The sequence below is a fragment of the Microchirus variegatus genome, assembly GCF_963457635.1.
Source record: "Microchirus variegatus genome assembly, chromosome: 15".
NCBI lineage: Eukaryota > Metazoa > Chordata > Actinopteri > Pleuronectiformes > Soleidae > Microchirus > Microchirus variegatus.
The window spans coordinates 9,654,352-9,942,709 of record NC_139816.1 but is presented as its reverse complement, the minus strand read 5'-3'; the positions used below and the strand labels follow the sequence as shown (position 1 = coordinate 9,942,709).

General features: G+C 41.0%; 16 protein-coding genes across 18 annotated transcripts; 10 read left to right on the top strand and 6 right to left on the bottom strand.

Annotated features, from left to right (window-relative positions):
• Window positions 1-41,767: 41,767 nt before the first annotated feature.
• Window positions 41,768-47,002, bottom strand: adcyap1a (adenylate cyclase activating polypeptide 1a). The gene is made up of 7 exons (XM_083901859.1): window positions 46,877-47,002; window positions 46,407-46,511; window positions 45,851-45,979; window positions 45,338-45,442; window positions 43,872-44,006; window positions 43,153-43,273; window positions 41,768-41,889 (listed from the first exon to the last, which is right to left on the bottom strand). Exons 2-7 carry the CDS (start codon window positions 46,502-46,504, stop codon window positions 41,881-41,883), a joined length of 597 nt encoding a protein of 198 aa, XP_083757985.1. The 5' UTR covers window positions 46,505-46,511; window positions 46,877-47,002; the 3' UTR covers window positions 41,768-41,880.
• Window positions 47,003-64,179: 17,177 nt separating this feature from the next.
• On the top strand, window positions 64,180-76,641 carry LOC310937686 (tyrosine-protein kinase yes-like; the record flags this gene model as incomplete). The annotated part of the gene is made up of 11 exons (XM_083902014.1): window positions 64,180-64,483; window positions 66,475-66,574; window positions 67,218-67,316; window positions 69,435-69,538; window positions 70,176-70,325; window positions 70,661-70,816; window positions 72,079-72,258; window positions 73,252-73,328; window positions 73,958-74,111; window positions 75,105-75,236; window positions 76,433-76,641. 11 exons carry the CDS (start codon window positions 64,180-64,182, stop codon window positions 76,639-76,641), a joined length of 1,665 nt encoding a protein of 554 aa, XP_083758140.1.
• A 2,166-nt stretch (window positions 76,642-78,807) lies between these two features.
• Window positions 78,808-83,266, top strand: enosf1 (enolase superfamily member 1). The gene is made up of 15 exons (XM_083901729.1): window positions 78,808-78,924; window positions 79,051-79,153; window positions 79,787-79,902; window positions 80,177-80,263; window positions 80,347-80,373; window positions 80,463-80,535; window positions 80,874-80,912; window positions 81,090-81,172; window positions 81,248-81,370; window positions 81,443-81,577; window positions 81,719-81,760; window positions 81,837-81,966; window positions 82,807-82,906; window positions 82,984-83,065; window positions 83,151-83,266. The coding sequence occupies exons 1-15, from the start codon at window positions 78,844-78,846 to the stop codon at window positions 83,241-83,243; spliced, it is 1,314 nt and encodes a 437-aa protein (XP_083757855.1). The 5' UTR covers window positions 78,808-78,843; the 3' UTR covers window positions 83,244-83,266.
• A 277-nt stretch (window positions 83,267-83,543) lies between these two features.
• tyms (thymidylate synthetase) lies at window positions 83,544-86,311 on the bottom strand (the record flags this gene model as incomplete). Its single annotated transcript, XM_083901521.1, has 7 exons — window positions 83,544-83,681; window positions 83,787-83,858; window positions 84,144-84,319; window positions 84,433-84,534; window positions 84,639-84,813; window positions 84,936-85,009; window positions 86,098-86,311. The coding sequence occupies 7 exons, from the start codon at window positions 86,309-86,311 to the stop codon at window positions 83,544-83,546; spliced, it is 951 nt and encodes a 316-aa protein (XP_083757647.1).
• Window positions 86,312-92,549: 6,238 nt separating this feature from the next.
• LOC310937398 (collectin-12-like) lies at window positions 92,550-135,564 on the top strand. The gene is made up of 10 exons (XM_083901653.1): window positions 92,550-92,686; window positions 94,218-94,268; window positions 126,228-126,350; window positions 131,284-131,370; window positions 131,460-132,503; window positions 132,750-133,256; window positions 133,579-133,715; window positions 134,217-134,323; window positions 134,684-134,829; window positions 134,923-135,564. The coding sequence occupies exons 1-10, from the start codon at window positions 92,680-92,682 to the stop codon at window positions 134,940-134,942; spliced, it is 2,229 nt and encodes a 742-aa protein (XP_083757779.1). The 5' UTR covers window positions 92,550-92,679; the 3' UTR covers window positions 134,943-135,564.
• A 120-nt stretch (window positions 135,565-135,684) lies between these two features.
• hacd1 (3-hydroxyacyl-CoA dehydratase 1) lies at window positions 135,685-143,615 on the bottom strand. The gene is made up of 7 exons (XM_083901654.1): window positions 143,439-143,615; window positions 140,537-140,654; window positions 140,437-140,455; window positions 140,246-140,334; window positions 139,948-140,069; window positions 137,675-137,853; window positions 135,685-136,881 (listed from the first exon to the last, which is right to left on the bottom strand). Exons 1-7 carry the CDS (start codon window positions 143,555-143,557, stop codon window positions 136,799-136,801), a joined length of 729 nt encoding a protein of 242 aa, XP_083757780.1. The 5' UTR covers window positions 143,558-143,615; the 3' UTR covers window positions 135,685-136,798.
• Window positions 143,616-146,907: 3,292 nt separating this feature from the next.
• On the top strand, window positions 146,908-149,984 carry LOC310937556 (transmembrane protein 236; the record flags this gene model as incomplete). Its single annotated transcript, XM_083901839.1, is given in 5 exon segments — window positions 146,908-147,009; window positions 147,012-147,301; window positions 147,482-147,554; window positions 148,197-148,320; window positions 149,305-149,984. Coding segments are annotated over 5 exon segments (1,269 nt in total).
• Window positions 149,985-151,459: 1,475 nt separating this feature from the next.
• Window positions 151,460-166,353, top strand: mrc1a (mannose receptor, C type 1a; the record flags this gene model as incomplete). The annotated part of the gene is made up of 30 exons (XM_083901838.1): window positions 151,460-151,529; window positions 151,640-152,041; window positions 152,735-152,908; window positions 153,226-153,381; window positions 153,474-153,587; window positions 154,659-154,799; window positions 154,880-155,062; window positions 155,270-155,427; window positions 155,514-155,630; window positions 155,727-155,842; window positions 155,944-156,092; window positions 157,108-157,307; window positions 157,401-157,516; window positions 157,601-157,682; window positions 157,779-157,923; window positions 158,027-158,065; window positions 159,286-159,449; window positions 159,765-159,829; window positions 159,967-160,067; window positions 160,584-160,723; window positions 160,931-161,039; window positions 161,127-161,299; window positions 162,467-162,572; window positions 162,651-162,886; window positions 163,860-164,025; window positions 164,147-164,299; window positions 164,388-164,504; window positions 164,654-164,818; window positions 164,980-165,012; window positions 166,121-166,353. 30 exons carry the CDS (start codon window positions 151,460-151,462, stop codon window positions 166,351-166,353), a joined length of 4,323 nt encoding a protein of 1,440 aa, XP_083757964.1.
• A 2,108-nt stretch (window positions 166,354-168,461) lies between these two features.
• On the top strand, window positions 168,462-174,699 carry LOC310937290 (zinc transporter ZIP12-like; the record flags this gene model as incomplete). The annotated part of the gene is made up of 12 exons (XM_083901520.1): window positions 168,462-168,713; window positions 169,208-169,540; window positions 169,616-169,823; window positions 170,797-170,936; window positions 171,038-171,209; window positions 171,671-171,843; window positions 171,924-172,079; window positions 172,156-172,236; window positions 173,802-173,877; window positions 174,001-174,159; window positions 174,303-174,490; window positions 174,571-174,699. The coding sequence occupies 12 exons, from the start codon at window positions 168,462-168,464 to the stop codon at window positions 174,697-174,699; spliced, it is 2,067 nt and encodes a 688-aa protein (XP_083757646.1).
• Window positions 174,700-212,934: 38,235 nt separating this feature from the next.
• cacnb2a (calcium channel, voltage-dependent, beta 2a) lies at window positions 212,935-250,564 on the top strand (the record flags this gene model as incomplete). Its single annotated transcript, XM_083901831.1, has 13 exons — window positions 212,935-212,967; window positions 226,447-226,566; window positions 235,443-235,565; window positions 235,693-235,829; window positions 236,372-236,445; window positions 236,748-236,881; window positions 238,751-238,831; window positions 238,930-238,988; window positions 240,451-240,560; window positions 243,321-243,472; window positions 245,204-245,299; window positions 246,797-246,979; window positions 249,746-250,564. The coding sequence occupies 13 exons, from the start codon at window positions 212,935-212,937 to the stop codon at window positions 250,562-250,564; spliced, it is 2,121 nt and encodes a 706-aa protein (XP_083757957.1).
• A 4,074-nt stretch (window positions 250,565-254,638) lies between these two features.
• Window positions 254,639-259,508, bottom strand: nsun6 (NOP2/Sun RNA methyltransferase 6; the record flags this gene model as incomplete). The annotated part of the gene is made up of 11 exons (XM_083902043.1): window positions 254,639-254,818; window positions 254,904-255,029; window positions 255,938-256,083; window positions 256,162-256,306; window positions 256,927-257,046; window positions 257,384-257,465; window positions 257,647-257,800; window positions 257,872-257,978; window positions 258,843-258,940; window positions 259,050-259,205; window positions 259,434-259,508. 11 exons carry the CDS (start codon window positions 259,506-259,508, stop codon window positions 254,639-254,641), a joined length of 1,389 nt encoding a protein of 462 aa, XP_083758169.1.
• A 1,546-nt stretch (window positions 259,509-261,054) lies between these two features.
• Window positions 261,055-268,015, top strand: LOC310937126 (ADP-ribosylation factor-like protein 5B; the record flags this gene model as incomplete). The annotated part of the gene is made up of 6 exons (XM_083901324.1): window positions 261,055-261,366; window positions 264,377-264,437; window positions 264,520-264,667; window positions 266,327-266,410; window positions 266,575-266,726; window positions 267,967-268,015. Exons 1-6 carry the CDS (start codon window positions 261,321-261,323, stop codon window positions 268,013-268,015), a joined length of 540 nt encoding a protein of 179 aa, XP_083757450.1. The 5' UTR covers window positions 261,055-261,320.
• A 1,759-nt stretch (window positions 268,016-269,774) lies between these two features.
• On the bottom strand, window positions 269,775-275,267 carry maf1b (MAF1 homolog, negative regulator of RNA polymerase III b). Of its 2 annotated transcripts, XM_083901726.1 has the most exons (8): window positions 274,726-275,267; window positions 273,893-273,981; window positions 272,110-272,241; window positions 271,683-271,845; window positions 271,480-271,601; window positions 271,271-271,390; window positions 270,981-271,073; window positions 269,775-270,895 (listed from the first exon to the last, which is right to left on the bottom strand). In XM_083901726.1, the coding sequence occupies exons 2-8, from the start codon at window positions 273,973-273,975 to the stop codon at window positions 270,871-270,873; spliced, it is 738 nt and encodes a 245-aa protein (XP_083757852.1). In that variant the 5' UTR covers window positions 273,976-273,981; window positions 274,726-275,267; the 3' UTR covers window positions 269,775-270,870. The 2 variants fall into 2 exon arrangements, with proteins under 2 accessions (XP_083757852.1, XP_083757853.1); XM_083901727.1 differs by lacking the exon at window positions 269,775-270,895 and having other exon boundaries at window positions 270,990-271,114.
• Window positions 275,268-276,066: 799 nt separating this feature from the next.
• On the bottom strand, window positions 276,067-278,671 carry zfand1 (zinc finger, AN1-type domain 1). Of its 2 annotated transcripts, none has more exons than XM_083901855.1 (8): window positions 278,567-278,671; window positions 278,105-278,170; window positions 277,891-277,930; window positions 277,632-277,768; window positions 277,232-277,323; window positions 276,978-277,096; window positions 276,731-276,886; window positions 276,067-276,292 (listed from the first exon to the last, which is right to left on the bottom strand). In XM_083901855.1, the coding sequence occupies exons 2-8, from the start codon at window positions 278,143-278,145 to the stop codon at window positions 276,116-276,118; spliced, it is 762 nt and encodes a 253-aa protein (XP_083757981.1). In that variant the 5' UTR covers window positions 278,146-278,170; window positions 278,567-278,671; the 3' UTR covers window positions 276,067-276,115. The 2 variants fall into 2 exon arrangements, with proteins under 2 accessions (XP_083757981.1, XP_083757980.1); XM_083901854.1 differs by having other exon boundaries at window positions 278,128-278,170.
• A 534-nt stretch (window positions 278,672-279,205) lies between these two features.
• On the top strand, window positions 279,206-281,296 carry chmp4c (charged multivesicular body protein 4C; the record flags this gene model as incomplete). The annotated part of the gene is made up of 5 exons (XM_083901282.1): window positions 279,206-279,404; window positions 279,943-280,120; window positions 280,194-280,302; window positions 280,395-280,512; window positions 280,832-281,296. The coding sequence occupies 5 exons, from the start codon at window positions 279,206-279,208 to the stop codon at window positions 280,891-280,893; spliced, it is 666 nt and encodes a 221-aa protein (XP_083757408.1). The 3' UTR covers window positions 280,894-281,296.
• A 379-nt stretch (window positions 281,297-281,675) lies between these two features.
• On the top strand, window positions 281,676-287,461 carry gimap4 (GTPase IMAP family member 4). The gene is made up of 3 exons (XM_083901376.1): window positions 281,676-281,782; window positions 282,671-283,447; window positions 285,024-287,461. Exons 1-3 carry the CDS (start codon window positions 281,752-281,754, stop codon window positions 285,026-285,028), a joined length of 813 nt encoding a protein of 270 aa, XP_083757502.1. The 5' UTR covers window positions 281,676-281,751; the 3' UTR covers window positions 285,029-287,461.
• Window positions 287,462-288,358: the final 897 nt, after the last annotated feature.

The following is a 288,358-nucleotide window of genomic DNA, read 5'->3' as shown; positions in this document are numbered from 1 at the left end:
GATCTCATGAGTAGAGGTGAAGTGAAAGGGCTTTAGTCAGCCAACAAGCCACACGAGGGAAAACGGATTCCAGCTGCATAGCAAAAGACACCTGATAACATCTATATATCTGTTTAAGTTTATGTTAGCTTATGAATGAAGGGTTCTCTGGCTGGACACTGAAGTTTGTTTCCAAACCAAAGTCCATAGAGAAAAGCCCTGATTTTAAATGAGGGCACACAGGAGTTGTTGATTCCCTGCTGCCTCAATCTAAGTACAAATGTGTAATTTTTCCTTTAATTTAGTGTTTGACGCACTTCATTTGCATTTACCTGAGTGATGCAAACTCACATAATGAGGCAGCATTAGACCAGCAGCTCCTGTGTCCCTGCTGGATAAAAACGTCGATTTTCTCTATGGGATTTGGTGTGGGAGAGTGAATGGACGACAATCGTCCTTTTTCCAGTGAGAGATTTTCCTGTCTAACAGTAAGATAAAGCAGTAACTGACCATCAAATGACCATATGTATAAAAATTTTAGCAGCTGGAACATGCATGCAACTTTGGTAAAAATGTATATATTAATGATAACACTACTGTAAAATCAAATAACATCTAATATTTAAGCCTCACTGATGTAGATGTATTAACAAAAAATATATTAATATAACAATATTTATGCACATATTTGCCAATAAGACAAAAAGTTTCTATAAATATTGAATGAAATGATGAAATATTTGGTGCTGGTGGCAAATATTGATTGTATACTCTTGGACAGCGTTTCCAGGCAACACTTTATCACGACTATGAGGATAATTTTGCTCTCATTAAGGGAGGATAAAAGCACAAAGTCCTCGACCTTGATCACTTTTGATGACATTACGTCACAGACATTCAGGTTTCCAAATGCACAACAATGAGACAACGAGGGAGGCGTCTACAGCGGGTGACACAAACAAATCAGACTGCAAGAACAAATGGAGCAGGAGTGAGAGCTTGGTTAATTAACACTCTAAATTTAGCCCTCCGCTCACACACACACACACACACACACACACACACACACACACACACACACACACACACACACACACACACACACACACACACACACACACACACACACATACACACACACACACACACACACACACACACATACACTGCAGTTGTCAGCAACATTACCAATGCACAAATGACGCGAATGACCCAGAAAGTCAAGCAGGGAGTAAACAAAAAGGAAAAAGACCTGTGCCTGAAGTAATATGTCACTATATCACTAGCATCACTGTGATTGAACGGCCCAGAGCCTTGATTCAAAGCACACTAGGCTTATGTGGACAGACGAGAACAGCTGTCTCTGTCTTGTTTAGGACAGGACAGAGATAAAATCAGAGAGGAGAGAGATGACAGCGCATGTGGAGATACACAGAGAGAGCTGAGGATGTGAGAGCACGAGCTTCATAAACAGATTGAAGTGCATGTGTGAAGAGCAATGAGATGCTTAAAGATGTTCATTAGCGCTGGACTGTGACAAAGCAAACATTAATGCCTCCACCACGGAAGTTGGTCTTGACCTGTTTGTCACTGAGCAACATCACTCAAAATGTAATATCAGATTTTCATTACATTTCTGGGAATGTAGGTTATGGCCCTACACTCTTAGAAATAAGGGTTCCCAAAAGGGTCTTTCTACAAGGGCTGAGGTTCTACCTGGAAACATTTGCTTCTGAAAAAACCCTTTCTTGGTGGAACCCTCCAAAAGGGTTCCATGTGGAGCCAAAAAGGGACCAAAAAGGGTTCTCCTATGAGGACAAGCCAAATAACCTTATATGGTTCTACTTAACATTTTTATTTCTAAGAGTGTAGTTCTACCAACAAATTGCTGGAGAAGAAGAAGGTAAACACCCGAGAGGGGACAAAAAGGACGGAGAAAAAGACCAAGGAACAAGAAAAAGAAGAATTTTAAAGTGACGCTTCATCTTCACCACAGTAGATCATCTGCCGACATCCTGCCGTAACCCATTTGTCTTCTTCTCTCCTTCAAAACATCCATGAACCTTATCTGGGGTCTTCTGCTTTTCCTCCAGCCCAGCAGCTCCATCTTCAACATTATTTGTCCAATATAATTAACACTATCCATCCTCTGCACGCCAATTTCAACCTTGTCTCCAAACCGCTCATCTCTAATCCTGTCCATCCTGGTCACTCCCAGAGAAAGTTCTGAGCATCTTCAGCTCTGACATCTCCAGCCCAAACTTTGGCCTCTGTTTGATTAAAATATGGAAAAAATTAATTTAGGAGGGCAGAGATGGATCATGAAGGACATGAACTGCCATTAAACACAGCAACTAACTAACTAAGTTACAAACATACTAACTTACTTACTTTAACATTTTTACCTCATCTGTATTCCCTTTTATAAGCTGATTTTATTTAATGTATTATTATGCTACTAATACTATTTATTGATTTAATGTATGGTCTTTTATTCTTGCTGTGTTTTGGATTGCATTTTAATTCCATGTGTTTGTAAGGATGGGGCGATGGGTTGGTGCTGTTTTACTTTGTTTTGGTCCCGTGAAGCACTTGTGCTGTATAAATATAGTACGACCGATGACATCTTTTCACACTCTGCTCTGTTTTCTTTTTTCCGTTCAGCTGAAAATAAGTCCACATACAGCAAACTGTTATGATTTCCCGCAGCACGGCAGACGTGCGCTCGCGCTCGCCGACACTTGAAGTTATGTGATGTCATCGGCAGCCGCTTCTCTCTTTACAGCCTGTCAGTTTGTGTTCAGCGAAGCATTCATGTGATATTCAGGGTTTTACAGATCATAACAGATTTGACGCTTTATTTTTTTCTTCTTTTTCCAGAGTCTGAGCCTGTGATTTTGTCCACTGAAACCACATCTTTGTTGTCAAAGACCCCTCTCCACTCTGTCAGATCCATTCCTGTGCTTGAGAACACCAGGTACAGTCAGTACTGGGCTGAACAGTGAGTACGAAGCTACTATAAAAAGCATACAATGGATTTTTTTTATATCACTGTTATTGTAAAGGTTCACTTGGCGTCATATCACAGCTCATGTGCGGTGTAAACCTCTCTCTCTCTCGCTGTGTGTGTGTTTGCTCGGTGCTGTCTGAGTTACACCACATCAATAGTGACATTTGCGTTTCCCACCTACACACGGACCACATGGAGAGAAAGCAAACAAAGTGATGCAGGCGTGTGAACGTGGCGTCACCCATTATACACATGTTTAAAATGGCACAGAGACAAACGTCTGTTCATGACTGAAAACCAAGTGTGGTGTTATAGACTGACTAAAACTGACCTTTAAAATACATTTGAAATGGTAGTAAAGTGAATTTCTCAAAGTTGGACTAACACACACACAGGAGTCAAGCTACTACTGCATGTAAACCCCTGAGCTATGACAATAAAATACCTATGCACATTACCTAACACCTGCCAGTACACAGAGGAATAAGACAACAGTGACAAAAACATTGTTAAATTCAGGCCGTGACCAGGTTTGGACCGACGAGGAAATCCTCCTCGAATAGCTTAATGGTCCCATATTATGTAAAATCTACTTTTTAATCGTTTTAATCCTTATATTTGGGACTCAACTCTGGAGGCCCTACCGGTAACCAAAGTGTGAAAAAAGATGACTCACTTATATTTTTGTGGTCCTCTTCAGTCTAAGTACAGGAGATAAAACACCTAATGTTGACTTCCGCGCTCCTTGGGACTTCACAAGACGATATATTCCTGGAATTGTTGTCTCGCGGCGCTCAGCTTTGTCCTTAAATCATGCAGGAGTGCTGGCGAGGGCAACGGTATCCGAAATCCAGAAGTCTGCGAAGTCCGCGAACAATTCTATTCTTGGCTCCACAGTGCAGCACAGAGTCCTACACAAACTTCCAGCCTTAGAGGATTTATCTGTCCAGTGGATACATGTTATATGACAGCAATGTGCTTGGTAGAGCCTGCAGATAATCACTTTTTTTTTTTTTTAAAGAGATGCTATGAAACAGAGCATTCTGAACAGGGCTGTTTTGGCAAATAATTATGGCGCTTTTCCATTATACAGTTCTAGCATGACTCAGATCGGCTCAACTCATTTTGGTATCAGTCGCATCGTTTTCCATTAATATAGAACAGGTTTCTCACTCCTGATCCTGGGGAGCCACTGTCCTACATGTTTTAGATGTTTTCCCTGCTCAAACGCACCTGATTCAAATAGTCAGCTTGTCAGTAAGCTCTGCTGAAGCCTGATAACAACTCATTTGTTTGAATTAGGTGTGTTGGAGCAGCTGAAACTCCTAAAAGGAGCCGGAGTGAGAAACCCCGCTATAGGTCCTCCAGGACGACTGTATGAAAACTGCAGTGAACGAGAACGAAAACTAGTGACAAGTTAATCATTAGTTTTCAGTGTAAATGAATCATTAGAATCAGTTCATTAAAAAGATTTGTTCAGTTCTTCCTGCATGACCGGAGCACAGACTGTCTGACACAGTCATTGAACTAAAATACAAGGGTTTGGTTTGTGATTCGGCTCACGATCGCCAGCTTTCATCAGTGGTGTCGCTAATTACACCAGACTCCTCTGTGAAATATTGAGATTTTAGACATTAAATGTTGGAGATTAACACGTTTTAAAGATTTTGAAGTCTTTTTAACTCATCTACAGTTCGACGTTGTTCGGTTTGATTCTTATGTCGGACGTCGCGCTCATGGCTCTTCCAGTGACGACACTCTCTGACCAATCAGTGGCCGGCACTCTGTTGACGTCACATTGTATTATTATAGCTCGCACCAGGTACCATCGCTAATGGAAAAGCAAAAAAGAAAGGCTACAAAAATAAGATGTTTTTTACTATTATAAAGCAAATATACACTTGGATCGATAAATTCTCACTTGGCCAAAGGAAATAGATTCTTGATACTGATGGTAAAACAGGGGAAGTGCCTCCTCCTTGATGCTTAATACTCAAAAGTATTTCTCAAAATCTCATCTAACCAGGCTTAATATTTCTTTACACTCCACATAACCATAATTCCGTTTCATTTAATCAAAACCTTATATTTCCTCAACACACTTAATTCGCCGCGTTCGCCGAGTATCAAAAGACGAAATTGCTTTTTCTTTGAGAGACTCGTGGACAATTATTGAGATCTGGTGAGCGCTCGCCGTCTCTCCCCGTGCTTGTCCGTGGGCATGCTCATACATGCAAACAGTGGGATTAGGACATTTGAGCTGGCTTCCTCTTTGGAGAGCGCAGTGGAGTGGGTGTTAAGTGGGACACTCACACATGCACAGGCTGCCACATATGTCACTGTGGGTAAATGTGTGAGTGGATTTTGAGACAAGAAAAGAGTGTGGATGTAACTTATTTGCACCTCATGGCTGCAGTGCCTTAATAACCAGAGACTGTATATAAAAATGACACAGATGTAGTTCCCAAACTGTCGGCCATTTAGTGACTATTTTTATTCATGAGGCTGAGAGTAGTGCCCTGGTTTTAGCATTAGCATATTCTTGGCTCCAACACCAGCACAGTGAGTTTCACAATAACATACTTAAAGGTCATGGGTGCAATTAAAAAACAAACCCCGGCTAGACTAATATCTTCAGTTGGTTCCTGACATTAAAAACAAACATCATCTCGCTCATGTTCCTCAGCGAAGCGTCGCAGAGGCTGCATCGATGTTCCTCTAAGGCCAAATTCTCCTCGCTGACAGTCTGTGCTCAGACAAGATCTGCGTGTCCTGTGCTTTGGACTGACACTGCCCTCTGTTTGCTCGACGTGTCAGCCGTCAGTGGCAGTTCCGATACACTGCTTTTTTTCCCACACGCTGACACGCTCATTACGGCCGGGCACATGCCTGGAGAATGGAAACCTGACCTCGATTTGTTGCAGAAACACTACGGCGATATTTTAATAACGTGAAATAACGTGGGGCGTCTCTGCCATTGACAGCGGTTTCATCATCATTGGGTACAGAAAACACATAATAAAGTGGTAGAAGTTGCACTTGTTGTGTCTTCTGCTACTGTAGACCATCTGCTTCATGTGGATCATAATGCAGGGAAACATCTAAAACATGCAGGGCAGTGGGATTGAGAAACCCCGATCTACTGCATATACCTAGTTTGTAACAAGTGTTTTTTTATTATTATTTGTAGGGATGTTTGATTGTTGTCGATTCCAATTATTAGGGTCACGATTCGATTCAAAACGACTCTCGATTCAACCGAATCCAGTCATATGATTCTCCATTCAAAAATTGATACAATGCATTGTGTGGCAAATTATGGCATCAAAACAATAGAGTTTGTATAAGATAATATGATAATGTGATCACACAAAAGCAAACTTAAGACAAAAGTTAACATTTATTCAATAAAAACAATGAAAAACTTACTTACTGTACAAAAAAATAACTTGCATAAATAAAAACTTAGGGTAGCTTCCTTTTTCTCCCAGAAGTTACAAACATAAACTGTACACAAATAATACAAACTGGTGTTTGTGTGGAAACTTAAACTTACATTTTTTTTATTTTATTTATTTATTTTTAAATCGATTTTTGAAGTTTATGAATCGATTCAGAATCGTGGATGATTAGAATCACGATTCCTATGTGAATCGATTTTTTCCCCCTACCCCTAATTATTTGTGCTACGATTGCACTTCCTGTCATTTCAAACTAGTCTGGTCATTCCCCTCTGACCACTGACATCAACAAGGCATTTTCTGCCTTTTGCTTATTTTAACCAGAAAAACGGCCAGAAGATGTCCTGTGAGTAAGTGCTTTTGCCCATTTTTCCAGAATAACTTTCAATATCTGGTAGTTATGAACAATTTACTGCTTGGTAAAGTAGTGTATTAACAATTTAAAATGAAGAAACAAACAAAAAAGAAGAAACAAACTGTAGTTGTACTTGAAAAACAGAGTTTGCGTGTAAAATTTGAATTTGGAACAGTATAAAACACATATAAAATAATATTTGTTTGTTTTTCTCTCAATATTTCTCAATAATTCCAAAGAAAAATGTAAACTATGTACTAGAAAAAGGGGGTCACAGGGTCATGGACAGTGTTTCATGGCACCGTTTCAGCACAGACGCACAGTAGCTCAGCGCAACTCAGGACATTATAATATGAAACCAACACAGATAAAAGGAGGCCACATGCTTTAAGGAGCTACACTGATTAAGATTCAAATGCTTTCATTAGGAATCTGGAGATGATAACATGATCAGAGGCAATAAATGTAATGTGTGAGAAACTTAAGTGTCAGGAAATGACACTGTGTAAGTCTCTGCCCACTCTCTGTGACACATTCAGAACTTATTATACACTTTAATATGAAATCAATTCCCAGTGACTTTTTTTCTGTAAAAAAAAAAACAATGACTGTTTTGACAGTGTCTGAGCATCACTCAGGCAATAAGACCATTAGAAATCAATACTGAGGTGGGGGTGCTTCATGTGTGATGAATAAGTCACTTACGTCCACTTATTAAGTATTTATAAAGCTTTCACTAAGTGACCACACGCCATTAAACGGAGCCATGGCTCAGTTGAAAACCATTTTTTCGGTGACAGATATGAAGTTTTCAGTCTTTCAGTGACTCACTTAATAACCATTGCAGTGACTCATCAGTTGCGATATTGGGCAGGATCACGGTGAGTAAGTTGAACGCCATGGTGACAGCAACACAACACAAACAAAATGCATGGTATTTCAGTTTCAGTCAACATGTGGAAGGCCACTGTGACCTTTGACCTCCCAAATCACATCAGGTTATCCTTGAGTACACTACCGTACAAAAGTTTCGGGTCACCTATACAATTATTTTTGTGTTTTTCATTAAAAGTCACACTTTTATTCATCAAAAAAGTTGCAAAATGAATAGAAAACAAAGTCAAGACATTGACAAGATTAGAAATAATGATTTTAACTCAAAATTAAGAAGCAGCAAAACTGTTTTCAGCTGTGCTTACACAATTGCTCAAGGGTTTTCAAGGGTTTTCTAATCATCCAATAGCCTTATAACCATTAGAACACAGGAAATGGGCCTCTATACACCTATGTACATATTCCATTAAAAACCAGACGTTTGCAGCTAGAATAGTCGTTTACCACATTAACAATGTAAAGAGTGGATTTCTGATTCATTTAATGTTGTATTCTTTGAAAAAAGTGTTTTTCCTTAAAAAAAAAAGGACAACAGTAGTGTACAAAAGAGTACATTGAACATTGGTGCCAAATTATAAACTTAAAAAGGTGGATTTATAATCATGAAAAAAAAGCACATACAGTACCTCCGCCAACACAAAAAATCCAGATCTGCACCAAAGATGATCCCTCTCATGTGCATTTTTAAAATAACTACAGTATTCCTTAGAAAACTCACTGATGCTGGCCTTAAAATACAGACACTCTCACGCTAGAATTAAACATGCAAAGAAGTGACAAAATCAATGTGTGTGCGCGCAGAGGAGGAAACAAGTGTGATTCCTAATGCATCTAATTTAAAATAAAACCTGTTTCATTCACAATTTTCGCCGAGCGCCACACGCCGAAGGTGAAACATATCGACGGCGGAGGTCTTCGCGCTGCATATCAGTCATATCAACTTCAAATCCATCCCCTCGTTTGCGTCTGTTACTTTCCACACTTAATTTCCAAACCCTCCCCAAAGCCTTGAGCTGCGAAAACCCAACAGCGGCTTTTGATATGGAAATGGCTGCTGCTAATTTCGTCTCACGCTTTCCTCCTGAGAGACGATACCCGCTGCATGACCGTTCACTGGTCACATCGAGCGGATGAGATATTTCGTAAACATTGACATTTCCGCCACACCACACTTTCATCTCCTTTGAAACGCCAGAGGCAAAACTGACAGCAAACACTTGTTTTTTATATGTGTAAACTATATTTAAAGATGAATGGCGCTAATAGTCTTTAGACCTGTGAAGTGTCATTAAAAGAAAATAAGGACGGCTTAAAACGCTCTGCTTTATACTTCATTGTGACGAGGTGTCTGTGAAGAGTACAAAGCAAACATGAAAACACAATCAAATTTCCTCTTTTTAATAAACGGACACCACCTGTAGTTTGTTTAGCGGAGTTATCAAAAGCCCAATTAACCGAGCATATGTTTGCTCGTTGATCGCCTGCATGAGCGGACGCACTTATCTGTGTTGAAAGGTAAACACAATACTTGAAGCTGCTGTGAACAATGATTAATTATATTAATGGACGGACCTTAATGACACCGTCGACCAAGTAATATGAAGTGAATTTGCTGGTGAAGTTGACAGATTAACAATCCGACATTTCCCCTTCTCTTTACCAGAAAGAAACAACAAAAGTGAGGGTCATCCACTAATTGGAAGGTCTATGATTTGATTCCTCATGTGTCAAATTGTCCAGGAAACTGGAAAACCCAAATTTCCTTTGACAACTGTGCAGCCTGTAGATGAAGCGTATGAATGGGAGTGAGAGGACACAGATGATGCTCATCCTCGCTGAGGAAAAACAGATTTAACCCACTCAACAAAAGGTTGACTTTATAAAAATGTACCCCTGCTTATGTCTATTGACGCTTTTCCATTATTATATTCCCTTTTTTTTTTTACTTTTCCACTAGGGATTGTACCTTGTACCTGCTCTGAGCCGATACTAAAATGTGACATCAACAGACTGCCGGCCACTGATTGGTCAGAGTGTGTCGTCACTGGAAAAGTCACAAGCGTGATGTCCGACACAAGAATCAAACCGAACAATAACAAACTGTACACTCTTAGAAATAAGGGTTCCAAAAGGGTTCTTCTACAAGGGCTGAGGTTCTACCTGGAACCATTTGCTTCTGAAAAACCCTTTCCCGAAGAAAGGGTTTTTCAAGGGTTCTTGGTAACACTAATGGTTCCAGTAAGAACCATTTTGATCCAGAGAACCCTTTAAAACCCCTTTCCTGAATAAAGGGTTTTAAAAGGGTTCCAGTTGGAACCTTTATAAAAAGGTTCTAACTGGAGCCAAAAAGGGTTCTCCTATGAGGACAAGCCGAAGAACCTTATATGGTTCTACTTAGTACTTTTTTTTCTAAGAGTGTAGATCAGATAAAAAGGCTTAAGAAATCCTGAAAGTATTTGTTTATCTCCAACACATATTTTCAGGATATGTGTTAATCTCCAACATTTAGCAAAGGAAATGTCTAAAATCTCAATATTTAAGAATTTCAGTTCATTAGTTCAGGAAGTACTGAACTAATCTTTTTAATGAACTGATTCTGGTTTCATGCAGCTGTCCTGGAGTGACTATAGTCATGGAAAAAGATGTGCCTGATACCAAACCAAATATAGTCGAGCCGAGTCGTGCTGGAAGTATAATGGAAAAGCACCACATGGGGAATATGTTCGCTGCTGCTGTTGCTGCCTCAAATCTCCCACGCCTGAAGTTTATGTCACTTAAATAAATCTGAATGAAGGAGTCCAAAAACTGTTGTTACATAATAGGACATTTGATATTAACGCATATATTAAAGCAGCAGTGGATCAACAACTCTTGTGTGCCAGGATGTAAAAATCGACGATTTTCTCAATGGACTTTGGTGCAGCAGAAAACTTCAGTCTTTAGCTGGAAATGGCTGTCGAAGTGTGGGATAAAGTGGCACATACACACATTTCACACTTAAGATATCTTAGACCTAAGTAGGCGTAGATTATATGAAAGGCTCTGGGAAATCTTCCATGACTGGAAAGTTGTCTTAGTGCACTGAATAATGTGGTGATTAAAACTAAAATATGATAACTTGTAGAGAGCATAATTGAATCGACTTCCCTCGATGATAAATAACATTTTTCCCTCTAACCGCTGCTGTTTGACAGTGACCACTGATGGACAGGAGACTGTCATTAGCAGGGTGAGTGCTCCCTTGTGTTTCCCAGTAGTGAACTATTAGGAGTCATTATGGTCCAATAAATACTCATTTTATGTCTTATAAATAATGTCTGATATGAAATATTCACTGGACCAATTAGCCAAGCTGTAGGTGGCACCATACTGTCATGGCTGACAAGAAAGCTGCTCTCATTTTCTCTCTCAGATTAGGAGAAACTTCAAGAAAACATTCTCATTATTCCAGGCTTTAAAGTTTGACTTTTTTGTTGCTCAGAACAGAATAGTCAAATGTTTCCTCTGCGCCCCTGAACTCACCTCAGCTGACAAAAGGGTGGAGCAGAATACAGTGTGTGTGTGTGTGTGTGTGTGTGTGTGACAGCTGCGACAACGACATTGACGCGGGGGAAAAGATGTCGCAGCCACCGCTGAGATTAACCAGCGGTGGCTGAATCGATGGGCAGCGTGCGCCTCCTGTATAATGCATGATGGGGGCGTTCCCCGCCCTCCACAAAGCTCTTCAAAGCCCTCGAAACAGGAAGCGCAAACAAGTATGAAATATTCAGCTGGAAGTTATTTGGTGTTTGGCCTTCGGTCGCAGGTTTGAACAGAGAGAGCCAAAGAAAAGACTTTTATACGCAGTAGATTAACGCAATCTAAATTTCACATTTAAGGAGTATTTTCACACCTGTACGTCTACGTGTTTAACCCTGAATATCAGTGATACTGACACCACTAAGACTGCAGATGTCCAGTCTGTGCGGACACATGCAGTCAGTATTTGACTCTTTCCTATGACCTTCCCCAAATGCTTTAAACTCATTCAAGTCATACTAACTTGGTAACATGACATTAACCCTTTAACACCGACCGTATCGCAGACTTGTTTGTGCGATCGGACAAATTTCAGCTGTTTCTGAAAGCTGAGAAGCTGACAAGTCAAAGCCAACATGTGGTTATTACGGTAATTTCACTCAAGCTGTTGCAGCAAGCCGGCAAATCAGCTTTTTTGTCACTAGAGAGGAAAGAGTTGGGAGACAAAAATTCAAACAAATGTAAACCTTTTGGGTTTTTTTTATTTTAAATTGTTAATACAATATTTTAACATGCAGTAACATGTAAATTACTGCCAAATATTGGAAGTTATTCTGTAAAAATGGAGAAACTCACATTCTCTGGTCCTTTTATGGTTAAAATAAGCACAAAAAAGTCCATTAATTGTCTTAGTCCGACTAAAATCGGACTTTTAACATGCAGGTAAACGCTTGTTGCTTGAGAGCACTTGTCTCATGGTGCACTGCAATCTTTTAGGTCAGAATTAGGTCAAAATTTCCCAGTTAAAGGTGCAAAATGCCATCTAGACCAGTTTCTTTGCATCCACGTCAACTCATAGACGTCATCGCCCCCCCCGACGTTCACGTAAATCACCTAAAAGCACCATTTTTAGCCTCCCCCAAAAAGGCAGCACAAGCGACACAAAAATGCAAATGAAATTGAGGTCATTAGAGAAAACTTTTATGTTTAACGCCATAAAATGAGGTAAAAAACTTTGACAGCCTCAGATTAATTATGATCCGAGCAGCGACGAGGTGGACTAAAGTGTATAAATCTAGATTTGATCGCCACCGCCACACACACAGGGAACAGTCCTTGAACATTTGTGTGTGTTATGGCTTCTCTTTGTGTGTGAGTGTGTGAGGATTCATTAACACTTTGAGTCTGTTCTCAGAAATGTTTTTTTTTTTATATTTCTCTCGCTCTTAGAGTAGCTATGGAAACATGTTGCCGCTTTCCAAGTTGTGGAAGGTTGTGTGTTTTTTTTGTTAAAGACATTCCTCTCAGTCTAACAGGTTTACTGTGCCACTGTGGCACACGCACGCCGCTATCTTCATTAACACCGAGGAAATCTGATTAAAGAAGTCGTAAATCCTCTCAGAAAGACAGCGACATTATTAAAAGGTTTAATTGTCATGTCATTTAGATTATGGTATGAGTAGCACTAGTCATTCATTCATAATAGCTCACAGAGATTTACACATGCTGCACACCTGCACGATATATACGTTTAAGTTCCAGTGTGTACCAGAAAGTAGGTGAAAAGCAGACTTACACTTTAAAAGCTTAGTCTAAGGCGACGAAAATGTGACGATAAACGTACACAAACATACATAATCTGGGTAGTAGGTATAATTTCTGCCTATAAACCCTCTAAAATGCTACACACACTGAATCTAATGTGACAATTGACCTTATTCAGAGTATTCCTGTCATCATATTACATAACATGTAACATAACGATGACTGATGTCCTCATTAGTTTTACTGCTGTGAAAAAATAAATCTCTTAAATTTACACAAAATCTGCGACAATTACACATAGCAAATAGGATTCATTCCGTATTTATGTTATGTTTGTGTATCACAGTGTTCCTGTTTGCTGGTTGAGGCCAACCAGCACCTGAGAATATATTGGATAGCCACCAGGGGGCGACTCAATGACTGTAAAGAACACTCTGAGGTCAATTTGATGTCGATTTTACTTTTATACTATATTCCCATTTAGAGGAACATTATTCATCACAGCACACGAGTGCTGCCTGGTTGTAGATTTCCACACCTCAACGTTCCGTAGATCTAATTGCAAATCTCACGTTTACCCAGCAACCGATCCGATCCACCGGTATAATTCAAGCAGTTTTGTTGTGAGCCATGTTTGTGTGTCTGTATGCACGGTGACATTTTTTTTCATTCACAACAGCCAACAAAAGCCTGACCTCGAGCTCCCATTGACTGAGACTGAATCACGTTTAACTGGCTGTGTGTGTGTGTGTGTGTGTGCCGTGTGTGAATTCCACACAGTTCTGCTTTGGTGCATTCCACCATGTCTTCATCAATGTTTCATGATCTGGATAAATATTAGTCGCCATAGAAACAGAAAGTTTCCTTAGACCTGTGTGATAGTGAATGGAGGATGTTTTTGGGCACCTTACATCTTAGCCCAGGGGTCTCAAAGTGCCCCCCCCAATCGATTACATGCGGCCCCCCACTTAATACTTAATACCGGCTCCTGGCGCGAATTTTAATTACAGTTGTCCACACTATTATTTATGTAATCTAAAATAAATGTCTGTTTTTGATATTAATACATTATTTTTGAATCATAAATAGTATTATTAAGTATACGTGTGGTATCATGCTACATTTGTACAGTTTGTTTTTTCACTTTTTGTTCTCTAGGCCAGCCCCCTCTTGACTACAAAAGATGCGCATTGGCCCTCAGGTCATTTGAGTTTGAGAGCCCTGTCTTAGCCCAAAAGACGCCTCCATCACTGGACCAAAATGTTGTGATTGATGGTCTTGTTCCAGTTGAGCCTGAACCATGATTCGGTTTTATTTGCAGTGTGAAAACGTTTATTTTAATAGTTTGTACTTACATCTAAGTTTCAGGAAGCATAGCGACCAAATTAAGCATTAAGCAATTAAGAATTCTGAAGTCCATTCCCTTGAGCTTAATTTACACACAGTTCTCTGCCTGTGTGCATGAGTCAACCAAAAGTGTACTCATTTCTATGATGACATCAATGATCTCTGGTGTTTTATGGTCTGGAATTGGCCTGAAGTATTTCATGCAAGATCAGATCATGCAAGCTTTGGGATTAACCAGTGACAAAGTGACAATATCCTCTATCCATCTGAATAAAAATGCCTTTAACCTAAGTTGAAAAAAAACAAAACTATTCATAGTACAAATATCTACAATCTAGCAAAGTGTATTACACTTGGTTTTAAACGTCCAAACTTGTGTCTGTGCATATGTTTGCAATCATAAGAACTCTCAAACTCAAGTCCAGTCGAATACAGGGAGCGGCGTGGGAATTCACTGCAGCAGCTCTCTGTCCTTGATGCGAGAGCTCAGCTGCTGCTTTTTAATCATCACTAAACACACCTGAGCTCCATCTCAGTGACGGTCCAATTTAATTTAAAGACTCCAGAAACACCAGTTTGTTCATAATCACTCCCTGCTGCTCACATGAATCACTCCTACTCCAAAGTCCCTTCAGTTTGCTTAAATCGTTCTGTATTTTTTTTCCCCTCATAAAACACTGAAATAGGCTAAATAGAACATAGTGTTTCAAGGTGTATTTATCACTGTAGTTATAGTGTTGTGTTTCGTCACTATTAACGCCAACAATAACTCCTTGTTGGTGTTTTTCGTGCCAACAAATGTGCATAGCTCGAGTAGCACAAACCAGGTTTAATAACACTATTCTCTTTGACGACATATCTGTTCAAAATACTTAATTTGTTCTCGTGTGGGCAGTTCAAGGACTCATAGAGCTGTTAGAAAACACATTTAGGAACAGTTATGAAAAACAAGACAATAGTTGTAGTATTATCATGCAACTGGATACTACATACAACTATTGTGCTTCATTTGTGTGTGTGTTTTAAATGTTTTAAATGTGGTTCAATCACCTGGCAACATTCCCTCACTGCACACAGGAAGTGATTTGATTCATGTCAGATAGTGAGACACTTAAAATACAATGAGGTTAAAGTACGACCCCGCCCCCTGTGCTGCAGCTGTATACAACTAAACGCCCCCTTAGTCAGGTTTAATACTTCTGCTTGCAGATAAAACATTTATATGATCATTTCTGTTCATGAAGACCAAATACAGGCATCTTTATCAACAACAACAAAAAACATCAACAAAAGTTATGAACTGCAGCTTTAAATCAGTTTAAAGGGATATTGTGGGATTTTTGGACATTACGTTGCAGACACAGACACCAGTAGTACTGTCAAATCGTAGTGAGATGTTTGTTAAATTTCCTTCACACGCTCACACGCAAGTTGCATTCAGGAAAAAACCACTGTAGTTGTACACGAACACCACATTTTGTGTAAAACATTTTTAAAGTAGCATTTATTTGACTTTTTTTTGTCTCAATGTCCAAAAACGGGCCAAACACAAAAAATGAAAAACAATGTACAAGTGTTTTCCAACTCTCTCCTCTCCAACAGCGCGAGTGAAATTACCGTAATAACCACACGTTGGCTTTGACGTGCAACTTCTCAGCTTTGAGAAACTGTTGGAATTTCTCCGATAGCACCAACCGTTGCGTAATCGCGATAATGCAAAGTGTGCCGTGCGATACACTTTAAAGGGTAAAATACTTCTAAAGTGGGAATTAATATTGTTTACTGAGGAAGAGGGCGTGAAAATAAGTCTGTGGCCCCCTCTTCCTCTACTACACAAGTCTTTTTTTATTTATTTTTTTAGCCATTAGTGAGTCCACAATGTGTGTGCTGCCTTCTTTTGTCAGTGTGAATGCAGCCACACTCTCAAAATGCCAAGTCTCAAGGAAAGAAAGAATGATCGTGTTTTAGTTTCCCGCTTTTGAAAGTACTATAACATTTGACACTCTTCCTTTCAACAGTCACTCACCTCACGAAAGAAAGAAAAAGCCGAGACAAAGTCGTGTTTTCCGGTATCATTGTGCTTCATCTCCATGATGGACAAACTTATATATACATATATGGAGAGAGCTCGGCATCACCTCCTACACGTCTATTCACGTCACTTCTTCTATGTTCATTCATTTATTCAGGTCAGACAAATAACAGTGAAAGCAGCATTCTATAATGCACGGCATTCTTCAGTGGTCAAATCAATAGAAAGTGGTAAGCCTTGACTGAATTGATGTATGTGTGTGTGTGTGTGGGTTTGGTAGGGATGATGCTGTCAGTACATCAGTAAATGCACGTTAATTGCATCTTCTGCATCTTCTCTTGCGTCTCTTTCAAAGCCCGTGCAGTCTTGATGGAAACCATCGACATCATCGTCTAATACTTTGCTTCTAATTGGCTGCGACTAATGTTTTCCCTGTAAAACGTTGAGTCTCCATGCCGCTCGGTGTCAGGCGAGCGGCATTGAGAGGTCAGCTCATCTCGGAGGGAGGCAGGAATAGTAATGACGGACATTAAAAATGTATGCAAACGGATTTTTTTTTCTTTACCACACCGATGAATATCGATCTCCTAAAGACGCCTGAATTATTGAGGAGCATTACGACTTCTTTTCAACCGTCTTTTCCGTCACATTTCTGGTTTCATCGTGGCAAAGGATGTTTTGCGGGCCACGCTAATTGGTATTCAACTGCAAAGCAACAACACCTCCTTCCCCGAGCCGGACCGGTCACCTATTCTCCCATGAGGCCATTGTGCAAACGCTCGCTGAAAGCTTAAGTAGCAGGTTGAGGTTGCGAGCTGCTAATGAGCTGGAAAATGTGTCAGGTGGGCTTAATGAAACAAAATACTTGACCAGGGGAAAGCATTAATGATCACAAGAGGGCTGTTTTTGATGCATTTTAATGATTAGAGGAGGGGGGACGATTCCATCACTTTGTATTTGATATGATTTGAACGTGAGGTCTTCTTCTTAATTTAAAATTGATCCCAAAATCTAACCACTCTCACTGCAAAGGTCAAACTATTTTAATGAGGAAAAACAAATTGACTAAGCTTTTCAGAAATGATATAGAAAAAAAATGTAATTGATGATTTATAACTTTCCAATGTTTAATCCAAATGTTGTTTGCCTTGTAATAGGAAGCTGAGTGGCATTTTCACGAACAGCTCAAGTTTTTACGGCGCCGAGGTGAGGTGCCGGCCAAGTTCTGTCGATGGGCATTTATCTCCAGGATGTAGCGCTGTCTTCCAGAAAATCACACGATCCAATTAATTAAAGATAATAACGTTTGAACTTTTGTCTCTGAGCGAACGGGCCGAGATCCAGCTTTAAGTCTCTGTGTGTGTGTGTGTTTTCCGGCAAGGGAACTTTGTGGAAAACTTCAGATTCATCAACAACATATACACTCAGCAGCCACTTTATAAGAGTCAGGAGCAGCACCTTGAGGGTGTGGTCTTCTGGCTCATTATGTGCCGTGCTAAATCATCTATTTTCCTCTGAATGGGAGCACAATTGACTAAATTGACAGCGTGTTCTATTGGAGAAGACCTGAAATGAAACTAGTTAGGTTAGAAGTCGAGTGAGAGGTCGGTTCTTTCCCCCAAGGACCTACAATCAAATGGAACTATTTTTGCAACCAGCAGAGTTGCCCCCTGGTGGCTAACTCCTATTTCAGTCTTACTTCCTTGGTCCATATGTCTGAAACTGAAAGGCTTTGTCTATTTTTATACACTGGCTGGATGTGTCCAATTTGTTTTAAGGTTCTCCTCTGACCTCTCTGACCTTTTTCTTTTTCTATCTTTTTCCTCTTCTCAGGCCGATGTCAGAGACTTCAAAGCAAGTGGTGATCCTCTAACTAACAAGCAGGACTTGGGAAGACAGGATGGAGGAACCCCACCACTGCAGGGGCTTTGCAGGTGCGATCCCTGCACAGGATCCTGGGATTCTTGGGGATCTGAGACAGAAAGACATCTTGGTCGCCCAGGTGAGGATGTAAAAGATATATGCTTTATTGATCCCCAAGGGGAAATTTAAGGTCAAGTATCTTGAGACATCACACGCAACATACACTGACAGCGTAAACAGTGTGATTAAAAACAAAAGAAACTATAAATGATGTACTACGTATGATGATAAGACCCGAAACATGCGATGAACTTAAGAGATGGTTGAGTGTTCGGTTCAGAAATACTCATAAATAGCATATTTTGCAACAACAACAAAGCCTCATTCAAAGTCAACTTTCTCCTCTTCATTCTGATGCTCTGTTTAAACTTTAGCAGATCATCTCGACCGTGTCGACAAAACCTAATAACAAAAGAGTTACTGCCGTGTGGTTGGCCCATGAGATAATGCATTATTTACGTCCGAATCACATGCCAGTGCATGAGGAATAAAAGAGTTTTTGTTGAAGCTATTCCACTGTTCTATGAATACCATCCTAACCTTCACCTCCTCTTTCATATTCTGCACCCTTCACCCCACTCTCTCATAGGTGTTCTCTTTCCTTCCTCCTTTCAATAAGGTCACCTACTATACAGCAGACTCCCACTCCTTCATAATGCAGCTCATATAGTCCTTACTGTTAAATCAATCTCACTGATGGTGTGCTCCTCGCTAGTGAATATCAATTTAAAGTAAGAAAAGGAAGCCGTTTGTTACACGGCTGCTACTTTTAACCACGAACGACAACAACCGCGAGTCATATGAGACAACGTGGGAGGACTAATTGGTTGTCTGTCGTGTCTCTGGGTGACTTTGGACTTCAGCATAAACTGAACTAGCATCTCCTGTCCCACAGTGACTGGATGTTTGATGAGATTTGGGGGTAAAAGCAGCCTCGACTGATTTATTGACGGTTTCTGTGATGAAACAAGGCAGCTTTTGATGAAATTATGTGTGTGTAGGGGGGAGATTAAATCAAGCTCAGTAACAAAGCCAAGGCATGTTCCAGAAAAGTAATGCATAGCAATGTATGACGCGTGAAGGCGCCACTACATCTATTCAGTGTAACAGTGTATACATGATTCTAAGACTCGTGAGCCTGCTGGGTCAAAGTGTTGTGCGCGGCATAATAAAAACACACGGGAAGTGGTCTCACAAGAATTTTCAAGCAGGCTTTTATTTAGCATATCGTGTTATTTATTATTATGTCCACAGCATTCGGAGGTTTGACGTCACGCAACCCACAGCAGGGTTTGCATTATTAAAGCGAGCAGCGAAACACGGACAGCGAGAAAGACGGATGATTGTTGAGATTTATCCAGTGGTGCAGTGGGAGCTCACTCCAGGTAGAGAAAGAAGACGAAGAAATATACAGCAAACTCTGTCTGAAAATATAGATACACCAGGGCAAACGTCGATATTTGAATTCATAACTTCAGGAGCTCTAAAGTAAAGAGCCGTCGCTACTTCATGTCTCCTCACAGCGGCGCTGCTCAAATGAATGAATGACTGAGTGAGGAAAACTGGCAGCGGAAGTTACCTGGCAGAAGAAGAGGGAGTTTGCAGTGGGATAATTATGGAGAAAACGACGTTGAGCAGAGGCGCAGCTTGTGAACAGGGAAGGCAGGCGACTGTTTGGGGCCCCGAGCTGATAGGGGGGCCCCCGACACTGGGAGCCTGGGGGCTGTTTTTACTGAAATGTGCAGTGAACAGGCGCATCCCCCTTAAAAAACAATGGGCGGTTTGCAATGACATCTCAGTAGGAAACCTCCCTAAAGGGGCCCCACCTCACGTTAACCTTTGTGAAGTTATCGTTCTGCAAGTTGGAAAATGAAGAGAATTATTTACAGTGTAATGTTTTTTTGTTTTTTTACTAAGTTTATATAGTTTTTTAAAAAGCTATTTACAGTATTTTATTGTTCGTTACATTTATATTCTCACATATGTTATTTCATTTATTTGGGAAAAAAAAAAATTTGAACTCATACATTGTTCGTTGGTGTCAGATTATTTATAAAATAATGGTGATGAACACTGGTTGGAAGGGGCCCCCAGGAATTTTTGCTTAGGGCCTCTACAAACTCTAGAATCGCCTCTGGTTAAGAGATAGACTTTATGCTCTTTGTTGTGAATAAATGGAGAAATCCTGCACCTTTAACTCTTTACAGACCTTTAGTTTTCTTCAGTTAGACATATATCGTGATGCATCGCTGTATGATTTTCTTGCAATATATTAATTATCACAGATTCGTTTCACGTATCATGATATTATTATTGATATTATTGGTCCAGTTGAGACTGACCCTCAACTGGACCAAGACCACCAATCACAACATTTTGGTCCAGTGATGGAGATATCTTTTGGGCTAAGATCTAAGTTGCCCAAAAATGTCCTCCTGTAACTATCACACAGATCTAAGCAAACTTTCTGTTTCTATTGCTACTAATATTTATCTAATATTTATCCAGATAATGAAACATTACATTGATGAAGATATGGTGGGTAACACTGAAAGACTATATTATTATTATATTGATATTATTGGTATATATTACCCTGTGATTCTCACCCCCAAATGGCATAGCGTTAGCTCGGCTGCTTGGTTTGCTACTTCCACCCAATTATCGAGTAGTCATGACAACAGTGATAAACAACCCTGTGATACCTTTTCAGGAGGCACACACTCAGTTTTCCTCTGAAGTCATCATTTATTCTGCTTCGGCAGAACTCAGAGTCTATCACGTGTGTGTGAAATCTTTACGGCCATGAGGATGAGTAGAGTTGGTAGCACAGGTGGTGAACTTTGACCTTTATGGTCATCTTGAACAACATGTGGGGTTTTGCCAAGTGGCCAAGTAAGTGTGATATGACTTTGACTGTCTTTTGTGTCCATGTTTAGAAAGTGGGTGATTTCTGCTTGGAACGTTTAATGTGCGTGTATTTAAAAATATTTTGCACGCTCTGCAAACACACTGTCTGTTCCCCTCGATTTGCATCCCGCTGAAAAGCTTATAAAGAAAATGATCGATCAATAACGGCCAAAAATATCCTGCCTGCAGCTGACGATTGAGAAAGTGACACACTTATTCTTCTTCACTCTGCAGACTGGTCTCACTTTCGCCGCCGGCTCCGTCGCAGTTAAACATCCATTTGACGATCTTACTCGCAGCGAGCCGATCGAGGACGACAGGCCCTGTGAAGACTGGTGACGGTGAGAGGGAAACCGCAGTCCACACACACACACACACACACACACACACACACACACACACACACACACACACACACACACACACACACACACACACACACACACACGCTCACACACATGACTCAGTGAGATCCTTGTTGCCCAGCAGGGAAGCTGTGGGGGGAGTTGTTCTGTTCTGTTCTGCACTGCCTCCAGAAATGCCAGCGGGTCAAAGCCAAACACTTCTGCAGTCCCGTGTGTGTTATATGTGGGAGAACGTGCACACAGGCAAACAAACACGGTTTGCTGCTTTTTTATACTGAGCTTGTTTTTATCCACCGAAGTTCAGTCGAGTTCAGCAGTGAACCGATCCCGCAAACAAGACTCCGGCCGCGTAACGCCGAAGCCTTGGAGTGTGAGCTTGTCCCTCTGTGACAGTAACTGACTGAAAACACGTCAGTGAGTCACATCACCCCACCAGCTATCCCCCCCCCCCCTTCTTTCATTATGAGAAACTAAGCCACTGCAGATTATTCTCACACACACGCACAGTCCAGGTGCTGTAAACATCTGTTATAAGCCACTTCACCTGGAGCTGAAATAATGTACAAAAACAACCTTTGCATAATATTTGATTAAAGCTTGTGGTAAAAGGAAGAAGATTAACGTCCCATACTTTTTATTTAATTAGTATAAAATACAAGTGATTTGTTTCACGGCAAGAAAAGTCAAGAAGCACTCACGAAAAGTTACTGACTGCTAGAAAACTCTGAAGATTTAGCAGTTTTATGGAAAGACATTAAAGAAACTGGGTAGCAGAGAGGTGGTGATGGTGCATACGGTCTTGTAGGGACGTCAGAATTTATGTACCGGAGCTTTAATGCTCCAATGGACAAAAGAAAATTGGTTAAAATTTGTCATTTTCGTTCAAAATGGTCCTGGCAAAACAATACCTTACATGTTTGTGTTGATACCCTTGTTCTCACTATGTTCTTGGAGCTGTATTATTCCTTATCAATCCGTGCACCATTCGTTCATCCGTTTTTCAAAATAAAACCAGAAGTAAATAAAAACGAAAAAAACAACTTGTTTTCTGAATATTTGTTTACAAACTCATAAATCTCATGACTACTCATAAATCTACTTTATTTTCTTGTATTTCAAATATATTATTTGCCAATTTTAATCTCGTAAATCTGCAACTTTTTTCTCGAAATATTATCCCCCGCCGTCGTAAAAAGCTGCCCAATCATACCAGAATAATCCTCCAGTCCGACCATACTTCTTCTTCTTTGATTTGTTTGATCGCGTTCCAGTAAAGGTCACTTCCGGGTCACGTAATTTGCATTAATAAAAATGGATAAAACGGGAAACGGAAAAACAAATCGTTATCATATTCTGGTTATATTTTGAAAAGCACATGAATAAAATGATACACGGCTTCTTATCACCTTGTATCTATTATGTTTTTATGCAGGTGTGGTTAAATACTGTGGAAAATGACTTCCACACCTGGACACAAAAGTTCTCTTTTGCCTCTTTTATTTAGCAGAACATTAGCTCTGGTTGTTTCTCATCCAGCTCAGGAATTATATAAAGTTAAAATTTCAAACCTTGTTGCCTCTCCAGTCAAACCCTATAGCGACATTCAAACCAAATTGTGGGAGCTAATTGTGACGGATAACAAAGTCTGTTCTAATAAGATCAAGTATACCACATGTTCATGTCCAGTGTCATCTAATTGCACTAATGTGGATGTATCGCTTCCTCTCCTGCTGTTTTCTGCTCTTTTATGCAAACCTGGAAGTCAAAGCACAGGGAGGGAGAGTGTCCATTCACCCCTGTCAACAATGTGCTAAATGCCAAAGACCAATTAGCCTCCCGTGGCTGTCACCACTGGGTCTTCTACCAACAGAGCCTTGATTCTAATCAAGTTCCCCCCTCCTCCTCCTCCTCTGCCTCTGCCTGACAGTCACAGCTTTAGCCTCACAGCCGCCAGAGAAGAGACACATGATGCTGCAGTAACTCACCTGGACTGACCTGGTTCTAGTGTGACGTCTGAGTAAAAACCAAACCAATGATTCACCAAAACAAACCTGCAGAGACGGATTCTTAACCGGTTGCCAGTTTCCTGTCGAGTGTGCACTAAACAGCCAACGTGGCACTGGTTGCTTAGTGCACACTAGTTTATGCAAATGATCCATCATCCATAACCTCATTAACTCAACTTCATTCATGTTTTTTCTTTCCGCTTTTCCTATTTCAATTTTTTACTTGCTGATGTAGTATTATGGAATATTTCGTTTTTAAATCCAATCGAATCAAACTTTATTGTCATTCAGCAATACATACAGAATGAGATGCTCACGGTGCTCACGCGGTGCAGATCTGTGCCACAGGTGCACCCATGGAAATAATACACAACTCCTTATATGGACATCCTGGGGGCGTGTGTTGTCGAGTCAAAGTTATGTTTCAGTAGCGATAATTGTGCAGAAGTCACAAAATTAGGCCGTAAGGTCTTTTCGTTCATAAAGACGAGCCAAATGAACTGTGACGTATTTCCAAATTTTACAGATTCAATCCAATTTTAAACATTTGAGTACTTTTTTTTCCCCAAATTTTGCTGAAAAAAGGATATAATACACTCTTTATTGCACATAGTTAATGGGAAACAGGAGCCAAAATTCTCCTAAGTAAAGTTATTGACTCTTGAATCTTAAAAAGCGTTGTTGCTTTAAGCAAACAAACCCTTCTGTAAATTATGACTTTTATGTGTGTTACACCATTTGCGCAGCGCTGATGTGATTTCGTTTAGTTTTCTCTTTCCTGAAGAAAGGGTTTTTCAAGGGTTCTTGGTAACGCTAATGGTTCCAGTAAGAACCATTTTGACCCAGAGAACCCTTTAAAACCCCTTTCCTGAATAAAGGGTTTTAAAAGGATTCTTGTTGTAACCCTCCAAAAGGGTTCCAGGTCGAATCTTTATAAAAAGGTTCCATCTGGAGCCAAAAAGGGTTCTCCTATGAGGACAAGCCGAAAACCTTATATGGTTCTACTTAGTACTTGTATTTCTAAGAGTGTAGACAAAGTTTTAACCTGGTTAAGACATGCATACACTTCACTCATCATAGTTTTTTTTACTGATTAAACATTCACTAATCATTGTTGTTTGAGGTAACCTTGCAGCACATAGGAGCTTTAATCTGAAATGTAATTTATAGTATAATAATATAGAGATTATTATGATGTCATTGTCATTTTCATGGTCGTCATCATTTCGCAGTGATTTTCCCTCAAGATAAACTCACAAGTCTCCTCTTTTTCTCACCGCGTCACCTTTACAGAGCAGCAGCGTCCACATTCATCACCTCTGAGCGGTTCGAATCGGCCGTAATGAGACTGCGAGCGACGATCCCATTGGCGGAGGGGAGAGCAATAGGGGCTCCTATCATTGCTCTGATTGACGGAATAAATCAGACGCTGAGCATGTGTCTGCCTCTCAGACTTTAATGAAGGTAATGAATGGACATGAGCAAATTACCCGGCCCTCCTCACACACACACACACACACACACACACACACACACACACACACACACACACACACACACACACACACACACACACACACACACACACACACACACACACACACACACTCCCCCCTCCTCCCCCTTCATCTTCATCTCCATCAGGGCAAAAGTCTCATCCAGCTCCTCGGCGAGCACCTGATCCATAAGTAAAGCCATCGCCATGGGGCCAACCATCGACATCCTGAGCGTGTGAGCAGATATGTGGCTCATATAAGTGTCAAGGTGTCACAGAGATAAACAGACACGGGAAGACGGAACGCTCTGCCTTCCCCCACATTAGCATTTTCAACATGCAACAAACAGCACTCCTGCATTATTTATTTCATCACACACAAGTTTTAGTTTTTTTTTGTTGTTGTTGTTCCCCCTCCTTTGCAGTTAATAACCTCCAGAAGTTATTGCATTACTCTTATCTTTCTTCAGGTGATAGAGTTGAGAAGTTATTCCGGGGTTTGTCCGAGATCTTTGTCCAATTAGTCGTAATTGGATGATAACAGCAATCGGTAAAGCTGCTATCTGCAAATTCTGACCTCCACTGATTCAAAGATCAGGTTCAGTTTGAGGATTCATTTATTTATTTATTTATTTATACTACTTGTACATTGAACGTCACATTGAATGAAACTGTGAAATTGAATGTCAGAATTGTGTCTATTTATTAGCCAATTCAAGCTTTTAAGCATAAATCACAGCATAATTAACATAATTATTAGAACTTAAAAGTGTGCAGCCCATGGTTGAGCAGAAAGGAAGTGGGCTTGTGACCTGGTTGCCGGGTTCAAATCCCTGCCAGGTTTAAGTGCTGGGGTACCATTGAGCAAGGTACTTAATCCCCACTGCTCATTGTTAAAAATGCAAAATAATGACTTAAAAAAAGCACTTGTTGGAAAGTATGAGAATATTTTTAATGATTATAGACCGTAAATAAAAATAAATAAAGTTTAATTACATGAATAAGACTCAATAAGAGGTAATTGAAATGTATTTATGTGGGACTGACTACAAACTACAGCCTAGAAGTGCTTTAGAAGCAATAATACTTGCTTTTATAAACACTTAGATCTTATAACGTCTTTTAGGCGATGTATTGATTGTTAATTACTGCTTATTACAAGGATCGTAACACTTTGTGCTAGCGCGGGTGATAAATTGTCATGGGAATATTACACATCTCCTTATATGGACATCCTTTACAAAATGTGTCTTCTTTTTTGTCTTCTTCTTAAGTTATGATCCATTTCATACCACTGATAGGTTGTCCTGAAAAATAACATATAAGGACATAACTATATATTGCACATTCTAGCCTCTGCACACACATTTTACCATAGTAATGGAAAAAAGCAGCCTAAATGCTCCGTGTTCTAAAGCGTAACCTTATGTAACCTTTCATTCATCGCTCAGAGGATCGTAAACAGTTTGTGTCGTCCACATTTGAACCTTCTGCTTCATCTTAAGCCTAAACACCAAACTAACAGATTTATTCTCGCTTCTTTAACAACGTTTATGTGCTTTTTGAAACTGTAAATATAAAAACATATCATCACCGTGTGCTGCTGTTGTGTGGATGAGACGCAGCAAGGACACTTTTTCACACGTAGAAACGGGGCGACGTGAGGACGAGGGACAGCTTTTATAGCTCAATCATTTCTGACACTTTTATTCAAATTCCACCCCGTGCTTAAAATTTGTGAGGCGCGTTTAGCCGGGGCATCGCTGGCAGACGGTGAAGGACTTCAATCCGAGCCAAGGCCATCAACATACTGTACCCGCATGGTCCTGAGAATCCAGGTTGCTGTCAGATTAAATAGATTAAATGGAAAAGAAACTGTTGTTGTAATACGTACAAGAGAATTTGATGAATCGTGATATGAGGCTGCAGAAATTTGGATGCTGCGTTTGATATTTGACAACTTTTTTGCTCCGCTGTCTTGATTTTTATAAACTATGAGTCAAATAGAGCTTCACAGGTCTACTTTTTGTTCATTAAAAGTTAAAATAATACTGGTCTACACAACAGTCAGGTGTTTTCTCTGCTTTATAGGCCTCAATTTTTTTTTCTTCTTACAAAATATTGTGATGGAATCATTTTTGGAACACAAAAATAACACATATTAACTATGTTTGTGACCCAGGTGTTGCCTATGACGCTGTCGATTGGTCACATGACCTTTTTCATGAGCTGCAGCTGTGTCTCTGATTGAGCTGAGTGAACCTGAGGAAGCCACGGGGTAAGTAAGTTACTTCCCTTTTAGTTTTAAACAATATTTATTACCCAGTAAACTCTACGACACACTCCTAGGAAGCAGTTTTATTTCAAAAACGACCATAAAAATTGTCAGATGTGCCTTTAAATGTAAACAATCTGAAGAAAATTGGACTTATAGCAACTATAAAGTAAATAACTTCATGTTCTCTTCTTGTGTTAATGGTAATGACTTATCTTTATATCATTTCAACTTCTCTGTTTTCTCATGGGTGGAGAAAGTACACTCTTTCTGTTTGTTATTGTGCGTAAATATCATTTCTTCTAACACGACCGCGTATTTATTCACCATTCAGCCGCCACTCCGCTTTCTGTAATATCACACAGCGTTGACATGAACCACAGTGCTGTGCCCGCGAGCTCGTCCGACGAACACATTACAGCCATTAAACGAGGATGTGGAAGAGGCCGCTGTGGTTTCAGAGTGTTTGTTCCCCCCGCGTAATCCAGGTTTTAGATGATGTCCTGGTTTTATGATGCCTGCAGGATGAGGTGCAGGAATCCTGTTGTAGCTTTGTCAACTTTTGACTCTCAGTTTTCTTCAGAAGAAGTTTCCTATCATACAATATTACATTTGTTTCCATGTTAAAATAGTGTATTAACCATTTAAAATGAAGGAAAAAACATTTTTTGCGAAAAAACACTGAAGTTATTCATGCACACCAAATTTAGTGTGTTTAAATTTGAAATCGCTGCATCTGTACCAAAGAAATACCAACAACGAAGCAAATAAATAGATCGAAAAGTGAAAATAGTGGAAAGAACAGTTTTCAGAGAGTGATGTTTTCGGGAAAAGTTGCCATCGGGAGGAGGAGAAAGGTTTGGTGGTCACATCATGAATTGTACAACGTTGAAATGGTTATAACTTTAGACATTTTGGTACAGAAACACGATTTCACATCTGTTTTTTGCAGAAATATGCAGTATATATATGGCAAGCATCTCAAAAATTTCATATTATTGCATTAAAATGTACTTTCTGGCTAAATCTGATCACAAATCATTCAAATCTGAGGAAAAATCACCTTATTTCTGACAAATTTAATTAAATCCTATTAGAAAAAACATACAAAGCAAATGTTAAATTCTCCTTTTTGTCTGCACTTTTGACAGACAGAACAAACTCAATAAATGTTTGTATTTTCTCTTCACTGAGCTGCGACCGCAGATTGAGATGAGAGTTTCCAGCCTCTCTCCTCTCTCCACTCTCCACTCTCCACAGCAGCAGAGACACCATAACAGTATAGTGAGCCAGACAGGAGCAATTATTCACCATAAAGCTATTGTAGCGCCGGCTGAGAGTAAATTAGCGAGAGAGCCTCGACCAATTACTTCTTGTAATGGTGAGACAAATCTCATTTGACACCACAACACCCTTGCATTGAATTGACCAATAATGAGCAAGTCCTCGTCGCTGCAGAGGAACACACTCATCGTCGTGGTGATGCAGCCTCTCAATTAAAAACTGCAAGAAGAAAAAAAAGAAAAAAAAAAAAGGTTTCCTGACATAATTACACCAAGCTCACTGAGGCTTTTATGACAGGCTCTTTAATGGGGTTTGACCATTATTATTATTATTATTATTATTATTCCCTTCCTTTGTTTTGTTTTATCAGATTCTCCTGATCAAATTCAAGTGTGAGCTACACACACATAGCATAACGAGTAGCGCGTCCACCTTTGGGATTAGGAGATATTACTTCAGGGTCACACCGTAGTGACTCATGTTTATCTGTGGAGATGTTCAAGCCTGGCGGCTTAACGGCAAAATGAAGATTTCTGTTTGTTTTTGCAGTGACGTGAGCCGTCGGTCAACCGTCGTCGTCTCACGAACCCGTCGTTAAAAAAGGTAGAATATATATCATGTAATATACACTGCCGTTCAAAAGTTTGGGGTCACATATGCAATTTATTTGTGTTTTCCATTAAAAGTCACTCTTTTATTCATCAAATATAGTCAAGACATTGACAAGATTAGAAATAATGAATTTTATTCAAAATAAAGAAACAGCAACACTGTTTTCAGCTGTGCTAACATCATTGCACAAGGGTTTTCTAATCATCCAATAGTCTTCTAACGCGATGAGCAAACACAATGTACCATTAGAACACTGGAAATGGGCCTCTATACACCTATGTACATATTCCATTAAAAACCAGATGTTTGCAGCTAGAATAGTCGTTTACCACATTAACAATGTATAGAGTGTATTTTCTAATGTTATATTTATTGAAAACAAAGTGATTTTCCTTCAAAAATAAGGACATTTCTAAGTGAGCCCAAACTTTTGAACGGTATGGAAATATCCCTTTCCCGTATGAGTTAAATCCGTTGAGATATTCCCATCTTATCTTGGCTAAAACAAACACATCTACAAGGGTTAAGAGGAGAAAGTAAACACGTGTCAAAAAAAAAAAAAAATTGCCTTATGAAAGCATGTTTGTATGTTAGGACTCAAGGAATCAAGTATTTCCCACATTTACCGTATATTCATAATTTCTGCTGTGGTGAAAGACTATTATTAGGAATTAGAAATTATTGATAAGACTTAAAAGCAATCTTATAACTTAGTATTGGTATAATAGACAAATCTGGGGAAACTGGATGTAAACAACCCATTATTCAGTGTTGGCTTCTGTCCTGAAAATTATAGTTTAATAAAAGCACTAATTTACGTCTCTTATGGTCCTGTGTCTAACATTTTACATGGTTTCCTGGTAGAAATTGTATTTATGTTGGTCTACGTTTATAAATGCTTTTAAATAAAATGTCTTTGTTTTTTAATGTGTACTTTAGGTTCACAAAGGCTTTGTAGCTTACCACAGCGCACACAGACAAAGCCACTGCATAAACCAACAAAGAAGAAGGAATTGGCAGAATGAGATCATGGGAGAATGGAGCCGAGAAGGTACGTTTACATACTTTGTGGTATACGATGTCCTCCATCGTTGCATCACGCACTTGATACAAGGTTTGTTGCAGTCTGCAGTCTCACCTGAAGAGGTCACTAGATCGTATACATGCTGTCATCTAAAACTATCAAAACTTCTCCAGAGACTAACACAAGTTGTTTTTCATACTTTTTGAGTTTGTGCATAAATCAAAAAAATGAATTCCGCCGATTCTGATGTGGATATTTCACTTCTCCCACTTGCGTTAAAACATTCGAGCTTGAGATCTCGACTTTCAAATAAATAACCAAAAAAAAAATTCAAGATCTAAAGGTTTTTTTTGTCCGTCTTTTTTTTTTTTTTCTCATGTCACTTTGTACCCTCATGCACAAACTTACGAAAAACAACCCAAACTGCGGGCTTTTATTGTTCCTTATTTCCAATGTTTTATCTGAGTATTGCAAGAGTGAATGATACACAGATCAAGGGTGAATTCCAATTCCTTGTTTAACCCTCAATCTCAAAAATGCGTGCTCCTGCTAGTGCAAGTGCTGTCCCGATTCTCAGAAAAATTAAGTTGAGGGGCAAGTTTAAGGGCTGTATCGCCCTCAATATTGAGATTTTCCGACACCACCCTTGGGAGCAAGGCCTACCCAGAATGCATTGCGTGTTTTGACAACAACAAAGATGGCGACGAAAGCAGCGAAACGAGTACGCTACAAATTAAGTACTGTCAGCTGAATATGTCCGTGGTTGTGGTATTTGTATGAGTATCATCTTGTAACTAACTGACAACCTAATAACTTGACTGACAAACTGATCGAAATAAATAATTGTGACGTAAATGTTTTCTTCTTCTTCTTCTTTTTTGGAGTTGACAGACTGGACGTAGCTTTTGCGTTATTCTGCCCCCTACAGTCTGAAAATGTATCTGCATTTAAGGGGTGTCCCATTTCTAAGTGACAAAATAAGGGGTTGAGATTAACGGTTGAGCTTGAGGGTTAAGATAGGAATTGGAATTGGAATTGGCCCTTAAACTCGTTGTCCAATGTTGTTGCTCCGATGTCGACAGAATAGCGTCGGAGACCTCAATTGCGACCTTTCTCTCTCCTTTTTACGACATGAAACCAGCTCTTCTGCGTCTCCCTATAACTCTGCAGCGTGGCACGAACACATATGACATCATTAGACGGGTTCAAGTGCAGCATCAGGGCCGCGAAGAAGGACAGAAGATACAGAGGACGACACCCTGGAGTGTTACCCCCCCGTCCCCTCTTCTTCACATTAAGAAAAAGGCTCCTCTGAATGATGCAGGACCGTTTGGGCAGATACGGTGCATTTAGTCTTTTTTAATAAGCACATTCCAACATGAGACAGTAATGGTGCCGATTCTGACATAAAGGATTGTTTGTGGCTCAGCGGCAGAGTTTTCAGAGAGCGCACAGGGACAAATAAACCAGCGTCATGTATTTTTTCAAAAGACTTCAAGGAAACTACTGTATTTTTATGATTTTAGGCGTACAACTTTTCTCGTCCTCACACACACACACAGAGTTGTCTGTCTTATTTTGGTCATATTTATCAGCTACAGATGATAATGTCAACACTTTCAGTCGTTTGCTCCCTGCGGGTTTTATCAACACTTCCGCTCTGCAGCATTACCTCAGAAGAGACTTTTTCTTTTCTCTTCTTTTTTTTTTTTTTTTCCAGGAGCAGTCACTTGTCTGTGAAGATGAACTGTGAACAGCTAAAGATAGACGCTCTATTTTAGTCACTGGAGATATTAAAGATACATAAGAAACAGAGGAGGGGATGAATGAGCCGCTCATTCACGACAGAGCAGCTTTTTATTAAACATCTAAAGGTCAGAATCAGCCGGTGGCCCCTGTAATTATGCATGTTTAACGCACACAAGGTTAGTTAATTGCTGATTAGCGCTTAAGCTGCGAATTAGCCCAATAGCTGAAAAACAATCACGCGTTTGTTTTTGGTCATTAACCCAATGACTCACCAAATAAATCCATTATATCAGTGCTGGTGTGTATTTCAGAGTCTCCAAACTGTACTTTAACACAAGCTCTGAAATGAAAATATAAACTATACGAGTATTTAGCAAACAACAGTGAAAGGACGTTAATGAGGTCTGATGAGTGACTCATGTGTTAACCACGAACAGTAAGAACAACACGTCTAATCATGCGTGACAGGAAATTAATACCTTCAACAGAAAAACGCGATGATGGCGTGGCTATTGTTTCGCGGCTAATTTAGAACTAGGTTTCAGCCTCAGTCTCTGTCTAATTACCGCTCTTATTCATCACCTGTTTATTTATGTGTCGTTAGGAGAGCGGGCCGCTGACAAGGGTTAAAGGAATCTGTGAAATCTGATCATAGAGCCGACGCTCACTTTGGAAACCAGGAAGACAGACTGAGCTACACTCTTAGAAATAAAAGTGCTAAGTAGAACCATATAAGGTTCTTCGGCTTGTCCTCATAGGAGAACCCTTTTTGGAGGGTTCCACCAAGAACCCTTTTAAAACCCTTTATTCAGGAAAGGGGTTTAAAAGGGTTCTCTGGATCAAAATGGTTCTTACTGGATCCATCCGTGTAACCAAGAACCCTTGAAAAAAAGTGTTCAGAAGCAAATGGCTCCAGGTAGAACCTCAGCCCTTGTAGAAGGACCCTTTTGGAACCCTTTACCGAAGAAAGGGTTTCTCAAGGGTTCTTGGTAACACTAATGGTTCCAGTAAGAACCATTTTGATCCAGAGAACCCTTTAAAACCCCTTTCCTGAATAAAGGATTTTAAAAGGGTTCTTGGTGGAACCCTCCAAAAGGGTTCTCCTATGAGGATGAAGCCGAAGAACCTTATATGGTTCTACTTAGCACTTTTATTTCTAAGAGTGTAGATGCTCATTGGCTCCCAGTTCATTTGAGTTTGACCCCTGTTCCACTCACACTGTTGTGGAAATTCTCTGTTGCTTGTTGTTGTCTTGTGAATAATGAAATAGAGACTTCTGCTCGGCCAACACATTTTTTTTATTTCCTTGCATAGAATCTTTGGAATGAACCGATTCTAATGATTTACTCGTCAGTAGTTTGTGAGTGCCTTTTCCCACCAGAAACTGACGTTCACTTACCTGCACCAAATTCTGTTCAGAAAATCAAGTCTGTATCACATAGTTAAATCCAAATGGAAGAATTTCAACCGCTTAATAGGTCACAAAATAACACATTTGAACTCACTGTCGGAGGCACCAGTGGATCAGCACGTTCCTGTGTGCCACGCTGTAAAAATTGCTGATTTTCTCCAATGGGATTTGGCACAGTCTCCAGTTGAAAACGGTTGCCTCACAGCGAAAAAACAAAGATTTTATTTTAACTTCAAAAAAAGGAGAGAAAGATAATTGATTGTCTCCAAAAGTGTCTGTAGATTCAGTTACTGATGAGTTACTGATGCTGTTTTCCTTTCTTTAAGAGATGACTGAATGCTATGTGCTGTTTGCATATATGATTTATCTTCGCGCGCAGTGTTACCTCCTCCAACTAGAAGAAGAAGACAGGTATAACCCACGTCAGCAGATACAAAATAAATCAACTTTACCTCTATTCTGTGTGCAGGATTTAGAGCAAAGCAGGTGAGATGATTTATGGCCGCGCTCTCATCGCCGGTGCACGGTTGAATGATGGATGTCTCGATATCAAAACCACAGCAAGACACTTTATGGCCTTGTTTTTCTTTCTTTCCCCCCTTTACTTTTACGACTTTCCACAGCGACGAGCAGAAAAGTGATTTAAATGTGTGCATATCTGGCAAAACAGCCCGTGACCTTCATCATTCAGGCATGTTAGCTTTGTGGCACCGCGTTGTCCTCTCTCTCTCTCTGTGCCGACGGAGAGATCGATACTGTGATGACACTGGATGCATATTAATGCTAATGTGTGTGTCCAGTTTAGCCTTGAGAGCCACAGTGTCGCTAATGATGTGGTTCGGCAATGACAGCGAAGGGTCAGCTGACAGCTCGGTAATGAGTGCAGCGCACACAGTCCACATCCAGGAACATGCTCCTCTACCTTTGACCTTTGAACCCAAACTGCCGTGACGCCCGAGTCGAGGAAATGCTAATTGGGCCCTGATGTACTGTACGCTGTCCACAGAGTGCAAAAAAAAAAGGGAGAGAGAGAGAGAGGGAGGGAGGGAGGGAGAGAAGGAGCTGTTTTTGAAAAAAATATTATGGAAATAGAAAATTGTGAATTCATGATCTCGACTGGGGTCTTTGTTCACAGATATTGGCGCTCATAAAAAAAACGAGCACATTATGAGCCTTTCGGCGTTTAAAAACGTCACGGCGGCGGGTGTGGGATGAAAAGCAGACGTTACAAGTGCTTAACAAGGTTTGCTACAAACGGCTGTCAGCTCACACGCTAACGGAGAAGAGACGTAAACACGGTGTACACACAAGCTTTTATGCAGGAGCGAGGTTAAGGGAATTCACGGGTAAAAAGTAAGTAAAAGGGCCCCAACATATATTTATTTTTTGTGTGTCATTGGTTCATTGTTGTCATTGTATGGAGAACCACAACAGCCACAGATGGCAGTAAAGCCTTTATTTACTAACTTTAATCCATAAATGAATATTTTACATTACATAGTTATAGTCATTTCCTGGTTCTAAACTTAGAAATAAATGGCTATTGAGTGTTTTACTGTCTGTATTGTATCTATTATTGTTTTGTGATGTTGAATGGCTAAACTGCATAAGGGAACTACGGAGGCCTTATTATATCAAAAAAGGGTAAATTCAGTTTACAGGTGTCTCCACTCTTTATTTAAAGATATAATAAGTTATTTCTGTATGTTTTTTTTTTTAATTAATAGATTCATTTTGCAGCATAAATATGTTTATATTGTGAACTGTTTATCATTAACTTAAACTATGTGTCAAAGTTTATTCTAAGGCTCCAAAAGCCATAGGATTTTTTTTTATTATTATTATTTTGCAGCATTTCTACAATTTTTACGTCGTATATTCACATAAAACACAATAACATTGGTACATTGATAAGCAAATGTACCAATAATTCTTGGGGCGTTTCTTACCAGCTATGCTGTTAACGTATAAAATGTGCACCTTTACTTTTCTCTGTACCTTGTTTCTCTGTTTTATTTTATTCGTGCTCAAACGTCGCGCGATGATGCAGCGTGTGTGTGTTGAACGGCAGCAGACCGGCTCACTAATGTCACGTACGCAACAAGTGAATAACCACACCGAGACGAAGGCTGCAGCAAGGTTGCCTTTTGTCGCTGTGAATTCAACGATGTGTACATTTTTTCGGTCTCTTTTTTAAAAAATGGTTTTACCTTGAGGCGGCCGTGTTGAGAAAGTGTGCCTCCACTAAGAGGAGATAAATTGGAAGTTTTACTTTTGGATCCACCATTTAAAAACATGAACTATGACCTAAAATGTTTTTTTAATGGTTAGAAATGGTTCGTTTTGTTCATAATCTGCGTGTTAAAATGTCAAATTATCCACTGCTTGTTTGCTTCCTCCCACCTGTTGATTGTCGTGATTGACAGCACACGTGTCAATCACGATTCCTCAGCGTCAGTGTCACAGTGTGTCCGATCTTGAAGGCCTTGAAGACAACATGGTTGCGAAACTGGTCAACGGGAAGGTAGGAAAATGTCTCGTTTGTCACATATTACTATTTGTTTTGTGTCAGAATTCTCGACTAACAGGTCTCGAGTGAGTAATTCAAGTTGCAGGTCGAAGCCTGGGAACAAACGGATACCGAATGTCATTAGATTTGTGGCTGATTTGTGACGTTGTTATTCTTCTCCGCTGGCTGCCTGTGCCTTTTAGAATTGATTTTTAAACTTTTTAATGTTTGTTTTTAAAGCCTTTAATGGCCTTGCCCCGGCTGATTTAACAGGAATTTAAACTGTTGGCAAGCAACGGCAGAGATTTGCGCCCGTGTCCAGGTCTGGATATAAACATATAAACGGTTTTCATTTGCCGCTACCCCAGACTCTGGAATAAGCTCCTCCCCTCTGAGATTTGCATTATCACTGACCTGAGCTTTTTAAAATCCAAACTTAAAGCATATTTCTTAATACCCAGTGGTTTTTAGTTCACTTTTTATTCTTGTACGTTTTCAATTGTTATTTTCATGCTTTGATTTATGGTCCGTAAATTGTTTTTTCCCGTTTGTTTTTAATGATGTGTGTCTGTGATTATTTTGTAAAGGTTGTTGTAAAGTACATTAGATTTTATTATAATCCACTGTATAGTCTATGGAGAGCAAAAGTTAGACCCACTGAAGACGACACATAGTGTTTTTATATGGAATATATTTTACTACGCAATTAGATGATTTAAAAAAAAAAAAAAAAAAACTTTAACCAGGTGCTTTTTGTGCCTAAACTTAAAGGTTACATAGAGTGGTCCTGTTGCACATATACGTTAGTTATGGAGGTCTTCTTACATATATTAACTTGTTTTTATGGTCAAAAACATCCTAGTTGCTGTAAACAAGCCGATAGAAATCTGTCCTTTTTGAAGAACTTCTCAGCCGCACTATTTCAGACATAAATCTCGCCTGTGTTGTGATTGGCCAGTACCCCGGACGTGACATAACGGGATTTTCAGAGATCTCGCTGAGCCCGAGATTACAATAAAACACAGCGTTCTCAGCAATGGCTGAACTGTTTGTTTCGAAACTTGGGGGCTTCATAAACAAGGTAATGATGCAGATACACACTAAAAAACAGCGTTAATTGGAACTTCCGGTCTAGTTCCGCTTTAACCACATTCAACCAGAAAATAAGTGATATGCTCATTAAAACACTATCATGTTTGTATGCAAGCCTGTAGACATGTAAATAAGAAACATTTCTTTATTATACCATCACTGAGGATGCAGTTTTAGTCAGTTAGAAGGTAATGTTCCCCTTAGTCTTTGCAGATATTGTTGCAATAAATAATTTAATTTACTTGAAAACCGCATTATTCAGTTGCAGAATTGTTATTCTTTAGCTGGTTGAGATTGTGAAGCCCTGGTGTTACTCAGACAATGTTCATTAGACTGCACCGTCCATGTTTTATAACTTTATGTTATTGTCAGAGGTGGAATAAGTTGCCCAAGGATGGAGAGACTGTCCAACATTTTGTGCCGTTTTCTTTACAAATAATGGCGTCAGAGATTTAATAACGGCGGAAAACATTTGCACGTCACCGGGCTTTTGTCAGAAAGTATTCCATCTCAGGGTCGTTCTTTGTGCGCCTTTTCGTCATTTACAGTTTGCAGAATGACTGGGGAAAATTGTTTATTACTGAGTTTGCGCTCGTGACCCTCGCTGGTTTATTATGAAAGGGGGACGGAGGTGATGGATCTGTCGTCTCTGTCTTGTTGTAGGTTGTAAATAGAGCAGCGTTCTGTATACTCTCTGAACTTTTGCACTGTGCTGCAGTCGTCAGTCAAAGCAGGGGCCCAGGGGGCGGCCATGATGAAAGGGCTGCATGTGGAGTTCCCCTCAAGAAAGCTGTCACTCACTGAGAGCCCGGAGGAGCAGGGGGATCCTGAGTTGAGGCTGTGGAGCGTTTGATTTGAATGTAGTCTACGCTCCAAGAATACTCTATTAGTAGTATCTGTGAGTTTAAAAAACACACATATACTGCTCTGGATACGACTCAGGTGGTCAACATTTTCAGGTTTATTAGTTAGTATTAGTATTTTCAAAAGAAAAGACCTTTAAAAGCCTAAAAATGTCCATCTGGACTTATTTTTTGCTTATTTTAATCTTACTAGGGCCAAAAAAAAGTCCTGTAACTAAGTGCTTTTTCCAATTTTTCCAGAATAACTCTCAATATCCAGCAGTTATTTACAATTTAATGTTAACATGGTGTATTAACAATTTAAAATGATGGTTTTATTGGAAAAAAAAACACTTTCATTGTGCACAAACACCAGATTTTGGACATTATAGCACATATTTTAAATAGTATTTATTAGAGTTTTTGTCTCAATATCCAAAAACAGGCCCCAAATAGGAAACTTATGCACAGGCATTTTTCCAACTCTCTCCTCTCTGGCGACAAAGAAGCTGATTCCTCGGCTTCCTGCAACAGCGCGAGTGAAATTACCGTAATAACCACGTCGGCTTTGTTTTGGAAATTCTTTGCTGCTGGTGAAGGATGAAATAGAGACTTCACTCCACATTTATACCTGAGCAATTCACCTTTCGCATTCCTCCAATAGACAAAGAGTCTGCCTTTCCAGGCCGTGTTTTCACACCTCTTTGTCTACTGTAGGTATCGGGGAGCCGATTCCCTGCTGATGTTGTAGGCAGGTGCAAGTTCAGTCTAGACATCCTAATTTCACAATATACAATACACAAAAGGAGCTGGTATTCTGTGTTAGATAAAGAGTGATAGGCAGTTGTAGCTCTGAGACAAAGAAATTGAATTTACCATTACGGCTTTGACGTGCAACTTCCCAGCTTTCAGAAACCCTTGCGTAATTACGGTAATGCAAAGTGCAGTATTTTAATTTCCTTCCCATTTCTTTTTCTGTTTCGTCCTAACTGAGCTCCTTTTTTTTAAAGTTCTACATTGTGTGACCGCGCCTGTCGTTCTTTATGTGCAATTTTACGAGTCCAATACTCAGCCTTTGTTTTCATCTCCCTGCATCTCGCTGTTGCAGGCAGTAAAAGACAACAACGTCGCCGACAGTGAAGTCATGAGTGAAATATATCCAGCGTGATCTTTTGGTGCCCGGGAAGGCCCTCTCGCCACCGCACTCACCCCTGTTGCATCCTCCTGGGACTGGTTGCCTGGCAACGCTGTCTGATTGGGTTAGCAAGGTTAAGAAAGGGTCTGGCAGGGGCTGCAGGAATCAGATCACTCCCATTGATCATCTCCTGTATGTGCTCCTCTGAGAGCTGAGGTCCGCCGCGGCCACAACAAAAATCAAAGCCCTGCCATCGCGTGTGTGTGTGTCTGAGAGAGGGGTTATTACGCAGAGAGAGAGAGAGACACGGCAGGCTTTGTGTGGTCGCTCAGTCTCGCGTCTCATAACACACATGGCAGTGTTACGCTGCAGGTACTTACAGTTGGGATTGAATCTGTGGCCTGGAGAGGCAGAGGCGTGCACACACACACACACACAATCCAGCTCTGCTGTGATTTATCATCAGGGATTTATATGAGCATGTAAAATGCCAATCAAAGTCAGCAATAAGTCTTGTAAAAGTCACTAACTAATAATGCTTTCAGGTCATTTACAGTACCGTTCAATGGTTTGGGGTCACTTAGAAATGTCCTTATTTTTTAAGGAAAAGCACTTTTTTCAATGAATATAACATTAAATGAATCAGAAATACACTCTATACATTGTTAATGTGGTAAACGACTATTCTAGCTGCAAACGTCTGGTTTTTAATGGAATATGTACATAGGTGTATAGAGGCCCATTTCCTGTGTTCTACATTGTGTTTGCTAATGGCGTTAGAAGACTATTGGATAATTAGAAAACCCTTGAAAACCCTTGTGCAATGATGTTAGCACAACTGAAAACAGTTTTGCCGGTTCTTTGATGAAAGCAAAATTATTATTTTGAATAAAAATCCTTATTTCTAATCTTGTCAATGTCTCGACTATATTTTCTATTCATTTTGCAACTCTTTTGATGAATAAAAGTGTGCCTTTTAAGGGAAAACACACAAAAAAATGAATGTATAGGTGACCCAAAACTTTTGAACAATAATGTAGGTATTTTCACTTTCCCAAGGATCGCTAATAGAAATCCAATGAAAACCCACAAATTTTTGCATGCAATATTTCGACATTTAGTTGAAAAACATCACTAAATATAAGTCACTAAAGTCGAACAAACCTAATATACTTAATGCATATATTAGGTATTGCTAACAGAAACCCGAAATCACTCTGCAATAACTATTAATCATCTCTCAATGTTATATTGATGAAGAGAAGCAGCCCTGCCCTCTCTAAATATACAAAAAATAAACCTCTTTACCCTCTTTTGTCCACATTATTTTTGGCACAAAGCAACGGCACCAGTACGAGCCAACTGTTCCACCAGTACTCCAGGCCTTCACTAGTGACTGGCCGAAGTCCTGGGGAGGTGTAAAGTGCAGCGAGGATGAGCTCCCTCCCACGTCCCTTTACTCATGCTGTCCCAAAGGGGAGGCATGGACACCCGGCCAACTGGTGTCACTGTCTTCCCCCGCCAAAAAACGCACTGAGTCAGTAGAAAAACGAGCTCGCAAGAGCTTGTTCTTTGTTTCTGTGCTTTTACTGATTAAGTCTCCTCATAGTTTTAATAGTGTTTAAACTGATTAAACATGGTGATTGTGTGAGTGTCACAACCCTTAGTGCTGACGCCGCACAGATAAATGGCCGTGGGAATAATACACAACTCCTTATATGGACATCCTGGGGGTGTGTGTTTATAGATCGCATATTCAGGCTTTTAGGCCTAGTGGTTTGCGCTCTTGCCTTTGCATCAAGTAGACCTGGGTTCTCCATCTTCCTCCCACAGTCCAAAAACAATATGGGGATTAGGTGAAATTGGACACTGTAAATTTGACTGTAGGTGTGAAAGTGACTGGTTGTTGTGTTGTGTGACCCCGCCTACACCTATCGCTCCTATGTCAGCTGAGATTGGTGACCCCGCGACCCCTCCTGTGGAGGATAAAGCGGTAGAAAATGGATGTTCAGGCTTTAACAATTTGTTTTTTTGTGTGTTTTGTGCAATAATTGAGCAGAAGTCACAAAAAAAAGATGTGAAGTGAACTTTGAACTGTAGCTGTAATTTCCAAAATATCACAATTTCAATCCAATTTGAAACATTTCGAGTGCTTTTTTTTTGCTAAGGTGTGTTTTATAGTTAAGATGCTGAGAAAAAAAAGCATATAAGAGACTCTATGTTGCACATTCTTATATAGACTCTGTATAAACTGTACTTTTAACATAGGAATGGTAATGTTAATATAGGGTTAAAGTCACGATTAATGGTGAAATTGGCTTCAAAGACTCGACAAAAATGGTTTTGTTGTTTACAAAAATTTATTCATACAAATTTTACAACACTTTTTTTTTTTTTTTTTTAAACATTTATTGACTTGACCCTTACAGGTCGTCATTTGAAGTAATAATCTAATATTTCTACACAGTAAATATATATATAAAGGTATATATATATATATATAGATGTATCTTTGAAGATGATTTTTTTTTTGTAAGGCTGTTGGCGCTTTCACTATCATACATATATAATGTTTCATGGAGAGGGTCAAAACTCTAAAAAAGATCAAATAAAAATAAAATTGCAGTGCTCTAAAAAAAAAAAACAAAGTGCAAAAATCTAGAAATGCTTGGACGTCTGAGCAAGATGGAGCTATACCGATCCTAACCGACGTCTATGTGAAACACAAAAACAACAACAACAACAACAAAAAGGGAGGGGAAGGTGGGTGGGGGTGAAGTATAAGCTGATGATGTGCAGCATTGTAGGGCCACTAAATAGCCATCTGTGATTCATGGCGATTTTTAAAGTCGATGCAAGGGACCACAGCGGCAAACTGCTTCCCGCGTCACAAAGCCTAGAGGAGAATGCAAAATTAAAGAAAGATTGACACAGTAAACACAGATCGAAGCACTTTTTTTTTTTCACGTTTTTTTTTTTTTGTATTTGTTGTATTCCCCGCAAAAAAAAATGTCCTCAAGGAAGTGAGTGAGTGTGCATACTAGACACTTTTATCCTGTCACACAACGTTTAAAAATCAGCTGTCTCTCAGTTTCTCTCTCTCGCTCTAAGGTTTCCTCTCGTGTGCGTGCAAAGCTTCTTCTATACATTTTTAACTGTAACTTAAATCGCAGCGTCTTCTTTTTTCTCTTTTTTTTTCCTCCTCTCCATAATAAGACTCTACAACAGAGGCAACAAGTACATTCAGAGCAATTCTTCAAGGTCCAACATGGAACCGTGTGTGCAGAAGAAACGGTGAGAGGAGAACAAAACACAAAACAACACCCAGAAAGATGACATATATACATATATATCTGTATATATGCATATATAGATATGCTGTCTATGTTTTTCAGTGGTCAGAAAGCAAAGAAAAACCATCTAGTTGGAGTCATCTGCACGGATGCAGTGGCTAGTGCAATTACTTTAATCATGCATTCTACTGTAGTTTGTACATTGGTTCACATGACAGAAGAGGGAAGCACAGTCGACCCCCGAGAAGGTTACACACAAAAAAGTCCAGACTGCCTCGTAAATGTAATGTTTATCACAAAGAAGAAGAAGAAATCAATGGGTAAGTTACCATGCAACAAGTATCATTGTGTTAAATGTTCACTGATACTTATTATATGGGCAGAGAAAGCAGAATAATAAGGAAAAAACACACAGCTGATAGGAACACAAGATTGGCACTTTTACACAAGTCAGAGGCGAAAGCTCACTTTGTAAACACCGTGGAAGAAAATGAAAGGAAAAACCTCAAAAGTACTCTGGTCCTCGTTTCACATTTGGCTTTTTTCTTTTTGTTTTTAAATCATATTTAGCATTTTTTTTGAAACCCGTTAGGATCTCACGTCTGGTCTTAAACCAGAGAGATTTGTGTATGATAATATAGCAGCGATATGTATAACATATCAGAGCGGGCGTCTCGAGGTCGAATCTGTGAGACTCGAGAGCGACAGGAGCACAAATGAGGTGGAAGGAGTTGTCGGTTTTAAGCGTTTCGGAGCGAAAAAAGGTTTGAGAGTTAAAGGTGAGAGGGGAAAAAAGAAAGGCGGAGGGACACGAGACGTCCGCCCCCTGCAAAGATTGCGGCCTCAGGAATGAGCCTGAAACTCACCAGAAATTCGGGAGAGAGCTGTTTCAGCCAGTCTCCCAAAAAAGCCTCAAACTCATCCCCGTCCGGGAGGGCGTCAAAGTTTATGTCTTGTAGGATATGTTGAAAATCTATGTCTTCAAGGCTGTTGTGAATAAAGACAACTAAACTCTTAATGTCACTTAACAAACAAACAAAAAAAGCAAAAAAAGCAAAAAAAAAGCAGCAGCATTCAATACATTGATTGTCTTTTAAACCATTTTCTTTCTTTCTTTCTTTCTCTTCCTCACAAACGTAATCTCTTTACTAAACGTTTAAAAGACAGGGCTGAATTTTTCACAAGAACAACTGTCTCCCCTCAATCAATAAAATCAAAAATAAACAACTCAATGAATACATAAATAGAGGCTATTTTTTTTTATACTGAACAAAAATGAGTCCATATATAATATATGTGTCCTCAAGTGCTTAAAGTACAAAGTAAAAAACAATATTATTATCAAAATATTCATTTTAATGGCTTACTTCATACATAAATACATGTTTAAGGACAGAAAAAAAAAGCGAATCCACTGATTGTTCTCAGATCTCAAAATGACTTCATCTGGGGCTGCAACACACACACACACACACACACACACACCTAAGGTTTGTTTTTTTTCTGTTTTGTTTTGTGAGTCAGGAGGGGAGGATGCTACAAATATGCCATCCGGCGTCCTTTGTTTCTAACTCTCTGTCTATACCTTTTCCCAAGGACGGCTGCCAGGTATTTCTTGACGGCCATTTGCTTTCGGTAGCGGCTGTAGCTGTCTGTGAAGATGCCGTCCGAGTGTCGCTTGGACAGAGGCTCTGAGCTGTCCTCCTCCGCTTTGCCCCCGCTGTGAGACAGAGACAAGAGGGAGGCTTCACCAACCACCATCATCATCATCATCATCATCACACTCATTCACATGTTTGCTGTGCTTTCACCCACGTGACCTCTGCATGCACAGGGAGCCTGTGGAGCTGAGGTGAGGAGGAAGGGGACGGGAGGGGGATGAACATTCCCTGTCATGATTGAACTAAAATAAGTGGCAATGCACAGAAATGAAATCTTGTTTTTCTCAGGGCTTTCTGTCTATAATCTATACTGCACACACATATGGACATGGTTTCATTACTGGCTCTAATTTGATGCTATTTTTGCACATTTTTGCACATTTTCTGAAAGCATTAAGCAACAGAGGAAACATGAACTCATGTTGCAGAGGTAGCACAGAAGAATGTCGGGGCAAAAGTTATTCAATCGCTGTAATAAATGTCAAATATGATGGAAATACCTGTAAAATATTAACAACTCTCTATTCTATAAGGCAAATATGAGAACTTACAGGTGTCTTGCATAACCTAAATCTTAAAATTCAGTTTTTGATTCATTACCAAAAAAATGATGCAGTGTTACAAAAATCGTGTTATCAAGGAAACATATTTTTTTTATTCCAGGTCCTGGAAGGAGTGGAAAGAAGGGTTCCCCCTTGTGGCACTTCAAAATAAATCACTAGAACTGTATGCTGGTGAGCTACATGTCATTTAAAGTCAATTAAAGTCTTTTTTTTTTTTTTTTTTTTTTTAGATTACCGGGGTTTCAATGTGGGTATTTCTGCATAGGATTCAATAAGGCTTTTATTTTGGCGGCTCTGTTTAACTCTGTTTGTATGTATATATATATATACATTCCAATAAGCAGACATTATTAGAATATACATATATATATATATATATATATATATATATATATATATATATATATATATATATACATACATATATATATATATATATGTATATACATTCTAATAATGCCTGCTTATAAAAAATTAATTATTCATATGGAAATAAATTTAACTCTTCCTTCTGCAATAGGCTAAAAAAAAAAAAAAATACATCCCCAGATCAACCACGTGACCCCCCCCCCCCCCTCCACGGTTTATATCGCATCATCACTAAAAGGCTGAGATCAGAGGGAGAGGGAACATGCCACACATATACAGTATACACATAAAACAGCGTGGATTATGAGCATTTTCAGTCCAAAAGAAACCAACAAAAATATAATAAAATAAGATTGGACAAAAACACAAAACACACACACACACACACACATACATAGAGGACAGGAAACATCAAATTAGAAAAAGAAGAGGTGACAAAACCAAGAAGATGTTCTTACCCTACACGCTTTGCCATCAGAGAATGGAGATATTTCCTGGCTGATAACTGACCCAGCGCTTTCCTGTAGGCTTTATTAAACATGCCGTCTGCATGCCTTTCCGTTCTGGGATGATAGATATAGCCACACAAAAAAAATCACCACACACCCAGAGGCAACAATTAAATAAATCTATCGCAACAAAGTTAATTAGAAATATAATAGAATAATAATGATGATATGTGGCTTTTTTTGTGTGTCCAAATGTCTACTTAAGAGTCCGTGTCCATTGTTTTAAATTTTGATTAAATAGTCAACTCTACTCTTTATCACCCGTTTCTTGCAGTTCGGATATAATATGGATTAAATCGCCCTTTCTTTGAAATAAAGTCAATCTCGACGATGGATCCACACACGACAACACACAGCACGAGGACAGAAATGAGATGTTGAACATGAACACGGACACATCTGTGTCTCCATGTGTGGAGGAGATGATGATGATGATGATGATGAGGAGGAGAACATAGTCACCTTTTCTCTGTGGGGTAATACAAAGTGTAGACATAGTCGGACGGAGGGCTCCTCGCGTCCATTTGCTCTCTGTCGTACTCCAGGGACGGTAAGGAGTTCCCATCCTCGTCATAAACCTCACTTTCGAGTCTGAGTCAAAAAAGAAGAAGCGGGTTAAACAGCCTCATCATCTGATTTCCAATGTTTGGGAAAACTATCCCCTTGATTCTCAGAAGCACTAATTATCTTCAGCTTTAAATCTAAACAAGTATATCCATTTTAATTTCCAAACAATAATGCTCTAATCACAATAATTGATCGATGAATTGCTCCAGCACAGATTGAGCCACTGTACTTGACAGCCTAAGTAGCCGAAATTACATTACAGCCGCTCCCCAGTGAATGTTTTCCTCGCAATTATTTCTGTGTGAGTAGCCTTATGGATTGGCTGTCATATGTGCTGTTATCCACTAATCCAACAGGCTGCTGTTGTGGTACAGATTCGGTCTCCAGCAGCTGCTCTTCACAAAAACAACCCCGAAAATGAACAATAAATAACAAGTAAGAGTGTACATACCTAACACTGGGGAAGCTGAGTCCCACAGGCGAGCAGTGGACGCTGTAATGCATTATGAGTCCATAGATGAGTAAGGCTAAAGTTGCTTTACTTGACATTGTCCCGCTGCAAGAAAAAAACAAAAATGATGCTGTCAGGTGGAATTTTGAGGAAAGTTAAGGTAAAAAAAAAAAAAAAAACCTGACTTTCCACTCAAACTGTCTCTTTTACGCTGCGTAAAAAAACGAAACACCACTTTTACGCACGAAACACATCTTTTTGCGCTGCGTAAAACACAACTCATTCGTTTTCAAGCGTGGAACTATGTTTTTTACGCTGCGCCAAACAGCAATTGCTGCCTCCATTAACATGAAAAATACCCAATTTTACGCTGCGTAAAACACCACATTTACGCTGCGTAAAACACCACTTTTACGCACACGAGACTACTTTTTTCTTAGTACCAAACTCTTAAAAATGCCGTTTCTTACCAGTGGTGAGGCGCTGGACGCGATCCGTTGAAGACTTCAGCTGGGAGAGTGAGATGGGATCTCTATCCCAGCCTCTCTTTCTCTCGCTCTCTCTCTTTCTCTTTGCCTCTGATCCCTCACAGTGAAGCGCCTTTTCAGTCTCCTGCTGTGTCTTAACCGTGCGTGCAGTCCTCCTCCTCTGTGCGCCCTCAGCTCACTTCTCGGGGATCTCAGTCTACGCAGAGCTGCTGTCTGTCACACACGGGCGTACAAAAAGAATAGACGAGGAGCGCAGAACATTTGTCTGCGGAGAACTTTCCTGTGTCCTGCAAACTCCACTCCCCTTGGTTTTTTATTCATTGGAGTCGAAAGGCATGGCTTTTTCACTTGTCACGTAGGTAAGAGAGGGGGCGGAGGGTTGGTGGGGTGAGTGTAGGCCTCTGCGTCATTGCCTCCCCTCCCCCTCCCCCACCCCCGTCCCATTGGAGTGCATCCTTCTTCCGCGTCAATGAAAGACCTCCAGCTAAGTCATAAAAAAGAAAAGAAAAGAAAAAAGAATAATCCAGAATTCAAACATTATAAGTAATTAGACAGTGGAATGATCGCATTTGACGTCACGCCATAAACAGGATCACATGGTGCTGTGGAATGGGACACCCTATCCAATCCAACACACGCACAGATTCACACATAGACTGATACACCCATTTATTTGGACAGCCTTATCCTTAACCTGAACCAGAACCAGTCAAATCCATAACTTTAATCAAACTGCAATTCAAACATTGGCCTTAAACTTAAACTAAAAAAAAATCCTGCCTCATTAGGACCAGGTTTTTGTTTCCCATGAGGACCAGAAAGTGTCATAAAAAGATAAGACAAAACAGAAGAGTATGACTGCCCTTTGGGAACAACATCATCTTGAGGTTTAATTGCAGCTTTGACAAATACACACATGATTTATTTTCTTCAAAAAGCAGGATTTTTGTCAACCCTTACAATAACTGTTTACATATAATGAGAAAACATCTGCATTTTATTGCTAAAAGTCTGTGTTGCTGTTGACGCGTGGAGCTGTCCAGTGCTGAAACACTCACTGCTCGTTTCTCTCGCGTCTCTTTCCTGCATCAGAGGAACTTTTAATTATCACTTCTCGCTTTTCACGCCCACTATTCCTGAGATGAAACCCACACACTCAAGTCATAAACAAAGTTCTGAACCTGAGTCATTTAGTGAGATGATGTTTATATAATATATATATAATCTCTCTGTTTAGATAATGATATACCAGCAAGGTAATTTGTATTTAGTGTGAAAACTCCACGTCTTTGTTTTCAGACAGTTAATCATATACAACATGTGATGGGCAGATTAGAGGGGGGAAAACCTTTTAAATATTTAACAATGCACCGTGTTTTGTGAGCTCATTATGGTTATGAGACGTTTAAGTGGGAACATTTACAAGTGAAATAAAGTGGAGTTAACCATTAAAAGTTCACTTGTTCATCATCAGTGGATGATTCATAAAGAGTTGAGCGTTCTCCGGGCTCTGACATCAGGTGACACAGGTGTGTGTAAAATCAAAGAAAACACTCAAACACTCTGTGAAGTGTTGAGATGTTGAGGCGGGGGGGGGGGGGGGGGGGGACAAAAGAAATCCATTTCCTGTGCTGAGAGAACACTGCATCCATGTGGCTGTGAGACAAAAGTGCACGGGCGTTTGTGAAGCCACTTATCTCGTGTGCACAGAAAAAAAGGAGAATAGAATTGGTTGTGCAATTCGTAATATATGTATAGATTTAATTTTATCCTATTCTATCTGAATCACACACCGTTTAGTCTTCATTAGTGTCTTGAAAATCCTTATAACTGTGTTTTTAAAGATGCATTTCACACACTCCACAGTGTGTTAAGGGTTAGATAATTATAGTTAATCATGTTATGACAAAGTGATGCTGAGTAGTTCCACTCTGTTCATCTCTTAATAGCATTGAAAACACATTTGTACTCATGCTGCCACTTTTGTTTTGGTTTAAATCTAATTAGTGACAAACGTTAACCCTTTAAGGTACGCACAAAGAAAAAAAGCAAAGGAAAAATTATTTCTTTGCATTTTTTATTATTTTATTTTATTTACTTATGATAACAATAACGACATTCCATATATATATATATATATATATATAAAAAATTTAAATTAGACCCTACAGTATTTCAGATACAGGCCTCTACCAAACGGTTGAGATGTCTGTTCATAATAAACCTGGTTTGCTTAATTCATAAACTACAACATTCAGAACAAGTGACATTAATTTAGTGTTAGTGAGTTCAGCTTGATGCATTTTTCAATGAGATATAGTGACTTAAAGTGTGTGGTCTACCATATGGTTGAGTAGTACCTTAAAGGGTTAAAAACTGGTGCAAAAACATCACAACACCAATCAAACCACCAAACCAAACGTCGACACGTGACTTCCTGTCATTATCACGGTGGAATATTAATAAACGTGCACTGCGGCCGTTTATAGGTGCACTTTAATCTCCTGTCGATTCAAATGCTGTCTCTGGTTATAATTCATCCATTTCGTTGACACGACATCCTGTCGAAAGTGACAAACGTCCCATAAAAAATCCACTTACGGTAAAATGTAAAAAACCCACCTCCTTACAGTAAGTCGTCTGAGGTTTAAATAATGATCTATCAGGAGCATCTGAGAGCAAACGCGCCCGTGTCTGTTTGCTCGGACGGATCTGCAAACAGCAGCTTCCTCGTGTTCGCGCCCTTTAATATCTGTTTCTTGGAAGGCGAGGCGTGAGTAATCACAGGGAAAGCAGCCGGAGTGAACGACCCAGCTTTATCACGCCAAACAAGACAGGGCAGAAGAACCTGTGACTCACTCTAATTTTAGCACCGTTAGCCTTTTACAGTCAACCGCACGGTGTTGACATCTGCCGCTTCGTTTAAGGAGTTTTGATTGAGGTGAAGTGTTTTAATACTCAGGATTTCCAGCACACTGTGGGGGTTTTAAATCTAATCAGTGAGATGAGGTGTGTGAGTGTTTTGTCTTGTTTACAGCATGGTCAGATCTGTATAAGTCTGGGGTAAACACGTTTTCTGGATGTTTATTGCTCATTGCGCTCAATCAAAATTGTCATATTTACATACATTACGTGGGGAAAAGAACACAACTCAAACTTGATCCAGTGAATTTTAAGCCTTAGTGCTCACAGAACTGTGCCGCAGGTGCCACTGTGGGAAGAATACACAACTCCTTATATGGACATCCTGCAGGTGTGTGTTTATAGGTCACATATCCAGGCTTTAAAAAATGTATTTTCTTTTAAAGGTGCATTATGTAATAAATCTAAAGCAACTGGCCATAAAATCCTCCTAATATGTCACAGAGACTCAGGAATAATGTTCATATAACAAACTGAACTCACCAACAACAACAGTACAGACAAAATATATTTAAGTAGCAATAATTGTGCAGAAGTTACACAATTAGACCGTTTTTCTTTTCTTTTTGTTCATAAGAACGAGCCGAGTAAACTTTGAACTGTGACATATTTCGAAATTTCAAAAATTCAATCCGAATTTTAAAATTTTTTAGTACTTTTATGCTCAGGTGTGTTTATATAGTTGATGAAAATGATTTTTTTTTTTTTATCAGATAGCCTAGGTTGTGCTGAAATAAAGGATAAAAGACACTCTATATCGCACATTCTTATAGCTTTTTAAACATAGTAATGGAATAAAATGCTCTGTGTTTTAAGGGTTAAACAGACACTAAATCTATAGTTAAGTGACTTAAAGGGCAAACTCACTTATTAAAGAAAATAAAAGCCCTACACTGCACCCTTTAAGTGCTATAAGTATATAACCTGCAAAAAGAAAGTACATTTAAAAACGAGTCAAATTGAATCCAACACAACGACAACATCTGTGTGATGTGATGTAAAAAATATAGATTTTCTCTGTGGACTTTGGTGTCGAGTGTGAGGAGTTTACAAAGCAACACATTGCGTTCAATTTGAACACTTTTGTTTTGTGTCCCCCACTGGTAGGCCAGCAGAGGGCGCACACAGCTCAGGAAACACTGACTCTATCAGTTCCTAATACAACCACGCATAACAAAAATAAATCAGTTTTATCCCTTTGAATTTACTTATATATTCAAAGTGTTTGAATCAGTTGGGCTCAGTTAAAAAGACAGAAATCATCAAAAACCATCAATGTAAAAGTCGCACAGTGTTGCTTTAAATTCTCCATACATTACACATACATTATCGCCATTAGACAGAAGAACAGAGCAGATAATGCAGTTTGTGTAAAACCTTCATATCCAGGAAAAATCCGGCACAAACACAACGTTTACTCGAACACGGAAACACAATTAAAGACACGACGACAGGAACATGAGTCAGCTCTGTCTGAGGAACTCCATTAGTGTCATTAAAGCACGTTAATCGTCAGTAAATACTCGGAATAACGAGGGCTGACTGAAAATGTGACGATGCCGCTGTTTGCTAAGTAGTTTCCTGACACAGATGGCACAATTAGAGTAAAGAGAGGGGAACTGTTTTAATGTAACACACTGAAGGAGAAGTAAACACCAGTGAAACACATACAGTATATAATAGAAATCGTGACGCTTCATATCATTATCCTGTTCACATTCTGCATATCATTTCATATTATGGATGTTATTTTTTGTTCATTCCTGTACAGTGAAGACTTTTCTCAGTCTTGATACCTACATTCATCATCATGGATTAGTCGATTGGAGTGATTTTTATGATTTTTTTTCCGCTTCTTAAGTATGGACGTTTCTTTATTTCTGACATTTTATGGACCAAATAAAATTAAAAAAAATTACAGACTATAAATTAATTTTGTTGAAACTGGTGTCTGCATTTTGCGAACAAAATGAATTTCTCGACTGCCAAAACTGTAAGCAACTGGTCTAAAACTAAGGATTCCATGAACTACTGATTATGTAAAACCTATTTATTCTCTTTCTATGCGCAGCTGTTTGTGAGTTATGTTATGATGTCATGGTTGTGATACTTTTGACTCAATAAGTGTCATAAATGTGTATTTATGTTCATTTTATTTGGTCTAGCTGACTGTTCTTGTAGTTCTGTATTGATATTTTTGGTGGTTTTGAACAGTTTTAATGTTAGTATCACAATGACTATTATTATCTTGTATTTATTCTTTGTAGTCTCGTCAATTTAAAAAAAATAATATATATATATATATGTATATACATATGTGTATATATATATGTATATACATATGTATGTATATTTGTTTATATGCATATATATATATATATACCTCAGAAACCCTTATTGTGCATCTATTATTGTGTTTATTAAAAAAAAATAATTACAGCCCTAGTACCAGAGGTGGAAAGTGTGTGACCTTTGACCCCAGTTGACTGATACATGATGTGTTTTCATGGTTTAATTTGTAAAGGTTTGCATTTATTTATTAAAAATAAATAAATAAATAAATAAATAAATTCATGTGATGCTTGTGTCCTTTTACTACTTTTTTACTCCATTTTTCAACCAATACTACTGGATTCTAATGCTGCAGTACCAGCATTAAACCAGCAAAGGGCACCAAAGATCTGTTTTTAAATGACAGCAAATGGGAAGAATACAAAGTGGGGATTCCTTTTTGTGCATGTAACCAACCATCCTCCTCCGTTTCCCCCCCTGACATCATCCTCCATTGTCTTATTCCCTTTATTCAGCGTCTCCCTGTGTATTTATCCCTCAGCTGCTCTCAGATCAGCTGTAGTGGACGGATCTCCAGCTGTGTGTGTGGCTCCAGTCCTGCAAGGCAGACAGGCAGGTCGGCCATGTTGTTGCGTGGGGGTTGATGCAAGTTTAGTAGTGAAGAGGAGGAGGAGGAAGTAGAAGGAGCTCCACGGAGGTTGCAGGAAGACTTTCAGGGTCCCCACTTTTCTTCTTCCTCTCCCCCTCCTCACACTCGTGTCGTCATGCAGCTGCAGGGTTCATCCTCTGTGACCTGTGACCATGAGCGACTCCTGCAGCAGCAGCAGCAGCTCGCGCTCCATCCGGCAACACTGTAACACTGATGATCCACTGGAGGATTTGATTTTTAACTTCAGCTCCGGAAATCTCACCGCTGGATGGATGAAGGAGTGAGGATGCAGGCAGAGGCGCAGTTCCGCCTGGAATAGCTCGGATTTGATTGGACTTTATTTCTGATTTAAGTGTGAAAGAGGACGCAGCGGAGGAGAGGACGCAGACTTGTGAAGGTAAAAAAAAAAACTGCTTTGTTTTGTCAGAGGTGCAGGATCAGGATCAGACAAGGATGGGCCGGAACATAGCAGCAGCAGCAGCAGCAGCAGCTGCTCGCCTGTCTGACCTGTGATCAACAAAGGAACCAGGCTGTCTTATTCTAACATAAACACACACATACCTGAGCTGTAGCATAGCATAGTGACATCATGTGAAAAAAAGGTCAATAAATGGCCATTTAATTCCCGAGCATGTGCTCACAAGTCCCAGTGGAATCACATCACATATCATTGAAACACTTTAAAGTGGGACAAGGTCATTTTCTTTTATACCACATGTACAGTTTTTCATATTAGATGCTTTAATTATCATTTACTTAAATATAATGTCTAAAGTTGGGGAAAAAAAAGACACATTTTATTGCCTTTTTTTTTTTTTTTTTTAATGACATAAAACTGTCCAGTCTTCATCAATTTGACGACATGATATTATAGCCCTCATTTGTGATGATTTTAATGTCCAGGTGATTTTAAGAGATAGATTATTATTATTATTATTATTATACGAGTCTTTATACCAGGGGTGTCAAACTCATTTTCACTGAGGGCCACATCAGTATGATGGTTACCCTCAAAGGGCCAGATGTAACTGCCATACAGAATAAATGTAACCAAATATAATGTAAAATTAAGGTAACTACTCCGTAACATATTGCTAAATAACTTCCTGTATTTATTACTTATTCAAGTTACAAATATTATGCATTATAGGTGTAATCTGGTTCGCGATGGTGTTTCTTGACTTATACAATGATACACTGCAATCTAGTGGCGGGATGCCGTCGCTTCGCGGGTAACGCAATCGCCATGCATTGTGGGAAATGTAGTTTATGGTCAACGCACGCCTTAAAGCAGCATAGACCTATTTTAACACAGATTTTTAAGACCAATTAATCACTCGCGGGCCACATAAAATGACCTGGCGGGCCACATCTGGCCCCCGGGCCTTGAGTTTGACACGTGTGATTTATTTAAAAGAAGAAACAGATTAACTGCATAACATTCACCATAGTGCACCAAGTAGAGCCATATAAGGTTCTTCGGCTTGTCCTCATAGGAGAATCCTTTTTGGCTCCAGGTAGAACCTTTTTTTTTTTATAAAGGCCCTTTTGGAGGGTTCCACAAGAACCCTTTTAAAACCCTTTATTCAGGAAAGGGGTTTTAAAGGGTTCTCTGGATCAAAATGGTTCTTACTGGAACCATTAGTGTTACCAAGAACCCTTGAAAACCCCTTTCTTCGGGAAAGGGTTTTTCAGAAGCAAATGGTTCCTCTTAGAACCTCAGCCCTTGTAGAAGAACCCTTTTGGAACCCTTATTTCTAAGAGTAGCACAACATATTCCTGTGCAGAAGCTGGATTATGTTAAGACATAAAAATGGATGTCTGACAGCAGGGAAAGTATCCCAAATATGCAGCAGCAGCTTCCAGCAGTAAGAACGTTGTTGATTTCTTTACTTTTTTTTAAAGAGTCAGTCCTTATACAGAACATTCTGATTGAATTTTCTGCCTCCGTTCACATCAAAACAACGAGTAAATCGCGTTCTCGTTATTCCTGTGCCTCAGAAAACTCACGTAACCCTGCTTCAAAACACCAAGACTTCCCCTTTACAGGAGAGGAGGCATCACTTTCATGATGATGGTGATGAGTAAAAGAAGGAGGAGGAGGAGGTTGAATTCACACAGAGGAGTCACAGTTTTTGTGTTATTATCCTCATTACCCACTCACTGACACTGACTGTCACACTTGTAGTGATAAATATGGCTTGAAGTTGCACGTTTGAATCAATTAAAGGAGATACAATTGTGAGTTGCTGCACAGAAAATGGATCGACGGCAACGTTTGCGATTCGTGGTTCGATAGGTGTCGTATTCTGCAAAATAATCGCCCGGTTATTCCTAACATTAATGAAGTTTGTAATGACCTAAGAGATCATGTTGCAACACTATGAGGAAGAAAACATGATCTGTTCTTGGCCCTAACCAGGTTAGGCCTGAATCAATCACACTGATAACCAGGAAATGTTTATCGTCACCCATATTTCCTTATTTCTGTCAAAACACATTATAAACGCACATTGGAAACATTGGTACGTGATTCTGTAAAGATCTAAGACCAGGAACAGAGTCTGCATTTGTGCGTTTAATACGTACACCCGCAACTCCGACATCATCTGTCAGTCAAAGAGTCACATTTTAGGTGAACACATGACGCCATAAATAGCATAATCCCAAGCGATCGCAGGGGGGATTTGCAGTGACTTGTACGAGATGCTGACACTTCAAAACACACACACACATCTCACTTACTTTTATGTGCTGACAAAAAAACAAAAAGAAGACGATTGTAGAAATGTTCACGTTCCCAAAATAGTTCACATTTTAACCAGTGTTACACGGTGACAGTGAATTTGTGAGAAGAGAAGAACCAAACCCTTTGATTCTGTTTCAGCTCGAAGTTATTGCCTATTTTTGTTCAGTGCAGAGAGCATCGAGTTTATCCTCCTGTAAATGTAGGGAAAAAAGGTCCAATATTCCATAAATTGAATGTCTTTAATCATAGTTACCTTGACTAATAGTGGGAGGTTCTTTAAATAACCTAGTTTTGGCCTTTTTTTCTTGCTATTGTAAAGATTTATATGACTTTTTTTTTTTTTTTTTTGCTTATTTTAACCATAAAAGGGTCAGAAAAGTGAAGATCCAAGATTCTTGATTGTTCCTCCCGAGACTCTCGGCACACATTAAAACGACATAGACAAATAAAAAACACTTCGATAAATAAAAACACTTGTAGTGCCATAAATAGAAAGAAAAAGAAAGAAAACAGGATAAGATATTGCAGGTGAAGTGTGCAGGGGGAAGTTTTTGTCCATTCTTCCAGAATAACTTCCAATATCTGGCAATTATTTCCAATTTACTGCATGTTAAAATACTGTAGTAACCATATAAAAAGAAAAGAAAAACAAACATTTTGCATGCACAACAGAATTTGCATGTTAAATTAGAATTTTGAACAATATAAAACATATTTACAGTAACATTTTTCTTTCTCAATGTGTAAAAACAGGCCCTAAAAATGCAAACTATGCACAGGCATTTTTCCATCTCTTGCCAAATCTCTAGCTTCCTGCAACAGCGCGAGTGAAATTACCGTAATAACCACGCATTGGCTTTAATGAGCAACGTCTCAGCTTTTTTTTCAGAATTTTTACAGAATTTATTTGGTTTTAGGTACTTTTAGAACTCAAAAATACACGTGTCATACAGTCTCGGGGCGTTCATGTGGTGATTTAGCCATTTTAGACTTTTATTTTGGTGAAATTAAACACAAAAGAGTAATAATAATGATGTTAGGTCATACTTTGGGAGCAATAACAATGCTTTTCCCCTAGTTTTGCCTTTACATAATCAGTGGTGTGGCCTCTTAGTGGTGCTTACATGCAGGGTAAAGATGTTTTAATCCACACGCTCCTGCTAATTTGAAGCCCATTCCAAGCGTTTTCCCTGTGGCAGTCGTTGCCACGCTCTCTCAAGTCTCAACATTTAATCCCAAGAATGATCTCCAGGCTGTGTTTTCATCGTCTCTCAAATCAAGCCTCCTCTTGTCCTCGTCCTGTTCTAAAGCCTCGGGACACGTTCACTCTGAACGTTCTAGTTGCGACACAGAGAGTGCAGTGTGCACGCCTTATGATGAAACATTTATTGACGTTTCTTTTCATGCCGTCCGTATCGTCTCAGGAAATTCCTCCACGCCCTCGTTTCTTTCAACCCTTTTGGCATCTGCCGCACATCTGAAGCCCAGTAAATCTCCAGAAATCTCGATCTGTGTCCGCAGCTGCTGACAGCGGTCCAACCCCACATTTGGTACTACTGTTTGACTCAAAGCCAGACGAATGTCAACTTCATTAGAGTGGAGAACATCTAAACCATCAGGGGGAGAGCATGGCTCTTTGATGCTTAAATATAATTTAGAATAATTGATTTCATTCATTTATAATACACTACCGTTCAAAAGTTTGGGGACTTTTTTTCTTCAATAACATTTAAATAAATCAGAAATACACTCTTTACTTTGTTAATGTGGTAAACGACTATTCTAGCTGCAAACGGAATATGTACATAGGTGTATAGAGGCCCATTTCCAGTGTTCTAATGGTACACTGTGTTTGCTTACCATGTTAGAAGGCTATTGGATGATTAGAAAACCCTTGAAAACCCTTGTGCAATGATGTTAGCACAGTTGAAATCAGTTTTCCTGCTTCTTTATTTGGAATAAAAATCCTTATTTCTAAACTCGTCAATGTCTTGACTATGTTTTCTATTCATTTTTCAACTCTTTTGATGAATAAAAGTGTGACTTTTAATGGAAAACACATTAAAAAATTGTATAGGTGACCCCAAACTTTTGAACGTCAGTGGATCTTGGAAATGCACATTTTTCACTCGTGCACTGAGGTGTTTAAAGGTGAATTATGTAATAAATCTAAAGCAACTGGCCATAAAATCCTCCTAATATGTCACAGAGACTCAGGAATAATGTTCATATAACAAACTGAACTCACCAACAACAACAGTACAGACAAAATATTTGCATTAAAAAAAAATATTTTGCAGACTGCAAATCATGTTTATCTTTTTAAATCATGTTTTGGCATGTGGCGCCACCTACCGCCATCTACCAATCATTGCAGTCAGTAGAGTCTCAGTTACATCAAAAAACGAACCCTAAAAGACCTCTGTGTTTTGAATTTGAATGTAGTAACCGTTTTTGGCCACATTCTAACATATGGCACCTTTAATTGTGACAGTGAGTGTTACAGCGCCACATACAGACCGGGGCATGTACACTGCAGCATTTTCCTCGTGTTTGTGGAAAAGATTGCATCGAGAAGTTGTTTCGGTGCAGATTGGCAGCGATGGACAGTGTATAGAACACAGTCAGAGCTCGTACTGGATCTTTTGTGCCACATCCTAAGCACACCAGCTCCTGTTATAATTAAAACCCATGCAGTGCAACAAATGGAAATAGAATTAGTCTTTTTTTTTAGATGCTCCAAACATGGAGAACAGCCCATTTAAACGCACATTTAAACTTCTGTCTGATACAGAAAGGTGGAGGCAGCAAAGCTTGTCGAGTGTTGTTAAAACAGATCACTGTGGTGAGAGAGTGGCTGTGATTGCAGCGTCCAATAAAATGACTTAATAGATGGGGGGGGGGGGTGTAAACTCGCATCATGTCATCATGTGGAATGCTGCAGGTCCCCACGCTCGGCGGACGCTGCGTCAGTGGGCGTTTGACTCCTTTCAATCAAAAAAAACGTATTTAATTTAAGCCGCTTTTAAAGACATTTACAAAAAACCCGGTTCCAAAAAACATGCAGATTTTGGGGATTAGGCAAATTGGACGCTCTAAATTGACACGTAGGTGTGAGAGTGAACGGTTGTTTTGTCTCCATGTGTGGCCCTGTGATGGACCAGCGACCTTCATGTGTCGGATAAAGCGGTATTATAGTTTACATATACTGTATAATATACATTCATCTTACACGGTCTTCTCGCAGGGATTATGAGGCCACAGACGGACACAATCTGGAAGATTGTTTTTTTTGCGTGTGCATTGTGTTCTTGGCAAAAAAATCCTTACATCCAGGACGCTGGTGCAAATGTCAGCGTCTGCTGTTGAATGAATTGTTGTCGTTGGCTCACTCTGTGTGTGTGTGTGTGTGTGTGTGTGGTTGGTGCTGCTGTAAATGCAGATAAATCCCTGCGTTTTCCAGCTTACTCATCTAAACCTCACCTCTGCCTCTGCGGCTGAGTCACAGCGTTTTATCGTGAACTTTGCTCACTGTGGAGGGAGAGAAGGGAGGCAACCGTTGGCAGGTCATTGATAAGAAGCGTGCTGGTTCACATTATCCGCGTTTCATTTGTTTTCATTGCTGAAGCACACACACACACACACACACACACACACACACACAGAGAGACTTGTTTTTCCTCTATATCCACAGTATAATGCATTTTATTGACGTCCGCCAGCTGGAGGAGTTTGTTTGTCTGACCTTTAGCAACATATCTCGAAAAGTCAGAGAGAGATTTGGATGAAATTTTCAGGAAATGTCCGCAATGGGACCAGAAATTAGTGATTAAATTTTGGGGCGTGATCCATAGACGCTGCGCTCCAGCAGGGTGTACTTTGTCGACACCGAGCTGCCTTGGAGGAGGTCTGCGAGTGTTTTTCTACTGACTGAGGCGAGAGCATGAGAGGAGAAGATCATCCGTATGACAACAGGCTGGGATTACAAGGACATTGTAAATCCACAAAAGAAAACATGAGAGCTCAGAGAGTTTTATACTCCACTCCAACAGCTGATGTCAATGAAACCACACCCCCCAGAGTTTCCAATGACACCGTATTCATTCAAAACAAAACAAAAAAAACAATAATGTGATTTTCCTTGACATGCATAAGAGTAAAGTAGGTATCTTTGGTTTCAGACTGTTGATTTGTGAAATCGAACATTGTAAGAGAGACCCTCTACAGCAGGGGTCACCAACCTTTTTGAGACAGAGAGCTACCTTAAGGGTAAAAAATAATATGGAGGGCTACCATATAATATTTTTTTGTTTGTTTACCATTTAAATGATTAATATTATGCATTCAACTGCATACACATTCATTCCAGTGCTTACTCCTAACGATTATCAGTTTGTATAAACAATATCAAAGATATTTTACTGAGCGATCATACGGATACATGCAAGTGAGGTGAAGTGAAGTGAGCCCGCGGGCACCGTATTGGCTGCCTGCGGGCTACCAGGTGCCCGCGGGCACCACGTTGGTGACCCCTGCTCTACAGTAATTCCTGGCATTTTATAGACTTAAGCTCGAGGAGGCAGGATTGAGAAACATCCAGTAATCTCATATCATGAAGTAGAGTTTGCACGCTATAAATAGAGCTATTCTGGATTTACTGGTTAAAAAATGTTGAAGAAATCCTACTGTAAATCATACTTTAAAGCAGGGGTCTCAAACTCAAATGACCTGGGGGCCACTGAGTGTCTAGTTTGGTCAGTAAGGGGTCGGTGAAGTAAAAAAAAAAGGCCAACTTTTTGAGAAAAAAACATGGAAATAATAATACATACGATAATATTTCGCATAATTTCACATTAAGGTGATTGTTTTGATATGGAACGGAAAAAAAATGTTCACTATATAAACGCATTTATGATGCTCATTTAATATAGTCATAAAAAACATACAGAAATAACTAATTTAGAGCTGCAACTAATTGTTTTCATAATCAATTAATCTGTTGATTATTTTCTCGATTAATCGTTTGGTCCATAAAATGTCAGCAAATGTTAAAAAACGACGATCAGTGTTTGTCAAACCGGGGAATGACGATGTTCTCCAATGTTTTGTTTTTGTCCGCAAACCAAAATGATTCAGTTTTAATGATTTCTTTGTTATGTGGAGCAAAGAAACAGAGACAATATTCACATTTAAGAAGCTAAAAGAATGCTACAAACGGATTATCGATTATCAAAATAGTTGATGATTAATTTCATCGATTAATAATCAATTAGTCGTTTGAGCTCTAAACTCATTATAAGTTGATAGTAAATGGCGGGCCATGTGCAATTGATTTGGGGGCCGAACGTTTGAGGCCACTGCCTTAAAGTATCGCTGTGTAATCTTTCAGAGAATCTATCAATATACGTACAAATAAACATCCTTTGCTTTTCAAATCCTTAGTTTAACCCTTCAACTGTGTCTGTACGTCAGGTGAGGGTCTGACTTTACGGAAAACTCATATTCCTTATAGGAAGTTGGAGCACAATGCTGTTTCAGAGTCCTGTTGTTGTTGTTGTTGTTGTTGTTGTTGTTGTTGTTGTTGTTGTTGTTGTTGTTGTTGTTGTTGTTGTTGTTGTTGTGGAGACGGTGAATCCTCGCTATCAGCTCAGCTGCGGTGAAAGAGGAACACGGGACAAAGGCAGAGTCTAGACTGTGGCTCATGAAGCTAAAACACAAACTGAACACACATCTTTGCTCTTAAGATTTCCCTGTCTTTGCCTGCGCTAATTAGATTGAAAAGCCAGATTTAATTTGTCCTCATTGTTCTGCTCCAGAACACAATAACAATATGTTTTTTTAAATCAGTCAGAGGAAATGGCCTCTGTATATACAGCACATGTACACTCCTCACCTTCCTCTCCCATTGTGTCTCTCACTGATGTAACCCAGTCTTCTTCTTCTTCTGCTGCTGCTCTTGTATTGTATTGTAGGTCATGTTCTCTTCTATCCCGAGGCAGAGGATGATGGGATGTTGTCAGCAATTACAATAAGTCGCTATAAATAGCAGCGAGGCAGATTCTCCGTCGTTGGTTTCATGGCCTCTGTCTGTCTGTTGAGGAGCGATCAATTTTCCAGACGCCTTTTTCGTTTTGGCTGCGTCTTACACCTTGAAATCTCACCTTTGTATTCTCATATCGGGAGCTGTGATATATGTAGACAAAGCCCGTTGTGTCTTTATGTGAGGAGAAACTGATTTTAGAAGGACAGGTCAGGCTTTTTTTTAAGTGAGTCAATTAAAGGTGCCATATGTAAGAATGTGGCCAAAAACGGTTACTATATTCAAATTCAAAATCTCTTTTAGGTTTAATTTTTTGACGTAACTGGCAACCCGTGGTTGCTCGGCAGCTGAGACTCTACTGACTGCAATGATTGGTAGAAGGCGGTAGGTGGCGCCACATGCCAAAACATGATTTGCAGTCTGCAAAATATATTTTTTATTGCAAATATTCTGCCTGTACTGTTGTTGTTGGTGAGAATCAGAATCACAATCCTGAAACAATAACAACCCAAATTTGAGACTTCTTCTGAGAAGTGTGCTTTATAATTCTTTTCTATTATTTTGTTAAACACTTAATTGGAAAATTCATGGATAACAATAATAATAATGATTATATTTCAGTATAAAAGAGCTTCTACATACTGGTGTCCTCGTAAAACATAAATAAAAACCCTTGTGGCAGTGATGTAGTGCTTATTTCTCTAAGAGGTTCCATACGTGCAGCTCAGCATATTCCTGATCGTTATGGAACAGTGATGTCATTTTGATGAAATGTCTGATGTCTCCTTTTTGGAAAGGAAAAAAAAAAAAAAATTCCCCGGGACATGTCTGATGATGGAACGCGAGCTCCTCAGCCGCTCAATATTCCCCATAAACCCTGGCTCTATTTCAGACTGCTGATTGGTGAGCTCCTCTGACACACTCTTCAGTCACTGATGATGACCTCCTCATAAAAATGGCGTCGTAGTAGCACCGGCAACCCGCAGCTGAAGAGCTTGCAAGGTTCGATTTTGAGCAAAAAGCGTAGAGGATCTTTGGAAGGCCTCTGTGGTTTGTCCTCATTTTCTTGATTTCCTTGGCACTTGAGCTGGAGAACTCCATGAACTCTTTTTACGCCCCCTTTTCTCCTCCTCCTCCTCCTCCTCCTTACATCAAGGCCGTGCTCTGAAATCACTCAAAGATGTAGTGCAGTACATATTCCAGCTCTGTTCTTGAACGGGTGTGTGAACCGTCAACGGGCGACGAGCAGCACTGAGTTTCAGTCTTATTTTCACACTCCACATGTTCTCTGCTCCAAATAAAGGCGTCTATTTCACTCCCCTTTACCATCCAATTAACCAAGTCCACCTCCTTCAGTCCGGACTCATCTCGCTGAATGAGACCACTCTGATCTCCCAGTGTGGCTGATTGTCTCCACATTTTCTGGGCCTTCACCTTCCAAAAGAATGCTTCAGCGCAATGATGTCGAGAAGAAGGAATGAGAACCACGCAACAAGGAGACACTGCAGTGTTTGAAATCTTTTTTTTTTTTTAATACGAGGATTAGACACACAGATGTGTGAATGGAGCCTCAGGAGAAAGACTGTAAACACTGTAAATACTTTCTGTAAATTTACGGCAGAATTTCCACAGTATTAAGGTGTTTTTTTTTAATAAACAGTGCTTTACTGTGAATATTACAGAACATCATTGAAATTTACAGCTCATTTACTGTTTTTTTAACAGAACTCTAATGTATTCCTATTTTTCCTGAAGTTCAGGAAATCATCCAATTGCCCTGATGCACTTTGACAGTGAGCTGACTTTAGTCTCAAAAACAAAAAGTATCTCGGAATGACTTGAAATTTACCATCATAATAGTCGGGATCACCCTGAACAAGGATCCGTTGAAAATAATTGCAAACCTCTCAAGGAAATAATTTAAATGATTTTTTTAGATACAGGAAATGATCCATTTGCCCTGATGCACTTTGACAGTGAGCTGACTTTCTTCAAAAAAACAAAAAGTATCTCGGAATGACTTGAAATCTACCATCATAATAGTCGGCATCGCCCTGAACAAGGATCCGTTGAAAAAAGTTGCAAACCTCTTTCAGAAAAATTTTAATACATTTTTGAAATTCAGGAAATTATCCATTTGCCCTGATGCACTTTGACAGTGAGCTGACTTTCTTCAAAAAAGACAAAAAGTATCTCGGACTGACTTGAAATTTTGATTGGCCTTAATCTGTCACTTGTTCTTAAACATTAGGGGAATCTCTGATAGATCATGACAACATATAAAGGAGAGATGGCATCATGCACGAGCACATCTCCAAACATGCACACTGGTTTAATCTGTGTGTCCGTGTTTGACCGTTGAGTGACTCAAAGCGGATTTAGCGTTTACCCGTATGTCCCAGTTAGCACACGGTTTATAGTCTCAGCAGCAGCAGCAACAACAAAACGATTCACACACGATAATACCAGATCATTAAATTTTTCATTTCATGACGCCATGTTATGTTGTAGACGTTAATCCTGAATCTCGCTGGCCTCCGCCACTTTATTTCACATCATAAAAACCAAAGTGATATTCTCCAATCTGCTCTTTCTTTTGTGTGTGTGCGTGTGTGTCCAGGACGGGCGAGACGATGGGCTGCATTAAGAGCAAAGAGGACAAAGGACCAACCATGAAATATCAGCCGGAGAATTCTCTGGCGTCAGACCCCAACTCCGCCGCCGCCGCCGCCACACCTCACATCGGTCACTACGGGCCGGACCCTACGCAGCTGCAGCAGAATCAGCCTCCCTCGTCCGCAGCTGGCTCTGCGGCTGCAAACTTCAACCACTCCCTCACGCCGTTTGGCGGCTCGTCGTTGGCTATGACGCCGTTCGGAGGGATGTCCTCGTCCTTCTCCGGTCCCGTGTCCAACTCCTTCTCCGGGGCTGTCTCAAGTGAGTTTCTTGTAGTGAAACTACATCATTTGCACGTTTTGCTAAACAGGTTTCCTCCCACGGTCCAAAAGACATGTAGAGGTGAACTCTAAATGCTCTAAATTGACTGTCGGCGTGAATGTGAGAGTGAATGGTTGTTGGCCCCGTGATGGACTGGTGACCTTTTGACCTGTGTCAGCCGGGGTCGGCTCCAGCGGCTCCCGTGACCCTCATGTGGAGGACAAACCTCAAACCTGTTCTGGGAGATTAGATTATTATTATGCATTATCTCACAGGTTTTTTTCCCAGATTCTTCAGACATATTGTCTCAGAATTTAATAAATGGCAGGAGGTTACAGGAATAAGTTATAAGGTATAAGTTATATCCTTAAAGTATATAATACCCTGATAGGTTATGTCCTATCAGGGTTTTTTAAAGTCACTACAATATGCCAGGACAATCATCCTTTCTCTTGTTAGATTTAACAGTCTCACATTTTTTGATTCTGCTCCCGAGAGCAAAAGCGAGCGAGATTGGGAGTTTTCGAAACCCTTCTGTTTCGGGTCGGGATTTAAGGTTGTAATCCTCCTCCTCCGCAGCAGTGGATTAGCCCCGCTGTCGGACAGGCAGCGAAGGTGCTGGCACTGCCGCGGTGTTTGCTGTCCTGCGGGAGATAATGAGATTACTGTGGACAGCGTTGTTGTCAGTGGTGGGTATATGAAAGTCGTCCGTCGTGGCGCGAGGCTGCACGCGGTGGGAGGATGGATGATGAGATGATGATGAGAGTTCACCGCGTTGCCGGGAGTTTTATTTGAGCTCAAGATGACAAACCATTGTGACCTCATTTGTAATAGGACACAATGTGTGTGTGGTTTTCAGTGAAATATAAAGAATAAGCCAGAACAGTGTTTAAAGTCTCTTTAGAATAGAATAGAATCCTAGGAACAAAAAGAACCGTTATCAGTCATCCATTTAGTTGTTTTTAGACTCCTGTAGTTGCCTTTTGTGTCCGTTTTAGTCATATGTGTTGTTTTTTGTGTCCATATTAGTCATTTTAGTTGTTTTGTGTGTCCCTTTTAGTCATTTTAGTTGTTTTGTGTCTGTTTTATTCATTTTAGTTGTTTTTAGACTCCTGTAGTTGCCTTGTGTGTCCGTTTTAGTTATATGTGTTGTTTTTTGTGTCCATATTAGTCATTTTAGTTGTTTCGTGTGTCTGTTTTAGTCATTGTAGTTGTTTTATGTGTCCGTTTTAGTAATTTTAGTTGTTTTGTGTATCCGTTTTAGTCATTTTAGTTGTTTTGTGTGTCTGTTTTATTCATTTTAGTTGTTTTTAGACTCCTGTAGTTGCCCTGTGTGTCCGTTTTAGTTATATGTGTTGTTTTTTGTGTCCATATTAGTCATTTTAGTTGTTTCGTGTGTCTGTTTTAGTCATTGTAGTTGTTTTATGTGTCCGTTTTGGTCATTTTAGTTGTTTTATGTGTCCGTTTTAGTCATTTTTGTTGTTTTTAGACTTCTGTAGTTGTTTCATGTGTCCATTTTAGTCATTTTAGTCGCGTGCAGCATGTGCTACGATGACCCCGTCCCCAGAGTCGAGCTGAGCTGGAACTGTATAATGGAAAAGCGCCATTTGTGGAGTCTAGTGTGACTCGTGTTACCTTGCAGGAGATGCATTCATTTAAATAAAGAAAACCCCAAATCCCAAATAACACAGTGTGAACTCTCAGACCTGGAATAAAATAAAGATTTATTTGCATAAATTTCCATCTTTAAACAGTCGCACAAACAAAAACCTGCTGCCTCCTGCTGCTCTATACAGCCTGTGTAAAGTGTGTGTGTGATTTCACCACGCACTCCTATATGAATATAGGGGTTAACGTGATAGAAGACTTTAAATTGTAGGTTTGAATGTGAGTTACGTTGGCAGTCTGCCCCGGGTGTATCTATCCTCCAGCTCTGAAGCTCAGGGGAGAAAAGAAGGGAGTGTTAACAACAGTGTTGTTGTGTTTCTCAGGTGGCGTGACGTTCTTCGTGGCCTTGTACGACTACGAAGCCAGGACGTCAGACGATCTCACTTTTAAAAAGGGAGACCGCTTCCAGATCATCAACAACACGTAAGAATTCTCGCGTCGATTTTGAACACGGGCATCCTTGCGGAGGAGGAGTGCACTCGACGCGCCCTCGCTCTTTCTTTTCAGCTGCACCTGCTCGATCTGCGTCTGCCTTTGTGAACGTGTGATTGCTGCTTGTCTCCGTCTGAAGCCTGAGGTTATTGCGTTATAATGTAATGCATCTTTTTTTTTTCTTCTTTTTTTAAAGTCAATTCGACATCTTTCCAGTCAAATCTGGAGGACTTTTTTTGAGAATTTGAATAATAATAATTTTATACGTGGCCCATTTCCCATCAAATATCAACTATTTTTCCCATATCCATTAAACATGCATGATATTGGACTATTTATGGGGACAGTATATGTTTGTTCTGTCATGAAATGAACATAATTGCGTACTCATGTTGCAGCAGACGTTTTCTTTATTGTGCAAAATAAACACACATAAAATATAATAGCTTTAGCGGACGCCAGCATACAATCAAGGAGATAGCAGCCGATTCAGCCCACTGTTTTATTCATGAGTGATATCAGGGAGGGGGAATCTTTTTTTTTACGCGTTTTCCAATATCCAATATCTGATAATACATTTTAAAGTACCTGCCTGTTAAGTTGTTACATCTGCCTCTTTGTCATCGTCCCACAGAGAGGGAGACTGGTGGGAAGCTCGCTCCATCAACACGGGGAAGACGGGCTACATCCCGAGCAATTACGTGGCTCCTGCCGACTCCATCCAGGCTGAAGAGTAAGGCCATGTTTCTGTGTGTTTTTAAGCTCACGATCAGGGGGCGCAGCTTGTGAACAGGCAAGGCAGACAACTGCTTGGGGCCCCAAACTGATAGGGGGCCCCTGACACTTGGAGCCTGAGGGCTGTTTTTACTGAAATGTGCAGTGACCAGGTACATTCCCATCACCCTTAAAAAACAATGGGTGATTTGCAATGACATCTCAGTAGGAAACCTCCCTAAAGGGGCCCCACCTCACTTTAACCTGTGTGAAGTTATCGTTCTGCAAGTTGGAAAATAAAGATGATTATTTACAGTGTAATGCATATCTTTACTCAGTTTATATAGTTTTTAAAAGCTATTTACAGTATTTTATTGTTCTTTACATTTATATTTCCACATACTTTTTAATTACAAGGGTTTTTCCCCTGTTATTTCATTCATTTCGAAAAAAAATACAAATATTTTGAACTCATACATGAACACTGGTTGGAAGGAAGGGCCCCCTGGGAATTTTTGCTTAGGGCCCCTACAGACTCTAGAATCGCCTCTGCTCACGATGACTCTCTGTTTACGGCAAATGCACCCGGAGTCTAATGACACTCCGCGTGATCTCATCTGACGTGGCTTGCACACACAAACACACACACACACACACACACACACACACACACACACACACACACACACACACACACACACACACACACACACACACACACACACACACACACACACAAACACGCACACAAACACGCACACACACACACACACACACACACAAACACACGCACACACACCAACGTTTGCTGCCTATCGACCTGGAAGAAGCATGATGTGATTTTAATCAGCGCATTTCCACGCACAGCAACGGTTGTAGCTCCGTCCTTGGCACAAAAAAAGCACGAGTCGGGGGGGGGGGGGGGTGGACACCAAAGGCCACCTTTCAGCTTGTAATTTTGTCGACCCCATGGTTCTCAATCTGTGGTACGTTCTATGAGTATGTGGAAAATGAAACGAACAACAAATTACAGTCACCTCATCTCTCGCTACACCAGTGTGTGAAGTATATGTGAGGAACAGGAGGGCGATGAGAGAACAAATGGTCTTAGAAAAGAATATTATAATAGAAAATTGAACGCCCTTTATTGTCATTATACAGTGTACAACGAGATTCGGAGAGCTTCTCCTTTTCAGTGCAGAAATTTCACACAATTTTAAAATAATAAACAGTTAAAAGAAAGTGCAAATATGATCTCTATATACGTACAGGGTTAACACAATGGGGACTAAATCTTCCTCCTGTGAAAAGTCTTTATTTTAATGATAATGGTGTTACTTCAAGACCTCAGTATTTTCTCAGGTGGTTCTTGTTATGAAACCCTTTGAGGATCACTGTATTAGATTAGTTTGCCGTTAAGCTTGCAGCGAGTTGATCCATGAAGCATAAAAAAAAAAATTTAGGAGCCTAAATTTAACATACATTTAAATGTATTTTAAAAGTCTCTTAGTCAGAGCCATATGGTCGATGTAGTGGTGTAGAACTCTTGCCTTTGCAGCAAGAATACCCAGATTCGTGACCCGGTCTTTCTGCATGGAGTTTGCATGTTCTCAATGCGTGTGCATGGGTTTTCTCCAGGTTCTCCGGCTTCCTCCCACAGTCTAAAAAACATGCAATATGGGAATTAGGTCAATTGGAAACTCTAAATTGACTGTAGGTGTGAGTGTGGATGGTTGTTTGTCTCTATGTGGAGGATAAAGCGGTAGAAGATGGATGGATGGATGATCTTAGTTAGACTAAGATCATATTTCTCTAATGTCATAGAATATGAACTTGGACCACACAGCAACTTCTGTTTCTGGCTCGATCAGATGCAGACACTGCGATATTAAACACCTCGTTTCAAAACCATATTAATGAAACTATGCTGTGACATGCATGAATTCACTGTAAGACAATAAAATCCTACGCAGGAAAAGAATTTGACACAAATCATTTTCCTTGAGAGCCATGATGTGTGCAATTTCATGCATCTGGTTATTTCCAAATGTGGTTTAGTTTTTTTTCAAATTTGGTTGAACCCTAGCTTTTAGTATTAAAGCTGCTTCACCGTTTTCCTCATGTTGTTTTTTTATAGGTGGTATTTTGGTAAAATGGGCCGCAAAGACGCAGAGAGGTTGCTGCTGATCACGGGGAACCATCGAGGAACGTACTTGGTGCGAGAGAGCGAAACAACAAAAGGTGACCATTTATGTCATACTAAAGTTACAGTCCTACTCAGTTTTGAAAAAAAAAAAAAAGAAAAAAGAAATCTCGAGTTTCAAAGTCGAGATCTCGAGTTTCAAAAAAATTATGAATTTTTTTTTTTCAAAAAAATGTTTTTCATATTCAAACTCAAGAGCTACGGTACTGAGCCCCCGAAGTGACATGAGAAAAAAAATTAATAAACTGAAATCTCGAGTTTCCCAAAAAAAAAAAAAAAAAATTATTTGAAAAAAAAAATTTTTCATAATCTTTTGGAAAGTCGAGATCTCGAGTTTCCAAAAAAATATGAAAAAAAAAAAAATTTTTGTACAATTTTCCAAAAAAAAATTCAATTTTTTTTTCAAATTTTTTTTTTCATATTCAAACTCAAGATCTCGAGTTTCCAAAAAAAAAGAAAAAAAAATTATTATTATTTTTTTTGAATTTTTTTTTTTCATCATTTTTTGGAAATTCTGAAACTCAAGATTTCAATTTTTTTTTTCTTTCGTCATTTTTTTTTTCCATGTCACTTCGGGGGCTCCGTACTTTTCCATTAAAATGAGTTTCTATAAGTATACGATAAAAAATGCAAAGTTTAAATGGATAATAATGATCTTTCTCTCCCTTCTCTCAGGTGCTTATTCCCTGTCCATACGAGACTGGGATGAAGTCAAAGGAGACAACGTCAAACACTACAAGATCCGCAAGCTCGACAGCGGCGGCTACTACATCACCACGCGCGCCCAGTTTGACACGTTACAGAAGCTCGTCAAACACTACACAGGTACTGTATGTGGTGTGGTGTACAAATCGTTTTTCGGCTCCCGTCTCTGTTCCCCTCTTATTTATTATTCATCGCAGTCGTCGAGCAGGCTGCCAGGTATCATCCTGAGAATTACTCACAGTCACTTCATGCAGCCACATTAGAGTGTGAGCGTGGGAGTCGGCCGCACCAGCTCTGAATTAATGATGCGTTCATGATCTTGAGCCTGAGGGGGGGGATTTATTGAGTTTAAATCGCTGCTTCACTTCAGTGTGATATAATAGAAAAGACTCTAAAGTGCTGTGTCGTGCCGTTTTTATGATTATTTTCACCTCTGTTTCTCACTTATCTCACAGAGCACGCTGACGGGCTCTGCCACAGGCTGACCGCAGTTTGCCCCACGGTCAAGCCACAGACGCAGGGCCTCGCTAAAGACGCCTGGGAGATCCCACGCGAGTCCCTGAGGCTGGAGGTCAAACTGGGCCAGGGCTGCTTCGGCGAGGTCTGGATGGGTAAGAACAAGACGCAAAGATGTGTTTGGAAAGCTATTTAGGGAGAAAATGGATGGATCTTTATTTAAAGGTGCATTATGTAAGAAATCTAAAGCAACTGGCCATAAAATCCTCCTAATATGTCACAGAGACTCAGGAATAATGTTCATATAACAAACTGAACTCACCAACAACAACAGTACAGACAAAATATTTGCATTAAAAAAAATATTTTGCAAACTGCAAATCATGTTTTTGGCATGTGGCGCCACCTACCGCCGTCTACCAATCATTGCAGTCAGTAGAGTCTCAGCTGCCACGGGTTGCCAGTTACGTCAGAAAACGAAACCTAAAAGACCTCGGTATATTTTGAATTCGAATGTAGTAACCGTTTTTGGCCACATTCTTACATATGGTGCCTTTAATTGTTGAGACCTGGTATTAACGACCAGAAGAATAACAGTTTCAGAGCGGTTATTCGAGCGCACAGAGAGGAGCACTTCAGAATCGAAGAGGAGGTGACCTGAGCTGAGTGAGAAACCAAGATGTGAACACGTATAAAACACGGAGTTTGGACACACAAAGTAAACCATGCGTATTGTGTGCACGTACAAAAACCAGCATACAATGGACAGATTATCACAAATGTAATTAAACGTGGCCACGTGCATCTGAAAATTAGCATATAGGGTTTCAAGGATACCTACCTTCACGTCGTGATTTCCAGTGGGAAATTGGGAGATAATTTGATTATGCAAGTTTCTCAGTGTGTATAAAAGGTTAATGTTTTATCTACTTACAGAAGCAGATAAGTTTGAAATGTGTGTCAGACACTTTGGCGTAAGCTCTCCTCTTGTGACCCGAATCTCTCAGGACAGACGTTCATACCAGGTCTGAACAGGCTTGTAATCAGCCCACACGCCATGCACCTAAATGAACACACACACACACATGAACACTCTGAAGCCTATATATTTATTCTAGTCTATTTTAGTCCAAACTGAATTATCCACTTCCTGCAGCAGCTTCCTCTGTTTGTTGTGTCCCCGTTTATCTAAGCGTGATCGTCTCAGCTCCAGATTTATTAGTCCCTTCTTGACCTTGTGTTTGCTCATCCCGGAGAGAGAGAGAGAGAGATGGAGAGAGAGAGAGCTCACGCATGACAGCACATGTCGGCACAATTACGAGAGCTAATTGATGATATTGTCTCGCTCCTCGTCCGAGAACGACACTCATTACAACACTGTGGACTCTTTTCTACGTCTCTCTCCCTTTTGCTGCAGGGACGTGGAACGGCACCACTAAGGTTGCGATAAAGACGCTGAAGCCGGGAACCATGTCGCCGGAGGCTTTCCTCCAAGAGGCTCAGATCATGAAGAAGCTCAGGCACGACAAGCTGGTGCCGCTGTACGCCGTGGTGTCCGAGGAGCCCATCTACATCGTCACCGAGTACATGTGCAAAGGTGAACTGAACCGCAGCTGCAGAAGACGCACAGCACAGAACAGTGATGAGGTCTAGGGATGTGTGATATGCTCACGTTGAACTGAAAACATGTATATTTTATACGTGTTATTAATTAATACGCTGCGCAGATCAGGAAGACCTCGGAGGTCCCTCTTGTTCCTCGAGGCAGTGAAACTTGGATGGCTAATTGAAAACTGCCGTCGTTTTTTTGAAGGAAGGAATTCCATCAGCTGCAAATCGTTTATTTTTCCTTCAGGGTTTTTATGAGTAATTAGATTTATGTGTTTGTTGAATGTTCACTCTGTGACAAACGCCTCTGTGTGTGTGAGAGAATGAGTGTCTAAACGCCTGCAGTTCAACTTCTGTTTTTCCTCCTATTTTATACGTTCATATAGATCAAATTAGCCTTTAACGCAGCATAAGAAGCTCATTTAAAGAGTAAGACCATAAATAAAAGACCATATAATCAAGTTTTATTAAAAACGGAAGCTGAAAATAACACATATAAACGGCACGTATGTCTAAAATGAGCCTGAACACTGAGCACTGTTTAAAAAGTTCTAAAAACACAACTCTCTTTCACTTTGATTTGCCTATTTTGTGCAAGAATACCATCCTTTACCAAGCTCAGATGGAGTTAATGAGCATTCATTCAATCAAACACAAATAAAAAACATGTTTTATTGCATTTATGTCGCACCCTGTCAGAGTTACTTTTTTTCTTAAGTTTCTTTGCTGTGTAGGAAGTATTCAATCTGAAAGAATCTGTAGCCTTAGTCAATCAGCCAATAGGATTGCAGGGATATTCTCTCATTTGCGGCTGTGATTGGTCAAACCCTCCCTGTGATGCCACAGATTTAGTGGTGAGGCTGCAAATCACTTGATTTACAAGAGTTTTTATGACATTTTTTGATGAATTATGAAGAAAATATAACATTCTACCCTCCTGTACCTGTACCTGTAATGTAATCTCTTTTACTTCTCTGTACAGGAAGCTTGCTCGACTTCCTCAAAGAGGGCGACGGCAAATTCCTGAAGCTCGTCATGCTGGTGGACATGGCTGCAAAGGTGAGGCGAGAACCTCCCCCCTGCTGTCCCCTCCCCTTATTACCATTTATTATTAACCTGAATGTGATTGGATTGGATAAATTGTTGAGGGACTGTGAAAAAACTCTCCTCTGTACTCTACGTTATTCCCACTGGTCGAAAAAAAACCCATTAAATCCGAGGTTTAAATGTGTTTCTGGCTGGTGGTGATGTGTTAAAATTGGCTTCAGCTTACAATCTCCATTAGTGGGATTGAAAGACCTAAGTGGACACGGTTATTTCTTCTTTGTCTGCTTTGGTTTTTGAAGAAGAATGCAAAACGCTGCATTATTTCCACTGAAGTAATGTGAAAGAAGCTCTAGATTTACTGTCAGAGCCCCGTGCCACTGAAATCACTCAAGATCACTGACGGAGTGTCAGAATATAGAACAGCTTTTAACTGGAGTGTGTCACTGACTGCAGCTTTACTGTACTTCTATTTTTACACTTCACATTTAAATTTAAATAAAAATAAAAAAAAGAGAACAATACCCTCAGGTGAGCACGTCTTCCTCTCCCAGATGTGGCACAGTTTTGACTTGGAACACTCTGGAAGTTATTTCCAGAAGCGGCAGTCAGGAAAATGTCTCGTGTGTTTGGGTTTGTTTTAGATCGCAGACGGCATGGCTTTCATCGAGAGGATGAACTACATCCACCGGGACCTGCGCGCTGCCAACATTCTTGTGGGGGACAACCTGGCGTGCAAGATCGCTGACTTTGGTCTGGCCAGGTTGATAGAAGACAACGAGTACACAGCCAGACAAGGTTGGTATGGTACATACAGTACATACATGCAGAGTTACGGGTGAATGAGGTGTTGGAAATGGCAAATTCCCTGTTGTTTCCCTGTCGTGGTGAGTTTGACTGATAGTGGAAACCAGATGCTCCTGTTTCCTCCTCTGATTATTTGTGCTTTTCACACGGTGGGAGGATTCACCCTCTCTGCTGTGTTCTGCATATTCTCTCCCCGTGGTTATCTCAGCTTTTGACATTTGAGTCTCTCAGAAGTATTTTCTGCTCATCTACAGTCAAACTATTGAAAGATCGATGTCCGTGTTAACTTTAAAGACCATAAATAATAGTTGAAACAAAAGGAAAGGCATAAAAAATATTGATTTTATTGTCATTAAGTTGATTAAAGGTGATATCTGAATATCTTTGGTCATTTTAGGACAATTTTCTCACCGTTTGCTTGACAATTTATCAAGAAAATACATGAATTGATAATGAAATCATGTGTTAATGTGCATAAAACATTCCCATTTTCCTATTAAGTATATCGGGCTAATGAAAATAAGTATACCACTAATTATTCAAGTCATAAAAACCCAAATTGAGATGCACAGTCTGACATTACTGTACACAAACATGAATTATATCAGCATGCCCCTTTTCTATTAGCTGCAACTAATGATTATTTTCATATATTCATATATATTATTTTTTCGTCTTCTTATGGGTCGTTGAGTCCAAGTTATGATTATTTTTGTATTTATCTAAGTCTCTTATATCTATTTTGATATAAGACACTCTATAATGCACATTATTATAGCCTCTGTACATTCGTTTTGCTCACCTACAGCCTAAATGCGCTGTGTTCTAAGAGTTAATCAATTACCAAAATACCTTAATTCTCTCTTAATAATGTAACTGTGCATGAATTAGCCAATTGTGGTTTCCTATAAATAAAGCCATAAATGTACGTACAGTATGTGGACTCATATCACCCTCGTCTTCTCCTCTCTACTTTCCACCCAGGAGCTAAATTTCCTATCAAATGGACGGCACCTGAGGCCGCGCTGTACGGCCGCTTCACCATCAAGTCAGACGTCTGGTCCTTCGGCATCTTACTCACCGAGCTCGTCACCAAAGGCAGAGTTCCCTACCCGGGTAAATGACACACTCACACACACACACACACACTGAAAATCTATGTCAGGGAGAATCATGGTTTCAGTGATTCTGTGTTTGTTCGTATCAGAGGATGAAGGAAAAGCTTTCTGACATTGTTTGTGCTGGTGGTTTATGCCTCTGCATGAGTTACACATACACACACACACATTTGAGATTAGATGAGACCATCTGGTGGGGGGGGGGACGATCAGGAGATTGAACACCACTCGTTTTTTTTTTATAACCATCTGCCAGACGGACTCTGCAGGCAGCAGCGCCCGCAGAGTCCTGCGCTACTTTCACACAGATCAGCTTTTTATCTGATGAGCACTTTTTAATTAATAGATTAGAGCATTGGCAGCAAATAATTACAACCATTTTTATAGTTGACTAAAGGAATGAGGAATTACCGCAAAGACGAAGTTAAAATATCTGCAGCAGTGTAATCATTTTGACAGATTGAGAATGTTTAGTGCATGTTCATGTGAGGGGTTTTTCAAAGCCAGAGTAGAAGTCGCCAGTTCCTGACTATTATTGAGACAATTGTAATGTATATATAAATTGCATGAGTTTTTATATCCCTTTATAATCATTGTGCACTTAGTTTTCAGTTTTAATTAGGTATTTGTGTGTTTTGTTTTCTTAAATAGAAAGATTATTTTTTCCATCACAAGTACAATTTTATGGCAAATGATGTATCGTTTCATATCAACACAAGCACTTTTTATTTTGAAAATTTTGTAAAATATCATCACCTTTACTGAAACAGTGAAACAGTTCAGTGGCTCCCAGGTCATTTGAGTTTGAAGCCCCCTGGTGTAGAAACACGATAGTGGCACAAAAGGGTTGTTTGGAGTCTGGAGGTGTGATTTCTGACTGTGTTTAGTCGTAAGATGTCGTAGATTCTATTCTGTATAGATTTTATTTAGTGAGCCTTTAGTTAAACGGCTAAAATGTGTTGTTCTTGGTATGATAGTAAATAAATAATATAACAGAAAAGAATTAACAGACATTTCCTAGAGTGAGCTTCCCTTTTTTCACCTTTCTTTGTCTAGTATTATATTGTTGTATATTAATACATTGTATTGACTGTAGGTATGATCAATGTTCAGCCCTTTTCTATTACAGGATATAATATAAGCCTATATATAATACGTATATAATAAGAAAAACCCTCACCATTCCCTCCTCAGGTATGGTGAACCGTGAGGTGCTGGAGCAGGTGGAGCGAGGCTACCGCATGCCCTGCCCCCAGGGATGCCCCGAGTCGCTGCACGAGATGATGATGGTCTGCTGGAAGAAGGAGCCGGACGAGAGGCCGACCTTCGAGTACCTGCAGTCTTTTCTGGAAGACTATTTCACCGCCACAGAGCCACAGTATCAGCCCGGGGAAAACCTATAGCCTGTCACTGTGCATCGCGGCGACGCTGGGACGAGCTGAACGTGTTTTGACTCTTGTTAGAAGTCGACTGGAAAGTGGGATCTGGGGTCAGTCGCACGATGAACCACTACGTGCTCTACCTTTTCCTTATTTCTATTTTTTGTCCTTGTTTTTTTAAATGTCAATCCATGGTACTACACGAGTCTTTAGTGTGGATTGATGGTGTTATGTTGCTGTGAAAGAAGCTGTGATGACGAGGGTAGGAGCAGAGAGCTGTGTGTTTTAATGTGGGGATCTGTCACTTCATTTTCCTCCAAATTGTCAAGTCTTTTTATTACGACGCATCACAGCGATGGAGATAAACGAATAGGAGACAGGGTCGATGGTCATTATCACGGTCCGTTTGATAGATGATGATCTCACATCTACATTTCAGTTACAGTGCAATGTACATCCGTCTTAAATTGGGGGTGATTAGAGGATAACCAAACAGTAGTTTGTTTTCTAATGTTTCTAAGAGTTTATTCATATTTCGTGGACCTGTATCTACAGCTTCATTTGGGGTCTGTCACCACATCGCCCGGTCACGTCTGCTAAAAGCGTCTGTCATATAATCTCAAGTGTGGTTTGTATAAATGTGTCACCAGGTTATTGGTTTTTGCAGCAAGTAAAAACGACGATGAAACTCGTGGACCCGTCGACTGCAGAGCTCAGCATTCGGACGCTGTTTGCTGGCTTTCTTTTATAAAAAGCTGAAGACATTGAATGATAACGGCCTCCACAGCTGCAAACAAACAAACATCTGCTTTTCTACAGCGTGACTGTTGAAGACTCTGAACGTAGCTCTGCAAAAGCTATTTGTATGCTCGTGATTACCTTTTTTTTTTTCTTTTTTTTTTACAGTGCATCGTGTTCCTGTATTTACTCATGAGGACAGTGTTAAAAATGGAGCATTGACAACTTAGCTTGTATAAAAGGGCTTTGTACATTATCAAATCCTCATTTTATATTATTATTAATAGTATTGTTATAATTATTACAATTTTTGACATGATGGTGTTACATTAGCGAGGGAGGAAGTGGGTGATGACTGATCTGAAGAATTTGTACAATAAAAAAAAACATAATTATAATTTTCTTTCTCATTTGTTAGAATTTTTTTTAGAATGCACTGAAAACATAAAGACACACCACTTTAACACCTGTTAAAGTCTACAATGTCCTAAGCATGTGTTTGCAGCCTCACGTTGCCATTAGGCTGCAGTTTTTGATTGGAAACTAGAGGTTCTGTCAGTTTGTCAACTGTTCAACTATCTGCACCAAAGTCCATATAGAAAATCAGCGATTCAGTAGGAGTTAGATTCAGCTTCTGCCTCCAGCAATAAGTTCAACTGTGTTTGGGTGAAAAGTTCTGTGACTTGTGTGTGCGTTTGAAAACCTTCATTCAGATTTACCCAAGTGACACAAAAATACTAAATAATGCCGAACACAGCTACCGTGTCCCCAGCATCTCCAAAAGTCAGATTTTTTTTTTATATGCAATCTGGACTTTATTCCATGACTTTATTGACTTCAAATGACTTGGAGGCCACTGAGCCAGTAAACCTATAAAGTCCAGCTTTATTGGGAAAAGCAATTGTGGTGGCCAATGTGAGCTGACATTACATCCCACTATTCCATCATGATATTGCAATAATGATATTAGAGACAATATGTCACTGAATTTCAAAATAAGTGTATTGATATGGAACAAAATACAGTTGACGTACGCTAAAATAATTTATGAATCTAAAAAAAATATATATACAGAAATAAGCCATTATAACTGCGTTCTGCATGGAATCAGTCTGAGGGCTGCATATTTGGGACCTTTGCTTTATTGTATGTGTTTGTTACAGGTGAAACTCTATTCTAAATTAAATTGAATGAAAAGGACCAAAAAAATGGAAAGAAATGACGCAACAACAACAACAACATTTGTTGCCTATTTCATATTCCCTATTTATCAGCGTTAAAATGCACCATCATACCTCAATATGTGACCATTTTCTAAATGTTTGAAACTAAAGAAAATATTTTTTTGCGAAAAATATGTCCCACCATGACCCTAACCGGGCTCCGTACAAATGTCTGAGCCTTTATGTGAAGTGGGCGGGGTCAGTGAGTTCAACGCCGATGTCGCGGAAACACTTCAGGGACCGTAAACACAGTCCAGCTCCAGCGATGTCGCACAAAATAACTAAGTTGACCGTTAAAGATGTGAGATTCCCCACCTCTTTGGAGCAGCACGGCTCGGATGCCATGGTTCGTATGTTTTCAGTTTGTTTGTTTTCAACGTTATTAACATTGACACTGTTTTAAACGTCATTGGAAGCGAGTGTGTTGTGTGCGCGTGGACCTGGTTTACCTGTCACTCTGCCCACACTTTAGCACACAGACCCGGATTACTCTGTCGCTTATGTTGTCCTCGACACGGACTGTGGACTCAGAGGCTTCGGCCTCACTTTTACTTTAGGAAAAGGCACCGAAATTGGTGAGAAAACATTAATTCACACACAGTGTATATACAGTGTACAGTGAACTTGTTTTATCAGCACAACAGGACTGCTGGTGCTGCGTTCAGGTGCAACAAAAACGCTCCGAAGTTCCAGCTCCTACAGCAGATCTGTCCATATGCTAAGAGTTTGCACATAAAACTTCACATTAAAATATAACAGTTAAATAATTACGTATGAAAACCAAAGTTGCCTAAAGGTTGAGTGTGTAAAATGTATTTTAAATGTGCTGGAGAAGCTTTTGTATCTATATCGTATACATATAAATAATAGTCAGGTTTATATACCTAAAATGCAAGTACAACTACACAATTAGACTTATTTATATATATATTTCTATAGCACCGTTTTCTATTGAGCAATGCAACTCAACCCCCCACCCACCAACCAGCACATTAAATAGAGAGACAAATATTAAACAGAAAAGAGGAAGTGAGGAATAAGGTAAAGCATTAAAAAAATACTTTACAAAACACATTATTAACACTAAAAATGTAAAGAAAAAAATACTGTATAATACAAAAAAAGGTGTACTTTAAAAATACAGTATATGAAGATATGACAAAAGTGCTGGTGAAGCTATAGTTTATTTAACGTGTTTGTTCCTGCAGTGGTGTGTGCAGTTGAAGCCCTGGCTGCGCTGGTGGTCGGCAAATGTTTGCAGGAGATCGTGAGCGACTTCCGCGGGTTTTACCGCCTCCTGACCAGCGACGGCCAGATGAGATGGGTAAGAGCTGGAGAAGGATTGTGCAAAGTGGCGTAGGTATGAGTGAACTATTCAACCTGACCTCCTCCTCACACTAAACTCTAGTAAACAGTTACTCATATCTAAAAACAAGAGTCAAAAACGGAACCACAGTTTCCTCACCACAACAGCTGACATGTCCTTTCTTTTAACGCCCACATGACCCCCGTGTGGAGGATAAAACAGTCGACAATGAATTAATATTTAAATGGAGCACTAAAGGTTACTGGTGAATCCTTTGTGTTGCTGGACTCAGTTAGGACCAGAGAAGGGAGTGATCCAGCTGGCCACAGCCGCAGTCCTGAACGCCGTGTGGGACCTGTGGGCGAGGGCGGAGGGCAAGGTGAGGCCATCCCACATGATTTCCCTGCATGAGTATGACACATAGAGTGACCTCACGGCCTGTTGTCATCTTTTTTCTTGCAGCCATTATGGAAATTGCTCGTGGACATGGTGAGACGCAGGAAAGATTTGTTTTCTGAGTGTCGTCACGGCAGGAAATGTCACTGTGGCATTGTGTGTGTGTGTGTTTGTGACTTTAGGATCCTGAGCAGATTGTGTCATGCATCGACTTCAGATACATCACTGACGCACTGACGGAGAAGGAGGCTCTAGGTGAGGCTGGTTTGACTGGCGTGGGTTTATCTTTAGCAACTTCCTGTGTCCAGTTTTTGATGATGATCAATCTGATTTTTGTTCCTACTAAGGTTTGGTATTTAAGGTTAGGAAGTCCCATTGAACAAGTTCAGATGCACACAGGTCTTAAAAGATCAGGATTAATCCCATCTATAAGCTCTATCTATAAGAGATCGAAGTCATCTGGATCCAGTGGATCAAAACGTCAGAGTTTGAGGTTTAAAAAAAGGCATAGAACCTAACCCTATCTTACAGGAAACCCCTGCATTTGCTGTGCAGTCACAGCTAAAGTCTCCTTCTTCTTTCCTCTAATTCAGATATACTTATGAAGGCACAGGCTGGCAAACAGCAGAGAGGTGAGTGCGTTAGAGGAAGTCTTTAATTACGTGGCTAAATGAGATTTTATGACTCAAAATTGCCTCATTTTGTGAAACACGAGTGCTTTCATCCTGCTAATGTGCTCCTACAGTCGATGACTGCTTTATTATCTGGAGAATTTATTATCTCTATGAACTCCGTCTTTCACCTGCCAGAGGATGAGATGCTGAAAAAGGGATATCCTGCGTACACCACCTCCTGTGCTTGGCTTGGATACTCGGACCAGCAGCTCAGACAGGTCTCTGTGATATAAAATACATGATCTATCTCTAGTTAAAAGACCTCTTACTGACTGACAGCTGTCTGTCTGAAGCTCTGCACAGATGCCCTTAAAAGTGGCTGGACCAAATTCAAGGTGAAAGTCGGTGCAGACCTAGAGGACGACATTCGCAGGTGTCGACTCATCAGGGAAATGATCGGACCAAATAACACTTTAGTGAGTTTGTGAGACCTGTTTTGACCACTTTTCAGGGAAGAGTTACTAAAAGTTTTTTTTTTAATATGTCAGATGATCGATGCCAACCAGAGATGGGATGTAGCCGAGGCCATCGATTGTGTGTCCAGGCTCGCCGAGTTCAAACCTCTGTGGATCGAGGAGCCCACGTCTCCAGACGACGTCCTGGGTCACGCTACAATCTCAAAGGTTATATATATGTTTGAAGACATGTTCAGAATATATGACGATGAACTCAGCTCAGTTGTTTTTATATCTTCAGCTCTGCAGTTTGAGCCCGATAGACCTGATCAATAATAATCACAGGTTGTCTGGTTTTTGTTCTCGCAGGCTTTGGCTCCGCTCGGAATTGGAGTGGCAACCGGGGAGCAGGTCAGTGCTCAGGTTTGTTTTTAGTGACGCGTTCGCCGACGGACGCGATCGATAACGCGACGTTCTCCTCTTCCAGTGTCAGAACAGAGTGATGTTTAAGCAGCTGCTCCAGGCCTCGGCGCTGCAGTTTGTCCAGATAGACAGCTGTCGACTGGGCAGCGTCAATGAAAACTTGGCTGTGCTGCTGATGGCCCACAAGTTCCAGGGTGAGAGTTTAAGATAAATATAAAGATAATAAATAATAAACATGCATTTCCCAAAAAAATTACAACATATAAAGATATTAACACTAAGCATAATATACATATATATTTATATAATATAGACAGTATAGACTTGATATTTACATTATAAATAAAAATTGTACTTGGGAAATTATATAAGTATATTGCACTGATAAAGTAGTGTAGCGTTAAACATTGAAAACGGAGTGCTAAGACACAGCTTTTTGTTTCGCCTTAACTTCCACTAGAGGGCAGAAAGGAGTTTATTATCCGCAATTAATCAACAAATAAAATGTGAGCAGCATAAATCAGGAAGTTAAGGGCAGATTTTTGGTATTATTTTCTGATTTGATGCCCAAGAAAGATTTGTAGCTTTGGCAAAGGTTTGCACTATCCGACTACCTTTCTCTAGTTTTTAATCTTTTTGTTTGTTTTAGTTCAACCTCAGAAAGAAGAGTGAAAAGCATGAGTAATAAGAGATAGAAATGAGACTAGGTCAATGGTTACATAGCTTGAAATTGAAAATGTATGGCCTGAAAATTAAACGTTTTTCTCTTTTCATTAAGGTTGAATAATATTTCAAATCAAATTGCAGTCTGAAAAAAATGGATTCATCCTATTTTGATATTCTGTTTTTCTTTACATATAACTACTACATAGATTATCTTTAATAATCCAACAATTTGCAAAGGAAATGTTACAATGTAATCATAAAAAGGTCGACTTAATTAGATTCCCTTAATTGGCCAAACCAAGTATTCATCAGACTTTCATATAAATGTAACACCATGGTCACATGACGCACACATCCTTTCTTTTAAGTCCCTGTGTGCCCTCATGCTGGAGGAGTCGGTCTGTGCGAGCTCGTCCAGCATCTGATCCTGTTCGACTACATGTGCGTGTCTGCCAGTCTCGACAACAGGTGAGAGCCGAGCGTCTCGTTTCACTTCATTCTTTTTAAAACCAGTCGGCGTCTCATCGTCACACCTTCAACCCCAGGATGTGCGAATACGTGGACCACCTCCACGAGCACTTCACCAGCCCTGTGGTGATTCAGGACGCACACTACCTGCCTCCAAAGGTACAAACAAGCTATAAATGAATTTTATCCATTTTACTGTTAATTAATCCCTCACTTATTTCTTCCTCCTCTCCTAATCCTACAGGATCCAGGTTATTCTTGCGAGATGCTGGACTCATCCGTGCAAAGACACCAATACCCTGAAGGAGAAGAATGGAAGCTGCTTATGAACAAGTGAGGAGTTCCCTCTTCATCACCGACAGCATTAAAAAAATGTTATAATTAGACCACTCAGTTAAAATAAAAACCAATCTGCTGTGATTTCAATTTTACACTCAGTGAACTGGTGAATTGCTCTCCTGATACACAAAGAAATTCACGCAACAGAGGTCGACAACAAATAGAACTCCTTTTTATTTACAGAAATACATTAATCATATTTAAAATAAGCTAAATGAAACGCCAATTAGAGTGTAGATTCATTGCTTTAACCCAAACAAATTGCATTAAGTACCGATTAGCACCAGTCGACAAATTGTTACACAGCCATCTGCATTTTGATGGCAGGATGAGGGTTGTAGTCGCAGATCTCAAAGTCTTCCGCGCGGAAGTCGTCGATGCTCTCCACTTTTCTCAGGATCTTCAGCTTGGGGAAGGGTCGTATCTCTCTCTGCAGCTGCAAGTGGAGACGACAGAGGAGCTCGTGACAGTTTCAAATCAGGTAGGAAATGGAGAGAGAGATTTAAAATAACAATAATAATAATGGTTTTCACTTGCTCACCTGTACTTTGAGAGGTTCAATGTGGTTGATGTAGATGTGAGCGTCTCCCAGGGTGTGAACAAAATCACCAGGCTGAAAGGAGAGAAAAATCACAGTGATATTAAATTAATGAAATGTGATTGTATAATGTGTCTGCCACTTAATCTGGCATGGAAACCGACGTTACCGATCACTTCCCAAACCAAAGTCTTTGCCATTTGAATACCTTTTTGTTAGGGTTTTCTTCTGCGACACAAACTTTTTAAATGACGCAGCAGTAGACCAGGAGCTCCTGTGTCCCTGTGAGCTAAAAATAACTACTCTCTATGGACTTTGGTGTGTGAGACTTGTATTGAAGATGTCATAAACTTGTCTTACCTTGAGTCCTGTGATGTGGGCGATCATGTACGTGAGCAGTGCATAGCTGGCGATATTGAAAGGCACTCCCAGGCCCATATCACCGGAGCGCTGGTACAGCTGACACGATAACTCGCCGTCGCATACGTAGAACTGACAGAGGGCGTGACAGGGCGGCAGAGCCATGGCGGGCAGGTCTAGAAAAAAAGAAGAGCATATGTTCATTTAGATTTTTACTCCTCATCCAAGCAGGATTTGGGAGAGTTCTACTCCCGTCTGTAATGAATAAATGGTTAAATATCTGCGGTACCTTTGGGGTTCCAAGCACACATGATGATCCGTCTGTCTTCTGGATTGTTTTTGATGGTGTCGATGACTTTCTGCAGCTGGTCAACACCTTGTCCTGTGTAATCTGTTGAAGAAAGGATCAAAAATAAGGTTCAAGAAATACCCAATAATGTCAAGCTAATGGAAGCAAACAAACAAAAAGTATGATTCTTGGTGCTACTCTGGTACCTGCGTGCATGTTTGTGTATTCTGCGCCAAAGTGCCTCCACTGGAAACCGTACACAGGTCCCAGGTCGCCCTCTTCTCTGTCCGTCAACCCCAGGTTGTCCAGGAACGCCCGAGACCCATTGGCGTCCCATATCTTCACCCCTTTCTCTGACAGCTCTTTGGCATTTGTTGATCCCTTTTGAACAAAAACAAACACTTTATACAAGTCATTTTGGCTGTGTGCTAACAAGGTTAAATATCTAACCAATCACACTGGGAACTGACAACAAGTAAAGCAGTTTGTGAATTGCTTCTCACCTTAACAAACCACAGCAGCTCCTCGAGGATCGCTTTCCAGAACACTTTCTTGGTTGTCAGCAATGGAAATTGATCTAAGACAAAAGAAAAAAGGATATTTTACATTACTGATTGTATCCAATGGTGCAAAGCAACTAAATGTCCCAAAAAACAATTAAAAAAAAGTCTGACCAAGACATGCAAGAGAATTTTTTAACAGCTGAAAATGAACTCGTCTCTGACCCCTGGTGGACAAAGTGGTGACTTAGTTTCTTTGCAATTTTTGTTGCTCATCCTTGACCTACAAAACAGAAATAAACATTCTTGTTTCATCCATTCAGCTACTTTAAAAAATGACTACAACTTTCCATATACACTTTTTTGCAAGTTTATATTGGGTATTTTGCACATTTCAAAAGAGGCCACTCTGCTTAACTTACTGTTAATGCTTTAAAGTGGCAATTCAGGTTTGTAGAAATGTCACTGTGAAACACTCCTGAGGCTTGTGGACACAAGGAAATACTTTTTTTTTTTATTGTTTGTCTGCTGTTAACCACTTTATTCACGTTTTCTGACTGGAAACTGATGTTTGTTAGCAACTCTTTCTACCGTGCAAGTCCATGAAGAAAATATGTGTTTTAGCTTGTGTGGGGCAGACACATGAGCTGCTCATCTACTGCTGCCAGTTTGATGGAAGCTTGTGTCACTTGGGTAAAGCCGAATGAAGGATTTCAAACACAGAAGCAATAATATAAACACAGTTAAACTTACTCATGAAGGCATCAGTGGTGCAACAACTCCTGTATTCTCTGGTGTAAAAGGGCAGATAATCTCTATGGACTGTGGTATTATAATAATAATAATAATAATAATAATAATAATGATAATGATAATTAAAAGGTCCGGTGTGTTAAAAGTATGTGATATAATTTTAATTTGACAAAAAAAATTATGACAGTTATAATGTTCATACAATAATGCATGTAGAAACCTATATACATATAATGTATTCTACAACTGTGAACCGCATAGACCAGGCTGTTCCCCGCCTTTTGCTCCAAGTAAACTACGATTGGCGCCAACGGACGCTGAATGAATGAATGAATGAATGAATGAATGAATGAATGAATGAATAAAAGAATGAATGAATGAACTGCAGAGTTTAAAGTCAAAACAAGCTCACCTCGCAGACTATATCTGGCCTGAGCCCCGAATACAGAGACGACTCCAGTCCCGGTTCGGTCCCCTTTAGTGCGGCCGTGTTGCAGAATGTGTTGGGCCAGGTCCAGGTACCCGCGTTCATCACAGGAAATACCCGGCGTTCTGGTCTCTACACGGGGACACTGCTCCGTCCTCTGACCGCTCGCCTCTGCTTGGACGTCTGAACTGGCGGGCATTTTGTGCTATAAAGTCTAAAAAAGACCACTTCACCGTGAAAGAACCAGCTCTTAAGTTTCCCGCTAGGAACGCCCCTCAAGGACGAATAGCCAATGAGTTTCTTGTTGTCGTTTTGGAACAGCCAATGGGATGAGAAGGCGGAGGCGGGACTTAGAGGGTGGACCAATGAAATCCCGCCTTTCAGTATTTCAGGAAAGCTGAGTGAGTCAAAACAAATCATTGCAGAAGGCGCGAAAAGACAACGTTAACAACCGTTTAAATGTAAGTATTTCAGACACTTTTCACTCGTATAGAGATAAATATATAACAGTGATTCGTTTTTCCTCACCTCTGTGTCGTTTTCTTACCCATATTGTTTGCACAAAGATTTAACGTGTTTATTGTCATGTGTACGTCAAGAAAACAAAAGTCAAAAGAAATAGATAACAAAAAACATCTGATACATACAATGTAATATAAGTGTAACAGTAAAATGTGCAACTTAACGTGCAAATTATTTACAAATGTGAAATGTACACGCAACATGATTGGGTATCCACAGAAGAAAAATAAATATGAAAACACAGAATTTGATTTGGCATTAAAATTAATGATTTTATTTCTATTCTTTATATTTTTATTTATTATATGATCAAAGATTAACGCAATATGTCACATTAAAGACATAGAACTTACAAGTCTTAAAAACACCCACAGTCCTCATTCTTTATGATTCTCTTAAATTTGCTGATTAATATGAGTGAAACTAATTTGACATATTGACGGTTTGTACATTCTCATGTTATTCCAAATGTCACTACCTGGAGGTATTGCACCATCACCTCGAGTAGATTACTTTTCCAGTAATATTCTAACAGGTTTTGAACAATATTTCTGTTTCGTATTTACCTATTTGACCATATTTTCTTACGTTATCTTAAACTCTGTGGCTGCTGAAAAGTGTCAACTAAAGTTTGCCCACTTTACAGGTGACGCACAATCCACAAATGGACCCAGTTTTCCGAATTCCCCTTGAGGAAAAGGTCAACATGAGGCCACTACGGTAATAATCATGACTACATTCAGTATTTACAGGCCCAAAAACCTTGGTCTAAAAAGCAGGGGGTGTCACAAAGCAGCACATACAGGCCTGTTGTCACATGTATCTGTGTTTCTTAATAATTTGGGGCATTCAGAAGCACTACAATCTAATTTAAAATCATCATATGTAGGCTAATTTAGGCAAATATTGAACATAAATTGACTTAATAAAAGATTTCACATCAACATAAGATATTCATGTGATAAAACTATCCCTACTTTCCTGAGAGATAATAAAGTAATACATCAATAAAATATACTACATGAATATAACAAAAAACGACAGGACTGTGTTTCGTTCAGCATTGATTTTCTTTTGGAGGCCATTTCCTGCAGCAAGAGATTCATAAATCATACTTTGTTGTTGCCAAATACAAACGCCTTCTTCTAACAATAAAAGTTAGACGGTTTAGTGTATCAAATTTGTTTTTAAACAGACCCAATCCTCACTTTACAGCCTGTCCGTGCTTTAGTGGAGAAGAATCAGCAGCAAAACAAAACTCTGAAGAGGCAGAGAGTACAGACTGTTCTGCTATAGAGCCTCATAATACTATTTATAAATTATTTTTCTAAAAATGCTATTTATTACCACACCACTAGAGGGCGCCATTTATCCACAAATGAATGTCAGGTCAACAAACGTTATTAAAGCAAACTAATATGATGACCTTTATTTAATAATTAAAGCTACTTTATTAACATATATTTCCTTGATTACACAAGTATTAGAACTACAACACAGTACAGTGTGTATATATATATATATATATACACTGTATATACATAAAAAAGAAGAAGCTAAAACTGGAATATTTGAGTACATGTACACTGTATTCACTGAATATAATGCATTTATTCAGACAAATTAAATGAAACACATTAAGTAAAATTAGATTAAATTGTAAAAATAATTAACAATGTTAAATGTTTGACAAAATGAAGAGATTTTAACTAAAGTGAATCATTAAAAATACAAGACGTCCATTGTGCCGTGACTGAAAGGAGCAGGAAAGAATAAGAACTATACCCTTTTCTTTACATTATGCTTTTAACAGACCCTACAAAGGTATATATGTCAATTAAAAAAATGAATTAAGTAAGGAAAAATGCTTAAATGACATAAAATTAGCACAATACGTAGTTCAGTTCTCTTGTTTTGAATGAAAACACGACTATCATTGCTTATGTGTACTGCATATATACAATATCCCACACATATTGGGATATTACAAGTACGCTGTAATATTTGAACATTATTTGATGCAGCACATGGAGAAATACCTTCTTAAAAGCTTTATGTTAAACACCAGATGGCGATAATTAGCATTCAGGTCACAACAGGAGAAGAAGGAAATCATTCAAGGAAATCTGTTGGTTTTTCACCACAAATCATGCATATATTTATTTAGATTTTGGATGCATGTATGTGAGAAGTTAAAATGAGTCGTCTGCAGTATCTTAAGTATATGTTTGCCGCTTTATCTCACTGTCAAACAGCCTTTTCTGACCGACTACTGGAGTTTGTGTAACCACTTATTCTCTCACACCAAAGTCCATAGAGAAAATCGACAGTTTTGCACCACAGCTTGCTTGAGTTGTTAATCCACCGCTGCCTTCATCGGTCATTTTTTAAAATTTATTTTATGATTTTCTGTGTTTGAAATAATTCATTCAGATTTGCCTAACTGACACTAACTTCATAAATCAGGCAGCAGTCGACCTGCAGCTCCTGTATCCCCTGTGCGTTATAAACACTGATTTTCTATATGGACTTTGGTGGGGGGGGGAGTGAGTGGTTTACAAACCTCAGTTTTCAGCAGCTAAATGTAATCTATAGATGAGATAAAGAAGGAAATAAACTCCTACAACAATGTAGTCTTGTGTCTTATGCTGATTTTTTGCCAGTAGGGGGAGGTGTTGACTATGTGTCACGACCTCATCACCAACAGATAAACTTATGATGATCTTTTTTCTTATTATACTGGGAAAATATAATTTAATGAGCCATTATAGAAGGTTTTTTTTTTACAAATATAATCTAAACCATCCCTCATATACATCCACAGTGTCTAAAAAAAACAATTTTTTTTCTTTTTTGCATCTCCCTCCACACGATCTGAGTCGTCTCGGCTCTTATCGTGATATCTCAATATGGCAGCATGCGTGGTGAATGTGGAATTCCCGTGTTCTCCCTCAATCCTCTGTTAATCTGAGCCCGCTGCTGAAAAGCCTTGACCCTGCAAATGAGGTCCCAGCCTTTTGGATGGAGGAGCAGCAGCGGGAGTCTGGCTCTAAGATACCTGACCCTCAGCTGCTTTTTATCAGCTCTCTCCGTGCACGCTCCGTCTCCAAGGCCTTACAACCGGCCCGCTGCTCCAATTATAGCCGACAGTAAAATAACAGTTTTGAAGCCTTTAGGAAAACAAGTAATTAGTCGCTTTATCATCTCAGGCTGCTCTGGAATCTAATATGCGGTGCACTGGGTTAAATTCATGCTATTAGGTCAAGGCTTGGGGTTTGAAGGCTCAGTTATCCAAAGACGGAAGAAAAACAGATAGAGCTCAGAGAAATGTGGAGCTGTGTGTGTGTGTGTGTTGTTGTTTTTTCTGTAAATCAGGGGGTTTGAAGTGAGCTGGGGGTGTAAACAGATTAACATGGTGTAACCCGGCGACATTAACCTGTGCACCGTGGAGACACGACAGGCATCAGTGTGGGCTGTGTATGTTCCCCATTAGTCTGGGAGGATGCAGCCGTTTACTGCCTTTGATCAGTGATGTGCATCTGCAGGCTCTGCAGAGATTACGGACACAGTCGCTGTTGGGATTATCTGGTCACTGGTACAACTCAAGTCTACTTCTGAGAGTCTTGGCTTAAAAACACTCCATAACGGTCTAAGTAAAACACATTCGATTATGTTACAAATAAAGGATTACAATCCTAATTTATTTCTCCTTTTCTTCAATCAAGTCATTACTCTTCACTGAGGAGGTTGTTTTTTTCTGTTAGCAGCAGGATTCAAAAAGGAAAAGACACATTCTGGCAAAAAAAAAAAAAAAAATATCTGGGAATGTGAGTTATGGCCCATGGAAGAAAATGGTTTTTTTTCTGGTGACTCAGACACAGATCAGATCCAGGACTTTCTTTAAAACAGCACTTCTTAACCCTATAAGGTCAAGGACTTTTAGACATGTTTACCTCATTTAAGGTTTGGCTAATCTTAAGAAACTGAGCAGTGTTGGAAGGAAGTTTAGATTAGATTTTATAGCATCTACAGGACTAAATAATCTCTGGTCCAAGCCATAAGCAATCCAAGTCTCTGCATGGAGCATTTCATTATCTTTCATTGTTTGTGCATGACGATAACAGTGAGTCTTTTGCACATTCTACATCATTTTCAGACAAAATTTCAGTCATATTTTACTCTTAAACCATTTTTGTGAATATATTTATTTGACTTACGTTGTAGTGTCATTTTTACCTATGCTAATATTTAATGAGAATATAATCATGTATAACAGATTAATTTCTTTCACTGTGAGTCACTATCATGGTTACTATAAATGCATTTTAACCGTATTCATCTTTTAGTTTTGTGCCATTTTGAAGACAACGTTTAAATCAATACAAGTTTGATTTAAAGTTTGATCCACTTTATTATATAAAAGAACATGCCAGGCAGCAACAACAGCTGCAACTGTGTAGAATTCTTAATCTTAATTTTCTATTTTGAACCTGATACAGTGCTATACACACATGCTGTATTATTATAAGTGTCCATTATCTACAATAGTGCATATGTCAGGCTCTGTACATCATGTTTAAAATAACTTGAAAACATAGAGAGTTTTACAGTGTATTTACTATAATATGAGGTTACCGTGTTGTTGTTTTAAGCCATAAAAATCCTCTACCGCATGTTTAAAATATTATTACATATTTCATAGAGGCATAAATACCCTGAAGGAATGTCACATGAAAAAAAAAAAAAAGAAGAAAAAGAGATATTTTTCCAAGGAAATGAGACGTGTGAAAAAAACAACACAGGAACTGCACAGAAAAGTCGCTGTGTCGCTGCTGCTGCCTCCACCTCCACCTCCACCTCTCTCCAAACCTTTGAAATTAACTTTAATGAGAACCAGGTTTTACACCCGGGGGACACGATTGCCATCAACCCCCAGTAACTTAATCTCATCTCCGGCTGTATTTCTGCAGGACGTCCCGGACTCTGCCGTGCAGAGTGGGCCGGAGCATCCTCCCTGTGTTCAGGCAGGAGACACAGCAGGAGGTGACAGGGACAGGGATGTCTGTCTGTCTGCACAGGACTGACTGGAACACCAGTAGTGGGGGTGCGTAAAGCTAAAAAATGTGTTTGAGAGGAGGGAGACACTAGGGATGATGACTTTAAGCCGTCAAAATAAAAGTATTTTTACTTAAAGGGAAGCATTGACCTGAATATGAGGTGCAACGGTCACTTAAAAAAAGTACTTAAATACATTTAATTATGTTTATTTCTGGCTGATACTTTAATTCATAACCTCTCAAGAACAGCAGCACTTAAAGTATTTCCTGGAAGTAAAGCTAATACCAGATTGAGTAGTAATCTTCTGCATTCAAGTTTTGACTGATTTGTCCATTTAGGCCACTGTAACATGTTGGCACAAGATGGCGACCTCTGTAAAGCAAGGCCCATTCACTAAAGTATAAATAAAATGGTTATTCCAAGGCTACAAAGCACACGTGTTTTATTTTACAGTCAATTTCACTCTTACATAAGTTCTGCTGATAAACTTTAAAAGTGCACATAACTTTTTAAATACACAGTAAATTTTGGAATATTGAACTGTAAATGTTGTAAATAGTGTTTAATGTTAAATAAATGTTGTTTTAACACTGTTGACTTCCTGTAAAACATTTGAAAACTAAATACTTTGAAAAAAAGTATTTAATTTTGAAAGGGCAACGCCGGAAGTGCAGTGTGGCCCTCCTGTGTAACTTGACACGCTCTGCTCAGCTTCTCCTTCCCTCAGCGCAAAACTTCAACATCACTTCTTCTTCTTCTTTCTCTTCTTCTTCTTCTTCAGCTGCAGTGAGACACCGCAGAGAGAACATGGGACTTTAAAACATGAAGAAACACTTGTAGCTTCATTATTTGTCTTGGTCGTAAGTCTGCGCGCGCGTTTGGTTCTCCGTGGAACAAGTTCACGCCTTTGCACTGGATGCTGAGATGCGCACAAAGTGACTGGGCTCCTCATCTCTTCTACGGTCCTCAACGAGTTTATACAACGCCATGAAAGGTGAGTAACGTGCGTGCAACAGTCACCAGTTACGTGCACGTTTATTTTTAAAAGTTTGTTTACTCTTTATTTCGACATAAACGTGATTGACTCTGTGCGTAATTGTTGTGGTGATGCGCTGCGTGTCCACATCTGGATGACATTACAGCCCTGTGGCGCACAAGTTGTGAAAGACTCAGTGAGGTTTTTTTTTTTGTTGTTTTGTTTTTTCTGTTGTGTTTTGCTGTTAAGAAATAAAACTCAAACTCACTTGTTTTCCACAACTAAGTCAAAAGTGTAAAAGAGTGGAAACTGCCACATAAATAACGTTAAATAAAGGAGAGATGCAGCTTCCAAAAGGCAGGAAACAAAAGAGGATGATGACGGTGAACACCACCTGTACTTTGCTCACACTCCATCGACATTTTAAACCAAATTTCATTCACCAACACTTCTGAAGTGATAGTTTAAAGTTATATGTGGACTGTGTCGCGTGAGCCATGTGCTGGAAACCAGTTTGACACAGATGCTCACTATGAAGCCAGATTTTAGCCACTAAACAAAAGATTCACCTTAAATAACACAATACACTCACTTAAAGGATGTTTGCCACTTGAATTAACTTTGTGTGACTTTATAATAGTATATAAACTTTTCTTTTTTTGTTCAGCTTTACCTAAATGACACAAACTTAAAACTTTGGTGTTCTCATATGTCAGTTTCCAGTCAGAGAAGGCGACATAAAAACAGCAGAAATATTCTTATAATATCATAGACTTACACCAGGCATTCATTTCAGTGGCTGAAATCTGTGCGTTTCTTTGTGTCACACTAAGAATTCAAACTTCAGAAAAGGCTGTGTAGGATTTAAAATATTCTAGCATGTATAATATTTCACAATACCTGCCTGGTGGCAGTTTTAAAAGCCTAAACGTCATGAATCTGACGCACAATAATAAAAACACAGGGATTAAAAAAAAAAAAAAAAAAAGGGGGCCAATGGCTCTTTGTGTACCATCTGAGCGCCCACCAACAAACACACACACACGCAGCTCTGCCTCCCATGACCCCCCCCCCATCCATCCATCCATCCATCCATCCATCCCCTCCTCTCATTTTCAGTCCCATCTGTTTGACATTAGCAGTGATGTTCTCTGTGCTCTGCTCCAGTCTTCAGCGTAGTGTAACCGAGTGTAATTAGGGTTTACTGTCAACAACCCAGAGAAACCGCAGCCTGTGGCTTTTACAGTTCTTTAGACCTCCTATCCGCACACACACACACACACACACACACACACACACACACACACACACACACAGAGAGAGAGAGTCCATGCTTCACTCTGCCTACAACAGAAAACATTGTATTCCATGGTGACACATTGTGATCTTTTTTTTTGTTTCTTCTTTCTGTTTCATTTTGTTTGTGGACGTCTATACACTGCACTGTTCCCCACCGCCCCCCCCTCCCCCCTTCTCCTCCACACCCCCCACTGCAATTGCGTGCCTATGACCTATTTCTGTCATATGTTTCTGATTATGTCACACACAGACGACTTTGCAGACGAGGAGGAAGTACAGTCTTTTGGATACAAGAGGTTCGGTGAGTGAAAGAAACCTTTTATTTTCTTACCCCCCCCTTCTTCTGAAAGTGTGGAGCTCGGATGATAAAAAAAAAAGTTTTATTGCCGCGAAAATTAAATGCTAATTAAAAGGTGCTAAGTGTGTGGGTGGGTGGGAATATGAAAGGTAATTAAATCCTCAAATAAACACTTTCTTTTTCTTATGAGAGGACACCTGTGCTTATATTTAGCTCCAAAAATGGACGTAGTCAATGTATGGATCGCAAAAGTGAAGCTAATGTGGAAATGTCTGAAACCTGTGTTCTCTTCAATGACCATTGGGGGGCGACACTTGTTGTGTAATGAACCTTTGTTTCACTTTATTATTAACGTTTTCCTGTGGACTTTCCTGCTCTCAAGTGCTCATTTTAGGTCTATAATGTCCCATGATAATATATTTCGTACGTTTAAGGTCATTTTTATGCATTTACAAATAAGCAGGATGTGATTTTTTTTTTTTTCAATGCGATTAACAGAATAAATTATAAGGACCAGGGAAAATAATAAACATGGTAAGTAACTCGGTATCGAGCAATGATACCTTTTTACTTGGATACAGTCAGCACTTAAGAAGAGGCTTGGTTCTAGAGAGTAAACTGGGTAAACTGGGGGTTTTAAGAATAAAACAAACTAGAACAAACTTTAGACATCTAAACTAATTTTGATTCATCCCTTTTAAATTGTACACTTCATGAAGGAACATTATATTGTATTGAATGGTAAAAAAAAAATGTAAATGTACAGAAGGCTGCTAATTCCCGACGTTCAAAGTAGTATGACATCTTTCTTGCTCTCAATGCCACTCATCCAAAAATGGCCTCTTCTGGTTAAAACCAGATTGACACTTCCTTATCCATCACTTGTGGTTTTTGTGAGTGTGTGTGAGGTCCAGCGACTGCTGACAGACAGGAGCGCATTGGATCCAGACAATTGAGAAAAACCTCTTCCCTCTCTTATCCACTTAAACAGAGACACTTTAAAACAAAAACGCTGACTCGCACAATCGATGTGGACAACCCCCAAAAAATGTGGAATTAGTCAAACTTAAAAAATGGTCCTCCTCGTGCTGCTTATCTGATTGTTTTTGCAGCAACACACACACACACACACACACGTGTATTTGGTTTGTTCGCTGTAGCTTCGAGCAGCCACGAACTCAGGCCATCTGGAGCGTCAGCAGCGGTTGTTTTTTTATTTGTTTTGTTTTTTTTTAAGTTTTCCCAGCTGACTTGTACGTTGTTAGTGAACCAAACAAGACCACAATGATAAGGCTTGAAAAAGCTTAAAGGGGACGTTCATGTAAATGAAAAAAAAAACATTTTCCCACTACCTCATGTGATATCTTGTCACACGGTTTGAACTTTATTTTCCATTCTCACATTGTGCTTCTGCTTAAAGAGAAAGTTGTAGTCAAAGTTCCCAGCGGCGACACATGGAAGAACGAAGTTTAAACACTTAAAATACTCGCCTTATAAAATCTCCACCAAAGCTTTCATCCTGCGGAGACATGAGATCCACTTGTCAACTGATGTCTTGTGTTGTAAGTGAGTGTGAGTGTAGTTCAGTCTGAGCACAGGTTTTCAAATGCAGAAATCACAAAGTAATGTATATGAACTCACTGATAAAGGAAGCAGTGGATAAACTTTACATTTTGCAGTACATGCAGGAGCCACTGTCCTGCATGTTCAGGACCCTGGTGTAAGGGAACCAGCAGAGGAAAAACAATCAAACATCAAACATGTTCTTAGTTCTTAAGATACCGCAGACTGAACACAAACCGCAAAAGTGGCGTTGCGGTCCCACTTTTTATTTCGCGTTTAGCAGAGCGTCTTTGGGTGGAAATCTGCATGCACACGGTGACGCTAAAGTGTGTGAAATGTGATGTAGTATGCATGCCAGGTGGCTAGGTGGCACTGTGAAGCACTGCCATACAACAACACCAGGAACGCGCGCATGCGTTGAAACTTCCCTCTACTTTTCTCTAGTAGCGCGAAATAGCCCACAGTCGAAAACCAAAACATTAACTTGGCTTACTTGCTGAAATGACTCCTGGATAGATATCAGAGCAGCTGATAAGGCAACTTGAATGTCCCACTGATGGATATAATCCGACATGTTTGTTGTTGTTTGGCTGTACTGCACATGGATCTGACGTCAACGCGTACGGGAGGATAGCCAGCGTGAGCAGCTCAGAGCTCACTTTTGCGTTTTCAACCCTTTAGACAGGAACACGACATGGGATCGTTTTTTTTCGCGTTTTTAAGCCCCCAAAACGCAGTCGGCGTCTAAACGAAAGGCACGTCTGATAAAATATTTTGTCAGTTTCACCCCGGGAGCGTTGTATTGTGTAAAGCCAGCCTAAAACATGCAGGACAATGGCTCCTCAGGACCAGGAGTGAGAAACCCTGGTGTAAGGGAACCAGCAGAAGAAAACATCAAACATGTTTTTTAAGATACCGCAGACTTAGCAGGTGAGGATTTTATTGGATGAGCCTTTTGTGAAGTGGCTTAAATCACTTTTTCTCAGCACTGAGTTTACGTGTAGTATCTTGGCATCAGTCTGGACACTGTGCAGAAGATAAAAAACACGACCGCAACATGTGTTTCCAGATAAAGTGTCTGCAGACTTCACTGTCAACAAAAGTCACGCATTTCATGCCAAAGAAAGAGCGTTCCCATGACTGATACTTTATGTAAATGCCTTTGTATAATTTGGTGGAACTGACCCTTTTAAAATTAGCATCTCTGACCCGTGTTGTCTTTCTTTCAACTCCAGTACGGTCCATGCCTTTGCTCACGTCTCTTGCGACGCGTCTTAAAAACTACAGTTTTAGTCACTCATGTTTTAAGAATTAAGAGCATGATGTTTGAAGTTTGTTGTGCAGTTGCTGGGCTGCATTTGTCTATTTTGGTGGGAAGGAAAAAAAAGGTGGCGGGCGAAGGTTAAACACCGTGTCACACAAACACGTCATTATTATTCTCCTTGGAGACAAATCTCTTGCTCCGTTACTTTTCTGTTGTTTCAACATTGATCAATGCTGCAGACCCGTGCATAGACGCAGTCCGTGTGTGCGGAGTGGACTTCGGGGCTCGCGGACGACACCGTTTGACCCCGGGCACCAAGAGAGACGAAGTCTCGCTGTGTAAAAAACACAATCTCTTTCATCCGAGTCACACAAGTAGAGGCATCCTGTTTGTCTTTCTCTGCGAGCGCGTGTGCGAGTCCCCCGCGCATGGATTAGATTAGAGAGAACAGCGGGGGCCAAATCCACCTCACTTTTAACTTTTTACTCAAATGAACTCTTGACTCTTGGAGAGAGCTGCTGAACTCTGAGCAGAGTTGTTGCCGTGGTCCTCGCGGGGACACGGCAGCTGTTTGGAGGGGTCGGCTCCATGGGTCTGCCTCATCCCTCCAGAGGCTTCATTGTGCAACAGAGCTTCGCGTTCAGGCAAAACCGTCGCAAACCCCTTTATTTCTCCCACTATTAGCGCGGTAATCTTTGTGCTTGCGGGGGAGATTCCTCTCGGAATATTTCACTTTAATCCATTGCTATTTCCCCGCGGGACAGATAGTGCAAATCTGTGTCTAGTTTATGACAGTGAACTATGATGTAACACTGAAAACACAGAACACTTAATCTCGCTTGTTTTACAAAGTGAACATGGGTGATAAATGACTTCACACAGAATCAGTGCGCTATTATTAAATTAGCAGAGGTTCTGTCTTCACTCTCTTCCACCAATGATGTGTCTTAAGACCCATTTATTCTAAATTGTCATTCCTTTTTTTAACGTCCGTCCGTCCCAAATATACCTCCCTTTTCCTCCTTCCTCCTCTTTTGCATTGGTATGGACATCTACACAATACTTCCTCTAGAGGGCAGTGCCAAGTTGCAGGCTTCAACAAACATGGCAACCATTTATTTCTGTATTTATTTAGCGATTGCAAACTCCTGTCTCCTGGTTTGCTGTACACACTATGGGCTTGGGCTACTGCCCCCATTTGTGAAAGCTAGCCCAAGCAGGGGGCCATGTCCAGTCCTGAATCTATTGAGCGTGGACCACGGTCTACTTGGGAGGTTGTTGCCTCAATTGGCGACCAATGAAGAGCTTATTATATTGTGTTTTTATGGGAAATAGACGGAAAACGCAAGCAGATTTCGAGGTGGTGGAATGAAAGTGGGGAATATGACTCTTCGGTGTTGCAATGAGAGAGATCGACATATTTCCAATATTTCCATTTCGTCCGTCAACGTGAGCAACCTTTTAAATCTCGAGCTAAGTATCGTAGTTTGCCTTAACGGGGGTCACAGATTTAGCATTTCTGGGGTTTGAAATTGAAGTATACTGTTCGAAATAAGGGTTCCAAAAGTGTTCTTCTACAAGGGCTGAGGTTCTACCTGGAACCATTTGTTTTTCAAGGGTTCTTGGAAATCTAATGGTTCTAGTAAGTAACATTTTAAGTATGTTATGTTAAGTAAGTACATTCTTAGAAATAAGGGTTCCAAAAGGGTCCTTCTACAAGGGCTGAGGTTCTACCTGGAACCATTTGTTTTTCAAGGGTTCTTGGAAATCTAATGGTTCTAGTAAGTAACATTTTAAGTATGTTATGTTAAGTAAGTACATTCTTAGAAATAAGGGTTCCAAAAGGGTCCTTCTACAAGGGCTGAGGTTCTACCTGGAACCATTTGCTTCTGAAAAACCCTTTTACCGAAGTAAGTTTTTCAAGGGTTCTTGGTAACACTAATGGTTCCAGTAAGAACCATTTTGATCCAGAGAACCCTTTAAAACCCCTTTCCTGAATAAAGGATTTTAAAAGGTTTCTTGGTGGAACCCTCCAAAAGGATTCCAGGTTAAACCTTCATAAAAAGCTTCTACCTGAAACCAAAAAGGGTTCTCCTATGAGGACAAGCCGAAGAACCGTATATGGTTCTACTTAGCACTTTTATTTCTAAGAGTGAAGGCATGGCTTAAGTTAAGATATTGATGCTGCTTATTGATACCAATATGTATCAATACTTATTGATACCTTCCTATAACTTGATGCTGGGGACGCCTAAATGGAGAGGTGTGTTGTGGGTAACTTCTCACCTCACCAACAGAGGACAAGGACTTCTTTTTTAAACCGCTGTAGTGAACGCTGTAAATCTTTTTTTACACCAAGCTTGTTGACAGCCGTGTGATATCAGCTGTAAATTTCGCTCATTTGGACTGACCTCTGTCGCTGCTGCCTGCCTGACCTTGTCTCAGGGATCATGTAGTACATAAATGAGTAGTTCTTAAAAGTGAAGCCGGTTGAGTCGGTAGCCACACGTGTAATCATGATGAGGTGTTACCTGTAGTAAAGTATCAGTGTTGGCGTCTGGAGGCTGCATAGATGTAGGCGGACTGTCTAAAGCAGTCATACATGTTGTAATAGGAATAAGAAATCAAAAACAGACCACAAGAATTGAGTGTTTTTCGTCTAAAACGGCCCATTTTGTTTCACGACACTGAAAATTAAATGTTCACAAATTGCCTGAAGAGACACAGAGTCTGTGTTCTGTTGTTGATTAAGATCGTATTAGGACTGAGCTGAATTTAGGACGTCTCACTTCTGAGAACATTGTTTTTCAAACGTCTCAACTAGAACTCTTTAGACGTCAGTGCAGTCGCATGATTTTTTATTTTTTTTTAAAGGATAAACACAGTGATCTCTGATCTCAGTTTGTGTTGTACGCTCCAGTGCAGCTGTAATAAAAATCATACACACAGCGTTCATTCAGTTTCTTCACTGCTTTGGCTGTAAATCACAAATACACACACAGGGCCAATTCAGCCTGGCCGCCAGCCATTCTGTAAAGAGTAAGTATCATGTGTGTCATCAACACACATGTACAAATGTAAGAGTAATGGTCATGTCTTTAAAAAGTACCTTTGGGGAGTTTGTCCACAAGTACTGAGTCAGCTTTATACACACACATAGACCCCTTACACTCACCTTAAATTTCACAACTGAATGCTTAACCCGAACCCCAAAACCAAGTTTTAAAGGTGCCATATGTAAGAATGTGGCCAAAAACATTTACTACATTCAAATTCAAAATACCGAGGTCTTTTAGGTTTCGTTTTCTGACGTAACTGTGCAACCCGTGGTTGCTCAGCAGCTGAGACTCTACTGATTGCAATGATTGGTAGACGGCGGTAGGTGGCGCCACATGCCAAAACATGATTTCAAAACATAAACCTGATTTGCAGTAGTAGCTTTATTACATAATGCACCTTTAACCCTCAAAAACCCAATTTAAGGTATGACAGGACATGAGGACCAGCCAAAATGTCCTCACTTTCCCCAAAATGGCCTCACTCTCTATGGTTTATACCAGGGGTGTCAAACTCATTTCCACTGATCAATCAATCAATCAATCAATCTTTATTTATATAGCCCACAGTTTACAAAACATAGTTTGTCTCACGGGACTTCACAGGGTTGGTAACATCCTCTGTCCTTAGACCTTCGACCAGGGTAAGGAAAAACTACCAGGGAAAAAAAAACCCTTGTAAAAGGGAAAAAGGGTAGAAACCTTAGGGAGAACCACAGGTGAGGGATCCACTCCCTGGACGGACAGACGTGCAGTAGATGTTACCCAAAACATACAATACACAATGACAAGAATAAAAAGTGAAAAAAAAATGAAAAAAGTCTTTAAATGCCAGGATCATCTGGATCACTGGGTTTATCACAGCCTGTAGTGAAGACTGTTGTGGTCAGAGACTTGAGGATGACGGAGTCTTCTTTCCTGTCCTGACCTCATGTCGTTCACTGGTGTCAGCAGAACTGTAAGAGATTAAAATCAGTTAGAGATGTGCTATATGTAGATTTATGTGCTACATCTCATGGGGGTACATCAGGTAAGTGGTGAGGGATGAAAAATCAAGGACGGGGTAGAGAAAGTGCGGCTCGTGCAAAGTCTGTGTGCTCATTCTAAGTGCATGATGGGAAATTCCCCCAGCAGTCTAAGCCTATGGCAGCATAAGATAGACTATTCTAATCAGGACTACCTGATCTAGCTTCGACTATAGGCTATGTTAAAAAGGTAGGTTTTCAGTCTCACCTTAAAGGCAGAGACCGAGTCAGACTGTCTGACTGAAAGCGGAAGTTGGTTCCACAGGAGAGGAGCCTGGTAGCTAAATGTTCTACCACCGATTCTACTTCTAGTTATTTTAGGAATAACCAGTAGACCTGAGTTCAAGGAGCGCAGCGGTCTATTCGGCTGATATAAAGTGATTAAGTCACAAATGTAAGAAGGTGCCTGATTGTTCAGGGCCTTGTATGTAAGTAAAAGTATTTTAAAATCGATTCTACTTTTCACTGGGAGCCAGTGAAGAGAAGCCAGGACAGGAGTTATATGGTCACGTCGTCTGGTTCGAGTCAGTATCCGTGCTGCTGCGTTCTGGACCAGTTGAAGGCTTCTCAGGGACTTACTAGGACATCCAGACAGTAAGGAGTTACAGTAATCCAGCCTAGAGGTTATAAAGGCGTGGATAAGTTTCTCAGAGTCTTGTCTTGATATAATATTTCTAATTGTCTTGATGTTGCGAAGGTGGAAGAAGGCTGTTCTACATATATGCTTAATATGTTCATCCAGCGATAAATCCTGGTCAAACAGGACTCCTAGGTTCCTTACTGTAGTGCAAGGGACTGGAGTGTTACTGCCTAGGTTTAGAGCTCCAAGTGCTGCTCTTATATCTTTTGGCCCAAGGACCATGACCTCAGTTTTTTCTGTGTTAAGCATCAGAAAATTACGAGTCATCCACGTCTGTATGTCTATGAGACAATCCTGGAGTTTAATAGATGGGTTTGGGTCGTCCGGTCGTGCAGATACATATAGCTGAGTGTCATCTGCATAACAATGAAAATCTATGTTGTGTTTCCTGATAATGTTGCCTAATGGCAGCATGTACAGGGTAAAAAGAATAGGTCCAAGCACAGAACCCTGAGGAACTCCGTAGTTAACCTTAGTGAGTATGGAGGATTCCTCGTTTACACTAACAAACTGAAATCTGTCCGATAAATAGGACTTGAACCAGACAAGTGCCGATCCTCTAATCCCAACGTCTTGTTCTAGTCTATGTAACAGGATCTCATGATCTATAGTATCAAATGCTGCACTGAGATCCAACAGAACCAGTATAGAAGCCAGTCCTTTTTCAGAGGCCATAAGAATATCATCTTTTACTCTAAGTAGTGCAGTCTCTGTACTGTGGTGGGTTCTAAACCCAGACTGGAACTTTTCAAAAACATTATTGCTACACAGGTGATTACACAACTGTGTGGCTGCAGCTTTTTCTAAAATCTTTGAAATAAAAGGAAGGTTTGAGATCGGTCTATAGTTACTCAGAATGCTACTGTCGAGAGAAGGCTTTTTAAGTAATGGCTTAATTACTGCCATCTTAAAGGCCTTTGGGACACAGCCGCTCAGTAAAGACATATTTATTTGATCTAGTAAAATATTTCCAACTTGTGGTAGAGCCTCTCTAAGGAGTCTAGCTGGTATAGGGTCCAACTGACATGTAGTTAGTTTAGAGGAGGAGACCAGTGAGGTCAGCTCCCGGAGGCTTATAGGAATAAAATGATTCAATACATGTAAAGCTGGAGCCGCAGTTAAGTCTAGGCTCGCTGTACTAAACTGGTTGGTAATTCTATCTCTGATCGTTTCTATCTTATCGTTAAAAAATGTTATAAAGTCATTACTACTCAGCGATCGAGGGATCGATGGATTCGTTGTATCATGGCTCTCTGTCAGCCTGGCTACAGTGCTGAAAAGGAACCTGGGGTTGCTCTTATTTTTCTCTATTAACTCTGAGTAATAAGAAGTTCTTGCATGTCTAAGAGCTTTTTTATATATATCAAAACTGTTCTTCCACAAGACATAGTGACTGTCATTATGTGTGGAACGCCACGTTCTTTCTAACTTCCGTGTACTGAGCTTTAACGCTCGAGTTTGGGCTGTGTACCACGGGGCAGACTTGTCCCGGGTGATAACCTTTCTCTTAAGAGGAGCAACAGTGTTTAGAACTGTTTGCAAGGTTAAATTTGTGTTATCCACTATTCCATTAAGTTCCGTGGGAGAGATGTTTCTATAGTCATCCTCTGTGATAAAACATGGCTGGAGGGCAGACGAGAGCTGTTCAGTGAATTTTTCAACTGAACTGTCGGATAAACAGCGACTGTAATAATGCTGCTGTTTAGGATCAGTAACATTAGTAAGTACAACCTCGAATGAGATCAGACAATGGTCCGATATCAAAGGATTCTCATCAAATACTACCAAGTTACGTATGTCAATACCATACGTCAAGATAAGGTCAAGTGTGTGTCCATAACGATGTGTTGGTTTGTTAACCTGCTGCTTGAAGCCAATTGATTCAAGCAAAGCTTTAAAAGACGAGCCAAGACTATTATTGGCTACGTCCACATGAATATTAAAATCACCTACTATGATGATTTTATCTGAACAGAGAACTAAATCAGATAAAAAATCTGCAAAATCACTTAAGGGCCACATCAGCATAATGGTTACCCTCAAAGGGCCAGATGTAACTGTCATACAGAATAAATGTAACCAAATATGAAGTAAAATAAAGGTAACTACTCTGTAACATATTGCTAAATAACTTTCTGCATTTATTACTTATTCAATTTCACTCGTCGCATGATGCATATACAATGATACACTGCGATCTAGTGGCAGGATGCCGTGACTTTGCAGGTAACGCAATCGCCATGCATTGTGGGAAATGTAGTTTATGGTCAACGCACACCTTAAAGCAGCATAGACCTATTTTAACACAGATTTTTAAGACCAATTAATTAATCACTTGAGGGCCACATAAAATGACGAGGCGGGCCACATCTGGCCCCCGGGCCTTGAGTTTGACACATGTGGTTCACACGTTTTTAGGACGCAAACACATATTTTAGATAGATTGAACCGTTTCTCGTTCTGTATATTACACAACGGTCACAACTGAAAACCAAGTATACATCATGTATATTTATTTACAGCATAACACACATAGGGGGCACATTTTCCACTCCCTTGTATACAAGTGGAAATACACACACACACACACACATTGAGAGAGCGAGAGAGAGAGTTCATATGGTAATCCCATCTCTCTTTCTGTCGGAGTTGAAGTCAGGACAGAATTGCTTCCACAGTGCTCTGGGTTGAAATGTATTTATTTTCCTGTGGGGGGTTGACAAAAAAGAAGGCCATCAGAATAATAACAGAACCTACCTGAGCTTTGGCTGAACTTTTACAAGCGCTGGTATAACAATCGGATCTCTAGCGCTGAAAAAGAAATGCCCTTGGCTCGATTTGAACCCACGAGTCAATAAAAACCTTGTCACTGCAGAGTCTGCGTTGCGTCTTTGTTAAAAAAGAAAAATACGTCGTAAGTTACGAGCACATTACGCGCGGACAAAATTTAACAACATATGTCAGGAGTAAAAAAAAAAAAATGAAAACACGGTTTATAGTGACTTCATATACAGGAAGAACTGGCGCCATCCAACAGTGCTGATCTGTACTAAAAGTGAAATACACAAGCTTTTACTAAGTCCAGGCAGTGGCATGAATGGTCCAAAAATAATATAGAGTCTCCATTTATATATATATATATATATATATATATATATATATATAAAAAAGAAAGTCCCACGGGGAAAGATTATGATAAGAGGAGCAGTTTCAGCTGTCACACAGCGTGAAATATGTCTTCACTAATTTGGCGAGGCTCATGCAGGAAGTTATAAAACATGAAATGATTAGATTGAAAGTTCCCCCATCCTGCTGTAAAAGGAAGGAGACAAAAGTTAGATAAATGACAAGAGTCCCAATGTTCTGCGCTGTCAACGATGTTTGCGTGACAGTAGTTACGACTCTTTAATGATTCATCGGGGGTTAAGAAAGTAAAGATTTGGGTGTGGGTCTGTGATAGAGCTGCAACTTTTTTTTTTTTTAAACGTTGAAATGACGATGTTCTCCAATGTCAACGAAGAAAATTTAAGAAGCTAAACCAATCAGAAATCTTGTTTTAATAATGAAAAACGCTTCAAACTGATTAATCGATCATCAAAACTAATCAATCAAATCAAAAAATCGATTCACATAGGAATCGCGATTCTAATCATCCACGATTCCGATTTTAGTTTTTTGAAGTTTGAACTGGCAGAAAAAGGCAGCTAGTCTAAGCTTTTATTTATGCTTTTTAAGTTATTTTTTGTACAGTAAGTAAGTTTTTATTTGTTTTGAATGAATAAATGTTAACTTTTTGTCTTAAGTTTGCCTTTGTGTGATCACATTATCACATTATCTTATACAAACTGTGTTGTTTTGATGCCATAATTTGCCTTAACACACTATGCATTGTATCAATTTTTGAATCGAGAATCGACTGAATCGAATCGGCTGAATTGAGAATCGATTTTGAATCGAATCGTGACCCTAAGACTCGGAATCGAAATCGAATTGTGAGCCACCCAAAGATTCACATCCTCAGTTTCAGCTCTAGCCTGTGATGAAACAAAGGAGACCTGGTTGCTCGGTGCAGCAGCTCCACATGGGATCTCCACAGATCTCTGGGTCTCACTCACTCTCTCTGCCGCTGTTCCCACACATGTGGGGATTTTTTTTTCAAGAGGACGGCCTCAGGAGGTTTTTGTGGCCAACGTGGAACCCAGAGTGCACTGATCTATTTCCTGCATTTGTTATGGTTTCTCCAGCAAGGCCCTGAAACGCTCCTGAAGCCGAGCACAGAGCTCGGGATGGAACCAGCTGTGTCAGCAGCACCGTCGGGGCTTGGTCTGCTCCGCTGGGTTTTCTTCTGGTCTCATAGGCACTGTTATCTGGGAGGGGGGGTCATAATGGCACCTCACGCACCACCTCATCCGTCCTGGTTAAAACGTGGTCGTGTTAACATTACTAGCCAACGCCTGTCAGGCACTGACACAGTACATGCTGTCATGAGAGGGATGTTGCGGAATGTTGGCCAAAAGTGTCTGATGAGGACTTTTATGCACTCTGTTGTGGGTTCTTTGGACTGTTGTGTTTTTTCCTAAAAAATGTCCTTAAAAACTATGTGGCAGGTCTTCACTTTTGTAGAACGTACAAAGATTTCTTTACTGACTGCATACCAGTGGCCTTTTTGATTTAACAGCAGGCCTTGCACAAAGGCATTTCATACATTTTTGGTTGCACGTCGTCTTCTTTTTTTTTTTTTCCTTCTTTCATTCGCATTTCTGAAAACGTTTTTTTTTCCATGATACAGCTCTAGCTCTGCTCGGCGCGTCGCTTTCCACGTCGTACAGCACCTCCTCGATGTAGCACGGCTGCACGAAACTGCTGTGACGTCACTTTATACGCGACACAGTAGGGGGGTGTCTGTCCCACTTGATTCAAACGGTCAGCTCGTCAATAAGCTCTGCTAAAGCCTGACAATGACCACGATTTATTTGAATCGGGTGTGTTGGAGCAGGGAAAACACCTAAAACATGCAGGATAGTGGCTCCCCAGGACCAGGAGTGAGAAACCCCGCTTTATATGATGCCAAACAAACGCTAATGTTGCTCCATACCCGCTGGATGCAAAAAAAAAGGTTATCCATACTGACTTGAAAGCACCTTGTGTTTCTCTTCTTCTTTTTGCTGCCCCCAGGTGGCCAAAATCCAGGTACCGTCCTTTAAATGCTTACTTGAAAGCGCCTTTAAACTACAATAAGCGCCCGTAGAAACCCCCAGACGCTGGCGTCGTTAAATGTAAACCTGACCTGAGCAGGTCAACCACCTGCTGCAGAGATGGCAAAGCGCTTACTGAAGTCATCTGCAGAAATGAGACGCACCAGCAGTAAAACGTTTAAACCTTTTTTCTTTGACTTTCAGGGACTCATCTGGTAAAAAAAAAAAAAAAACACAAACTGAAATTGACCTTGTGTTTCAAGACAATCTTTAGTATCGCAGTGGTCTAATGTTTTAGCCCATAATCTTTATAGGAAATCATTTAAAAGTCCTCCTACAAAGACATTGATATATGGGGTTTACCTTGTGGAGGCAATTAGATCAAATTGGGCACCAAGGAAGCATTTTAACAGAGGGAAATCACTTCTTTTTTTCCCCCCCTGCAGCTCCACACCTGTTGCTTGTTCCCTCATTATGGTCGTCCACTATAAAGAGGGCATGTGTGCAGGTGCTCCGTTTGTCTCTGATGACACTCAACAGCTTTGTCCTTTGCTGCAGTTGAGCCCTCAAACACAAACAGCCAAACACGCTTTGACATTCTGAGCCTCCATAGAAAAACAGGGGTGATGTCAATTAGTTGTAATTGGAGAAATGTGGAAAATATGTGCATGGGGTGAATGCAACTCTTTTGAAGTGAATTTTGTGTCACTTTCCGGGAAGGAATGACAACAAAGCTGATGTTGGCTAACCAACTGTAGTGACTTTGCTGGCATGGAAGCTGTGTTGAACCGTTTTCCCCAAAACACAACACAGCGGAGTGCCATCTCATTAAACCAGCATGTCATAAAAAATACCCACACTATGTGCGAGCAAAACTCTGTGTAGAGTTAACGGTGCCATATGTAAGAACGTGGCCAAAACCGGTTACTACATTCAAATTCAAAATACAGAGGTCTTTTAGGTTTAATTTTTTTACGTAACTGGCAACCCGTAGTTACTCGGCAGCTGAGACTCTACTGAATGCAATGATTGGTAGACGGCGGTAGGTGGCGCCACATGCCAAAACATATTGCAAAATATATTTTTTAATGCAAATATTTTGGCTGTACTTTTGTTGTTGGTGAGTTCAGTTTGTTATATGAACATTATTCCTGAGTCTCTGTGACATATTAAGAGGATTTTATGGCCAATTGCTTTAGATTTATTACATAATGCACCTTTAATCTTCATGCTAAAGACAATGCTAACAACTATGTCAAAGCCCAAAGTTTGAATTTAGCTTACTGAAACAGCACTCGGAGCCAAGTGCCCCGAACTCTTTGTCGAATGCCACGTTCAAAAAATTCACATCTACTTACTCTATCGTTCAAAAGTTTGGGGTCACCTATACAATTTTTTTTGTGTTTTCCATTAAAAGTCACACTTTTATTCATCAAAAGAGTTGCGACATGAATAGAACATATAGTCGAGACATTGACAAGATTAGAAATCATGATTTTTATTCAAAATAATAACTTTTCGTCAAAGAACCTGCAAAACCGTTTTCAGCTGTGCTAACATAACTATGCTAACGCGATTAGCAAACACAATGTACCAGCTGTGCTAACATAATTGCACAAGGGTTTTCAAGGGTTTTCCAATCATCTAGCCTTCTTTTTTTTAAAATTATTATTGTTATTATTATTATTATTATTATTATTTATCCAATAGCCTTCTAACACGATTAGCAAACACAATGTACCACTAGAACACTGGAGAGATGGTTGCCGGAAATGGGCCTCTATACACCTATGTACATATTCCATATTCACATATTTACCACATTAACAATGTATAGAGTGTATTTCTGATTCATTTAATGTTATATTCACTGAAAAAAGTGTTTTTCCTTCAAAAATAAGGACATTTCTCAGTGACATTTGAATGGTAGTGTACGTCTGTAGATGTATGTAAACTACAAATGCAACCTTTCTAGGTTGCATTTGCAAACAGGCACGATCCAGTTCCAATGAATGGTCCAACAGGTCAATCTTTCTAATGATAATTTATCCCATGATTCATCGCCATTGAGGAAGCTAACGAGTTAACTATGCCGGTGGCCTGGTTGCCCCGAGCAGCTCAAAGTAGCAATTAATTCCACGGTTACAGCGAGACATCGTGGTGGTGGAAAATCCTCTGTGGACCAAACCGTCTCGTTCTAGTTCAGCCATTGTGTTCCATGTTGTCTCTGTGGTCTTCACAGTTGTGCCTCGGTAATCGCATCATTTGCAGCACTTTCTGGCACGTCATAAGCGTTCATTTTTTTAATGTTTTACGTTTCATCTGGTAGCCAGAACACAGCTTTATTTATTTATTGATTTATTTATTTATTTATTTATTTACGTGATAGTTTTGCTTTAAAAGTAATATTTTCAAAGCCCACGGGGGAAATCCAGTGTGTTTTTTTTCTGTGGGAAGAGAGCAAAAGAAAACGTCAGCCAGCGCTACAAATTATATTTCACAAGCAAACAGCCAGAAAATGAAAGTCAATGGAAGTCTAATGTGATTAGAAAACAGTCAGTGGCTTACAGAAACAATCCTTGTGTCTCAGTTTCGTGTCAGGCTTAAGCCTTATTTTCTCTGAACAGAACAAGGATGGAATTCACTCTGTTGAAACCAAAGCCTTGGGTAGGGGGTGTGAACCAATAGACAATGTGCAGACCAGAGATGAGGGATTTCCTCAAATCTGGTTTTTGGGGGATAATTACAAACTTAGAGACAGACGGGAGGCGAGATAACACCGACTTTGCTGAATGAGCAAGAAGAGCAGGGGCCACCGAGCGAGACAGTATTTCATCCCAAGAGGTGGGAAGGGAGTGAAAAGGGAAGTGGGAGAAGATGCAGCCGGTTGTAAGAGCAGAGCAGGAAGTGGATGGATGGGTTTTTGAGGAGTAAGAGAGGAGTTCTCCATGAGGAGATAAGAATTCCTGTGAGTGTGTGATGGTAGTAGATAAAGAAGAAGGGGGGGGGGGGCAGTTGTAACGGTATAAGATCCAGCTGGACGTGTTTATCCGAAGCTCAAACCACACACCTCATTACATTAAGAGCACATGCACTCACGGACACAGTTAAATGACTGTTTGGTGCTAGGTGCTGTGGGGTTTCATATCCCTCTGGGAGCTCGCAGACATCTCGACTGGCGACTTCTCCGCATTATAATTCAACCCTTTCAACCTGGAATCCAACAGATCTGAGTGCAAGGGAACGCGGGCCAAAGGGGGAAATGGCAGCGGATCACAGAGGGAATTTATGAACACGTCATTCTTCTCGAGCTCTCTGATGTTCATTTTAGGGTGACCAGCAGCACCAGCGGTGGAATGTAGCCTAGTTCATTCACACACACACATGTTGCACTCAAGTATAATTCTGAGGCACTTGCAGTTGCTCAAGTCCAAGTGTTTAGCGGTGACATATCGCGCTTTTCATGAAGATAAACGGCATATTGGAAATCGCATGGTGACAAATTTCCTGCAAATCGTCCCTCGTCTCTGTTTTAAGAGAAAAATCTCCACATTTCACGAACCAAACGGTTGAAACCATTCATGCACCTTGCAAAAGCGAGGCAGTTCTTGAGGTATTTTGGCATCGTCATGGAGTTGCACGTTTGTTTGTTTTGTACGTAAAACGAGCTCCATGTGTTCTTCGTAAAGAATTTCAATTTCAACAGTTTATAACACTTGTATAACTATAAGCAAATAAGGCAACAACAATGTTGTGAATCCTATAAATCTGCGATTTGAAAGCGACAGTTGCAGAGTTGCGATGTCGTAACCGTGATCTCGGCATCTGTTTTTGTGCTAAAATTCAACAAACTTCACACTACATTTCCTTTCGTGCAACTTCACATCGTGCTTCGCATCATGTGTGTGTTTGTATGACTGCAGTGTTAAAATATGGCATTTACAGAACAACACTAAATCTGGACCCTTGTTTTTGTTTCAGTCGGCACACATCAGCACGCTCAGAAATGACTGGGAAAGCACTTCCCTGGTTGTGATTCAGACTTGGACGTTGGACGCGAACAACGTTAACAATCCTATGATTACAATAACTGTTATATGATGTGAACGAGGCACTAGAACCTTCCTGGCTGCTTAACGTCCACATCTTTCACTCAACTCCAAAGCCAGCCTGATTTGCAGCACAGATTTTTTCTTTTGATGCTCGGTCCAAAACGGCGATATTGAAATTATACGACTTTTTCTCACACCTGACGAACCCGGGATCCAGAGCCACAAACGCACAGAAAGCTCAACGCGAGGTAATCGACTTTGACGTGCAAAAGCAGTTTACAGTAAATCATCAGACTGCGTCTTTCACTCCAGAACAGGCAGGTAGAGGAACTCCAACACAACAAATGGATTTACCATCACAGACTGATTTCCCAAAAAAAAAAACTTTTGTCCAAACTTTCCACTCCCTCTCTGTTCCTCTGTTATTAGGCTGAATAAAAAGTTGCTAACGTCGCTGCAGGCGCTGAATGCGAAGAGCAGGCTTCAAGTCAGCGATGTTTTTGCCAGGACACATGTGCTGCTAGTTAGCGGCCCTTTTTTTTTTCTTCTTTTTTTTCAATCACTGTGTCAGTGACATTTCTGACTCACCTTTTAAAGAGTGAGGAAAAGCAGCAAAAAAAAAAACCCATCTGCCACACACTCCCCCATCCCCAGCTCTCACACACTGTAATAACCCCCAGTGTCCTTGACGTGACCCACATGCAGATGTCAGGAGGGTTTCTAGAGTTCAGCTTCGCCTCCATATAAGTGCCTTCGAGGCGGGGGGGGTGGTTCAAACACACGGTCTGACTCATTGATAGTAATCAAATAAAAGAATGGCAGAGTGAGCTGAAGGCGCTCGAAAGCACCTGCATTCTTTTAATGTCTCCCTGTGTAAAAGGCCTTTTTTTTTTTCTTTACTCCTGGCGAGCTTGCGCTTCTTTGTTCGTTGCTTTTTTTTTTTACGTCAGATCTTTTCTGTCGTATTCCCCTCCAGCATGTGTGGGTCCAAACATCACACACTATTGCACAGCACAAACTCATACGTTCATATGAGCGACTCTCCACTAAAACTTCACCGACACCATCCGGCAGCAGAACACACAGACACACTTTAACAATGGACCAGGGGATTCTAATGCCCCCTCTGTTACTACAAGTTATAAAACCCAGTAAATCTGCTCTTCACAGTCCAAAATGTTAATGAAAGTAGTGGAGGGGGGATGGGGGGGAGGGGGATGACTGCGAAGGGCTGCCAAAATCAACCTTCAAGCTTCCTGGTTTGCAGAAGGGGAGTTGAAGTGTGGAGAAATAGTGTTTGGCTCCAAAGCCCTGTCAGATGCATAATGACTATCACATTTTCCATGTGTGGCTTACACTGCAGACACAGTGAATTCACGAGATTCATTTCTCTGGCACCTTGCATAATTCTTATTATGCATATAGTATTTGAAACATATTAAAAGGAGGGTACTTTGAGACACTGACTTCAACTTCAACCAATCTGAGATACACCTGCTCGAGTGTACAATCATTTACGGATTGCCACTTTGTGCACTACCGTTCAAAAGTTTGGGGTCACCTATACAATGTGTTTAAGTTTTCCTTTAAAACTCACACTTTTATTATATTCATCAAAAGAGTTGCAGAAGGAATAGAAAATATAGTCAAAACATTGACAAGATTAGAAAATAATGATTTTTATGTAAAATAAAGAACCAGCAAAACTGTTTTCAGCTGTGCTAACATAATTGCACAAGGGTTTTCTAATCGTCCAATAGCCTTCTAACGCGATTAGTAAACACAATGTACCATTTGAAGACTGTAGAGATGGCATGGCCCTGAACAAGGATCCATTGAAAATATTTGCAAACCTCATTACACATTAACAATGTATAGAGCTTATTTCTGATTCATTTAATGTTATAATCATTGAAAAAAAGAGGTTTTCCTTAAAAAATAAGGACATTTCTATGTGACCCTAAACTTTTGAACGGTAGTGTAAGTTGCTCACTCCTCTCGCCAAAGTCCCATTAAGAAAATCTGAAATTTTACATCCTGGACGTACATTGATTGTCTTTATCAATCATTTCTGATGTGTTATTTTCTTACATGAGTGAAAACCTTCTGTCAGATTTACCTAAGGGAAACAAACGCTGTAGCAGACCAGTAGTAGCTCCCGCAAGCCAAAAATGCAAATTTTCTCTTTGGACTTTGGTTGAGGAGAGTGAGACATTAACAAACCTACATTTTCAACCACAAAAGTGGAGAATGTATTCTGGTAAATTTAGTCATTTCAGTTCCTCATAATTCACGTGGAAAACCGATGGAGCTGTTGGAAAATATCCTGACGGTGGCTATGTTTAAGTACAAATTATATTTAGTAAACAACTCCAATGACACAATTCTTCCAACCGTTTTTTCTTCCCCCAGCTCCTCCTCGTTGAGTCAAAGCAAACAGTTGTGCGCGGAATAATTTAAAGCCATTGGTGTTTGCGGTGGGCGCTAATTAGCACTTTCGGTAACTGCCGTTGTTGATTCACTATCCAGATGTCAGACATCTCGCGCCGCTCTCTTTGCTGCTCCATCTCGCAAAAGGCTTTCGCAGAGGTAGAAGAGCGTGCCACCCTCACGTCTGGAGTGCGTCTGTCTGAACAGGGATTTGGCAGGAAAGAAATTCCTCCCGTTCCTGAAACGGGATGGTTTGTTGTCATTCAGACTGATGTGCCGCCATCGCCGCAGCCGCCTTCCACATCTGACCACAGATGTGTTGGGGCCACCCAGTTAGGAACTCCAACACCCACAATGCTGCCTGCAAACAGCAGACGTTTCCATTGTTGCCCAGCATGCCGTCCATCTCCCAACCTCCTCCACTTAAGATTTCATCCTGTTGACTTTGGAGGTCGCTCAAGAGTCGGAGGTGGAAAAGTGTGTAACTGATCATTCGGCATGTGCTTTGCTGTCGCTATTAAATATGAGTTATTGTGCTGAGCCAGTCAAACAAGGGATCGTAATTTTTATGTTTCCCACTCTGACGTTTTCCACTGTGGCAGCATATTTTGTCCAGATTTTGGTCTCGAGTTACATGATGTTAGCGTTAATACGCCGATAGCAGGTTTAAAAAGGGAGTAGGCAATGCATTTTTGGGGGTGATTGATCAATAATTCCAAGGTAACCTTGGTAACTGTTGCCCCTCTGGGCTGTGTTTACAGCTTTGAAGCTATCTCACACATTGCCCATCAGTAGAAATCGTACTTTTTTTTTGTTGCAAAAACAAAGAAGACTGGAGCTATTTTTGTCAGGATCCTGCCAACTACACTTTTATAAGATTATATAACCATAACTTATACATCACATCCACTTCTGGATCATGGCACATGGACAAAATTGCGTACAATCCAAATTGGCATGAAAGGTAAAGGTCTCATTAAGTGGCTAAATTAATTTAAACTCCTCTCAATGGTTGTTTAACCACCTGTCAACACTTTGGCCACAGAGTCCTGTTGATATTTTACGGCTCTCTGTAGTCGCTCAAAGCCACCGTCAAATGATAGAGGTTCTTGTTACGAGCAACCCCCCGAAAATCACAGAGCAGCTCTTGACCATAATGTTATACCAACGTTCCCCCACAAGCAACACCAGTGGTATCGAGCGTAAAACCTGCGGCTTTGGATAAAAAAATAAAATAAAAAAAAGTCAGTCCAGAGTGGATCTGTCAGAGAGAGGAAACACGCTCCCCACACTCGTTTTTTTTTTACAGAACACAAGATGTGAAGACCAGTGCTCGGTCCATATGGCAGCGTTTGTGGTGGCTGTGGCCAAACGTGGTGATGAGTTTGGCTGCTGTGGGCACGATCTTTAGAGGAACTGTCCACAGAGGTTTATCCCAATATTCTGCTTTGCTCTTTTACTGCTTCAAGGTTTGATCTGGCAGCAGGACAGGAAGTGGAGTCCAGTCCATTTACATTTCAGACGCTGTTTGAGCAGTTTTTGTTGGGGTTTTTTAACCCGGAAGTTGAAGAAAAAAAAATTGTGGAAATGGACTGAAGATATGATCAAGCACAGTATATATATAAAACATAACAAACATCACACTTTCCTGTTTGCCTGGGGACATGCATAAATGCATGGATCTACACATTTAACTATATCCTCATGGTCCTGGTGAAGGTCGCTCACTGCAGGCATATGGAGATGTGTTTGACGCTGAGATTATTTAGGTGAAAGGTGGACTGTACAATACACTACCATTCAAAAGTTTGGGGTCACTTGGAAATGACAATGAATATAACATTAAATGAATCAAAAATACACTCTATGCATTGTTAATTTGGTAAACGACCATTCTAGCTGCAAATATCTGGTTTTTGATGGAACATGTACAGAGGTGTATAGAGGCCCATTTCCAGCAACCATCTCTCCAGTGTTCAAATGGTACATTGTGTTTGCTAATGGTGTTAGAAGGCTATTGGATGATTAGAAAAACCTTGACAACCCATCTTGTCCATGTCTTGGCTGTATTTTCTCTTCATTTTGCAACTCTTTTGAACAATAAAAGTGTGAGTTATATATATATATATATTTATATATATATATATATATATATATATATATATATATGTAAAGATTTTATGTGGTCTTTGCATCCAGAAAGAGAAAAGCCTAAAATCAGGGGGGTTTTTTTGACCAAAGAAGTCTGTTTGTATTTAAGTCTAAAGCCATTTACAGTCATGAACTCCAAAAACCGGGTCTGGACAATTTTCCTTGTGCTTGCCGTTCACATTTCGATGACGCAATCAGAGATTGTTTGAAGACAACCTGGGCACCAGATCACTCGCTCCTGCTTCCTGCGCGCTCAGGCCAGGTGAGCTAATGCCAATGTGAACCTATTATTGACGTTATCCATGGATTTGATTAATGAGTTGGAAGAAGAACATCTTTTAGCCAGAAGATCTAAAGTCTGGACACCATTTTGTCATGTTTAGGGTGTGGCTGTGCAGTGATGAACATTGCAAATGTCATGCATAATAACCCACGCAGTCTGCTCACTGTCGGTCAGTAAAGGCCTCGCTTCTTCCCCAAGAAGGCACTGATAAACATCGGAGAAACTTGAGGTTTTTTAAAATAGCATATTTCAGAAACAAATTAGTTGGTGTCTATGAATTTCCTCTTGGACAAATGGCAGGAAACATGACTGGTCTAGACTGTGTGATTTTTTTTGTAGAAATTGGTCTTAAGTGTAATAGCGGTAGAAAGACCAACAGTTAAGTGGTGACCATCATTTAGAGTATTATGCATTTATAGGTTTTTCGTATTTGCTTAAGCGGAGGAGTTTGCAGCTTGATTCAAACGTTTCCCGTGGACTCAAAGCTTCTTTTATTCTCCACGTCGAACAAGTGTCCCGTGTCGACAATAAACAGGAAAACAAAATGATATATATATATATCTGGGACAGACAGAAGTGGATCTTTTAAAGTGGAGGAAAACATGTGCAGTGGCGCATGTTCTTGTTTCCCATAAAAAAATTTCCAAAGGCAGAAAACTTGCGGAAGGGCCTACCACAAATACCATTTTGTGGTTTATTATCCCAGCTGCTCATCGAGGGCTGAGATGCCACGTTATTTATTTTATTTGCTGGGTTTCTCCAATCGGGCGACATACAGTTGTTTGTTTTTGTTTGAAGGAATTGCCAGCGCGCTCTCTTTTTTTTCGTCTTTGCAGCTCTTTGTAGTGGTTTTTCACATTTTGATTGGCACCTGAACCACCCAGCGGGAGAATTGACATCGATCAGATGAGGTTTTTGGAGACAGAAAGACTTGAGATGCAGGTCTCTGCAGCTGAGACTCCACTCTGTGGGAACGTTCTGGAGTTTTCCTTTAAAAGCTGTCCTGGTAGTGTTCAGACAAGTGGAATTTAACGTTTTTTTTTGTTGTTTTTCTTGTCTTGCTTTCCCACTTTGAACTCTCTCTTTGCTGATGGTGCAGCTATCGAATTCTGGATGCTAATGGGATGGCCATCAACCAGTGGGCCACACACACTTAAGAGAGCAGCAATGTTTGGGGTGCCCAAACTCTGATGTTTTGCTTTGTAACTAAAACCCGAGTCACTCCATGAGGCCCCCAAATCCCAGCGCTGAGTAAGTCTTTTCCCGCTCTCCCCCTCCTCCGTTGTTGATCTACTGTAGTTTTGTGGAAAGACGACCTGTTTGTGTAACTGCATCGAGCGCTGAGTCTGAGCAGAGTGCGAGTGTGGGGGCCTCTGGGCTCGTGGGAGGGATCGGGGGGCTAAGGAGGCAGGAGAGGCCGTGGATGTTTGCCGCAGCCCCGCGTTCCTGTCTGACCACCGCTTTGAAAACAATATTTGCAAATGTTTATTTGTCTCCCTTTACAATCAGTCAGTGAGACGTTCTTAATGTAGGACGAGGGGAGGGGGGGGTTGTCAGTGTGGCCACATTATTTGTAACCTGAAGAACAAAATTTAGAGGCAGGCTTCGCTTCAAGTCGGTGAAAATTACACACACCGTCCCACTGAAGCTCCATTGTAACCCTCCTACACACGTCTTGTTACTGTTTTATAGTTTTTTCTTGATTATTAAAAAAGAAAGAAAACCAACACAAACCAACACAATCAAGCAAATCTCCCACCGTGTTAAATGACAGTGACCGATGCGAGTGCTGCGTTGATTGGACACATTTACATGTTTTAAAACTGCTTCAAATGTGCAAATAATTGCACAAAAAAACCACATCTAAAGGCAAATGCCTTTAGATTTAGCCTTAAATCCTGAGGGTTTTGCATTAGGATCTACAAACTTAGTTATGTCGTTAAGCTGTGTTTCAATGAGTCAGCTGACCCCTGACTCTGCTGAGTCGTCAATTTCTACAGAGCCATTTAGCATCTTTTAGCTCATTGATTTGTTTTCCCGACCTACAAACTCCACCTTTTAACCTTTTAGACAAAGACAGCGATGCGCCTGGTGGAGCAGATGTAGGTGAAGCACAGAACAACATGATATTGTACTCTTATATACACTCAACAAAAATAGAAACGCACGAAGAAAAACTTAGTTATTGTTATGTGACAAAACAGAGTAACTATCCAAAAACTTTATCTATAAAGTGACTTTCAATTTCAAAACAAAAGTCCTGGAGTAACGGCAGGAAGAACACGACGCATCGACATCACCAGGTTGTCGATCGTGGCCTGGAATGATCGTGGAATGATCCACATTCAGTTGTGTTGCCACAGCTGTAACGCTCAACCCAGCACTCAGCATGCCAATGGCACGCTCCCTCGTGAATTGTGACATAATATGGCATATTGACAAGTGACAAAAGTCCACATTTTGGTGTGCCCTTTTGTTGACCAGACCATAAGGAGTGTCTGTGTACTGGTCTACTGGGTTTGAGCGAAACAAATCATTCCATAAACTACACTACACTCTCTCCATTGGCTTCCAGTCTCTTTTAGAATCGATTTTAAACTTTTAATGTTTGCCTTTAAAGCTCTTCATGATCTTGCCCCATCTTATTTATCTGAGCTTTTAACTGTTCGTGATCCGGGTAGAGCTCTGAGGTCAAACAACCAAATGTTGCTGGAAGTGCCCAGGTCAAAATATAAACACTGGGGTGATCGAGCCTTTGCTGTTGCTGCTCCCAGGCTCTGGAATAAACTCCCTGTTGAGATGCGTCTTATCTCTGACCTGGGCCTCTTCAAATCAAGGCTAAAAACCTATTTATTTAGGATGGCTTTTAATACCGAGTAGTATGGTGACACTTTTTATCTTTTGTCTTCTTATCTTTTATCTGATTCTATCTTATTTTATTTTGCACTATTTTATTGTTTTTATTGTTTTTAATTACTTTTATGTGTTTCCTCTTTATTTATTTATTTCTTGTAAAGCACTTTGGATCACCGAAAGGATTGTTGTAAAGGGCTGTATAAATAAAGTACATTTACATTTACATTTACATAAACAAATGCATCAAGAATCTGAGCAAATGTCATGACATTCACCATTTCAAGTTTGTGCGTTCATATTTTTGTTGAGTATAGTATATCACTTATCTCGAGTACGGTGCAGTCAGTCTTAACTGGAATGGTCCAGCTCAGTTTTTTGATTGTGTGCTGTTAGAAGTTGGCTTGAACCCTAAGGAGGATCCTTTTTGAAAGACCATAATCACACAAAGGAAAGATGCTCAACGTTCTTGTCCGAAGACCTCGAAAACAGCTCGAGTAGCTTGAATTGTTTGTGCACTGCAGGGTTGTGTTTCTCCTTAAGGCTCAGACATTTTTTTACGATGTCATGTGACGTCAAAGATGGACTTTTGGTTGCGACATCGTCATTTTTTTTATCGTTGCCTCCGCCCACTTTGTAAGACAAAAAATACAAGGTAACAAATAACCAACATTTCCTCCCTCTGTCCTTTTTAATATATAACCCAATTACGCTGTCTTTTAGATTAAAGAAGATGTTGACTGAAGGATTAGTTCTTAATGTGAGGGGGGGGACATTTTGCCTCTCTCCCCCACAGTGCGGTGGCAGACAAATGGAGCCTTGGAAAGCTGCTGGATACTGTAATGTCGGTTGCCTCACGGTTTCACAATGCTTTTTGTTGGATGTGGTACAGAGCACAGTGAGAGATATCCTGTCATACAAGCGCCACTTTTTTTTTTTATGTGGAAGATCTGGCCCGTGTCACAGTCCATGAGTGGTTTTTGGCTCCCCGTGGATGAAATGTGACAGGCACTGGCAGTTTTTTTTTACAGAAACATCCATCACTGCTTTCTCCCCACATAAGATCTTTAAATCCTATTGGTCCCACACAAACTCCTTCTCTCTCTCTCGTTTAAATGTTTGGATCTTCTACTCCATAAATTTGTCCTCCTGTGAACGAGACCGCTGGCAGTGTCAATCCTGTCTTCACTCCTCCTCTCACTTCTCTGTCGTTCACATATGAGCCCGTCTGTCTCACGTGACGAGGCGTATGGTTTCCATCACAGGTAATAAAAGAAATGGAGCCTGAATCCGGACCACACACACACACACACGGAGCTGGGATGGTGTCACTTTGCTGCAGGGCCCCCAGAGCCATCTCATGAATTCAGAACCCTTTGGCCCTAATTCTGCACTTCCTCACATTGCGTCGTTGGCAGGTAGAGCTTTATCGAAAGCAGGTTGAAGGACAGGATATATCGTCCGTGCTGTTGTAGGTACAGTAAGTCAGGACCTCCATTCTGTGGAGGCACATTTTCACTGGTCAAACATCTGGCTTTTGTCTGTCGTAGGATGTAATTTACATTCACAAGTGGTTTAAATGACTGCAAAACTTGATACCTGTGTGCTTAAAGTCTGCACCTTGACGTTTCATAACTGCTCACCGTCCACACATCGATCTATCGTGGATTTATCATCAATCGTGGAAACTCTTTAGACTGACTAAAATCGAGCTAGTCTTAGTCGGACTAACATACCTGGATAATACGATTCATAGTCCGATTACTCTTGCATGTATACGCTTAGTCTAGACTGGAATCGGACTTGGCGTTCTGCACATGCACCAAAATGTCCTCCGCTGTGTTTGACCCAGAAGTAGAAGGAGACGACGTATGAACTCCAGTACTGTTGCCAGAAATCATACGGCGGTGGCGACACCTTCTTTCGTCTGACAACGCAGCAACCACAAGAGCCACGCTTGATCTAATCTGTATCACGACTAACATGTAGAGCAGGTACGAATCGTACATCACCCCTCATCCATCCATCCATCCATCCATCTCATCGCCTGCGTGTATACTCGGACTCTGCAATTTGTCCGATTGCCTGTCTTAGTCAGACTACGTCCTTAGCTTGATTAAGCTGTGTATGCAAACGTACTGAAACATAATCTCAGAATCCCCTACTCCTTTAATGCTTAAAAAACTTTTGATATTTAATATAGTGAGATGCTCCACAGGACTCATTTCACTTCAGAATTAAAGCCACAGCTTACTGAATGTCACTGATTTATGTCCACAAACACTGACAATCATGGCCCAGTACGCCGACACACACACACACACATATGCAGACTGTTGCAACATATGAAACAGAGCAGGCCACGTACCTCACCGTGCCACTGACGAAAGCTGAGCTGAGTGTGAGTCATTCTCTGGGCCATCATCTGCCTCCTGACTGTAAAACGTCTTGGCTTAGATTACCGTGTGTATCAGAGATCTTGTAAAAAAAAAAAAGTGTCTTTATGAAGCACAGATGGCATGGAAGATGGCCGCTTATTAAAGACACACAATTAGAAAGAACTAATTCTTGGTACAGTGGGTGGAGGAAAAAAAAAAAAACTGGGTTTTTACAAAAAGCAGATATCCTGTGTAGTAAAAGGCAGCTGCTTGCAAAGAGGTACCTCACTCAAGCACAGGGCTTAATTATGTTTTTGAGGCTAACGCACCCAAAATCAGTATGTTTACATGCTTAAGCAATGTTCAAATAGTTATTTTAGCAGATTTGAGTAAATTTGGTCCAACTTAGCTATGGAATACACCACCTTTCACCCTATGTCCGCGCCCCCCCACGTCCCTCGTGTGGAGGATAAAGCGGTAGAAGATGGATAAATGAATGAATGCATGTCCATTTGATGCTTTAACTATATTGGAGAAAAAAAGACATACAATCCCTTCTTATGAAAATAAAATCGAAATATATTGTGATCTGTAAAAAATACGAAATACGATCTTTTTATTCTTTATTGGATGAGAATATTTGTATTATGATGTGAAAAGCCCACAGAGAAGTGTCGCGTCCAGCTTTTTGTCCTTGCCTCGTTTCTGAACCTTTCTCTTCTCATCAATCGTCAGACGATGTGAAAAGTGGGAACAAAACATTTCTGTCCTCGTTTCACTGCTCGTGTTAAACCTCCTCTGGTTTAATTCGCTGATTGCCTTCTTGCAGTCGATCTGCACTCCGGGTTCCTGGAAGCGCGACGAGTGCTTGTTCGGCAAAGCAGGGATCCAAATCACCATGTCGAGTGACCTAAGCTGACAAGCTTTGTGTTCTCATCCGTTACTATAGCGTTCTGTCTGCTATTTACACTAAATAAACATTTTCTTTTAATGTTTCTTCCTGGACATTATTTTTGGCATTTCGGGTTCCAACTGAAGGCCAAACTGCTGTCATGGCCTTATCGAGATGATATCGATGTTCTTTTGTTCTCAGGTAATGAGGCTGAGACTTTACATAGATGTCTATAGGTCGCAGGAACAATGGGGTGTCTTTGTGGAGCCAAAATGACAAAGGAAATCTAGCTGCACGTTAAAAATACCCGGGTGTGTTGTTTTTGGAAAGACCCCTTTTTTGTTGGGAGCATTGTTTTTGTTTTGCCATTAGCGGGGAAAAGAGATGTTGTAAGCCCTGCGGTCTGAGCGTCCTGGTGCGATGGCGGTTTTGTGGTTGCGGTCGGGGAGATCCAGTTGCGTCTGACTGTGCAGGCGGAATGGAAAGATGATGAATCAGTGTCTGATTTATTGATAAGCAGCCAAGCTAAAGGAAACAGAGTCTTTCTGATGTTATACTCTGAACTGGGAGGTTGGTGTTCATGTATGTCTTTTTGACCGTCTGCCCAAAGTCCCTCATCTTTGAGATAATTATATTTATTTTCATTGTATCATCAGACATTAACTCATTATGCCACATGTAGCCCTAACTTAATGCACCACAGCCCTCGTGACATTTCATTTTGTGAATCTTGGCTCTGTTCGTGTTGCAGATACATTTGAGGACGTGTGAAAGACGACATTTTTGTCCGGACTGTTTGGCCGTTTTTGTCGCGTCAACAGTCGGTTGCTGTGTTGACGTGGAACCATGTCGTATCCCAGATGTCTCTGTTACTTAACGGTGATGTTTGGTTTTCCACTTGCATTTAACCAGAGGGACCAAAACCTACCAAAAACTAACTGAATCAAATCAACCGTGAGATAATTTCCCCCTCTGATTACAACAGCAACATGAGTAAGAAGATATGAATTTGTCACCTACGTTAGCAAAGCCACAGCATAGCCCAGACTGTTGAAATTACCATGCGTTAGCTGTGGCGTAAAGGTTCATTTATATAATACATCATATTAATGGGTTTTCTACCGATTCTCCAGCTTCCAAAAATGTGCAGATTTGGCAAAATTGGAAGCTTTAAATTGACCATAAGTGTGAGTGTGAGAATGAATGTTTGTTTGTCTCTATGTCGGCCCTGTAATGGACTGACGACCTGTCCAGGGTGTACACCGTTTCTCACCCTATGTCAGCTTAGATTAGCACCAGCGCTTACTACGACCACACAAAATGGGTATACCCAATATCTCCCCCTACGCTGATGACATACCTGTATATTTGCACAAAAAGTAGAACATAAAGGAAACATTTGGTCCCTACAAATCAGACAAAACAACCCAAATATTAAGATGAAGCTTCCCCGCAGTTCCCGTTTGTCTCTTGTCCCTATTTACCCAGCTCGTGGCAGGAAGCGCCCCACTGGGAAATGAACAGCAAGAAGGTTGTGACCCCTGATAGAGCCGTAGCCGCCCCGCTGGTGTGTCGGCTTGAAAGGATTACAACTGCTCCATCTGATTCTCTGCTCTCTCTCTCTCTCTCTCTCTCTGTGCTCAGTGCAGACGAGCTGTGAAACCCAAATCCCCCTTTTTTTGTTGTTGTGTTGTCAGCCATGTGTGTTGTGTTATGCCAGGTGTCCTCCACATTTTTGACAGCCGAGCCAAAATTCTCCGCATATCCACCGAGCATCGCGAGGCCATCGCTTAATTGTGGATTGAGACGGAACATCGAGGATTGAGATTGTTTTTTTCTCCCTCCCGTGTAATAGTTTATACCCTTACAAAGTGTTTTGGTATCATTTCAGTGCGGTAGATTTGTAAACACTGTCAGGGTGTTTGGATTGGAACAGTAAATGTTGGGCAGCAGCGCCGCGATTACTGCGAACTGATGAACTGATACGCTTGCTTTATTGTGGAAGCATGCCTGAGCTGACACTTTAAAAATGTGGCAGCCGTTGTAAATGATTCAATGCAATCATTTTTCGTGGCTGGATTCCTGAAGTGCACTTCTCCTGTTTACAGTTAATCCAGTGGCTTTGGTAACTCCTAACTGATATCTCAAACACACCTGTGGTAACAACCGTGTGTTCAGCAAAGTGTTGTCTGGCATTAGTACTCGTTTTGAAGAGTCCATAGAGGCTCTTTACGTGATTAAGATATACGCTCTGGCCATGTTTTTGGCTTCACTGAGGTCACTCTTAGGTTTGTGTGGTAAAAAACATCCATAGCAACATTTCCATAAATTTTTTTAAATTTAACCCTGCCTCTCACCTCTGGTCTAACTCCCATAATAAACAGACCTTTATTTGGTTTATGTAAAGATGTCATACCTTTTAAACAGTTGGATGGAATCCATATATTTTTATGGATTTTATTTCTGAGTGCAGAAAAAGTGAGGTATTGGGTGCAGTTGAGCACGAAAGGCAGTGGCGATGAATTGAAACAGTGGAACACATTTCAGAACCTCCATTTAAAAACTGCTACGATCAATCATTATATTAAGTTTGAGTAAAAAGAAAATACTGAACACGAGAGGGTTCGCTCTGTGTGAGCCGTTTCACTTCCAGACGCAGTGAACAGTGGTTTGAAGTGAAAAATCACCACATGCTTCTTGCTCAGCACTAAAAAACAAACAGATACTGAATACAGGGGAAAGCATAAAATATGAAATTGCCTTAGTGACATGACACTCTTAGAAATAAGGGTTCCAAAAGGGTCCTTCTACAAGCACTGAGGTTCTACCTGGAACCATTTGGGTTTTTCAAGGGTTCTTGGTAACACTAATGATTCCAGTAAGAATCATTTTGATCCAGAGAACCCTTTAAAACCCCTTTCCTGAATAAAGGGTTTTAAAAGGGTTTAAAAATGCAACTTCTTGCAAACTGTTTCCTTCTTAGTGACGAAGTGCACTCGTACTCTAACATCTGTCCTCAGTTTGGGCCTGATTGGTCAGTCTGGATCTTCATGCCTGAAGCTCTGAGTCTCCGAGGTTGACGAGACTCGCACTGTCGTTTTTTTTTTGGGAGATCAGTTTTAAGTCGATGAAATAAAGTGAGGCCTGGGAGCCGCTGGTGTCATTGGAGCTGGCAAAGACTCAAAAACCCTGTGTTTTAGCACGCTTAAAACATTTTATTTCCCTAATTTGGTTGTTTTACAGTACTTGCCCGTGCTCTTTTTACGGTAAATCTCATGTTCTCACAGGTTGGCAGGGCCGTTTCGGGAGACCTTGCTTCCAGCTGGAGTTGGTGTTTGCAACATTTAATTAATTATCCCTTCCCATCCATTACGAGCCATGTTGTTAACTTTGGCTTTTAAACGCCCCATTGAGACCTCGGGTATCCAATCAGCACTGCGTTTATGATTTATTGAAGAATTACATCATTATTTAAAAACGCAGTTAAACGGGACATGTGCTGAAATCTCTGGCACTGCAGTTGTACAGGTTGATGAATGATAGTCGCCGACGATGCAGCGTATCCTGTTGGTGTTCGTTTATTTGAACGTGCAGTGGACGTGCATTGGACTTTCTTTATATCGAGGTACGAGCCATGAATTTCCTTGCAGCGGCATCAAAACCACACACACTCGCTCATACCCGTGCGGCCTTCAACCTTTCCACACGCGCGCGCACTTCCTGAACGGAGAATGAAACGCAGCTGTTTTACTGTCGGCGCTGCAGATCTTGCCACTCATCTGTCATGAACGATATCCTCGGAAAGATATATTCCTCGCGTGTCCCCGCGAGGCCTTTAACAAAAGTGCAAGACCATAAAAAAAAACCTTCACAACCCTTTCAATTGTTCTTGTGCATCACTCGATCGGGAGTTGAAAAGAGACGTCCTGTTGATTGAAGACAGTTCAGGAAAACAAGCTTGTCGCTGAGTGTCAACAAGTCACTGAGGAGGGGGGGGGGGGTGTTTTTGTGTCTCCTGCCCCCTTCACCAGCTGGGCCCCGAGGGAACTGCTGGACTCTTTAATGTCCACTCCGTAACTGTTTGTCCAGATGTGGGGGATCATCATCAGATTGTCCTTTTTTTAGACCTTTCTGCTCCATGTATTTGAATCGTGTGCTATTCTTTCCTGTTTTCACACAGGCATCCAGGAGGGCACCCAGTGCACTAAATGCAAGAATGAATGGGCATTAAAGACCTCCATAGCTCTGCTCTATGTGCTGTGTACTCTCCTCACCATCGCTGTCGCCGCGCTTGGATATAAAGGTAAGAGAGGTGTCTGTGTTTGCACTTTAAGCTTACTTAAATGTAAGAATGTGGCCAACAACGGTTACTACATTCAAATTCAAAATACCGAGGTCTTTTAGGCTTCGTTGTCTGACGTAACTGGCAACCCGTGGTTGCTCGGCAGCTGAGACTCTACTGACTGCAATGATTGGTAGTTGGCGCCACATGGCAAAACATGATTTCAAAACATAAACATGATTTGCAGTCTGCAAAAGATGTTTTTATAATGCAAATATTTTGTCTGTACTGTTGTTGTTGGTGAGTTCAGTTTGTTATATGAACATTATTCTCTGTGACATATTAGGAGGATTTTATGGCCAGTTGCTTTAGATTTATTACATAATGCACCTTTAATGTTCGCATTATTGTGTTGTAGTGATATAAACTGATGGAAATAACAGCACAGTGTGAGAAAAGAGCTTTTCAAATCAACACAGGCCAATTAACGGCACAACACACTCTCTGTCACTAAAGAAATGGGTAGAGTCAGTTTTTATTTTGGTAAGCGGAAGAGAAAAACCCCAAGAAGGGAAAATAATTTGTTTGATTCAGGCGCTTAAAAGCTTCAGAACATACTTTCACTTTCTCTGTCAGACAATAATATGAAGATTTGAGGTCGAGGTCATTTGTTTTCAAATTAGCCATCAGAGGTGAAACCTTGAAAGAACAGATTTTTGAGAGTTTGAGATTGACTGAATTATATTCTCAGCGTGCACAGCGTTGAAAACATTTTTGGAACGTCCTCAGCAGCAGCTTTTTTCTCACGACACATGATGACTATATTTAGAGCCAGTTCGCAACAACAGACACAGGAAAACTCCTGTCACTTTCTTTACATCCAAATCCAAATGCAACATCAGAGATCAGTCGGGGGGAAATGTGCTTGATTGTAACATGAATAAACAGAAGCTTTAAGTTTCAACTCCCTCCTCCCTGCTGTCTACAGTACATCACAAAAAACGTGTCTCCGTTTATTTTACCAACACCCCCAAAGTTCACACCAGCTGGGGAAGACCTTCAGTTCTTTGTGGAGCTTAAACTTCCTCGTTGGCTTTTTCACCGTTTTTTTCTTTCCAGGTCATCGCCGCCGTCGTCGTCGTCTTTCGGGGAATTGAACTCTGAATGTTCCCGCCGTAATTGCGCTAAACATTCCCATATGTGTCTATTTTTTTTTGGGTCCCATTCTTCCTTTCAATTTGGGAAAATGGCATGAAGTTAACATGTTGAAGAAGGTTATCTGTGCACCTTGAGTACATTAACAATGCTGTGTGTACCGCCCCCCCCCCCCCCCCCCCCCTTCCTCTGTGCTGCATGTATTCAGGCAGGCTTAATTGATCCCAGATGAGCAGCGAGTGAACTCTGCGCAGTTCCAGCAGAAATTGGGTTTTTACTGGCACTGGAACTCTCTGCTGTGTCAAGGGAACTGCAGTTTAGCCTAAACACACTCCCAGCTCCAGATGGTTATGTAGTGAGACGCGACGAGGCGCTCTATCTATGCACTTAACACGTGTGTTTGTCTCTCTCTGTCCGTCCTCCGTCACTGACGCGCGGAAATCTCCTCTGTGGCTCTTTTTGTTTTGCTGGGATTGTAGTGATGTCTCTGTTTTCCCCACAGCGTGTTGTTTTCATAGACGTGACCAACAGTTATATGAAGTCAGACTCGGGGCGGTCGTGTCTCACTATAATGATGTAAAAAAAAAAAAAAAAAAAATGATGATTCATTGTGAATAAACACAAAGGGCATCATAGAAGAAAGATGTTTATTTTATTTATTAATGTTTATTTGATATGGACATAGCAATTACATTGGACAAACCAGATGCATTGTTTAAAGTGGACCTAGACCGGAAGTTCCAATTAACGCTGTTTTTTAGTGTGTATCTGCGTCATTACCTTGTTTATGAAGCCCTGAAGTTTCGAAACAAACAGTTCAGCCATTGCTGAGAACACTGTGTTTTATTGTAATCTCGGCCTCAGCGAGATCTCTGAAAAAACCTGGTCCGGTTACGTAAACAGCAGGTTCTCCAAGAACAGCAGATCGTCCTGCTCCGGGCACTAGTCCCGGTACATCCGGTTGCGTACATTGAACCGCAGAAGAAGAATAATGTCCGTTGTGGAGGTGTTTCACGAGCGACAGTGTCTTCTGACTCTGGGTCTGACTCCGGGTCAAAGTCATAAAAGGGACTGGGGCGGGGAGTCGTGAAGAAGCTATTTTTAAACATTGTTAAAACAATGTTTTGATAATGAGTAGCAGTGCATCCACCGTTCCAGAGGGGGGAGCTGCGCTTCTGAGAGCGGGTGTGCTGAATATGTAACTTCCGGGTATTGGCCAATCACAAGACTGTCTTCTGGGTGTGAGAGTTGAGTCTCAAATCTCGCGGCTGGCAAACACTGTCAGAAAAGAGGATTTCTATCGGATCATTTACAGCAACTAGGAGGTTTTTGACCATAAAAACAAGTTAATGTATACAAGTAGACCTCCATAACTCACATATATGTGCAACAGGACCACTCTATGTGAGCTTTAACACTAGTCCAGAATTTAAGAAGATATAGGGATTAAAATATCAAGAAGGAAAAAGGAAAAGACAGAAAAAGAAAAGGAAAAACAACAACAAATCAAAGGAAAGGAAAAGAAAAGAAAATTAAAAAAAATACAGGCAATTTCCAGTCTAAGAAACATAAGTAGGATACAGAGCAAAGGCAATATGAACAAGCATCAATCACTGTCTTGCAATTTAAAGTTCAGTGATATCATCTCTTGGACTACAAGTTGTGTCTGAATCCAGAGGATATGTGTGTTTAAAAAGGTTTTTTATTTCAATGTTATGTACATTTGGCACAAATCTGGACACACACGGACTTAGCTGTCTGTCAAACCATCTATTGAAGACGTTTGGCTTAAAGAGGCAACAGAAAACTCTCCTGAGAACTCAACAGAGCCAGAACAGTGATTCAATATTGGTATCAGTCTGACAAGAACTATATGAGCTTATATGTAGACTTATTTTAAGATAAAATTTAAAATAAAAAAGCTAAGCAAATATTCAAGGATGTGATATTGGTATCTGTGTCAGACATGAAAAAGCAGTCGTGAGCCATCCCTAGGTTTAAGAAGCCCAAAACTTGTGATTTCAGGTAAAACCAGCAGCAGATTCTGATGTTGTTTGTAGCTCAAGAGGCAAGAAAAGAAAACATGTTTGTCCTCGTCTATCCCTTACATTCCTGCATGCACAGTTAGAAGTTGTGCTTTGAGTTTTTTTTAAATGTATTCCCAAAGCCTGGGGTTAACAATTCACTCACTTCATCATAGCCTTTGTTATTATTTCTGACTTTATGCATTACTGAGAAAGCTGGGTTGACACAAGGTTTCGAGAACCACCCACACAAGAGATGGATAGAGTTCATACTGGGTACAGAACTACTTTTTTTTTTTTTTTTTGGACCTATAAGGTTTCTGGTGATGCAGCGAGTGACCCTGAAGCAGAGTGCATGAACAGAAAACGTGGAAAAGGTCCAGAACATTTCCGAACGTGGGCGTCTGCTTGTGTTAGTTTCACTGTCCAGTCCAGTCGGCAAAGAAACCGTGTGATGAAGGTGTTTCTGTGCGCTCACTGCCATGCTGGACTGTTTCTGGAAATATGCTACATTTAGTTTTCCCTGAACATTTCTGGTCAAGCTGATCATTTTCTCTCTAAAACATTTTTGGTATTGTAGAAGCGTCAAAGGAGGTGAAGAGAGGGAACAAAAACAGCTTTGACCATTATTGGATAAACATTCCCTTTTTTCCATTTTTGAAGTTTTCACAAACATCTCACTGTCAATTACGCAGGAGACAGTTTTACTCGGTAGCAGGAGGTTTTCTCTTCGTCGTCTGGAGGCAGAAACAAAGTTTTTCTTTGGCTACTGAAGTCGTAGATTTTAAGGGACGGCTCCCTTTTTGTTGTACGTCTACTCTCTTCTTTCCTTTTCATGCTTAATTTGGCCTATTGGTCAAAGGCAGGCCCTGCGATGGACTAGCGAACTGTCCAGGGTGTGACCCCAACTATCGCTGAGATTGGCACGGCACCGATGGGCGGATGGATGGATGGATCTTTACCTCTAAAATGCACTCATAAAGTATTGTTTTAAATGAGTAGTACAGCAGGGTTAAGTCTGGACTATTTCCGAACTGACCTTTGGCCTCATATGATGAGACTTACATGGGTGGAGATGATCCCGTCGTCTAAATGGCTTTATGACATTCTAAACCAGCTCATATTGCCTCTCCTCACTGGTGATGTGACCTCTTAAGGTGGCAGCCTTGTAGCTGAATTGTTGTCTGCTGGGGGATGCAGCTCTTCCCAGCAGAGGAGGCTTGCGCAGTTCCCCGGTTGAAGGGCGTGTAGCCCCTGGCAAGGCTGGTGGTAGCAGTGGGCTGATTCCCCCGGAATCCCAGGCACATTCCAGAGGAAATGAACGCTGGTGTCGCCTGTGGGGGCGTGAGGAGCCTCCCTGCCACAGCGTCTGTCTCCTCTGGGCTCTCTTTGATCCCCTCTGTTTGCTAAAGACACCCCCTAGGTCACTTCCTGTCCCCCTAGGGCCCTCAGCGGTGTCTTCCCATGCACCTCCAACCTTGATCGCTTCACTCTCATCTTCGCTGAATTGGCACAGTTGATTCCTCCCACCCTCTGTCCCTACCTTTTCTGTCTGTGACCCTACATTTAATTGCATTACATTCCAATTGTCCCCACATCTTACCTCATGACAAAATATGCAGACACATATCTTATAGTATATGAATTTCATTGGCTTCCTTATCCCTTTCATAAATGATGTCTGTGGTTGCAGGCAATTCTGGTCTGTTAATAAAGCCTGTGATGAGACTAACTAACCTTTGTCCTACCTGTCCTGTTTTTTTTTTTTTTTACAGTCGTGCAAAGAGTTGACAATGTGTCTGAAGGCATCGCAAAGTATGGAGGAAAGATAGTTGCTGTTGAGACTGATTTGAAAAAGCTTGGTGAGTTTAATCATCTACAATATCTGGATGCAAAGTTCCAGAGAGAATACCGGTTTTGGATTTATTCTGCAAAATCTGTGTCTTTTTAGATGATCAAACGGGAGAGAAGTCGGAGAATACCACCACAGAGATCCAGATGTTCAAGAACAACATCTGGACTCTTCAGAGGCAGCTGTCTGCAGTGGAGGAACACATCCGCAGTGATCAAGTTAAGCTGAGTCAGCTGCAGAACATTGGCTCGGACATTCAGAGCAACCAGGGCTCCTTTCAGGGAGTGCTGCAGACGAACGCAGCCACCTTGCGCTTCGTGAATGGCACCCTGCAGTCTTACGGCAGCATCATCCAGGGTCTTCAGGAAGACACCGTCAGGCTGCAAAGAGAACTCCAGCAGCAGATGAGGCTTCAAAACCAGGCGCTACTTAGCATCGGCAGCTTAAACCTCACCCAGGCCCAGCAGAGAGGCCTCATTGCTGCTCTGCAGCGTTCCGTGGATGACACCAGCCAGGCCATCCAGAAAATGCGCAATGACTTTCAAAACCTTGAGCAGTCAACGCGACAGACGCGCTCTGACACTGAGTGGCTTCGAGGTAAAGTGGAGAACTTGCAAATCTTGGCTAGTAATGCCTCAGCTCTATCCAAGGCTAACAATGATAGCCTTGAGGATGTGGGATCACAGCTCACCTTTGTGGCCAACCAGCTCCAAAACACTAGCAACCTGGCTGATGCTCATGACCAAACCTTGAGGGAGATTATGGATCAGCAGAGGAACTTCCGCAACCTCACGTCCACCAAGTTTGACCGGTTGGAGGTGCGGCTCGATGAGTCGGAGCAGAGTATGGATCGCGTGACTGGCAACATCAGTTTCACCACGCAGCTTCTGGGCGCCATTAACCTTAACCTGAATGGGTTACGCACTTGTTCCGAGACCGTCGGCCGTCACTCAGACTTCTTGTTAAACCTCAACAACAGCATGACAGATGTAAGGACAGATGCAGCTGCTCTGAGGTCCCAGCAGGAGGAGCTGGCTGCACGTCTGGACACGGAGGTCACGAACCTCTCTATTGTCATGGGGGAGATGAAACTGGTGGACACCAAGCACTCGCAACTCATAACCAACTTCACGATTTTACAGGGTGAGGGATGTTTGGCTTCAAATTGTCTTTGTGTGCTTGGAATTTTAGCAAATATTGCTGATACTAAGATGAGAATCAGATTCCTATGACTCTCGTGATGATATGTTTAACAGCCAGATCTGATTAGCACCTAAGCTTGCTATTGTCTAATGTTATAGTAAATGTAAGGTTTAGTTCCACAAGGCCAAGGTAAGAAAGCTAAAACAAACATCATACAACATTATCCAAATCATACCTATGTTTCAGGCCCTCCTGGTCCTAGAGGCCCAAAAGGGGACAGAGGATCACAAGGACAACCTGGAACTTCGGGCCAAAAGGGAGAGAAAGGCGAAAAGGGTGTCCCAGGACTTCGAGGACTTAAAGGAGAGCTGGGTATCCCAGGACCACCGGGTCTGCCAGGGTTAAGAGGTCTACCAGGTGCACCTGGCAACCCTGGATCCAAAGGCTCCCGAGGGTCAGGAGGCAGAGCTGGACCTTCTGGAGCTAAAGGAGAGCCTGGCACTGCTGGTTTGCCTGGAAGAGACGGACAGCCTGGTCCTCAGGGTGCACAGGGTCCACCAGGTATCAGAGGCTCAGTGGGACCAGCTGGGGAGCAGGGGCTAAGGGGTCTACCGGGACCAGTGGGGCCTCCAGGGCCACCAGGGCCACCAGGGACACCAGGACAACCAGGAATCCCAGTAAGGGCTTCAGTAATGTCTTTGGGTCCTGTGCCTCTGCAAGATGAAGCAGTAGCTCCAACACTTTGGGCCCCCGGTAAGGCTTTTGTTATTATTTTAGTCGTGTTCTGCTGTCTGTATAAAATCACTTTGTTTATATCTGGTGTAGCTGAAAGAAAGAATTGAGTGAGCTAGCATGAATATATTTTACTTGATGAAATAAAAGTATCTCCATGAAGACATTCAAGAGGGTTATTGGGGGGGGAAATGTCATTAATTTGTGAATATTAACTGCTTAGTTTTGCTTAGTTTAGCATAAAGACTGTAAACAGTTCAGCTGTAGCAGTTTCTGCCTACTGGCTGTAGCTCCACGTGCCAGAGCGAAGTATTGAACTTGTCATTAATGGATGTTTTTGCAGGATGCCCTGCCGAGTGGGACAGCTACAGAGACAAGTGCTACTTCTTCTCCAAAGACTTGCACAGTTTTGACGACGCTCAAGCGACGTGCAAGTCAAAGTCTGCGTCATTGTTGATCATCGACGATATGGAGGAACAGGTGATTACATTCAGCTGAATATATTTTCCCCTTATCCAACCTACTTGTTTACTAACTGACTTAAAGATCCATTTGGTAAGAATTACTGACATCTAGTGGCGAGATTGCAGATTGCAATGTACTATGACGGCCTTTGGTACCAGAAAAGGATGTCAAGACTCTCTCACCATTCTTTCACTGCTTTTCCTTGTTTTGTTGGTTTACATATCGGGTTAAGAGTTGTTCTTCTTTGTTTGTGTAATAAAGTTTGGCTTCAAAATGCAAAATAATAGGCTGGGATTTGGGCTTCCATAGCAACAAGATGCCAACCTCCATAAAGTGCAGCCCTTGCCAAAAGTAAATTTTTTATCAACCATACAAACAAACTTGGGTGGGTAGTATATTCAATTTCTGCCTGTAAACCCCCCTAAATGTGACACGCGTGACCTTTAAAGTGTATCATTGTGCGACAGCGTGTGAGGTCACTTCTTAGTTAATGACATGTGCTTCTTCTGTCCTCAGAAATGGCTGCAGAAGCAGACATTTAAGGGTTACTTCTGGATGGGTCTGACTGACAGGGAAGAGGAGAACGTGTGGCGTTGGCTGGACGGGACTCAACCTGCTTTCACGTCAGTATTAAAATCAAAGCCGGCTTCTGTCGGAGGAAAGATTTCCCCTCTTCTAGGGAGGGATATTTCCTTTCAGAGGAGCATAATATGCAGCCGTCCAATAATAACAACAAGCGTGGAACGTAGGATTTTTACAGATTATGCTGCAGGTTTTCAATTGCATGAAATTACACCAAATAAATGATCATATTCCTGTGAAGAATCTCAACTTTATGGTTGTTTTTGATCACACTGACGTGTGAAACTCCACTCCTCAAGCCTGCTGCTGCCCCTGTTCAACCTTATACAATTCACAGTTAACTCTCCATTCACTCTCACTGTAAATGTGATGTATGATCGCCCCCTGTTGTTCTTCTGCAGGAAGTGGAAGCCGGGTCAGCCTGACAACTGGGGCCATGAGCATGAAACGGGAGAAGACTGTGCCGGTCTCATCCATAACGGGTTATGGAATGATTTCTTCTGTGAAGATCTCATAAGCTACATCTGCGAGAAGCAAGTGGATAACTGTGCGTCACTTTCTCATTAGCGCTTAACCTATTTATGAAGTTTCAGAAGTATATTTTCACACACTTATGTCTTTTCCGTGTCTTCTTCTGCAGTAACATCACCTGGATCGTAGCAACGTCTTGACATCCAGCTTGCAGTGAGCAGCTAGACTTGGCCCATGTGGTACTGGTCCACTGACTGAAGAGTCCACACGGGGGAGAGCAAAGGGACACATTTGAAATAAGCCCAGAGCTGCGTCATCAAACGTCTCTCCGTCGCTGAAGAGATGACCTTTCTCCTCCAAAGTGCAGCACGTGCAATACAGCAGGGCAACCACGGACGGAGGCGAGTGACTTATATTTTTTATGGTTAATTGAAATGCATTCTATAAAACCGTATACTGTGTGCAACCGCATTATCTGAATGTATATATCATTATGCAACGTTTTGTAGGAAAACAAATTCTATGAAGCCAAATGGACTTATTTTAGTACTTTTTTTTTAATCATACTATTATCTAAGAATGTTTGTTTTTTTTGTATAAAAAGGTACAAAATGATGCACAAAAACATGTTGCTGATAACGCTATCTTTGAGGAACTGTTACCTAACCTCCTGAATGTCTTTATATCATTTTCATTTATTTGAATAGGAGTACGTGCAAATAATTACACCAGTATAATTTTATAAGTGAAAATCCTACCTAAAATTTTGAAAATGTACATCTGTCGGGTTTAAAATACAACACTATGAAAGATGAAGGAAACACTTGGAAATAAATGTGTAAAACCAAAGAGATCTTTGTGTTTCTTTGCTTATTTTCTTTACATTTCCACACCATCATTGCTCATCACGTCATCACAAAACTCTCCTCAGTATTGTAGAACTTGAGTTTATTGACTTTACACAAAAAGGTATTTTCACATTTTTTTTCTATTTATTTCCTTGTGATGTTTTTTTTTGTTTGACGTTGACTTTTTAATCTTTTTTTTTTCTCTCACTAAACCCAGAGTGTAAGTTGATTTCCGTAGATAACCATCGACTATCGACGTCCCCCCGTGATCATTTCACATCCCGTTTCCTTTCCTTTGCTGTCGGTCAACTCAAACCTCACAGTCACTCCCTTCAGCTGCACAAAAGATTAAAATCTTACAATAGCACCTTTGGTAGGAGGGAATTAAGCTAGCTCTCTATCAACAAAGACATTGGAGTCTTTAAAAAAACACAACAGCGACTGAAGACTTTGAACGGTAGCTACTAGTACTTCCTTTGAAGACTCCAATTAGTTTAAGATGCACTGACATCGTAAAACAACACAAAATAATGCAGGAGCTGAGCCAAGACATTAAGTTTGAACAGGGTTTGCTCTGACACAATATTATTAAGAATAAATTATCCTTAAGAAATATGTTTTTACGATAACCTGCTTGGTTCACATTGCATCATTTACACATCTGCTACAACAGACATACACAAAAGAAGCAGCATCTTGTCTAAATGTAGATTTATTGTTGAGGTATGATAGAACTATAAATATTCTCTCTTTTTTTGAAGCCACACTATGTAAAAATCTGTGGTGTGTGTGTGTGGGGGTGGGGGGGGTGACAACTCTTTACAATCCATGTTTCATTTCACATGAAATGAAGCCTCTCAGCGTTTCCCTCTGTCTCCGTCAGGGAGCAGTGAGGTGTATCGTGGCCTCATGCTTTTTTTCACGATTCCATTCGTGTTTCAGCTGCGTAAAACGTGTTTCCAATACGATCGATCGGGCTAGGAATTCATCCTGTAAACGATGAACGCCCCATGTTTTTTTTTTGTGTGTCTTTTCTTCCTCGTAGTCGCCGGTTTTCAATTCCGTTATTAGACGAGTCGTCCCTTCCCGGTCCTGTGCGATGATGAAGAATGTTAACGGCGGATGGATGCTAAGATGGAGATGAGGTGGTGGGGGTGGGCAGGCTGGCTCAAACGAAAGGCATGAGGTGGCGCTCGTCTAGTCGTCCTTCTCCACTATGACCTCCCCGTGAAGCACCTTCCTCCTCTGCCGCAGCATGTGGAAGTAGAGCTGAGGAAACACTGGAGACAGGGGGGAAAACGCAAGTGGGTCAATAGAGAAAGTACAACGATAACTGATTAGACAAATAATCTGAACCAGGCCCTGTTTATTAACGTTTTATAATGTCAAATATAGTACAATAAAAGCTTAACTCGTGTACCAGTGGTACACGGGCTTCCTCTGGTCATACAATATGAAAATCTGCTTCCAATTTGTTGAAAAAATCCTGCACTTTAACCTTTTTAGACAATGTTGTCATGTACCCTTATATGATTGTCTCGCAACGTATTTATCATCCAAAAATCACTCTTAACGTCAAGTTATTGTTGTGTCTTCCTCATCAAATCAAGAGACGTTCAATTTATGACATCATTTGCTGCATTTCTACTGTATGGTATGGAATATTGTGGCATTTTAGCGCACATTTACTCATCGTGAAAATCATTTCTGGGATGCAAAATTTTGAAATTTGCTCTCGAGAAGTCTTCGAAATCTCTTTAATATGCAATTTTCACAGCTTTGTTTGTTGATCTCACCCCAAAAGGTTATTCAGATTCTCAACATAAGTCGCTGGTGGTCTATTTTCAAAAGTGCAGGAAACACTATTTTCTGAAATAGGCTCACATGGCACGTGGGATGATCACAAGGCTAAAAAAAAAACCTTGACCACCCGTTACAAGACGTCCAGGAGACAATAATTGCGCCTGACACGTCAACGCGGGTCGTGTCTCGTCTGGATCACTATCCCTTTTAGCTTCTGCCCTCACACGCCTCGATAAAACGCACAGTGTCAAACTGAAGAGTGTTCCTTACGTGGGATATAGGACAGCATGACGACGATGAGGCAGTAATAGTAGTCGAATGACACGTTATACTTGTTGGGGAGCCTCATGGAGTACATTCCAGACCGGCGTACAAACGGTAGAGCAGCGTAAATGGTCAGCAGTTCTCCGGCGACTCCCAGCGGGTACAACACAATGAAGAGGTTGTATCTGGAAGAGAAAAAAAAAGGACTTTAAATGTTTTAAAATTGTCACGCAACTGGCCTTTGGTTCGAGTCAAAGCACTCGCATGCAGTCAACCGAAAACAAAACTACTTTAATGACAAAATGCAGTGAGTAACACTTGAACTGTTGTTAAAATTCCATCTTTTGAGTCTTCCCAAAAGGCAAATGAACATTATAGACATTCACCAAAATTCACAGGCCACTATATTTAGTGCCTTTTTATTTTTTTCATTCATACTCTGCCAGCACAGCCGTTATTCAGGCCAATTTGGAGCTCACTCTTATCGTCCAGGGAGGGACTGAAGGAACCAGGGATTACAAACCACCAACAAGAGTTATAATTAGTGCGACCTGTTGAGATGTTAAGTTCTCGCCCATTAAAAATAGCTGTGGTTAAAATACTGGTAATGGACTTCCCCCATTACCTGGGAAATCGGAGAAATTGAATTAACCATAACAACAGATAGATAGATAGATAGATAGATAGATAGATAGATAGATAGATAGATAGATAGATAGATAGATAGATAGATAGATAGATAGATAGATAGATAGATAGATAGATAGATAGATAGATAGATAGATAGATAGATAGATAGATAGATAGATAGATGCAAAAATAAGTGTGTATTGTATGTACATATTGAGGTACTGAAGCAAACTAACTCAGCAGGAGCTACTGGGCTGGTGATGGGACGTGACTACAACTTGGACAGAGATCTGAGTTCCCTAGTGTAGAAAAAAAAGAAAAAGGATTTGGTTTGGCACTGTACTGTAGCGGGCAAAGCTTGTGCCTCTGGCAAATGTCAGCGGCTGAATTACTGCACTAACACAGTGGCAACGGATATCTTTTCACAACCTGGCGCCCACACGGTCTCTAATGTTGGATGGCAGGCAGTGCTGCTCCATTACAAGGTAAAAGTAGTCTACTGTACAGGTTGATTTGTACTGGGAGAAACTAAGGAAAGTCAGGAAAGGCCCATTTGAATGGCTCTTTTGTGCAGCATGTGTCTCTCATCTGTAAATAAGGTCTGTCACTGCGCTTTGTGACAACTCGAGGTCTTTCCCTCCAATGCAATATCTGCCATGACTCAGGCCAACCGGGGATCCTGCATTTAGTCAAGACGGCAGCAAAGGCTCTGGGGTTGGGGGGGCTTTAGCGTCTCAGCGGATGTGAGAGAAATGCTGCGGGAACATTCCATGACCAAAACAGATGGGTCTTAAAAACAGGAGCAGCTGAACATGAGCCGCTCGCTCTCCAGGGGCCTGGCGTCTCCTCCACGCTTTAAGAAAGACGTAGAGGGAGGGTGGGGGTGGGAGAGTCAGTCAGGGCACGGGAATCAAAACAAAAAAGGGAAATTGGGGATATGGGACACCAAAGAGGCAAATGCATTGATAAGTTGCTGGCAGGCATTTGAAATAGACAGAGAAAACGTCTCAGCAAATTCACGACATCTATATTTATTCATCTCGAGGAACACTCGAAGAGATGCCTGTGAAGCCTGTGTGTGCTGGACAACGCTCAGTGAGTGTGTGTGTGTACAGCTGACGTTCTCCGATTTCAGCTGAGCTACTGTCGAGACACACCGCCACGTCACAAGTACGAGCATTATGTCACTCCGCGTCACACTATAGTGTCTGTTTTCAGATCCTCACGCCGAATAGTATTTTTGAATTGAAATAAAGATGCTGCCGTTAACTGACGATGGTAGAAGTATTTAACCAATATCTTTCACTGGCAGCAGCATTTAAAAAGTCCAATGTGTAACATTTAGCAGGTTTTCTTTGCAAAAACTGAATGAACTTGGATTATGTATCCTTAGAATTAGCCACCAATCTTAGCACTGCCACTGCAAAAAGCTAACCATAGTTTCCTAACGCCCTTTGGAAAGAGAGGTGTAATCCTCAGTCTCACCATTAGATGTCACTAATTCTCACACGCACTGGACTTTGAAGGATTAAAAGAGTTCAGTGTTAGCACTTATTTCATGCATTGCTGACAATACACGACACACCAGGCCAAACATGCTAACAACAATGCAAGCTCAATCTCAACCACACGGCTCATGGCATCTCCACCTGGCCCATTTGATGAAGTACGGCAGGTGGTGGAGCAGTTTGAATGTGTAGTAGGAATATCTGGTAACCTCTGTCACTGTCCACACAACCAGGAATAGGATTACACTTTCTTCATTCTGGATCTTTCCATTTTTTTTAAATATACAGAGGAGGGAAGAGGTTCAAATAAGACAAAATAAGTATTGTTTGATTACATTTCATCGCAGGAAACTATGAGAATTTAGCGTTAGATGATACTGAATGTCATTAATGCATAACTGTGTGACTGGGTGCAATAAAGCACATGTTAATTTTTCACCTGTCTGATGCTGTTGGTGATGAACCACACCATGAAAATCCGTGAACACACTTGCACCCCGGTCACTATAACAGAAGTCCTCACAATTCCTACGATTGTGGAAAGAAAAAAACAATAATATGATATATGGTGGTTTCATGAATGAGACTGAATAAATAAATAAAAAGACAAAAGAAAAAATCATCACATACCAACTGCACAATGTCCCACCTGTAAGATGAGATAAACGTAAAATTAGCACCACCTTGTTAAATCCTTATCGTGCAGCTAACACACCAAGTCAACACTTACCTCAACTAATGCAAAGGTCTGGAAAAACTTGAGTGTCCTTGCTATACTCCTGTACAGACCCTTGTGTGTGCCTTTTTGAACGTAGAAGCGCATCATTGCAATGGCCAGAACCAGCCACCTGCACAAGAACAACAGGGAAAATGACATAGAAAGGCTGTCCTAATCTGATGCTAACATTGTCATAGCTCTATTGTTTTAATTCTTTTCACAATATCTGCTCATTAAAAATGGATGGTAAACCTTAGGTTCTTCTTATTAACAAGCTGTGGACTGATGGGAACTCGTGCATCATTAATCCTGCCATCAAGAAGTTGCAATGCAACATATGAAATAGTCTACTGGTCGTGTGCTGATAGGACAACAAACTGAACCTGAAGTCTGATCTGCAGACCAAACAGAACTCCTACATTAAAGACGCTATTTAAATGATAAATTAGTATTGCAAATGCCAAGTAACTCATCTTGAAGCTTCTTCAAGGGACAAATCATTTTGTTTGCATTAAGTTCTCAATTATTTGAATAGGTAACTGCTATTTTTTTTTTCATTATTCAAGTTTCAACTGTTGGCTTTACACACAAGTTTGATAAAATGGTTGATTAGTACACCTAAACTTTTCACATGGTTGGTCTAAAATAGGGAGATGAACTGTTTCTGTTGTAGCTTTTTGTGCACACAGTATAAAAAACATGGTTAATGTAGGAAGACGGCAAACAAAACACAGTGAAATCAAAACAGGGCAGGTGGAGGAGATCCATCCACAACAGACAATGACCATGAAAGACTATCTCTCATCTTTTACAGTGTCAACAACAACTTTGTGTTAACGTGGTGTTTGACGACTGCATGGAATATAACACAGCACAGAAGGGCTTCAACTAATAAGTATACATGTCATTGATTTGATTAATCTGCTGTATATGACTGCATTCTAAATTTATGAGCAATTACGTATTAATAAACGCCAGTCACTTTGTTGGAGTCAACATGAATAATAATACAAAACCAGAAGACAATCAGTTAGCATTTGTTTAAATGTAAATGTTGACAGTAGCTTTTAGGGTTAGGTACATTTCAGTATTTCCCACGTTCCAGCATGGTCTACATGGACCATGTCATTGGGGAATCCAAATTAGTTAAATGCATGTGTGAGTGAGCAGCTACTTCAGTTTACTGCTATTAGTTTAAGGACAGTTGTGGTTGCCAACCGCTAAATGGCAAAATCTGGCTTCTGAAAGAGATCTTGTAGCATCACCACAGCCAAAAAGTAACGTGTAAATAATAACACTAGCGTAACAGGAAGTCACACTAAACATTGCGCATTGGACAAAATTTATCCAATCAGGGTTAATTGCAAAATTCAATCATGTAAACGAGACAAAGTAAACAACAACGGCACAGCACACCTACAATTGCAATTGTTTTTGTGTAACTTTATGTGTCGTCCACCCATCGTCTGCAGCAGGTGACAAGGACCACATAGAAATAAGGGTTCCAAAAGGGTCCGTCTACAAGGGCTGAGGTTCTACCTGGAAACTGGTTTTTCAAGGGTTCTTGGTAACACTAATGGTTCCAGTAAGAACCATTTTGATCCAGAGAACCCTTTAAAACCCCTTTCCTGGATAAAGGATTTTAAATGGGGTCTTGGTAACACTAAGGGTTCCAGGTGGAACCTCTATAAAAGGGGGTTCTCCTATGAGGACAAGCCGAATAACCTTATATGATTCTACTTATCACTTTTATTTCTAAGAGTGTACTTCTTAGGCCTCACTTTTCAATGCTTCGTCCACGTCATCTTCATAGTGTTCTGCGTACTCAATCTTACATTTCTCGCCAGGGGTTTTTCCCGCCGCTTATATCCTTGTATTCTTTGAGCAATGGTTTGTACATTTGTGGGTACACTTAGAACTAAAAGGAGAACCCTTTTGGAGGGTTCCACCAAGAACCCTTTTAAAACCCTTTATTCAGGAAAGGGGTTTTAAAGGGTTCTCTGGATAAAAATGGTTCTTACTGGAACCATTAGTGTTACCAAGAACCCTTGAAAACCCCTTTGTTCGGGAAAGGGTTTTTCAGAAGCAAATGGTTCCAAGAAGAACCTCAGCCCTTGTAGAAGAACCCTTTTGGAACCCTTATTTCTAAGAGTGTAGGATGGAAGTTGAAGTAGGTATCGGTAAACATTTTCCTAAGAAGGAAATACGTCTCAATGTCTAATTTCTGACCTTTAAGAGAACATTATGTCAGGTTTGGAAACTCTGCTCTTATTTAAAGTATGAGTGGACACCTGGGCCTAGTTGCAGCTGATGTCTGTGAAACCATTAGACTGACTCTTCGATAATCGACACACGTAGACTATCTACACACACAGTCCCTTTGACCCAGGGCCCTCAACTTCCTTTCAGACGCCCCTGTTTATACATTTGTAAACTTACATTTGTAAATGTAAAAAAGTAAACTTCTAAACAGTCTCCACACACACACACTCCACAGTCGCAGCAGTGTTGAGCTCCAGTGTCAGCGCTCGTCTGCTGCTGCTTCTTCTTCTAAACTTATCAGCTGTGGGGCCTTTGACGCTGACACTGACAGTCAGCCCTATTTGGACACGGGCTGCTGCTCCTCTCTGTCACTTTTACCGCACACCGTCCATTCATTTTCACTCACTCGTACAAAAGAACCACCATTTAATTTATATTTAAGAAGTTTTTAACTATAAAAGTTAGCTTGGTAGCTGTTTTAAAGACAAATAAAGGGGAGAGAAAAGACAGAAAGCGACGCCGTTGCGTCGCTAAATGCAGCGAGCTGAACAGGCACTTTCACACAGTCCTATAAACAGCAACACACGCCGCTAGTGTTTTAAGGTGAGAGGATTGATTTTTTTTTTATTTGAACAATTAATAACACACGTACCCGGCGGTCATGGCGATGTTGTAGAAAGTGAGCCATGCTGTGGCGAGCGTGCTTTTCGTCCTCTTCTTGTTGTTGTTTTCCTTCTCCTCCACCGTGCCGTCCTCCTCGCTGGACGCCATGGTACCGGGGGCAGGGTGGGGTAGTCAGGGAGGGAGCTGACAGCTGGGGCTGTGGGGAGGGGAGCAGCGGGGTCATCCATCCGTCTGTCCGCCCACCACGGCTGCCCTCTCTCGCGGGACTAGTGCGTGGCCTACCGGAGAAACTAGGACCTGGCGCCTGTAAGATAATACTGTATCATGAAGCTGTTATTACAGGGGCGTAGCTTAAAAAAAAAAAAAAAAAGGAGACCACCATGGAGAGAATAGGGCCCCTGTTTTACAGGAAGTGGCCATTGTTTCATTACTAATGAGGGTCCACATTAGTCTGGAGCAGGGGTCTCGAACTCAAATGACCTGGGGGGGCCCGTGAGCATCTAATCTGGTCAGTAGGGGGCGGTCATGTCAAAGAAAAATCTAACTTTTTTGGGAAAAAGCAACTGTTTGGTTCGAGGTAAGCGTATATGATAGTGCTGTCAAACGCTAACGCGTCAACGGCATTTAATGGCGTCGACGTTAACGCACAACGCGTTTCCATTGCGACTGACAGGAAAAAGATGCGCGTGACGTCTGTAAAGTAACGCTAAACTTTAAAAACAGAGGCACACATACGCAGTACACAGGTACGCTAGTTATTTGTAGCGCTGCTCTTTTCCTTTAATAAACAGACCGCTCCAGTTTGCTAACGGCGCTAAAAGGAGCTAATGCAGCTAACGGAGCTAACTGGTAAACTGTGCCCATGACGTCATGCGCTTTTTTTTTACTGTCAGTCGTCATGGAATCGTGTCATGCGTTAACCTATTGCACAGCACTAGTATATGAGCTTAAAATTATACCAGGATATTGCATCACAATAAGGTAATAACAATATTGTTGGCAATGTTTCACAGATTTTCATAATAAAAGAGATTGTGTCGATGTGGAACGATACATCGTTTTACAATAAAAACTTATTTATGAAGTAAAATTAATCTAATCTGTGATCTAGAGGCAGGGTCATACTTACTGTTTCTCACCAGGAGTTTATCTACGTCCATTCCAAACGTTGGAGTACTAAATTGCAGGAATCAACATAGCGGAGGTTATTTTTATTATGCTTGATCTGAAATAGACTGAAACACAAGCAGATAACATGGTGGTGGAATGGAAGACCATTACAAGTAAGTTGTCCCATTAATGGGGAATATTACTCGTTGGGGTTGCCTGGCAGACACGTCCTCTTATCTGGCATGTTGTACTGCAACTGTAGGTAACTTCTTTGTCGTTTTCCTAACCGAGTGGACTATTGACTCCCACGATTTCTGGTGGGATTGATCCATTTCGACTGTCATCGTTAGCTCCCAATGAAGGACAAAATGAACGCAAAGTATTGAAAATAGGCTCCATCTGTCTCCATCTTTTGCATATTGAGTATAAATGGGCTTCATAATGAGATAACGAGAAGAAGAGCGTGCCACCAAATTAACTTGAAAGTGTTGTGCTACCATATGTGTGGTACGGTGTACGGTTAACAAAATGTGGACGTGCTCGTCCACAGATATGGACAGATGGCAACATTTGCATCACACGGACCATAGTGGACTTCACATGGATGCAGAAAGTATGACCATAAAGTGTAAGTTGACTTTGGTTTATGTTGTGTGCCTAACAGAGTGTCTGGTGAGATCTTCTGCCGCTGTAGCTCATCTGAATGTTGAGACATACACACAGGTATCAATCTGTGCTCAGATCCGCTCTCACGGAGTCACTGCCCGAGAAACTGCATCAACGCAGAATCTAAAATTAGCTCTTCTAATGGCACGGTGCAGAAATGTGTGTAAACTAAAGACAGCACCAAATATAGTCCAGGCCACATAATCCTGTGCCTGTTACTTGATCAAGTGTCCAGGTGTCTGTGCACAAGTACAAGCACAATGTCCTGCCGTTTTAGGCTGTGGGTGTCGGACCAAACAAATCTGCAATGTCATCATTGGCGTAAATGAGCACAGTGTCAGGTCAGGAAACTGTGGCTGAATCTCCGTAGATATGAGCGCACTAATACAATCCACTCTTTTATGTGGCCTTTGGTGCCTTTTAATTAGCGTTTTAGCGGAAATAGCCACTGTCTCTATCATCACTATTATATGCCATCAGTATAATATGTATGATGAACTGATGATGTGCTGTGACATTACAAATTAATAAATGATACATCATTGTGTTTCTAACAGTTTGCAGTTATTAAGTTGTGCCACTAGATGGCAATGTATATATATATAAGACAAGCCTTCAAGTTTTATTGTAGCTTTTTAGTGTTGTTTTTATTTGGGCTGTGATCAAGTGCACCCATGTTTTATGATTTTTAAAACCAGTTACGGTTAATAACAAGGTTTTCATTTATGTAGATGTACTCGTTTAGGGTTCGGATGAGGTTTGCTGGCCGAAGGACTGTGTCCCTTTCTCCTGGAAACAACAAAAACAGAGTTATTTTCCTCCAGAATTTGCAATATCAAACTAAATATCATGCACAATATTGTAGATGTATAGATTGTTTATATAGAGAGATGATATAGCATCATACATATGTTTTTTTTTATTGTCAACTACATATAGTTCCATATCAGAAAAAAACACTTTTATTTTGAAATTCTGAAACCCTTCAGGTTGGCGTTTTAGAGCTCTACCCACAAAGAAATGATCATTACCATAAGTCCTTTATCTTTAGCGGCCATCAGATTGTTAAACCTTTATTCCTGCAGGAAAATCTATTTATTTATCACTATAGGAGCCATATATCAATTTCTATTTTCTGGGTTTATTCCTCCTGAACATCAGGGGGCGTGATGGTAAAGGCAGAGGCTGGGCCAGAAGACATTTAAGTTCATGTCATTGATCACAGGTGCCTCTAATTTTGGGGAAGTAAACAGTGTTTGCCTGTGCTCGGGAAGACCTGCTGTGTTGGATGTTTTACGGTTGAAAGACTTTGTATGGAAAACTTGAGTGTGTGGACAGTGTGCAAATCAATGGGATTTGGCCACTACAATCATTATCATTGTCAATCGCTGTGTTTGCACTTGACATTGAGTGTACATCGACTGTTGACATGGGCAACTGTCGTTTCTGTTGCTTGTTTCTGTATTTATTTGTAACTTATATGTATGTCTGGTGTTAGGAACCACTGTAATTGGATTGTACTTTGTTGTCTGGACTGAAAATATTGACCTGGGTGTCATTTTGAAGATAAACACTTGTCCTTCAGGGTGTTCAGAGTTAGGTAACCTGTGTTTGTATCCTGAATATAATGAGAGTTAAGACCCAGACACACCCCTGTCCCACCAAGGTACACAATGCCTAGTGCAGTGTAAGCAGAGAACTGGAGCTGCGGTGTGTGGAAAATGCTAGTGGAGGCAGACAATGCCCTGGTCCGAGGCCTGACCAGGCTTCAGAGGGACAGGGGTCGCCTAACTGCGACAACAGCCCCCATCTCCCTCCCTTCTTACTCCCTTTTTGCTCCAGAATGGGCTCGGGGAGAACACTGAAGTTCGCCGTGTGCGAGGTGCTGCAGTTTGCGGGCCTGTGCGTCCCGCTCTTCATCATCATGCAGAGGTTTGCGGTCATCGTGGCGAGAGTGAAGACCTCGGCGAAGCCTCCCGGAGACAGCGGCACGGCCTACTGGTTGATCGTGGCCTCCTCCGTTGCCTACGTCACCTCCACCGCCCTGCTGGTCTGGGTTCCCGTGAAGTACATGGTCTTTATGAAAAAGAAGTTCCTCATTCGGAGGAAGAAGTGGTGAGTTCCTCTCGCCCTTTGCCCTGATGTCAGCAGCTGGAATTCCAGTGTAACTCATAACTGAATGTTGGCTTCAGTGGAAACAGGCCTGTTGCTGGTTTGAGCTGCACAACGACTGTGAAATATCATGATTAAGCATGATAATGTGCTCCCCCCCCCTATCCTTTGTCTTTGTATCAGGAGGCCTGTGGCACTTGTTTACGTGGTCCTGTCCACATTACCCTGCTTTGCCTTCCTCATCGCCAGCTCTGAGGTACATTCAGTTTATTCATTTATTTGTCTTACTCATAACCTATCATTGGCGTCAACACCTCTTGTAGTTATGGTGTTTGCTATCTTTCTTTTAATAAAGATTATTCCTAAAATCTAAAGCTACCAAAATGAGCCTCATGTTTGCAGAGTTGGAATTACAGGGTAAGACCTCTGTGACTGGACTAAAGGTGATGATTTGTGAGGAATCCTTTGCTTCTCAGGGGACACATATACAGCTTTATGGATAAGGAGCTACTGATAAGCAGCTTGGTTCCTCTTCCTGTCCCAGCCACCATTGTCAAATCATCTGTCCATGCGGCACAATTTCACTTCCTTACTGGCTGCAGCTTGGATCCCTTTTCATGTGGCCATCTCTGAAGCGCAGCCTGACTTCTTGGCCCTTGCTTATCTGGTGTGTTTTACTTGAGAGCCGTAAATTCTGCGAAGATAACCAGATTGCTTTGTTGTGTGTCCTCTTCAGTCCTGACTCAGGAAAAAAATCCTAAAGCAGCAAGTGAGTTAGCCCTCAAACCCAGAACTAGAGGTGTTGACATGTTTTATGATTATGGCTGGAAAATGAGCTGAAAAATGACATGAAATTGTGCTGTATGTTGAGCTTACTGTGTTCTGGTTGGTCCTGCAGGTTCAAATAAACAACAACATGAAGTTTGACATGTTCACAGAGCTCCCGGTGTCACTCGTCCTCTCCTCGCTCATCTGCATCGATGTTGTGGAGAGGATACGCCAATGCAGACTGACTGGTCAGGGTGAGTGAAGCTCTCGTGAACACATCAGTGTGGATGCTGAACTTTCTCTTTACTAACTGGTGCGTAATAGTGAGAGGTTTCCAGCTGAAAAAGCCAGTCCTAGAACGAGAAAAAAAGGTGAATATATCCCCAAGATATTGTAGACTTGGTGCTCACTGCTGATAGATGTGTTTACTTCCAAAAAAGGAATGTTTTAATTGTTTAAGGGGACTAAGGGCCAATTCCAATTCCTATCTTAACCCTCAAGCTCAACCCTTAATCTTAACGGGTCCTCAAAATCAAGTGTTGAGGGTTATTTTGTCACTTAGAAATGGGACACCCCTTAAATGCAGATACGTCTTCAGACTGTGGGGGGCAGAATAACGCAAAAGCTGTGTTCAGTCTGACTCCAAAAAAGAAGAAGAAGAACACATTTACGTCACGATTATATATTGCGATTGTCAGTTAGTTATAAGATGATACTCATACAAATACCACAGCCACGGACATATTCAGCTGACAGTTACCACACACCACGGCTTATTGAAAAGTAAACCATAGCAAACGATCGCTTGTCCAACACCGCCGGCTATTGACAAAAGATCGTAAAATAAAAATAAATGTTACGCAACAATGACGTCAGTAATCCATAATATGGGCCTAAACTAAGATACTACAATGGTTTTCATCATTTTATATCTCTATTAACAAAGAAAATACTTAATTTGTAGCGTACTCGTTTCGCTGCTTTGGGCGCCATCTTTGTTATATGAAAACACACAATGCATTCTGGGTAGCCCTTGCTCCCAAGGGTGGTCTCGGAAAATCTCAATATTGAGGGCGATACAGCCCTTAAACTTGCTCCTCAACTTAATTTTTCAGAGAATTGGTACAGCACTTGCACTAGCGGGAGCGCGCATTTTTGAGATTGAGGGTTAAGCAAGGAATTGGATTTCACCCTAAATCTAGTGTATAAGCTGGACTCTTGTGCCTTTGTGTCTCCAGCTAATAACAATGTGGAGAGAGACGCTGAAATTCCCTCTGCTGTCCTCACACACGTGGAGCAGGTCACACCGGTAGCACCCATCACTCCAGCCGTGCCCGGGCCAGCTGCGCCCAGGCAAGGTGTCCCTGCTCCGATGCAACCAGGAGCAAACCATTTCGCCGGCAGAAACCTGAACGGAGGGGTCACCCGGCCAGAGACCAACGGGACAGTGCCTGGTATAGCAGGCAATCCTGGGAGAGCGTTCGATACCTCTGGACAATCAGCATACCACGCGTCTCCGTACACCTACACAGGCCCGCTGAGGTTTCTGTGTGCCAGTGACGCCCGTGCCGAGGTGATTGTGGACAGTTTCCTGTTCTGGATGGATACAGTTGAGATGGTGCGAGTGGCAGGACACCCCCTGGTCTACTACTCAGGCTGGGTCTTCCCCATCTATATCTTCAGCTACCTGTCCTGCCTACGCGTGGTGGTCATGCCCCACAGCCCCCTGCTCTCCTCACTCGGCGTGGCTCTGCAGGACTTGCCCTTTTTCTTTGTGCGCGTTGGCCTCGTTGCCTTCTTTGGTTTCGTCACGCCCCTCGTGTATCTGATGAAGAACCTGCTGGTGTGCCTGGCCTTCGTCTATTTCAACTTCATGACCAAGTTGAGAGTCTTCAACACAGAGAGGATGTTCTTATGAACCCTGACACTTCGAGCTAAGACATTTCGACATTGGGTTGGAACAATCAGGAGCTGAAGGATGTTCATAGATCATGCTGCGGCCACTGTTTTGATCCATACAGGCCCGGTATTGACATCCATCCTGAGTGATCCGGTCATATCCAGATCATGGTAAATACAGATCTGAATGCTTTGTCAGGTCATAAAAGCAATCGCTAAAAAATGTGTTTTTTAGGATTCACTGACGTTAACTGAAGGTGGTTTTTGACCTTTCACGTTTGGAATTTATCCCGTTTTTCTTCCCGATGAGTCCCTGGGAGACAAAGCTTTCCTGTCATTATTGTAGAAAACATTTGAATACCTTCCTTTCCTGTAATCCTGCAGGAACATTTTACAGATTTACAGTTGATTTTCCGGGAGAGAGGGAGAAATGGTGCAATTGCAAAAAAAAACTTTCTCGCTCTTATTTTGTTTGGCATTGTGTGACTTGGACCCAAAACAGCAAATATATTTAAAGTCTACCACTGATTCGTTGCAAATAAATGTCTCATTTCATTCATCAAAATGCAAAATATCTGCTTTTACTTTTAAAACTTATCATCATCATTTTAAGTAAGGTTTTTGTCTGTAGCTTATGTGAGCAGCACGGAGGGGGGTATCACTGCAGTCTGAGGACAGAGTGGTCAGATCTCCCCTAACTTCCCTCAATAGGAAGCAGGATTTCCTTCTGTGCTCTCTTTCTCCTGACCTGTATCATCACTGCACTCCTCACCCGAAGCCTTACAGAAACCTCCTGGGGGCCTGATAGCCTACAAAAAAAAAAAAAGAGTCACGTCAGCAAAGCTGCTGCAAATCAAGTCATTTAATCCTCATCCTTGACACTGGCACTCTCTGTCAAACCAGATTTCATTTAGATGTTGTGACACCTGAAACGGCTTCACTCTGTCTTGTTAAATGACATCAGCACATATTTAGCATCAACGGAAGGTCTATTTATAGCAGATATATATATATAAAAAAAGAGTCTGCTCAGATACATTGATTCTCAAAATGCATCAAATGATGCATTCAAAATAGATCTATTGTCCTCAATGTGAGTTGTATTTCATTATTTTATTTCCTTAATTCCGTGGAAGTTTGTGAAATAGCTGACACAATGTGTTTCATTTTGAATTATGATTTGTGGTTTTTATGTGTTACAGAGAGGTGTTATGATTGCTTGCTTCCTGTTTCTTCCTTTTGCTTCATCCTTTGCAAAAAAAAAAAAGATACTGTGGGAGTTTGCTGTCATTTGACCAGAGCTGAACAACCATGTGACAGGATGTCCATCACTATGATTGGGGTGGTGGGGGTGGGGGGGCAGTGCCATGTCCCTGTGTTCCTGTTGCTCCATGTCACACACCTTAGCACACTGCAGGACTCCTCTCCTCTCATGAATGGGAAACTCTCACACCACTTCTTCCACCGCTGAGTGCACACCACACATCGAGGATAATGTTACCCTGTTCAAAGTTGGCGGCGATCCTCTGTCTCCTGCAAGTCCTCTGCATTACTGCTGACATAGGTACGTACTCCAAAAATACACGACACTTGGCTAAAATGTCTTGTCATTTGGTAAAAATGGTATGAAACGATATGAGATGAGATGCTGAAGCTGTTCCTTTTCTGCTCCAGACAGTGGCAACTTCCTGATTTTCAATGAGAGACACAACACCTGCGTTAAGGTGGAGAGCGCCACCTCGATAACTTTGGCACCTTGTAATCCTCATGCCGCGGAGCAGCAGTTTCGGTGGGCGTCCCAGTCCCGCGTCCTCAGCCTGTCCCTCAAACTCTGTTTGGCAGCCACGGAGATAAAGGACTGGGTGAAGGTGGTCCTCTTTGAGTGCGACGAGAAAAGTGATCTCCAGCACTGGGAGTGCAAGAACGAGACTCTCTTTGGCCTAAAGAGCCAGGACCTCCATCTGAACTGGGGCAATCGAAATGAGAGGAACGTAATGATCTACAAAGGATCAGGGGAATGGAGTCGCTGGAGGATATTTGGTACTCTGGGAGACCTTTGTTCAAAGGGGTTTCACGGTAGGTATCCAAGGTCTACAGATTATCATGATCACTTTTGTTTCAAACCTCTTCTTCCTCAGTACCTCTTCTTCCGACTACTGAAGAAGACTGACCTGGACAACTGAGAACCTTTATCGTCAGTGTCCAGTGTCCTTGAATCTGCTTTCACTTGGAGAGGTGTTTCCAGAGGTCCCTCATCCACATTGTTCATGTATATTTTATCCATGGTCCAGAGCACATTGTACAACTAGCAACTTTGGTCATACTCAAGTCATACAACCTATAGAAGTCAAAAATTTGAAATCGATCTCAGTGTACATATACTTCAAAGATATAGTCAGGAGATAGGCTGGACATACTTGAGACATGAGAAACATTATGGACCAATGGATCCTGCCAAATCAGAAGCCTAGTTATTGGACCATTTCTTCATGTAGACGAGAGCATCTAATGATTTTACTTGTGGTTTGGTGTCTTTTTAAGTTAACGCGTTATAAAAGTATGTCTTCTCTGATCGTCTCGCCAAGTAAGACTGTTTTTAAAAGATGTTTGATAGATCCGGTTAATAACATGCACACAGTAATGTTCATATAGCTCTAAGACTGTAGAAGAAGGTGGCTGACTCTTTAACACCTCATCTGCACCTGCCAGTCAGAAGCGCTGGTGTCACGATTCCATTTGAACTCTCTTATCCTGCTCCTGTCTCCTCAGAGATTTTCACATTAGGGGGCAACTCCTTTGGAGGCCCGTGTCAGTTTCCTTTTAAGTTCGAGGCCAAGTGGTACGCCGACTGCACCAAGGAGGGCCGACCAGATGGACAACTGTGGTGTGGCACGGAGACGGATTACGACAAAACAAAGAAGTGGGGGTTTTGTCCCACCCAAGGTGAGCGCACATGACCAAACCTCGTAGATCAAACATCTATCCATTGTGTACTACTTTATTATTTATCTACATTGCAGCACGGCATGACAATGTTATTATTTCGGTATTTTTCTTTTGCAATGTTTGATAAGTGATTTCACTAAAGAGGACGGTGCTGACAGGTCCCTGACCCCCACCCTCCTCTTGTCCAGCAGAACAGCACACTTCCTCTTATTAGTTAGCAGCACAGCACTGTCCTTGTTTTCCTTTTCTCATCATTGTCTTTCCCTCGATGTTGGTCAGTTACTCATCTTTACAATTTTTTTTTTTAAACCCAGTTTCCTCAGGTTGGGACACTAACCCAGTCACAGGGGTTCAGTATCAGAGGAACGCACAGTCAGCGTTGACGTGGCATCAGGCCAGGAAGAGCTGTCAGCAGCAGGGAGCCGACCTCCTCAGCATCGTAGAGCTCCACGAGCAGGCATACATTTCAGGTGCAAACTTAGACCTCGTGTCTGCGACCCATATTCTGTGATGTGATGATACGCTGCTAATAACACCGCACGTGCTGTCCTGTTTGACACAGGGTTGACCAATAATTACGGATCATCTCTGTGGATTGGACTGAACTCCTTGGATTTTGAGAGCGGATGGCAGTGGAGCAATGGAAACCCATTTAGATATTTGAACTGGGCCCCAGGTACGTAACACTGGCGGAGAAGAACCTAAAACGAAGGTCAAACTGATCCAAGTGGTTTCAGTTCTGCAAAGGTTGGTTTAAAGGTGCCATATGTAAGAATGTGGCCAAATTACTACATTCAAATTCAAAATACCGAGGTCTTTTAGGTTACGTCTTCGGACGTAACTGGCAGCCCGTGGTTGCTCGGCAGCTGAGACTCTACTGACTGCAATGATTGGTAGACGGCGGTAGGTGGCGCCACATGCCAAAACATGATTTCAAAGCATAAACATGATTTGCAGTCTGCAAAATATTTTTTTAATGCAAATATTTTGGCTGTACTGTTGTTGTTGGTGAGTTCAGTTTGTTATATGAACATTATTCCATGAGTCTTTGTGACATATTTGGAGGGTTTTATGGCCAGTTGCTTCAGATTTATTGCATAATGCACATTTAAGTTCAAAAAGTCACAAATAAACAATAATAAAACAGAACAACATCTGGCTGATCTGGTCTGATCGGACCAGAAAACTGTTTTTAGCTGTGCTAACATAATTGCACAAGGGTTTTCAAGGGTTTTCTAATCATCCAATAGTCTTCTAACGCGATTAGCAAATACAATGTACCCTTAGAACACTAGAAATGGGCCTCTATACACCTATGTACATATTCCATTAAAAACCAGACGTTTGCAGCTAGAATAGTCGTTTACCACATTAACAATGTATAGAGTGTATTTCTGATTAATTTACCGTTATATTAATTGAAAAAATAGTGCTTTTCCTTCAAATTTCAGGACTTTTCTAAGTGACCCCAAACTTTTGAATGGTAGTGTATTTGAACTTAGAGACTAATAGCAAATGATCTGCAGGTGAGACAAAGTTGCAGAGGAACACCAGGTGAGGTGAATGAATAAATCACATGGTCTGAGTGGAAGTCGGGATCTGAAGTCACTCAAACAGATACTATCAGACCTGTGCTCCGTCACACTCCAACCTCTCTGTCCTTGACATAAAATGAATCGCTTCCGCAAGATCAAGACGTACTGAGGAACACGACAAGAGAGCCATTTGACGGTTTTGTTTCCTGCAGGCCATCCCTCGTCAGAACCTGGACTCACCTGTGTGACGCTAAATTCTGCAAAAGCCTCACAATGGAAGAGCAGCGCTTGCACCAAGAAGCTGGGTTACATTTGCCGCAAAGGAAGCACCACCACTCAGCCTCCAATACCAAGTAAAAAAATACATTGTGCTTCAAAACAATCCAGTTGCTTTCCAGTGAGTTTACATTGACATTGTCATCTCCACCAACAGGCAAAGGTCAGCCCACCTTCTGCCCCAGTCACTGGGTCCCTTACGCTGGGAAATGCTATTACCTGGAGAGGAGTAAGAAAATGTGGAGGGACGCTTTGTCCGCGTGTCACAAAGAGGGAGGAGACCTGGCCAGCATACACAACATAGAGGAGCAGAGCTTCATCATATCACAAGCTGGATACTGTAAGTGTGCAATGAGTTAAGAAACACAAATGCATCATTTTACATGTTCAAATTCAAATTCAAATGAGAATAGTCACGTAAAAATGACCATTCCCTGTCATATCACAATATTGCAAATGATAATAGCTGTCCCTTCTGTTTCCTGTGCGTTCTAGCTTCATTGACTGCATTAACATGTGCATTGCATTTGTCGTCTAAAACCCTCAGTGCCGACAGATGTGCTCTGGATCGGCCTGAACGATCAGAGGAACCAGATGCTGTTCGAGTGGTCCGATCGTTCCCAGGTCAGCTTCACCCACTGGCAAACTGGCGAGCCGTCTCATGCCACCAACTTCCTGGAAGATTGTGTCCTCATCAGAGGAAAGGTGACAATAATCACCAAATACTTTTTTTATGACCATACGAATCACCTCTCTTTCGCCATTGACATATGCATTATGTGCTCACGCAGGACGGGAAGTGGTCCGATCACATGTGTGAAAAAACGTACGGGTACATCTGTCAGCAGAAGGCCTCCATTAAACCACCTGAAGGTGCTCAGGAGGAAGCCAACCCTGGATGCAAGCTAGTGAGTGGTGATGTTTCTTTGTTTTATTGAAATGGGATTATACAACAAAATCTCCAGATTAGATGAAGACTTTTTTTTTTTTTTAACCATCTTTAGGGCTCAATCAGATTTGGTTCATACTGTTACAACATTGGAGCTGAGGCGAAAACCTTCGCCGACGCCACACGAGCGTGCTCCGAAAATGGTGCTTTTCTTGTGGACGTGCCGGACAGGTATGCGTTTGTTTATGTCAAGTGCAGGAATTTGTGTATAAACTGTTGAATCTTGAACTTGCGCTGCTAAGTGGAAGCGATCGCACTCTGTTTACATGCAGGTATGAGAACGCCTTCCTGGTCAGTTTGATGGGTATGAGACCAGAGAAGTATTTCTGGCTCGGTTTGTCCAACACTGCAGATCTAAACACGTTCAGATGGACCACCAGAAGAAAGGTCACGTTCACTCATTTCAATGTGGGAATGCCAGGTACAGCACAGTACATTGTTTTCTTTTAATGTATTTTGAATGTATCTTATCTACTGTAGCACTAAGCACCTGAGCCTCAAAATGTCCATCTGGACTTATTTTTAGCTTATTTTAACCATAAAAAGGGCCAGAAAATGTAAGTGTAAGTGATTCTGCCCATTTTTCAAGAATCTGGCAGTCATTTACAGTTTTAAAGTTTTATTTCGATAACAAACACCGTAGTTGTACATGAACACCAGATTTTGCGTGTTAAATTAGAAATTTGAACAGTATAAAACATATTTGAAATGTCCAAAAACAGGACAACTAATGGAAAGATATGCACAGGCTTTTTTCCAATTTTCTGCCGACAAAGACGCTGATTTGCCGGCTTCCTGCAACAGCGGGAGTGAAATGACTGTAATAATCACACGTTGACTTGGAAGTGCAACTTTGTCAGCTTTCAAAAACTGTTGGATTTTTTCCGATAGCACAAACGGTCGCTTAATTACGGTAACGCAAAGTGCGCTCGTGTAAACGTGTCATCTATGATACGCTTGTCTTAAACTTATACATTTCTTTGTTAACTGGAGTATTAAACACAAGTCATCTCTGGATTTCACACTCGTGGATCCAATACACTCTTAGAAATAAGGGTTCCAAAAGGGTTCTTCTGCAAGGTTCTACCTGGAACCATTTGCTTCTGAAAAACCCTTTCCCGAAGAAAGGGTTTTTCAAGGGTTCTTGGTAACACTAATGGTTCCAGTAAGAACCAGAGAACACTTTAAAACCTCTTCCCTGAATAAAGGGTTTTAAAAGGGTTCTTGGTGGAACCTTTATAAAAGGTTCTACCTGGAGCCAAAAAGGGTTCTCCTATGAGGACAAGCTGCAGAACCTTCTATGGTTCTACTTAGCACTTTTAATTACAATGTCTTGAAAATGATTGACGTGACAAAATTAGTACGCCGTCCACTTCACGGTGTGACTTGTCACACGTTTTAGTTGTGTGCATTTCTTTCTCTGTGTTTCATAAAAGACAGAAACCAAGGATGTGTTGCCATGACGACCGGGGTTCTGGCCGGATTATGGGATGTCGTCAGCTGCAGCAACAAGGAGAAATACATCTGCAAGAAAGGCGCCGAGGGTGCACAGGTGACCACGGTTCCGCCCACCACGCCCACCCTGAACTGTGAGTCTGGCTGGATCCCTGCGGCGGAAAGGAACATGTGTTACAAGGTAGCAGGACCGAACTCGACTCATGTGCAACATTTCGACTGTGTTTAATACATTAAAACCCACACATTCTCCTTTTTTACCGTTCATTTAAAGGTTTTCAAAAAAGAAACGGGATATCGGAAGACTTGGAATGAAGCACGTGTCTTTTGCCAGGACCTTGGTGGGGACCTGATGAGCATCCACAGTTCACAGGACCTAGAAAATGCACCGTATGTTCACTTGGGAATTTGTACATCACATTTTCAGTCATATTTATCATGTGGTTATTATCAGTGTTTCCTGCTGTCTTAAAGGATTTATTCTTCTGAAGCCGCTTGGATTGGCTTCAGCTCCCTGGACACCAGTCAAGGTTTTGTCTGGAGTGATGGTTCTGCTGTACGTAAGCACTTCATTATCATGACTGAACTCTTTCTACACTCTCCTTCTCAATCGTGGCTTCACCATGTGCTGTGCATGCATTCTGTGCTCTAGAATGACTATGAGAACTGGGGTTATGGAGAACCAAACAATTCCAATGAAAATGAACATTGTGCAGAAATCCTGGTCTACTACTCAAAGCGCTGGAACGACGTGGACTGTGAGTCTGTCAAGAACTGGATCTGCCAGATACGCAAAGGTAACATAGCACAGCCGTGGATCTCAAAGAGTTACAGTACGTGCTGTTACATTAGAGCTTTGACCCTGACGACTCTCTTGGTTCATGCTTCTTGTATTTTCAGGTGTGACTCCCAAACCTGAGCCCGTTGTCATAACAACAGGTAAGTTTCGGCAGCACGCGGTCACAAAAACAGTCACGTATGGCAAGCATTTTGATCATTTATTCAATATCCTTGATATCAGCTTTTTGTCCTCACTAGTAAGACAATTTGGCACACTAATATTACTATTATATAATAAACTACTCAGACGCACTAGTAGAATGACAGTGTCTTACTAGTAACGCTTTTTCCACTACTAGTGCCACTTTTGGCCTACTTGTGCACAATCAAACCTTACTAGTAAACTACTGTGCTGCACTAGTAACACTACTAGGCCCTAGTAGCAGGCCCGTGTCACGCGCTAGTAGCCTCCTGGACCCTACTAGTATTGCCAAAATTCCCACTAGTAGTACTAGTTAGATGTTTTTGACCTTACTAGTACTACTACTCAGGCTCAAAATGTCTACTAGTAATACTAGTGAACATTTGGACCCTTACTTTTGCTACTAGTAGGCCAACACACCTTACTAGTACTACTAGTGGACACTAGTAATGGCCAAATTGTCTACTAGTACTACTAGTAAGAGCCAGAGCAACCACTAGTAGCACTAGTTGGGTATTTTGGACCTTACTAGTACTACTAGTAAGGGCAAACATATACATATATACAGTATGTACATATATGGCTCCCTATATATGTATATATAATACCTCTGCTTTAACCTCTTATCCGTCTCGGATCTGGGAACGTCAACCATCTCTCAGGATGGTCAGTCCATTGTTTAGACGGAAATATCTATTCAAATCCCAAATGTGCTGCTATAAAATTCTGTACCGACAGCAATTTACTAATGACATTTATTAAAAAACCCACAGTTATATATATATATATATATATATGAACGTACAGTATATGCTGCCGGTTATATATATATATATACAGTATGTCTATGGATGTGCACAGCGCACTCCCTGCCAAAATGGCGATTGCATGACGTCACCCGGTTAGTTTCGAGTCAGGATTAGCCCAACACCATATGAATCATCCGTTCATCTTCTACCTCTTTATCCTCCACAAGGGTCGCGGAGGTTGCTGGTGTCAATGTTAGTTGACATAGGGGCAGAAGGCGGGGGTACAGTGCACCCTTGACAGGTCACCAGTCCATCACAGGGCCACATAGAGACCGCAGGAATCATATAAACGGGGGATTTTGTCAATTTAAATCTTGTACTTGTGTGGGGGACGCCTTGTCAGTGCTTCGTTTTTTTTTCATTTCCAGTCTATAACAAGACAGAAGACGGCTGGATCATCTACAACGACACGCAGTATTTCGTCAACACCGACAGCCTGTCGATGGAAGCTGCCCGGGCGTACTGCAAAAAAAACTTTGGCGACCTGGCAGTCATCACAGCAGTGAGCGAGAGGAAGTTCATTTGGAGAGAGGTTTGACACTATGTTTTTACAGTGTGTGTATATTATTATCGTATCATATGTTAATGCTTATTTATTTAGCCAGGAAGTGTCCCATTGGGATACAAGACCTTATTAAAAGAGAGTAAAAAAAAAGATAGATAATAAAGTAAAGTGCAGAAGAGGCCAGAAACATACGTAGTAGGTTTTGATAGTAAAAAGCAGCATTATGTTTTTAAGAGAAAACCAAACTACAGATTCATATAAAATACAGTGGTGAGCGTTATTTGTTAAAAAGGCAGCATGTCGTGTATCGTTGCACAAACTTCACTTCTTCTTTTACCACAGATAGCAAAAGGCCCAGACGACCAGTACTTCATTGGCATGTTAGTGAATTTGGATAAATCGTTCAGGTAAATCAAACACTGTCTCATTTCCCATTCATCAAATCTAGGTTTTGATATTTCATTATGATGTGTGTTATTTATTTATTTATTTATTTATTTATTTATTTATTTATTTATTTATTTATTTATGTTTCCACGTTCAGCTGGGTGGACGACACTCCCGTCACTTACACTGCATGGGAAAACAACGAGCCCAACTTTTCCAACAACGATGAAAACTGCGTGACTATGTACAAGAGCACGGGTGAGTTTGAAGCAAGCACACTGGGCTGATTTGGTAAATATCAATTTTGTATTTTGGCGTCTTTAACCCTTAGGTGCTCACACGGCACGGATCTGTGCCCGCAGGTGCACCCATGGTAATTTGCCGTGGGGAATAATACACAACTCCTTATTTGGACATCCTGGGGGTGTGTGTGTGTTTATAGGTCACATATTCAGCCTTTAAAAAAATAAATATTTTTTGGCTTCTTATGTGCATTTTTAGTAGTAGTGATATAAAGTAGCAATAATTGTGCAGAAGTTGAAGAAGCCAAATTTCGCAAAATTCAATCCGATTTTAAACTTTTTGAGTACTTTTTGCTCAGGTGTGTTTATAAAGTTGGAGAAAATGGATCCGATTGCCTAGCTTGTGCTAAAAAAAGAACTCTACGCTGCACGTTCTTGTATCCTCTGTATATACTGTACGTTCAAACATATTAATGGAAAAACGCAGCCACTGCTCCGTGTTCTAAAGGTTAAACTCTCTTTGAACATATAGGGCGCTGGAATGATCTTAACTGTGGCATGGAGGTTCCCTCTGTTTGCAAAAGAAGCAGCAATTTTATTAACGCAACGGTGGCCCCCACTGCTGTTCCTCAGGGAGGATGTGCACCAGAGTGGCTTCCTTTTCAAGGAAAGGTAATTACTGTTCTTGCACAACTATGCTGACACTCACAGCGTCCGTATCTTTCATCTCTCCCCTGCTCTCAGGATGTGAATGAAACTTTCCGATGTCCTTAAATCTGTGAATGAGTCCCCATTGTTTTGTCCGGGGCTCGAAGTGACACCGGTTATCTCCTGACGTATTATTCTAACGCTCACCTCACAGTCATCTTGTTTGTGCAGTGCTACAAATTTGTTGTGGGGAGTGAAAAAAAGGACTGGCAGAGCTCCAGGGCGTACTGCACAAGCCAGGGAGGAAATCTGGTTTCTATTGTCAATGCCAGAGAGCAAGGTGAGTGATACGAAGGCTTTTTGTTTTTTACGTGTGCCACTTTGCCTCGTGGTTTGGTCTGTGTCATGGTTTTCCCTCCTTTTTTAGCTTTTCTGACGTCACAGATGGTAAAGTACGACGAGGACTTGTGGATCGGCATGAACGACGTCAACTGGGAGATGCACTTTGTGTGGACGGACGGCAAAGGCATTTCATTCACCAACTGGGCCAAAAGACACCCAGTATCGGTGCCCGACACGGGTGACCGTTACTCTGATGAGGTTATTCAGACATCCTTTTCTTACACATTGTTATACCTAAGCTTCAACCTTATTAATTAAAGGAGACATAATGCACAATCAACTTTTTAATCACATTAATACTTCTCTACTCTGGACTCTGTACTCTGGAGGCCCTATGAGTAGTTTTGTGGTCCGCTTCAGTCTAAGTACAGGAGATAAAACACACGGAGCTCCGCTTTATCCCTAAAAAACGTGAGAGTGCAAAAGTATCCAGAAGAGTGGAAGTCTGCAAAGTGATCTATTGTTGGCTGCACAGTGCAGCACAGAGTTCTACACAAACTTCCAGCCTCAGAGGATTTACATTTTATATATGACCGCAATGTGCCGGCTAGAGTCGGCAAATGAAGGCTTTTCCAAATGCTAACAGCTGTTAGCTGCCCCAGCCTCAGTGACGCTGACGTAGTTTCCTGTGTCTCATTTGCATTTAAAGAGACAGGCACTCAAGACCAAGCGTTCTAAATGAGCCTGTTTTGGCTGCTTGATGGTGCTTCATCCTTAAAGGTGCCATATGTAAGAATGTGGCCAACTACATTCAAATTCAAAATACAGAGGTCTTTTAGGTTTCATTTTCTGACGTAACTGGCAACCCGTGGTTGCGCGGCAGCTGAGACTCTACTGACTGCAATGATTGGTAGACGGCGGTAGGTGGCGCCACATGCCAAAACATGATTTCAAAACATAAACATGATTTGCAGTCTGCAAAATATATTTTTTTAATGTGTGCCGTCGGAAATGATTATACAATTTCACCTAATTGGTCTAAAAACATTTTTTGAAAACAGATAATTCATTATCTGCAAATAATATGGATATAGATATTCAAGACACTTTGATAAGAATGACTAAATTGTTAATATAAGCTACAGAGTATCATTTTTTAAACATTTTTGTTTGGTGTTATGCCTCGTGATTTTTTTAAATGAAAAAAATTTACCTTGGCTCAAAAAAGGTTGAAAAACACTGCGTTAGGACGCCAGGGAACTAGGTTAACTTGTAGAAGTAGGGTATAATATGTCTACTTTAAATGAATCCAATTGATTTACTCCTAAAATATAGAATTATCACCACACTATTACTGGCATTTTGCCACTGTGCTCTAACGTTCGGTGTCGTTGATGTTTCATCACATCTTTTCCTGTCTGACAGGGGTATGACTGTGTGATCATGGTGGGCAGCGCCAACAGACAAAAAGGACTTTGGAAAGTGGACGCCTGCCACGCCAAAAGAGGCTTAATCTGTAAAAGAAATGTCGGTAGGTGACGTTTCAAAAAGTGCCCATTTCTCAGCCTTTGTGATTGCAGCTAACAATCGCCATGTCCTGCTTACAAAGACCCTCAGATCGTAGTCCCGCCCACCGCCGTGTCACGTGTGAAGGCTTTCAGCAAGTTTGGCAACGACTCGTTCAGACTGGTGACCGAGAAGATGAGATGGGACGAAGCGAGGAGACAGTGCCAAGCGGACGATGCAGATCTGGCCAGCGTCCTGAACCCCGTGACTCAGGCCTACGTCACCTTGCAGACGGACAAACATACTGAGCCTGTGTGGATCGGCCTCAACAGCAACGTGGTAAAGGACCCACGAGATGTTCTGCAACACTGATAGAAATGAGACGTTAAAGCTCCAGTATGGGACATTTATGAAGGGTTACTACCCATAAGTGTTTTAGTTTTCATAGTCACAGAATAGGCCTTTTATTTAGGTACTGTAGGCGAGGGATCTTGCATCACACAGGCCACCATTTTGCACCTCCTTGTAAGTCGTACACAATTAAACTAATTTTGCTTTTCCGTTATACAGTTCTAGCACTACCCGGTTTGCTTTTTTAGTACCTGCTCTGGCGAGGTTCCAAGCGAGCTGAGACGATACTAAAAATGTGACTTCGACAGACTGCCTGCCACTGATTGGTCGTCACCGGACGAGTCACGAGCGCAACGTCCGACGCAAGAATCAAACCGAACAATTCCGAACTGTAGATCAGTTTAAAAAGACTTAACCCTCTCATGACCATCATGATATTCAGGCTGCCTGGATTTATTTTGATTTTAAGGCTGCCCATTTCATTCCAAGACAACATAAACTTTCAATATCTGGCAGTTATTCAACCGGTTAAGAGTTACGGTGCCGAGAGGCTGACATCACAAACGCGTGGCGCGCTGGTGAATCTTGTCCCGTGATTCCACGGGAAGTCCTGAGGGCTACCGTAAGTATTTGGTAGCAAAGGGTTAGCAAAGCCATTTCTATGCTTTCCGGTAGTTTTTTAATTTTCTAGATGTCACAAATGGTCTAGGAGTTACGGTAATGAGAAGTATGTGTCTTTTATGTGTCTAATCTTTTTAATTAACTGATTCAGTTACACCAAAAACAACGCCATGACGACCCCCCCCGCGTACAGGAGGTTCTATAGTCACGAAAAACGACGTGACTGATCCCGAACTTGAGTCGAGTCGCGCCAGAACTGTTTCATGGAAAAGCGCCGTAAGAGAATCATTATTTCTTGTTAATTGTATTGTTAATGCGAGCGGTGATGTCCTGTTCACAGACTGGCGGTCGCTACATGTGGGTGGATAACTGGATGCTGTCTTACACTCAGTGGGGCGCAGGTGAGCCTAAATACAATGACGGCTGCGTGTACATGGACGTGGATAGGAAATGGAAGACTGCGCCGTGCACCAACACCTACTACTCTCTCTGCAAGAGATCACAAGGTCAGTCAAACCTCCACGGGTTCTTCTCTTGCACCGTAAAAACACACAACACAACGACAAACGGTGACGGGGCAAGATGCTGGAGATGAGGACGCCGCTCATCTCTCGTCCCCTCTTTCAGACATCGCTCCCACTGCTCCCCCGCAGCTTCCCGGCCACTGTCCGGAATCAAAGAAGTGGAGAACCTGGATACCTTTCCGAGGCCACTGTTTTAAGATCCTCAGCTCGGCTGCGGACAACTGGGCCCATGCCTCAGTCGAATGCATGAAAATGGGTATGTCATGAAGAATGTTGACTAATAAGTTTGTTATTTGGATTCCGATCAAATCTGACGGGCATGCTACTGTGGCTGCATTCATTAGGTGCAACCCTGCTGAGTATAGAGGACCCTCAAGAGGCGCAGTTCATACAACAGAATCTGGAGGTTCTGCACGATGTCGCCAAATCCTTCTGGATTGGCATGTTTAAGACACACCAAGGTGAATTTTGGGAATATTAAAATGCAAATATTCTATATCTATATATACATATGTGTATATATATATATATATATATGTACTTTAAAAACAATCGATGAAGTGGATTACGAGTGGGCTGCTTTGTGAGGTGAGCCTTTTTTTCGTTTCAGGTGAGTGGATGTGGATCGATAACAGCGTTTTGGACTATACTAACTGGAAAGCGGGGACGCCGAAGTCTCACGAAGAATCATGTGTGGAGATTAATTCTGAGACCGGAAAGTGGAGCACGGTCAGCTGCAGGAGATACAAGCCTTACGTCTGCAAAATACCGAAAAGTAAGTAATGTTTTTTTTTTGTTTTTTTTTCTAAACCTTTTTTAAAGCTCCAGTATTGAACATTCCAGAGAAGGTGTTGTTCGTCTTCTTTTGTGTTTGTGTTTGACTATTGTAGAACTGTGGCACCATAAGACTACTTATAATATGTGCCCTTTTTTCAGTTATTACCCCGACAGAAAAGCCTCCATCTGTTGGTAAGTAATTTCATCTACCATTTCGACTGCACATTTTAACAACAGTAATAATAATAATTCATCAATAACATTAATCTTTAGTAGGGAAATGCAGGGTGAACAATGAGAGTTAGAGGGACTGTTTAAAAAGTGGAAAATGAGTCAGTGTTCCTAATGTCGGGGGGGGGGTGGGGGGGGGGGGAGTTGAAGAGGTGGACACACGGTGGACAGACGGGCAGGTGGCACAATAAGTGTCCGGGGAACGGGTGTTAATGTGGAAGATGTCAGCGAGGTATGGGGGAGCGAGGTTATGGGTGGCCTTGAAGGTGTGGAGCAGAATTTTAAAGTCCGTTTTGGACAACTATCCATTTGAACTAGGGCTGGGCACGTTAACGTGCTAATGGCGGTTAATGGTGTCAACGTTAGCGCACATTAACGCATGATTTGTTTCCATGACGAATGACCGGAAAAAGAAGTGCGTGACGTCATGTTTACGTCACTCCAGATTGTCAAAATGAGTCTCTAAAGTATCGGTAAAGTTTAAAAACGCTGGTTATTTGTAGCGCTGCTCGTTTCGTAAAAAAAACACAAAACAGACTGCTTCAGTTCGACTGTCAGCGTGCTAACGGAGCTACCGTAGCTAACGGAGCTAACTGGTTTAACGGTGTCTAGACTCTGGTGCCGCGGCATGTAAATGACGTCAAATGACTTCACGTCTTTTTCTGGTCAGTCATCATGGAAACGCGTCTAATGCCCAGCACTAATTTGAACCCTTTTATGCTCACGTGGCACATATCCGTGCCGCAAGGTACCCTCGGTAAATTTGATGTCGTCTTATGTGTTGTTTAGTCAAAATTATGATTAATTTTATGTCGCATATTTGTGCAAAAGTCACAAAATAGAATGAAAAACAAGAAAGGCGAACTTATTTCCAATTTATTTCCAAATTTCACAAATTCAATTCCATTTGCTTCTTCAGGTGTGTTCAGATAGTTGAAAATGAAAAAAAAAATTGTTTTCATCAGATTGCCTATAGGTTGTACTGGACAAATAGGATATAAAACAGTCTTATAGTCTCTGTATACACATTTTAGCATAGCATATGAATCTTTGTTCTCTCCTTCCACAGCACACATCATAAAAGAGGCGTCACACGGTTCCGCCGGCATCACCGCGGCTATCGTGATCGTCGTCATCGCCATCATCGGACTCGGGGCCTTCCTGCTCTTCCGTAAACGGATACCCATGCCCGCCTTGCCAGAATGCAACTTTGACAACAACTTATATTTCAACAACCCCATCCGAGCGCCCGTGGACACCAAGGGTCTGGTGGACAACATAGAACAAAACGAACGCGCGTAGACACACGCCGGGTCAGTGGTAAACAGATATGATTTTTTCCTGGGAACTGAATCAAAAAAAATCGTTTTTTCCTCATTTTTCCAGTGGACTGGATAAACAATCATGATTTCCATAATTGTTATTATAATAATTCTTGCCAAATATGGCGCTGCACTAAGCAAATTACAGTGAACAAATATTAAATGAAAAAAATAACATGATTTGTGAAATGTGTACAGATTCTTTTCTTGTTTTTTTACATTTACCAATCAACATAATTATGAACATTTGTATTTTTTTTTTTTCATCCATGAGCTGTTATTTCAGGCTGTAAATAGACAATGATAATAATAAAAAAGAAAGACATATACCTGAATTGTGTTTTGCCTCAGCCATCAGCAGGGTTTAAACCCTTTCACATCTGAGCTTCAAAATGTGCTTATTTTAACCAGAAAATGGCCAGAAAATGTCCCTTTTGCCCATTTTCCCGGAATAACTGTCAATATCTGGCAGTTATTTGCAATTTACTGCATGTTAAAATAATGTATAAACAATTTAAAATTGTGAAAAACACACGAACATCTGATTTTGTGTGTTAAATGTGAAATTTGAACATCATAAAACATATTTCAATGAAATGTTCTCTTTGTCTCAATGTGCAAAAACGAGTCAAAAACATGAAAACGACTGTATGTGCGGGCGTTTTTTCCAACTCTCTATACTCGGCTTCCTGAAACAGCGCGAGTGAAGTGACCATAATAACCACGTGTTGGCGTTGACATGCAACTTCTCAGCTTTCAGAAACCGTTGGAATTTCCCCCGCTGCGTAGTTACGGTTATGCAAACGCTCATTGTTAAATGGTTAGTCCCAATGACAAAATGTACCGCCACATTGTTAAGTATTTTAATCTAATGAGACACCCGACATGGCACCAAGCCAACACATTTTTGGCACATCGTCAGGGGTCGAGACGACCCGCTGGAGTTCAAACGCAGCGTCGGAATGAGAAAGAGAGGTGATTTTGTTTGAGTGCTGCTCTGAGTATTTCAGAAACTGGTGATCTTCAGTGTGTGAATGGTCCAAAAATATAGAGACGAATGATAGAAAGGGAACCCTAACTCGATCAAATCCACTCTGACTACTTATTATTACAATCACTGCTGCAATCCACAGAAAACTGTGACTCTATATTGAATAATCCGATCCGATTGTTTCGAGTGTTTTTTGCTGCTGCCGTTCAATCACCCCTGCCGGCAGCTGGTTGCCCCCTCCTCAGCTAACCCTGAAAACGAGGCAGCGTTCTCCATGGCAACAGCAGCCCTCAAAGGCTGTCGCAGCTAATCCTCTGGAGCTTACTCAGATCTTACTTTCACGTAAGAGGGTTTTAATCGACAGCACCAATGCCCAAGAATTCTCCCCAAATAAGTGGATCTGCTGTTTATCCCAACTGAGGAAAACAAACCTAGTCGCAGCAGCCCGAGAGGAGCAGGAGTTGGAATAATGGTGAGAGCCTGTTTTTATCTGCTCTGTCTTTACTTGTTACTGTAGCTTTCAGGCTTTTCCAGCAACAGTTCTGCTCTCGTGTTTGCTCGGTCGAGTTGACCCGCAGCAGGCTTTGCGCGGCGTGGGAGGACGTTGGAAAGGCTTTTGCGAAAGGGAACGCGTGCGTGCGTTTTGTTTTCTGTTTCTGTACGTCTAAACTCATGATGATGACATCGGATTTGAAGGTCACTGGTAGGGAGATTTGTGTTCTGGGGGAGGGAGGAGACTGATTCCCTGGTAAGAATGTTTCGAAACCTGCCAGAGAGAAAAATGTGATCGGCGTCAGTTAATCAGAACAAAGTTTCAGTTGTCTGACTCTACCTTATTTTCACTCCCCATTCATGCCCCTTTCCCTCTGCCCCCGTGTTCTCGCTCTCTTCCTCCTCTCTCGCTCTCTCTCACTTGCCTGCACTAATCTTTTTGTCGTGGACCGAGGGGCCCTAGGGTTCGGCCGACCCTTTGGCATCTGTAACAGTTTGGTTCAGTCTTCCACCAGATCTGACAGGCCTTTCTCCACGTTCATCAGCCTCTCCAGCCGTTTGCCAGTCCTGGGAGCCCGAGAGAGTCGGATGTCCTGCGTGGGAACATGCACCCGAGGAGCAGTCCAAACCTTCTGCTGCTCCTGCTGCCTCTTCTTCTCGCCGGGACAGTTGTGGAGGTGAAAGGGCAGGAGTGGGGCTACCTGCAGGAGGTCCTCAAGGCCTTGGATCTCCCCCTGGAGACCAACGGAGAACCGCGGCTCCAGACGAACAAAACCGGGGTCCTCATCGCTGCACTTCTTCAGGCCGTGCACTGCGCAGAGCAGGTGGGGACCTCAGAGGAGGACAACTGTGACAAGGTAAGGTCACGACGTTTACATCGAGCAAAGTACTTGTTATGTGTTCAGCTCAGTCCATGAAATGTGCTTGTTATGGATGGAATGTGAGTGACTGTGGAGGCTTAAGTCCTTGACCTCACTGCCGAGTGGCTTTAGATATCCTTCAGTTTTGACACAGTGGAGTTAGAGGTCCTCCACGTGTTTACGAAAGTGGGCTCACAATGAGATGATCTGTCCCTTGAGCCTTGAAAAGTGAGATTTAGAAAACGAAGAGAGCAACTCTTCTACTTCTCAGGCTATTGTTTGCCAAACGCTCTGCTTCCCTCTGACACCGAATGGTGCTTCACCCACTCGCTTAACCTTCTTTATTTTGTGTGTGGGTCTAATTCGGCTTGTATTCAAAGAGAAAACGACAGCACAAAGCTTGCCATTTTCTTGAGAAGTAGCTCAATGTGTATGCAACGAAAAAAAATCACTCTTAAGACTTATTCTTCAACTTTCTCTTCTTATTTCAGTGCTTGACGACAGACGTGGCTCTCTCTGTGCTCGGAGACGATAGGAAAGCGTTCCTCTCTGAGGACGACTACCAGCAGATCTCCACTGTTCTGCTCTACTACATAATTAACATGAAGGATCTGTGCGTGTCCAACTCCTCCCTCGCGTCCTCCTCCTCCTCCTCGTCCTCCTCTGCATCTGACAATTATCGCTTCTACCATCTGGCCCTCACCAATCTACACCCGGCTGAGGACAACCACTTCTTGTCCCTGAGTGAAACGGAGAGTATCCTGCAGCTGGTCAACCAGCACTACGACCCCACGTCCGGTCAAGACACCTCATCTGATTTACAAGTAGTTGTGTTTTATTTACTTTGATTTTCGATTTAGCTACCCCAGACGCGTTAATCCCCCTCTCTGATCCCGCAGTGTATCGACGCCGCTCATCTGCTACAAGACGTGGACGTGAAAGAACGTCCAGGTGCGGACGAGTCGTCGGTGTCCAGAGTGGCTGCGGCCATCGTCGGTCACATCCTGCAGGGACACTGCTTCAGACGGACGGACCTTCCATCGCCCGCTTTCTTCAGCGACTACATTCTGCAGTCGCTGAATCAAACGAGTTACCTGCAGCTCGTAGGTGAGTTGGTCATGAGGTCAGTCAACGACCCAGTGGCCTAATGGATAAGGCATCAGCCTCCGGAGCTGGTGATTGTGGGTTCAAGTCCCGCCTGGGTTGGTTCAACAATTTAACATGTATATTGTTAGCATATGTACCTTTCTCCACTATGAACCTTGATAGACGCAAATATAACAAAAGACATATATGGATAATAAACTGAATCTTTAAAGATTAGATAGCAACTTTGATTGCAGGCATCAAGTAGCTCACTAGAGCTCTTTGAAACTGTTTTGGTGGTTCTCAAAAAGATTTTTAATGTCCTGGTTGAATAATAATTATGGTTAAAGGTGCCATATGTAAGAATGTGGCCAAAAACGGTTACTACATTCAAATTCAAAATACCAAGGTCTTTTCGTTTTTTAGACGTAACTGGCAACCCTTCGTTGCTCGGCAGCTGAGACTCTACTGACTGCAATGATTGGTAGACGGCGGTAGGTGGCTCCACATGCCAAAACATGATTTCAAAACATAAACATGATTTGCAGTCTGCAAAATATTTTTTTTTAATGCAAATTTTTTGGCTGTACTTTTGTTGTTGGTGAGTTCAGTATTTTATGGCCAGTTGCTTTAGATTTATTACATAATGCACCTTTAAATATATATATACTTAACTGTTCACTTAATTCGTGACATAAGAAACCTAATAAAGGGGGGCTGCATGTGGCCCACGGGCCTCAGGTTTGACACCTTCGATTTACAGTCTTATGATTAGCTGCTCGCTGTAGCATTAGCATCCCATGGTAACAGACCTGTAGCTCCTGTGAGTCCATGTTTAAGGTGATTTAAAGGCATTTCCTCTCTCTGTCTTATGGATGAATGAAGAAGTCAGAGAAAAAACTCTGAGTTTTGACATTTTGACTGGAAACACAGAGTTGCTTCAGATGAATCCGACCCTTGCATTGAACCCTGTCGTGTTTTCTCCTACTTTCAGACTTAGAGGAGCTGCTTCATCAGCTGGGAGTCGGCTACGGCGTCTCTGGCGACAGGAAGAGGAAGAGGCGAAGCATCGCAGAGCGTCAGGTGGACGCCGTTAACCAGGAAAGTAGAGCACAAAGCAGAGAATGGGCACAGGTGAGGGGCTTTGACACGTTTAAACTTTTCAATGATGGCAGCGAAAACCTCACTGGAACTCCAACTCCAAATGTGCCTTTTCCTTCGAAAAACACAACTAGGTGTGCTTTTCAGCCGAGCAGCTGGTGGATATTTATGCTCTGGATCCCCATTCGCCCATTTCCATGGAGCACTTTGGACAAATGTGCCCAGCCATTATTCAGCAGTTGCTAGGCAATGCCTGTGAGTGTGCAGAGGCCAAAACAACAGGATCACTGCCCACTTCTCTCGAGAGTAAGACGAGTCTCCTTCTTTTACAGATCGCAGATTGAATATTTTAAATTTAATGTCATCAATTGAATTTAAGGAGTTCTAATCTATTAAATAGGTAGATTTAACATCTCAGGTTAATTAGGAATAACACCAATGTAACTGCTTCTGTAACCCGATTCCACTGATATTGTGAACATATACTAATATTATTCATTTTTTAATCCTAACCCTAACCCTGTGAATAACATATTTAAAAATGACCACTGTGTGATATTTGTGTAGACCACAATATTGCCATCGTCCTGCCATTAGACAATGAGGTCATTAACTGTTAAAGCCCTAATATTCAGTCAAATATAACTAGGAAAGGCAGACCTGGAGAGCAAAACAAGTAAAAAAATATCACATAAAGGAATATTCACTTGAATATGTGTTGCTTATGTTAAGTCAGAAATAAAATACTTTCTCTCTTCCGCCTGCAGAGTACGGCTACAGCACGGCCGCCGTCCTGCTCATCACCGTGGGCTCCATGTTTGGTATCTGCCTGATCTTCTTCAACTCCTGCCAGGAGACCTACACTCTGGTCCTGCAGCTGTTTGTGGGTCTGGCAGTGGGGACGCTCTCAGGAGACGCCCTCCTGCACCTCATACCGCAGGTATAAACCTCCACCATAACCATGCACACATAATGTTTATTATTGCAGTAATGATGCCATCAGGTGTGGTGCTTTTGCAGATTTTGGGCCTCCACGACGACTCGCACCACCACGATGGTGGACACTACGCTGAAGGGAAGGAGTATCTGTGGAAGCTTCTGGGCATCATCGCTGGGATTTATGGCTTTTTTCTGATCGAAAGACTCGTCTCCTTTTTAGTTCCTTACCACGGCCACGTAAGGTCTTCATAACAATAACACACACACATTGTGGTCGAACAGTAACCAGATGGATGTTTTTGTGTCTGCACAGGGTCACGACAGGGAGCTTTCTCTGGAGCTCAGCTGTAACGGTCAGTCACAGAGGGGCAAGTCCATCTCCACCGTACAGCTCGTGAGTGTCGAACTGTTTTATTTACCCTTAGGTATTTTAGTTCTCAGTTCCTTGTTGTTTCCTGTCCTACCTGATTGTCTGCCCCGCCCTAATGTGTTCCACCTGTGTCTTGTTTGTCACACCTGGGTCTGTTGATCTGTATTGGTCTGCAACTTTGTTTTCTCCGTTTATGTTTAAACTTTTGCCTGTTTGATAGTTCGCCTTGTTAAAGATTCTTTATTTTTACTTTATTTTTGGGCCCCCCATTTTTTTTTACCAACCTGTCCTCCTAGTCAAAAGTAACTATGGGTCGTTTTGACCAACCCCTGAATATCACCCATAGGTAAGGTTTTGCACAGTGACATAAAAATATTTTTAAAAAATGCATGTAAAAGTCCGACAAGTCCTATCGACCTCATTGAAGCTACTTGATGACGACACATCCAAGGTACCAGGCTATTATTTATACTACCACTAGGGGGTAACAACCTAGCTATGGGTCGTAATTCGTGCATACGACCGAGGTCAATGTAGTACACAAAATGACGAAAAACTCAAATTGACAAAAAACTTTTTCGTTAACTGAAATGAAAAGTAAAAGCTTGAGTTTAATAAAGAAAAAAACAATAACTAGCGTTAAGTGATTTGTGTTTATAAAACTAAACTAAAATTGTGGTGTAAATGTGCTCAGTTTTTGTACATTTCTTTAATATGTAATCCTTCTGGGTTCATATGTAATGTATTTTGTTTCTGTATTTTTGTTCATAATGAAATGTTTTCAGTTTGTTTTGTGCGTTTTTTGTTTTTTTTTACAACCTGAGATCTAATGTTATGGCTGCACAATACTTACAATGACTTTTTTTGCAGCATCTTGCACTTGGCAAATCGCCCATTATTACTAAAACTAAGCTTTTTACAAAAATTTCAACTAGCAAACCTGCTCTAACTAAAAATCCCAAACTATTATAAACTTGCATATGACCCACAGCTGCGTTTCATGAGAGGACAATTTCTTTTTTTGATACCAGTATTTACTTAACCTAACCTACCAATATTTAATATCCTGCCAAATTGTGTTTTTCTGCGTGTGAAACAAAAGTTTAGTTCACACTTTGTTGCTATTGTTTTCAATGCACTGTGCGTTTAATTAAAGATAGCATAATTCATTTCAGTTGAAGGGGGGGAGGGGGTCCACTCCCACGCCAGTCCTCCATTATAGTGTTTGCTGTGACACAGCTTTGGTTACAGTTCAACACTAACAAGCACCAAGTGTCAGTCGGCTGTATCCTGCTGAATTTATGTATGAAAAAAAAAAGAATGTTTTATATAACCGGCCATTTCAGAGTGAGTGGTGTAGGCGGGGAATGTAGGATGTTGGGAGAATGAGAAGTATTGAATCATTCAGAAAGCACTTCATATCACTGTGTTGAATCATGGATCAGGGTCCAGGTTCAAAACTGGAACATTACACTTTGGATTTACCTCTCAGCAAATTCCTGGAACAAAATGAATCCGTCTCGTGCAATCTCGAATTATAAAACCGTGCTTTAAAGCGTGTGCTATAAATAATCACGTGTGTCCTGCAGGGACCGGTGGTGGACGACATGGAGTGTGCAGAAACGTCTCCTGAACACGCAGACGCACGGAGGCCTTCACATCAGAGTGAGCTCCCTTCATCGCACACATGAATGTTTGTAATTAGTCGCCCCGGCATGAGCGAGCAATTGTCCCCCCCCCCCCCCCCCCCCCCGGTCTAATGACACAGGCCTCCTCTTGTGTTTCCAGGAAAGGGGGTTCCTCTACTGGCCGTGATGGTAATTGTGGGAGATAGCCTGCATAACTTCGCAGACGGCCTGGCGGTCGGCGCGGCCTTCTCCTTTTCTGCCGAGACGGGCATGGCGACCACCGTGGCGATCCTGTGCCACGAGATCCCACACGAGATGGGTGAGAGGTCACTGTGTGTGTGTGTGTGTGTGTGTGTGTGTGTGTGTGTGTGTTTGCTTCATGAGCACTTTTTTCAGGAAACGCTCTGCGTGTGTGTGCGTGAGACTGACCCGACTTCTCTCGTCTGGTTTTCGTCTCAAAAGGAGACTTTGCTGTGCTGCTCAGCTCGGGACTCTCGGTGCAGACCGCTGTGCTCATGAACTTCCTCAGCGCCCTGACGGCCTTCATGGGCCTCTACATCGGACTCTTCGTTTCCTCCGAGATAGAGGTGCAGCAGTGGATCTTCGCCGTCACCGCTGGGATCTTCCTCTACTTGTCTTTGGTAGAAATGGTACGAAAGCAATCGACAAATCACACGAAAAGTTGTCTTCCAGGTGTATTTCACTCTCGTTTTTTTTCGTCTTTCATCAGCTCCCAGAGATGAGTCGAGTGAAGAGCGACCGGCCTGGTCTCCTGTTTGTCCTGCAGAACCTGGGTCTGCTGATGGGATGGTCTTGTCTTCTGCTCCTCGCACTCTTTGAACATGAACTCAAATTTTAAACGCGCACACACAAACCCTGATGATACACGATAATGTATTCATACGGGGGTTTGAACTCAAACTGACGTGATTTTTAGTGTCTTATTATATGATCTGCTGCTGTGCCCAACGCTGTTTGTCTAGAACAATGTGACTCGTCATGATGCTGTAGCCTGATACAGTATGTTTATATAGTTGTATGAATCCCTGATTTCTTTTTTTTTTTTTTTATATATACATGATGATTTATTTTTGTATGTTCGGTGTCCTGGGTGCCAGAATTCTATGCGACTCAGTCTAATGACCTTATGTAGGAGCATCAGGTACAACATGTGGGATTTCTTTTGTTAAATATTTGTTTTATATTTTGATTTAGAGCTGTAATTTCTGCATTGGTACATGACGTTTAGGTGACACCTGCTATTAATTCATTTACTATTTAATGTTTTCTTGAAAATAAGCACCAAATGGCATACATTAGTGCTTTTCCAGACAGCTTTGGACAAATTATAGGCTATAAAACCTATTTGACTCACTATATTGGTTCGTAACTAAGACTGTAAAACTGTTGTGCGTAACTCAAATCCAAACAAATTGCGTTGTTTTTAGCCTATCGGTTTAGATCTCATCGTTCAGCTCACACAGGCAACCGTAACACCGCGCTAGTAAAGTGAGGCGGCTGCAAACGGCAACAATTCTTTGGCTTACGGTTACTCCTGTTTTAAAATGCAGCGTCAAGCGCATTTGGTGTGAACGCAGTGTGACGTCATCGCCGTGAGTTACGTACTGCGGCTTTAAGCTGCTTTATTTTTTTTATATCTATATTTTTTTTTTCCAGAAATATTGCTTTCAGCCCTCATCTCAGAGGCATCGTTCTTTTTTTTTTTTTTTTTTTTTTTTTGAGGCCTCTCTGTGATCCGGTACGAGTCCACTTCCACCCACCTGAGCCATTTGTTCTTGCTCATCCACCAACCTGGATGACTAACGCTGTGCAGTGAGAGACAGCGATGCGGCCCACACAGTGCACATGCTCTTACCCGGCCAGAGTGAGCCTGCAGCAGCAGCAGCAGGAGGTGGTGAAACAAAGAGAATGTGATGAAAACGTCGGTACAGTTAAACAAATGAAATCCAGTCATTTAACTGATTCGTAATATTGAGCAAGAGAGTGGGCTTTAGAGGGTTGTTGTCATCGACTAAATCCTCGTGTCCTCGGCTGTTCCCTAAATTTGTGTCATGGAGCCGTTTGATTGCAGAATTCACACAGTGATTGTGTTTATTTGCCCTCCTAAGCTCACAAACTAAGTGCAAAGTCAGTGATACTGAAGGTGTCACATCAGGAAAAAAAAAGCTGACACCTTTGACCGACTTCCCGAGTCGTGGTAAAACAATAGCAGGAAGTCCACAGCGCTTTCTCTCATTCGAGAATGTCTGCTGTTATTTTGAAAAAGCAAACCCCTTTGGCATTTCCAGGAAATCTGTTTTTCTTTTCCCCAGTTTTTTTTTTTTACTTAAATCTGCTCTTTTTGCAAGAGGCGTTTTTTTTGTGTGGCATGTGTGCACCTTTTCAAAGCAGCTGCTGCCAGGACAGAGGAAGGAAGAGAGTGTTATCCTCACTTAGCTCAGCAGAGACGTGTCAGAAGAACAGGTCATCGCGGCACACAACGAACTGATGGGAAGAAGAACACGGGGAAAAGACACAAAACAGGAAATATAAAAGTGCTTCCCTTTGATTTGAAAGGAATTTTGTCTGATTATAACCCTGTGCACCTGTTACTGTAAAATTACTCTCACATTTTGACCTTCATTTTTTTTTTCATTTTAAGGAAAACCGCTCTCCTTATCACAGGTTATCCAACTGTTGGTGGTCAATTTACAAGAAAACTGTCAGTAAGTTGCTATAATTGTTAGATTGTCTAAAACTTTTTTTTAACTTCACAGAATTTAACTGTTATTCCAAAAGAAAATGGCCATTCTGACATCCAGCCATGATTAATAAACTCAATGCGAACAAAAAACTATCTATCTATCCATCTATCCATCTATCTATCTCTCTATCTCTCTCTCTATCTCTCTCTCTATCTATCTATCTATCTATCTATCTATCTATCTATCTATCTATCTATCTATCTATCTATCTATCTATCTATCTATCTATCTATCTATCTATCTATCTATCTATCTATCTATCTATCTATCTATCTATCTATCTATCTATCTATCTATCTAGCTATCTATCTATCTAGCTATCTATCTAAGGTGTCCCCTTTAAAATACAAAACGCACCCACGGCCACTAGAGGGCGACAATGGGCAACAGGAAGTGGTTTAAAAGTTCCCCCTCAGAAGCAGAACACTTTGGTTTTATTGGAGTGTACAGTTACAGGAGAGTATGTACAGGAAGGTAATTACAGGGTACATTTGTTTAATCAAGCAAAAACTCATCTTTTCAGGTTGCAACTGTTCACATGAGAAGATTTTCTTCTGTTTTACATCAATTTAAATGTAACTGGGTTTATAATATAATATAACTGACAAAAAACCCAAGATTTTCACATTTCTTTCAACACATAAAACAATTAAAAGTGAATCAACAATGTCCCAGTTTGCACACAGTCTAAGGCAGGGGTCACCAACCTTTTTGAGATGAGAGCTACCTTAAGGGTAAAAAATAATATGGAGGGCTACCATATAATATTTTTTTGTTTGTTTACCATTTAAATGATTAATATTATGCATTCAACTGCATACACATTCATTCCAGTGCTTACTCCTAACGATTACCAGTTTTTATAAACAATATCAAAGATATTTTACTGAGCGATCATACGGATACATGCAAGTGAGGTGAAGTGAAGTGAGCCCGCGGGCACCGTATTGGCTGCCTGCGGGCTACCAGGTGCCCGCGGGCACCACGTTGGTGACCCCTGGTCTAAGGTTTTCAGAATATCAGCTCTTATTTGCAAGGTGACATCCATCAGTATATAATAGAAACTGAAATTAAAACCCGTTTTGCTGCCATTAAAGAATTCATCTCTGACGGTGTGTTGTCTTTACATTGTTCTGCGAATTTCTCCCCAATCTTCATATCAAACATGTTTAGTCATACTTGCGATGACATGCGTCCAGTGACGTCAACCCTTCACACTACAGGATCATGTGGTCAGGTAATCGGTTCAAACCGGCCTTAAATCGGAAGCACCGCACTATACTTATCGGAATGGCCAGATCAAATCTAGCCAATTATCCTGTAAAAATGCAATATTTCTCCATGGACTTTGGTGCGGGAGAGTGAGCAGGGTCACACATTTCAGTTTCCAAGCAAAAAGTTCGAGACAAAGTCAAATTTCTAGCAAATTAGCGACCCAATCCGTACCAACCCTGTTTGCTTGTTGCACTGTGTTTGTTTTGTGATTCTGATCATGGGCGGGGCCTTAGGAAGCTGCCTGCTGATTGGCTACTGAGCTTTGGTGCGAAAGCTCAATGGAACGGAAGTAGTTGTGACTCTTTCCCCAAGTAAGTCGACATCCAAGAAAATAATTGTAAGTATCTAACTTTTATGTAAATTGTATGTATGTATATGTTTTCGCCGGAGTTTGTTTGTTTGTTTGTTTGTTTGTTTGTCTGTTTGTTAGCAACATAACTTGAGAAGTCACGGACGGATTTGGATGAAATTTTCAGGAAAGATTCGCAATGGGACCAGGAACAAGTGATTATGGGCGTGTTCCGTGGGGGGGGGGGGGGGGGGGGGTGGGCGGGGCTGAGCTGCCTTGGCGGAGGTCTGCGCTCTCCGAGTGCTTTTCTAGTTTTGTTATGTTGTTGTCGTTTTATGAGGGAGCTCACGTACCGCTGGTGGTACACGCACCACAGTTTGAGAACCACGGTATTAGAAATGTAAGTAGTGCCTTAAAAAAAAAGAACTTTTTAGGTTTCTCTTTGTGCTCGGTTGCTGTGTTCACAGTGAGGAGGTGTTAGTCAGTGTAGGAGGGCACAGATGATGCTGAGGGCTAGAACATCCGAGAAGTCAAACCCTCTTCATCATCATCATCATCATCATCATCATGGGAAGTGGAGGAGAGAGAGAGCTGCGTCTCTTCCGCCCAAGCTCCTCCTCCTCCTCATCCTCCTCCTCCTCCTCCTCACCTCCAACTCGAAGAATTATGCCGAGCGACAGGTGTGTCGAGCAGCGGCTCAGCTGATCCTAAGTTAGTCAATACATTTTTTAAAAAACAACAACAACAACAACAACCATGTCTTCAGAGACTCAGCTGCGTCTGTCCACGCGCACATCAGATGTGGACAGTTTGTTGTAATGGTCGTCACGAGCCACAAACCACGCGCAGCAGCAGCAACAACAACAATAACGAGGGTGAACAAACACATGGACTCACAGGAACAGCCCATGTTTCAAGTAAGTGGATTTAACCCTAAAAGTCTGTGTCAGTGCGTCAAAAGTTTGGAAACAACGTTTTCATGACGCGATTAATCGAGTAATCTTTGAAAATGTCATAAAATGTTTTTTTTAGAAAGATGTCTTGTTGTGTGTACACAAATGTTTTAATTAGTTTATTCAATATAGAGAGAAAAGAAACCAGAACATATTCACACTTGTTTTAATTGTTTAGGAAAACATAATAATCGATTAATCAAGTTCATATCTTGAATGTCTCAGTGATATGTGGATCATTTTATGTGTTCATGATTATGCTTGTGTATTCTTTTATTATTAAATAATCAGACGATGTAAATGGGATGAAATGACATTAAGGAAAAATAAACACATTTTAATGATAAAACTAGGTGAGAGATAAGAGTTTAAATTAACATTGATCAGAGTCATAAAGAGAAAATTATAACCTGCAATTTAGCTGTCACATAAATATAATATTTGCTTGTGATATGTAGGCTACTGGAGTTAGAGTCATTTATTTAAGTATTAAATTATGTATGAAATGTTCAAGAAGAAGAACAAATAATCAAATTGTACAAATTGTTATATTTGGTTGGTTTATTCTGGGTGATTGAGATGCAATAAAAGGCACAATTTCCCTTTTTCTGTTGCCACACTAATAACACACACACACACTCACAGTGTATTAGCTCTGCAGCTCAGTGCATTACTTTCCCAGCCCCTCGTCACATCAGACCACCCACATAATTACCGTCGTTTGATGGCACTTGATAAAACCCTATTCAAATAAAACACTGAAAGCTCCACTTATACGGAGACTCTCCGCTTATGTCGGTTTAAAGTTGAACTGCTTTCTCGTTTGTGTTTTGAAGTCTCAAGGCAGAGGAGCGAGAAGGAAAGGTCGATTTAAAGGATCGGACGGCAGCACCTCGTCCGACACGACAACCAACAGCCTCGTTCGCCAGGTAAAAAGGAAAAGAGAGACACTTTGACGACCTTTGTTTGTTTAGTGTGTAACCTACGGAACACTGTGTGTGAAGAATATGGTTTTATACCAAGTACTACCTGAGAAGATCTTCAGCTCTTGAAGTAACGTTAAAATACACGTTTAATTAACCACCAGAGGAAGCTCGCGTACCATCGGTGGGACACGTACCACAGTTTGAGAACCATGGAATTAGATGATCCACAGGTTTAACCCTGGGATGCATGCCCCTCCCCTGTCCCATAAATTAAAAAAAATTAGAATTGCTCAAAGGCATTTACTTTTTCTACTTTTATGGGTGCTTTTCGGATTATTTACTTCACTGGATTATTGGCGTTAACAGTTTTAATCTCGTAATATGAACATATTTTCATATTTTCATTCGTTATACAACAAGTGTATCCAGAACAAATGTTATATAGAGTATATTGGAGGATTCTCTGAGTTCTGATTTGCTTTCAATAATTCACATAAAACACACATGATTTTCTCAACTTTAAATACTTCTATTACTTCCGAGTCAAGCGTAGGATGGATTCTATAATATACTTGGTGTTATTTCATGTAGTGATGCAGTATTGATTCTTTGACATGCTTAATTGAGTTTCCGTGTGTGATATTTAAGCCTCCGACCACTAGTTGGCGATATGTTTTTGTCCATTTGACTCCGTCCCACTATATATTGTACTTGCATGGATGAGCCAGGCGATATGATTGCAAATGGCACCATCACCTCGGGGTGGGGGGAAAAAATCGATTCACATAGGAATCGCGATTCTAATCATTCACGATTCTGAATCGATTCATAAACTTCAAAAATCTATTTAAAAAAAAAAATAAAAAAAATGTTTTTTTTTCTATTTTGAAAAACAGCTATTTTTAGTTTTTATTTGTTTTGAATGAATAAATGTTAACTTTTGTCTTAAGTTTGCCTTTGTGTGATCACATTATCTTATACAAACTGTGTTGTTTTGATGCCATAATTTGCCACTATGCATTGTATCAATTTTTGAATCAAATCGTGACCCTAAGAATCGGAATCGCATCGATTCGTGAGCCACTCCTGTATTGTACTGATTATTTTGACAGGAATTGCGATTGCGTTATGATTTGCGATATTCCGAGGGAATGGTGATTTTTTCCCAGGAAAACATAAGATGTGTAAAGATCATATTTTGGCTTTAACAAATATCGCCCCACTAGGCCGTTTTGCGATTTCAATATAATTGTTCAGCCCTCGGTAAAATCCATGGCACAATAATATCATGAGGAGTAATTAAACCATGCTGCTTAAGCGACTTCATGTTGGAATTCTGCAAGTGTGTGTGCGCCTGAATGTGTAAATCCCTGTCAGCGAATGCAAACTGACACAAGAGCTCTCCCCCCCTTCAGCAATCATCATCCATCAGCGATGAGATGTGCGTCGCAGTCACAGCTGCCTGTAAACACTGTTGGGTACAGCATGTTAAGTGGCGACCGTGGCATCCTCAGTGACCGTGCAGCAACACAACACAGCACAGTGGCCTGTTATAAAGCAGATGTACACACTCAGAAAGTGTCTGGTCTTTGTTGTGCGGAGCCTGGAAGGAACAGGACGGGCTGAGTTAAGGACGCGCACCCCCCCCACCCCCACGTTGCTTAAATGTTTCTGCCTTTTTTGGAGGAGTCACACATCTCTTGAAAGCTGGAGGAGATCAGAGCCAACCAGCAGCGGCTTTTTTTTTTTTTTTTTTAAGCCTGCTGTCTGCTCCGTCTCAAGGTCATTGAGAACTTCTCAATGAGCAGCTTTTCACCACTGTTACGGCTCAAGCAGCAGCTGTTTAGTAGCAAGTTGACCCGGTTTCTTCTCATCCACTCTTGGGAGTTCGTGCCCATTCCCACAATCCTGAGGAAGTTCCCCCTTCCAGTCACCACACGCAAACACAAGAACAGTTCTAACACCACATCCTAGTCAAAGATGAGCGGCAATTATAAGAGGCATTGACGCGATGTTCGGAGGTTGGACGAGTGATGAGTCTCGGGGTGAGTAAGTTCCCCCACATGCCGATGCAGAAGTGATCTCCTTTTAGATATTTGCCGGGGCGAGAGGGCTCCAGGAATAGCAGACCTTCCAGTAATGTCTCCTCTGTTTGGACAATCATGTAAATACTGTTTTTCATCAGTTTTATCATAACAGCGCTTCGAATGTGACCTTATTTTTCGTTCTCGCGTGTGCTCCATCATGCTGCCTCGTGATTATTTTCACTTTTCACTGAAGAATGAGAGGGTCGCTTCCAAGTCGCTAGACTAACTAACACTCTCCCAGGGGAAGTATGTAACCAAGCCTCTGTGTGGTTATCTCACCCCCCGCCATTCATCAACCTGTCATCTCTTGTATTAAGACTTAAAGGTGCATTATGTAATAAATCTAAAGCAACTGGCCGTAAAATCCTCCTAATATGTCACAGAGACTCAGGAATAATGTTCATATAACAAACTGAACTCAACAACAACAACAGTACAGACAAAATATTTACATTAAAAATATATTTTGCAAATCATGTTTTGGCATGTGGCGCCACCTACCGCCGTCTACCAATCATTGCAGTCAGTAGAGTCTCGGCTGCCGAGCAATCACGGGTTGCCAGTTACGTCAGAAAACGAAACCTAAAAGACTTTGGTATTTAGTTCGGAATTTTGGACATAAGACCTATTTTCCAACTCAGCCGGTGTGATGGCGACGTCTGGAGACGTTTTCAAGAAATTTCATTAATTTCTTCTAGTTGCCGAGTTCGCTAGCGCAAGTCAATGGTACCAGCTAGCATGGCATTAAAAAAAACTCACACCAACTCCACAGTGCACCCGAGGCAAATCAATTGTAACGGCAGACTACCGATGTACATATCTGTGTTGATAGAATAATATTTGAAACAAAACTAACCTCGCATCGCATGAATTTTTGAGGGACTACTTTCTCAGCAGCAGCGGAATCAGTCCGCCGCTGCCGGGAAGTTTGACACGCTGCTGCTGAGACATAAATCCTTCAAATTGCAAGGTTGGTTTTATTTCAAACATTCTATCAACACAGATATGTACATCGATAGTCTGCCGTTACAATTGATTTGCCTCGGGTGCACTGTGGAGTCTGTATGAGTGTTGCTAATGCCATGCTAGCTCGTACCATTGACTTGCGCTAGCCATAGCACCAGCGAACTCGGCAACTAGAAGAACTGAATGAAATTTCTTGAAAACGTCTCCAGACGTCTCCATCACACCGGCTGAGTTGGAAAATAGGTCTTATGTCCAAAATACCGAACTATCCCTTTAAGATTTAAGACTTTGAAAGGATCTTCCTCACACTTTTATTTTCTTTATGTCGTGTTTCTTCATCTCGTTCCTGTAGGTGTCTCAAAAGAAAAAAAAAAATACATCACACCATGCGATCGATCCACTGCAGCTTCGCGGGGGGGTCACGAACATGACTTTCCCGGTAACTGCGTAAAAAAGGCTCCTGAAAAACAAGCGTTTACTCATGCTCCGAGAGATAGAGAGAGGGAGCAGAGGGCAGACAGTGAGTAGGCTGAGAGAGAGAAAGGATGGGAGACGTTCCCCTGTGGTCATGGCCTCCTGCCCAGTGAGGCTGTGGAGGAGGCTGGGAAGGGGTGAAGGTTCCCGGACGAGAGCAGACCGTTTAGCTGCGGAGGCAGCGAGGAGCTCGGCTCTTCATTGACAAAGTAAAAGGTTTCATATTTGTTAAAAAAAAAAAAAAAAAAAAAAAAACTTTTTCTGCATTTTTCTTTCTGTATCTATCTGGAGGTTCTGCATCGTAAGCGAAGCTGGCAGCCGAAGAGGAGAGATTTGTGTGGGCTCATTTCCCAGGAGGTAGAAAAGCTTGATGATGATGATGATGATGATGATGATGATGATGACCACATTTTCTTAGGAATATTTATGAGATTTTAAGGAGGAAAAAAAACCCATGTGAACACACATTTATGTTAAGTTTTTACGACTTTTAAAGGTTTTTAGCTGTTAGATGTGAATAAAATGAACTATATTGATACCAGTATTTACCCACACAGTATATCAGTCGTCAATAAATCAGAAAATGCTCTGTGTCTGATTTAAAAAATTCCAGATTTGGCATGAGCTGTAGCGATGAACAGGGTGCAGATGCTGTAAATCCACGCGCATCTCTGTTGCATAAAGATATATAATTCAAATGAGGAGTGGGAAGGTTGTGGGCGGGTTGTGTAATACATAATAATAGTCAGTTCTGACGTAATCTACCTGCACAAGTGTTGTGAAATATCATAATTAATATTCACACAGAGTTGCAGGTGATGTCAGATTCAATATATTCTTTAACAGAGCTTCAAGAGCTTTTGTTCTTTGCTTGGAAACTGTAAAGTAGTCCATACATATACGTATAGGAGTAAATGTCAATCTGCATCACTGTGTTTACAGCGTCTGTGCTTCCCTCTAATGCATCTTGGGAAGAAATCCAGTTCCCCCGGAATGACCCTGAATAATGACTAGAAACACACTTTACATAGAGTGGGAAAACTAAAACCACAACATAAAAACAGGATTAAAATCATTGATATATGTTGTACATGTATCTTAATTTTACTGTCGGATCACCCCTTGATCACTGAGGGTCACATCAGCATAATGGATGCCCTCAAAGATGCCAGATGTAACTGTAAGACAGAATAAATGCATACTTGGCTCCTTGTTCGGTGTCAAAATGCCGACCCAGATCGTACTTTTTGACGACCGCCTCATAACACAAAAGACATAGCGGTTTTTCCTCCTTGAAGCACAAACATTTATTCGCCTTCTCAATCTTTCTTGAAACTGCCTTCCATCTGCGTCAATCTTTCACTTCCTGGACATTTTGTGATCATTTGTGGATTTTTTTCAATCTCAATTTCATTCGTCGCATGATGCCTAATACAATCTAGTGTGCGGGATGTCGTCACTTCACGGGTAACACAATCGCCATGCATTGTGGGAAATGTAGTTTTAATGCAGCATAGACCTCGTGGGCCACATTAAATGACGTGGCGGGCCACATTTGGCCCCCGGGCCTTGAGTTTGACACGTGTATTAGATTTAAAATAATATAGAAATAACATATAAAGTGGGTGTTATACGACAGCTAAAACAACGCTTGTACAATTTGGCGATCTTGAGTATCTTGAAAGGCTCCTTCAAATATAATGCATTATTATTATTATTATTAGTATTATTATTAAATTTTATTATTATTTAGCCTTTTTAAATGATGAATAAATGTTTAAATCGGTTCGCAAACAGCACCAAATATTTTGCAGCAGCAGGATGGTTTATTGTGTGTCGACTGAAATGAAATTATGACACCATTATTGGAACTCTAAGTGCAACTTAGAGTCACATTGTATGTTATTTTTTGAACAATGTGTCTATTGAGTTTTCCATTTTTTGACAGAGAAATAAAATGGGAAAAAAAAACAGGCATAATAATAGAAATTAAATAAAAAGTGAAAACATATAAACACACACACATGAAAATAATCTATGAGCAATATCTATAAACACATAAGCAGTATCCCTTCACCTTGAAGTCACATTTCTATGTTTTAGTGAGGACAAGAGTGGAGGTTATTGTGTTTTCATTGCATTGATTCACAGTAAGGTAAATAAACGAGCACATTTTTAAAGGAAAACATGGCAAAGGCACATTTAATCCCTGACTTAACCATTGCTTGTCGAGCAAAAAATGGCTAAAATAACTGCAACAGCGTTAATGAAGTGATGACCCATTCAGGTACACATTCAAAGTGCAGTTTTACATAACTTCCAGCGTTATGCTTGCTGTGCATCGTCCTTGTTATGTTTATGTAAATGGTTGCACCAGGCCTCCCACTTCCCCTCTGCCTGTCCCTCCTCCGTCTGTCTCTTTCACCTCTACATCTCTGCGTAACGGCGTCTCTCGATGCGTCTCCCACTCGCAGCAGCAGCAGCAGCTTTTCCACGCTACAGTAAATAATTACAGTCAGGGCCTCTGTGTCTGTACATGGAGGACGGAGGGGAAGGGTTTGGTGATGAAAGGCTGTCTGGGCAACAAAAACCCCGCTTTAGTGCTTCCCAGAGAGCAGGCATTTCTTTCTTTTCATGGTTCCTCTCTTGATTGTTATTTTTTCCTCGATACTTAATGTTGAAAAAGGAGATGACGTCGTGTGAAACTTTGAGAAGAGTCGCAGAGTGAACTTTAACCTTGCAGAACTGTGTCTGAACTTTACTCGACATTGCGTCAGCATAACAGTAAAAACTATGGTTTAAATTCTGTATTTGTATGAAAGTGGGGACTCAGGAAAGGCAGTGGAGCGAGGCTGACATCTAGTGGTGTAGTGGAGTAGCTGATCTGTGTACACTGGGCTGTAATATCTGTATTTGGTCTATGATTATGTGTTTATTGTTTCTGATCGCTCTTACATGTGCTACGGAAGCCACATGAGGACATTTTTTATTGCTTTTCACAGGGAAATACAATTGACAAATGCATTAAAAGTAAAAAGTACAAAGCCGTTCCCTTTTGACTCAATAAAAAAAAAAAAAACATACGCAACACATACATGACACTGCTGATAACGGAAATAGGGTTCAAACAGACAGAAAAACAACACAAATACAACACCAGTCAGTACAAGAATAGAAAAAACACTAAATAAACGAACCTTAAAGGTGCATTATGTAATAAATCTAAAACAACTGGCCATAAAATCCTCCTAATATGTCACAGAGACTCAGGAATAATGTTCATATAACAAACTGAACTCACCAACAACAACAGTGCAGCCAAAATATTTGCATTAAAAAAAATCTTTTGCAGACTGCAAATCATGTTTATGTTTCGAAATCATGTTTTGGCATGTGGCGCCACCTACCGTCGTCTACCAATCATTGCAGTCAGAAGAGTCTCAGCTGCCGAGCAACCACGGGTTGCCAGTTACGTCAGAAAACGAAACCTAAAAGACATCGGTATTTAGAAGTTTGAATGTAGTAACCGTTTTTTGGCCACAATCTTACAGATGGCACCTTTAACACGACACCATTCTAGAGCCAGCTTCTCATATCTCATATAGCTTCTCAAGTCTCATATCATCTACAGGTAGGCTATGTTGCGTTAGTAACTTCTTTTGATCTGTATATATGAATAAATATATTTAAGTGAGATGGAGATGGAAACAACACAAACCTTTTTCCATACTTATCCAGATACTTTTCCATACTTTTCCATGCTGCGTAGGAACCCTGCATAATTAATTTGGCATCTGCAATGCACTAGCAACCCCCCCCTCCCATATTCTCATCCCCCCCCCCCCCCCCCCACCTACCAGTGAAGGTGATCAAAGTATTTACATTTGAATAATATTATTCATAAGGGACAGATGCTGATCTGTCGTCGACCACAGATTTAAAGAGATTGAACTGTATTTAGTGGCCATCGCTGGTGGGTTTTTTTGGACCAGAGGTTGAAAATGATTAATGTTGTGTTAGACTGGGACATGTACTTAATGACCACATGATGAATTATTCCATTAATCGCAGAGTCTTTTTGATAATTACACTGTGGTGTATTTAAACTTGTCATTCATCACCGTTTTAATGGTTCCTTTTTTTTGCATGAACAGCGCAGGACAAGTAAGTACTGCTTTATGTTTTAACCCTTTAAGGAACTACTCAACCATTTGGTCGACCACACTTTAAGTCACTATATCTCATTGAAAAATGCATCAAGCTGAACTCACTAACAATGAATTAATGTGACTTGTTCAGAATGTTGTACTTTATGAATTATGCAAACCAGGTTTATTATGAACAGACGTCTCAACCGTTTGGTAGAGGCCTGTATCTGAAATACTGTAGGGTCTAATTAAAATATATATATATGTATATGTGTATATGTATATGTATATGTATATATGTATATATATATGTATATATATGTATATGTATATATATATATATGTGTATATATATCTATGTATATATATCTATATATGTATATGTATATGTGTATATATATACGTGTATATATATATATGTGTATATATATGTATATATGTCTATATATATGTATATATGTATATGTGTAAATATATATATATATATATATATATATATATATATACATAAATGTGTATATATATATATGTGTGTATATATATATATATATACATATACACACGTGTATATATATATATATATATATATACACACATATATATATACACATTTATGTATATATATATATACATAAATGTGTATATATATGTGTGTGTATATATATATATATATATATATATATATATATATATATACACATGTGTGTGTATATGTATATATACATATATATATACACATGTGTGTATATATATATGTATATATATGTGTGTATGTATACATATATATATTGATTGTCATTATTGTTATCATAAGTAAATAAAATAAAATAATAAAAAATGCAAAGAAATTATTTTTACTTTGCTTTTTGTCTTGGTCCGTACCTTAAAAGGTTAATCCCAAAATGGCTTTAATTTCATTTAATCAGTTTCTTCTCATGGATAAGAAGGATTTGTTTCTTCAGGTGTTTCCTGCCTCGGAAGATTGACTGTATTCCTCTGTATTGTATCGGATGAGATAACCTCAAGTGTCGCTTAGAAGGCGCATCCAGGAAGAAATTAAATTCTGACATGGGGCTGTGTTTATGAGACACGTCCCCCCCCCCTCGCGCGCAGATTCACAGCCCTCAGCGTTGACAGCTCAGGTGATTACTTTTCAAAGACGGACACAGGCTCGCTGACAGATAAGCTGATAGAGCGGTAGAGTCCTCTCTCTGACTGTAAGGCGCACATCACTCTGTTTATAACGCAGCCTTTCCATCACGACGGACACACGTCAGAGTGTGAAATATTGGCTGTAAAATAAGAACGCTGTCAACGCTGATAAAAGACAGACTGAGCTGCCTGTATACACGCAGTATACTGTGTATATATATATATATACTGATACCAGGGTTGATTTGTGTGGATGACGCTGCAAAACAACGATTTGAGCTGTTGACTGTATCCTTTATACGCATTTTTTTTTGTTGCACCTTCCTGTTACTGTCACAGAAACAGGGATTTGCATGCAGGCACGTGCACATTTTCTGGCTGACGCAGCAGGAGGCTGCATGTCGGTGTGGATTCAATCACCTGAACGCAGGAAGAGGAAGAGATGAAACTATCTTACCCTGGCTCTGAATTCACACTCTGGCATCACTGAACGATACAAAGCAACTTCACTGGCAGAATTGTGCTTCGGCTTTGCTTTAAAGGTGCCATATGTAAGATTGTGGTCAAAAACGGTTACTACATTCAAATTCAAAATACCGAGGTCTTTTAGGTTTGGTTTTCTGACGTAACTGGCAACCCGTGGTTGCTCGGCAGCCGAGACTCTACTCACTACAAAGATTGGTAGACGGCGGTAGGTGGCGCCACATGCCAAAACATGATTTCAAAACATAAACATGATTTGCAGTCTGCAAAATATATTTTTTAATGCAAATATTTTGTCTGTACTGTTGTTGTTGGTGAGTTCAGTTTGTTATATGAACATTATTCCTGAGTCTCTGTGACATATTAGGAGGATTTTATGGTCAGTTGCTTTAGATTTATTACATAAACGTTTGCTAAAGGGTTGTTTACTATTAACACTATTAAGCATGAATAAATATTGAATTCATCATTTATAATGCATGAATACTCATTAGTATGTAGTTTATATACACAGTTATAATCATCCCATCAGCTGAGGAACAAATAGTGTCCAAATAGCTGCTGTGCTCAAGCAGCCAATCAGCATCCACCTTGAGATAATTATGCATTATAAATGATGAATTCAATATTTATTCATGCTTAACTAATGCTAATAGTGTGCACTTATTATAAAGTGTTACCGGAATCCTGATTTTCTTCTCTCAAAACTCGATTTCCCATTACGATTTTTTTGTGAAATGACAAAGAATTCAAATATAATTTTTTTATTAATAATTTCTCCATTGGGAAAAATCCCTCAAGGGATTAATATAAAGAAAAAATAACAAACACACCACGGACTTGCGCTTCTTATTTAAAATATATAATATAATATAAAACCATCCTAACTAAGTAATTGGGATTACGATTTAAAAATAAATAAATAAATTAAAAAAAGACGATTCATCGAACAGGCCTAGTTTGGTATGAAAAGTTTGAGAACTAACCTTAACCTAACCCATTTAAAATCTTAACCGGTTCCTCACAAATGAGGTTCTGGACCAGGTTTTGGTTGGTGTTTATGCCAGAATTGTAAGAATTGACAATATTACATATTACTCTTTAGGGCTAAACTTTTGAATTTTGAATAAATAGGAAATTCTCATTTTCATAAAAAAAAAAAAACATATTGAAAAGGGTTAATGTGTGTGCAGCTCTGTGAGAAACAAAGACAACAATTCATCAAAAACGATATTTCGACACATTTTGGCTGGAACAAATATCGCGCCTCCTGCGATTTGAAAATTACAGGAAGCCGTAGTGCGATTTCGTATACTTTTTGTCCCCATAAGGAAGAGAAGTCCTTATAATGTGACTGGTCCCCACAACATGAGTAATACTTGAAACACACACATACACATACTCTGCCTTTTTGATAAAAAAAAGCACAGTGCAGTCTCTTCTTATAATGCAAATAAGTGCTTAATCACAGTGACATAAATACATAGAAGATGAAGTAATATTGGAATAGGAAAATAAGAGATGCCCAGAGTGTGTGTGTGTGTGTGTGTGTGTGTGTGTGTGTGTGTGTGTGTGTGTGTGTGTGTGTGTGTGTGTGTGTGTGTGTGTGTGTGTGTGTGTGTGTGTGTGTGTGTGTGTGTGTGTGTGTGTGTGTGTGTGTGTGTGTGTGTGTGTGTGTGTGTGTGTGTGTGTGTGTGTGTGTCGGTCTTTTAAAGTGAACCATGGATAATGAGAGAAAAAGAGGTGTGAAGTACAGAGGCAACGCCCTCCATTAACAAGCAAAAGGGGGGACAGCGGTCAGGAAAGGACACCGAGAGAGCTCCACCTCCTCCTCCTCCTTGTGCCGAGAAGGAACTTGTATGTGTGTGTGTGTGTGTGTGTGTGTGTGTGTGATGTCTTAAATCCACCAGCGGATGAACCAGTGTGCCAGCCTGCATCTGTATGTGTCTCTGTACTAGCAGCACTGCAGAGGATTTGGCAGCAGGAGGCTGTTCACAGATTTCGGGGCTGGGGTAAACTCGGACGTACAGCGTGCCGGCCGTACACCTTTGGTGCCATACAGTGAGGACATGGACAGAAGAGGATGAGGAGGAGGAAGGAACATGCCAATCAGACTTCTTCTTCTTCTTCTCACTCGTCCATCAGCGGTCCGCTCCTCACCTCTGTGTCTTCCGGTGGCCCACACCCCTCCGTGGGCAGAAGTGTGCACGGGCATGGACCGAGGCTGAGCGGATGCTGCTGCCTGACAGGGAGTCTGTGAGTCCCCTTCATGCCGTGCTGTGGGCTGGGCCATCGCCGGAGAGCACAGCTTCCATATGTGAGTTGATTTTTACGACGGCCGTGACAGAGATTAGGAGAAGCCGATTATGATGGACTGACTGAATGTGTCTTAAACGTGGGCTTTTTATGATGATGATTCTTTCATCACACAGTGTAGTGCATGAATAATTCAGACGTGGTTTCTTGCAGGTGCCCTGTGCAACAACTTCACTGGAAAAAAAATACTCGTTTTACTTCAAAGATACTGGAGTGGACTGGTCAGTGGACATGTGCCAGCTCGTCCCTGTGTGGTAATCACTGCTCGCTGCTGGATGTCTCTCCTCTCTGAATCAGTCCCATATGCTCTTATTTTCTCTGCAGCGCCGTGTGCTCTCTCCGCGCGCATGCAGATACGATAAATCTTTTATTTCGTATATATTTATTCCAGGGGTTTGGACACAGACGCTGTGGTTTTCTCGCTGCTGCGGTTTATTTTTTTTGCTCGTTTATGCCACGTCTGTGCCGGCGTCTCATTAGGAGATTGGACTGTGGCTGCTGTTTGAGCTTTGTGATGAAAATGCAGTGAGAGGACAGTGTGGCGCTTCATCTGCTCACAGGCGTGACTTCTGGTGGTGGGGGAATTGACGATGCGTGCGTTTTTTCCTCCGTCCATCCTCCGTCCTTCACCACGTTAGTTTCCGCTGAAAGTCTCGGTTAAAGAAAGTGTAGCAGCACAGCACTGGAGGGTGTTTCCCCCCCCTTCATCCACACAATTCTTCAGCACTGCAGATAACACAGTGCTCTCTTGTTTAGTTTAGCCACTAGATGGCCGTGTAAGACTTTACCTCTCACTCATAAGCACACGCAGAAGCATGAACACATGTTCCTGCAAAGTGAAATCTCCAGAAATTCAGTTTTTTTGGGGGGTTTTTTAACAGTCAAAGTAGAAGCTCGTTGGAATTTTGAACATAGTGAGAGCATGATAATCTTTAGTGACATTAATATAACTGTCTAATGCTGTTCAAACTGTTGCTGTTCACACTAGTTTAGTGTTAAATCGAATATAACTGGTCTAGAGCTGAAATTATTAATCCATCGTCAACTATTTTGATAATCGATTAATCGGTTTGAAGCTTTTTTCATTATTAAAACAATATTTTCCGATTGTTTTAGCTTCTTAAATGTGACTATTTTCTTCGTTTCTTTGCTCCACGTAACAAAAAAATCATTAAAAACGGAATCATTTTGGTTTGTGGACAAAAACAAGACATTCAAGAACATCGTCATTTCCAGGTTTGACGAACACTGATCAACGTTTTCTGACGCCGAAGATAATCGACAGGTTAATCGATGATGGAAATAATCCTTAGTTGCAGCTCGACTGCTGTCAGTTACATATTTTGTTTAAAATAAATAATAGTTGGTTCTATAACCTGACGGCTGCCTCTGAGTGTTTGGAAGAGATGGACCGATGTATTTTTTTTAAGGGCCGATACCGATTATTAGAAGTCAAGGAGGCCGATAACCGATATTTGGAGCCTATATCAATTCGCGGTAAAAGTGAAAATATTGGCACCAGCACTTAACTTTAATGTTTAAATGCCTTCTTATAACGTTAAATGAAAACTTAAACAAACTAGAAAAGCACTCGGAGAGCACAGACCTCCGCCAAGGCGATAGGAAATAGCGATAGCGTCTACGGATCACTCCCAAAATTTAATCACTTTAACTTCCTGAAATTTCGATCCGAAAACATATACCGATGCCGATATGCGTCAAAATGCCGTATATTGGCGCAGAGTCTCAGATTCTCCATATAAATATAGGATAAACTTCAAATATTCCACAGCACTTGAAGATTACAAATATTTCTTCAATCGGATGTGACAGTAAAGTGAATATCGTCTGGTTTTGAAGCAATTTTTTTTTTACTAAATGTCATCATAAACAATTGAATAGTTTGAAATGGCTTTTTCATGGTTTTGGCCTGGTTTTTGTCATCTAGTCCTGGACGGTCGATTACATTTTTCAGCTAAACTCAGGTTTAAGTTAATGGTAACCAAGTGAAGTGTCTTAAAAGTCACTTTGACACAGATTTTAACTGTGAACCACATAATTCAGACTATCATGAAGACTGTGCCATTGATTTGGATCGATTTTTCGTCAAAAGTTGAAGCATATATAGATGGCAAAGCAGAAACATGAAAAGTGGGATAAACCGAGACTATCATGTCAGATCAAGTTCTCACCTTCGACACATGGCGGACACATAATGCACTTGTTTAGTGGTAAATGTACCCCATAAAACACATAAACAGTCAACACCCTGTGATTAACAACACATTCAGGGCTACTAGAAAGAATAGGAACACGACTTCCTCCGGAGGCTTTTTCATCTACTTTTGACTGAAGGCCGGGGTTTATACTGAAAATAAGGTGGTTGTCTGCAGGTTTTAACTCTTCCAGATGTCCACAGTTAAAGGTGGAGTGAAACGAGGAGGAGGCGTGGATGCAGCGGCTATAATAATTTGATTATGGGGATGAACTGAAAGTTTTTATTTGTATTTAGTTTTTCAGTTTAGTTTTAGTAGTTTTAGTCCAAGTTTTTCAGGTATTAAGAGAAAGCCTTGACTTCTAGATGCTGAAAATCCAAATATGGATGATCAAATCATTTAACACCTGCAGCTAAATCACAAGTATAACTTCAAATGTGTCTGTATTCCAGAATGAATTTGTGGAAAAAAACGAAGACGAAGCTGAATTTATCTACAATTCAGTTTAGTTTTACTTTGTTCATTGTAGTTAACCTCCGCCACGATGTATATGTTTTGCCGCAAGTGGTTTGTTTGTCTGTCTGTTAGCAACGTAACTCAAAAATTCGGACAGATTTGGATAAAAATCCAGGAAATGGGACCAGGAACAAGTGATTAAATTTTGGGCGTGATCCATAGACGCTATCACTATTTTTTTCTCGCTATTTGTGGTGGGCTGCGCTGCCTTGGGGGAGGTGTGCGCTCTCCGAGTGCTTTTCTAGTTTGTTTAAGTTTTCATTTAACTTTATAAGAAGGCATTTAAATGTTAAAAAAACGTTAAGTGCTGGTGCCAATATTTTCACTTTTACTGCAAATTAATATCGGCTCCAAATATCGGTTATCGGCCTCCTTGACTTCTAATAATCGGTATCGGCCCTGAAAAAAAAACATCGGTCTATTTCCATCTAGTTTTTATTTTATTCTTTAAAAAATTGTCGTTTTTTTTTTTTTATGATTTCAGTTAACTAAATCATTCATTCCACTGCTTGTTTTAGTTTTAGACTTAATTTTCGTTAACTAATAAACGGTAAACGTGGCTGCCAACGCTCTTACCTTGGCAGACCTGGCCCGTCGTTGCTTGAGGTCGCCATAGTTGTGGGTTTCCCCCCCAAAAAAACGCTGGTCACTGTCACCTGTTGAAGACATTTACAATGACTCCACTGTTAATCAGGATTATCTGAACATTAAACAGTTGCCTGGTGCTAAATGAGTTATGACAGCGAGGTCTGTAAGTGATACCCCGGTTGTCTCACGAACCGTCTTTGGAAAACCCTCCTGAAACGGGACCGAGACTCTCTGACGTAGTCTGTCTACGAATGTGGGCGTCCAAGTTTCCAGCTTTTGAAATGTTTTTTTTTTTTTTAACCCCAGATATTATGGAAAAAACTGTAGTAGTCCTCTGCACACGACTGTTGTTCGGTTACACAATCTGGTTCCGTGTGACACGCGATCAATCGGCTCAAATGCAACCGAGTAAGCTTTAATTTAACTGATGAGTGGATTAGAGTCGAAACCAGCTGTTGATCGTCCCAAACCGGAACGACCCATGTGTAAAGTGTTTGCGTGAAAACAAACTTAGACGGAAGTATCGTCATCTATAGCATGTGTTTGTGTTTAAAATGCTGATCTTAATATAATGACTGCAGTTTAGACCCAGAGCTCTTAGCTCGCAGAGGATCTGAAGCGCTGACCTTGAGAGAACCCCCGGTTGCCGCTCTCTCTCTCTCTCTCTCTCTCTCTCTCTCTCTCTCTCTTTCTCTATGACACTCCTCTCACCTGTTTCCAATATGGAGCACGCCAAAACCGCTGCTTTACGTCTGAAATGGGGCGGAACACAATTCCGCTTTGGATGGAATGTGGAGCGCGGAGACCCAGCCGGATGGGACTCCGTCTGACAGACTGGAGTAGCCAGTCCCAGACAATCCTCACGGAAACTTGGCTAATTGAAGACAGCAGGCTCCACTTCTTTCTTCCCCCCTTTTGTTTTCTAGGATTTCCTGCTCTCCACGGTGGAGGTGCAGAATTATTTTTTTTTTGAGGAGGAGGAATATGGCACATAAGGCTAATGTGCTAATGCTAATGTGATTATTTAAATATAATATCAATTGATATGCCATCAACCCATTGCCAAATTCACACAATGCTGCCGATCAGCTCCACATTACTGTGTCATGACTGACGGAAGAAGGCTTAATTGTAACGGCTACAACATAGCTTTAGTTTAGCATACTTTCGCTTTCATTCAGAGAGTTTTAAAGGCATGTTTAACCCTTTAACACCAAGCGTACCGCCTAGGGCCGGCCCAAGCCTCCATGGGGCTCAAGCAAAATTAGATTTTGGGGCCCTCTGTTACTGCCAATAATAATCAATATTGATCATTCAGACACCTACTATACTAAAGGTATTCTTCTTGGTCTACTCTGTCAAATTTAACATCATGAACATAAATCTGGTTACTATGGTGTTTTTTTTCTGAATCAAACTTTTTGTTTTTCTTCATTTCAAATTGCTAATACACTATTTTAGCATACAGTTAATTGTAAATTCTGGAAAAAATGGTCAAAAGCACTTTCATTTCTGGTCCTTTCATGGTTAAAATAACGCAAAAAAAGTTTCCTCCTAATCCTGACCGGCGACCCGTAGTGACACTAGCTGTGTTTTGCCACCAGGAGTTACATACTGTAGCTTTAAAGTTCCCTTAGTGTTAGCATTTGTGTCATTTCCTCCTAACACAAAGCTGCATATGGTTAATTAAAGCATTGTCCTTATTATAGTGCCACATGCTAAGATGCATTAAAAGCGAGTCACCACACAGATTGAGAATGACTATAATAATAATAATACTGGTGCGTTACACAGAAGAAATTGTATTTTTCCCAGAAAAACCCAGAGCTTTGTGTGTGTGTGTGTGTGTGTCTGCAGAGTCAGTGGTGAGCTAATCTCCCATGACAAAACTATGACCTGGAATTCCCAGTTTTCCAGGCTTTGGGATGCACGCCCAGAGGAGGAGGAGGAGGAGAGAGTCGTGGCCAGCGCAGAGCAGACGAGAGCAGGGTTTCCTTGGCAGTCGTCGTGCGTTCTTTCGCCGTTTCCAGAGTGTATGGAAATGTCCGGAAACTGAGCAGCTAATTGGCCACAGAGGCCCTCGCGAGGAATGTCTCGGATCTTTGGTGGATTTTATTTTTTCTTCTTTTTTTTTTACATAATCTTTCACCTCGCTGAGGGACTGGAAAGTGTGCTATACAATAAAAGTACATCTGCGTAGCCTGGAAACACTGATGTCAGTGACACTGCACTGCACTGACGCTCACTGGTCTGGAGAGGGTGAAGTCATGGGAGAAAGTTTCAGCTCATTGCCTAGAAAATAAACAGCATAATGTGCTGAGTTAATGGAGGAGGGTATTTTTATTATTATTATGTAATGTAGCTTTATGGATTACATTCCTGTTTGTTTGGATAACTTTTCATTACACTTTCCTGTGTTGGTACGCCATGATATTTGGATCAATATATCAACTCTGCAGTGATGGAAGCATGCAAAAAAGGTAGTTGTATGAAATCATATAATGAATTGTTTACTTTTCTTTTGGCAGCGTTTGGCATATTTTATCGAGCTGAATAATTCCAAAAGCATGGAAGGTGCTTCACTGAGTCAGTGTTTGATTTGTCCAGCTACTATACAAACACTACAGTATGTGTAAGATAAATGGCTCATTATGAGTCAACATGAATTAAAATATTGTATTCAGATTCCTGGGCATTACTGGGCACAAAACTACACTCTAATTTATTTATTGAATACAACAAACAAACACAAATATATCAACGGAATCTTCCCCCCTTAATACAGTTAGATTAATTATAATAATTCATATTTTAGTAAGAATATGTTTGTCTGAAGTCAAATGATGCAGTTTTCATCACGGGTACCTCATTTTTGCCTTGAAAGCAGCTGCTTTGAGGGCTTACGTGCTGTCATTAAAGGTGCATTATGGAATAAATCTAAAGCAACTGGCCGTAAAATCCTCCTAACATGTCATAGAGACTCAGGAATAATGTTTATATAACAAACTGAACTCACCAACAACAGTACAGCCAAAATATTTGCATTAAAAAAAATATCTTGCAGACTGCAAATCATGTTTTGGCATGTGGCGCCACCTACCGCTGTCTACCAATCATTGCAGTCAGTAGAGTCTCAGCTGCCGAGCAACCACGGGTTGCCAGTTACGTCAGAAAACGAAACCTAAAAGACCTCGGTATTTTGAATTTGAATGTAGTAACCGTTTTTGGCCACATTCTTACATATGGCACCTTTAATATTTTATGAGGGTTATTGTTATTCAGTAACGCCACTTATTAGCGTTTTTACATAACACTTGTAACACTTGTGACATATCTGTCCTCCGAGTCAGTTTAGTATTAATTCAGAGACTTTTAAAGGCATTATTTAACCCTTTAACACCGAGCGTATCGCAGACGACACGGTTGCACAAGTGCATTTCGCAAATCACCAAACAATTATTGAAAGCTGAGAAGTTGCACGTCAAAGCCAACGTGTGGTTATTACGGTAATTTAAATTTTCCGCGCTGTTGTATGAAGACGACGAATCAGGGTCTTTGTCACCAGAGAGGAGAGTTGGAAAATCCATTTTGTTTGGGCTTGTTTTTGGACATTGAGACAAAGACTCAAAGAAATGTTGTTTTAAATGTGTTTTATACTGTTCAAATTTATAATATAACATGCAAAATCTGGTTACTACATTTTTTTCTGAATATAACTTTGTGTTCTTCATTTCATGGGCAAAAGCACTCTGCCACATTTCTGGTCCTTTAATGGTTATAATAACGCAAAAAGAGTTTCCTCCTAATCCTGACTGTGTTTTGCCATCAGAAGTTACATACTGTAGCTTTAAAGAGACTGTTTCCTTAGGGTTTTAGCATTTTTGTGTTATTTCTTCAAAACACAAAGCTGCATATGATGGTTAATTAAAGAAATGTCCTTACTATAGTGCCACATAAAAAGTTGTATCTGATCATTGAAGATAAAATCAAATTGTTTTAAAAAATATGTTTTATACTGTTCAAATTTCAAATTCAACATGCAAAATCTGGTTTAAGAATCAACCTTTTTGTTTTTCTTCATTTCAAATTGTTAATGCACTTTTTTTTTTAACTTGCAGTAAATTGTAAATTCTGGAAAAACGGGCAGAATCACTTTGTCACAGGATCTTTTCTGGTCCTTTTCTAGCAAAAAAAAAGTCCAGATGGACATTTTGAGGCTTAGGTGTTAAAGGGTTGAGTCCACTTTGATAAAATAAGTCCTCCTGCATACTTATCTTATGCCACCTATCTTAAAAGGTGCCGCTTCACTCAACCCACAGATGGTATAAAGTCTGCAGAAATGGACATTCACCCCCTGCCTGCGTGGAGACGAAAGGAGCTGCTGTGTTGCCCCCCCCCCCATTAAACTGGCACCTCAGACTTCCCAGTGCATCCAGGCCAAACCGAGCATCACTTAAAGCAGGAGCAGATGTTCTTTAAGGCCAATTAACAGCACAGAGATGCAGACAACCTTGTGCACCAGAGGGGGGCTTCCAGCCCACATATGGATGCGAGAGACAATTAATTATTGGAGCAACAGATGTTTAAAAATGGATCAGAAGCTGCGTGAGCTGAACTGTTGGATTTCAGTACGAAAAAAAAAAATACACACAAGTGAGAGATTAAGGCAGAAATGATGAGTTGACAAACGGAAGGATTTACTCTGTTTTACAATATTTTTTTTTTTTACTGGGGCGTCTGTCGGAGGAGTTGTCTCTGAGCACAGTGGTGCCATGACAACAGCAACCAGCCGAGCAAAGGAGACGTCGTCCAGAGGGAGATGGAGGAAGGGTTGGGAAGAGGAAAGAAAGTGAGCTGCAGACGCTAAACGGCAAAGAGGCGAGGTCATAGTTGAGGTAGATGATGATGATGATGATGATGAACTTGTGTTGTTTTTATATTTTTATCGTTTCATTCTCTGCTGGTGTCAGTGACCTGTCAGTCACTCCCGAGCCCTCGTCGCCTCCTCCTCCAGAGACCCGGGCATATTATCCATCCTAATGCTACGATAAGCTCACCCTCGGGGAGCCGTCCACAAAGATCTGCTCCCCGATTGGGTGCTGTGGCTCAGCAGGGCGGGGTTTAAAACCTGCTGGGATGTTTCATATTCATACTCGCGCGTGAATACATAATCAGTGCATCGGGGCCCGCTGCGTGCCGTGAGGAGGAAGAGCTTTCAGAGTTTTTTTTTTTTTTTTGCCGGATAACTCTTACATGTGAGATTTACTTTTTATTTTTTTTGCAAAAGCGAAGGAGCCGGAAAAAAAATCTCCTGACAGATGCTGCAGGATTCAGTCAGTGCAGGATACTCGGGGGGTTGTGGTCGCAGGTTTGTCGGCTGGATGACGACGGCGACCTATGGCATCGGCCCTGATCCTGCTCAGACCTGCCCACGCAACAGGCTGCGGGGTTGAAATCTGCTGAGGAGGAGAGGGCTCCACACACACTCTCTCTCTCTCTGCTGTCGTTGCCATGATCAAACAAACCAAGAATAAAAATGTCTCGTGGGTAAGTGAGGCGCGTGTGTGTGTGTGTGTGTGTGTATTTCCTCGTTGACCACTCAACTTCTGGATTGATTAATCGGTTAGGCCGAAAGTCGATCAAAAAAGTTTTTTTTCCTTTTATTTAATGTTCTTTATTGAAGAAACTGTACACGCATAACAAAAAGTGTAGCTCACGGAGACAGATTACTCTTCTTTAGTCGCCGCTCCCTGATTATAAATGATTTTTGCATTATTTATCTATTTTATCGCTTCCTGGACGCTGGTGCTGCCGTGTGACGTGATGTCATCTTCATCGGTGGTTTATGAGATAACGTAGAGACTGTTGCTGTATATTTTCATGGTTTTTTTTTTTTAGACGCTGCTCGTCCAAAGAGAAGCTTAGAGGTTTAGTTATTATATAACTATGACATGCTCACTTTATGAAATGTGTTTACCAGGTCAGCCAACTTCACCCAGGTCACGAGAGCGAGGCTTTTACTATGAATTAAAGTTGTAAAGTATCTTAAAAGTGTTTTTTTTTCATTATTATTATCATAGCAGTAATAATATTTTGTTTTTATGGTTTTCTACAGGGTTTTTTTTATTAATGTGTGCGAGTTTGATATCTGATTCTTTGCCAGTGTAGGCGGATCATGAGATTAGAGTGAGAGTGGCTTTACGAGGATGAAATCAGCTACTTGGGCAAAAGGGAGGAGGAGGGAGAGAGAGCGGGGATGTGATGGAGTTATGGTTCACTCCCAAAGCTACTTTCTCTTTCTGTGGAGTTAAATCTGAATCTCTAACCCTTCAGCTCAGCCTTCCTTGGTATGATTGTTGTGTTATGGACACAATCTGTGCACCATATGCTGCACTTATGTATGTTCATGTTTGACACTGATAACGATGTCCGGTATATACAGTATATGTGTGAGTGTGTGTGTGTGTGCGCACGTGTGCGTAAAATAGCGATGTATGGATGCGTTTTCCTCCGCAGGGAAACGCTGTTCCACTTTGACTCACGCATATGGTGCATATGTGGTGCTGCCGTCGTCGCTGCTTCTGCCGCTGTTTCTCTCTGCAGCGCAGCTCTCTGTCCTCACTGTGAACCTGTGCTGCTGAGAACCTTAAAGCACCTCAGTGCTTCATGTGCACAGTGCTGGGTGCAGAGCAAGTCTTTGCACTGCAGACAGTCGATACGTGACGCACCGATTTTAGGGGAAATATATTCTAATAAAAGAGAGATTAACGTCATTATCAGAATGTTTTTAATCAGAAAATGCTAATTAATCATTAAATACAAAATGAGAAATCAATGATATGTTATGTGAAAGGGGCGATATAAATGTATACAATTAACATGAATATTAATGTACTGTTTATACACATAAACACATAATTACTTAAAGGTGCATTATGTAATAAATCTAAAGCAACTGGCCATAAAATCCTCCTAATATGTCACAGAGACTCAGGAATAATGTTCATATAACAAACTGAACTCACCAATAACAACAGTACAGACAAAATATTTGCATTAAAAAAATGTTTTTGCAGACTGCAAATCATGTTTATGTTTTGAAATAATGTTTTGGCATGTGGCGCCACCTACCGCCCTCTACCAATCATTGCAGTCAGTGGAGTCTCAGCTGCAGAGCAACCACGGGTTGCGAGTTACGTCAGAAAACGAAACCTTAAAGACCTCGGTATTTTGAATTTGAATGTAGTAACCGTTAGATGTTGACGAGTGTTTCCCAAACCTCAAAAATGATGATGCTTATGGAGCAAATAAACAGAAAAAATATATAGCGTTTCTTAAACAACACTCCAACTGATCATGCCGTCATCGTAGTAGTTGGCGATTCATTAGTAATTGATCAATAACCAATTCATTGTTACAGCTTATGCCTCAGATACAGAGGGATTTATGCTTTTTTTTTAGGGCCTAAAGGTTGTGCAGGAGGAAAAAGTGATTCTTCTAACCTGCGTTTTTTGAAAACAGTAGGAGCTGGTCACCAGTTAGTCGTCTAAATGTTAGACAATTCACTCATCCCAGGTATCTCCATCCCCGCCCAATAAGCCTAATGACTTTCAGGGTCACATTTTATAATCACACGAGTGGGCAGCGTCGGGAGGATTAGGACTCCAGATGGTGCTGTTACTGCCCGACTCTGTCTGTCTGACTGTGGATGCACAGCTGCAGGAGGTCACGTGACGTGTCGGCCTCTGTCTTCACTCGGGACTTATTTTTGGTCGCACAAAAGCCGCTCTGCTGTCACCACGGCAAATATGTGTTGAAAGTCACGCTGAGGTGGAGGTTTTCTCAAACTGTGGTACGTGCACCACCAGTGGCACCCGCGCGTCCTCTGGTTGTACTTGGTTATATGTCATTTTGACTTGAGTGTGCAGAAAATGAAATCCAACAAAAATTATCTTCGTGGAAATTGTGGAAAAAGTCTGTAGCTAAGCTTGCTCGGCATATTTGCACCAATGTATTTTAACTTTGGCAATAATGGTGTTATTTAGAGATAGACCAATATGGTTTTTTTCAGGGACGATACCGATACCGATTATTAGAGGTCAAGGAGGCCTATAACCGATATTTGGAGCCGATATTCATTTGCAGTAAAAGTGAAAACATTGGCGTCAAAATTTGGAATAATACAAACTGAGATTTAATGGATCCTAGATCTAAGACCAGGCTGTATTCACAGCGCTCTGTGCTGTACCAAGCAGTAATTACTACATGTAAAGACAGGCTGATACACTTCTAGGCTGTATATTTTATGGATATCAGTAGGTTATTTCAACCACTCAATATTTTTTCAGGTTGTACATGGTATTGAAAGTTTGAGAACCGCTGTTATATTTATTTTATATTTGGATACACCACCATACTTAATGCCACATCTGCCGTTAGCGTCACTCCAGGTGATGCTAACAGCTAAGCAAACTTTTGATTCTGTAGATGAGTACGTTATTTGAATCGGAAATACTTCTACGCACGTCACTTTTCAGATGCATTGGTGTCATGATTGTCAACTTATTTATTAGATCTAAGGCAGTAATTACTACATGTAAAGACAGGCTGATGCATTTCTAGGCTGTATATTTTTTAACTCAAATAGGTCTTTAGGGATATGAGTATGTTATTTCAAGATTTTTTTCAGGTTGTACTTGGTATAGAAAGTTTGAGAACCGCTGTTATAGAAGATATTTGGATACCCCACCATGCTTGATGCCACATCTGCCGTTAGCGTCACTCCAGGTGATGCTAACAGCTAAGCAAACTTTTGACTCACACATCACTTTGCAGTTCACTACACACATCACTTTGCAGATGCTTTGGTGTCATGAGGTTCACTTATTTATTTGATCTAAGTAGGGACAGACCGATTATCGACACCGGTATTCGGCATTTTGATGCATTTTTTTTTTGATCCGACAGCTCATAAGAGATCACTTTATTTATTTAAAATGTCAGTTAACTTTATAAGAGATACTGCTGACCCTGGGAGCTTCCTGCACTTTTTGTTTGATTTTAAAACAAAGATGTCTGTTGTCTAAGATAAAAAACAAACAAACAAAAAACCTTTAACATGTTGCAAATCTGAAAAGCTGTTATAATAAACATAAGCTTAAAGGCATTTAAATGTTAAAGTTGCCTCTGTGTTTGTATTGTTCAAAAATTTTATGTTAATATTTTTCACTTTTACTGCAAATGAATATCAGCTCCAAATAATTTGACCTCCTTGACTTCTAATAATTGGTATTGGTCTGATATGTTTGGTAAAAAACATATGGGTCTATCTCTAAATCTAAGGCCAGGCTGCATTCACGGTGACCTCTGTGTAAAGACAGGCTGATGCACTTCTAGGCTGTATGTTTTGAACTCAAAATAGGTCTTTAGGGATATGACTTTTAACGCCCACCATAGTACGTAGTGTAGTGAGTGATCCCGTAGTAGCCTTGTCGTCGCTTGACCGCGCAACAGATGTCACGCTATCAAATTAAAGCTTAATGCTCCGTACGGCTGAAGAAAAAAAAACACTACAGAGCTCTGACCATGACACCACACAGCTTGCACACTGGACTGCATGCATCTGCTCGCGTGCATGCTGGAGGAGCTCCTTCCAGATAGACATCACCTGTTCTTGCCAGACCGAGCAGCAGTTTTTAACCGAGCCACAGAGGTTGGCACTTTTTTTTTTGTTTTGTTTTATCCGTGCCAGGCGTCAGCTGCTTGTACCTCTGGTGTCATGGTCCTGTGAACAAAAAAAAAAGAAAATAGGGGGATTTGCATAATTCATTAGAGTTGCTGTGGAACAGAGAGACGACACAGGTGTCCCGGGCATTGTGGAAGAAGGAGCATGCCTAAGAAGCCAAAGGTAAATAAAACCACACAGTGTTTCCGTGTTTCTGAAAGCTCTGGCCCTTCCTATTATTACTTGTTCAGTGGTTGTGGATTAGAGTTTTGTTTGGAAGGACATGAAGAATGTGACGGCCTCCTGTGTTCGTGTTGTACGTCAGTCTGCTGTACATCGGCCTATATCGTCTGAACTGACCTGGTTTAAGTGGAGCTTAGTTTTTTTTTTTTTTTTTTTAATCATGGATTGCCGCAGGTCTTTGTCTGCGTTTCACGTGTGTGCGGTGGAAACGGCGTCGATGCTCACAGGGCATTTCTGTAGGTGAAAGTCAATCTGCGGGCTCGTCTTTCTTTTTCCACGTGTAGATAACGGATCAACTGAAAGAGTTAAATCGTATTCTTTTTAGATCACTCAGGTCATTTAATCGCATTATTTCTTTTGTATAAATGTAGGGCAGTGTTTCTTTTCTTTTTTTTACTCTGACAGCTTTAATAATACCGTCCTGTAAATAGTTCCACAAATGGGATTTTTCTTCACTATTTCAAGAGTTTAAAGGCTTTAAATGTGTCCTGTGTAATCTCCTCTGCAGTTATTTTTACACGCCTCTGAGCCAAATTTGTTGGTTTCACTCCATCGATTGATTTAGTCAAGCAACTGGTGACTAATTTGTCAATAAATATATATTTAAAGAAGCTTTCCTCTTTTCTTGGCCAGGTCTCCATCGCAAAAGAGATCTTTTGGTGCATTTTTTTTTACAATAAATAATGCATTAAAAGGCAAAAAAAGCAATCTAAATATTTTTAAAACCCTACATTTACTACTTATAAGTCTTGTTTTCAGCACTTACTACAAAGAAATAGTCAAAATTGTATTTATTAAGTCGTCCAATGTGGCCTTGTTTGCTTGAATTACAGAAACACTCATCCAAAATAGGGCTGCAACTAATATTGTTGTCATAATCAATTCATTTTGGTCACATTTGGTCCATAAAATGTTGAAAAATGATGATTGTTTTGTTTTGTCGAGCTAAAAGAACAGAAAAAAAAATCCATTTCAGATTTAATTATATAAAAAAACAACCTCAAACTGATTAATCGATGATCAAAATAGTTGACAATTCATTTTGTAAGAATTTAATAGCACTTCCACTCGTGTAGATCTCCTGTGTGCTCTTTATTAAGTCATTTTGTTCAGTAATTGGCACAAAAAGCAAAGACTGTTCCCCTTTTATCGCCTGTCATCCCAGATTTACTCTGAACCCACTTGGTTTGCAGCCTCTGCAGTTGAGCGCCGAGTCTTTATTCTCGTTTTCTTCGCACTACGGCGTTGTCCGAGGCGTAAAAACGCGGGCCTTTCACATAACATCTGACCCCGTTTAATATCATGTCATTTCTCTGACTTTAAATCCTGGATTGTTTGAAGGCTGAAGCAGATTTAAATCTCCTTACCAAGAGAAGCAATCATGACAAAGTGAGTCGTGGGATCAGTGGACACAAGCGCTTGTTCCCCATGGCTGTTTAACGTGTGCAGACATACACTAGGGAACATGTGACAACATGAAGGATTATTGTCTCTCGCATATACGACTGAAATAGTTGAAATTTGAAGCCCGGTGTTGACAACGGAGTGGCACAAGAGGTGGATTTGTTGGTTCTAAAAGTGTCCAGAAAGGGTTGGAATCATTATCGATGTTGCTTATTATGTGACGGAAGGTTCTCAGACTGGCAGTGTTTCATTATAAAGCTCGACAGATTTACCTTCTTAGCGCCAAACAGCATCTGCACCAAGTTAGTGACAAGTTAGTAAGAACTTAGCTGTTTAAAGAGAAGATAACTTTTGTGTCCTTGTTGTCTGTGAGGACACAGATACTTTGGCTGATGTTGTGTTGTATTGTTTTAAACAGTCCTTTGTGCAGATATCATGTCAACACTATGAAAATCTCTCGTATTTGGAGACAGAATAAGGCTGACTCTAAATGTTTGTCATTTTCCATGAAAATAGCTGTTAATAGTTGTTAAGAGAGGATGAAATGCAGATTATGTTGTTTCTTCGTATTAAAACCACCAATTCGTGGAGAGGAATAGAAGAACAGATAGTGAATGGTGGGGTTTCATATACAGGATGTCTCTGTTTGGTCAAAGTGGACAGGAAAAGTCGTTATCGTAGGCCCATTATATGGGTGCCGCAGCTGCATCAAGCCTTGGACTACAGATTAAGAATGGCCTCGTGGCTAATTCTGGCACATTTACAGAAATAACACAGCATTAAAGGTGCATTATGTAATAAATCTAAAGCAACTGGCCATAAAATCCTCCTAATATGTCACAGAGACTCAGGAATAATGTTCATATAACAAACTGAACTCACCAACAACAACAGTACAGACAAAATATTTGCATTAAAAAAATATATTTTGCAGACTGCAAATCATGTTTATGTTTTGAAATCATGTTTTGGCATGTGGCGCCACCTACCTGCCGTCTACCAATCATTGCAGTCAGTAGAGTCTCAGCTGCCGAGCAACCACAGGTTGCCAGTTACGTCAGAAAAAGAAACCTAAAAGACCTCGGTATTTTGAATTTGAATGTAGTAACTGTTTTTGGCCGCATTCTTACATATGGCGCCTTTTAATGAATAGATCAATTGTGAATAAAAACTACACACTATGCCAAAACCACATCCTGCACTGAGAGTAAGTGCATAAAAATGTGTGTCTGTGCCTCTTGACCTGATGACCTGCTCATCTTCAAATCACCGCGAGGGCTGGCACTGAGTTACTGTATCGTGCTCTTGGGAAAAGTGTGTTGGCAAACACACACACACACACACACACACACACGCACGCACACACAGTGCAAGTGAGTGCATCTCCCTGTGCCCGTGTTTGCCTGACCCATGCACGACTGCGTCGGTCACACAACAGTGCAGGTTCTCCCCCGTGACTCGATGTGGGACAGCCGATGATGCTGATGTGTTCATTGAGCGTGAGGTGACACAGTTAGCGCCGAGGCTCGCACACACACACACACACACTACACTGTGCACCGTTTACAAACCGGGTACCAGTCTCTGCATGCATTCGCTGTTCGGCAACTCCGAGCTCATGATCTTCATTCACTTGGGTGTGGGTGGACAAGCTTCCTTTGTCTCCACACATGAGACACCTCTTGGGAAGGGTAAGCTCGTCTTGTCTTTTAACTTCACCTGGAAATTCACCGCGCTGACAACACACTCGTTTATTCCACCTCTTAGAGAACTTTTATCCTCATTTGTGCAATGTGTGCTATTCTCAGGTTGGGTACACACATGCTAGTGGGATGCCCTATGGTGGAGAAAGGGGCCGAAAAAGGAGGCTGAATTCTCGATTTGCAGAAAACAGAGCAGCTGGGGCTTCTGTGTCTCCGTCTCATCCTCTATTTTCTTGACTCTCTCTTTCTTTTTCTTGACTCTCCCTGCGTTCCTCGCTCCTCGTCTGTAATTAGAGATGGTCCCGGGGCTCGAGTGGCCCTGCCATGTGTTGTAGCTAGGTAACCTCACTCAGATGCTGGCTGCCTGCCCTGGAGGATTTCATTAGATGTGAATCACAGTCACATCAGCTGCACTGAGTGTGCACTCGCTCCCGTTTTACTATTATGCATCGGATGCAGAACAATTACGCTTTAGATTTAATCTTTACACTTAACCTTTTTTTTTTTTTTTTTTCCACTCAACAGAATAAACCACCTTTTAAAATGCACGGCTTGTCCTACAGCGAGTCCTAAACCTGTTTGACATACTGTGTTTTCTTGCTGAGAGCCAGATCAATATCAGCCCACTCTTATATTAGTCCATTTAGTGAGAACCTGCAGTCAGCAGAATGTAAGCTACAGCGTAGTTTAGCATTAAGACAGGGAGGGAGGAACTGGGGAGGGAGAGAAACGGGTACGTTATGTTAGTTATGGACGAAAAAGGGAAAAAGCTAAATATTATATATAAATATATATAAATAATATTTCAGATATGTACAATAGTGCAAGCTGTAAGCTACACAATTCATTTTAGTTAAATAAGCTGATTTAAATAAGATGATTTATATTTCCTGAAAAGTCCTTAAAAGCTATATCAATTCAATAATTTGACCAGTGTGAGCTTTCCGAGTAATCTTGTATCACTTACAGTTCTTTTACTTGGAAAAAGGCCACTCCAAAAATAAGCAAAAACAAATGAATACAAGATATTTTTTGCTTGTAATAAGCGAAAAAATCTTCCAACGGAACAAGTGAAATTTATCTTGGTAAGAGTTCTTGAAATAACGTAATATATTGCTCTAGATTTAAGTCCACTACCTACTTGAAATTGGATTAGAAACTGGCATTTTGAGACAAAATATATTGAATTTAGCTTTCCTAACATATCAGGCAGTGCTCTTTTGCCATAATAAGCCGTATTTTACCATCCTGTCATCATCTCAAGTGTATTTACCTTATTGTAAAGAAGATTTGTTGTCTCAATTCATCTTTTACAAATAACACAGCAGCTTAAAAACCTTATGACATGTCAAAAAGCTTGTTTTGTCTAAGATATGACTCAAAACCAGATTTCGAGACTTCCTCTTAACAAGATAATCAAGATCTCAATTAAATCTTACTCTTTATGTGATGAGATATTTTGACTAGAAATTAGAAAAATATACTTGGCAAGGTTTTGAGTTTTTTCAGTGTGTACTTTCAGCAGTAGTACAATACAATGTGTTGGACTCGCATAGAACCATTTACTGGCTCGTGTGAATACAATGTGCAGTATTTGCTCAACAGAACAGGGGTATACTGTATATGTATATACTATAGAGACACTTAAGAGATTTATCTACCCGCACTCGCAGTAATCCTGCAGAGTTTCATTTGTGTAATAGCATTCTTGGCAACACAAAACCCCCCCCTTTGGAGGAGGAGCCCTTCTGACAGATCCTCAGTGATCTAATTGTTTAGTGCATTAGGCCCCATTAGTGATCTTTTCAAGTTCATTAAACTTCTGTACTTCATCATCTCTATGAGTTTGTGACCTGTTAAAAACAAGTCCCCGTTGATGTTGATGTGGAGACTCTTCAGGTCAGTTGTCGTTAGTATCCGTCATTGGTTTAATTCCCTGCTCTGATGCCTTCGCTGTTATGATGCTGTATTGATGTAACGCAGATTAATTCGTTATCCCGAGTGAGTACTGTATCACCGGAAAGTGCGTTTGACTGTGGAGTCCAACTCCCACGAAACTGTGTCCACTCCTGGTTTGGAGTTAGAACTTGGTGAGTTTGAGAGAGTTTTCTGGATTGTGTGTGTGTGTGTGTGTGTGTGTTGGTGTCTGAAAATCAGAATATATACAGTCCACTGCTCACTGAAAGTCAGTTTCTGTTTTCCCAGAAGGCCAGAGGTATCAGGATTTTATTGCTGCCCTGAGAGCGGATTTGGCATCGGTCACGGAAATGGCATGGTGCCGTTCTCTATTTTAAAGATCAACAGTGAACTCTTATTTGCGGGTGAAAATTCAGCTCTGCATTGAAAATGTAAGCTGTGCCACTAATGACTCATTATCACCAAAAACTTTCACTTATGATCGCTGACAGATTTCTATCGGCTGGTTTGCAGCAACTAGGAGGTTTTTGACCATAAAAACAAGTTAATGTATGTAAATAGACGTCCACAACTCACATCTATGCGCGATAGGACCACTCTATGGGAGCTTTAAAGGTGCATTATGTAATAAATCTAAAGCAACTGGCCATAAAATCCTCCTTATATGTCACAGAGACTCAGGAATAATATTCATATAACAAACTGAACTCACCAACAACAACAGTACAGCCAAAATATTGGCATTAAAAAAAAACATTTTGCAGACTGCAAATCATGTTTATGTTATGGAAATCATGTTTTGGCATGTGGCGCCACCTACCGCCGTCTACCAATCATTGCAGTCAGTAGAGTCTCGGCTGCCGAGCAACCACGGGTTGCCAGTTACGTCAGAAAACAAAACCTAAAAGACCTTGTTTTGAATTTGAACGTAGTAACCGGTTTTTGGCCACATTCTTACATATGGCACCTTTAAATTATGTAAGTAGTACTCCATAATTCACATATACGCGCGATAGGACCACTCTATGGGATTTAATGTAAAATGTATTAAAATGTACTATCTCTCCACACTGTACGAAAGGACTCACCATAATTAGAGAAACCACTTGTTGACAATGTCAGGTTTTTTTTCCCCCTGTGAAAGACACTGGGATGTTTGTATTGATTCGCCCTCACGAGTCCAAACGCTGCACCCTTGTGTGACTGTCAGTGTGAACGGCTGCTGTGTGCATGTACACTCATCAATAAGAGGGGTGGTGAGGAAAAAAAAAGGCAACGCCGACTATTATTTTCCCCCCAGCCCTGGCAGAATGGAGACATTGATTTGACAGATCCCATTCAAGAGAGCTCGTTCCCAGAGAGCTGATAATCGGTGTTGGCACTGAAGGAATCGTATTATATCGTCATTGTAGTGATTACGCAGAAATATAGCTGATAAATGTGTGATTTAATAATCAGACATTAAAGCCATCAACTGCATAAAAATCCTGGCAGACTGGACATTTTTGACCCATTATGTTAATGAAAGTGTTGCCTAATCATTAGCGTAATCCTTTTTTTTTTTTTTTTTTTTACGTTGACGCTATCGTAATTCATCAACTCCAGATCACACTCGCTGATCAGCTGTCATCGCGCCGAACACGCCGAGATGTTTGCCTCCTGGGCCTGAACTTTAATTAGAGTCTGTTTTTCATCTCCATTTTGCCTTGACCTCATGTTTCGCCCACAGGGGTCTGGGGTTTGAACCACAGACTGAGACATTTTACAGTTGAAAAGCAAACACACTTGTTCCACTTCCTTGAGTCGCCCAAACACAGCTCTGCGTTTTTGTTGATAAAAGAAGACATTTTGACTCTGCATTCCTTCTGTTGTTGCTCCCGTTTTATTACAGGAAAGAAAAAATTATATTTCTTTGAAACTCATGATTCAACTGGGGCCGCGTTCCAAAAAAATGGTGTGTTTGTTGACTCATGTTTTCGCAGCCTGAGACAGAATATTCATCACCGCAGCAGCAGCAGCCGACTCGAGCTCTGACGTCACGGCAGCGTGATCACAGAGCACACATCACAGCCTCGGCCTCTCTGATAACGGATCATAAAGACACGCATGTACTCGGAGTTCGCTTTGAAGTCAATGTGTGTGCTTTTGAACAGTAACTGCCAGCAGAATCACTCTGTTACTGAACTTTTTCATAACTTCGACCCGAATTCGCAGTGCGTTAAACACAAGCACGTTTTTTTTTTTTTTATATGCCATCAAATGACCAAACGGAAACTTTCAATGGCTTGTTTTTGGTGTCCTGGCTCTGATGAAAGCAAATATGGCATTGCATTGATGCAGTGAAGATAATGACTTCCTGACTTTTTTTTTTTTTTTTTTTTTTTTTTCAGTCTTGGCAACATGTGTTGAGACTATACAGTGAGTTTAAGGCAAAGTAGAACACATGTAAACTCCCCCAGATCACACACTCGCACACAGACATTAAAAAGCTTCTGCAGCTGCTTTTGGTGCTTTCTGGAATTTTCAGGCCAGCCCTGCTGGCCAGAGATCTTACTTCCTAACTGGATGTGTGTGTGTGTGTGTGTGTGTGTGTGTGGGAGGGGAGAGGGGCAGGGGGTTTGTTTTTGGGGGCTGGAGGACGGTTTGAGCGCTATGAAGGAGTGTTCTCCCAGCGTGGGAAAGACACTGGTCTTTTCTGTGCCTCTCAGGGACTAAAAAAAGTAGGCCAAAGACTAAAGTGAGAGGAGCTAACTTCTCTCCTTGCGGCTGTAACTTTCTCTGCGCGGGGGCAAAGCCGTCCCCTCCTGGGCCCGGGGAACGCGGGGATTTGCAGGAGTGAAGCACTCGAGCTGGCAGGAGTTTCCTGTGCTGTGAGGGAGGAGATGGGCAGCAGCTGAGGAGACTTTCTCCCAGCCGGGGCTGAACAGCGGAGTCGGTACAGGGGCAGACATGTATCACTCCGGCAGTGAGGAGTCGGATCTGGTGAGTTTGTCTAAACATGCTCTCTGAAACCTAAACTATTTAATAACCTCCAGGTTTTAGTTTTTTTCTTTTCTGAAGACCACTTCCACAGTGTTCACTCCTCACTGTTCTCCGCTTTATCCTCCTGAACAAAGAGGAAGGACTGGGGCTGCAGGAGAATGGAGGTTATTAGTGCAGCGTTTAAAGGGGCATAAACACACTGCTGCTATTTTCTCTCCCTTGTCACTTAAACGTAACGTTGCCGAGTGAGTGAGTGAGTGTCTAATACGGTAGCAGTGAATCTCATGCGAGATTGTGACCTATGTAAGCTTATATAGTGTGGAGCAGGAAGACACTGGTGAGCAAGCAGAGAGAGAGAGAGAGAGAGAGGGAAAGCAGCAAACTTGGTTTAGCTGCAGAGTAAACGGACGTAGAAGACCTTTGATTTTCATCTGACAGGGTCTTTTTTTGTTGTTTTTGTTCGAATTCGCATGTCCAAGTTTTGATTTCCTGTTGTTTAACTTTCACCCAGCACTCTAGTACTTTGTGGTTACTATCTGAAATGTTCCCTGCTCTGATTGTGTGAATGGTCGAGTCGTGAAAGTCCAAATTTAAGTCATCATTAAGCCCAATTTATACTCCTGCGTAAAGTGCTCTGCGTAGGTTACGCAGAGTCCTCTGAGTCGACGGAGAGACTGTCGAAGAGCCTCTGCGTCGTCTCCGACTGCACAAAATATTTTTTAAGTGTCCATCGCTCCGTCAAGGGACAACGGAGACGGCAAGAGCTGCGATTGGTCCTCAGGACAGGCCGAGCGAAGCTGCTCTGTGCCGGCTCACAGTGAGCACCGAGCGCCCACAGAGGCGGAGCTGATCACCGCCGACAACGTCGCTGCCAAACTATAAATACGTCATATCTTAACACACACAGCACATGTTTAGACTCTAAATGGCCAATTTCTCGCCTCAAATGATCTTAAAACTGCGTTCCGTGACACAGAAAAGTGAGAAACGGCCGCTGTTTCAACAACAACAGTCTTTCTCTCTCGGACGCCATTGCTCACTGTAGCCAGAAGCACAACAACCTTGCGCAGCGACCCCTACTGATCGGGCGGGAAAATTTCATCCGTCACCACGACGCAGAAGTATAAAGGCTCGAGTTGTCTCCGTGGTGACGCAGTCGGATAACGCATTACGCAGTCGGAGAAGTATAATGTGGCCTTTAGCCACCACATCCTTGTATTAATGACTTATCAGCCTCATATCCTCAGCACAACAACTGGAAACAAATTGTGAAGCGATGCACAAGACACAAGACAGAATATCTCTCGGTGCTGTCATTTCTGCCGATATCTCTTGCATTTCTTGGACAGACTTTACATCCCTAGATAGATTTCTGGTTGACGTCACGTTGCAGCTCATAAAATCGTCCCTCTGTGTAAACGTCATACAACTTTCAACGAAGAGATGGAGGGAGATGATACAGAATATACTTTATGTGACATGATACTGTCAAAATAATCCGAGAATATTCTACAAAATAACAAACTGTTGAGTGCTTCAACGCTGGAGTTTTTGTAGCTGCCTTCTACTTGAGTGTAAAGTGCCCGTCTAATAGCTCCTCACTTAGTCTATAGCTGGTTGCTCTTCATTTAGGTCTCGGAAAACCAATTACTCGCTGACTCAGAGAAGCACTTGATGATGTTTGATTATGTAGGGATTCTGTTCATGAGCTGTTGTTGTCCATGGGACCGACAACAATTGCTCAACACTCGATCCACTTTGCTCGGCTTGGCTTGGCTTGGCTCGGCTCGGCTCGGCTCGTCGAGCCACACTTGCTGTGTATGGTTTTAAGTGTGTGTTTAAGTGAAGTGTATGTTCACTGGGAGCTGGGAACAGTTAACACCACCGCTTATAAATGAGTGTTTGGAGGCTCGGAGGAGAGCGGGGTTTAGACGCATAGCTGAGCTAAAGATTTTAAACATCGTACTCTTGGACTATTGCCATCTGTAAAGGAACTTTGCCTGGGTGTTTTTTCTATGTGAAGCTTCCTCAGTTTTAGGGTTAGGGTTAGGGTTAGGGTTAGCCTTGACGTTGACCTGAACCAAACAGGCTTTTTTGTTTTGTAAGCAAGACCCAAGAAACACTTGTGTATGGGTGTCAAATTCAAGGTACCGGTACAGATTTATACAGAATCCTACATCCACCCCTAATGCAGTTTATGTAAGCCTCTCAGAAACAGACCGTTGTTACCGGGGGTTATTATCACTGTTGTCAGGTGTCATCATATCAGCATCTTACCCCAACAATGATCTACATGTAGCCCCAAAAGGGGCTTGGAATCAAGCATATGCTGTTTTAAAGCTAGCTTTACATTATCCACCTCTCTGTACCAACTGAAGTGCATTAATGAAACTAGATAACGTATTTTCATCAAGTAAAGATTAGATCAGCCCACGTTTCTTTAACAAGTACAGTAAATCTGTTTAACTCGGCCAATAAATGTCAGAGGACCTTTAAAGAACAATCGAGCAAAAAGCCAGTGATGGTGGCATTGCTTTAATCCAGTGAAATCCAAGACTGGTGGTGGTAAATTTTTATAGATGCTCTTTGTAAGCTGAGCCCTGTTGCAACTGTAAAACCACTACAAGGCTTTGTTTTTAATCATGAAAAGATAAGATGCTTTTAATATTATTTTATCATAATAGATGTGGCAAGTTAACTAAAAAAAAAAAAAAGGTCCAATACTCTTAAATTTAAATTGACCTTTAACTTGTTTTTGATTTATTTAGAATATATTTCAAAAATAATTGGACATATTTAGAGAGATGAGACGTGGGAAATCCCCGCGCCTCTTTGGCAACGGTGTTTCTTTTTTTTTAATATTATTATTATTATTATTATAAATCACAGAACTTTGCTGGAAATTGGTCCAAAGCACATAATATATCAATGTATGAAATAAAATAAATGAGGCTGAAATCATTTTTTTTTTTTACACAGTCCCATTTGTAGGGGTGGTATGTTTCTGCTCCACTGAAGATGGTTAACATCTCGTTCTGCTCTCGTAGCCTGTTCTCATCAATCATCCACCTCCCCCCCCCCCCCCCCCCCCATACAATACACCAGGAAACTGCCAGGATATTGATGACGCAAGCACAAAATATCAGCGCAGATCAGCCCGGGGGCCTTTCCTATACTGTATACCGTTGATCGCCCGTCAACCTATTTCAGTGCTGTGTTTCCACAAAGGGGAAGAAGCGGCGAGATAAACTAGATCTCACTGAGAATGGGGATTCACTGTTAACAAGAGCAGTTTCCCCCTCCGGGGACTTCTTGCTGCTGCTGCTGCAGGTAATAAATCGTGAATGGGAAGGATTAGGGCTTTATTTTTGCACTTGTAGAGGCCCCCCCGCCACTCTGAGTTGGTCTCATCGTAAGGTTTCAGGGATTTTAACGTCTCTATATGAGATGGGTTTTTTTTTAAAAGAGGAGCAAACAAGTCCAGTTCCAGTTTCAACCACACGACCTACCACCAGGAACTAGGGTCTTCTCTGTGTTTTCTCTGCATGAAAGTATATGAAATACTGGTTTTTAGTCCCTAAAACTTAGCAGTACTTTGTTGAACATTGATGAACATTCAGGGTGGAGTGTTTTATTTCTGCCGATCAATTTCCACAACGGCTTTTTAAAATGTCCACGTTTGACCAGTTCGGGTGTTTCCACGTCGCTCTGTTACGAGAGCTTGTCTTAAAGCATCACAACCCCCGTCTCCGTCACGTTTGGGCAGCCTGACATATTTTAATGTCCCGACAATAGTTGATCCATGCAGTTTTGACGCTTAACAACAGCTTTGAAACTTAGCTCGCCTATTAGCTGAGTGTGCGCAATCAAGTGTCCATGGCAACCGTCTTCTCCTTTTGACCGAAACGAGAGTGCGCCACCAATTGGACTGTGGAGTGTTGTACGTGTGCGGTCTGCGTGGACTAAACCTGAAGGTGTGCTTGTATTAGTCCAGGTATACAGGTCTATAGAGATCGCCATGGAAATAGCTGGAGGATGTACACTACCGTTCAAAAGTTTGGGGTCACCTATACAATTTTTGTTGTGTTTTCCTTTAAAAGTCACACTTTTATTCATCGAAAGAGTTGCAAAATGAATAGAAAATATAGTCGAGACATTGAAGATTAGAAATTATGATTTTTATTCAAAATAAAGAACCAGCAAAACTGTTTTCAGCTGTGCTAACATCATTGCACAAGGGTTTTCAAGGGTTTTCTAATCATACAAGCTAATGGCGTTATAGCCTTATAACGCCATTAGCAAACACAATGTACCATTAGAACACTGGAAATGGGCCTCTATACACCTATGTACATATTACGTTTGCAGCTAGAATAGTCGTTTACCACATTAACAATGTATACAGTGTATTTCTGATTCATTAAATGTTATATTCATTGAAAAAAAGTGGTTTTCCTTCAAAAATACGGACATTTCTAAGTGACCCCAAACTTTTGAACGGTAGTGGACAGCTGTGCACACATGACTAATGAAATAAGCAACCGTTTAATTCCTCTCATCTATCATTTATTCATGCATGTAGTACCTGTAAATCCTCACTTTATAACTAGCACATGGAATCATGGGTAAACAATCTCTTACTTCAGTCCTGTCACACACTGTTTTTTTCTTCTTTCACAGACGTATGACAATCAGTTTCTTTCACACTTTCATGCTCACTTGGTTTTCACTTCCCTGTTGTTGTTTTAAATACTAGTAGCCATCGCTTACAGCAGCCACACACACACACACACACACACACACACACACACACACACACACACACACACACGGCTGTCATGTCCGCTCACGTTGTGTCTTGTTTGATGAAGGAGATGTTGTTTGTGGACTGATGATTTAATTGACTCTGTGTTGCGCCGACTAAAGTGGCAGTGACGGACAGATGGCTGGAAAAAAAAACAAAAAAACAGAGGGCTTCAGTCCAAGCCAACGATGAATCATGCCAAGCTTGGAAACTGCTATAGCGCACTCACTCAGCCCATTGTCAGGCCGCTGCAGTCAGCGACAGTTTATCAGTCGGCTCTGAACATGAGCTGGCACACGGCCCGTGATCTTCTTTCGTCAGTTGTGATGCAGAACGATTATCCTGCGAAGAAGACCATGCGAGTTGAGGTCTTGTTTTTATTTAGTCTGATTTTCAGATGATCGTCATAGAGTTCAGGTCTGCTCACTGTACTCTCTTAGAAATAAAAGTGCTAAGTAGAACCACATAAGGTTCTTCGGCTTGTCCTCATAGGAGAACCCTTAGTGTTACCAAGGACCCTTTGAAAACCCTTTGTTCAGGAAAGGGGTTTTAAAGGATCAACATGGTTCTTGCTGGAACCATTGGTGTTACCAAGAACCCCTTTCTTCGGGAAAGGGTTTTTCAGAAGCAAATGTTTCCAGGTAGAACCTCAGCCCTTGCAGAAGGACCCCTTTGGAACCCTTATTTCTAAGACTGTACTACTACAGTTCAGAACAAAATGTGATTTTTTTCCTCTTGATTTTGCTTTTCTTAAGTGTGCCAGATAACTCGAGCAAAACTTAATTTTACGATAATTAATGTTTGTGTTGGACTGAATTCATTGTTTTCATTACAAAACAAACAGTTCGTCTTCTTCCGGCTTCTCCCTTCAGGGGTCGCTACAGTGGATCATCTGTCACCATCTTGTCCCAAACCTATCCCATCGTATTTTTACTTGAGTAACTAATAGGGTTAGTACGGTAAAGTCAAGTCATGAAAACCTGGAAGATTTGCATACTGTCTTTTAGCAACATAACGCGAAAAGTCACGGACGGATTTGGATGAAATTTTCAGGAAATGTCTGCAATTGGACCAAGAACACGGATTAAAATTTGGAGCGTGATCCGCTGTTTTGTGATTGGCTGAGCTGCCTTGAGTGCTTCTAGTTTTTGTATACTTTCTTATTCTTAGGGGAAATCAAAATTCAGATCGAAAAAGTAAAAAGACAAAAAAAATTATTGAATTTCTGGATTACAAAAAATGTGCCTCTTTCAGGCTGCGGAATGGCTGTTGCCATGTGGTTGCAGACGATGGGTAAATATCCCCTTATCTTTACTTTACTAAGGAAAATTACTCTAAAAATAATGTTACCAGTCAGTAGGTTTAGGTTTTAAGGTGCCATATGTAAGAATGTGGCAAAAAACGGTTACTACATTCAAATTCAAAATACCGAGTTCTTTTAGGTTTGGTTTTCTGACGTAACTGGCAACCCGTGGTTGCTCGGCAGCTGAGACTCTACTGACTGCAATGACTGGTAGACTGCGGTAGATGGCGCCACATGCCAAAACATGATTTCAAAACATAAACATGATTTGCAGTCTGCAAAATAATGTAAATATTTTGTCTGTACTGTTGTTGTTGGTGAGTTCAGTTTGTTATATGAACATTATTCCTGAGTCTCTGTGACATATTAGGAGGATTTTATGGCCAGTTTCTTTAGATTTATTACATAATGCACCTTTAAATCAAAAGGTGTTCACACATGACGCTGATTTTTATTTCTTGGCAGTTTTATTGCGTTGTAATGCAAAATAATAAATAGTAATAATAAAAGTTGCCAAGTCTAGAAAAGTCGTGAAATCGTCCTCCGTCTTCATACAGACCAGAATACAAAGCCGCTGGGCAAAGTCTCTCGAGAAATGGGAGACGAAAGAGCCAGAGTGAGAGGTCGCGATTGGACAAGAAGCCAGTGGGGGAACCAGGTGAAAAGAATGAGAAGTGTGAATGTGAGGAAAGGAAGTGAGAGAACATTTTAAAGGTCGTATGAGAATTGGGGACACGAATGCTAGGTTGAAGTGTGATTTGTGTTAAATGGGAAAGTAAGATATTAGGAATACTCTATAGCTCACATGCACAACCTTTTATTTCCTCCATTTTTTTTAGAGTGGACATATATAGAGCAAGTCCTCCGGTGGCCTGAAATGAAAAGGGAAGCTTTCAGATCATGAAGCGATTCCCTGGTGTCACTGCTCCCTTCTCTGTAAGTGCATTTTGTCACAAACGGGAGGCAGCGGTGGAGGCAGCAGCAGCTGACTCACAGCCTCCTGTTTCACTCTGGTAATAGCACACGATGACTTGTAATGCTTTAGCGTAATGATTGCCTTGCCACCGCTAACATGCAGAGGTCATTGGTCGTCTTTCACACGACGGCCTGTGTCTAAGTGAATCATTAAGACGGCTATAGAGACCACAGGACCATTGACCTTTCTCTCATCCCCCCATGTTCATCGCTTTCTTTGACCGATGCCTGAAGATCTCCACCTATCACGCATTTTCTATTTGTCCAATCTACCGTCCACTGCAGGACAGTTTCCCTCAGGAAGTAGAGATTATATTGGTCAATTCTGTTAGGCAAGTGTTTGTGTTAACTATAGTTTATTTGATCTAACAGTTCCTTAACCTTAGAGATTGACCTTTGCTATGTTTGTCTGACAAGAGTGAATGTTGAACTGGTGCGATCATACGCTCAATGAATGCAAAGTGTTTTTTGTTTGACATTGTGGCAACTAGCAAGAATGATTCTGTCCTTTATTTCTAATACAACATTGGGACAAAGAGAGAATGTCAATGCTGATGTGACTTTCAGGCAGAGTTTTCACTCGTCTTAGTATTTTAATTAGAGGTAGACTGATTAATAGCACGTTTTTTTGGTTCTCAGAAATGCTCCAAAGTCACTAAAACCTACACTCTTAGAAATAAGGGTTCCAAAAAGAGTCCTTCTACACTCTAGAAATAAGGGTTCCAAAAGGGTCCTTCTACACTCTAGAAATAAGGGTTCCAAAAGGGTCTTTCTACAAGGACTGAGGTTCTACCTGGAATCATTTGCTTCTGAAAAACCCTTTCCCCAAGAAAGGGTTTTTCAAGGGTTCTTGGTAACACTAATGGTTCCAGTAAGAACCATTTTGATCCAGAGAATGCTTTAAAACCCCTTTCCTGGATAAAGGGTTTTAAAAAGGTTCTTGGTGGAACCCTCCAAAAGGGTTCCAGGTGGAAATTTTATAAAAAAGGTTCTACCTGGAGCCAAAAATGGTTCTCCTATGAGGACAAGCCAATTCTGGGATCACAAGAATATTGGCCAAAAAAAAGCGGCATGCATATATTCCTAATACCTTTAGTTTTACTTTAAGTCAAGTAATATGTGTAGACACACATTTCATATAATACGCATTGTGTTTTTCTTGTGTCATTATTGTCATTTATCCGCCTTCTGTTGAACTCTGTGCAACCATGAGAGTCAGGTCTTTACAGAAAGCTGCCACATTGAAGCATTGTATGTATTCGTGTTGGAAAGCTCACAGTAGAAGAAGACAAAGCAGAGGGACTCGTAGCAAAGAAGCATGGCCGCATCGATCCATGCTTTTGTGGACGTTCAATTTAAACTTGTACTTAAGCCCCCGACAGATATTGCCTCGATATCAATATAGTATCATAGCTGCTGTTGGACTATTATTATAAGCGCTGCATGTGTGGCTGACACAGTGCTGTCAGTGGAAGTGTGGCAGCGGGTCTAGAGGTCGATCGCGTCGGGCACCTGAAGGCTCGTTCTGTCGCTGTGGGTCTTTGTCAACGTTGCCTTCGCAGCTCCGGCCTCTCCAGGCTCCGCAGGTCTGTGTTCAGAACATCTGTGTCTAACTCTGGAAGCTCTGCAGGCTGAAGTGTCAAAGCGGCATGTTGGACCATATGTGACCCTTACATCTAGTAAGAGGCAATAGGTTTTGTTTGGCGTAGTTGTAAATTCCCTTTGCGAAGATACATTTAATTTATGTATATGAACGTTTTAATCAGACATCTTTTCGTTAGCCTGTTCTTTTTTGGGTTAGGCTAACCCTGTTACCTTTTGAGGTCCTTGAGAATAAGCGTTTTAGCCGATGATATGTGTACTTACATGGCTGCTAGAGTTTCACATAAATGAAGTTATTTAAAGGTGCCATATGTAAGAATGTGGCCAAAAGCAGTTACTACATTCAAATTCAAAATACCAAGGTCTTTTAGGTTTCGTTTTCTGACGTTACTGGCAACCCGTGGTTGCTCGGCAGCTGAGACTCTACTGACTGCAATGATTGGTAGACGGCGGTAGGTGGCACCAGATGCCAAAACATGATTTCGAAACATAAACATGATTTGCAGTCTGCAAAATATTTTTTTTAATGCAAATATTTTGTCTGTACTGTTGTTGTTGGTGAGTTCAGTTTGTTATATGAACATTATTCCTGAGTCTCTGTGACATATTAGGAGGATTTTATGGCCAGTTGCTTTAGATTTATTACATAATGCACCTTTAACTGGTATACGCTCACTGGTGAAGAGTTCAGTTACAATGAAATGAAATTCTCTTCTCCACCATTTTTATCATCTTCGTTCCAAACACTTGCCACACTTTGGTGTAATTGACGTTAATGAGGTAAAATGACATTTTCTGCGCCTCCTCGTGTAAGTTTTAAGCGCACACTTCTGCAGACCCTGAGTCGACGTCGAGAGGCGTGTCATGGATTTGGTCGCGATGCGCTCCACTGATTAGCGCGTCTTCCTTTAATCTACAGTCAGTGCTCCCCTGAGGTTCGACCGCTCGTCATAAACCAGCGAGCCCAATTTCGTCCGCTGGTCCCACGGGCGGACCTCTGACTCCCTCTGACCTCACTCAACCTCACCATGGGTCAGACGGAGGAACATGTTGCGTCATCGGCAGTGCCAAAGATCTAAAGGAAGACGACATTCTGTGATGGTGTCACAGTGGACCAGCCCTTTACAATTTTAATTAAACAGACTAATTGTTCTCATTTGTCCTGTGTGACTTGGCAATGCTCCACTCACGTAATATTGTGAGTTACTGCTGATCAAGGATGTGGAGCAGCTTTCAACTCAGAATCTGTACCACAGGGACCAGAGTGGGGAAGAAGAAGAGAATCGTTTTTTTCTAACAAACAGAGGCAGAATAATAACAAATATCAACAGTAAATTGCGTACTACAGCTTTAAGGATCTTTTAAAAACCACAAAGTGCCTGTATCAAGGTGATCATAGTGTGTGTTTTTTTATTGAAAAGAAGAAAATTAAAAGTAGTTCCAGTTGATAGATTTCTAGATAAGAACTCATAAGCAGGTTTCTGTGAGCAGATGGGTCGACTGTGAGGGGTAACTGAGGAGAAAAATAAGAGGAGTGACAGAGGAGGAGGAGGAGGAGGAGGAGGAGGGGTGGTGTAGAGGCAGAGCCACAGAGGCAGAATCACTGAAGTAGCTCAGGGTAGCTGAGACGTGCAGAACAAACACTGACAAGCTGAGACACGGAGAGTGAGAAGGGGACGGCGGAGGGGGAGAGAGCTTGCAGCACCTGAGACACAGCATCAGCATCAGCATCAGCAGCAGCTTAATTAGCATCAGGAGGAGAGTCGGTCACAGGCAGTCACACCAGAAAACCATGTAGATAAACTGCTGTCACTGATTGTCGAGGCACGAGGAGGCTACAGCACGAGGAGGAGGAGAGTAAAACGCCGTGCTGTGGCTGGAGCCGGAGCTTGAAATGAGCGGATTGAGGAGAAGCATCACTGCCACCTGACTGATAACTGGGAGTCAGACTTGAGCACCTGCAGCGTCAGACTGAGCTCAAGGAGACTGGGGCAACGGGGAGAGATAGAGAGAGAGAGAGACGGAGGAGAGAGCTGCTGTGATTATGCGCGGGGCAGAGAGCTCCTGTGGATTCCCTGTCTTTGGCAACGGCAGCAGGAGCAGGAGCTGTGGCTGGGGAGACGGCAGCAGAGCTAGCTGGAGCTGCAGCAGCAGCAAAAAAGCATTTTACTTTTCCAGAAATGAAGGCAGCATCCACGGCCAAGTTCTAACAGGAGCCAGCAGTGGATGGAGCCACTGTGTTGAGCGTACCTGTAGCCACCACAGCGACTGCAGCGCTGGTGCAAAGGTGCCCCCACAGCAGTGCATTTAAGTGGGGTTTGAAGCAGTAGTGGCGCGGGGCGGGGGGGCAGTGGCTCTGGACACTGAATGACCAGTGTGGCTGATGAAGGCCACCTGGATCCGCTTGCTGAAACGAGCCAAAGGAGGTCGCGTCAAGAGCTCCGACGCCTCCGTAAGCAAATCTGTGTTTTTTTTGTTTTGATGTGTTTACATGGTGAAAGTTGGTGTTTTTGTGTGTGTTTTGTGCACGTGGGAAGTCATAGTGTCACGATCAGTGTGTGTGATGATGAGAATCTGGATGTTGTGCTCAGTTATGGCTCTGTCAGTCAGACTCTGGGCAGAGTTCCCACATCACCTCCTTCTGACCCACTGGGACGGCGTTCTTGATCTTGTGTCGTTATAAACTGTGACCTGATATGATGAACAATCTCAAAGTCAGGACATTTTAACAATCCTCGTGTGGAAAAGGCTGCGAGTTGCGCGTGAGACACGACGCTTTGGTTAAGTTGTTGATGTTTTGAAAACACGTTGGAGGCCAATTGTTTTCCCCTGGGGTATTAATAACGCATTCTGATTCTGATTCAGATTCTGATTGAAAAGCAGCAGCCCGTGGATAATTAATCACCCTGCTCTCAATCACTTATTCGTATCAGACACAAACGCAGCGAGGATGAGAGACAAAAGAGGCTTATAACACGGAGCCAGGGTTCTAATGTTATGACGGACAGCACAGTCACCTTGTATCTTATATAATAACACTTGTTCCAGGTCATGTAAAGTGGTGAAGGAGAGGCGTGAGCGATCCTCCTTTTGTGTTTTTAATGCGACGACTGGGTAATTCTAATCAGCCCACAGAATGAAGGAGGCTATTTTTAACTCAGACAACTGAGGAGTGCGTTGGCGCAGTGGGATGAATGGAAGGAGCTGCGTGCGTGGGTGGTGTAGTAGTCTGCAGGTAAGGATACACGGACGACAACAACAACAACAAATCCCTGTTTTTACGACTCAAATGTTGGTGTTACTGCGTATGCAGTAGTTATTTGATAACTGTCAAGCTATTAGAGTCAGATTTTCAAGTGAATGAAACCAGTTAATGGAGAGAAAAAAACGAATAATCTTATAAATACAATAAATTAAAGGTGCCATATGTAAGAATGTGGCCAAAAACGGTTACTACGTTCAAATTCAAAATACCGAATATATCGCTTTCTGACGTAACTGGCAACCCGTGGTTGCTCGGCAGCTGAGACTCTACTGACTGCACTGATTGGGAGACGGCGGTAGCTGGCGCCACATGCCAAAAACATGATTTCAAAACATAAACATAATTTGCACTCTGCAAAATATATTTTTTTAATGTCTCCGTGACATTTTAGGAGGATTTAATGGCCAGTTGCTTTAGATTTATGACATAATGCACTTTTAAATGTATATACTGTGTGTGTGTGTGTAAACATATCATGAGAACCACATAAGGTTTTATTAGCTTGTGAGAACCAAAGCCACTGTGGCTAATTCTAAATTTACCTCTCGGGTTTGAATGAGTCAACAAACACGCTATGATCTACATAGGCAGGCATGACTCTTCTTCTACTTCACCAATTATTTATGATGTGTTTTCATGTTTAGAACAAAATATATATACGACGCGTGTGTTGCACCAGTGCAGTGCACTCAGGGACGCGTGCATGCATGCATACATGCATGTGTTGTATAGTATAGTGCAGTGTGCACCAATTTATTCAGACACAGCTGACATTGTATGACCTCATTTTTATATATATATACATATATATTTTTTTTTTTTTTTTCTGGCTTTAAAATACTGCCCGAGAAGTCATGTGACCCACTTTCCGTCATGCTGGTTTACAACATCTGTGTGTTTGCACAGGGCTGCGAGTGTGTGTCGTACATACACGTTCATTAAAGTGAGTTTTAAAATGAAAAGGAGGTAAAGTGACTGGTATCTGGTGATGTGGTCGTTGATTAACCAGAACGACACTCCTGCCACTGTACATGTGAGACTGTGTATAAATAGCTCAACTGTGCAAATATTGGGGGGGGGGAAAAGAAAGATGTGTGCGCTGAAGGTTTATAATAGATCTATGATTAAATGTGCTGCAATCGGATTATCGCACAGAGACGCCGCTGATGCTGTGATTCTATGATCGTGTCCGAAAACAAGGGGAGTGACCGTTATTTTCAGATACTTGATTGATAGCAGAATTAAACGCCCGCTTGTTTTATCGCGCACGTCCTTGCTCGTGCTCGTTATTTCCTGTAATTAAACGACATTCCTTTGATGATGCGAGCGAATGCTTATTGCATGACCTCCAATGTTGAACACTTCATTCATATTTTCTTCCTTTTGCCGGCAAGCGGGTTGCCTCCGGTGTCCTCAAGATACCGCGAAGCGACTGGCTTTCTCACCCACTAACGACGACAAGAGTGAATTCCCCAAAAAAACAACAAAGTCTTAGCGTGTGTATGTGTGTGTGTCTGTGTCGTCCCACAGGGTTCGGCCGACTCCTATACCAGCCGTCCATCAGACTCCGATGTGTCCTTGGAGGAGGATAAGGAGGCGGTGCGCAGAGAAGCAGAGCGTCAGGCTCAGGCACAACTGGACAAAGCCAAGGTCAGTATTCAACCACGACAACAACCAGAGGTGGAAAGTAACGACATACATTTACTCGAGTTACTGTATTCAATACTTATTTTGTATTTTACTTAAGTACAATTTAAAATCAGGATTTTGTATTTTACTTGAGTACGTATTGACTCAAGTATTGTACTTAGTTACTTTATAAATCCTATCCGTTACTGAGTAAAAATAAAAATTCAGCACAATGAAGACCTACAGGAGGAAAATATACACCAGAACCAGACCAATGATGCGTGAGCTCCAAAATAGTTTTGGATTTCTGACCCCTTGTCATATTTCTACTACCCTCACACCCCACGCAAAGTAACTAAGTAACTTTTACTTGAAGTACATTTCAAATGAAATAGTTTTTACTTCTACTTGAGTACATTTTCAGATGACTACTTTTACTTCTACTTGAGTAATATTTCATCAAAGTATCGGTACTTTTGCTTGAGTACAATATTTTAGTACTTTTTCCACCTCTGACAACAGCAACGTTGTCCATTTCTTGTCTGTAGAAACATGGCATCTATGGTCTCCTTCCTGGGGTTTTCTAAACTTTTATTTCTAAGGCCATTGCTGCTGCTTTGAAGATGAACACACAATCTGTACTCCATACAGCTGAGCACTACATGGCAACTACAAACATACTACACCTTCCGCTGATTTTGAACTGGTGAGAAACAGATATGGGCAAGAAGCATAGTCGGAAACAAGAAGACGGCAATGTCTCAAAGGTCGTTCTCTGCTTCTTATCCCGTGACGATCATGGTGGTGGTGGTGGTTGGGGGGGGCTAGGAGCTTGAGGAAATCCCTGCAGAAAACGCGCCAGAGACGACAGGTCGCCATGTCATTTTAGCCGTTATTCAGCCATGAACTAGAGGTAATATGCTGAGATTTGTGTCAGAACGTTCTCTGGAGTTAGTAGTTGATCTACACTAGCGTACAAAAGTTTGGGGTCACTTAGAAATGTCCTTATTTTTGAAGGAAAAATACTTTTTTTTTCTGTGAATATAACATTAAATGAATCAGAAATACACTCTATACATTGTTAATGTGGTAAACGACTATTCTAGCTGCAAACAAATGTACATAAGTGTATAGAGGCCCATTTTCAGTGTTCTAATGGTACATTGTGTTTGCTAATGGTGTTAGAAGACTATTGGATGATTAGAAAACCCTTGAAAACCCCTGTGCAATTATGTTAGCACAGCTAAAAAACTGTTTTGCTGGTTTGAAGAGAAAGCCTTGACTTGTAGACGCTGGAAATCCAAATATGGATGATCAAATCCTCTCATTTCATTCTTTAACCTTTTACACCTGCAGTTAAATCAAAAGTAAAACTTCAAATGTTCTGTACTACAGAATGAAGTTGTGGAAAAATGAAGACGAAGCTGAATTTATCTACAATTCAGTATAGTTTCGGTTAGTTTTTGCTTTATCCATTGTAGGTTTTTTTTTTTCGTTTTCTTAAAATTTGTTGATTTTATTTTGATTACAGTTTCACTGACAGTTTTAGACTTTATTTTTTTTACGTTCACTATAATAACCCTGGGAACTTTGTGTAAAAATTGTGCAATTTCAACTGTAAAAATATAACGTCTGCCAGTGCTGAGGATTTCCTTCCTGTACGTGTGGTTAGACTGGTCTGTTCATCACTGACAGGTGATTGGGTGAGAGTTTGATCATCTTTGCCACTGTTAAAATTACATTTTAAAGGGTGACTCATAGATTTGAAAAACATGAATTTGACGTGTTCTAAACCTGTTGCAAGATAAGTGGACGGTGCTGCTGAAACAGGATATCGGAGATGATTTCAGCTGGTTCCTCAGATGAAGAAAACAATGATGGGGGGGGCCCTCTGTGTGATGTGAGAGGTTGGGGTGTGGGGGGGCCTGGGAGGGATCAGTGTCTCTGTTTATCGGAGCAAAGCCTCGGCTGCCCTGCTCTGATCCGCTCTGGGCCACAATTAGCCGTATATAAACAAACACACACACACACACACACACACACATACATACATAAGACAGAGCAGGCGGAGAGGAAGTGCAATCAGGCCTCGCTTTCACAGAATCACTCACGTCACTGGCGGTGTGAAGAGTTCTGCCTTTGATGATGTGAAATAATTGTGTTATCTTCAATGCACATTGTGTTGTTTTTGTTTTTACTCTTACTCTTGTTTTACTGTTCCAAATTTGTCATTTGACCTCCACCAGGAGGTATGTGTTTTCGCCGGTGTTTGGATTTGGCTGAAATTGTCAGGAAATGTCCACAATGGGACCAGGAACAAGTGAATCAGTTTTGGAAGTGATCCGTAGACGCTATCACTGGTTACAACTAATGCTGTCAAACGTTAACGGCGTTAATGTGACGTCATGTTTACGTGATTCCCGATTGTTAAATGTGAAGTAAGTAGCTTATAGTGCCATCTAGAGGAGAGGCTGAAATTTCACAACAAAGAACTGCTCCTCTGCTCACCCCCTCCCTTCCCTGAGCGCTACGGTATCCTCAGCCGGTCAAATGTCGTCCTCGTCGTCTTTCTCCGTGTCAGCAGATGAGGTTCGTGAGGCGAGGGAGAGGGCGAGCTACCGCGGCCGTAGCAGACGAAGCAGAGACAGAGGAGGCGGGACTTCCGCTACAAGTAAAGCGACGCTTGATTTGTTAAACTCTCGTGTTTGTCCTTACAGGCTCCCGTAGAAACATGGCGTCGTGGCAATGCAGTAGCGGGCCCGCGACCAGCCGCGTTATTTTACATGACTTTTTGAAACACTACGAAAATGAAATAAAGAATATCATACAGCGACTAGACAATGCAGGAGCACATAATATGTATACAAAAGTGGATTTTGGGTAATATACACCCATAAATACTACACAGTGTCCCTTTAAAATGAGTCTCTAAAGTAACGCTAAACTTCAAAAACAGAGGCAAACATACGCAGTACACAGGTACGCTGTGTTATTTGTAGCGCTGCTCTTTTCGTTTAATAAACGGACCGCTCCAGTTCCACTGTAGGCGCGCTAACCGGCGCTAAAAGGAGCTAATGCAGCTAACGGAGCTAACTGGTAAACGGTGCCTGGTCTCCGGTGTCGCGGCACATGCCGTCATTCGCGTCTTTTTTCCGGTCAGTCATCGTGGAAACGTGTCATGCGTTAACCTTTTGCACAGCACTGGTTGCAACTCTCGCTGTCTGACCCAGGCGCTGGCGGGGTGTATTTTGCAGGCACTGAGCTTGCCTTGAGCAGAGGTCTCCGCTCTCCGATTGCTTCTCCAGTTTCTACTTTTGCATGAAAATTCAAGCAAGCGTCCAGAAAGATTGAATTTAATTGGGTGTTTGTCGCAACAGACACACACACATCATGCCTGCAGATCTGCGTCGTCGTTTTTTCCAGAGTCACCCTCTCTCTCTGGTGTGCTAATTAAAAAGATAAGTTGGCTTCATAGATAACCTAGCATAGATAACCCCTGCTGCTGGCATTTTTTTTCTTCTTCTTTTTACGTGACAGATGACGAGTAAAAAATAGCTTCTCAGTGTTCTGGCCACCAGAAACAGAACAGGCATGGGGTCAAAGGAAGTGCACACTCTCGCTCTCTTTCTCGCTCTGTGCCTGTGAGTCTTTATTATGGGCAGTAATTCACAACAACCTCCCGCTCACGCCGTTGATATTTAAAAGCAGTCAAGTCGACGCTTGTAATGTTCAGTTTGTTTGTACGTATACTTATAAAGCCTCTAACTGACCTATGCTATGATGAGTTCTTAAATCACTTGTTAATGTTTTCTTGTTGCTCTGGAAAATAAGAGGTTGTGAAGTCAGAGGAAAAACACACACACAAACAGATGATGTCATTGTGGATTATCTCAACTTTATTTTAGATTATATTGAATTATTTATAACTCAACCTCTGCACTTTAAAAATGCAATGTGTATTGTGAACTGCCAGAATATGCTTGTATTGTTCTGGTCCCCAGTATTCATGATTTAAGTGTGGAAAATACTGGTGTTTTTCACCATTTTCTGTCACTTTACAGAACAGACAACTGACCAATAGTAATCTGATGAAAATAGTCATTACACTCTTAGAAATAAGGGTTCCAAAAGGGTCCTTCTACAAGGGCTGAGGTTCTACCTGGAACCATTTGCTTCTGAAAAACCCTTTCCCGAAGAAATAGTTTTTCAAGGGTTCTTGGTAACACTAATGGTTCCAGTAAGAACCATTTTGATACAGAGAACCCTTTAAAACCCCTTTCCTGAATAAAGGATTTAAAAGGGTTCTTTATGGAACCCACCAAAAGGGTTCCAGGTAGAACCTTTTTATAAAGGTTCCACCTGGAGCCAAAAAGGGTTCTCCTATGAGGACAAGCCGAAGAACCTTATATGGTTCTACTTAGCACTTTTATATCTAAGAGTGTAGTTGTAACCCGTAATGTGGGTTAATTTGTGGGTCCTCTTTGGCAGTTTGAAACAACGCAAATCTCATTTTTCACATCTCATAATGTTCTATTATTTAGAACAAAATTACATCTTTCATTTCTTATCCTTGCGTTTTGTTTTTAAATCTAAAACACAATAAAGATGGAGCTGAAACTAGACTTAAAAAGTCTGGAAAATCTAATTATTCAGCCCTAGTTCCCCCTATTCCTTGTCTTTAATTGCCCACTTAACCTTAATTACTGGCTGTAGTTTAATATTTAGCAAATTAAAACTACTAAGTAGACAAATAATCCCACTTTCCACAAAATCTAAAAATTCCTGGGAGTGAAAACTAATTACACATTAAATTGTGTTATCAGTAACCAAAAATCATGCAGGTGAAGATAAGAAGATGAGATTTATGATCCCAGATTTCACTCAACAATTTCCCTGGCAACAGCCGACACAATACACAACACAGCGTATGATAGAAGGGAAACATCAACGCGCTCCTGCTATAAACACAAACGATAGCTGGTGGCTGCAGTGGCTTAGTCATAGACATCTACAGCCTTCATTTTTTCATGACATCGCCAAGGAAGGTTACATTTTTTTTTTTTGTGTTTGTGTTTGTTTGCGCCGTAACTGTATAACTCCAAAAAAAAGTAGATTGTGATTCAATTTTCTCGGGATGTGGATGACGTCACGGCCCCAAGGAGGGAATGATGAGATGTTGGTGGTGACCTGGACATGGGATTTTATCTTTGGGATTTATTAAAATGAACTTAGTGATGTCGGGGGGGACACTGTTGGGGAGGTGATTTACACTCTCTGAGTGCTTTCTCCAGTTACCCACTGTGCATGACTACAATTTACCAAGTCAACCATGGATAATTAAAGAAATATCTCCGCACACTAAATTGATTAAGGTTAACATTCCAATCTAAGCCTGTAATAATTCATTTTATGGGATCTCAGTCGAGCACAGACTCGGAGAAAATGCATTTTCAAATCGATCGACGACATTCAAGGTGAAACAATGTGGGGGAACCTTGATTTATCACGTGACGTACATATGTGTGTGTGTGTGCGTGCACTGCTAATGGAGCAAACGGAGCATCTGTAGCTACTCGTCTTTGTTTTACCCTCCGATCTTATCTTAGCGTCGCATATTTCTTCTCCTTCCTGGTTCTCTAACCCAGCACGCCATCTGTCTCCCTCGCTCGCTGCTGTCAATACGGCATCCGTAATGAAGGCCCGCGTTACGTAAGAAGCGGCACAGCCGTGTGTGGGATGTGCACCATGTAAAGACGTGCACATCCTTCACTCACCTGTGATATAAGGTGGCATGGGTGTGTTTGTGTTTTGCCTGTAGGTCTGGAAAAAATAAATCATTAAGCTTCATTTTCACGGAGAACAGTGATGGATTCAGGAGAGCAGAGCAGCTGTGAAGGAGGAAAGAGAGCACACACACACATATACACACACACACACACACGGATACATGCACTAATGGACCCCCATACCTTGACACAGCCATGTGACTCGTGTGCATGCAAACACCAAGGACACTCTGTCCTCCACTGGTCCCAGCTCTGCACATACACAGGACTCACCTCTGTTGTCACGTTATGGAGAATCTACGTCGCCATCCACATGAGAGAGAGAGAAAAAAAAAAAGATTCCCGGAGGATTTGACTAATGTATTTTTTTTTTTTTCCCACAATCCCTCAACATAGTCACTTCACACCTGCTGTGTTTCAATGAAGTGAAAGCCATGATAAATGGAAATCTTGAACTGAGCTTTGCGGTCTGCTTCAAAGAACTCTGAGAACTGCCTTCAGATCCTAACAAATCCAATCAATCAGACTTTCCTGCTCTTGAACGCCCTTTATAAAAAAGGTTCTACCTGGAGCCCTGTGTTATCAAGAACCCTTTTAAAACCCTTTATTGAGGAAAGGTGTTTTAAAGGGTTCTCTGGATCAAAATTGTTCTTACTGGAACCATTAGTGTTACCAAGAACCGTTGGTTTTTCAGAAGCAAGTGGTTCCACGTAGAACCTCAACCCTTGTAGAACACTTTTGGAACCCTTATTTCTAAGTGTGTAAAGCCACTAACCGTGTCGTTACATATTCCAGCTTGTGTTTCTTGCTGAGAAGGAAAAGGTACACTCTTAGAAATAAAAGTGCTAAGTAGAACCATAAGGTTCTTCGGCTTGTCCTCATAGGAGAACCCTTTTTGGCTCCAGGTAGAACCTTTTAATAAAGGTTCCACCTGGAACCCTTTTGGTATGGATGGTTCCACCAAGAACCCTTTTAAAACCCTTTATTCAGGAAAGGGGTTTTAAAGGGTTCTCTGGATCAAAATGGCTCTTACTGGAACCATTAGTGTTACCAAGAACCCTTGAAAAACACTTTCTCCGACAAAGGGTTTTTCTATAGAGAATATTTCTGATTCATTTAATGTTATATTCATTGAAAAAAAGTGATTTTCCTTCAAAAATAAGGACATTTCTAAGTGACCCCAAACTTTTGAACGCTAGTGTATCTACTTTAAAGCTGAGGTTCTGTTTTGAGCTCTTTGCTGTGATTGGACAGCTCATGTTCAGCAGTCAGAGGCAGCAGCTGTTTTTTGGCTAAAGCCCAGTGCACAGCATCTGCTGAGCAGTAGTCTGACAAATCGAGCAAAGAGAGTTAATGATCAAAGGTGGAGATTATTATTTTTTTTTAAAAAGAAAGAAGTTCAAATTAAAATGCCTGTTCAAAAACAACTTTTCTCACATAAATCAAAAAACAAGAACTGCAGCTTGAGCTGAAGTGAAACCGCATTGGAAGATAATTGAACGTGTTGCAGCTTTTTTTTTTTTTATCTTTAACGTTGGGGAAAAATCAGGCTGCGGGGACGGACGGCTCTGATGAAAGCAGCGACGACGACGCGGCCGATTTTAATCTCCTCTGAAAGCATTTTTTCAGAATTTGTCCGAGGTCCAGCAGAGTAACTGCATCAAAGTGCTGATCTGGTGGATTCTGGTTTGGCCTCCAGCTGAATATTACTCACTCACCCAGACCCTTCTCCTCCTCCTCATCATGCTCTCTTTCATCTGCCAGGTAAATATTTAGTGTGAGAGTGTGCGGCGGGGGAGATTACTCTGAGACACATTTGCCTTGGCGTTGGGCTGACTTCTGTCATGCTCGTCAAACGCAGGGCCAGCACCGCGGTGCCATCACAGCCAACATGGCTCCGTGATTATGTCCTAAAGCACTTAACATCTTTACTTATAGTACAGCAGATTATTGTGGCATGGAAGTGGAAAGAAGCACCAACATTTGACTGAATGTACCTCTTGGGTCATTCTTTTGAAAAATCCCATTAGCCACTTGAATTTCAGTTTGTAAAATAAAAATGCGTAATATGTTAGTTTTTGGCATCGTTATCGGCCCTGGAAAAACTATATCGGTCGACCTATGTAATGTACTCTTGCAACACAGCTCGAGAAATGGTTTCCTCATGACATATTTTCCATGCTGTGACCTCAGCAACTCCTCATTTACATCCTTATTTTGAGTAAATGTGATCAGAGGAGATTATTTGCTCTCACTCTGTGCAGAAATATTCAGCTGTGTCCGTGAACTGTCCGCGTAGCGCGGTTACGTCACGCAAACGTTTCGTTAACCGCATGCGTTTTCCTCAACGGCCCGTTTGACTCGCAGAGGAAGGTCGGCGGCGATCAGACAGGAAGGACCGCATTGATTCCATCGTCCGCGAGGATCGTGAAATTGATTTACGCACAATTTGCACAAGTGCTCTTTGTCATGAGCGAGAACAAGACTTCAAGTACTGATTTTTACTGTCGGTGTCAAGGTGGTGACTGTGACACAAGCAAGTAGCATGTAGCAGCATCGTTCTTTGAGGGTTTTAGCCTGTAGCAGACAGACGGTGCAGCAGCCGCCCATCACTCATGGAGAACATGGATAAAAGGAGTCTGGATGAGTCAGAGGCGGCGGCGTCTGTTTTTAACGCCGGTTATTTTTATACATCTCTCAAAAACAAGAATCACGGCTCACCTCGATCTGGCTGTTCCCAAAATAACTATCATGATAAATGTGGGATAATGACAGTTCCCTCTGTAAACGTTGAAGAAATGAAAGTTTTTTTGTGATTTTCAACTTCCATATCTTAAATTAAAGCAGTTGTATGTGCTCACGATACACTCTTAGAAATAAGGGTTCCAAAAGGGTTCTTCTACAAGGGCTGAGGTTCTACCTGGAACCATTTGCTTCTGAAAAACCCTTTACTGAAGAAAGGGTTTTTCAAGGGTTCTTGGTAACACTAATGGTTCCAGTAAGAAATTTGTGTTGTTTCAATTTGCAATTATTATTATTTTTATTATTTGCCCTATTTTGCCCTATCTAACATTTCCATTATTCCCTCTCCTGGTTGTTTCCTCACGGCAGACCAAACCAGTTGCATTTGCTGTGCGCACAAATGTCAGCTACAGCCCCAATCACGATGACGACGTCCCCGTGCCAGGCATGGCCATCTCCTTCGACGCTAAAGACTTCCTCCATGTCAAAGAGGTGAGCGGCTGCCTGTCCTCGGCGACGGAGAAAAAAAATGACGACGGCGACGGGAGGGGAAGAGGAGAAGGTGACTTACGCTGCTGTAACCGTCTGTAATTATTGCGTCTGTGTCCTTTGTGTGTAGAAATTTAACAACGACTGGTGGATAGGACGTCTGGTGAAGGAAGGCTGCGAAATCGGTTTCATCCCCAGTCCAGTGAAGCTTGAAAACACTCGTATCCTCCAGGAGCAGAGAGCCAAGCAGGGCAAGTTCCACTCCAGGTAAGGCAAAGTCCTTTGGTATCGTTTAAAATGATGTTTTCTGAACTTATACACGACCGTTCAAAAGTTTGGGGTCACTTAGAAATGTCCTTATTTTTTAAGGAAAAGCACTTTTTTTTTCAATGAATGTGACTTTAAATTGTGGTAAACGACTATTCTATCTGCAAACGTCTAGTTTTTGATGGAATATGTACATAGGTGTATAGAGGCCCATTTCCAGTGTTCTTATGGTACATTAGAGGCTATTACAAGGCTATTGGATGATTAGAAAACCCTTGAAAACCCTTGTGCAATGCTGTTAGCACAGCTGAAAACAGTTTTTCTGGTTCTGTATTTGGAATAAAAATCATTATTTCTAATCTCTTCAATGTCTTGACTATATTTTCTATTCATTTTGCAACTCTTTTGATGAATAAAAGTGTGACTTTTAATGGAAAACGCAACAAAAATTGTATAGATGACCCCAAACTTTTGAACGGTATTGTGTATAATTTGTCTTTATTCGAGTGATTAGTAAATCTCAATCTCTCTCATTCCCGTAGATTGGGAGCGAACTCGGCCTCTAGTTTAGGTGAAGTGGTTACAAACTCACGGAAATCTACCCCTCCTTCATCTGGTGAGTAGCCCTTCATGGGTGAATTTCAAATATTGCTCTATACGCAATGAATGCCTTCATAATTCAAAACGTAACCCTTAAATCCAAGCTGAAGGTGCCATTTTTTCCAGATTTTTGGATGTCGTGCTGCACTTTTGTTGTAATCACCTCCACGATTTACACGTTGTTGTTGTTTTTTCATTGTTTGTAACTGTACTCGATGTTTAATCTGTGCTCCCTATGATTCTGTTAACCATGAGATGTATCCGTTACCTGTGTTCGCCCGTGTGTGACGGTGCTGTCGTCTGTGTCTGTGTGCGCAGCCGTTGACATAGACGCCACAGGCTTAGACCCTGAGGACAATGAGCTTCCCGTCAACCTGCGCTCCCCTAAAGCCTGTCCAAACACTGTCATGTCGCCCCTAGCAAAAGAGAAAAGAATGCCCTTCTTTAAGAAGGTAATCTGTACGAGGCCAGCCTCCCTTCTTCTCCTCTATTCTGTCCGTCCGTCCGTCCGCTCGGCTCTGACTAAAATGCCTGCGGCTGCTTTGGCCTCACTCGTTTGTCTCCCCCACACACACCCGGCCATGAGCGAGCATGCCTTTTCCTAACATCTCCTTTTTTTTCTCCTCCTCTTCCCGTCTTCACCACAGCTAAGCAGAAGCAGAAGTCGGTAAGTTGTGCTCTCGCAGTGCGCTGCGGTTGCTTTTGTGTTCGTATCTGCAAATTGTGATCCTGCGATGTGTGGTTTATCTGTTTAAAATAGTAGTGCGACTTCCCTTGATATGATTTCTTCCTGAGCAAATGTGAGATCTAACACAGAAGCACAATTCCTGAATCATCAAACTATTCCTTTTAGTCTACATATACCACACAGTATATAAGCCCTAATATATTATTGTGGCGACTAAAGCCCTTTGCCATGGTGCTGAGCCTTTTTAATGTCTGCAGCATGACATTTTCCATCACCAAACTACATTTGCACAAAAGGAAAAAAAAACTGAGTTAATTACAGTAAAATACAAAGTTGGCCACAATAAGTTGAACAATGATCACCGGTGCATTGTTTGTGCTGACAAAATTTGAAAATATCAAACTTAATATAAGAGACAAACTAAAACTGAACTAAAACCATTTGCCAAATTAGCTTCAGTCCGTAAAAAAAGAGAACATTATTTTATTTCCCTTCTTATACACACACACACACACACACACACACACACGGTTCACTGCCTTCGTTGTCAAATGTAGACAGAAATAATATTCAGATGTCACTAGAGAATCCTTAAAAGTAGGTTATTTCCTTTTTAGTCTGAGAGTACAATTAAAAACACAGTTCTCCACTAATTAAAAAAGAATTAGTTACTGACTCGTCTAAAGGTTTTAACAGGAATCATACAGGTGCAACAAACTGAGCAAGCTAAATGGAACTCAGCCATCATTCATTTGGTGTTTTTCCCTACTGTGACCTGTCAACATGTCTGCTGGGAAATGGAAAAGTCCCCTGAATCCCATACATTTAATGTCCATAGTTTGACATTTTGGGAAATAACTTATGTCCATACATAGGCCTGAACATACGTATAGTCGGTATCAGTGTTTTTTCAACCATTAAAACAAGTTATGTTCTGGTTTATTTCTATCATATCACTAGGAAATCATTAAAAAAGTGAATCATTCTGCTTTGTGGACAAAACAAAACATTTTAGAACATCATCATTTCCAGATTTGGGAAACCACTGATCGAGATTTTTCAACATATCATGGACCAAACGATTAATCGAGATTATTATCTGCAGATTAATTGATTATGAAATTATAGTAATTGTGAGTTGCAGCCCTATTCATCCACCATATTCAGTCTGACTTGGAGTCACAGATTTCATATATTCTTCTAAATCAGTACCATATTCAAACATCTCCAGACGTCTTTTCCTCATGCACCTCAGTGATGCTAACACGAGCTTCAAAATCATCTATAGTCTCCTTTCCCCTCTCTCACTAACCTTTCTTATTATGTGGATCCCTCTTTTCCAGCCGGTGACATCAGAACCATGAAAAGAGAGAAAGTAATTTAACGTCGAAATTTGCCCAAATCAACCTGGTGACATTAAAGAATTTGCTCAATTTGACACTATGAATTAAAGCCGGCTTGCAGAGCGGCCGAAGACGTCTCATCTCATGGTTCACGATGTCCCCGTGCTTTTAAATTGCCTCGCTCATTGTTGTTCTGAACCCCTCGAGTGATTTGCGACGACGACTGTTTACTCTGTCCCCATAAATAAGTGCAACTGTTTTTCTTCTCCTCCTCCTCCTCCTCCTCAAAGACGGAACACATTCCTCCGTATGACGTTGTGCCTTCCATGCGGCCCGTGGTCCTGGTTGGACCGTCACTGAAGGGCTACGAGGTGCGTCAGCGGCGACATTTCAAAGTTGTGTATCAGCGAATATATGTATATATATTAGCTGTTAGCCGTCCTGACGGTTGTGATCTGCTTGTCCGCAGGTGACCGACATGATGCAAAAAGCTCTCTTTGACTTTTTGAAACACAGATTCGAGGGGAGGTAAGTCAGCCCCCCCCCCCCCCGTGACCTTTTAAAAATACAAGCTCCTCATCCCTGCTTCCTTCTTCATTCTCTCTCTGTGTCTCTCGATCCTCCTCGCTCTATAGGCGGGTATTTATCTGTCCCCCGAGGTTAGCCAAGGGAGTGTGTAACAAGTTTGTTTGGCCTAGAGATGTGTGCTGCTCCTTTAAATAGTCCCTCTCCATGTCCTTAATAGGTCATAGTGGGCCCTCGAGCAGAGAAGGGTTCTCCCCTACTCAACGTTGAGTCCATCCACCCATCCAGAGCAGAAAGGCCGTTAAGTTAAACAGTAAAACAAAAAATCCACTCAGACCATCGGCAGCTGCAGGTTACACCGTTCATTTCCCCGACTCTGAGCATCGACCACCTTCATTCTCAGGATTATACCTATAAAGTATAATAATTTATGCTGATTTAATGAGTATTTCCATGTCCGTTAAGATTGCAGTGGTTTGTGCAGCCACTAGAGGGCAGGAGAGTGACTGAGGACGACAACAAATCTGTAGATGGTGGAAGAAGTTCTTAGTAAATAGATCTGATCAATTACTGATCTTTAAATTGAAAACACTGCAATGAGTGAATCACAAATGGCTCCAATTGAATAACTTTTTTAATTTACCACTCGTAAACAAGTTGGACAAAATATCTTTAAGTTCTCATCCTTGCAGTGGTTTAACGAGTGGTTCTTTAGCCGGTCTTGTGTGCTAATACATTTTAAATTATATAATATCACAAATTAAATCGCTGTCGCAATATGCGCCTGTTGTTGTTTTGTGCCTCGAGTCCTGTGGTGATCTGCTACACTGCCCCCCACAGGATTTTTGGTGGTACTGCTCCATTTGGTTTTATTCAAGTTTTATTCAAATTGTATATTTACTGATTTTTCTCTACTTTCTGTCCAAAGTGTTGACTCCATCTTTATTTTTTAAAGCTAATGTACACTAACATTCTAAAGTTTGGGGTCACCTTTACAATTTTTTTGTGTTTTCCATTAAAAGTCACACTTTTATGCATCAAATGTGTTGCATAATGAATAGAAAATATAGTCAAGACATTGACAAGATTAGAAATAATGTTTTTTATTCAAAATAAAGAACCAGCAAAACTGTTTTCAGCTGTGCTAACATCATTTTACAAGGGTTTTCTAATCATCCAATAGCCTTCAAACACGATTAGCAAACACAATGTACGATTAGAACACTGGAAATGGGCCTCTATACACCTATGTACATATTCCATTAAAAACCAGACGTTTGCAGCTAGAATAGTCGTTTACCATAATTTAATGTCATATCCATTGAAAAAAAAGTGCTTTTCCTTCAAAAATAAGGACATTTCTAAGTGACCCCAAACTTTTGAACGGTCGTGTACAACCAGTTTATCACTTGAAGTCAATATTTTCTGTCTGACGTTTGTATTTTTCTTGTTCCTTTTGTCCCAGAATATCAATCACTCGCGTCACGGCCGACATCTCCCTTGCCAAGCGCTCGGTCCTGAACAATCCCAGCAAGCACGCCATCATCGAGCGCTCGAACACGCGCTCAAACTTGGGTACGTTTGGCCTAAAAAAAAATATATATATATATATTTTTTTAAATTGCATTCCCAATGCCTTGGGAACATCTGGTGTTTTGATTCATAATGTTTTCAAGGAGACCAGCTTAAAGTGAAAGGAAAGGAAGGAAGCGATTAGAGAAAGTCTTGACAATGGTTATGATAATGGCCCGGAGTGGCCCCGGCATGTTTCCTTTGTCAGGAATGGGAGATAAAATGCATAAATGCAAGATAACGAGGTTCAAGAACCGCTCTGATTTGACTGGGCTTGATTGGGGTTTAGATGTGATTTGGAGTGAAACAGATTCCAAAGAACAACAGAGGTGACAAGGGGCGAAATGCTCTGCTGTGTTTCAACATAAAAATCACTGGACGACTGCAGAAGAGTAAGAGAGTCTGGGGAAGAAAGCAGAAAGCTGGAAGCACAAAGTGCATCCATTTTTTATGATTACACAGAGATTCAATGATTTCACTTCAGTCTGGTCCACATAAAAGTGTTGTGTTTTCTTTTAAATGGACGGAGAGCCGAGGGCTGCAGCTCCACATGTTATCCAAAACATTTTTATCTCCATCCCGTCAACCTCCATCCATCTATTTTTTTGTTTTGTACGAAAAGCTTGAAATCCACACTTCAAAATCTGGCAAAACACAGCGGATGATCAAAGACACTTTACGTCAAGATACGACAAACAATTGAGGGAAGAATCCAGCAGCAGCAGCAGCAGCAGGAGAAGAAGAAGAAGAAGAATGAGAGTTTGTGACTCAGTGGTTGTCTGGATCAGTTTACTACAGACTCTGTCGTGACAGGAAGTTGTGAGGCCAGGCTGCGACTCTGTCAGATTTGGACTGGTGCCACGACTGTGATATTTCATAGGATTGTTTTTTTAGAGTCGCGTCGTCATCTGCTGGAGCGAGGGGGAGGATGTGTGTGATGTAACAGTCGGCGAGATAACGGTTTTTCCCTCTTAGTCTCCAAAAAGCCTCGTCCCTCATAAGTCGTGATGTTTTTTGAACGTTTCATTTTGTCAGTTTTCAGCCATTAAAACACACGGCAAATAAAACACTGTGTTTGAAGCACTTTTAACCCTTTAAGGTATGCACCACGAAAAAAGCGCAGGAAAAAATATTTATTTGCATTTTTTATTATTTTATTTTAATTACTTATAACAATAACGACAATCAATATATATATGTTTTTTTTGTTTTTTAATTAGACCCTACAGTATTTCAGATACAGGCCTCTACCAAACAGTTGAGACGTCTGTTCATAATAAACCCGGTTTCTATAATTCATAAAGTACAACATTCACAAGTCACATTAAGTGTTAGTGAGTTCAGTTTGATGCATTTTTCAATGAGATATAGTGACTTAAAGTGTGGTCGACCAAACGGTTGAGTAGTACCTTAAAGGGTTAAAGAATAGGATGAATTCATATGCATCTAGAAAATAGTATTTGAAGGGAAAAAAAACTGATGGATAAGCTTCATGAAGAAATGTAGAGAAATATAACTATTATTTAATACTGATGTACAGAAAATATTACAACAATTAACACCAATTAATAATAATCACATTGGCCAATTATTATGTTTTGATTGGCCACGTATTACAAATTACATTTACATTTTTGTTCTCACAATCCTAAATTGCTAAGTCACAAAAACTTGTCTCTTTATTGCTTTGTTTTATGTATTTAGTCATTATTATTTTTAATAAAAAAATACTATATATAATTGCATTGCAGTGCAGTTGGAGAGACAGTTGTTTTTTATCAGACGGAGGAAAACTGGAAAATTGTCTAAATACGTGGGCCAAAATAAACATGCCATCAGTTATTGGCCACTGGCTGCGCACTGATTTCTAAATATCAGCATTGGCCGTAGGAAATCCCTCTATCAGTCGCCGTCTACTCCAAAGACATAGATGCTGTAGCTACAGAACGTCTTGTATTTTAAGAACACATTAAATCTGAGTGGCTGCAGCTACAGTCCTGTGGCACGACATTTAAAAACACGAGTGCAGTGGCAGATTGGTTTATTATAACATCATTTCACTATGATGATGCGCGTAAAGTGAGAGATGAGAGACGACCATTTATGAACAATTTTTCAAAATGTTTGAAGTGTGAGTCGGGGAAGATACAAAACATAAAGCTTAATTCATAGCCTCTGCATTATAAAGCTGCAGTGTGTGACTTCTTGTTGTTGTTGATGTTATCATTTTGCCCGTTTAATCTTCAGGAACAGAACCTTTGTAACACTGATGCTATGAGACCCGACTGAGGGAGTGTTTGTGTGTATACAGCGGCAGCTCAGGCCGGCGGAGGCACAAATGGTTGATCCCATTAACCCTTTACAGGACACTCATTCAAATACTTTAAAACAAGACCTTTTTCCTTGAATGAAATGACCATGTATGGTTCCTTTCCCATGTACGCAGAAGAATATAGAAGAAAAACACAAATATAGTGAAAGGAATGTTATTTTTCGAACCTTCTAGAACAGTGTTTCACAATCCTGGTTTTCCTTTCATCAACTTTCTAGCATTAGTTTTTGAGATGCAGGAGAAGACGTACTTTTTTTTGCAGGCCTCCAATGATTGGTCAAGTTTCATGGTAACTTTTGGGTGTTACCAAATACAGTTCTTTTCCTGGGCACGTCTTTGTCTTTTCAAACCTGTTTTCAGACATTTAGTAACACGAGCTAACAGTACCACAGCTTTAACGCCACCTTACTCTCTCCTTTTGTAAACTTTAGCCGAAGTCCAGAGTGAGATCGAGCGGATCTTTGAGCTGGCCCGCACGTTACAGCTGGTGGTCCTGGACGCCGACACCATCAACCACCCGTCACAGCTGGGGAAGACGTCCCTCGCCCCCATCATCGTCTACGTGAAGATCACCTCCCCCAAGGTAAGGAAAAAAAAGAAAAATCGAATGTGAGCGTAAAGGGGGAAGAGAGATGGAAATTAGGATGAATAAAAATAACTGAAGAAATGCTATTTTGCTTTCACACGCACGCGTGAGTCACCTCTGCCGGTTGAGTCGCCTGCGCGTCAGACGTGACTGCTTGTTTTAAAAGTGGAGAAACTGAATCATTCCTGTGACCTTCAGCAACAAAAAAAACAACACTCATGATTCATTGATTGATTGATAAAGAAACGGCTGCTCTTATTAGGGTGAAAACTTTGATTGATTGCTCAGCTCTAATGGGTTTACAAGAAATACAGACCAGAACGCCACAGTTTTTACAATATATAAATACACATTGAAGTAAAAATACACGGGTAAATAAAAAGCCCTGCATTGAAACACTAATGAATAATGTATCTGACCTTAATGCATCTTAAGTAAAGGCACTTTTTCCAAAAGTACATTACTACAGTAGCTGCCACTATCAATTATTATGTCTGTTTTTTTTAATCTTGAATCAGTCCAATTGATTTCTCTCCAGAAAACATTCACATCTAAGCTGAAAAATCACGGTTTTAATATTAAAATACAAACAAAACTAGAATGAATTTCCGAGGGGAAATGCAGAGTGTGTTTGCTCGGGTGCATTTCACTAATGCGAGCAGCTAGTGGAATAGGGTGCGTTGATGCTTCAACTGAGAATTTCATCAATACTTGCAATGCACTCTTGTTTTTCCTCATATCGGGAGTCCCGAGTTCATGTACAAAGTTTGGTTTCGATACGTGAAAGCGTTCCCGATACATGAGCTAACTTCCTGATTTTGTCTGGCTGTGACAGGCAAATGCTTCCGAAAAATCAAAAATCCTTCTGGTAACTTTTGTGAGGCTTGGTCCAAGGATCATGTACGTCAAGTTTCGTGAAGATCGTACAAAATGTGTGACCTGTGAAAGTTTCGTTTCTCTTTCTATTCAATCCAATATGGCGGAAGAACGACAAGGGTCAGCAACACAATTTCCACACTACACCGGTTCTGGCCAGACGTTCCGGAGTTGGACCGGTGGAGATATCTCAAAAGGTCTGGGAGCAGAGCTGACCAAAAATCTGGCTGACAGGAATAAGAAAACTTAAGAAGGACAATGGTGTGCAGACCACCACCAGGGCAGCTCAGCCCCCCACAAAATAGTGATGAAAATAGTGAAAGCCTCTACGGATCACGCCCAAAATCGAATCACTTGTTCCTGGTCTCATTGCGGACATTTCCTGAAAATTTCATCCAAATCCGTCTGCGACTTTTCGAGTTATGTTGCTAACAGACAAACAAACAAACTCCTTTGAAAACGTATACCTCCTGTTGGAGGTCAACAAAACATTTAATCCATGATCACCATCCCTAGACTGCAGTAATTGTTAAAACATGTATCCGTATGTCTGACTTTTCTGTTGTTGTTATTGTTATATGTTGGTGAATCATCTGTTGTCATTTTTCAACATATTGCTAAAGATAAAACAGAAATGAAAATTGAACACGACAGGAAAAAAATGAAAGGAGTACATTTAAGACAAACAAATGATTCTACTCCGAGTCTCCTTCTGTCGTGAATGTACGTGTTTTATTTTTGGCACAGTATTAAACCGGCTTCCACAGCATTCTGGATCCGTGCCCATCCAAAAGCTGTATTTAGTTTTGTTCCCTAAAAACATCTGTGTGTGTGTCCTCGTTTCGCCTTCAGGTGCTGCAGCGTCTCATCAAGTCCAGAGGCAAGTCTCAGGCCAAACACCTCAATGTCCAGATGGTGGCTGCTGACAAACTGGCGCAGTGCCCTCCTGTAAGTCTCCGCAGGAAAACCCATAATCACTGATTTCATCCCAGCTTTAGAAAAATGACCCCGGAGTTTTGTCCTCTACGGATTGTTCTGGCTCTGGGTTTTAGTTGTGCTGCATATCTGAAGTCTGATTAGTTTTTTGTTTTTTTTAGAAAGCTTTGTAATTCCAGCCTTTCTCCTGTTATGTCCCTCTATAATCTGCTTACTTGTTATTTTGGTCTGAGTGATTTTGGTTGCATGTTATTTTAATTGTGCATGATCATCATTGTTACTCATACTGGTGCATGTGTGCGTGATATTCATGAACAGATCAGAGGCTTTGTCTCTATCTACCTGACATTTTCACTGTTGTGGAGGTAAATCAGATAGAGATATATTATGAATGTCAATTTTAAAACAATAGGCAGACAGATAAAAAAAATATAATCAAAAATATATGCTGGCTTTTCTGTAACTTAATAGCTTTTTGAGAGTTTAAATGTATTAAAAAGCTCCCTTGTGACCTTCATGTGGAGCAGGGTTTCTCACTCCTGGTCCTGGGGAGCCGCTGTCCTGCATGTTTTCACTGCTCCAACACCTCTGATTCAAAATGGTCAGCATCGTCAGTAAGCTCTGCTGAAGCCTATTAACGGCCCATTTATTTGAATCGGGGAGCAGGAAAAACGCCTAAAACATGCAGGACCAGGAGTGAGAAAACCCTGCTCGAAAAAAAAATTGACGTGTGACCCTGCCTTTCACCCTATGGCCGCTGGGATTGGCTCCAGCTCTCCGTGACCTTCATGTGGAGGATAGAGTGGTAGATGATGAATGAATGTTGGTCCAACAATAATCTAGTTGCTTCCCAAGTTCGCAGTTAAAGGTGCATTATGTAATAAATCTAAAGCAACTGGCCATAAAATCCTCCTAATATGTCACAGAGACTCAGGAATAATGTTCATATAACAAACTGAACTCACCAACAACAACAGCACAGCCAAAATATTTGCATTAAAAAAATATATTTTGCAGACTGCAAATCATGTTTATGTTTTGAAATCATGTTTTGTCATGTGGCGCCACCTACCGCCGTCTACCAATTATTGCAGTCAGTAGAGTCTCGGCTGCCGAGCAACCACGGGTTGCCAGTTATGTCAGAAAATGAAACCTAAAATACCTTGGTATTTTGAATTTGAATGTAGTAACCGTTTTTGGCCACATTCTTACATATGGCACCTTTAAAGTAAAAAATGTACCATAAGATGCCGTCACAGAAATGGAGCCTTGTTTATTCCCTGTATGTACAATAGCAATAAAGTTGTGAGATGGCACTCACAACTTTGCCAGGCCATGCACCTGATGCAGTTCACTTTTGTCAACTATAAAACAAGCAAAATTGGATTTACACCCACACTAATCCCATTGGGCTTTGTGTTATCGACCTAAATGTAGACTGGCCTTGTGCTTTTATTTTGTAATTACACCTCATCGTCAGGTCTGACTCGCACCCTTTCTTTTACTCAGGAGATGTTTGACATCATCCTCGACGAGAACCAGCTGGAGGACGCGTGCGAGCATATGGCCGATTACCTGGAGGCCTACTGGAAAAGCACTCACCCCAGCAGCTGCAACCCGCCCAACCCACTGCTAACGAAGCTGCCCACTGCCGCCCTGCCCACCAGCGCGGCCCTGGTCCCCGGTGTGCAGGTACAGGAGCTGAGCGCGGGAATACCTGTGTAAATGTAGTGCAGGTGGACAGAACAGGCTGCACTTATTTAGATATTGGTGGGGTTCTGTCCCAAAATTAAAGGTGCATTATGTAATAAATCTAAAGCAACTGGCCATCAAATCCTCTTAATATTTCACAGAGACTCAGGAATAATGTTCATATAACAAACTGAACTCACCAACAACAACAGTACAGCCAAGATATTTGCATTAAAAAAATATATTTTGCAGACTGCAAATCATGTTTATGTTTTGAAATCATGTTTTGGCATGTGGCGCCACCTACCGCCGTCTACCAATCATTGCAGTCGGTAGAGTCTCAGCTGCCGAGCAACCACGTGTTGCCAGTTAAGTCGAAAAACGAAACCTAAAAAACCTCAGTTTTTTAATTTGAACGTAGTAACCGTTTTTGACCACATTCTTACATATGGCACCTTTAATACATCCTGTGGTTTGTGTCATTATGTGACTTACTCCAGCTTTGTTGCACTCTTTGAATACATAATAAACAGTCACTAGGGTCAAGACACAAACAGATAACAGTCAAAAAAGTTCAACACTATAATGAAGTTAAATACATACAAAAAATTGTAAGTCTTTAGCAGCACTCAGTGTCAGTCACATATTACCTGAACAACAGGTGCATATGGTTTCCGGCTAAATGCTACATGCTAAAATACTCGAGAACCACTTATGCTGTTTTTGTTCCTCGGTAAGTAACACTGGGACAGCAACTAACAATTATTTTCTCCATAAAATAAGACTATTTTGGTCCATAGAATTTCATAAAGTTTTGAAAAATGTTGATCATTGTCGAAATGATGTTCTCAAATGTGTTGTTTTTGTCCCCACACCAAAGTTAATATTCACTTTTAATGATTTCTTTGTTAGATGAAGCAAAGAAACCAGAGAATATTCACATATTCATTTAAGACACGGAAAATAATAGTTTGGTAACTAATTTGGTAATCGATAAATAATCGAGTAATAGCGTGAGCCCTGCTCGTCGCCTGCAGCCACTTTGCAGTGTTTGTTGTTTGCTTCCTTATATTTAATATTGCAGCATAAAAATCCATAGACGCCTGCTGAGGTGTCTGTGTGTTAATAATCAATGATTCATTATTTACTTGTGTTCACAGAGGGGAGTGAACTTTTTTGCAGTTCTCACCCGGAGGCACTTAAATATATTGAATTACGGATGATTTTAAGGCTTTGATTTCAGTTAATTTAAAGGTACATTGTGTAAAAATGTTGCATCTAATGGGTTAGGGTTGCATGTCGCATCTCACCCTCCTTGGTACAATGTTTACATGAATGTATTTTGTATTTCTAACGTTTTTTTCTGTTAAGAAAGGACCTGTCCACATATAACCACAGCTGTTTCCAGTTGCCGTCACGTACAGTCATGTTTATAATCTCTCACCTTTACTCTCTATTTGTCCCCTGCCGTCACAATGGGAAATGTAAGGCTGACAAAGAAGGGAACACTGATGTAGAGGAGGAGTCGGAGTGAACTTGACGTGTGTTTGCAAAGTGTGGTGAGATGTTGAATTTGAAGTTTGTCTCCTCACCACCAGGGACCACAGTCAACCTTCAGTGGCTGGTTGACAAGCAAGTGTGTGTGTGTGTGTTTGTGTGTGTGTTTCATGCTTTAAAAGTACATATTTTCAACATGCGCTGATGTAAAAGTGTACTCAAGAATCTGGGTGACGTGCACTGTATATCAGACTACATCCATACTTCATACAATCTACGTTTAATTATCAGAGACACCTGAAGTCGTGGATCATGTCATGTGATTTTCTCTTTTCCAAAATAATCTTTTAATCCTTTTTCTTTCTTGAGACGTTTCCCTTAAACACGACGTTGTTTCAAGAAAGGTCTCCATGTTTACCAAACGACTCTTAACTGTTAGAGTGTAGCTGTCAGGTCTGCATGGGGTGCTGTGACGCTGCCATAGAAATACACCAAAAATGGAGTATAAGACGTAGAGAGTGACTTCTTCATGGATTTAACATCTGATACGAGTTGTGTGTCCGTACAGGACATATTATGAACACTAAATGTGGGGAAAAAAAAAGTGTTAAAAGTGCATTTTTATTCACAGCAGACGGTCGACTCATGAGTGTTAGGGACCATTCTGCAGGTGACTGTGTCATTGTGTTCAAATGTCACCGTTTCCACCTGTCCAGAGTGGGGTAGTGTGAACGGTCTGTGTTTATAAAGTGCTTTTCTATCACATGCTGTACACTCTAAGAAATAAAAGTGCTAAGTAGAACCAAATAAGGTTCTTCGGCTTGTCCTCATAGGAGAACCCTTTTGGAGGGTTCCACCAAGAACCCTTTTAAAACCCTTTATTCAGGAATGGGGTTTTAAAGGGTTCTCTGGATCAAAATGGTTCTTACTGGAACCATTAGTGTTACCAAGAACCCTTGAAAAACCCTTTCTTCTGGAAAGGGTTTTTCAGAAGCAAATGGTTCCAGGTAGAACCTCAGCCCTTGTAGAAGGATTATTTTGGAACCCTTATTTCTAAGAGTGTATCTGTCAAACCCATTTACAGCCACTTAGTAGTAGTAATTTGACACATCGGCTTCAAACCACTGATCCAGGGCCAGGTGTAACCAGAAGTGTGGATGTAGCCTGAGCCTGCATGAGTTTTACTTCTTCTACATCTTTGTGTTTCACGGTGCGTTTCCCTTCGTATTGCGTTCACTTTACTGACCCCGTGAATTTCACTCACCTCAGGGAAGCAGCGCCGAGCATCGGGGCGATAAAGCGCTCGCGGAGAGGAAAAGTTCAAAAGAGGATCACCAGCACCATCATCATCACCACCACCACCATCACCACCAGAGCCAGGACCAGGCCGACGCAGACGCCGATGCCGAGGCTGAGGGTGAGGGAGATGAGGAGGAGGAGGAGGAGGAGGAGGAGAGGCCCCTGAGGACAGAGTCGACCAGGAGAGGCCAGCACATTCACCACCGTTCATCTTCGACCAGGACTGAGCACCACAACCACCATCACCACCACCGCCACAGCAGTCGAGGCCGGGGGCTCTCCCGACAGGAAACTCTGGACTCTGAGACCCCCGAGAGCCGGGAGAGCAGAGAGAGCCGAGAGAGCAAGGACTCGGCTTATATTGAGCCACGCACTCAGCGCCTCCATCAGGAAGAGGAGGAGGAGGACGACGAGGAGGAGGAGGAGGAGGAGGAGGAGGATGACGAGGACGAGGACCTCGTAGAGGAGCACCCGCAGCAGCAACAGCGGTTTGAGCCCGTGCCCCACCGAGACCACAACCACCATCACCACCACCACCATCACCACCGAGGTGGCGGCGGGGGCGGTGGCGCCGACGAGGCCGGCCACGGCACGGGACACCACCGCTCCAAAGAGCGCGAACAGGACCATAACGAGCGCAACAAGCAGCGCTCTCACCACCACCATCGGCCGCCACGTGACCACCACCATCACTACTATGACCGGGACAGGGACAGAGAGGGCGAGGTGGCTCCCAAAAAGAGGGGTGACGCAGGGGAGTGGGTCAGAGACTCTTATATCCACCAGTGACCAAATCCCCTCCTGAAGTCCAATTTTTTTTTTTGTTTTTGGGGACTCTTCTTTTCCGAAAGACCGTTCTGTTCTCCTCCCATTGTGCTGCTATACCCTGAAAAACCACAGCATCCTATTTATGTACACTTCCTTTGTAAATGCTGTTCAAATCTTTTCTCAACGGCAGGATTTTTTGATGACATAGATACGAATATAAATATATGTATATATGTGTATCTATGCATAGACGTGGTTTATGTGTGGATATGCATGACTCTTCTTAAATATGCATATTTTAAACCTGTGTTGGATAAAGCATGACACAAAAAGGCAGAATTTGTTTTTCTGTGCTGAGCTGTGCTTTCTGTGATTAGCATTTTCTTTTTTCATTTTTTCGATAGTTTTTTATTATTATTAATAATAATAATAATAATAATATTATTATTATTATTATAATAGTTATTTTATTCAATTTTTTTTTTTGCTTGCCACCACTTGAATATGTTCCTCCAGACGACTACTGCTAGGGTTGACTGCAAGAGTTGAAGTTGACTAACCGAGTTAGTCTGATGCTGTATTTGCAGAGGTCTTTTTTCTTTTTAAAAGAATGGCAATTTGGGAAATACACAAAAAAATAATAATAAATACATAAAATGACTTATTATCGACATGTGTTTAAATTAGGGATGCATGATACTGGACTTTTTGACGATTTATTAGGAGTGCTTTGGCTTATAACCGATATGATACCGATAATACTATATATACATAGTATTTTCTGTTGTGAAATATTATATTATTATTATTTGTCGTGAATAAATAAAGGAGGTCAAGGAGGTAGCGGTCTAATAAGCCTGATGTCGTCATATCGGCAAATCTTGGTGTGTTTGCCGATACTGAGCCGATAATATCGTGCATCCCTACTTTAAATGATCTTGTCCGCTCATCTACGTCACACGCTAAACAACTGAAACGCGCATCTGTGTACGCAGGAGAATCTTTCTCAATCACATGAAACTGTGTTCATATTTCACGGACAGACCATAGAGCGGTTTTTTCATCACCAGCAACGAAGCTTGTAAAAGTATTTCCCAAAGTGTCATAGTTACGACTCTGTTTAATTTTACTTTATTATAATTTTTTTTTTTATTATTGATTTGTTCCCCTTTTCTTGAATCCTCCATTCCCTATTTATGCCTCGTCGGAGGTGCACCTTAGTCATGCCTTACGAGACAGATGAGTTCAACGATAACTTCCTCATAACTTCAACAACTTCCGTACATGCAGTAAGTGCTGTTCTCTCTCTCTCTCTTTGTATGGGTCCAGAAACATTTTTGATAACATTGATACACCCCTTTTATTCTGCACTTTTACTGATTAACTTTGGTTGAATAGAGTTTCGCAATTTGATATAAAATCGCAACTAACCGTTTTAAAACTGCATGAATGTTCTCCTATTCTGGTCTGGCCCGTTTAAAAAAAAAAGAATGTTGTGCGACTTTATTTCCAACGTTATAATTCACTAATTAGGATTTACCTTCTTAAAAGATTAAAATTAAACGTTAACTAGGACATTATTTAAGTTTTTTGCCATGTTGTTACTAAAACTGTAACTGTAAAAGTTGAATTAAGTTCAACTCGTGCTAAAGGTCCAGTGTGTAAGTTTTGTGCCGTGTTTCCATCGCAGTACAGTACGGCACGGTTTGGAACGGTAAACAGTACCTTTACTTGGTAGGCGAGGTGTACGCTGTGCCGTAAGCATCGAACGCAACACAGCAGACAACAAAGGAGGACGTCACAGCAGTTCAGTTCAGTTCCTGCTCGGTTTACGGCTGCTTGTCTCAACACGACGTCAAACACCAGTCGCAAGGGAGTCGCATAATCCGCTGTTCCACCCTGACCATACCATTTTACTCTGGATCCCCACGGGAAGGGGACGGCAAAATGGAACGCTTGGGGTTGCGGTTATTTTTCCAAATGGAAATGTAAAAAAATTTGTCTCTTCGGTGGAGACGCGGTTTTGGTGACTCCTCAGCTCAAACCTCTTCTCCCAAGTGCGTCATTCTACTTCGTTTGTGGAGTAGAGTAGGTTTTCAATTTAAAATAAGAAATTGACCGAAAGAGCGAGATCTAGTTTTCCTCTGCACGGTGACCGGGCTCAGCCTTAGAGATAAGGTGACGAGCTCGGAGTAGAAACGCTGCTCCTCCACGTCGAGAGAAGCCAGCTGAGGTGTTTTTGGGCATGTCTTTGCAGGAGAAGAAGTCAGGGCGACCCGGGACACATTGGAGGGATTATATCTCCCAGGGATGCCTTGGGATCCTCCCCAGAGGAGCTGGCAGACGTGGCTGTAGAGAGGCATCTGTCCCAGACCAGGATATTAAGCAGAAGACGAGGATGACGACGCTCTGGCTGGATTGTCTTGTTTGGGGTCTGCTGTATCGAAGTGGCGGCACAAAATGGCTTCCTCCGCGAAGCGAGGCCCTTCCCTTAAGTCAGGGTTTCTCACTCCTGGTCCTGCATGCTGGACAGTGGCTCCCTGCCTTAAGTACATACAAGGTTATGCAGACCAAATTTATTTTTATTCAAATGACACACTCCTGCCAATAAGTCCCTCTAAATGTTACACACTGGACCTTTAATTTCCTGCTAGTACATTTTAAAAGAAAATCTAACTTCAAACCCTCCGATCCCACCTGCTCACTCTCTTTGATTTTGCCTGGCAATTGTAATTCTAAAAACTCCCCATTTCTATGCTACGTTGGTAGCACGACAGGATTTTTAAACCGTGTACATGTGTATGTACATAATGCATAAATGTAAAAAAAAAAAAAAAGAATAAAGTTGGCAACAAAGGCCTGCTGAGGGATGGAGAGGACGTCGATGTGTGCTTTGTCAGAGGATCCAGACAGAGGGCGACTATTAATAGTCCTTTTGGAACTTGACTGAAAGACTGAGGTAGACTCTCCGCCCTGCCTCCGGTCGTCATGACAACATCGACATGAATGACAATACTGAAATACCGAGGGGATGCGTCTAAAATCCGATGCTGCCGCTGCCGCTCCTCCTCGCGCGGATGCTCCAAAAATAGATAAAAGAACTGCTGCCAGGGATGCAGATGATTTCATCCCAGAATTTTTAATGTTTGTAAACAGGGACAACTTTTCCGTGCTGCGGTGAACGGTGCATCCATTTAACATGGAATAAAAATAGTATTACGAAGAAGTGTGTTCACATTGTATGGACACAACATTTCACTCCATAAAGACGCACTTTTTAAAATTCATAAGCAGGACACAGACATGTAAATAAAAGGATGTCTGACGTGTGTGACACATTTGTCACGCACTCAGATTATATGAGATTATTCTCTAGACTCTAAACCAGTGTCTTAGACGTTTCCCTGCTTTAACACACCTGATTCAAATGATCACGAGCCATTCATTTGAATCAGGTGTGTTGGAGCAGGGAAACGTGGAAAACATGCACTGCTCTAAACTCTTCTGTATGTACAATTTAAACGCTGGACTTTTGTGTGTTTTTATACTCGAAACTTAAACTTTCCATGAAATGCTTGTGCGGCTTGTAAATGCAAAAAAAAAAAAATGTCTTGTTATCAAATTTCCAACATTTCATCAGTTCAATGAAATAATGCTGAAAAAGAAACATCCTTGCGTTCAATGAAATTAATTTCGCCGTCATTCGCCATCGGAACGGATGACTCAAACGGTCCCACTCGCTAATTGTTACTACCATCTCATGGCCCATTTCTGCTACTTCCTGATCCACCCTCTTGGATCCTGTGAATCCTCCGTCACCATGGCAGCTGTGTCGTCAACGGTTGTCATAACGACGACGGCACTGCTGCATTTGCCAGGACTCGTTCAGTCTCCATCCCCACGTGCCTCCCTCCCTCTCTGTATTTAGAAAGCTTATCCCTATATGGCCCACACTTTGAGAGAGCAGCTGTTGGGGAGGCTGACGCTGTAAACGGCGCCTTTGTCAACACTGGCCTGTTAAAACACACACGCACGCAGTGTGTCGTATTCTAAACACTGTTATTCCCGGCTGTGAGAGACAAACGTGCCCTATGGTCAGTTTTTCAGGAACTTGGCAATAAAGAAGCCGATAGTGTCCTTGTCGGCTCTGCAGTGGAGCGGCTCTGTCGTTTGTGTCTGGTCCCACGTCAGCTCAGGACTGAACCTCTGGAGGAGGCGCAGCTGCTCAGGTGCAAGGCCGGCTCCTGGCATTCCTTCTCCACCGATGTGAGGCTCCTGAGAGGGGACGAGGACAAGAGTAAATGGGTAAATCTGTGACTCCATGCACTACAAAAGTTTTTTTTTGTTCGTTTTTCTTTACCTGTGGCTGAAGTGTGAGGCAGGGAAAGGTTGTGAGGGCCCAGGCGACCTGCTCCTCATTCTCTGCTAGAGTCACCGTGCAGGTGCTGTACACCAGAACTCCACCTTTTTTCAACAACCGCACCGCCTGCAACAAAAAGTCATGGTTTGTGAGTTAAGTTCATGACATAAAAGATAAGAAATTAAGCTTGAAAGAATGGGACGGCTTCTTTAAAAGGTCCAGATTGTCTTATTAGTGACACCTGGTGGTGAGACTGTAGATTGTAACAAACTTGAGAACTCCTTTCCTGTCCCAAACTACAGTGGCCTTTAAATACCAAAAAGGATATTGTTTGTCTTGTTGTGTAAAATGCAAATGTACACAAAAATGTTCCATATTCAAAAAGCTTATTCTAAAGGCTACAAAAACTAAATTCTACATTTGCCAAACAATCCATTAGTCAAATTACTTTCTATATTTTTATATAAAAAAACAAACAAAACAAATGTCTTTTAGCCAAATTCTCCACCTCCAGCCTCACGGGGCAGAAGTGAGTCCACTGCAGTTTGTATTAGTTGGATGTTAAAAATAATAATGAACTCATGTTGCTCTTTTAACAGCTGGATGTGTAGAATAAGAATTCATATGACAATGTAAATGTTAGGTTTAGTACTTTGCTGCCCCCAAGTGGCAGGAAACTGTTATTGCAGGTTTAATACCAAGTGAGGGATGGAGCTATGGAGTCTGCAGTAAATTCTCATTTAAAAAAATCAGTGTCATGAAAGCTGCTATTGACGAGTGATTTATGGAGACAGACATGGTACAACATTAATTAAAGCCCTCTTCACACAAAGTTTTTGTCACAGCTTTCCCCAGGAAACCACATCACTTCCATGTGGATTTCCCTTTTTAAAAAAATGTGACCTAACTGTAAATACTATTGAATGCTGCCACCTGTTGACCAAAGTGAGCCATTATAAATGTAAAGCAACAGAGTCATGGTTGCAGAAAAGTGACTCAACATGTCAGAAGTGCTGGATGTGAGTGAAACCTACAGCATGAAATAAGTTGCGCTGCAAAGGCTGGTAGGAACAGATCTCCTTGAGGCTCCAGGTGCACGCCATGATGGGCCTCTGTCCGAGGCCACTGCAGGGAGCGTCCAGCAAAACCCGGTCGAAACTCTCAGGAGGAAAAGGAGGTCCTGGGATGTAAACATAAACATGTAGTCATGTTTTTGTTTGAGTTAATCACAGATAAATATTGAAAGGTGACTCTCTACCTTCAGTTTGAAGCGTGGGGTCACTGCTCACAGCCTGAGTGCTGTTGAAGCAATGAACCTTCACGCTTCGCAAACGCAGCATTTGTGCATTCCGACGGATTCGGTCGATCTTATTTCGGATCCTGTCCAAGGCCACGACCTCGCCCTGCGTGGGACAGAAACTCGGTTACACTCACTGTAGTTACATGATTGTTTTCCGTCATGTTTTTACTAAGTGACATTAAAGAGCCAGTATCTGTAGAAACACCGAGGTGCAAGAGGATGTTCTCCATAAAGCAAGGGCCTTGCCTTTAGTACATATATGAGGCTTATTACAATATTATTTTAAAGCGATTATACGACATAGTATTTTCAATTTCTACCTCATAAATGTCAAATACTGGACAACCGAAGCAGCATTTGATGTATGTATACTTTTTTCTATGTCATTTTCACACATCCATCTTGAGGGTCACAGGAAGCTGGAGCCGATCGCAGCTGAGGAGAAAGGCAGGGTTTACTCTCACATTCACACCTGTGGTCAATTTAGAGTGTCCAATTAACTAATCTGCATGTTTTTGGACTGTAGGAGGAAGCTGGAGCATCCGAGAAAAAACCCACACACACACGGGGAGAGAACATGCAAACTCCACACAGAAAGGCCCTCGGTCAAACTACGTCCTGAACCGGTGACCTTCTTGGTGTAAGGTGTCACGTCTCTTTAAGTAAGTACGTTTTTCTCTTTCCGGTGAAAATTAATTTACGATTTTGAATTCAAACTCGTACCTGATCCCCCATGATTGCGGCGATGTGGCAGGTCTTCCCTCCAGGTGCTGCACACATATCCAGGATGCGTTCGCCAGGACGAGGCCCGAGGACGTGACCCACAACCACAGAGGGCAGGTTCTGCAGACAGGAACTCAGGTTATTTTGGGGGAGTGAAACATGCTACACTCATCCTTGAACTGCCACCACCTTATCATGGTGGAGGATTTTGAGTGCCTTAATGATCCTAGGAGCTATGTTGTCAGAGGCATTTTGTCCCCTGGTAGGGTCTCTCATGGCAAAATAGTCAGAGGTGAAGGGCCAGACAAAGAGTGGTTCAGAAGACCCCTCATGGAAAGTAAGTTAAATGAAGATGAAGATGAACTGTAGCACTCGTACTCATAAAAAAAAAAACATATTTATAGATAAAGTAGACAATTCAACTTGTGACATTAACAGGTACAAACATGCATTTCACCTGCAGGAACGCCAGGTTGGGAAGAACTCCATCAAAGGATGGACTCCGGTAAAGTGGCTCAACCATCCGGATGCCGATACCTCTTGAATATGAGAAAACAGTGAGTAAAAATATTGTTGTATAATCTATTCATCAAAGCAGACTTTGGTTTTGACGATCCTTATCATATTTCACTAAAGCGTTGACTGAGTGACACCTGAGCGTGAGAAGCACGGTTCAGGCACAGTTTACAGAGTCTGCAGAAATGCAGAGAATCAACTCACTTGGCAGGTTTATCCGTGCAGAAGATGCTGGCGCGCTCCACTTCAGAGACTCCATTTCCCACAAACGCTTTCTTCCCCTGGAAACTTGTGGCTCCTCGTGTGCACTTTCCCTCCAGGTCGGAGAAAACGGAAACCACGTCTCCTGCTTTCATGTCTGTCACAGGCACATTTCGTGTTGGATAACAACACGGATGCAAAGCATGAATAAAACCGTTGGACTCTTACACTTGGGGCTGGCGATGATTCCTGGCGTGAAGACGTGAGCGCCTCTCAGCACGGCGCTGCCACACTGAGCGCCCACCACGACCTCAGAGCTGAGCTGCTGCACAGCCCTGACAACACGAGAAGAAAAGAGGAGTCATACACATTAACACGGGCTGTAAGTGGGCTGAACTTATTCCTCACAGAACCATCAATAACAATCACAAACAAAGCCAGATTTAAAATAGAAAATATTAAACAATGGGACTGAAGACGCCACGCTGTGAGTTTTTGGTTTTATTTAAACACACAGTATGTAAGTTCTACTGCTAGAGGGGTCTCTCAATCAAAACAATATAATAAGACTTAGTTTGTTGAAGTAGGGAAGCAGCGACGGATGTCGTTTTTTGAGTTGCTGTTGTCCGTCAGTGACGAATACACACAATATAAACACACTGGCTAACTTGTAGAACTGAATAATCCCCTCTTCACCCCCTGGGTTTGTCCTTGAAGTTATAGCAAAGACGGGTAAAATGGACGATGATGATTTAAAGAGTTGGAAACTCGGAATATTAGTCTCTTCATTTTTATATATTCAAATGCAGAAATGTCACATATTTTGTGTTATTCCTACAGCTTTTCTCGTAAATATGATAATGCTGTCAATCAATTGCAGCATATGAGACACTGTCATTTGAATTTTGAAAAGAGCACAACAATAAATACATTGTGTAAAATGTCTACTATTAGTAGTAGTTTAAAATAAAATTTCAACAGGTTTAATCTGTTTTGAATAGGTTATGATAAACTGAATTAGTCCAAAATCACTCCCACACTTTGAAGGTGTCATCCTTTCTTTTTTATTCTGTAGTCACTCCAGGAAATTCCATGTGGTTTTTGGCCTGAGGGAACATCATCTCTGCGGTCGGACAGACACTGTGTGTTTACTCCAAAGAGGAGAACAGCGTGACTTTGTTCCAGCTTCCCTTACATACCTCGGGCCATCGACAGGAAGCAACAGCACATCTGGAACTCTCGGGTGAGGAACAATCTGAAGGGAGACGTCCTCTGCTGACGAGCTGCACATCTGCTGCTTCAATAACAACAACAGCGGCAGCAAAAGCACGGAGGTGATTGGTTAAAATTATTATGATGACACGGAAAACATCACAGCGAAACGTTTTTAGGTTTCCTTCTTTCACCTTTTTCAGCTCTTCCGCTAACTGGAGTCTGATCTCGTCCAGCGAGGCCAGATGAGTGCTGACCCGTACACACGTGTGCGAAGGCGGGTGTGACAGACATGTGAGCAGCCTGTGGAAACGGATCTCTGCCTCCTGAACACCGACTGCAGCTGAAACCTGAAAATCACATTCAAAACAAACACATGAGCCAAAAACTGACAAGAGCTTAATAATGTCAGCAAACAGTTCATTTTAGTCACGGAAATAAGAATTCTACATTTTTCAGAGCTCTATATTTTCGACGTTATAAGTATATTTGAGTGTTACCAGAGCACGATTATGGTTTTCTCCCTCAAACTTTTATAGTGTCTGAACTGCCTTTAGAGGAATTTCCTCAATTCTCACCTCTTTGTTTACAAAGACACTCTTCAGATACTCGGCCACTTCAGGCTTCAGGGAGATGCTTGGAAAAACAGACATTTTATCTGCTCTCGACAAAACACTTCAGCCTGTAAAAGAAAAAAATATGGTCAAAATATTAGTCGTAATCCATTCCTTAAATATGTTGTTGTGCTTGATCTGTTTTCATGGTCATTTTACTGTATTAATAATTGTACATTGACAGTTTTTTCCTGCAGACATACAGTTGAATTCGCAGCTCAAAGTCGACCTGTTGATTATTTTAGATTTTTTTTAATGCTATAAGCAGCATAAAAAATATCTACCTACAGATTTACAGTTATGTTTTATGCTTCTACGTTTTCTCTTTCACTCATTGCAAAAGCAAGACATTTAACTCCAGAATACCCTGATGTTTAGTGGAGTCATTCATCCATTCATTTGTGCAGCCAGTTCGTTTTCTATCACTGTCTGTATTTCCTTTCACTTCATAAAACCTGCGCTTTATCAGAACATTGAATGCATATAAGAGTGAGTAGTAGTAGTAGTCCGTGCTTTTTAACTGACCTAAATACAATTATACATTAATAACAGTGCAATACACTACCAGCGCGAACGAGTGCAAACTCAAAAACAACACATATCTTTACGCTCTATTTAACTTATTAACGGTTCGCTCACGTCGTTGTCACATCAACACCTCTTTTTGTTAAAGTGAAAAACGATAAACAACCAGTTTCATTCACGTTTCAATCTTAGTTTAATGTCAGTAATAGATCTGTAAACACTCACGTTCGCTCATGGCCGGTGCTGCTGCTAACACTGTACTTCCGCATACGTCACCACAGCATGTCCACGTGACAATTGTGTTTTTTAATGTCAATTGTTTGTATTGTATTTTTAAGATGCAATTTGAAGTTCAATAAAAAAAATCCAACGTAAAATAAAAACAATACATATGTACACAGATACGATAAACATAAATACGCATGAGTTAGATTGGGCCATTAAAAAAAACATGAATTTCTAAAAAAATATTGAAATGGATGCACAAATCTACAGTCATTACAGTAATGTTGTTCCCATATAAAGTTAAACAAGATCTTGTCAATGTATCTATCTAATAACTAAATGATGTAATAATTTAATGCCATGTCAGTCACCTACCAGCTGATATAGTGTTTTAAATGAATATAATACATACGTTATTAATGTACTTAAGTTCATGTATCTGTGCTTTACTTTGTTATTTATATTTCTCGCAACGTTTTCTTTTACTCCACTATATCTCCTCTTATAAAACGTAAGACTTTTACTGAAGTAACATCGTAAAAAAGTGACTTCAACATCTATCAAAGTCATTTTCTGGTAAGATACGTGCACCTTTACTCAAGTATCCCTTTAAGGTTCTCTATACAAATTATGTGTTGAATACTTGTAAAAAGCCAAAGCAAACGACGTCACGACGTCATGCGTCATTACGTAACCGGAAGCAAACGTTATAGCCTGGGTTGCTTTTTTCAGAGGACTACAGCGGCGGCAGCAGCAGGAGCAGCGGTGTACGGTCAACACGTAGCTGCGCTTGCAACACCGCACTGTCAGGCTGTTAAACGTCAGAAAATAACTCGCCACTGCTGTGTTACGTTACGCCGTTTTATTGTCACGGTTGTTGGTTGCTTTTTTTTAGATGTTGTCGGGGCGCATGGAGTCCGTGTTGAAACAGTCGGCGATGTGTTTTGCAGATAAGGGTTCCTCCAGCTAATGTTAGCTAGCCGCAGCCAGCCACGGATCGTACGGTGTGGACGGTGAGAGAAGAGGCTCGGCGCTGCTGCTGCTGCCCCTGCTGCTAACGGACGGACGGACAGACACACACCGGTGTTCACCTTCTCAACAATGGGCCTCATATTCGCCAAACTGTGGAGTTTCTTCTGTAACCAAGGTGTGTGTCAGAGACTTTTGTTTCGGCGTACTAACTAACTAATTAACCGTCCGTTAAGCTGCTCAGTCGGGGATAATAGAAAGTGCTAGCCCGTTAGCTCGACACATTAAAGCAGATAAGAGTGGAGCAGTGCGAGTATATGACTCACGCTGCTCTGTGTTCTGAAGTGTGTCTTTGTTTAACTCGCAAGTCAAAACAACCATTATTTAAACAAAGACTTTTCTAAGAATTTTCGGATAAATGGCTATCACGGAGAAACTGAGCTTGCCAGTGAAGTTGTAGTCGTTTGGATTTAAGTGGATTTAAGCAGTTGCTTAATGACTTAACACCTGGATTGTTTAATGCAGAGGTTCTCAAACTTTTTACACTAAGCTCTCGAGATATCATTAAAATATAGTGGTGTGCAAAGTCAGCTACAGACTATAAGATAATAAGATCATTCACTCTCTATTCATCAGCATCCTCCTCTTCCTCACATACACTTCAGACACCCATGTAGTGTAATGAGATTAAGATGGAGCGAGTGATAAGGTGACTCTAATGATTAGTATTTAATTAATTTATGTATGTATTTATTGATTTTGGTATTTTGTTTCATTTACTACACACTCCGATCAAACTTATTTGCAGTAGAACAGTATTTCTGATTTTCCTCAGAAAGTACCACCAGAGGACGTGTACTGCAGTTTGAGAACCATGGATTTAATTGAGTTGAAAGAATCTGTTTGATCTACTATGCAAATAAAGTGCAGATTAAATGTTTTTGGGAATAGATGAACATGTCAAAAATGTTCAGGCATGTGGAATGATACCATAAAAATAAATGAGAAAAACATTTTACACAGTTTAAAGCATTATTAGGGAGAGGAAATTAAAGGTGGTGTCATTAAAGAACTATGTCTGTACAAGTTGTCCCAACTCAAATAAACTTACTCCTGCTTTTAATTATTAGTTTGAGCCTTAAAATGTTGATAGGTGGTTCCTAGACCTTGAAATGATGTTCTCAAATGTCATGTTCATTTTTTTAGTGATCTCTTTATGTGGAGCAAAGAAGAGAAAAGAATATTCACATTTAAGAAGCTGAGAAATCACAGAGCATTTTTAATTTATTTAAATAAAACGGCTTGTCTGGTTAATTGATTATCAGAAGAGTTGATGATTTAGTAATTGAAATTAAAGGACACCAACCTGCTTAATTACTTCAATTTGTGTCCCTCATCACCTGACCACTGAGGTTATAAGAGAAGGATTCTTTGTCCTGTATCCATTCCCTAATTTGGAATTACACTACTGTTCCAGGAGTCACGTTTCACTGAAGGAGATTACTGTGAGATGTGATGCCAAAAAACATGTAATCAACCCTGTAATTTTCAGAGGAGCAGTGACTCAAACCAGAGGCACTGGTCCTTGCATTTATATAATTGCACTTTCAACTTTTCAATTGTGTTTTGTTTTGAGTTGACTTTATTTGCAAGAAGTTTTGGGTTGGAAACCTTAAATGACTCCAAACAACAGTCAAACTAGACTGCAACAAAAACCTGGCACAGAAAAGTAACAGCTGTGGTAAATATTGACATCAGATGTCCAGAAAAAGGAAAAAAATAAATGGAAAAACAAGAGATATCTCAAAACTTGTTGATCAGAGACTTCCTTTAACACATACTGAATGATAACAGTGATGTTCCAAGACGGCCTTCTATATTGTTATGTGTTTTGGTTCAGAGACCAAATGGAAGATAAAAATGTTTTTAGAGAGTTGTGTAACATGAGTGAATCTCCGTGGACGACCTGAAAACTTTCAGGATAAGGCTCGCCGTGTCCCGGATTATGTGTACATGTTCCTACATGAGTATGTACGTCTGGAGTTTGTTTTGAGCAGATGAGTCTCAAACGTTTCCTTTTGGATTAGCAAAATTGTGTTTATTCTGTGTCTTCCCAAACATTTACTGCTGTGTTTATTAAACATGTTTTGAAAGCTCCCACATTCAGTGTTTACGCACATTTCCGTGTCTGTAATTTAGTTTTTAAAAATCCATTTATATTATCTTGTAATTTGCTCGCAGCAATGTATCTGATCCCACCAGGATTAGAAGGGCTGGAGGAACATATTTTCCCACAGCTGTAAATATGTACGCACAGAGAATGGTATTGAGTTAATGGGGACAGTTTGTTTTTTTGTTGTGCTGTCAGAATCGTCGGGGAGGGAAGCTCCTTGTGACGGAAGCAATAGACATGCAGCATTCTCCAAAAGTCAGTATGGGAGACTGGCAGAGTCAGAGCTGCAAAGCCCTCTCTGACCAGACTTCCTTCCTGTCTGGCCGGCTAGAGGAGAAGTCGAAACACTAAAGCGGAATGTTTTAGCATGTACGTGTCACCTCTGATTCTGCATCAAGTCTGTGGTGTTTTCGCTCGGCGCTCTCCTCAAAGGCCTAACTAGCTGACTTTATGAGTGGTTAGAATTTACTGTAGGTTTAGGGAGGCTTGTAAAATGAGGTCAGGGACTGTGGAGGAAGAAAAAGGAACATTACACTTTAGGTTTTTGAATGGGCAGAATTTCAACAAAACAAAACATTTCCGTGCACTTTTAAGTTGTGCTATGGTTGTCGCTATATATACATTCAAGTTGGACCTTGGTCCTATTTGACAAGGACAAGCAGAGAATTGATTTATTGAATGAAGTTTGTCCACCCACACTAAGAAGCACGGTGTCGGCTTGTTAGCATGATAAGCACCATTCTGAGTTCCTCAATGAACTATAAAAATGTAATTCTGTGTCTCCTCGTCATGTATTGTATTCTTTGTTCTTCTCTTTCACTGGCTTCTTCTAGTATTTCTGGTTATTAGCCTAGATGGGAAGTGAAGCGTGTACCCAGAGTCGTGTATGTGCAGCCATGCTTTGACTAAATCTGGTTGCATATCGCTCCTCAATAAACCCTACACACTGGACCTTGAACACAATAATATTGATAATTTACATAGATTAACGAAATGTGCTGCGTCTGTTTTTCAGAGCACAAGGTGATAATTGTTGGACTGGACAACGCAGGGAAAACCACTATACTCTATCAATTGTAAGTACTTTGCTTCCATCACTCCTTTCTTCCACTATCTAGAACTCACATGCTCACACTATTATGATTCTGTTGTATGCAGTCTGATGAACGAGGTCGTCCACACATCTCCCACAATCGGAAGCAACGTGGAGGAGATCGTGGTGAAGAACACGCACTTCCTGATGTGGGATATTGGAGGGCAGGAGTCGCTCCGGTCTTCCTGGAACACTTACTACTCCAATACGGAGGTGAGGAATAACGCGCTTATACAAGCAGACGACTGGAACCGTCGCTTTGTCCGGCAGCAAGTTTTCTTCCCGAGTTTGGCAGCTGGTGTGTTTGTTCAGAGCGCAGATGCCAGCAGGAACCACCCAAGTCAGAGGTCAGCCTCTCACAAAGGGGCCCCGCCTGAAAAGCAAAGCTGGGGTCAGCGTCAGCCGTGCGAGGGAGGCAGAGGCCGGGGAAACACGAGTAATGGCAGAGGCAGATGTGTGGGAGATCTTTTTCAAACTCTTCTTTTACTGAAGAAACAATAAGGAGAAGAAAGAAAGCCAGGGAATATATTAACCTTGAAATGAATTGGCAGATTAATCAATATTAGAGAAACAAATCTGTGTTTGGCAGACCTCATGGTTTCTTTTCATGTAACAAAAGGAACCAGTTTACTGTCACAGTATTCACATTTAATAAGCTGGAATCTGAAAACGTGGTTTTATTTCTTAAGGAAAACACTCACTCAAACCGATTCATCCATTATGAAAAGTAGTTGTAGATGAATTTAGTCATTGATTATTTGATGGTTCATTGCAGCTATAAAAGAAAGTAGCACACATAAAACTATATAATCAAAATAGGCTAAGTAAATAATTCAGTCAACTTCTTTAAGTCTTTACATCTTGGTTTCAAACTGGCAGCAGCAGTTGTTGAGTTGAGTCAGGATTTAACAGCATTGAGTAATTAATCCATGACTTTAGCATGCATTTTTTTTTCTTTTTATGGATAAACCCATTTAGAGGGTTGTGTATTGTGACATTGTTGTATTAGCTTTTATGAAGATGTGTCCTCTCAATGGCTGGAAAGTGACATTTGAGATGTTTTCTGTTTGATGATTTAATTTAAAACGAGTTCATTTGGAACTCACTCAGACCTGGCATTCACACACCTGTCCTGGGTAATGTGATCATGTCCAGATAAGACTGCGTCTGAGCACTTAATCCATCCTGAATGTGTCCTTGGATCTGATAATGGAAGCAATATTCGAAGGTGGTTTGAAGACGCATGTGTCCACATTCCTGAGATACACAATCACTCAAACATCTCTTGTCTGTTTTCTTTTTGACAAAGGGTCATCACATTAGTGTGCTGTGTATTGGAATAAATAGTGGGGATGCCAAATATGATCATGTGATCACAGGAGGGGCATCCAGGATGCTTTTAATTGCCAGGTTTGGAATATGTGTGATTGGACAAGTTGGAACAGACAGCGATGGTACCACCATAAAGATTTGTTCTAGTAAATGCTCACAATCATTGTTATTAGGAGTTCTCCAGTTACCACAGTAACCCGTGTTCACCCTTTTAGTCAGTCCTGTAACACATAGGTCACTTGCTGGATAACATTGACTGATTTGCTTGTAAAGTATAAAGTGTCTCTTTCCTGAGTCGTTGCCTTGGTTTGAACACTGTCTCTCACATCACATGGTTAACAGGCCTTTGGTGTTTTGTCATTCGAGGTCACTCTCTGTCATTTAAAAGAGGCCATTAACGTTGCGGTCATCAGTGGCCATTGTGAGTCTCTGGGCCTGGGATTGTTCGCCTGCTGTGCTGCCTTTTCACTGCTGTAAATCTCTTTTGAAAAAGAGGTCACTCAAGTGTGATTTTTCTCCTTTATGCATCCTCTTCTGCAGTTCATCATCCTGGTGGTGGACAGCACAGACCGAGAGAGACTGGCCATCTCTAAAGAGGAGCTCTACAGGATGTTGGCTCATGAGGTAAAAATCTCATTTTAGTAGACTACACACCAATGACCGTTGTTGTAATGGACATTGATTTTTCTTCCGCCACAGTTGGCCACCTCTCATGCGGCTACATTGTTCAGAGCTTGAGGCCCTGACGTGGTGTTATGGTTTCATTGTTGTGCGTCCTCTTCCCTCAGGATCTGCGGAAAGCAGCTGTGCTGATATTTGCCAACAAGCAGGATATGAAGGACTGCATGTCTGCGGCAGAGATCTCCAAATACCTCACCCTGAGCTCCATCAAAGACCATCCGTGGCACATACAGTCCTGCTGTGCACTTACAGGAGAGGGGTAAGACGCATCTGCTCATCCTCTTCATCCCACCATGCATACGTGTGGTTAGCAGAATTTTAATTAACTCAAGGCTTAGGTATTGATTCACTTCCATCAGCGCGCCATGATGGCAAACCGCAATAATTACCCATCTGTTTTTAATTCATCTTCTTAAAGAGGCACATCAATAATACCATACAGGGCTCCAGACTTTTTAGTCACAGTGGCCCCTAACTGAAAATGTAGGGGCACACACACCGTAAATTGACAGTGTCACACTTTTATTGTGCACAGTACAGTGTATTTTCTGAAATAAAGCAGATGCTACTTGTTGCATTGGTGTGACTTCCTGTCCCCGCCCATGCTAAATTAAAACGTTTTGTTCCGTCATCCTACAAAAAAATTAAACACTTGATTATTTTCTGCGAGAGAAACGGAGTACGAAAGTACGACGACGGAGCTGTTACGCGGCACAAACAGACCAGAATTTTCTGGTCGCACGCGTGCAAGTAGATGTAAAATTTACTTGCGCCTTCTCAAATTTGGATGCAGTGTGGAGCCCTGTAATTTTTCCCCAGCAAGATAACAGGAAGAGCAATTTTAAGAAACTGATTTGCAAACCCTGTATATTTATGCTACGTACTATTTACATCGGAACATGGAAGTGTGAACTTGGACTGTTCACCATGTTCCTGTAGAGAATTCGAAAAAACGAGTGTATCTCTGGTTTGCCATTGTTAGTAATACCAGTAGGAAACGGTATTCTACGTGGTATTTTGCGTATTTAGTGAAGCCACATGTCTTCTGTTAAAATTACTATTTCTACCAACAGTACTATGTGTACGACTAATGCAACAAAACAGAATTGTCATGTTGACCAGTAGGAAATATATAATATTTTAAATATTTAAACCTGAAACAAAGTAATAAGGCATCATATATCGTCATTTAATGTTCAGGGTTCGTACGGGTGCTCGAAAGCCTTGAAAAATAGTGAATTTTAATGCGTTTGCAAAGCTTGAATTTTGGATGATTCACTTCAAATTTCAACCATTTGTTTCTCGTATCTGATGCAGTCATTTTCTCATCAGAGTGAGTATTTTAGAAGAAGTTGTAAAAGGTAAACTTCTCTGCCGTGTCTTGCTGTGGCTGTTTCAAACCACCAGATGTCACTGAAGCTGCTGAGATATTGTGTTTCACAAGACTTCATCACTACTAGTTTTTCCATCACCAACATCTTCACCTTTTTATTTTTCAGTTTATGTCAAGGTCTTGAATGGATGACCTCCAGGGCTGGGCTCAGATAGCCCCTCCCTCAGCCATTGATGGCCTCACTACCTGAACCAGCCACAGGGTGGCGACACAGCTGGCTTACTGTTCCTTTTTAAATTTTAATGACGGACCTGGACTTCTGCAGACGGTACAGTGTGGAGGCACTGCGGTGTCTGGCTGTTACAGTGAAAATCCAGAACATCTGAACTGAACTGTTTTGGAGTGAGAAAAACTTTTTTACCATAAAGGATACGATGATTATATGAGATGAGAGGAAATCCAAGCGTGAGACACACGGCTGCGCTGGATTTGGACCATTTCCACTTGGTACATTACATCATTTCAGAGTCGGCCAGACATCATGGTGATTTCCAGTTTGGATAATATGATGCAGCTGTATTTTCAACACTACTTTTTAAAATTTGTATTCCACTTTTTTTTGTTGCTTCTCTGAGTTTGTTCATGTTCAGGTCAAATATAACGGGACAAACGAGGGGATTCGTTGTCAGCAGTATTGTAAAGACGAGTCTTGATGGTGAGGGTGGCACCAGGTTTTTGCACAAAGCTCATCAGGAGTTTTACTCGATTCTGTTCTCACGATCTGTTACATTTCTGTCGAGTTTCATAAGCTTACACCGTCAGTGGTTGTTCTCACTCTAGTTCTCGCGAGGTTGTTGTGGTAAAGTTGGAACTTATTCCCCCTCTTTCTTAATTCTGAGCCTGTACTTGTATGTTACAAGCCAAATTATCTCAATTCTTTAAAAAAAAAAGTGTTGGCATGCGACGTTTCTCCTTTTTAATATAATCCAAGGAACAAAGAGAAATGATTTCAGCTATTTATTTAATTTAGCAAATCATGAAATGGCTGTCATGTCATTTCAAGGGCAAGCACCAAGTTCTGTTTTAATAACAGTATTTTAAATTTAAACACTGTCGATGTCAGTGATGCATTATGAGTTTTTAAAAAGTTTTATTCTGTGATTTTTGGCTTTTATTAATTGCGTTGCTTATTGCGAGTGCGTTATCTAGGCCTGTTTTGTATTAACACATGGTCATTGTTGCTCCACTAGTGTGAGTGTGAGTGAATGTGACCAATCCACTGCATCCTGTTGACATTTTTACTACATTTCTGCTGCGATCTTGGCATGTATGCATCTTGAAAAATGTTTATTATTTCCAAACAAAGGGATCAGAATAAGCTGCCATCAAGTAGGTGCCACACTTTTGTCGGAGGATGTTTCTCATAATGAACCACGTGTTCTTCTCGATCCTCAGCCTTAACTAAGCTGTTACTTAGTGTCTGGAGGACTGTGTGTGTGTGTGTGTGTAGATCTGACGGCCTGCTCATTAGTTCTTGCCCTTTGATGGCGGCATAAGAATTCCTTGAACTTGCCAACAGATCTGTGGATGTGTCACTTTGAAACTAGAGGTTCAAAGTGTCAGAAACAGGAGGTGGTGCATATGTTTCATGACGTCTAAACCAAAACGGTGAAGAGCCTGTGAGGATGTCGGTCTGGAAAGGCCACTGATTCCATAGAATTTATTATCTATCGTAGTGAGACAAAGTATTTTTACACCCGTGCAGCCCCCAGACTCTTTGCGACGTGAAAGGTTTACAGTACGTTTACAGTACGTTTACCGTGATCTCACAAAGCATAGAATTGTGATCTTATACTGTCAGCGTGGTGGTTTATTCTAGTCTGGGTCATGTACTGTATGTTTTGTTTTTAATAAAAAAATTTGTCTTGAGCTTTTTAGTAGTTTGATTTTTCTTGAGATTTGTAGATGGGGGGGGGGGAAACAAACAAGCCGTTTCAAACATTAGTTTAATAACATTAATATCGGCCAATGGAAAAGCAGTCAAGAAAAGACATGGCAGTCCTACTCACTTTAAGGAACGTAAAAAGGTCAATTTCTACAAAATAATGCCGAGCACATCAGCAGTTTTTCTCCGTAGATTTTCTTTTTTCCCCTCTCTAAATGTTACTATTATACATTCACTTCTCAATGCCTCTTCCACTGAGGGAACGAGCAAAGAAAACACTGGCAAGACAGACATTTAAAAGTGAGCGTCAACCAAGAAAGGTTGGGAGTAAAGGGGCAATGTAATGTAATGCTTTATGCAGATGGTAGATATAAAATGAAGCATACCACTCGGTGAATATAAGCATTCAACAAAGGCTGATATGTTTTCTAAGCTGCCTTGCTCTCCTAACATAAGGTACAGATTCAATAATTCACATAGAAATGTTACAAACTCAGTGCTAAAGAGTTCTCACAGTAACGTCACTGTCACATTAAAGCAACACAAAATAGCGAAGGATGAACAAGCGTTGTGCTCATTAGCCTTAACTACTAATTATTTATAATGGACCCAGCCCCGCCCCAGGTCGGAATATTATTATAAACTTTTTTAAATCAGTTTTCATTGGTGCTGGTGTCGTCTGGACTCTTCTTTGACATCATGAGCAACAACTTCAGACTCGCTCACAGTCCATCTTTGGCCACACTTCTGTAAAAAGACCTTTCTCAACAGTCCATGACTGGGGTCTCTTTGGAAACCTGGAAAGTGTGCGTCTGTGTACAAATATTGTGTTCTCCTTGGGCCTGGACGGAGCTTCAGGTCAGAAACCACGCTGGAGAATGAAGGAGCTCAAAATAACCGCAATGTCGAAGGAGGGAAAAAATAAAAGGTGTCCACCACTTTATGGATTATAGTTCACTGCCAGCAGAACAGAAGACTTCAGACATGCGTTTATCTAAAAGAGTGAACATGGCTTTGAAGGAGGCAGCGACATCCCAAAAATAAGAAGAATGGAAGCATGGAGTGAAGAACGGGAGGAACACGGTATCAGATATTATTTGGCCGAGGTGTGCAATCTGGGAAAATTTACACACAGAGAGCTCTGGGGCACCTGAGAAAAAGAAAATACAAATGAGATTCTTGTCGCCGTGATAAAAGCAAATCAAGGTTATAAAGTAGGTCATCCTCAGTCTGACCTGTCCTCAGTGAAGCCATCCATTTCCTCCTCATCGTCCAGCTCCATGTCCAGCTCATTGTCCAGAGAATCACGACCATAGCCACTCAGGACACTGCAGACATTGACAGATGATGTGATGAAGAGTGGTATTTGCTGCTTTTTTTAAAAAAGAAAATAAAAAAAATAGCAAAGATTTGCAAGTTTATTAAGGAGGATAAACTACATCCACATTACTCCCGTTTACAGACGGTTGTTCTTGAAAATGTCGTAGTGTGAATGTAGCGGTGAATAAACCCGCGTGTTGCTGACCTGACAGAGCGACACGTGAAGAACACGATCCTCTTCAGCTTTTTGTTGTAGAAGAAATAGTTGAAGGACCAGAGGCTTCCTTCTTCACCAAAAGGGTCCGAGTCCAGATCAGGGTTGTAGCTGTGAACACATTTAAAAAGGACATGTATTTAAACATCTATACTGTGACAGCTACATGACTAAAAGTGTGTGTGCAGAAACACTCTTACCTGTAAATGTCACAGCCCTGCAGGCTGATTTCCTGATCGATGGCATTCCACAGCTCTGGCCCCAGGGAGTTGAACTCCTCTCCAACAACAGAGAACAAGCTGCTGTTCACTGCGTTCGCCACCTGCAGACAAGAACCAGTTTTAAGTATTAATTGGCTGCCGTTCTTTAACACGGCATGAAAAATTCAGGCCCTGCAACTGACCCAGTTGACGCTTGGTTCTCGGCTGAACTCGTGGGCCCGCGCGGCGCTGAAGTCATAATCCGGCCTGAAGGACTCGTTGAGCGTGGTGATGAGGTAGAAAAGTGTCTTTCTGCAACACTTGTCACTCAGAGGGTTTTCCCCATCTTCACTGCTCTTCCCCAGCCTGTGCAAAGACAGAGGAAAAACACAGAATAAGAAATAGAATTGTCTCAAGCATACAGGGTTTCTCACTCCTGGTCCTGGGGAGCCACTGTCCTGCATGGTTTCCCTGCTCCTACACACCTGATTCAAATAAATTGGTCGTTATCAGGCTTCAGCAGAGCTTACATTTGAATCTGGTGTGTTTGAGCAGGGAAACACCTAAAACATGCAGGACCAGAAGTAAGTATCCCCATTTGAGTGATTGGCTGTGGCCTGCAGTACTCACTGTGAAGGGCTGGTGGTGCTGGTGGACTGTGGGGGAGAGAGAGCCTCCAGGACGTGTGGCTCCCCCTCCTGGCAGAACTGCTTGAACATGTGCTTATCATCTCCTGCCATCTTACAGGAGTAGCTCTCAATTCTGTCGGGGGAAAAATTGCAAATTTTATGAATAGTTTTTTGGTGATTATTTGATTATTAAGAGCGATCAACCTCCAGTTACTAGGTCTGGAACTCTGCTTGACAACTTTCCACTGGGAGACCAATCTTGACCAAACACCTGACGAGAACGGTTTGGTGCCAAAGTTTTTTGCGTGCTCTCTCATGTATCTGGGTCAGACACGTCTCTGTACACAGATATGCAATAGGAGCACACTGCTGCGAGGTTGTTTATTTCCCCCCCGCACACGCTCGCACCGAGAGGTTATGCAAGAGCAAGAGGTTGTGCAACTTTAGACAGACTTAACTACCAACACCCTCTCTGGCCCTGGCAACCTAATTATAGGGACACGGAGTGACAGGCAGAAGACACCGCAGTGAAAATAACTGCCCTGGTTTTCCACCCACAACACAGCTGACTTGCCGACGAAACGCTTGACTGGACATAAAGCAGAGCCGAGTGAAGCTTAGAAATTAGAGGTCGACCAATATTGATTCTTCTGTATATTGTTAGAAACCAAAGCAGCCGATAATTGATGCAATTTTTTTGGCGGCCCATAGCTTTAATCTTACATTTCCTCCATCTGAATAGCAATTAGGAAAAGTAAAAAAAAAAGATATCGTCTAAATTAAATAACATGCTACATTTGTAGCCTTGCTAATCCCGAGCAGCTAAGCAGCGTCGGCACTGGCAGCTCCAGCAGATCTCAGGTGTTATGTCGTATTATTAACCCATGTGTTTATGCTTGCATGCAAAACAAACACACTCAACGCTTCGCCTCCGAAATAGGCACCGACTGGTGAGAGTGGACACCGCGATATCACTCGTCGGGGTCACGACAGCAAAGGCACACTTGAACCCCTGCGTGAAAGACCAGACGGCGGCATAACTCCACACATAAGCCCACTGCCCTTTATGTCACGATCACTGTAACCGAAAGCTCTTACAGAAAACGCTCTGTTAGTTATTAACTTTCCACAAAGCCCACAGGTAAATGGGACTTTAATTCAGCAGTCTGTTATCGTGCTGTTGCATAACTACGTGCAGTCAGATCTCTGAACCAGCCACACCTCGCATACAGTCGTCAACCCTCTATTTCTTTTTTTCCGTGACATCATGCCACAAAGAGCGCTTCCTGCATAAGCACAACTTCAGCAAAGTCGAAGTTTCCTCAGAACAAAATGCTCAGTTCCCCCAGTAGGTCTAGCGTTGACGTAAACAAGCGAGGGTGCAGGTCTCGCTGTCGTGCGGATGTTCCTGTTCTCTTTAAACACACCTCAGGCTTGTGTGTTGACCTTGCGACACCTCAGTGTTACCGACGCGAGTGCACGACATGTTCCTTAATGCTCAAAAACATATACTTCGAGTGTGAGTGCAGTAGACCTTCAAAATACATGTTCACATGTCAGTCTGACTGGAGTTGTTCTAATTTCTTAAAAGTCAGACTAAACACCTGGATAATGCACGAGAAAAAAACCCTAAGGATTTGTCCGATGATACAAATACAAATACTTCTGTATTTGTCTGAACAACAGTCACAATATGTGTGTGTAAATGCCAATAGTTCTTATAATAATGTGTACAGATGTGTACACATGTGTTGTAAAAAAACACACAGAAATGACTCCATTACCTGCCAAGAATGTGAGACTCTCCTGTCTCCACACACAGCCTGGAGCTGAGCGCCTCAAAGCTGGAGTTTTCCAACAGCTTCATTTCTCACTGAAAACCAAGAACATAACACAAAAGAAAAGTAAGTAAAAGTAAGTTCAACGGTCATGTGAGGAAAACAAACAGACTTCATATCTCCTGGGTGATTCTCACACTGAAACTAAAAGGAAAAGCAACATGAAGTTGATGAGGGTAATAACATAGTTATTACAGATAGTTAAACTATTAAAACTATTGAAGATTTATAGGGAATCAAAGTACTTGTATGTCGTCTTTCTGGTGTTTTAGCCAGTTTTAGTCTTCTTTCCTGTTATTTTCATATGCTTGATTTATGTTTTTGACTTTCTAATTGTGTCACTGTGCCTTCGTATTTATCTTTTTTTCCCCTCCAAGACTTGACTTAAAGTCGGTGAAATGTTTTTGCTAGGTCTGCCGAAGCTTTTCGCCAGCCAATAGCGCTATAAAATAAATATAGCAGCAATAATAATGAATTATTACTGTGGTTGTTAATAATAAAGCAGCAAATTCTACCCATTGCGTAAATAAGACTCGACGTGACGCATTTTCAGTGTCGTGTTGCTGCTTTTGTTTCAACTTAAAAGGCAGTGGATTATTCAGTCAGTAAAATGACACCAGCTTGTAAATAATTTGCAGTGAGGTGTTGGCGCCCCCTCTGGACACATTTGAAATAATTCCCCCCTGTATATAAACCAGTGCCCCTCCCCCACCCACCAAATACAAGTTGACAAATCGTCTTCCTGGTTTAATTTGTTGACATGTATACAGTTTACTCACCGAGCACTGTTTTCAGCAGCGGGTGAAGAAAACGAGTCGATCCACGGACGTTCGTCGTATTTAAACCCACGATCACTCCGCGACGCGAATTATTCACGATCCCCCCGCTTTATCGCTGTCCAGCTAGCGTTAGCAGTTAGCCTGCTGAATGTTTTTATTATTTTTTTTAAAAACCGTATCTTTTCTTCACGTCACAGCGGGTTATTAATTTCTACTCGAGCTTAAGCATTTTACAGAACTCGGTCGAGAATGGGTTATTCTGAGGCCTTTTAAATTTATACAAAAACTGCTCTTCCCGATTAAATGCGACGAAATCAAATCCAGAGACTGTTGTCGTCCGTCGGAGTCTGTCTGCAGCGGCATCCCTTTTGACCTGATAACACAACGCACTTCGGATTAGCTGGATCAAGTCGCCGTTTCCCGAGCGACTCGATCAGAAAAGTAGCGACGAACGAGCTACTCGACGTGTTAATTTTGACAAAGCAGGTCAAATTTTCCTCAAATCGTTCTGTCAGAGCAACAACGGACCTATTCTCATCAAAACAACGGGATCGTCTGTGCCCTGTAGTCCAGCCCCTTTACATTTATATATCATCTCTTACACACACGCCTACTTTTAAAATCAGGGCCTCCTGTCATTGGTTACTTGACCCGTCAATAAAAAAAACTCCTAATGTGATTGGTTGAAATTCGCTGGGGTTTGTCCTAAAATGGGGTTGTGTTGAATGTCATGGGACTGGACCACAAAAACAAGAAGTACACACATACTGTATGTATAGATAAATAGATGTAGTTAATGATGCCTCAAAACTCAAACTGGGAGTTTAGAAGTACTTAACAATGAACTATTACATTATAAAATAGAGGAAAATCGATGAGATGAAATAATACACATAAAAAAATTATATATTTCATATTTGATATTCATATATACATATATATATATATCTGTGTGTACACATAATTAGGTATAAACTATGAGAATGCACACATACATTTTGCATTGTTGTGGCTGTGTCACTATAAATATCAAAATAAACAGCCTGTGGTAGAATAGAAGCTTTAAAAAGTCTAAATGTTTGCATAAACAATTCTCACATATGTATGTTCCACAATACTATTTTGTGAAAAATTCTGTGCACTGAGGCAACGTTGAAAGAGAGAGAAATTGACCTAAAATTAATTATGGCTAAATGAACACTTTTTCAATTATAGACCTAGTGGCCGAATGGATAAGGCATCAGCCTTTGGAGCTGGGGATTGTGGGTACAAGCATTCTGATTAATTTGCTGCATTATGCCACAATACTACTGGTCGGACACACATGGACCACAACTTGACTAAGTCAAAATAAGAATTTATTGACATAGAAAAAAAATCCATTAGTTTGTCATGTCTGTGCAATATAATTTGAAACATCTTCCACACATGTGCACTCATTATCCAAGTACTCCAGGATCACGTTACCCCCATTGTACAAGGGAGTTTCTGGTTGAGCCAGCAGCGAAAGCAGGGTGTCATCCATCCGTAACGCCTCACCAGTCTGAGGATGGCATAACCGTAGCTTCTGCAAACACACAGAGAGAGCAGTTGTGAAGACGTTCAAAATATATATTTTTTTATTTTAGCTTTACTGACATTTAAAATGCATGCGTAAACAGCATAAAGATAATTATAATAAACCTTTAATTTTGCTTATTTTGAACATTAACAAATGCAACACAGCTATTGTCACATGTGAATGTAACAACAACGGTTAACTCAACTTCCTGCGCTCACAGCTCTATTACATTCTGTGGGCAGGAAATTGTATCTAAGACCTGCAGTTCATTTCTACTAACGGAGTAGACATACACAAGACATTACAATAAAAATACAGTTGAAATGATTTTAGTAAATTGAGGTCATGTGGAACAAAGAAAGGTTAGTTCAATTCAAAGTGTGAGGAAAGGTGAAGGGAAGTGATTTGTGACCGACACCAACTCCTCATTGGTCTGATGTTTACCTTAGCTGTCAGTACATTATTGTTGTTTTTGAGGTTTGCTAAAGAGGCTGCATAATCAACCATTTTTCCCACACTCCACTGAGAGCTGAAGAACATGGGTTGGCTGGAGTCTTTGGATTCTTTGGGGAGATAAACCTGAAAATAGGTTCTCTCCGTCTGGAAGGCCAAACAAGGAGAGGAATTAGTCATTTGCAGTAAATAGAAAAATACAGAGCAGTACACTGAAAATAAATGCTAAAATGTTGACCTGTGGCAGTCTTTTGTCTCCTCCAGCATGAAGTTTCAGCTTCATTAATGCCACCTTAGCCGCAGTAGCACTGTTCTTTGCTCCTTTGCGTCCTTTAGGTTTGGATCCATCTTTTGACTCTGAGTAACAGTAAGAGAATAATGCAAATAGACAAAGAAATGAGCATTTGTTGACCCCATGTGGACAAAAGGGAAATTACACAGAGCTACAGTGATAGTGATACGATAAGAGTCACAAGTGTTTGTGCTACTGACCCACTATCTTTTGCACCAGCTCTTTAGTCGCTGCCATTCGAGGCTTTGGGGCCTCCAACTTCTCACACTTGTGATCATCTTGATGACGATGGCTGGAAGTAGAGAAGGAAAGAAATGACAACACTTCACTTTCAATAAGTAGTAGGTAAGTATGAAAGTAAATCCCAAGGTGCCGTATATTATGTGTAGTAATATAATGGGTAATTTGATGATGTAGAGCCGTGTTTAGGGGCAGTCAAAATAGATTTTTAATTGTTTCTAGTTAAACGCTAAGCAGCGGCATTTTGATTAAAATATAGGTAATTGAGATTTAATGCTGTAGACAATTATATTGTAGATAGTGATGAAACTATAGTAGCTCCTTCATCCTGAATCAATCCACATGGAGTTGTAAACTTACACCAAACAGAAATGTTTTTGACATTGCGGACATGTTACTGGCAACAGTTCTTTTCCTTTGCAGTCTCCAAATGAGCAAGGATAACTTGTACTGCCACCAGCGGTCCGTGGTTCCCTCTGCTCTATATTTGGAGTCTCCTGTGAAGGAAAACAATGCAGCAAGGATCTTAGTATCAGGACAGAAAAAGACAGCGCTGGTCCCAATCTAATCAAAAACAGAACATGAGGTGCAGGTCATGCACAGTTACAGCACATCCTACCTCTGGACACGAGTGGGCCTCTCTGCATCTGTGCTCAAGGCTGCAAAGAGACAGAATGGCATATATCTTTAATTAAAATGACAAAATAGACCTGGTATGGTATGGTCTGAGGCCAAAATCAAAACAACAAAAGCAGGTTGTTCAGTATATCAAATGGATTGCAGTGTGTTGTGTGGATACTGTGGAACATTGCCTACTTCTGTCAATGTCTTACACTAGGACGCGAGGAAATCTTACCAGAAAACACCACTGCATGAATCACAAACAAATGGAAGAAAATCTGCCAGAGACGGGGAGAACAAATTCACATTTACAAACAGTGTAAATCAATTAAAAACTGTTAATGATGAAGATCATGATAGTGGACTGTGGTCTGGGCTCCACTGTAGCTGCTGTGCAGTGAAGCTAACTGAGGCTATTACACCTTATTTGTAAGTTATAACCAAACGTGCACAACAACCTGTTTAATTATAGAGCCAGTCCGAATTTTAACCCGAGTGGTGTTTGTCGTTTTCCAGGAGACGCTGTTATAATAAACCAAACACTGCTGGAAAACGATGCTAACCGAGCTAGCCGACAGGAGGATAACCAACGCTGAACAGACGCTAGCTCCAGTGTTGGCGCAACACCGCTGAGGTAAGTTACTCATTACGACTCCGATTAAGTTGAAACACACCTTTCACATGACACGAATCGATCTGACAGTGTTTCCCGACGTCGAATTCAGCCATTTGTGAGCAGGGAGAGAGTACTAAGTGAGTCTGCGGATGTCAACATGAACTCTGACCTCAACAGTCAAGTCACGTGACTATGACTTCGAAAAAATGGGGGAAAATTACTTTCCTTGTTTCCTTTCTGTACTCTACTTTGTTTTTATTCCTGGATATATGTGGCGTATTATATTATTATTACTACTAATAATTAACAGAACCGGGTTAACACTTCCCCTTCACTCTGGCCTTCAAAATAAGAGCCCTTGGCTCCGGCCACAACAACTTCCTGCCCAAACCTTGTCAACAAAATAATAGCTTATTTAATTTGAAAAGACGTCACGTGTCGAAACGAGATGTGGACGGACGTCAGGTGTCGCTGCGTCATTCAAAAGAAAGGTGTGGTGAACGAAAGGTGCATTCACTGACTGGTTTGAGTTGATGCCTCAAAGCAGCCGAGCAGGAAATTCCTCTCTTCACACACACACCCGTCTGTACAAACACCGCGAGGCAGAGCGTCGACGAGGAAACTTGTGTTCGTTTACCTGCGCTGCTTTATTTAAGGTTTTTTTTTGTTTTTTTTGTCGACTCCAGAAGCGGCAAAAATGAGCAAAATCTCCAAATTGTTCAAGGGCAGCTCGAGCTCCTCCAAGTCCAAGCACCGGGGAGCACCGACGGCCCAGGAGGCCATCCACAAACTGCGAGAGACGGAGGAAATGCTGACGAAGAAGCAGGACTACCTGGAGAAGAGGATAGAGCAGGAGTTAATGGTCGCCAAGAAGCACGGCACAAAAAACAAGAGGGGTATGTTTGTCCTCTACTCAAACTAAAGTCAAAGTATTGTAGGACCAGTGGCTGAGATTGTTTACAAGGCCTAAAAGCCAATGTAAGTCTTTTTCAAATCAAACATATTAAATTAAAACTCATAAAATTAGAACACCATAATTTATGAATATACAGGTGACTATAATCCAACAGTAGGAATGGCAGGTGCAATAAAACAATAACACTTGGTTGTAATTGTCAAAAACAAACATCAACTTTGGTGTTGCATTTTATCCTCATATATTGTATGTTACTGGAATTAATTAATTTGGCAAAATCAAATCTATCCATGTTTAAATTCAGTATTGAGTGCAAATACATTTCCTGTGCTTAAAACCCCACAGGTGCATTGCTCTTTGAATCTTCAGTCTAAATATAATGCCATGGGCGGAACCATTTTGTACCTTTTTGTGTTGGAGAACAGAACACCCAACATTTCTTTGAGCTTGCTGCAAAGGTGTGAATCCATCAGACCTTTTAATCTCCTCCCCTCGCTGTGTGTGTGTTTGTGTATCAGCTGCTCTGCAGGCACTGAAGAGGAAGAAGCGCTTGGAGCAGCAGCTCACCCAGATCGATGGCACGCTCTCCACCATTGAGTTCCAGAGGGAAGCTCTGGAGAACTCGCACACCAACACAGAGGTCCTGAAGAACATGGGCGTTGCCGCCAAGGCTATGAAGAGGATCCACGAGAGCACGTAAGAACCCGGTGGTACATAGTACATAGTAGTAGTTAAAGTTTGTCTTTAATCTTTCTTTGCTCCTCTTCAGAGACCTCGGTAAGATCGATGATCTGATGCTGGATATCACAGAGCAGCAGGACCTGGCTCACGAGATCAGCGACGCCATTTCCAGAGGTTCCGGCGAGATGTTCGATGAGGTTCGTAACTTTTCATGCTTTGTCGAAGCTCCCTTTTCTCTCGTTGCAAATTCTTACTCGAGTGTTGTGTTTGTTTTTTTGTGTTTTAACAGGATGAGCTCATGGCTGAGCTGGCTGAGCTGGAACAGGAGGCGCTCGAGGAGAAAATGAGCGACTTGCCCAGCGCTCCCACCATCAAACTGCCTTCGACACGGCCCACTCAGCGCGCAAGTAAGTGCAACACTGCAAGGACTGAAAACAATGGAGGACAAATCAGTAAAAATAAAGGCTTTAGTTGTAGTAAATAAAATGTACTCGAATCAACTTAAAAATTTTATACAAACAATGAAATAAAACGATTAAATTAACAAATTAAGCTGTCAGCTTTGTTGTTATTCAGATTAACTCCCTAATGGAGTTTCATATCATTGGATACACAGTTAAAGATTACATTTTAACAATAACACAAGCAGAAGTATTCCTCCATCTTGATCCATGATAACCTGATAGCATTAATTGTTAACTGTGTGTTTTTTCTTTTCTTTTACAGCAACAAAGAAAAGGGTTGAAGACGATGACGACATGCGCATGCTGGCATCGTGGGGAACATAAGAATATGAAGCCAGTCAAGACACCCTTGCACTTACTGAAAGTGACGCTGACATTATGTCATGGGGTTTTTTATTCTTTTTGAATTATCTTTGATTTTTTTAAAGGGACAATGAAGAGCATTATATTTTTAAACACTTTTTAACTGTATAATGAATTTTACAGGCTATTTTATCAAGAAATGTAAGGTTTTAAGTGAAGGAATCGACAAACTGCAATCGCATATGCTTTTTTTTGCTGCTTCTTTTTCTGCTCATATTTAATTCTTAACTAATATGAAGATCGATGGAAACCTCATGATGGGATCAGGAGGACAGATATTTTCAATACGTGGAGCAAAAATGCTTCATTTATTTTTTCTGACCAATGTAAATAAGCTGAGATGTTGCATACAGTTTGTAAATATTCTGCCTTTCACTTTTCAACAATAAACTATCTCTTCTATGTAATGTGTTGCCATTCAATTGTTTATACTGTTCTGTTTTGTCGTGTGACTACACAAATTGTCATAGGATTGTTAATTTTTTTTTTCAATTGCACAAGATAAAAAATACTCCATGCACATCTTATGTATTTTCTTTGTTTATTTTAATTAATCCATTTAGAAACTGGCGTTGTGCCATTAATCCCGATTGAAAAGCACTGATTTAAACACTTATTTTGACACAGCAATATAGTTTGCCTACATCCGGTTTGGCGTGCATTACTTTGAAAGAAACTACCGGAAAGTTGCAGTGTTCCAGACTCCAGTTAGCTTCGTTGCTCATTACTGAGTAGGAAGTCCTCCGGTCAACTGACGTATCCGCCCAAAAGACCGCAAATAACACTTGGAACAGACTAATATCTGCGATAAAACACGACATGGACGCGGGTAGACCTCATCAGACAACAAGTAAGTCAATTATAATGTCCACTTTTTTTAATGTGTGCTGCTAAATTTGAAGATATAAAACAATAAGGCTAGTTTTCTCGGCTATTAAACTTAGCGCGAAGTTAGCAAGGAGACGGTTTCCAGGCTAAACCGGACTGTGACACGTTTCACGGACGAATAAACGTCAGACGTTGTGAGAAAAAACGTAGTTTACGTTTATGTCGCTGTAACGTTGTTATAAAGCCGAGTTTTGCGACTTAATAACCGTCAGTATTATGACGGCAGGTTACAGTTAACATAAAACTGGCTGTCTCATCTCAGTCTGTAAAGTTACTGCGTTAACCATAAGGAAGTGTAATATGCGTGAATATTATACATGTTTATGTTTCGATACAAAGTCATACTGCCATATTATGTCACATTTATTGCGTGCATATTAGTATTACATGTATACAATAGTAAAATATGTCTTTCATAGATAAATATGCATACAGTATATACAATTTCTACATCTGCTGTGTTAACATATACATGGACATGTACTTGTGTATTCATTACATAAGTGTATGGTAAGATATTTGACAACTATCGGAGTAAAAAAGTACAAGATTTAAGATCTACTTAAGTAGAAATATGCCACTTAATTTTTCCCTCCATCTTAGACAATATTACAACAATAACAATAACAAATAATACACTAAATTGCTTCACACATATATAAACAACTTGTGCATTTGTATCTTTAATAAAGAACTAAGTATTTGACACATAAAAAAAACAACAACAACGTTTTAGAGCACTGTTCAATTTTATGTGATCTTGAAAATCCCTTCGAAGAGTCGTACTGTAAATGCTTTGATTCTGTCTCATCCAACCCAACATTGATCTGTTTCACTTGACTTCCCACAGCTGGAGATGTCACCGGAACTGAAGAGGAGGCCAAAAAGAAAGCAGCTGCAGCGCGGGCAGCCAACCACCTCCCTGAAGTCCGCCTGGTGACGCTTGGCTGGAGGTGGCCAGGAAAGAGCCTGACGGCTAACACCATTATAGGCCGAGAGGAGTTTCACTTGGAGCGAGCAGCTGAGTTCTGTGTGAAGAGGCAGACTGAGGTGCAGGGGCGGCAGGTGATTGTGGTGGATACTCCTGGCTGGTTCTCTGCACAGGATACACCCCCCTCTTATAAACAAGAGCTAGTGAGAGGAGTGTCACTTTCCCCTCCAGGTCCACACGCTTTCCTGCTGGTCATTCCTGTGGGTATGTTCACCGATGTGGATCGGGCTCGCCTCGAGGAGCATGTGAGCCTTTTCGGGGAACACGTGTGGAACCATACGATTGTTGTTTTCACTTGGGCGGACTTGTTGAGAAGCATTTCGATCGAGAGATACATCCGCAGGGAAGGCAAGGACCTGCAGTGGGTGCTGGAAAAGTGCAAGCGGAGGTACTTTGTCATAAATAACAGCATATTCGAGGAGCATCCGCAGGTAGGACACTTGCTGGAGAAGGTGGAGAAGATGGTAGCCGAAGAAGGGGGCTACTACAACCCAGGGGAGGTGAAGAAGGAGAAGAAACCTGTGGAGGAGAACCAAAACACAGCCAGAGATGGACAGGAGCTGGGGGCGAGACCCAAAGAGAACTCTGCACTGAGTTTATCCAAAGCAATGGAGGTCGATCCACTTCCCAGTGAAGGTTCGGACTAATGTGAATATGTTCAAATTTGTTTTAGACAAAGCCAAAAATCAGACTGAACAAGTTTAGTGGATTTTATGACGACATGTTCCACTGAGTAGAACCTAATGAAACTTGAGAGCTGCGCTGCATCAGTTTCCCGATGTAGGCTTCTTTGTAATTTGCCAGAATACAAGTTTGCCGTCAGTTAGATCAAATCAAACTTGTTTTAACGCCCACGCCGTCTACCCAACCAGAAAGTGACCCAGCTCTGGTCATGTGCATATTTTCACTCAGCAGGATATTACGTTTCAGATGTAATGAGAAATGATCACCAGATTTTAATTTTACATGGTAGTCCAATCTTGCTCAAGTAAACAAAAAAACCCACAGTTACATTTTCCTTAAGAAATCAGTTTCTTTCCAATTTATTCAAACAATGACTCATCAGTGTTGCTTCATCTCTCTAAAGAACATCCTGTTTTAACAGACAATACGTTAATATGTGACATTAAACCTGCAACAGCAGATCATGTGAAGCTCTCAGAAGCAGCAAAAAATCTTAAGTGTGAAACCAACACTGTCATATTATCATCTTTTAAGTTGAGTTGGGGAAAAAAATCACACATTTTCACATTTTGAGACATTTAAAATGTAGATTTAGAGTTCAGCTATTGTCTATAAGTTCAGGATTTACTCTCAGGTCTTGTAGGTACATACCAACTCAAAAGGTCATGCTTTGTTGTTAGTCTAGAGTGGAGTTTCATGTAAACTCTAACTGCTTTAAGGAAGTAAAAGTATATTATCTGCAGAGGCCTCTTAGGTCTAAAGTAGATACTTTTCCCGCCTTCTTTAACCCTTAGGGACTGTTCTGCGCATTTTACATGCTTTTCTTTCTTCGTCTTTTGATCATTTTGCCTGTGTTCATGCATATGGCATGAATTTTGGCAGGATCTCGCTACAGTAAGGCTAAAATACACTGTGTTCAAACAAGTGTAACACTCATACCGTTAATCGCAAAACATCTAAAATGAATGAAACCCGTTCAAATTTCATATTTAACTTCCATTAAAGCATAAGACATCTAAGACATATATCTGGGCGTCAATTTTAGGCTTTTGCCCTGGAAGTGACAATTTGTACTACTATCCACAGGATAGCCTCATTTCGGCCAAATGTGACTGAGGAAAAAACATGCTATATCCACTAGATGGCACTGTTGCTGCTAATCATACAAATCCATGCTGTAATTGTTTTGTTTTATTCTAAAAACTTGGTGGCGTCATGACAAAAAACCTGGCATCGAAAATGAATTAGTATTTGATATCAATAATTATGTCAGATGTAGGTGAAAGTAGAATATATAATAATGTATAATTTGTATTGCTTGCTTTTAAAAGCAAATTGTTTGTGCTTAGTGGTACGAGTGTGACTAATATTAGTACATTGCTGCCGCTTTTTAATCATCTTTAAACATCAACCAATATTTTCCCTTTCTAATCTTGCTGCACGATTAGTGATAGCACAGTGTTTTAACTGAGAAATCGTTCTTGTATAGTAAACACACTAATGATGCGCTGCTTTTGTCCAATTCTAGATTAACCAGACACTCTTTGCTGACGGAGCCTGTAAACCACCACTAACGGAGCAGCTGTCTCTTTGTACCGCCAGCAAAGCTGCTTATGTCACGAGACACAAAAAGGGTAAATTAACTGAAATGCAAAATGTAATGTCAACAAAAAAACATGTCATTTATTTATTTTTTTTGTTCTAAATCACACCCTACTGTTTGTTGTAGTCTTGCCTTCTTCTCATGCTCTCCAAAAAAATTATACTTTTATGTGTGTAACAATATTTTTGTTTGTAAGTTTGTAAGTGGAGGTTTGTTTGAGTGTCTTTGAGAGGTTGTATGGTGGCATGGGACAGATTAGCATTATGTTGAATTGTATGTATCTTTTAAACACAGTGTGTGCACACTACTTATTCACTGGTTGACTCCCAAATTGGCCGAACTGCACTTAAAAAGAGCAATCACCCAGTAATATTCTGCCGATGACAGTAGAGGCAATTACTTTTAAGATAATTCCCATTTGTTGTGACCAAACTGTAAATGCTTTTCTGACAATATTTTATAGATATGTGTATAGTTACTGAGCAGTTGCTGCTTTTAAACTCGTGATATTTAAATGCTGTACCGTGGCCTTTGCAACAGATGCACTCGCGTGTCTTTTAATTCAGTTGGAATTGTGGTGAAATGTGGTTTAAAATCCGTCTCTACAGTACAGTACAGTACAGTACAGTGATCAGAGGGTTTGCAGCAGTCTTATGTTTGAAATCTTTGAGACGGAGATTTCCAGGGACGAGGAATGCTTTTCTTGGAAATAAAAATGGTTTCCACAGACCTTTTGTTGTGTGCGTCTCCACTGCGATGGAAGACCAGGGAAGATTATGTGAATTTGATGACGTCGTGTCTTGTGAACGACCGATACCCGCACCGTGCTGTTCCATTCCATTCCACTCCATAACTTAACTCTCCGTACAACATCCAACACACTGTTCAAACTGCACGCCTCCCACTGACTTCATGATGTCAGAGAAGATAAGAGACTGTAAACAGTCCAGTTTAACCTTCTTCACCTCGATCTGTGTTGTATTTGGTCCTTGATTTTTGGGAGCTGAACCCGGAAAGTCTTAAGAAGATTTGGGTAAATTCGGATGTTGTTACTGATTAGGTGTATTTTGACTCATACCTAATCTGAGCTCCAACATAATGTTTTTGTCTTTGTGTAATTAATCAAAAAAGTACAGTCTGCTGACCCTGGCAGCCTTTGCTTCAAGTCTTTGTAATCGTCGTCCTATATTTGATAGTCTTTTGACGGCAGCCTGCTGTGCTGAATTTAGCTGTTTTTCAAGAAGACTGTGGTTTTTCCTGAAAAGGAAGCAGAGTCAGCTGCTTCGGACAGACACTCTAACGTAGAACGAGGAGGCGTAGACTGTTTTTAGATAGACCTCTTCACTTGGAGTGATTCCTTAAAAAGGAAAACTCCGGTCAATGATCTGTTCTCAAAGTATGCAACAGGAAGTAGTAAAAACAAAAAAACAACTGACTAAAAGGAAGTGGCCACACTAAAAAATATAAGTAAAAATGAATGAAGGACAGATGAGAATTAGGTGATTTAAAAGAAGGTAGGGGTGTGATTCGTCTCAGAGCAATAGAGAGAAAGCTTTTATTTACTTTTTTTTACCAAATTAAAAGTTCAAGGTCAAGGAAAAGCACAGTAACAGTGGTTATGTGCTGTAAATAGTTTACCCATGATCGTGAGTCTTGTTGGGCCACAAAGCAGCTTGAGGGCCAGTGTATATGAGGGCTTATACACAGATCAGTTCACATATATAAGTGCCTCTTTATTCTGCTTCTTTTACTCGCAGTGAAAACTAAGACACTGGGTTCACCGAAAAACCGGAAATCTAGAAATATTTTTCTTCAGTCTTTTGTCCTTTGTTACTTCTCACTTTCACCCCACTGCGCCACCTGCTGGCCAATACTAATACCAGGATGTTGGGAGAGAAAATAACACTCCCAAGCGTTTTTATTGTAGTAATACTGATGATTTTTGTGAATTTATATATATCCATGAGAGAGCAAAACACATCAAATGTTGTATACGTTGATGCACTATGACTGTTTGACTCGGTGTGAGGGTAGATACTGACGTGAGTTGACAGTCAACACAGAAACATGAAGCAAGGAGACCTAGCGCTCACTTGGTATACATTTTTATGCTAGATTCAGTTGTAGTTTATTTACAAACAAACAAACAAACATGGAGATGTAGGTCAAACCATGTTGGGTTTAATGTCAAACTGGGCATTGTTGTCAGTGATGGGATATTCCGTTTCCTTCCTGAAATCCAATATAACTGTCTTTTCCAAAGGGGATTTGACCCTTTTTATCTCCTCAAGTGTCAATTTGTCTTTGTCCGACATATAAGTTACTCTTAAAATATTCACAAACTGCTGTTTCCTCTGTAATCATCCTCTGCAACATGTCAGGTTTTTGTTGTTGTTGTTGTTGTTGTTGCTGACACTGATTAAATAATGCTTGTGATAAAATTTAATAGTTTTATTTTGTCTGTTTGGCCCAAATAAATGTATATATTTTGATCTCCTCTGAGTCTAGAGCCTGGTCATGTTCACTCTTTAATTTGTGACATTATGTGTTTAAGTACTGTTTCTGATTAGATAGATGACAATGAAGCTTTGTTTTTAACAGTGGAATTCCTGGAATTCATATATTTTTCCTCTGAAAGGATCATATTTTTCAGGTGAAGACGTTGGTGAAACATGGCATGCAAATCAGTAGGAAAAGGGGAATCCATAAAAGTGATGCAGAATGGCTCTAAAGGTGAAACGCGGTAGGACAGGGCAGAAACGACATGTCATAGCCCAAGACGAACAAAAAAAGTTGTTAACAAGAAATTGGCCATTTTGAATTTGGCATCCATCTTTGGCGACGAGAATTCAAGTTACCATTTTGTATTTGTTCAATTAGGACATAATTACAGGTGGAGCTGCTCCTGCACAAAGCTACTTACCGTGACTTCGTGCATTCCACTCCTCCCCTCTCTGTCGATCTATTTGGAATGTTCCACGCTGTGTTTACCAGTCGGAGCAGGGTTAATTGGAAAAAAAGTAATGTTTTACGTCAGGATTTAAAAAAAACAAAACATGTTTTAATTAATTAAAGATTTGATGGTATTTGATACAGCTTTAAATTGTTTAAAAACACACAAATCAATTAATCAATGATCAAAATGGTCGCCTAAGGTCAATTTAAGTTTGAGTATAAGTATTTTATATGTAAAGTAGTAAAACCTTATCCCGTTCAGTTGCTCCATTTCTGTCGTGTGACCACCAGATGGCAGTAAGACG

What these genes read in the sequence shown, in the direction of transcription:
- zfand1 (XM_083901854.1), bottom strand. Translation starts at nt 278,621, where the DNA reads ATGGCTGAATTCGACGTCGGGAAACACTGTCAGATCGATTCGTGTCAT. An exon ending in CGATTCGTGTCATGTGAAAG is followed by an intron (nt 278,171 to 278,566) that starts GTGTGTTTCAAC and finishes CGTCTCTGGCAG; the next exon opens with ATTTTCTTCCATTTGTTTGT. An exon ending in TCATGCAGTGGTGTTTTCTG is followed by an intron (nt 277,931 to 278,127) that starts GTAAGATTTCCT and finishes GTCTCTTTGCAG; the next exon opens with CCTTGAGCACAGATGCAGAG.
- hacd1 (XM_083901654.1), bottom strand. Translation starts at nt 143,557, where the DNA reads ATGGCGTCCAGCGAGGAGGACGGCACGGTGGAGGAGAAGGAAAACAAC. An exon ending in AACATCGCCATGACCGCCGG is followed by an intron (nt 140,655 to 143,438) that starts GTACGTGTGTTA and finishes GTTCTTGTGCAG; the next exon opens with GTGGCTGGTTCTGGCCATTG. An exon ending in TACTTCATCAAATGGGCCAG is followed by an intron (nt 137,854 to 139,947) that starts GTGGAGATGCCA and finishes TTTCTCTTCCAG; the next exon opens with ATACAACCTCTTCATTGTGT.
- LOC310937398 (XM_083901653.1), top strand. An exon ending in CAACTTCACGATTTTACAGG is followed by an intron (nt 132,504 to 132,749) that starts GTGAGGGATGTT and finishes CCTATGTTTCAG; the next exon opens with GCCCTCCTGGTCCTAGAGGC. An exon ending in TCGACGATATGGAGGAACAG is followed by an intron (nt 133,716 to 134,216) that starts GTGATTACATTC and finishes TTCTGTCCTCAG; the next exon opens with AAATGGCTGCAGAAGCAGAC.
- enosf1 (XM_083901729.1), top strand. Translation starts at nt 78,844, where the DNA reads ATGTCGCACAAAATAACTAAGTTGACCGTTAAAGATGTGAGATTCCCC. An exon ending in GGAAATTGCTCGTGGACATG is followed by an intron (nt 80,374 to 80,462) that starts GTGAGACGCAGG and finishes TTGTGACTTTAG; the next exon opens with GATCCTGAGCAGATTGTGTC. An exon ending in CACACTACCTGCCTCCAAAG is followed by an intron (nt 83,066 to 83,150) that starts GTACAAACAAGC and finishes CTAATCCTACAG; the next exon opens with GATCCAGGTTATTCTTGCGA.
- gimap4 (XM_083901376.1), top strand. Translation starts at nt 281,752, where the DNA reads ATGGACGCGGGTAGACCTCATCAGACAACAA. An exon ending in TAGACCTCATCAGACAACAA is followed by an intron (nt 281,783 to 282,670) that starts GTAAGTCAATTA and finishes GACTTCCCACAG; the next exon opens with CTGGAGATGTCACCGGAACT.
- maf1b (XM_083901726.1), bottom strand. Translation starts at nt 273,975, where the DNA reads ATGAAGCTGTTGGAAAACTCCAGCTTTGAGGCGCTCAGCTCCAGGCTG. An exon ending in GAGTCTCACATTCTTGGCAG is followed by an intron (nt 272,242 to 273,892) that starts GTAATGGAGTCA and finishes TTCCCCCGACAG; the next exon opens with AATTGAGAGCTACTCCTGTA. An exon ending in TTCACGTGTCGCTCTGTCAG is followed by an intron (nt 271,074 to 271,270) that starts GTCAGCAACACG and finishes CAATGTCTGCAG; the next exon opens with TGTCCTGAGTGGCTATGGTC.
- adcyap1a (XM_083901859.1), bottom strand. Translation starts at nt 46,504, where the DNA reads ATGTCAAGTAAAGCAACTTTAGCCTTACTCATCTATGGACTCATAATG. An exon ending in TATTACCCCACAGAGAAAAG is followed by an intron (nt 45,443 to 45,850) that starts GTGACTATGTTC and finishes CTATCATCCCAG; the next exon opens with AACGGAAAGGCATGCAGACG. An exon ending in CTGATGGCAAAGCGTGTAGG is followed by an intron (nt 44,007 to 45,337) that starts GTAAGAACATCT and finishes TCTGTCTCACAG; the next exon opens with CGGGGGCAAAGCGGAGGAGG.